The following is a 221,904-nucleotide window of genomic DNA, read 5'->3' as shown; positions in this document are numbered from 1 at the left end:
GCTATGAAAAGCCAACTGACATTTACTCCTGAGGTGCTGACTTGCTGCACCCTCGACAACTACTGTGATTATTATTATTTGACCATGCTGGTCATTTATGAACATTTGAAGATCTTGGCCATGTTCTGTTATAATCTCCACCCGGCACAGCCAGAAGAGGACGGGCCACCCCTCATAGCCTGGTTCCTCTCTAGGTTTCTTCCTAGGTTTTGGCCTTTCTAGGGAGTTTTTCCTAGCCACCGTGCTTCTACATCTGCATTGCTTGCTGTTTGGGGTTTTAGGCTGGGTTTCTGTACAGCACTTTGAGATATCAGCTGATGTAAGAAGGGCTATATAAATAAATTTGATTTGATTTAACCAATTAATTGTACATATGTTACGTTTTCAGTTTGTGATATGGGGTTATAGAAAAGTTTATTTAGACATTTATAAAGAAAAACTTTTATATAGCAGCTATGTTGACATTGCCATATTGATCTGAGCCTTGCTTTTGGCTGTCGCAGATACACCTCCCCCCGACTTCACTCGCTATTTTCGTCTAGTCGACTTCGTTCGGCTTACCACTTGAACACACCCAGTATATTTAGGTCCACTGAATGACTTTACACAGAAACTGAAATTAACTCTGGTATTTTAATTTTCCGCAAGAAATACATCTCTTGTACCTCATGCAGTCAATAGACCCCCCCCCCAAAAATAAACATGATATACAAAGAAACAACATCACATCCAAAATTATGAAGAAAAGTATAAGAGCACATACAACTGTTTAACCCTTTGCTTCAAACATATCCCTCCTTTTCTTTCTGTCACAACAATACATTGTGAGGAGGATCAACAGAAAGCAACACAGCTATTAAAATATATATTTTTTGTTCAACAGTAGTTGTGGGAAACCTAGCCTTATAGTCAAGTCAACGAGATTAGGGTCGGATGGCTCCGCTAGACTATGGTTAACCAAATTAGGAAATAAATCATTCAATGGGAAGTTATTACTGTATTAGCTGTCATTATTAGGCTGTACATCTTCTATCTCCTCCAACGAGTGTCTCATGTAGCCACTAAGCCCGAGTGTTCTCCTCTGGCAGCCAAACACAAAGACATTACTGTTGGACCGGAGCCGCTAGTAAAGTAATCACCAGCTGAGCAATGACCTAACGCAGAGCAGGTGGCCAGCAAATGTGTGTGTGTGTGTTTGTCTGTGTCGGCGTGTGTGTGTGACAAAAAAAGAAGGAAAACAGCATAACAACAGCATACAAAAGAACCAGCTGTTGGGTAGGTCAAGTTTTAAAGTCTGTACTGCGGCGTTTGAGTTTCTCCGGGTTGTTAGATGCCATGTGAGAGAAGTCCCTGAAGATGTCCTGGTACGTTTCATCACCTTAGAAAAACAAGACATGAGATGAAAATTCAGGAAAAGAGGATTTAGACATTTATAATTTGCCGACATTTGCCTACTACTAGAAACACGCATGCGCACACGCGGAGGCACGCACACACACTGTTTACCTGTAGCGCTGTAAGGCGGGGGCATCAAGGGACACACTGTGCAAGCAGCGCAGAGCAGGCAGTCGCCTCATTGGACAAACACAAAGGCTCACAAAACAACAATGAGAAAGCACTGCACATCAGAGACTGACAGACAAATTAAGCATTTCCGGGTATAGACATTACATGAGCCTCACAACCTCAGTCCTCCAGAGCCAGACAAATGATTTGAGTTAGGATATTTCAAACCAGGATTTGAAATAGGGAGTTATTGTGACAGTACTGGACTAAATAACTTGGACTTGGAACAGACTTGGCAGACAGTTTGGCTATGGAGGAATGGATGGGTCGCATACAACACCGCAAAAAATATTACAGCTCTACCCATTGAGAGTCCACTGTTCCAGCCCAAATTGGTTGCATCAGCTTTTAGACCAGTGGTTCCCAAATGTTTAATCATGGTGCATTGTTCATTGTCCAGATAGACACAAACATGTTTATAACAGACACGACCTAGGTTTGACCAGCAGCCTAAGACTGGCAATAACATAACCCACCAGTGGGCCCTGAGCCACTGTTTGGAAAACACTGAACTACAAATGACAGAGTGGCTCATTACTTTCTATACATCTTCATGTTCTCAGCACCAAGTTCTAATTCTCAAGCAAAAGCAATGCTTAAAACGGTGGCAGTGTGTATTTGAAACCGGTCAAACACAATAATAACCACTTCGGTGTGACAAAAGAGTCCGTTTGAAAAGGTTAAAGTCAGCCTGGGGGAACATACAGTTGTATAATGGAAAAACCCTCAAGTTACAATACCATTGGTTGCTGGACTTATGCAAGGTGCATAAAATGTACATGACGAGACAACACTAACAATCAGATTCATTCTTTTTCAAGCAGCATCCTGTGCTATCATACAATACATTCATACATACATCCATATAGAACTCTACACTTATATATAGGTGTATAAATACATGTTAAACATGGCCAATGCCCAGTGTTATCATACTCTGATCTACATTGAGCTTATATGGGCTGTAAAGTGCAGGATCACTAACTGCATTCATTAATTCTACATCAAAGTGCAACGTGGACTCTCTCGTGGTGTGCATACATAAACACTCCCTTTAAACGTCCCTCCTTCCTCTTCTATGTTATGTTCTCTCCTTTTCCCTGTTTTTCCCTTTAGTATTATATTCCCAAAATGGTTGCCTCTTCCAACATACATAAATACTACAGTATAGAAGCCTCTTATCCATACATTTACCCTGTATTCTAGTTATCCCTCTACTGCATTCACTCTACTCCCTCTGAAGATACAGCAAATGGTCCCTACCCAGTAATCCAGTTAACAACTCTCAGTTCCAGGAACGTTCCCCATATAAGTTCCAAGAACGTTCCCCCTAACCTCTTATTTGTCCAGATTTCTTCTGACAGCACTCTAGGAAGGGTCCAGCAATGATTCCAGAAATCAATCAAAACATAACTTGAACATCATGCTTGACTGTAATGTAAAAAAAAAAAAAAGGAATCTATTTTAATGTTACCTCACAACTTACTGGGAACTGTTAGACGAGTAGCCTACACACCTCAGAAGTACCCCTCCTCCCTATTTGTTCTCTCCTCAATTACGATGCCTGTCCACCTCTCTCTACTCATTCTGCCCCCCTAGTGCCCATCCACTCAGTTGGTTCTTCAAGGCCTGAAGTCCCTTCCTGGTTTGGCCCATCCCACTCCCTGTCCCGCCCACTCCCTGTCCCCCTGAGTGACCTGGTTGGCCAAAGGCTCCATCCATCTCCCGCATCTCCTTGTTCATCTTGGCAATTCGCAGCCTGTCAGGAGAAAGCAAAGTCGTGAGAAAAATCAATCAATCCTTCTAGTGTCAACAAATCAACTGAAGTTTATACTCACAGGGTGACGATGTCAGCGTTGGCTGTCTCCACGGCGATAGTAATGGGGTCTTTCTGGGTGTTGTCTCTGGCGTTGTAGTCCGCCCCTCGCTTCAGGAACAGACACACAAGCCTGGGAGACAGGGACCAGGTTAATGCGTGTGTGTGCGTGCGTATGTGTGCGCATGTGTGTGTCCATCCTACCCAGTGTGTCCCAGTATAGTGGCATGGTGTAGAGGTCCTCTCCTGTTGCTGTCTGCTGTGTTGACATTGGCACCGTTCTGTAGCAGGAACTCACACGCTGCCAAGGAGTTCTGGAGAGACGGGTCAGAGGGCAGGTGAGCATATACGCACAACAGATACATTCACACAAACCAGCTTGCTCTCTTATAAACACTCTCTCTCGCTCTCCTCACCGCGGTGACGGCCTGTAGGAGTGGGGTGCTGGACTCCTCGGCTGTGTTGACCCAGTTGACGTCAGCTCCGTGGGCCAGGGCGTCGGCCATGACAGGGAAATGCTGCAGCGCTGCAGACCGATATAACAACGCCCCGGGATGAAGACCAGACAGGTCCTCCTCTTCGTCATCTTCATCATCTGTGGAGGGATGACAGGGGGTTTAGTGCGTGTGTGTGTGTGGGGGGGGGGGGGGGGGGCGTCTCTGTGTGTGTTTGTGTCACCTTTGTGAATGCCCGTATCGTTCTTTTGGACAAGGTCACTCTGATCGAGCCCTGAAGGGAAAGAGAGAGCGTCACATGACTTTCCTTCAGTATAGCAACAGGCCACAAGATGACAGTTTTATCCTGCTGACTATAACAACACACACACTACGACAATGTAACAAGCTTACCACTTTTTGCTGTGTCACCAGGTTTATGGATGATGTGTGTGTGTGTGTGTGTGTGTGTGTGTGTGTGTGTGTGTGTGTGTGTGTGTGTGTGTGTGTGTGTGTGTGTGTGTGTGTGTGTGTGTGTGTGTGTGTGTGTCAGTTTAGGTGCAGCGAGGTTCAACATTGTGTGAATATTTGATATAAATTCCTTCCTAGCTTGATAAGTTGTGTAATTTCTGTCGTTGGCATCTATCCTCTTATCTATCGCTTGGACAGACACAAATAACCCACAGCACCTGCGTCGCTTACATTCCTGACCTGGACACACATCTGTACTGGATCAGGACTTATGTCACTTCAACACCTACCAGTCCATCGGCAGACAGCGAAAAGAACATCAACATCTCTTTTATAGGAAGCAGAAACGTATACACTGTTGATTTGAATACCTGATCAGTTGTAATGTAATGCTTAACAAGGCCAGCCTGGTACAGGTCTGCTCGGGTTTGGCCCTATGGTGTGAATCAGATGAGCGTGTATGTCCTGTCCAGTACCTGCGAGTCGTGGCAGGGTGGCCCGGGTGGGTTTGGGTTTGAGTGGGGGTCGTGACCCGGCTGGCCTCTCCTGGGTGTTAGCCCTGTTCCTCCGGGCGCTAGAGCGCCGCAGGGGAGCTTTACGTCCCGTCTCCGGGAGCTTCTGGATGAACTTCTTCTCCACGTACTTAGAACGAATCCACGACTCCTTATCACCCCTGATAGAGCAATAGAGAGAGAGAGAGAGAATGGGGACAGAGAGAGATGGAGAACGACAGAGATGGATAGATAGAAATAAATGAAGGCAAGAGAGTGTCAGATCATTAAAGCAATTTGAGTAAAACAATATATCAAATCAACTGAATTTCATACACAGTAATGCACATTATCAAACCATCATATTATAACACAGCAATTCAGTTCAATTCAATTTGACAAGCCAGCCCTCCCTGTAATGTATTACAACATGGTTGACTGCATTCTACTTTACATCCAGAACACATACACAAAGCCATGCAGTTGCACAGCACATTTCTGGGGGACAGTTTAGTTACGACACAAACCACAGTCATTGTCATGTTACGGCACAAACTACAGCCGTTGTCATGTACCTGTGTCACTTCCTGTCTGGGGTGCAGCAGAAGAGAGGAAAAGAGGAAGTCAGATACAGTGCCTTCGGAAAGTGTTCAAACCCCTTAACTTTTCTAGATTTTGTTACTGCCTTATTCTAAAATAGATTTAACAGATGAGGGGGGGGGGAAACTATCTACACTCAATACCCCATTATGACAAAGCAAAAACAGGCTTTTAGAAATGTTGCCAAATTTAACAAATAAAAACTGAAATATCACATTTACATAAGTATTCAGACCCTTTACTCAGTACTTTGTTGAAGCACCTTAGGCACCGATTACAGCCTCGAGTATTCTTGGGTATGAGGCTACAAGCTTGGCACACCTGTATTTGGTGAGTTTTTCCCATTCTTCTCTGCAGATCCTCTCAAGCTCTGTCAGGTTGGATGGGGAGCGTCGCTGCACAGCTAATTTCAAGTCTCTTCAGAGATGTTCGAAACGTATCCTGAAGCCACTCATGCATTGTCTTGGCTGTGTGCATTTGTCCTTGTCCTGTTGGAAGGTGAACCTTCGCCCCAGTCTGAGGTCCTGAGCGCTTTGGAGCAGGTTTTCATCAAGGATCTCTCTGTACTTTGCTCCGTTCAACTTTGCCTCAATTCTGACTAGTCTCAAAGTCCTTGCCGCTGAAAAACATCCCCACAGCATGATGCTGCCACCACCATGCTTCACCGTAGGGATGGTGCCAGGTTTCCCCCAGACGGGACACTTGGCATTCAGGCCAAAGAGTTCAATCTTGATTTCATCAGACCAGAGAATCGTGTTTCTCATGCTCTGAGAGTCCTTTAGGTGCCTTTTGGCAAACTCCAAGTGGGCTGCATGTGCCTTTTACTGAAGAGTGGCTTCCGTCTGGCCACTCAACCATAAAGGCCTGATATGTGGACTGCTGCAGAGATTGCTGTCCTTCTGGAAGGTTCTCCCAGCTCCACAGAGGAATACTGTCAGAGTGACCATTGGGTTCCTGGTCACCTCCCTGACAAAGACCCTTCTCCCCCGATTGCTCAGTTTGGCCAGGCAGCCAGCTCTAGGAAGAGTTGGTGGTTCCAAACTTCTTCCATTTAAGAATGATGGAGACCACTGTGTTCTTGGGGACCTTCAATGCTGTAGAATTTATTTGGTGCCCTTCCCCAGATCTGTGTTTCGAGACAATACTGTCTCTGAGCTTTCCGGACAATTCCTTCAACTTCATGGCTTGGTTTTTGTGCTGACAGGCACTGTCAACTGTGGAAGCTTATATAGACAGGGCTCCCGAGTGGGGCAACGGTCTAAGGCACTGCATCTCATTGGTAGAGGGGTCACTACAGACCCTGGTTCGATTCCAGGCTGTATCAACCGGCCGTGATTGGGAGTCCTATAGGGCGGCACACAATTGATCCAGTGTTGTCCGGGTTAGGGTTTGGCCGGGATAGGTCATTGTAAATAAGAATTTGTTCTTAACTGACTTGCTTAGTTAAATAAAGGTTAAAAAATATATATAATAATAATAAAATAATAATAAAAAGACTGTGTGCCTTTCCAAATCATATCCAATCAATTTAATTTATCACAACACTAATCAAGTTGTAGAATCATCTCAAGGATGATCAATGGAAATAGGATGCACCTGAGCTCAATTTCGAGTTTCATAGCAAAGGGTCTGAATATTTACGTAAATAAGGTATCTGTTTTTTAATTTTTAATACATCTGCAAAAAAATATCTAAAAACCTGTTTTTGCTTTGTCATTATGGGGTATTGTGTGTAGATTGATGAGGGAAAAAATGTATGTTATCCTTTTTAAAATAAGGCTATAACGTAACAAAATGTGGAAAAAGTCAAGGTGTCTGAATACTTTCCTGCACTGTATAATACATAAGTCAGTGCCCGTCCTCACGAACAGCTGAATGGAAGCAAGCAGCAAAGGGGAAACCAACTCATATTAATACCCATGATTTTGGAATGAGACGTTCGAGCAGCAGGTGTCTACATACTTTGGGTCATGTAGTGCACTTAAAGATAGAATGTTGGCATATTGAGCAAAGAAAAAGGATAGCTGACATTTTAGCAGTATGCATGTAAAGTGTAATAAGGAAAAATTGTAAAACATCTCCCTGCAGTTTCATGTTAATGACACCAGAAGGAGATGAAGGGGGTATTCGTATACCTGGGGATTCAACAGAACTTTTTATAATGTTTTGAATGTTGCAGATAGAAATGTAATGAATAGAACTACTCCACAGTATATAGACAATACAGAATCTTGTCTGGTCTACACAATATATTTCTATCTGAACGTTCTGTTCCATTAACCTTAATGAACCTGCAATGAAATCACACGGCAACGCTATTACATCTTGACTGTCTGTGTGAGATTAATAAAAAGTGATGACTCATGACCCGAGGAATGAAAATGAGAGTGGGGAGTGAGATACCTTGGACTGGACGGGTGAGGTTTCTTGATGGTGATCTCATCAATTCGCCCCTCGTAGATCCTGTTGATGGCTGTGTTTCCCAACTCACACATCAACTACAGGACAGGGAGGCAGGGAGGATAAACACAAACGTCAGTTGTGTTTTTATTGAATAAAGAAAGTATATATATTTCTAGATAGACTTTCAATACATTCTAAAACGCAAATTAACTGAATCCCCCAAAAACATTTCCACTGCATTTCAGCCCTGCCACAAAAGGACCAGCTGACATCATGTCAGTGATTCTCTCGTTAACACAGGTGTGAGTGTTTTATTTATTCATTTTATTTCACCTTTATTCAACCAGGTAGGCAAGTTGAGAACACGTTCTCATTTACAATTGCGACCTGGCCAAGATAAAGCAAAGCAGTTCGACACATACAACAACACAGAGTTACACATGGAGTAGAACAAACATACAGTCAATAATACAGTAGAAAAATAAGTCTATATACAATGTGAGCAAGTGAGGTGAGATAAGGAAGGTGAAGGCAAAAAAAAGGCCATGGTGGCGAAGTAAATACAATATAGCAAGTAAAACACTGGAATGGTTGATTTGCAATGGAAGAATGTGCAAAGTAGAGATATAAATAATGGGGTGCAAAGGAGCAAAATAAATAAATAAATAAATACAGTAGGGAAAGAGGTAGTTGTTTGGGCTAAATTATAGATGGGCTATGTACAGGTGCAGTAATCTATGAGCTGCTCTGACAGCTGGTGCTTAAAGCTAGTGAGGGAGATAAGTGTTTCCAGTTTCAGAGATTTTTGTAGTTCATTCCAGTCATTGGCTGCAGAGAACTGGAAGGAGAGGCGGCCAAAGGAAGAATTGGTTTTGGGGGTGACCAGAGAGATATACCTGCTGGAGCGCGTGCTACAGGTGGGTGCTGCTATGGTGGCCAGCGAGCTGAGATAAGGGGGGACTTTACCTAGCAGGGTCTTGTAGTGTTGACGAGGACAAGGCTGGAGATCACTCTGTCATGCTGACTGAGTTCGAATAACAGACTGGAAGCTTCAAAAGGAGGGTGGTGCTTGGAATCATTGTTCTTCCTCTGTCAACCATGGTTACTTGCAAGGAAACATGTGCCGTCATCATTGCTTTGCACAAAAAGGGCTTCACAGGCAAGGATACTGCTGCCAGTAAGATTGCACCTAAATCAACCATTTATCGGATCATCAATAACTTCAAGGAGAGCGGTTCAATTGTTTTGAAGAAGGCTTCAGGGCGCCCTAGAAAGTCCAGCAAGCGCCAGGACCTTCTCCTAAATTTGATTCAGCTGTGGAATCGGGGCACCACCAGTACAGAGCTTGCTCAGGAATGGCAGCAGGCAGGTGTGAGTGCATCTGCACGCACAGTGAGGCAAAGACTTTTGGAGGATGGCCTGGTGTCAAGAAGGGCAGCAAAGAAGCCACTTCTCTCCAGGAAAAACATCAGGGACAGACTGATATTCTGCAAAAGGTACAGGGATTGGACTGCTGAGGACTGGTCATTTTCTCTGATGAATCCCCTTTCCGATTGTTTGGGGCATCCGGAAAAAAGCTTGTCCGGAGAAGACAAGGTGAGCGCTACAATCAGTCCTGTGTCATGCCAACAGTAAAGCATCCTGAGACCATTCATGTGTGGGGTTGCTTCTCAGCCAAGGGAGTGGGCTCACTCACAATTTTGCCTAAGAACACAGCCATGAATAAAGAACGGTACCAACACATCCTCCGAGAGCAACTTCTCCCAACCATCCAGGAACAGTTTGGTGACGAACAATGCCTTTTCCAGCATGATGGAGCACCTTGCCATAAGACAAAAGTGATAACTAGGTGGCTCGGGGAACAAAACATAGATATTTTGGGTCCATGGCCAGGAAACTCCCCAGACCTTAATCCCATTGAGAACTTGTGGTCAATCCTCAAGAGGCAAGAATGGGCTGCCATCAGTCAGGATGTGGCCCAGAAGTTAATTGACAGCATGCCAGGGCGGATTGCAGAGGTCTTGAAAAAGAAGTGTCAACACTGCAAATATTGACTTTGCATCAACTTCATGTAATTGTCAATAAAAGCCTTTGACACTTGTGAAATTCTTGTAATTATACTTCAGTATTCCATAGTAACATTTGACAAAAATATATAAAGACACTGAAGCAGCAAACTTTGTGGAAATTAATATTGGTGTCATTCTCAAAACTTTTGGCCACGACTGTACAGTAACCCCCCTTGACATTAGTCTAGTAATGCTACACTATTGAGATGCATCCAAAGGTAGCGTAGTGGATGTATTCTTACCCGGACCAGCTCTGGTTCCCAGGAGTCCAGGGTGAGGGAGCGTACTTTGGAGAAATGGACGCCCAGACTCCTGTCAGAAGGACAGAAGGTAGTTACATATTAGTTTGTGTGTGCGTTTGCTTGAGTGTGTGCGTTTGCTTGAGTGTGTGCGTGTGTGTGTGTGTGTGTGTGTGTGTGTGTGTGTGTGTGTGTGTGTGTGTGTGTGTGTGTGTGTGTGTGTGTGTGTGTGTGTGTGTGTGTGTGTGTGTGTGTACCTGTGTATCCCCGAGCAGACGATGCAGAGCGTGATCCCCAGGTTGATAGAGGCCCAGTCCGGACCGGGCTCTCCACAGTCGCAGCACTGCATGTTCCCCGGGATGGCCTGGACCTCCTCCAGAGCCTCACGGCCCCCCGTCTTCTCCTGCTCCCCACACAGCCCTCCTCCTGGGCTGCCTCCCAACACAGAGCTGCAATGCTCCCTCTATGTGAGCGAGAGAGCGAGAGATGTACACACACAAACAAACTTTGTGTAGACAATGACCTACAAATCTTCTGAAACACAGAAGATGTTAAGAATACAACAGAATGAATAATGTTTGTATGTTTTCTCACGGAACCGTGTGGGTCTTCTCTGCGTTCCTGGAAGGCTGAAGCAATGCTGTTCTGGACAGCACTGATCCAGCCCTGCTGCTGACGCTCGGAGTCTGCCTGTAACAGACAGCTCCTACACACACACAGCATCACTATGTTAACACTAAACAAATACACTAAATAAATATCTAAAGCAACAACACACACACCCCCCTACCTTCCCTCTATATACCAATACACACACACACACACACACACACACACACACACACACACACACACACACACACACACACACACACACACACACACACACACACACACACACACACACACACACACACACACACACACACACACACACACACCACAGTTGTAGACTCACTTGGATGGAGAGACCACCTCGAAGCAGAATCGTCTCTCGTTGTCAACGCAGACCTTCACTGTACAAAGACGCAGATCCTCAATCACTACTGTGGGCTGATCCTGAGAGAAAGAAGGACACGGTCAGGCTGTGTGTGTGTGTGGGTGGGTGTGTGTGAACGTCATTAACTTTGTCTCTGCATGGATTGCTATAAAAAATGCATTGAAAAGTAAAGCAGTGGCTTTCAAAAATTCACCTTGAATTTCTTCTGATAGACCAGTTGATTTTTCTGAATAGAGAACCAGCGCCTACCGTCGTGAGACAGGAGATCAAAAGGAGATGAGACTGAATAATGCAATCAATAGATATATCATGATTCTACCCATCACCTTCCTAGCAGTGGAGGCTGCTGAGGGGAGGCCGGCTCATATTAATGCCTTGAAGAGTCAATAGAATGGTATCAAACGTGGTTCCATGTGGTTGACACCATTCCAGCCCTTTTTATAAGCAGTCCTCCCCTCAGCAGCCTCCTCTGCTTCCTAGGCTATAGCCTTAAAATATCAGAGAGAGAGAGAGAGAGAAACACAGAGAAAGAGAGAGAACAACATGCAGTAGAGAGAATGTGTGGTGGGGTAACATACCTGCTCCAGGTCTTGAAGGCATTGCTAGCTCTCTTATACAGGTAGCCCTCCATGGCAATACCATTGGCGGCATCAGCACAGAAATCCATTAAGGAGTTATCGTAGGACACATCCTGCCAACACAACATAAACACAACCATAAACATTACTGTAGGGAAGGGATGTTAGTAAATATCATTGTAATGCAGTGATGCCAGTAGACCACCAAGCTATGTCTAAAAGGAAGTGATGACGTCATCAGGTTTGACTAGCTGTATCTTCACAGGTTGGAGACTTCTAGCACAGATAGAATATGTTCTGAACAAAGTCAACAACATTTTTGTAGACTTACCCTTTGCAAAAAAAAAAAAATCACGTTGTTAGATGGATTGCAAAGGAGAATTGCCCACACTCATTTCACAGAGGTGGCATTCCCTAAGGGAAATATGCAGATGCATGCTAGAACGCACTAATTGGATCGCGCTAGCTCGTGTTTGGCTCTGCCCACCTCCTCGCTTGTTCTGCCCTCATTTGTTCCCATTGGAAACAACAGGTTGTGGTCTATCTTGGTTTAGTTACAAAAGATATTTGCTTCTAGTGTAATAACATGGCAGCCAACTTGGTGGCCTGTGTTTAGTTTGGATCCAGCAGTGTTCACCTTTTTCTTAATGGCCTCGTGTCTCTGTTCCATGTCTCTCTTCTCCCTGGCGGAATTCAACACTAGTTGAGTGTGCTGTGTATGAGAAAAGAGAGAGAGTCAGGCACAAACAATTTGATTTAAAAAAACACAGAATACAATATGTTTCAAATGATGCACATTATCCTATATCACACACGGCAGTGCAGCATGATAGGCCAGTTTGGCCAGGGAACAAAATATAGAGAATAATGTACACAGTATACTGGAACAGTGTATGTTTTTTATGTAGTTGTAGAGATAAATGTAGAAACTGTTGAGGAAAATCAGGCTAGGAGATTAAGGACTTCTGGCTTGGACAGCTTTTAGCTAAATGTCAGGGAGTCCATCACTCCAGACTTTGTCCTCTTGGGGAAACAGGAAGTGCTGAACCTGTCCCAAATCCCTGTTTCTGCATGGAGGATCGAGGGAAAACCTCAAGCAGCTTCCTACAGCAGCTTTACTTTCTCCCTCTCATTAAGGTTTCAGGACTCCCTAAATCTTTCTCAGATTATTACCAATCCCACAAGGTATGACTCCAAACATCCAGAAAAGGCTACTCTCCTTGATGTTATCCTCACAAATGATCCTGACAGGTATCAGGCTGGTGTTTTCTATAATGACCTTAGTGATCACTGTTTTACAGCCTGTGTTTGTAATGGCTGCTCAGTGAAACGATCTGTCCTGATTTGTCATAGACGCTTGCTAAAAAACATTAATGAGCAAGCCTTCCTTAATTACCTGGTCTCTGTAAATTGGTATTGAATCAGCTTGATCCCCCTGTCGAAGACACTTGGACATTCTTTTTTTATATTTTCAGTGGTATTATTAACAAACATGCCACCATAAAGATAATGAGAATTAAAAACAGGTTCAGCCCCTGGTTCGACCATGATCTGGCAGTTACTCCACCTCAAGAATTCCATTTGGCGAAAGGCTCGACATAACGCATACTCTTGTTCTGGCAAATGAGAAATAAGTGAACTCAGGCTATCCGGAAGGCCAAAGTTAGGTCCTTTAAGGAGCAGTTCTCTCTCTGTGGGTCTAACCCCAAGAAGTTCTAGAAAATGGTTAAAGACCTGGTGAATAAACCCTCCTCCTCACAGCTTTCCCTTCATGTTGATGATGTGGTTGTTACTGACAAGAAGCACATGACTGAGCTCTTTAATCACCACTTCATTAAGTCAGGATTCCTATATGACTCCGCCATGCCTCGTTGCCCGTCCAACATTTCCTTATCTCCCAGCCCTTTTAATGTGACTAGCCCCGATGCTTTTCCCCTACCCCGCTACAAAGTTTCTCCTTGCAGGCAGTCTCTGAGTCTGAGGTGCTAAAGGAGCTCCTTAAACTTGACCCCCAAAAAACATCTGGGTCATATGATTTAGATCCTTTCTTCTTTAAGGTTGTAGCCCATATCATCGCCAAGCCTATCTCTGACCTTTTTAACATGTCTCTCCTCTCTGGGGAGGTTCTCATTGCTTGGAAGGCAGCCACGGTGTGTCCTTTATTTAAAGGGGGAGATCAAGCTGATCCTAACTGTTATAGACCAATTTCTATTTTGCCCTGTTTATCAAAAGTGTTGGAAAAACTTGTCAATAATCAACTGACTGGCTTTCTTAATGTCTATAGTATTCTCTCTGGTATGCAATCTGGTTTCTGCTCAGGTTATGGATGATGTCACCATTGCCCTTGATTCAAAGTAATGTTGTGCTGCTATTTTTATTGACTTGGCCAAAGCTTTTGATTACGGTAGACCATTCCATTCTTGTGGGCCGGCTAAGGAGCATTGGTGTCTCTGAGGGGTCTTTGGCCTGGTTTGCTAACTACCTCTCTCAAAGAGTGCAGTGCATTAAGTCAGAACATCTGCTGTCTCAGCCACTGCCTCTCACCAAGGGAGTACCCCAAGGCTCGATCCTAGGCCCCACGCTGTTAATTTACGTCAACAACATAGCTCAGGCAGTAGGAAGCTATCTCATCCATGTATATGCAGATGATACAGTCTTATACTCAGCTGGCCCCTCCCTGAATTTTGTGTTACACCCCAGCTGCCAAACTAACCCTGATTCAGATGACCATCCTACCCATGCTAGATTACGGAGACGTAATTTATAGATCGGCAGGTAAGGGTGCTCTTGACCGAATAGATGTTCTTTACCATTCAGCCATCAGATTTGCCATCAATGCTCCTTATAGGACACATCACTGCATTTTATACTCCTCTGTAAACGGGTTATCTTTGTAAAAATAATAATAATAGAATAAAAATATATTTATATCAGTCAATCCAGCAGTCTTTAAGCACCTTCTGCAGGTATTTTTTTACATTTTCTTGCCCTCTTGTTCTTTCTCTCTCTCATTCTGCCTCTCACTCTTTCGCCATTTCCTGTAACAGCAGGAAGAGTTAAAAGAGTCATCGTAGCTTTAATGCTCCAGTGAAAGGTGACTTGCTTTCCGGTTTCAAGCTTCTCTCTGACTAACCTTCCTGTTAGTTTTAGTCTACTGTTGACTTCAGGCCTAGAGCTCCATGTGTGGCAGCTCTTCCAGTTATGCTACAGTGCTATTCCAGCGTAGCACTAACGTTATTGACTAGATGAAAACACGCATGCACGTGCTCTCACACACACACACACACACACACACACACACGAACGCACGCAAGCACAAACTTTCTCAGTCATGTGAAATGTTTCCTGTTGACGGTGCCCACACGGTTTCCTGTCACGATGAGAGGGACGTCACCTTGTGACTTCCTCATCCCTCTGGAGCACATTGCTAGGACTCGTGTGCTAATTAATCAATGGAATCGACTATTAGAATAAACCTTTTCACCATCCATCTAAGAGGAGATGAATTCATCCCCCTCTTTTCTTCCACTCAATCTCATAAACTATTTTTACCCCACTCTCTCTCTCCCTCGCTGTGTTCCCTCATTTCAAAATCTGAACAAGGTACTTGAACAGATCTCTTCCTCCGTCTATGAACTTGGTTCATCCAACACACTTATCTCCCGCCCTCCCTCTCATTCCTTCACATGTTCTTGCTACCTCTTCACTCAGGGTGCGGCGGTAGTCGTCCAGCTCCGAGAGGGACTGGTGACCTTGCTGGAAGAACTGGGACTGGGCCTCCATCATAGACACCATCTGACAGAGAAACACAAGGCAAAGCGTTGTCATACAACCAACTACATGCTAAACAACACATGCAAGCATGAACAGCACTCAACAACTGCTCAAGTAAACACATGATTAGACACCCACATGTGGGCTTAACCATGCAACATTTTACAATACTCCCAACGATAACATGACGAAACTCACCGCCATCAGGATGTCGGTCTTCTTCTTGGCCTCGATGACATTGATCTGGGAGAGTTTGTGAACAGGAGGGAACGGAACATGGGTGTGGTTATGATTGCAGCTTGTACGGACCTCTGGGTATTAATAGTGACCCACCTGCTAAAGGGAAACCCTCAGGCAATGCTGTTATCATTCACCACAGCAAAACACATGTCCCTAAACATAGGTGCCGTTGCATTTTTATTAATTATTTTGTTAGAAATATGGCCTGGTCCTGACATCTGTTATGTGTAAAATGATCTAGCATTCTGTTTGAGGCCTTTGAGTAGTGTCCATGTTCTCAAAAAGCAGGCCAACTGTGGAATGAGAAAGACTCCAGTCTAGAACTGATCGTTTCAATACTGGCCTGTAATTAAATTTAAAGCAAACCACTCAAAACCAATTCAAAGTCAAACTAACATGCTGAAAATGCATTTGGGAGAGTTTCTACAGCCATGCCAGTGTGTATGCACAGGCAAACACTCACCCCTCCATCTCCCTTAACCATCCACCTTGGATGCCCTCACCTGCAGTACGTAGTCGAGGGCTCCGGAGCGGAAGGTCTTGCGGGCGTTGAGGAGGGCATGGCTGACCTCTTCTACCTCGTGCTGTTTTCCCCGGGGGGCCTGAGCGTTCCTCCCCAATGCTGCCTCCAGACTCTCACTTCCCCGCTCAAACTCCTTACGCACATCCTTGAACCGACGCACGTCCCTGGGAGAAGGGAAGGGGGAGCGGGAGGGAGGGAGGGATAAGGCGTAACTGAAGCATAACTGTAGCATAACTGAATGCTAGGGAGTGGCCCTTTCAGACCAGAGGTGGGTGGGACTGGATTTGTTGTGAAAGCAGTGTATGGTAGTAGTTTGGGCAAAGAGGACTGAATGAGAAAGGAGTGCCAGACTCACTCACTCTTTCACAAAACTCAGCAACTTCAACTTCACCGACTTCTGTGTGCTTTCAATCACTTCCTATGAGAAAAAGAGAGAGAAAGAGACAGAGAAAGAAACAGAGAGACAGAGAAAGAAAGAGACAGAGAAAGAGAGAAAGCTACTCAGACACCTGACATGTAATAGTGGTTGCTACAGTAACTAACGTTGAAAGCTAGCGATGCACAATAGAGGAGTCCAACTCACCCCCTGAGCTTCCAGAATCACTGCCAGCTTCTTGGAGAATTTCTCCAAACACTCCTGGATGAGAAAAGAACATTGAATTAGTCAGTTTAACTTTTTTTTTCTATGACTGAAAACAATAGTACGGAACTTTCACTTCCCTTCATAATAATTTACTATGAGTAATATGACCTGTACAGTTAGGTTCCTTCTACAATGATCCCAAATCAGTGCTTAGAGTGTATTACCCAGAATCTCTATAGACTCACCCCCATCATGTTGTCTCCAGAACAGTGGTGGCCCAGCTCTTTGAGCCCTGTGACAAAGCTCTTGCTGGTCTGACAGTAGGCCCTGCCAGCCTCTAGCATGGAGTGGCACTGCTTCACCAGCTACACAACACAACAACAGGTGTCAAGATACAACACAACATGGATACTACACAATGCTAAATGAGATGACATAGCACTACAAACCAATATGATCACTGTTCAGACACAGAATAGGTTGAGACTGAAAAGATTTGGCATGGGTCCCCAGATCCTCAAAAGGTTCTACAGCTGCACCATCGAGAGAATCCTGACCGGTTTCATCACCGCCTGGTATGGCAACTGCTCGGCATCTGAGTGTAAGGCGCTACAGAGGGTAGTGCGAACGGCCCAGTACATCACTGGGGCCAAGCTTCCTGCCATCCAGGACCTATATAATTGACACAGCCTGAGGTAAGCCCATAAAATTGTCAGAGACTCCAGTCACCCAAGTTATAGACTGTTTCTCCTGCTACCGCACGGCAAGTGGTACCGGAGCACCAAGTCTAGGACCAAAAGGCTCCTCAACAGCTTCTACCTCCAAGCCATAAGACTGCTGAACAATTCATAAAATCGCCACCGGACAATATACATTGAACCCCCCCTCCCTTTTGTACACTGCTGCTACTCGCTGGTTGTTTGTTACCTATGCATGGTCACTTCGCCCCCACCTACATGTACAGATGACCTCAACTGGCCTGTACCCCCGCACACTGACTTGGTACAGGTGCCCCCTGTATATAGCCTCGTTATTGTTATTCTTATTGTGTTACATTTTCTTATTACTTTTTAGTTTAGTCTACTTGGTAAATATTTTCTTCTTCTTGAACTGCACTGTTGGTTAAGGGCTTGTAAGTAACCATTTCATGGTAAAGTCTACACTTGCTGTATTCAGCGCATGTGACGAATAAATATTCAGCGCATGTGATGAATAAAGTTTGATTTGATTCTCAAGACTCTGAACTTTAATGACCAAAGTATGCATCTGAAAATGTTATGCACACCAAACCCTTTAGGGAATTAGGAATATCAATTGATTGAAAGGAGAATGTGATCAAGTTACATTTTCTCTGGCGACAATAGAGTGGGGAAGCAGCACTAAAGTTAATTCCCTACAACGCAGGTAAAACACCGCCTATGTCTCTCTCAGTTCATAGTTAATATTCAGAGAAAAGGGATGTGTACAAAACTGACCCAGTCCAACTACTATTTACACTCTACTGTGTGGATGGCTGGGCATGTTTATACTGTAGAAGTGGTGTTATGCTCATATCAAGAGCTTTCATACTCGGACCATAGTAGCAAAAAGTGGGGAGGTGTGTGTGTGTATGTGTGTCTTGTTCTTCTATCCTTGTGGGGGACCTGAAATCCCCAAAAGTCCCCACAAGGATAGTAAAACAAGCTAATTTCTCCCTTGTGGGAACATTTCCACCATCCCCAGGGATAAAGGCTATTTTAAGCTCAGGGGTTAGGTATAGGGGCAGCAAGTAGCCTAGTGGTTAGTGTGTTGGAAGGTGAAAGGTTGCAAGATCGAATCACCGAGCTGACATGGTAAAAATCTGTCCTTCTGCCCCTGAACAAGGCAGTTAACCCACTGTTCCTAGGCTCTCATTGACAATAAGAATATGTTCTTAACTGACTTTCCTAGTTAAATAAAAGGTAAAATAGGGTTAGGTTTATGGGTTAAGGAAAAAAGGATTTAGAATGGAAATACATTTTAGGTCCCCATGAGGATAGAAAAAAAGTGTGTATGAGTGTGTGTGTGTGTGTCACTGTCGCTCACCTTCTCTAATCGCGTTTCCAATTCACAAACATCTACTTCCACCACTTCAATGGCGGCCCTGGATGAAACATAGACATATACATTGCCACATAACTTGGCAAATTAAGCCACATCACTTAGGCAGAAGGTATTTTCCATGCTTCCACACCCTGCTTGGGCAATACCATACTGGTCTGAATGTTGAACTTGTGGCACAATGTTAGCACATCTACAGTAAAACTGTCTGTGGCTCCAATAAATTTTTTGGGCTGTAATATCAGCCGTCATGAGAGTTCAAGCAGTACACTTGATGCTTCACATGGGATCTAGTATACATGGTTAAAGCCTGTAAGAAGGCCAGTGGAAGGAGATTGTGGCTGTTGTGACTGTTTGTCTATGAGTCAGTATCTCCTCTCCTCTGTGTGTCTTTCACATCAACAGCCTTACAGTGTGGTTTCCGCTGCCTTCCACTCAAGACAGATTGATACTGAGAGAGAAAAAAGACAAAAAGAGAGAGAAGGAGATGCTGAGAAACAGAGTTACGACAGAGAGAGAGAGAGAGAAACAGAACAGACAGCGTCTGTTTGTCTGCTGGCGGTGAAGTAGAGACAGTGGCTGCAGGTCTTGGGTCGGTCAGCTCAGTATCATTCATATTCAAATCGCCTAGCCCAGCGTGACAGGGGTACCAATACAAACAGGACTGCCAAAGGTTTGGTGGAAAATATAATTGATGAGGTTGGAACAAAGCCTGTGTCATTAGACACACATTGTAATCATTACTCTGTGTGTGTGTGTTCGCGCCTGTGTTTGTACGGTGATAAAAAGGAATGTGTATCTGTGTGTGTGAACGTGCATGAGTAAGTGTGCCTGAGAGAGAGAGAGCGAGACCTCAAGTTTCTGCAATGATCCACCCCCCAAAAACACACTTCCTGTCTCCTATTTATCATCTCAGTATCTCTCGCCTCCTGTTCCACTCCACAACCCCAGCCCACCCCCATGATTACCTAGCAACGGGAGGCAGCGGTTTGACGTGCTACCCCAAGTACTCGGCCTCTATGTCTGTATGTGTACCGTAGTAGCCTCTCGCCTTTCCTCTTTCAATGCCTCTTACCTGAGAAGTCCCTCTCTCTTCTATCCTTCTTTCACTGATATGTCTGTCAGTCTCTTTTCTTCTCTTTCAAAGCCTGTTTTCTCCTAACATCACCCTCTACTCCCTTTCACACTAGCTGTGTGTGTGTGTCTGAAGGCCTACCTCCGGCACATTCAGTTCGAACTACATCTAAAACCTTCTCCCTCTCGCTGTTCTTGGTCAAACACGAGACCTCACCACTGCAACTTGCACCACTGACTGCCACAGCAAGTCAAACTTTCCAACACTGTGTGCCTCCCAGATAGACCATGAGCCAAGAAAAAGGGAGGAGAGAGCGAGAGAGTTAGATGGGGAGGAAGGGAGGAGGGAGGAAGAGAGAGAGTTATGAGCTCTTTCACCACTTACAAGGTTAATCAAACAAGAATTAAGAAAGGATAAAGCAGCAAAGACAGAGAGACAGAGAAAGGGAGGGAGAGACGTTTATTACCACTGTTACTCCTGATCTCCCAGACAAAAAAGGGAGGCAAAGCACACCCAATGCAACAAAACTATTTTATTAGCTACTTTCAAACCCAACACAAAATCCACTTCCCTTTTGGCTTCAAATTGTGTTCCTTTTAGAATTTAAATTTAAAAAAAATATATTGACTCTCAAAGAGATTAAGCCAAGCAGAACTCCAAGGTTGGTGTGTGGCATTCGTACATTGACTTACAACCTCGGCTTGCAACCATCTTGGTGGCATATGCTCCTAAATATTGTGCTGTGTGACCTGGAATGTTGATTTGATAGCACCAGTGCACCGAATGGCAAAATTATATTTGCGCCATTGGGCGCAAACACATTTGTTATGTTTGTGTTGTATGTCCGGTGCAGCTGTTGTTACATTTGTATCATATTAAAGTTGAGACCACCAGTGCTACCAATGAAAACTATTAATTTAGAGCTCTGCTTACAACAATCAACAAAGTTGTATAAATTCACTATTTTATTCAAACACACAAAGCCAGCCCCATTAATGAGAAAAGGTAGTGTCTCGCCCCTCATGTCAATGCCCAGACTCATTTCATTCATCGCAGTGACAAATCTGGCCCCAAGCAAGAGGCATGGCCACAAACCATCTGCAGGACTGACACTTTGTAATTTGACAAGTGCATCCTCTGGTTGTGCTGACTAAACTAGAATGGTGTGACACACTGCCAATACTCAGCATCTATTGAGATTGCACAGGTAACTTTGAGCAAAACATTTGTAGCACGACTCTATTTCCTCACTGTTAGGGAGGATGCCCTGTGTGTACATGTAACAGTTTTGAAACGATCTAAATAATTGACTGCAAAAACATACAGTAGGCCTACATAGGCTACCCTTGATTACATCTGTAATTTGCCGGCAGTATGTAGGCTACATACATTTATGCAGCATTTACAAATTAGCTCTCACTTTACAATGCTAATAATGTAACTGTATGAATAATGCCTGTAGCTTGTGTAAACTGTTGTCCCAAGTCATTAAAAAGATTATTCAAGGGTTAATCATGACCTACCTGAATCGGGGGGAGTCTTTGAGACACTCTTCAAAATCCAGTTTGACAGTCATTCTTCGACACGAATTACAACAATAACACAACCGCAACTATTTCTATTGCTGTTGAATGTGACATGGGAGAGAGTGGGTGAGAAAATAGATTAGCTCCTTTTGGCGATGTTTTCCCCCAACAAGCAATACTCCAAATATACAATTTACATATTGAACGTATATTGCATTGTTTTTAGGTTTTTCAATAAATAACTTGTGTTGTCTTGAATTCTATTCTTCTCGACATTAAATCATGACATTAGGTATCAGTGAATCGCGCCTTTCTCTTCTTGGAACAACAGGTTATTACGTACTGATTAGAATAAGTTAAGTAACCAAATAACTGCAATCGATTCATTTATTATAGGCAAGTTGTTCCACTTCGCTCTTGCTCTAGTGCGCGCTTGAGTCAGGAAAATGAAGGAAAAAAATCCCAACAGTTTCTCGACAGTTTAGATCCTTTCACCGTAAAAAAATCCAACATCAATAAAATAATTGTAAACGTACAGCATTTCCCTCGAGGACCCTGGGGTGACTAGACTGGCACACTAACGAAAAAAATATCCTTCCTATCCTATCTCTCTCGCTTGATGCCTTGGTCCTCCCCCTCACACTATTTCCGGGTATGCAAGTGCCATTGCACTAACCTAACAGCAAAAAGCCAATTGTTGCAGTGTTGTTGTGGTAGGGAAGTTGTTCAAAAGAAGGGGATATGATTAAATAGTCTAGAATTTGCAATTTTGGAGTTAAAATAAATCGAATATTAGGCTTACATTTATTATAAGAGGCACTGATTATAACCATGTGGTTGCATACATTTTTAGGCGTATTCCTAGTTAGCCTAGGCGAGTGTCACCCGTCTACCGGCTAAAAGAAGCATCCTCTATTCAGGCTGCAAATATATAATTTTACTCCTTAAAAAAGCTTTAATTTGGTGCCGGCGGAAAAAAAACAAGAAAAATATGTGTAGGCCTACTGTTTAATAAAGCATAATTTTCGGACAATTTAGCATGTTGCACAACCTTGGCTGAACACGGTGTGCAACATCCTAAATTGTCAGAAAATCTGAAAATGGTGTTGGAATATTGTGTGTTATTAAAACAGTACACATATTATTCCAGTTTGATTTATGTATGAGCCGGTCCACGGGGGACACAACTGAGAATGCACATCAATCATAGAAGATGTAGCGCCCACTATTGGCTGCGTATGCTAAATTAGCGTATACAACTCAGAAAATACCACATATGTCCATATGGCTTTTATGTTGATATCACAACTAGATCACAACTTCTGTGGAGGCTGAAGAGCTATAGGAATATATTTAGAGCAAATGTAGGCCTACTTTTAGCTCCCACCAGTGCTCCATTACATAAAACCCAGCTAAAAACAAACGTTTCCACAACTGTGGAGAACGTTCCCTTAAAAGTATCATTAAGTCATTACCTTATGTTTTCATAGGAATGGTCCAGTGATGTGCAAGGAGTTTTCCAAGAGACCATTCCCCTAATGTCAAACAGAACTTGCCCAGAATGTGGTTACCATGTTCTCAGAATATTCAATATGAATGTTATAGACACGTTACATTGTAACGTTGCAAGAATATTCCAGTGTTCAGTTAGGAGATTATTCCATCAACGTCACACCAAACATACACAGAACATGGTTGCCATGTTCTCAGATAAGAATGTTCAAGACACGATTCATGGAAAAATTTCAAGGACATTCCTGTGTCCAATGACGTTTAAAACATAGGACGTTCTGTCATGGTCCCCTGGAGGTTTTGGTTAGGGACACACTCACACAGTGCGCTTAACACACACGTTTTCAATTTACATACAGTAACAGTCAAAAGTTTGGACACACCTACTCATTCAAGGGTTTTTCTTAATTTGTACTATTTTCTACATTGTATAATAATAGTCACGACATGACAACTATGAAATAACACATATGTAATCAACATGTCTCCACGTGGGATTTGAACTCACAACCTCTTGGTTCATAGCATTCCACACTTTGCGCTACACCACCATGTCTGTGTCAGTAATCAATTAATCTGACTATTCTCTCATCATAGATTTGATTTACTTATTTCAGAAGAAAAAAAACATAGTTGTCTCATGTTGTTGGGGCATGTTATTATTTTTTAATGTTACTCCTTAATCAAGAGGTTGTTCAAATCCCAGGTGAGGACAAGTTGAATAATAATTACTGTATAAATGAACATGCACAATGTCATGTATGTCAAATATGTAAGTTGAAAACGCTGTATGTTGAAAACAAACATCAGGGGAACGTTACAAATCAAATGTTACTTGTTACATGAGCCAAATAGAACAGTTAAATGCTTACTTACAAGCCCTTAACCAACAATGCAGTTTTAAGAATACATTTATTTATTTAAAAAAACACAAAAAAAACAGGTAACATTACAGAAACTTTCTCTCCCAACGGTTCAGTCTTTTATGTGTATTCCCAATAACCAGTCAATTTGTGATTTATTCGTATAGTGAGAGTGAATGTAGTTTGGTCAATAGGTTTTTATGTGAGATAATTATGCTTGGTAAGGGCCATATACTCCCTTAATCCCATACCAATGTTTAGAAAGAGGTACAATTTGGGTGGTTAGGGTGTGTATTCTTGTTTGGCAACTTCTTGCAATGAATGAAGATACTTGTACTTTGTCTTGCTGAGGCAAGAAGCCATCCAATTAACATAAACACAGACACATGCGCACCCACACACACACACACATATTGTATCTCCTAGAGGGTTCACATATCCTTGAGCAACACGAGATTAGCTCTACCTCAACACAACATACAGTTCTATGTAACCAGAGAGGTCTGCACGCCACAGTAGCTAGTCTGTGGGTGAGTGGCCTACACAGACCTATCATTACAGTGGCTGATCTAGGTCCATCATTTATGTCTCTCTGCATGGCGCAACACACATGTACATGAATACAGACACACACATAGCCTACACACACACACACACACACACACACACACAGACACACATAGCCTACACACACACACACACACACACACACACACACACACACACACACACACACACACACACACACACACACACACACACACACACACACACACACAGACACAGACACACACATAGCCTACACACACACACACACATTAGAGCACAATGTTCACATTAATAGAATAGAGATGTATATTGTTAAAAGGCCTTACTCTGCTGAAAAGCTGCTAGATAGTATGCAATCAGGCTTACAATGTTTACATCCTACACCACCATCAGAAAAGCTTGTAGGATCAAATGACAGTTGTGTAACATTTGCTGCAGGGACTCAGCCAGGCCGATATCACCTGACCTGCCTGCACATGGCTCTCCTTTGTAACCAAAAGACATCATTACATTACATGCATTGGCTGATCTGCTCTGAGTGTAACATCTGAAACCAATCTCAAGTGTTAAAGAGGGATTTACTTTGCGTAGGCTATCTATCTTGAATCTGTTTAATTACTACATGTGCGTAATGACGCGTGCGTAAACCCTTTGGGACGTGTATAGTAACCTATCATATATTGCTTTTTACTGTTCTAAATGGATAGGGTTTTATCGGAAATCGATGTGAAGAGTTAACAAATTCAAGACAGCTAAAACATTTTTTTCATTTCGGACGTCATAATGCAATGGGCGGGATATAGTCTCCCCATGACAGGCATAAAATGTGTGTTGGTGTTACTGTGAAAATAAACTCTCATCAGACAACTCTCATAAAATAATCTAGTCATATAGAATATAATTTCGTAAATATAATGGTTTATTTTTTCTCTTCTCTGTTGGTTATTTTATTTACCGCTCTATGCTATGTGTGATCCTCTGTCCTTTCCTTAGCTGGCAATCTGGGTTCCAAAAATCTGTCACCATTCCAAAGCGATGCGTCTTCGTATGGCGAGCAGAGAGAGGAGAGAGATATTTAGAGCGAGACATATTTCTTTTTCCACTGCCGAAGAGAATACCGCAGCTATTAATAAATAAATAACGACGTAGTAAAACTGTTTGACAGTATGACAAGATCTCCTCTGACTTCTTCTTCTAAAGACACGAAATAGCCTGACGCAAGCATGTAATATCGGTCTCAAATCACGTTAAAGCGAGCTGCATAAATAATGCGGGCGTGAGTAACATATACTGTAAACGAAGGGATATATCAGAGAGGATAGCGGAGGGCCAGTGGTAAGCGGCTCACCACTACGAGCCTGTCGTCTGTGCCAGACCAAAGGCGGGGAGAGTGGGCCGAGACAGCAACATGTCGAACCGAAAACATCGGGACAACCAAGAGATATGCGCCCGCAAGGTCCGGGAGTTGGCCCAGGCTGGAGTAAACAAACACTGCTTCGAGTGCACTCAACCCGGGGTGACTTACATCGATATCACCGTGGGCTGCTTCGTTTGCACGTCGTGCTCTGGAATGCTGTAAGTATGGATAGCTTCTTCTATAACATGCATATTGCGCATAGGCTATTAGGCTACTTATGCCTACAGTTATAATAAAACTATACAACTAAGCCCATTGCATGCCAACCCGGACTCATGGGTAGACGTAACATAGTAAATGTAAATTTGGTATTCTCCAATTAGAATGGTGTTCATTTGTGTGTGTCCATTATCCATTTTGTATGATATGTTACGAATTGCAATTCGTACAATATGCTACGAATTGCAATTTCTACAATATGTTACCAATTTGCAAAACAAATGATATTGTAACGACCCTGGGTTTATAAGCGCGGAAATCGACTCTGCCGCACGAGCATGCTTTTGTGGCACAATCGATAGCGCGCCGGACCTCGGGCTAGGAGGTCGAGGGTTCGAGACCTGCTCCCTGCTGTTTCATTACATTGGTGTCAGAAGTGATCGGACCTTGTATCCACGACAGTGCGTGTGCTTGGCCGGTGAGGGCGTTCCTGTAACACGTAGAGTCCCAAGCTAGCGCGAGGACGCGCTCTTTGAAAGGAGGGAGTAGTGTAACGACCCTGGGTTTATAAGCGCGGAAATCGACTCTGCCGCACGAGCATGCTTTTGCGGCACAGTCGATAGCGTGCCGGACCTCGGGCTAGAAGGTCGAGGGTTCGAGACCTGCTCCCGGCTGTTTCATTACAATATGTTACGAATTCCAATTTGTTGTAGCTAACGCTAATGTTAGCTAGGCTGCAAATGTTCGTTAGGCTAGGGTTTAGGTCAGGGTTTCCCAAACTCGGTCCTCGGGACCCCAAGGGGTGCACGTTTTGTTTTTTTGCACTAGCACTACACAGATGACTCAAATAAGCAATGAATCATCAAGCTGTGTAGTGTTAGGGCAAAAACCAAAACATCAACCCCTTGGGGTCCTGAGTACCGAGTTCGAGAAGTGCTAAGTTAGAGGTTAAGGTTAGGGTTAGGACTTAAGTTAAAGGGTTAAGGGTAGAGATAGGTGTTAGCTAACATGCTAAGTAGTTACAAATTAGCTAAAAAGTAGTAAGTAGTTGCAAAGTTGCTAATTAGATAAAACGTTAAAGTTGGCCGTGATGAGACTTCCACACACAACCTTTGGGTTGCTAGAAGTTCCCAGTGTACGCCCACCCATCCACCCCGACCAATCACCCAACTTAATTTTTTTCCTTAATTAACCTTCTGTCTTATGTAACCATACCAATCGTAACATAATTTGAGTGTCACCGGGTGCACACTGCCTGCCCTCCAGGACATCTACAGCACCCGATGCCACAGGAAGGCCAAGAAGATCATCAAGGACCTCAGCCACCCGAGCCACAGCCTGCTCAACCTGCTACCATCTAGAAGGCGGAGATAGTACAGGTGCACCAAATCTGGGACCGAGACTGAAAAATAGCTTCTATCTCCAGTAGGAATGCACAATATATCGGTAAGCATATCGGAATTGGCCGATATTAGCTAAAAATGCCAACATCGGATGTCTAGTTTAACGCCAATGTGCAAAACCGATGTCAAAGCTGACGGGCATACCAATCTAACATAGGTAGATGGCGTAATGACGCCACGAAAAATATAGCGCTACACGTGCAACACAGCATTCCTAACCTAGCCCACAATGTCTGCTGTGTGGATCGTGCAGTCAACAAGTCGAGCAGTCATTTGAAAGAGTAAGAACATTTCAGCGAGGCAACGCAAAGGCGAAATCCATTAATGCCAAGATAATGGAATGAATTTCCCTTGACAATCAACCGTTCTCTGTCGTGGATGATGTTGGCTTTCGCAGACTGGTCGGGCACCGGTACACACTACCACGTAGGCACTACTTTTCAGATGTTTCCCTACCGGAGTTACATAGTATTGTTGAAACTCGCATCCATGAGCTACTTGCTATGGGTGTCACTGCTATTAGCTTCACAACTGATATTTGGACCAGCGATGTCAGCCCCATGAGCATTATGAGTCTGACAGAACAGTGGGTCCACGAGGATTTCGTACTGAGGAAAGCCGTATTGCATGCTCAGGAATGTCCTGGTTCTCATACCACTGCATGTTTGAACATGTTTGAAACTTGGAAACATGAACACTCCTAGCTCCATTCGAACAACTGACTCGAGAAATAAGCTCAACTGCGTCTGCAGCTGATGTGATAACCTGTCATGGCATTGAAATGCCTGCTCAACAAAAATGCCAACACAGACCGTCGGTTAACTTGGAAAAGTACTCTACTAGAGGCTGTGAACAGGCGATTCGGTGGCATTCTCTCTGAGCCTCTAATTTGTCACCACCATGCTCGATGCTAGGTACAAGGACCGCTACTTCGATGCAGACAAGAAACAGGGTTTACGTGAAATGTTACAGACACAGCTGGACAAGATGGAAACGGACACAGTGACAGTGCGCACCAAGGAAGAGAGGCCACGGACAGACAGAGCTGAAACTTCACTGCTTGACATGTATGACGAAATCCTGGTTGAGACTGAACAAATGAACAACGAAACAGCACAGCAAGTAAGTGAAAGAAATAGGTTTTGATTTTGTTTTACTGGTAATGGGGACATACGTAAATGCCAACAAAATAACTTTTTGCTCAGTGTGTGTGTGTTGCAACTATTTAACTGTACTAGAATTCTTAAAAGGCCGCACAAATTTTAAAATTTGGTTACCGATATCGTTTTTTTGGGGGGGGCAAGGAAAATATCGGATATCGGACAAAAATGTAATATCGGTGCATCCCGAATCTCCAGGCTTTCAGACTGTTAAACAGTCACCACTTCCCGGCCCAGTACCCTGCCCTGAACTTTAGTCACTGTTACTAGGCCGGCTCAATCCTGCACCTTAGAGACTGTTGCTGTAAGGACCGACGCCGAGACAAGAAGCAGGTACAGGGAGTTGACATTTAATTAGGAACAGACAAAGAGCAAGACATTAACAAGGTCAGCACACTGATTCACAATGACAAACGACAATCATTGCAGCAGCGGGGAACAGAGATGGGGAACTGACAAATATAGGGGAGGTAATAAACAGGTGATTGAGTCCAGGTGAGTCCAATAATACACTGATGGGGGATGGCAGGTGGGCGTAATGATGGTGGCAGGAGTGCGCAATGCTGGGGAGCCTGACGCCCTCGAGCCCCTGGGGGGAAGAGCGGGAGCAGCTGTGACAGTTGCCCTATGTACATAGTCATTGACCACAGGTCACTTTAGTAATGTTTACATACTGTTTTATCCGGACTCTGACATTGCTCGTTCTAATATTTATATATCTCTTAGTTCCTTTAGATTTTGGGGATGTGGGTGTATTGTCAGGTATTACTGCACTGTTTGAGCTAGGAACATAAGCACTTTGCTACACCTGCTACATCCGCGCTACACCTGTGATCTGTTAAATATGTGTATGCGACCAATAAAATGTGATCTGATTTGATTACTATGTTAGGTCAGGTTTATGAGACCAGGCTGTGCATGCAGATAATGATTAACCAGTATGTTGCATCTGCAGATTCAATTTTAGGATGCTGCTGTTACATTTGAGTATTGACAAGAAACTTTAACATGTGTCTCTTCCTCCCCTTGGTGTCCTATGCTACAGTTAATCAGACTACCTTATCATTTTCAGGCGTGCTCGTAGTCGCGCTCGTGTTACGTTTCATTTCGGCATGGCTCCAGGTTTGGCGTTCTCTTCAGGCTCATGTATTGTATTCTGCATGTAGACCATAGCTCAGATCCCCAACAGATTATAGGCTGTGGCTGAGAGACATTTCGCAAGGTTTCACTAATTCGCAGCGGTGAGATTTTAGCACAGGTTTAGAGTCTTGGACTGGCTGTCTCACTCCAAAGAACAGTGAATGAGCACAATATTATGTACTGTTGTGTAAGCCTTCTCTACACTGTATACATTTTCACTATGGCCATTTTCACGGTAACAATTCATTTTCACTTTTTCTCACAGTCACCTGTCATTGCATCCATTTTTTTGAACAATTTAAATACCCTCTACATCCCTTTCCTCTTTTAAATGCTGTATCACAATTGGTCGTCTTTAGCGATGTATGTTATAAATGTGGTTTGCCCCCTTTCACATATCTTACATATCTCTTTTATCGGTTTCTCTTTTTCCAATCTCTCTCTTCTCTCAGGAGAGGACTCAACCCTCCCCACAGAGTCAAGTCTATCTCCATGACAACCTTCTCCCAACAGGAAGTGGAGTTTCTGCAAAACCATGGCAATGAGGTGAGTGACAGTCAGGTGGGCTTGTAGGCGGGACTTAACAGTATTACACCTGTATTTCACCCACCTCATTTCAATTCTGGGCATAATGCTCAAATCTCAGCTGGATACTTCAAGATTTCAACAGCAGGAAAAGGTGAACAAAACACAACCATGAGGCATACTTGGACTCCTAACATTCAGTATTCAATATATACATGTCCCAGGATGAATAGAGCAAGAATAGATTATATATATATTATAAATAGATATCATAAATGATAAATGTACATCCTTGGGCCGAGGCCACCAGGAGAGGGATTGAGGCCACATGAGATGGATGAATCTGTCTCTGTCTAAGGAATAGTTTTTTAATGTGAACTAGACTAAATAAGGTCCAGCTAAAATCTCATCCATCTTTATGAGATAGAAGAGGATGCTTGATGCTTCCCTCTCTTGTACCAGTCAGACCAATAGAGTGTAGCACTGTTTGGTGGTTACAGGCTTTTTCTGGAGGAATGTAGGTGCTCTGCCCAATTTGTGCAGTGAATCGGATCGAACATCGCAGTTACTGTACACACAAACCACCTCATCACTGTGTGTGTGTGAGGGAAAGAGAGAACGTGTGTGTGTGTGTGTGTGTGTGTGTGTGTGTGTGTGTGTGTGTGTGTGTGTGTGTGTGTGTGTGTGTGTGTGTGGTGAGAGAGCGTGTCTGCAGTGAAAGGGATCAAACTTTACAAAGTTTACATAACACAATTTCATTAGAAATTAATTAATGTGTGCGTGCGTGCATGAGTGTCTGATTCATTGCACAGATATCAGGTAGAAAAGTCTGGATAGTCAGATTTGGTTAGATTAATGTGTTGCATGTTGGTGATTCATAATTAGTCAGTGAGCTACAGTAGTGTCGATCAGAGCATGTGACTAGCATGTTAACTAATGTGTTGGTAGGCAGATGTGTCTATTGTTCATTTTCTACATTATTATTTTGGTGTGTGTGTACAGAAATGTTTAACTACATTTGTGGGGTTCAGAAGTCCCCACAAGAATAGTAAACAAATGAAAATTGGACCAACTGGGGATCTTTTTGTTGGTCCCCACAAGGTCAAATGCTATTTCTAGGGCATTTAGGGTTAAGGATATAATTAGTGGTAGGGATAGAATTAGGTTTCAAGTTAGAGCTAGGGTTAGTTTTAGGGTTAGGAGCTAGGGTTAGTTTTAGGGTTAGGAGCTAGGGTTAGTTTTAGGGTTAGTAGCTAGGGTTAGTTTTAGGGTTAGGAGCTAGGGTTCGTTTTAGGGTTAGGAGCTAGGGTTAGTTTTAGAGTTAGGAGCTAGGGTTAGTTTTAGGGTTAGGAGCTAGGGTTAGGTTTAGGGTTAAAGTTAGGTTTTCGGTTTAAGGTTAGGGTAAGGGTACTGGTTAGGGTGAGATTCAGGATTAGGTTTAGGATTTTAGGGAAAATAGGATTTTGAATGGGACTGACTTGTGTGTCCCCACAAGGTTAGTTGTACAAGACTGTGTGTGTATGTGTGGTGCCTATTGTTGATGTTCTGCATCATTATTTGTGTGTTCGTGTTTGTCTGTGCGCACGTACGTGTATCTGCGGCTCTGCACGTGTGTAGGTGGGGAGGAGGACCTGGCTGTGTGTCTTTGAGCCAAAGACAGATGCATGCTTCGACACAAGGGACTCACAGAAGCTCAAGGAGTTCCTCCAGGACAAATACGAGAAGAAGAAATGGTGAGATGCACTATTGTAAAGTGGCTGTTCCACTGGATGTCATAAGGTGAATGCACCAATTTGTAAGTCGCTCTGGATAAGAGCGTCTGCTAAATGACTTAAATGTAAATGTAAATGTGAAAAAATCAATAAAGATATCATATCTCCATAAAGATATCTACAGTTGAAGTCGAAAGTTTACATACACCTTAGCCAAATACATTTAAACTCAGTTTTTCACAATTCCTGACATTTATTCCTAGTAAAAAGTCCCTATCAGTTAGGATCACCACTTTATTTTAAGAATGTGAAATGTCAGAATAATAGAGAGAATGATTTATTTCAGCTTTTATTTCTTTCATCACATTCCCAGTCGGTCAGAAGTTTACATACACTCAATTAGTATGTGGAAGCATTGCCTTTAAATTGGTTAACTTGGGTCAAACGTTTCGGGTAGCCTTCCACAAGCTTCCCACAATAAGTTGGGTGAATTTTGGCCCATTCCTCCTGACAGAGCCGGTGTAACTGAGTCAGGTTTGTAGGCCTCCTTGCTTGCACACGCCTTTTCAGTTTTGCCCACAAATGTTCTATAGGCTTGAGGTCAGGGCTTTGTGATGGCCACTCCAATACCTTGACTTTGTTGTCCTTAAGCCATTTCCCCACAACTTTGGAAGTGTGCTTGGGGTCATTGTCCATTTGGAAGACCCATTTGCAAATAAGCTTTAACTTCCTGACTGATGTCTTGAGATGTTGCTTCAATATATCCACATAATTTTCCTTCTTCATGATGCCATCTATATTGTGAAGTGCACCAGTCCCTCCTGCAGCAAAGCACCCCCACAACATGATGCTGCCACCCCCGTGCGTGCTTCACGGTTGGGATGGTGTTCTTCAGCTTGCAAGCTTCCCCTTTTTTCTTCCAAACATAAAGATGGTCATTATGGCCAAACAGTTCTATTTTTGTTTCATCAGACCAGAGGACATTTCTCCATGTGCAGTTGCAAAGCGTAGTCTGGCTTTTCTATGGCGGTTTTGGAGCAGTGGCTTCTTCCTTGCTGAACGGCCATTCAGGTTATGTTAATATAGATACTTTTGTACCTGTTTCTTCCAGCATCTTCACAAGGTCCTTTGTTGTTGGTCTGGGATGGATTTGCACTTTTCGCAGCAAAGTACGTTCATCTCTAGGAGACAGAACGTGTCCCATGGCATCTCTAGGAGACAGCTGCGTGGTCCCATGGCGTTTATACTTGCGTACTATTGTTTGTACAGATGAACGTGGTACCTTCAGGCGTTTGGAAATTACTCCCAAGGATGAACCAGACTTGTGGAGGTCTACTTTTTTTTCTCAGGTCTTGCCTGATTGTTTTTGATTTTCCCATGATGTCAAGCAAAGAGGCACTGAGTTTGAAGTTAGGCCTTGAAATACATCCACAGGTACGCCTCCAATTGACTCAAATGATATCAATTAACCTATCAGAAGCTTCTAAAGCCATTACATAATTTTCTGGAATTTTCCAAGCTGTTTAAAGGCACAGTCAACTTAGTGTATGTAAACTTCTGACTCCATGGAATCGTGATACAGTGAATTATAAGTTAAATTATCTGTCTGTAAACAATTGTTTGAAAACTGACTTGTGTCATGCACAAAGTAGATGTCCGAACCGACTTGCCAAAACTATAGTTTGTTAACAAGAAATTTGTAGAGTGGTTGAAAAACGAGTTTTAATGACTCCAACATTGGTGTATGTAAACTTCAGACGTCAACTGTATATGTCAGACGTACCACCTATTTCGAACTCATCCCAACTCAAAGTTGTACACTGAGTTGAATGTGTTAAATGTCCATTCAAATCATTTTTAGCACAATGCATTTACTTACATTGGGAAAATTATTTTTTATTAGTTTAGTCTCATTGAAATAAAATCTCTTCTTCAAATGTAGTCACAGCAACATGGAACTTTTTTTCAGGCATTTTTCGAAGAACAAGAGCCGGAGGGAGGTGGAGGGACCCTGGAGCCCGCCGGGGTTGCAGGCCTTACCCTCCTCTCACGGCCCCCCGCCCGCCCAGGCCCCATCCCACGCCATGCCCCCCTCCGCCAGACCCATACGCACACTGGTGAGATACATAACTCCTCCGATGGATTGAGGAGATGCTATAGAGGCAGAGGGATATTTCATGTATATAAAGCTTTATTAAATTAAATTGAAGGAGAAAGTAAAGAGGAAAGGGGGGAGAGAAAGAATGAAGAGATAGGGAGAGAGAAAGGAGGGAGAGATTGATAGAAAGCAAGAGTAATAGAGTTAGAGGTGTTACTGTGGAGAAGACTAATAGAGTTAGAAGTGTTACTGTGGAGAAGACTAATGGAGTTAAAAGTGTTACTGTGGAGAAGAGTAATAGAGTTAGTGAGAGGTGTTACTGTGGAGAAGAGTAATAGAGTTAGAAGTGTTACTGTGGAGAAGAGTAATAGAGTTAATGAGAGGTGTTACTGTGGAGAAGAGTAATAGAGTTAGAAGTGTTACTGTGGAGAAGACTAATAGAGTTAGAAGTGTTACTGTGGAGAAGACTAATAGAGTTAGAAGTGTTACTGTGGAGAAGAGTAATAGAGTTAGAAGTGTTACTGTGGAGAAGAGTAATAGAGTTAGAAGTGTTACTGTGGAGAAGACTAATAGAGTTAGATGTGTTACTGTGGAGAAGAGTAATAGAGTTAATGAGAGGTGTTACTGTGGAGAAGAGTAATAGAGTTAATGAGAGGTGTTACTGTGGAGAAGACTAATAGAGTTAGAAGTGTTACTGTGGAGAAGAGTAATAGAGTTAATGAGAGGTGTTACTGTGGAGAAGAGTAATAGAGTTAGAAGTGTTACTGTGGAGAAGACTAATAGAGTTAGAAGTGTTACTGTGGAGAAGAGTAATAGAGTTAATGAGAGGTGTTACTGTGGAGAAGAGTAATAGAGTTCGAAGTGTTACTGTGGAGAAGACTAATAGAGTTAGAAGTGTTACTGTGGAGAAGACTAATAGAGTTAGAAGTGTTACTGTGGAGAAGAGTAAAAGAGTTAATGAGAGGTGTTACTGTGGAGAAGAGTAATAGAGTTAGAGGTGTTACTGTGGAGAAGAGTAATAGAGTTAATGAGAGGTGTTACTGTGGAGAAGAGTAATAGAGTTAGAAGTGTTACTGTGGAGAAGAGTAATAGAGTTAGAAGTGTTACTGTGGAGAAGACTAATAGAGTTAGAAGTGTTACTGTGGAGAAAAGTAAGAGTTAGAGGTGTTACTGTGGAGAAGAGTAATAGAGTTAGAAGTGTTACTGTGGAGAAAAGTAATAGAGTTAGTGAGAGGTGTTACTGTGGAGAAGAGTAATAGAGTTAGAAGTGTTACTGTGGAGAAGAGTAATAGAGTTAGAAGTGTTACTGTGGAGAAGACTAATAGAGTTAGAGAGAGTGAAGATAATGTAACACAGAGGAGAAATACACCCACCCACTGTTTGGTTCCCACCCCCGTCTCCCCTCTCCTCCAGTCCCAGCTCTCGTCCTGGGGGGACAGAGTCCCCGCCATCTCCCCTGCGGACATGAGGGCTGATGTGTTTACCGGCCGTGCTCCCTCACGCTCCCAGAGTTTTAGAGACCCCCCATTGAAAGGTAGGACTGTTCACATTCTTTTTTGGTACCATGAATAATGGAACCTGAGGCAACATTGTTTGACGCGTTTCTTCTTTCTCTTTCCACCTCTCTCTCTCTCTCTCTCTCTCTCTCTCTCTCTCTCTCTCTCTCTCTCTCTCTCTCTCTCTCTCTCTCTCTCTCTCTCTCTCTCTCTCTCTCTCTCTCTCTCTCTCTCTCTCTCTCTCTCTCTCTCTCTCTCTCTCTCTCTCTCTCTCCTCTCTCAGAGTCTCTACTGAGAGGTATAGAGAGACAACGTCCAGGCTCTCTGTCTTCAACGATGGGACCCCAGAGCCACGCCCCCTCCTTTCCTGCCCTCCCTCGACCCTCAGGTAAAGACCACACCCTCCTCTACTTAAATATCTCTAATTTTCTCTCTCTCAACTTTTACCTCCTTAGCCAGTAGCACTTTCAAAAACAACTTCACTTTAGTTTTTTAAAAACCTTTATTTAACTAAGCAGGTATGGCACTAACCCGTACAGTAATTGATTGTGTCCTGAATGTTTATTCAGAGGTATAGAATAGAACAAAACAGAAGAATATAGCCTTGGTGGGTGTGCCTACTCGCCAGTAGTCCTGTACTCTTCTGCTATTAATTCTGATTAGTCCGTTTCTCCCTTCAAAGTCCCCGGTCGGAGAACTGGCCAGGTCAGGCAGAGACACACTGTACCCTGAGATAGATAGATGGAAAGAGAGAAATAACACGAATAAAACTATTTTTAGAGAGTGGACAATGCCCCATTCAACAGGGGCCCAATAGTATTTCACAGCTCAGAAGTATGCTATGATTCTGTCCAGGACAGACCCTATCCAGGAACACATTCAACTCCTGCTGGCTGCTAATACATGTAGCATGCTATACGTTTGTGCAAAGCTAGGATTTCCCCAATAAGCCATTGAGGTTCTATTGCTATCTTGTTTTAGTGAGGCTATTGGATGGTCAAGTCACGATGGAAAAACATGCATGGACACCCTATTGCCTATATAGTGCACTACTTTGCAGGCCCTGGTCAAATGCAGTGCACTATATAGGGAATTGGGTGCCATCTCGGACTCACCCCCAGCCTTCCTTATCTCAGCCATCTTTGTTTGGTCCTCTCAGGTCGTACAGTGTCCTCCTCGGGGGGCTTAGCCCCCTTCAGGGCCTTCCCTAAGTCTCTGAGTGTGGATTTGGGGGGGCTCAGCCAGCAGCAGAGTCACAGTGCCCTCAGCATCACCCCCCCAGCCCCCAGCCCAAACACACACACAAACCACCAGGACCGCTACGCTGCCCTGTCCCAACTAAACAGTGTCTTCTCTGACACGTCGCCTGGACCTGGACCTACAGGTAAGGGTAGAAGGAGTGTGTGTGGGGGGTGGGAGAGGGTGGGTGTGTGTGTGTGTGTACACATTTTACTATACTCGTGAGTACCAGAAATCCTCACAAGAATAGTACACCAACAAAAATTCAGAGAAGTGAGGACATTTTGCCGTTCCTCACTTGTACAAATGCTATTTTAGGCTTAGGGGTTAGGTTTAGGATTATGGTAAAGTTTAGGGGTTAGGTAAAATAGGATTTTGAATCCCAAAAAAGACCTCACAAGTATAGTAAGACATAGTTGTGTGTGTGTGTGTGTGTGACTAAGTGAGTGAGAGTGAGATTATTGTCAGCTACATTGCATAATGCCTTACTCTAAATGCCAAAGTTTTACTAAGTGAATGACCCCATTGTGTTTTCTGCACTCAATACTAAACCGGTGGGTTGTTACAGGACTACCTTGGAAATATGTTCCAGTTTTGATTTAGCAATGCTACTAACTGCTAACTAATGATAACATAAATGTGCAGGAACAATGCCTTAGGCATGTTTGAACATATATCATCATATATCATCATATATTTCCATGATTCAATACATAATATCTCTCCCCTGGGCAATAATATACTGTAGGTAGATTTATGTGTAGTTTCTTTTGATTAATATAGCATTGAACTATAAGTTTTTTTTTACACTGCACAGTCAATAGTTATACCTTGACCAATCACACACTGGGAGTGGAAACTTTGCACCCTATGTCAAATCAAATCAATTACATGTGATCTCTGAAATTAGCCTCCAGCTGAGCCCTGTGCTTATAGACTGGGTGGCTGACAACATTACGAGGCAGAAGGCCATATGGTGTTATGATTCAGAGAGGTCTGATAGCTAGCAACAATGACAAGAAGCTGCCATGTGGGGAATCGTATGTGGCTTGTTTCAGCTCGTTGTAGCTTTTTATTGATACCATGTCTTGTTTTGAGGTGTTGTGACTCATGTCATGTCTATGCTAATATTGGCTCAAATTTGCTAGCTAGCTAACCAACAACTGTAATGATGAATTTGAGAGACAAGTGCTCATTGTGCAAATGTATTTATGTTTTCAATAAACATTTGGAGACAAAATATAGTTTACATGTTGTCAACAATCTAAGACAACCCTGTCTGTTTTGCCCCATAGTTGTGCACGCGTCGGTTTTGTTGTTAAACCTAGAAAACCAACCCGTCTATGGTTCGTCTATTTATTTGAATGTGTGTTTTCAGCACCCCCCGGTGGACTACCCCAGTATAGCACCCTATTTGGGAACCGCCTGTCCTCCAGTTCCACTCCTGCCAGGTAATGAATGCGCTGTCAAGCAAATACACTTAACGTTCCTATTTAATGCATCGAAGAAGTGTAGACTCTGTTAAAGTGCACCAGTCCCGGTACAAATACATCGTTTTATTTGCTCAGGATATCTGCATGCCCTTGGTTTAGTAATTCATGACAGGCTCACATCATAGCTGGAGGCAACTGCAATATTAAGTTGACTTGTTTTTAATGTTCATGCATGTAATAATATATAGTTGGTCCTAAGTCTTTCCTCTTCTTTTCCGACTTCTTCAGCTCTCCAGGCGTGGATGCTGTGTCGGGATCCCAAACATTTGCAAGTAGGCAGTGTTACAAAAATATTAATCAATCATGGAGGCAGGGGCGCAACTTTTGTTTTAGAAGTTGGGGGGGACATCTTTTTTTATATATATTTTTTTCACCTGTCGGTTAAACACTCCAAACAGCCTACCCAACAGCCTACCGGTCCTAAAGCACACCGTTGCCTCGTTTTGTATCACGTTCCCATGATAAAACTGGCGGGGACAAAAATGCAATTTCAGAATGTCCCCCCTGTCCCCAGTGAAAGTTGCGCCCCTGCATGCAGGTGTATATTTTTCATGAAAGACTTTGAAAGGCTTGAACATATCCATGAACTATTGTCTCTCTCTGTCTCTCTCTCACTATCCTTGTCTCTCTGTCTCCTACCTCCATGTCTCAGACTTCCCCAACCCGTTCAGCTCCAGTTCCAGCTCTCAGCAGCAGCAGCAGCCTGCCCTGTCCCCCAGTAACCCCTTCAACAGGTCCACCTCAGGAGGTAAGCTGCCAGCAGAGCACTACTTATTCAGCCTGGGGGCAAAGGTCAAGAATGTACAGTAACAGGGGTAACTGTATACAAGTAATTTATAGACAGTCTTCATTAGTTAATAGTTCATGTAGTTTAAAAATCACTAACAAACAGTTACATTGGAGATTTGGGACCCCTGGATTCTTGGTTTATTGTAATATTTCAATGTAATGTGTGTGACTTAACACCCTTATGTTGTGTTTCCCTATGCAGGTGACTCCAGTGGGTTCGTCAGCTCTCCAACCTCAGTGTTCCCTCCGTCCTCCACCTTCCCAACTCCCGCTACCCAAAATGCATTTCCACACAAGCATGCCAACAACCAGGAAGCCAACGGCAAGTATAAGTGGACTATAAGTCTATTCTAATTCTCATGCAATTTTTTTCTATTCTCGGACAAAATTATTTTGAGAATTTTCTCCAACTGTATAGGACAAGAGCACACAAAAAGTGTTTACCATTTGGTGTTCTATATACAGTATATCACAAAAGTGAGTACACTCCTCACATTTTTGTAAATATTTGAGTATATCTTTTCATGTGACAACACTGAAGAAATGACACTTTGCTACAATGTAAAGTAGTGAGTGTACAGCTTGTATAACAGTGTACATTTGCTGTCCCCTCAAAATAACTCAACACACAGCCATTAATGTCTAAACCGCTGGCAACAAAAGTGAGTACACCCCTAAGTGAAAATGTCCAAATTGGGCCCAATTAGCCATTTTCCCTCCACGGTGTCATGTGACTCGGTAGTGTTACAAGGTCTCAGGTGTGAATGGGGAGCAGGTGTGTTAAATTTGGTGTCATCGCTCTCACACTCCGTCATACTGACTGGTCACTGGAAGTTCAACATGGCACCTCATGGCAAAGAACTCTCTGAGGATCTGAAAAAAATTATTGTTGCTCTACATAAAGATGGCCTGGGCTATAAGAAGATTGCCAAGACCCTGAAACTGAGCTGCAGCACGGTGGCCAAGACCATACAGCGGTTTAACTGGACAGGTTCCACTCAGAACAGGCCTCGCCATGGTCGACCAAAGAAGTTGAGTGCACGTGCTCAGCGTCATATCCAGAGGATGTCTTTGGGAAATAGACGTGTGAGTGCTGCCAGCATTGCTGCAGAGGTTGAAGGGGTGGGGGGTCAGCCTGTCAGTGCTCAGACCATACGCCGTACACTGCATCAAATTGGTCTGCATGGCTGTCGTCCCAGAAGGAAGCCTCTTCTAAAGATGATGCACAAGAAAGCCCGCAAACAGTTTGCTGAAGACAAGCAGACTAAGGACATGGATTACTGGAACCATGTCCTGTGTGTTAACTCGAAATGACACAACGACGAGGTTCCAGTTTAACAAAGTTTACTATACTATATGAACACACTACAAGTAGCCATTACACTCAAGGCCAGGTCCATCAACGACAAGACTTCCTGCGCATGCGCACTCTTGACTGAGTGATAGCCCCGTAATAACAGAACTATAGGGATACTTAAAACATGAACTTAACACTGTGGTCTGATGAGACCAAGATAAACGTATTTGGTTCAGATGGTGTCAAGCGTGTGTGGCAGCAACCAGGTGAGGAGTACAAAGACAAGTGTGTCTTGCCTACAGTCAAGCATGGTGGTGGGAGTGTCATGGTCTGGGGCTGCATGAGTGCTGCTGGCACTGGGGAGCTACAGTTCATTAAGGGAACCATGAATGCCAACATGTACTGTGACATACTGAAGCATGATCCCCTCCCTTCGGAGACTGGGCCGCAGGGCAGTATTCCAACATGATAATGACCCCAAACACACCTCCAAGACGACCACTGCCTTGCTAAAGAAGCTGAGGGTAAAGGTGATGGACTGGCCAAGCATGTCTCCAGACCTAAACCCTATTGAGCATCTGTGGGGCATCCTCAAACGGAAGGTGGAGGAGTGCAAGGTCTCTAACATCCACCAGCTCCGTGATGTCGTCATGGAGGAGTGGAAGAGGACTCCAGTGGCAACCTGTGACGCTCTGGTGAACTCCATGCCCAAGAGGGTTAAGGCAGTGCTGGAAAATGATGGTGGCCACACAAAATATTGACACTTTGGGCCCAATTTTCACTTAGGGGTGTACTCACTTTTGTTGCCAGCGGTTTAGACATTATTGGCTGTGTGTTGAGTTATTTTGAGGGGACAGCAAATTTACACTGTTATACAAGCTGTACACTCACTACTTTACATTGTAGCAAAGTGTCATTTCTTCAATGTTGTCACATGAAAAGATATACTCAAATATTTACAAAAATCTGAGGGGTGTACTCACTTTTATGATATACTGTATATACAAATTACAGTACAGTACATGCTTTGCCAAGAAACAAAACAGTTCATCACTGCAGTGCTGCATGGATGTGTTCTCTGGCTTGGCTGCAGCAGCATACCATGTCATCTGTTATGTATGGGGTTTGGCCTGTGATCAAAATCAACTCTGCCTCCTCAAACCCTAAGAGGAGCCAACATCACAGCTAATGATGATCACAGCGTCTTCTCCCATGCTTACATAATACCAACTCAGTCCCCAAATATAGAGTTAGAACCCATGGAATTAGAATGAGTGAAACTTCCATGGTCTGAGGGGTGTTGTCTATTCTAGTAATTATTCTATGTTCTATGTTTGTCAGACTAGTATTGGATGTATTAGTCTTTGGTCCTAATGTATCTCTGATTTTGGGGTGTTATTGGGTTTGTAGGTTTTACCTCTTTCCCTGCATCGGACTCTCAACCCAAAGTTCCTCGTCCAATGTCAGTGAACCCATTCACTGTGAGTACCACACCACACCACAGCAACACTACAATAAGCATTGAGTGTACTTCAATAGATTTGCACAGTTTGTTGGGGATTTGGACCGCTAGCTGCTAATGCTTCATTCAAAAGGCATTGGAGGGCTTTTCTGGTGATGTAGATGTACAGCAGGAACTCACCATCTCCCTCCCTCTCTCTCTCTCTTTCCATCTCTCCTCACCCTCTCTCTTTCTATCTCTCCCTCACCCTTTCCCTCTTTCCATATCTCCCTCACCCTTTCCCTGTCTTTCCATCTCTCCCTCCCTCTCTCTTGCCATCTCTCAGGGGAATGTTTACCCGAGTAGAGGAACGTCGCGAAACCCTTTCATCTGATAGCGGCGCCCCCGGCTACCCCCCAACCATCCCTGGGCACATGAAGACCAGTGAACTTTAGGAGCTGCTGCCATTTCAATGCCTCTAGAGTATTTTCGCCTTCAGAGAGAGGGGAAACATTCATGCAGGCTCCTCTCCTCTCCCCTGTACGTACGTGTGTGTGTGTGTGTGGAGTCTCTGTACAGTAATGTTGATCCGTTGAAATAACGTGTACAAGTGCGTGCCTGTGTGTGTGTGTGTGTCTGTGAGTGACCATATATTAAAGGTGTTTGTATGACAATAGAATCCACCTCAGGGCTCAGTGGGTGCCATCAACAAGACACACACACACACTTCGCTGTTTCTCCCATGTCCCGCTTTTGTGCAACAACAGTACGCCAAATCATCACATTCGGCTTGCTTTTTGGAGCCACCTCTGCAAACGGCCTTCAAAAACTCCCCAAAACTAGCCAGTCCAGTCAGTCAGTCAGTCAGTCAGTGTGTATCAAGTTACAGAAGGGAGAGATATCCCACTTCAAGGCTATGAGAGCTGAACAAGACGAGGAAAAAATTATGACAAGCAAGCATTTTTTTCCCTTAGTGATGGTTATGGCAGCCTTAACACAACATCCTCCTAATGCATGTAGATAGGAGGACATTACAGACAAGCCTGTCTTTACCCCCATGTGCTGTGTGTATGTATGTGGAAACCACGTTTGTATTGTTTTATGTCAGTTTTTGTCTTGAGTAAATCATTTGTGTTTCAGTCTCAGGCTGCATGCGCTTGGAGGGCTTCAAGAGGAGATACTATTGAATGTAAAAGCTATTTTCAAAACAGAACTGTTTTATTTCTCCCTGTAATGGACCAAATGTTTGTTATTTTGGGTGAAAATATGGAGATGAAATTGATCTCTTGCAAACAAAAGAAAGAGTTCTATTGAGCAAGTGTTTCTGATGATGTGTCCATGTTCATAAATTTAAATATTTGTTTCGTCTTTAAACAGTGTCTAGTTCTTTATTCGGTGTGTGAGAGAGAGAAAATATTCCATAATATATAACTTGTAACAAACTGTTTGGATAATCAAATATTTACCCAAGTAATTGCTTCCGTTGGCTTTCAGCCAATTATGGATAGCCTATTTAAAAACCTCCCTATTGACAACTTGAAATATGTCAATTCAACCACCAGGCGGCGTATGTTGCACAGTTTTCTAGCCTTGTCCATGAGGTGGCATATACGCTGAGTGTACAAAAGATTAAGAACACCTGCTCTTTCCATGATATGGACTGACCAGGTGAAAGCTTTGATCCCTTATTGATGTCACTTGTTAAATACACTTCAATCAGTATAGACGAAGGGGAGGATACAGGGTAAAGAAGGATTTGTAAGCCTTGAGACATGGATTGTGTATGTGCCTTTTGCGGTAAAGGTGCCAGTCGCACCGGTTTGAGTGTGTCAAGAACTGCATCGCTACAGGGGTTTGGTCCACCACCCAAACGACAACTTGGCACAACTGTGGGAAACATTGGAGTCAACATTGATTGAATCATGTAATTATGCCTACACAATGTCCATTTTTCCCACTACAATTAAATCGATCGCACTAACAGCTGTAACAGGGTTAAACTGAAAAGTACAAACAAGCCAATGGTACCATCATCGGGGTGCAATTTGACGAGGGTTGCATTTCTGGTTATAAAATGTCTCAATCGTGCAGCACATCAAATGATCTTCAAAATAGCTTCGCAAGTTTCACAATATTGGCTGAAGCGCATAGGCATTCTTATAAGAACGAAACGTCATATGAAATTCGATTCAAGTTCGCACATGAACTCAATGCTCTCTCTCTATCCTTCGCTGTATACTGTCTCTCGCCCTCTTCTGTCACTACGGACAAGCGTTGACTGACAGCTTTTCACAGTAGCTCCGCGCCATAGAGGGGACAGGAGGGCAGCAGTTGCAGCGAAGTATTCAGTACACTGCTGCCAAGCTATACAGTAAATGGATTAAAGCACTCAGCTAGCTAAATAGTAGTAGCAGACACATTACTGCAAAGAGAAAGGAAAGGTAATATTTAGTATATATTTTAAAATACTGGACTGGACTAGAGGACCTCTCTCCCTTGCATACATGTGTTAAAGGGAGGGAGGGGGACGCGACTGAATGATGTTTGAATCATCTAGCTAGCGAAAATATTTTTGCTGTCATTGAATAGAAGTTTAGGTTGTAGTTGAAAAACAAGAATTCGAGTGCGATGGAGTGCCAACCACCCGACCCGCAAAGCTACGAGGACGTTCGAAAGAACGGCTACCTCCGCAAGCAGAAATCCATGCACCGGCGATACTTCGTCCTCCGGACGGCCTCGGAGAGGGGTCCAGCCCGGCTCGAATACTACGAGAGTGAGAAGAAATTCCGCGGAAAAACACCCGTCCCAAAGAAAGCCCTGGTGCTGGAGACGTGTTTCAACATCAATAAGCGGGCTGATGCGAAGAACAAGCACATGATAGTGCTGTACACCCGAGCGGAGAGCTTTGCCATCGCGGCAGAAAACGAGGCGGACCAGGACGAATGGTATCAGGCCATGGTGGAGCTCCAATGCAAAAGTAAGTAAACATATATAGCTAGCAAACTACAGCGAGCTCTGACTGCAACCCGAGCTCTATATGGCTGCCAAGCGTTAGCGAAGTGGCCACAGTATTATCGTGGCAATGTAGCCCACTGCAGCAATTGCTGAAATGCAACTTATAAATTCAACACGTGCTCGTTTAAAATATGGTTCATAGTTATAATTTTTTTATGACATCCAGGAGTATGTAGATAGTTCTCAATGGGAGTAATTTCACATTTCATGTCAGCAGCGAGGGGTTTCCCACTATTTACTACCAGCGCTGTTTTGCAAATGTCGGTCCCGATTTTATCATAATATTTTGAGGCATGCTCTGAAACAAACTGGTGTCAAAATATGTCCAAATTACAATGTGTGGTTACTGTACTTAATATGAAATGCTGCCTATGGACCATGATTTAAATATGATGCAAAATTACAGTGCATACTTCTTTGCATAATAATTATTTACCAAGGTACACCAACAACTAGAAATCTCATAATCCAAGTTGCCATGTGTGCTTATCATTGACACCACCCTGAGAACATAGCTACGTTATCATACTTTTCTTACTACCACAGATGGTCTACTTGCTTAAGAAGTTCAGATGTGGACAAAGAGCTGGTGTTTTGTACAGCGTTTTGAGAAGGGACAAACAAGTCGTTTCATTAAAATGTAGCCAGTATCATGAGTAGTCTTTAGCTAGCAGATTGTAACGTCTAATGTGATGCTCAATTAGCCTTTACAGGTTGGGTACTGTAGCGATTTTTCAGCCATTGTAAACCTTGGGTTGGCGTAAGCGTTTTTCCGGGTCGCCTAAATCCAAACATAAATATATATTTTTACTTTGTATGAATGGGCTGGAAAAACGCTATAAGTGTAACCAGATATAAAGTATGCAAATAAAATAATGAATATATATATATCTTTTTGAGAACTAACAATCACCAAAATAAAAGCTAGACAGTTGGAGAATTTGAAAATTCACAAAACAATTGATTTAAGCAGTATTAATTTTGTTATTATGTTTGAGCAAAAGAACACAACATTTTCCATTGCAAAATGCATATAATTGCAGGAAACTAGCTTTAAAACAGCAACATTTTCTCTCAACTCCATTGTGGAATCACAGGAAACTAGCTTTAAAACTGCAACAATTTCTCTCGGCTGCATGGCAAAATGTTTAGAATTGCAGAAATGTAGCTTTAAAACTGCAACATTTGTATCTCAGCTCCATGGAGAAATTTGTTTAAAAAAAATGCACAATTGTGTCAGGATGGGGACCTCAATGTAGCCTCATGATGACTGACTGTGCTCATTGCCACGCCCCCTGCCACTCTCACCACCTAAGCTCCTTTCTGATCCAGAAAAATCCCTGTACTATTTGGCATAGCACAGAGTATTTTTGACCTACCTTCCCAACTTGGAAGACAACCAATGTCTTCTAAACATACAGTGCATTCAGAAAGTATTCACACCCTTGACTTTTTCCACATTTGTTTTGTTACAGCCTTACTCTAAAATATATATATATATTTTTTAATGAAAAAATAATTCCTCCAATCTACACACACTATACCCCATAATAACAAAGCAAAAAACGTTTTTTGAAATTTTTATAAAAAACGTAAATATCACATTTACAAAAGTATTCAGTAATTTGTTGAAGCACCTTTGGCAGCGATTACTGCCTAAAGTCTTCTTGGGTATGACACGATAAGCTTGGCATTTGGGGAGTTTATCCCATTCCTCTCTGTAGATCCTCTCAAGCTCTGTCAGGCTCGATGGGGAGCGTTGCTGCACAGCTATTTTCAGGTCTCTCCAGAGATGTTCGATCAGGTTCAAGTCCGGGCTCTGGCTGGGCCACTCAAGGGCATTCCGAGACTTGTCCCGAAGCCACTCCTGCGTTGACTTCGCTGTGTGCTTAGGGTTGTTGTCCTGTTGGAAGGAGAACCTTCTCCCCAGTCTGAGGTCCTGAGCGCTCTGGAGCATGTTTTCATCAAGGATCTCTCAAATAAAATAAAATTGTTGGTCACATTCACATGGTTAGCAGATCTAATTGCGAGTGTACTGAAATTCTTGTGCTTTTAGTTCCAACAGTGCAGCAATATCTAACCAGTAATATCGAACAATTCCACAAGAAATGGAATGAGAATATATAAATATGGATGAGCAATGACAGAGCGGCATAGGCTAACATGCAATAGATAGTATAGAATACAGTATATACATATCTTGCATTGCTCATCTCATATGTAAACATTATTAAAGTGGCATTATTAAATTGACTAGTGTTCCATTTATTAATGTGGCCAATGATTTCAAGTCTGTATGTTGGCAGCAGCGTCTCTGTGCTAGTGATGGCTGTTTAACAGTCTGATGACCTTGAGATAGAAGCTGTTTTTCAGTCTCTCGGTCCCAGCTTTGATGCACCTGTACTGACCTCACCTTTTGGATGGTAGTGGGGTGAACAGGCAGTGGTTCGGGTGGTTGTTGTCATTGATGATCTTTTTGGCCTTCCTGTGACATCGGGTGCTGTAGGTGTCTTGGAGGGCAGGTAGTTTGCCCCCTGTGATGCGTTGTGCAGACCGCACCACCCTCTGGAGAGCCCTGCGGTTATGGGTGGTGCAGTTGCCGTACCAGGCAGTGATGCAACCCGTAAGGATGCTCTCAATTGTGCATCTTTAAAAGTTTGTGAGGGTTTTAGGTGACAAGCAAAATTTCTTCAGCCTGCTGAGGTTGAAGAGGCGCTATTGCGCCTTCACCACACTATCTGTGTGGGTGGACCATTTCTGTTCGTCAGTGACGTGTGCGCCGAGGAACTTAACTTTCCACCTTCTCCACTGCTGTCCCGTCGATGTGGACGTCTCCTTTGTTTTGTTGACGTTTAGTGAGAGGTTATTTTCCTGACACCACACTCCGAGAGCCCTCACCTCCTCCCTGTAGGCTGTCTCGTCGTTGTTGGTAATCAAGCCTACTACTGTTGTGTCGTCTGCAAACTTGATGATTGAGTTGGAGGCATGCATGGCCACAGTCATGGGTGAACAGGGATTACAGGAGGGGGCTGAGCATGCACCTTTGTGGGGCCCCAGTGTTGAGGATCAGCGAAGTGGAGATGTTGTTTCCTACCTTCACCACTTGGGGTCGGCCCGTCAGGAATTCCAGGACCCAATTACACAGGGCGGGGTTGAGACCCAGAGCCTGAAGCTTAATGATGAGCTTGGAGGGTACAATGGTGTTGAATGCTGAGCTATAGTCAATGAACAGCATTCTTACATAGGTATTCCTCTTGTCCAGATGGGATAGGGCAGTGTGATGGCGATTGCATCGTCTGTGGACCTATTGGGGTGGTAAGCAAATTGAAGTGTATTTAGGGTGACCGGTAAGGTGGAGGTGATATGATCCTTTTATAGTACTTCATGATGACAGAAGTGAGTGCTACAGGGCGATAGTCATTTTGTTCAGTTACCTTTGCATTCTCGGGTACAGGGACAATGGTGGCCATCTTGAAGCATGTGGGGACAGCAGATAGGGAGAGATTGAATATGTCTGTAAACACACCAGCCAGCTGGTCTGCGCATGTTCTGAGGACGCGGCTAGGGATGCCGTATATCGTGCATCCCTATTTTTAAATGTTTCACTTTTTTTATTTTGTTGAAATTCACTGAGGAGGATGGTTCTCCTCTTCCTCCTCTGAGGAGCCTCCACTGGTGGACACCCACCTGTCTCAATCAGTGAAATAATATTTGAAATAGACAAAATGGCCATAAATTCAAACAAACCCCCTGCAACTAGACATTGAAGTTTAGAAAACATATACACATGGGCAAAAGTATGTGGACACTCCTTCAAATTAGTGGATTCGCCTATTTCAGCCACATCCATTGCTGACAGGTGTATAAAATCGAGCACACAGCCTTGCAATCTCCATACACAAACATTGGCAGTAGAATGGCCTTACTGAAGAGCTCAGTGACTTTCAATGTGGCACAATCATAGGATGCCACCTTTCCAACAAGTCAGCTCGTCAAATTTCTGCCCTGCTAGAGCTGCCCCGGTCAACTGTAAGTGCTGTTATTGTGAAATGGAAACGTCTAGGAGCAACAACGGCTCAGCTGTGAAGTGGTAGGCCACACAAGCTCTCAGAACGGGACCACCGAGTGCTGAAGCGTGCAGCGTGTAAAAAATCATCTGTCCTCGATTGCAACACTTACTACCGAGTTCCAAACTACCTCTGGAAGCAAAGTCAGCACAATAACTGTTCGTCGGGAGCTTCATGAAATGGGTTTCCATGGCAGAGCAGCCGCACGCACACAAGCCTAAGATCACCATGCGCAATGCCAAGCGTCAGTTGGAGTGGTGTAAAGCTTGCTGCCATTGGACTCTGGAGCAGTGAAAACGTGTTCTCTGGAGTGATGAATCCCGCTTCACCATCTGGCTGTCCTACAGACGAATCTGGGTTTGGCGGATGCCAGGAGAACGCTACCTGCCCCAATGCATAGTGCCAACTGTAAAGTTTGGTGGAGGAGGAATAATGGTCTGGGGTTGTTTTTCATGGTTCGGGCTAGGCCCCTTAGTTCCAGTGAAGGGAAATCTTAACGCTACAGCATACAATGACATTCTAGACCATTCTGTTCTTCCAATTTTGTGACAACAGTTTGGAGAAAGCCCTTTCCTGTTTCAGCATGACAATGCCCCCGTGCACAAAGCGAGATCCATACTGAAATGTTTTGTCGAGATCGTTTTGGAAGAACTTGACTGGCCTGCACAGAGCCCTAACCAACTCCATCGAACACCTTTGGGATGAATTGAAACGCAGAGTGCAATCCAGGCCTAATCGCCCAACATCAGTGCCCGATCTCACTAATGGTCTTTTGGCTGAATGGAAGCAAGTACCCGCAGCAATGTTCCACCATCTAGTGGAAAGCCTTTCCCAGAAGAGTGGAGGCTGTTCTAGCAGCAAATGGGGGACCAACTCAATAGTAATGTCCATGATTTTGGAATGAGATGTTCGACAAGCAGGTGTCCACATACTTTTGGTCAAATAATATAAACTCAGCAAAAAAAGAAACCTCCTCACTGTCAACTGCATTTATTTTCTGCATTTATTTAAATATAAACTTCTCCTTAATGCAACCGCTGTGTCAGATTTCAAAAAGGCTTTACGGCGAAAGCACACCACGCAATTGTTAGGTCAGCGCCTAGCCACAAAAACCATACAGCCATTTTCCAACCAAGGAGAGGTGTCACAAAAGTAGGAAATAGCGTTAAAATTAATCACTTACCTTTGATCTTCATCTGGTGGCACTCCCAGGTCTCCATGTTATACAAATGTTCGTTTTGTTCGATAATGTCCCTCTTATGTCCAAAAACCTCAGTTTTGTTGGTGCGTTTGGTTCAGAAATCCAAAGGCACAATGCGCGCTCTCAACATCAAGACGAAAAGTCAAAAAAGTACAATAAAAGTTAGTAGAAACATGTGAAACGATGTTTAAAGTCATTCCTCAGGTTGTTTTTGTCATAAATAATCAATAATATTTCAACTGAACAAAAGCTTCGTCAATAGAAAAGGAGAAACAAGAAAGATTACGCGATCACGCGCTTGGCTCATTTCTGGAAAATTCCACTGTTGAAAGTGGTGTATCTCCCTCATTTTTCAGAGTTAAAGCCTGAAACAATGCCCAAAGACTGGCCACATGTAGAGGAAGCCATAGAGATCGTGAACTGGGTCCTAAGTCTTTGTATGTTGGATAGGCTTTCAATGGAAAAACAGCCTTTCAAAATAATAGTACTTCCTGATTGGATTTTTCTCAGGTTTTTGCCTGCCATATGAGTTCTGTTATACTCAGACATCATTCAAACAGTTTTAGAAACTTCAGAGTGTTTTCTATCCAAATCTACTAATAATATGCATATCCTAGCCTCTGGGCCTGAGTAGCAGGCAGTTTACTCTGGGCACGCTTTTCATCCGGACGTGAAAATACTGGGCCCTACACCAAAGAAGTTAACGTGTAAATATTTGTATGAACATAAGATTCAACAACTGAGACATAAACTGAACAAGTTACACAGACATGTGACTAACAGACATGGAATAATGTGTCCCTTAACAAAGGGTGGGTCAAAAGTAACAGTCAGTATCTGGTGTGGCCACCAGCTGCATTAAGTACGGCAGTGCTTCTCCTCATGGACTGCACCAGATTTGCCCGTTCTTGCTGTGAGATGTTACCCTACTCTTCCACCAAGGCACCTGCAAGTTCCCAGACATTTCTGGGGGGACTGGCCCTAGCCCTCACCCTCCGATCCAACATTTCCCAGACGTGCTCAATCGGATTGAGATTCGGGCTCTTCGCTGGCCATGGCAGAACACTGACATTCCTGTCTTGCAGGAAATCACACACAGAACGAGCAGTATGACTGGTGGCATTGTCATGCTGGAGGGTCATGTCAGGATGAACCTGCAGGAAGAGTACCACATGAGGGAGGAGGATGTCTTCCCTGTAACGCATAGCGTTGAGATTGCCTGCAATGACCAACAAGCTCAGTCCGATGATGCTGTGACACACCGCCCCAGACCATGGCGGACCCTCCACCTCCAAATCGATCCCACTCCAGAGTACAGGCCTCGGTGTAACGCTCATTCTTCGACGATAAACGCAAATCCGACCATCACCCCTGGTGAGACAAAACCGCAACTCGTCAGTGAAGAGCACTTTTTGCCAGTCCTGTCTGGTCCAGCGACGGTGGGTTTGTGCCCATAGGCGACATTGTTGCCGGTGATGTCTTGGCTGATTTCTTTTGATTTTCCCATGATGTCAAGCAAAGAGGCACTGAGTTTGAAGGTAGGCCTTGAAATACATCCACAGGTACACCTCCAATTGACTCGAATGATGTCAATTAGCCTATCAGAAGCTTCTAAAGCCATGACATAATTTTCTGAAATTTCCCAAGCTCTTTAAAGGCACAGTCAACTTAGTGTATGTAAACTTCTTACCCACTGGAATTGTGACACAGTGAAGTAGTCTGTCTGTAAACAATTGTTGGAAAAATGACTTGTGTCATGCACAAAGTAGATGTCCTAACCGACTTGCCAAAACTATAGTTTGTTAACAAGACATTTGTGGAGTGGTTGAAAAACGAGTTTTAATGACTTAAACCTAAGTGTATGTAAACCTCTGACTTCAACTCTGTGTGTGTGTGTGTGTGTGTGTGTGTGTGTGTGTGTGTGTGTGTGTGTGTGTGTGTGTGTGTGTGTGTGTGTGTATAGTTATATATTATACACATACAGTGGCAATAAAAAGTATGTGAACCCTTTGGAATTACCTGGATTTCTGCATGAATCGGTCAATAAATTCTATCTGATCTTCATCTAAGTCACAACAATAGACAAACATAGTGTGCTTAAACAAATAACACAGATTATTGTATTTTTCTTGTCTGTATTGAGTACATCATTTAATCATTCAGTCTAGGTTGGAAAAAGTATGTGAACCCTAGGCTAATGACTTCTCCAAAAGCTAGTTGGAGTCAGGAGTCAGCTAACCTGGAGTCCAATCAATGATATGAGATTGGAGATGTTGGTTAGAGCTGCCTTGCCCTATTAAAAAACACTCACAAAAGGTTTTTAGTTTGCTCTTCACAAGACCCATTGCCTGATGTGAACCATGCCTTGAACAAAAGAGATCTCAGAAGACTGAATTGACTTGCATAAAGCTGGAAAGGGTTACAAAAGTATCTCTAAAGGCCTTGATGTTCATCAGTCCACGGTAAGACAAATTGTCTGTAAGTGGAGAAAGTTCAGCAATGTTGCTGTTCTTCCTAGGAGTGACCGTCCTACAAAGACGACTGCAAGAGCACAGTGCAGAGTGCTCAATGAGGTTAAGAAGAATGCTAGAGTGTCAGCTAAAGACTTACAGAAATCTCTGGAACATGCTAACATCTCAGCTGACAATTCTACCATACGTAAAACACTAAACAAGAATGGTGTTCATGGGAGGACACCACGGAAGAAGCCACTGCTGTCCAAAAAAAACATTGCTGCACGTCTGAATTTTGCAAAAGTGCACATGGATGTTCCACAGCGCTACTGGCAAAATATTCTGTGGACAGATGAATCTACAGTTGAGTTGTTTGGAAGGAACACGCAACACTATGTGTGGAGAAAAAAAGGCGCAGCAAACCAACATCAAAACCTCATCCCAACTGTAAAGTATGGTGGAGGGAGCATCATGGTTTGGGGCTGCTTTGCTTGCTATCATCAACGGATAAATGCATTCCTAAGTTTATCAAGACATTTTTCAGGAGAATGTTAGGCTATCTGTCCACCAATTGAAGCTCAACAGAAGTTGGGTGACGCAACAGGACAACGACGCAAAACACAAGTAAATCAACAACAGAAGATAATACTCCTTCTGGAGTGGCCCAGTCAGAGTCCTAACCTCAACCCGATTGAGATACAGTGGCATGACCTCGAGCAGTTCACACCAGACATCCCAAGAAGATTTCTGAACTGAAACAGTTTTGTAAAGAGGAATGGTCCAAAATTCCTCCTGACCGTTGTGCAGGTCTGATTCACAACTACAGAAAACGTTTGGTTGTGGTTATTGTTGCCAAAGTAGGGTCAAATCCAAGGGTTCACATACTATTTCCACCCTGCACTGTGAATGTTTACAGACATGAAAACGTATAATTGCTTGTGTGTATTTAGTTTAAGCAGACTGTGTTTGGCGATTGTTGTGACCTAGATGAAGATCAGATCAAATTGTATGACCAATTTATGCAGAAATCCAGGTATTTCCAAAGGGTTCACATACTTTTTCTTGCCATGCCTATCAGCCAGCTGGAACAGAATACTGGTCAGACTAGATTATATTTTTTATAGCTTGAGTAGGGTATATTGGAGCCAATGTGTCACTGCCAACCTTCGTCCTGCTCCTTCTTTTCCAAGTCAACCCAGGCCATTGCTGAAACATCCAGATTTCTGTTATGAGCTTGATTCTCTGTTTACTTAGTATTTTCTCTTTTTCTGCTGACATGACAATATTTGCCCAGACGACATTCATCACAGTGGAGAAAACACTCAAAAGTATGAACAAGTTTATACAAGATCCATATGGTTGGATACCTGTGAAGTATACACAAATGTCAGTAGGCATGCTCATTTTCAATAATAGTTTTTTGGGGTATTTATGAATATTTGCAATTATGCACACAGTAACAGAAAGCATTGATTTCAATGTAGACACACTTTCAAATCCTTCCTGATATCAGCTGTTGATCAAGCGTTTTATGCAAACACAACTCTCAAGCCAGTGGCTGACTGGCTGCAATCGCCAGGTTTGTTCTGCGGTCTTTCAATGTGAAAGCTCATAGACCGGCAGTGACTGGGGTGGGAAGGACACACATGACGCAATCTTGGCATACGAAGGTAAGGGGTCATGGTACTTACAGCTGAGCTGCTGGCCTGCATTATGTAAAAGAGCTGATTAGAATGAGGGCACTAAACTAGGTGCCGCAACAAGAGGGAGAGAAACACAGAAACCTCTTACTGTGTAGATGTATTCCATGTCCCAAACATTCTGCACCGGTAACAATGATCAAGAGGTTGAACTAGAAATGGACCTCTTTTTTTAACTTGGTTAAACTGTGCCTTAACTAATGTCGTATGTTGGCATATTACCTCTGCTCCAGGCTGTCTCAGGCTTTAGTTGGCCCTACGTACAGATCTAGGATCAGTTTTCCTTACTCCAGTCCTAACTGTAATCAACTGGACAGAAAACAACACCAACAATAGTCTACATAGGCCTAACTGATCCTGGCTCTTTGTCAAACGTTTTCTTCCCCACTCGCAGCACTGCGCTTGGAAGAGACAGAAGCAAACAGCAGCAGAGGAGCTCCTTCGGAGACCTCCGAGTGGGTATGGGATGTGGTTGCCAGATTGGGGAGGAAAGGAGGAGGAGAATGGGTGTCTCACACTCCAGTTGTCAGCCATAAAACAATCGGCGGCGCTAACTAAATCAACGACCCTGTCAACTGTTTGTCTCGACAAACATTTTTATATATGTCTCTTGGCCTTTCTTCTGTCCATTTTGTCACTGTTTTCTCAGCTTTGTGGTGGTGTTGAATGAGAGCGACATTGTTCAGATAACTGCTACCCCCACTCCTCCTGTTTCTTGAGTGTTGTGTTATAACACGTACATCTCCTCTGTCTGGTCTGAGCTAGCTACATCAATCTACAGCCATACGGCTCATATTGCATATAGGGTCTAGGTCATGTGGTTCCAAAATATCCATCTCTTTCATGCTAACGTTTGCTGAATTTTTTTTGAGGGGAAGGAGGCCAACTTGTGTGCACACCCAACCTTGGAATTCCAACCTATGTATACAGTAAAAGGGTGTGGCTGAAATGTATGTTATACTGGGGTTGAAAACAGTTGACGACAAGCTCCTCACATTTTCAAAGATGCCTTTGTGAAAAGATCTAGGCTAAATGAGCCGAGTTTCTGTGTCAGTCCATGAAGTCTTGAGGGTTTTCATCCAGTAAGCTGAAAGTTTATGGGGGTAACGTGAACCCCCCACTTGTAAGGAGAGCAGAAGAATTCACACCCACCCAGACAAATTGGCTAGGCCCTATAGGACAAATGGGGGGCCAGAGGAGAGATGCCCCATTGCAATGCATATTTTCCTCTCTGGAAATACCTTTTCAGTCAAGCAAATACTGTGCCACTGCCACTTTCAAGTCTTGTCAGTCTTCTTGGTCCTGTAGGTGTGGAGGAGTGTTTTTTGACGTGCTATGGCTCATACTTTGGTTCTGGGCCTAAGCTTAGAGAAATGTTTGACAATGAGAGGTAGCTATTATTAACTATATTTGGGAGCAGGGGATACAAAAGGGAGAGAAGCGCATTCTCTCTGTCTCTCTCTACATACACACAGAAAAAGCATAACAGACATCACAGCAGTCAATCTATGCACCCATAGCCCACTTTGAATAACTGCCCCAGACTCCGATGCTTTCCGTGCTGCGTTCTGGTAAACTCACATGAAGCAGCCAGGGACTGTCTTCATCTTAATATCTTGAAGGCAATCTCCCTCCTTCTGCCAATCCCTAATTTGCATAAATTGAGTCCGGCTGCCGAGAGAGATATGTGTTAAGCTGGGTTCAAGGAGTCCATTTGGCCAGTAAGAACTGTATCAAGCTGTAAGAGAAGCTTATGTACCAAACTATTTATATTCATCGGAGTGTATCAAGGCTGAAGCAGGGTATAAGTGTGGTGCATCATCATTTGCCAGACAAAGTCCTCTGGCTCGCTAAGCCACCTGAAGAACTGTTGTTGACCCTTGTAAACAACAGGGCAGTGCAAACTTGAGGTGAGGAGATAACACAGCTTGTGTCTAATAAAAAAAAAAATATATATATATATATACACACACACACACACACACACAACAAAAGTAACTGTTTTTACATTTTAGTTTTTACAACTTTTTTGTTACTTTTATACACCATAATTACCGTAAAACTTCAATTTGACGCTAAGTCTCAAATAGCCACCTGTTAGTGATGTGCTGGTCAGCTGTTTTGTAAACCCGCACCTGCCCGCAATTGCTAACAACCCATCTGCAACTGCCTGACTATACAGTATGTGATAAAGTGAAAATCCCGAACCCGACTATAGCCCGCTAATATAGAAAATGCACTGTAGGCTATAGTCAGAGACGGCGGAAAGATGTTTTGACAGGAGTTGCAGGATTTTTTTTGTTGTTGCCTGATTTAGGTCTCTGTTTCTGCTTATAATTTCCAACATTTTGGTAGGCTACTTGTTAGTCAAGTGTAGTCAAGTATAATTAGATAATTGCAACTTCTCTTCTGTCATATGTTGCCATAGAACACTAAATAAACATTGGTAAACAAGTTTTCTGTCATCTCTGCTTCTTGTGCGGAGCAAATACATTTAGGGACCGGGAGTGTGCAGTAACTCCCCAAAAAACGGGAAGGATTTTTAGTGCAGAATTTTCGGATGACTTCAGTTTGACCGGTTGTAAGGGAATACAAAGCTGTAATAACGACCCAATGTGTCTGATAAGATTTCAATTAGTCTTGGATGCTTATTTTATGTGGTTGAAATACTATCAGCTTTTATGATGCTGATAAAGATGGGTAATGTCTGTAGGTGCTAACTTGCATTAGCATTCTCTCAAGATGCTGAAAGAAAGACATATTTCTTCACTCTTCTTTTCCCCCTAGTAAAAGTTTTGGCTACATTTGGTGTATCATTTTACTGCAAGAAATGCTTAATTCTGCAGGAGTTAGCCTTAATATTATGTGAGGTTAGAGGCCTATAGTCAGTATCCAGATTTCAGTTAACCCATCTGAACAGTAGACTGCAGCTCCCCTGACATGCCATAGGCCTTTTTGAAGTCCCCATCTCGTGACCGTCGACTCTGTATAGCGCCTCACAATCATCACACATAACACTGCTCTCATCCTCTTTTACCACTTCAACAAATCTTTTCCAAACATTACTTTTCATTATTTTCAACTCCCCAACTCCATTTCGCAGTTTTTCTCTTATTGAATTAAACTCTGACATTGTCGTTTTTTTGCATCCGTGGATCGATGTTTTAAATGGAGGCATACTAAGAAAAAAGAAACGTGATACAGTATGTAAATTATAACACATTAGTGCAGGAAATGAAGAAATCTATTAACATGCTGGAATTAAACTATGCCAATGAGCAAAAGCAGTGTGCATTAAGGAAATAGAAGCCTAGCTCAAATAAGCCTGTCTCTAATAAATGCTTGTTGTGTTCAGTGATTTAAGCAAATAAATGCCCAGGCTCTTAAAGGAAGTTTTACGATACATGAAGTTATCATATTTTTTTTATTATACACATTACATTTTGGATAGATAGTACTCCGACATCTCAATAGTGTTTTCAGTAAGAATGTAAGTGCCTTTGAACAGAGTATGTTAGTAGGTGCCAGGCTCACCAGTTTGTGTCAAGAACTGCAACCCTGCTGGGTTTTTCACTCTCAACAGTTTCCTGTGTGTATCGAGAATGGTCCACCACCCAAAGTACATCCAGCCAACTTGACACAACTGTGGGAAGTATTGGAGTCAACATTGGCCAGCATCCCTGTGGAACACTTACGACACCATGACGAGTCCATGCCCCGACAAATTGAGGGCATTCTGATGGCAAAAGAGGGCGGGTGCACGTCAATAATATTATTATTTTTATCTATTTGTTAATTTTCTTACTTTTTAACTGCATTATGGCGAAAGGGTTCGTACGCATTTCATGGTAAAGTCTACACTTGTTGTGTTCGGCGCATATGACAAATACAATTTTATTTGATCTCCTAGACCATCTTCTGTGGATTTCCACGTGATTTTCATGTTTTACAACGGTGCTGTGATGTCTTACATGAATTATGAACCATTCTAAGTTAAACATTAATATTTTTCTGAAAAGTATTAGTGTATTGTTGATTGATTGACTGTCTTTCCAAATCGCCCAACACTGCTAATTGAAGGGTTAATTTTAAATGAATGTTGTGATTTGTCAGCCATTCCTGAACCTGTGACCAGAAACAAGCTACATGGGGACAATACCAGAATAAATTATCTAGTGATTCTGTTTCTTTGCTGCAAAATCTGCAGTGTTGATTATTGTATGCCCCATATATATATTTAACATTGGCAAGAATTAAAATGTATTAATTTCAATCACATGTCAAGCTCATTCCACGGAGGGCCGAGTGTCTGCGGGTTTTCGCTACTCCCTACTTGGTTGAGGAATTAAGTTAAATTATGAAGGAACTCCCGACACCTGGTTGTCTAAGGCTTAATTCAAAAAGCCGATAAAACTGTGGGTTTGCACAACCGAAGAGTTTCTGCACAAACTGTCAGAAACCGTCTCAGGGAAGCTCATCTGCTTGCTTGTAGTCCTCACAACGGTCTTGACCTACAATGAACACAATTCCATTTTATGGATGGCAATTTGAATGTACAGAGAATCTTGTCCGAGTATATGAGGCCCATTGTCATGCCATTCATCCGCTGCCATCGCCTTGTGTTTCAGCATGATAATGCATGGCCCAATGTCACAAGGATGTGTACAGAATTCCTGGAAGGTGAAAATGTCTTCCATAGCCTGCATACTCACCAGACATGTCACCCATTGAGCATGTTTGGGATGCTCTGGATCGACATGTACGACAGCATGTTCCAGTTCCCACCAATATCCAGAAACGTCGCACAACCATTGAAGAGAAGTGGGACAACATTCCACCGGCCTCAATCAACAGCCTGATCAACTATATGCGGAGGAGTTGTCATGCTGCACACCACATACTGACTGCTTTTCTGATCTACGGCCCTACTTTAAAATTATATTTTTTTTTTAATAAAAGCTATCTGTTACCAACAGATGCATATCTGTATTCCCAGTCATGTGAAATCCATAGGTTAAGGCCTAATTAATTTATTTCAATTGACTGATTTCTTTATATGTAATTATGTAAAATCTTTGAAATTGTTGCATTTTTTTGTTTTTTGTTCAGTGTGTGTGTATATACATTTGAAGTCAGAAGTTTACATACACCTTAGCCAAATACATGTAAACAGTTTTTCACAATTCCTGACATTTAATTAGAGTAAAAATTCTCTGTCTTAGGTCAGTTAGGATCACCAATTTATTTTAAGAATGTGAAATGTCAGAATAATAGTAGAGAGAGTGATTTTATTTCAGCTTTAATTTCTTTCATCACATTCCCAGTGGGTCAGAAGTTTACATAGTCAATTAGTACATAGTCAATTAGTATTTGGTAGCATTGCCTTTTTAAAATGTTTTTTTATTTTATTATTTCACCATTATTTAACCAGGTAGGCTAGTTGGGAACAAGTTCTCATTTGCAACTGCGACCTGGCCAAGCTAAAGCAAAGCAGTTCGACACATACAACAACACATGGATAAACAAACATACAGTCAATAATACAGTAGAAAGAAAAGGCTATATACAGTGAGTGCAAATGAGGTAAGATAAGGGAGGTAAGGCAATAAATAGGCCATGGTGGCGAAGTAATTACAATATAGCAATTAAACACTGCAATGGTAGATGTGCAGAAGATTAATGTGCAAGTAGAGATACTGGGCTGCAAAGGAGCAAGATAAATAAATAGAGTATGGTGATGAGGTAGTTGGATGGGCTGTTTACAGATGGGCTATGTACAGGTGCAGTGATCTGTGAGCTGCTCTGACAGCTGGTGCTTAAAGCTAAGGAGGGAGATATGAGACTCCAGCTTTAGTGATTTTTGCAGTTCGTTCCAGTCATTGGCAGCAGAGAACTGGAAGGAAAGGTGGCCAATGGAGGAATTGGCTTTGGAGGTGCTACGGGTGGGTGCTGCTATGGTGACCAGTGAGCTGAGATAAGGTGGGGCTTTACCTAGCAGAGACTTGTAGATGACCTGGAGCCAGTGGGTTTGGCGATGAGTATGAAGCGATGGCCAGCCAACGAGAGCGTACAGGTCGCAGTGGTGGGTAATATATGGGGCCTTGGTGACAAAACAGATGGCACTGTGATAGACTGCATCCAATTTGTTGATTAGAGTGTTGGAGGCTATTTTATAAATGACATCGCCGAAGTCGAGGATCGGTAGGATAGTCAGTTTTACAAGGGTATGTTTGGCAGCATGATTCAAGGATGCTTAATGTGAGTCTGGAAGGAGAGTTTACAGTCTAGCCAGACACCTAGGTATTTGTAGTTGTCCACATTAGAGGTCGACCGATTAATCGGAATGGCCGATTTAATTGGGGCCGATTTCAAGTTTTCATAACAATCGGTAATTGGCATTTTTGGACACCGATTGTGTCCGATTTTATTTTTTTATTATTATTTTTTTAGCCATTTATTTAACTTGGCAAGTCAGTTAAGAACACATTCTTATTTTCAATGACGGCCTAGGAACGGTGGGTTAACTGCCTTGTTCAGGGGCAGAACGACAGATTTTTACCTTGTCAGCTCGGGGATTCGATCTTGCAGCCTTCTGGTTACTAGTCCAACACTCTAACCACCTGCCTTACATTGCACTCCACGAGGAGCCTGCGTGGCAGGCTGACTACCTGTTACGCGAGTGCAGCAAGAAGCCAAGGTAAGTTGCTAGCTAGCATTAAACTTATCTTATAAAAAACAATCAACCTAGTTAGCGGGGTGCATGCTAATATCGTTTCAGTCGGTGACGGCACTCGCTCTGAGACCTTGAAGTAGTTGTTGCATTTGTGGAGCAATGGATAACGATGCTTCAAGGGTGGCTGTTTTCGATGTGTTCCTGGTTCGAGCCCAGGTAGTGGCGAGGAGAGGGACGGAAGCTATACTGTTACTGGCAATACTGAAGTGCCTATAAGAACATCCAATAGTCAAAGGTATATGAAATACAAATGGTATAGAGAGAAATAGTTCTATAATTCCTATAATAACTACAACCTAAACCTTCTTACCTGGGAATATTGAAGATCCATGTTAAAAGGAACCACCAGCTTTCATATGTTCTCATGTTCTGAGCAAGGAACTTAAACGTTAGCTTTTTTACATGGCACATATTGCACTTTTACTTTCTTCTCCAACACTTTGTTTTTGCATTATTTAAACCAAATTGAACATGTTTCCTTATTTATTTGAGGCTAAATTGATGTTATTGATGTATTATATGAAGTTAAAATAAAAGTGGTCATTCAGTATTGTTGTAATTGTCATTATTACAAACAAATAAATAAAAATCTTCCGACTCATCGGCATCTGCTTTTTTTGGTCCTCCAATAATCGGTATCGGCGTTGAAAAATCATAATCGGTCGACCTCTAGTCCACATATTCTATGTCAGAACCGTCCAGAGTAGTGATGCTGGACGGGCGGGCAGGTGGGGGCAGTGATCGGTTGAAGAGCATGCATTTAGTTTTATTTGCATTTAAGAGCAGTTGGAGGCCATGGAAGGAGAGTTGTATGGCATTGAAGCTCGTCTGGACGTTAGTTAACACAGTGTCCAAAGAAGGGCCAGAAGTATACAGAATGGTGTCGTCTGCGTAGAGGTGGATCAGAGAATCACCAGCAGCAAGAGCGACGTCATTGATGTATACAGAGAAAAGAGTCGGCCCGAGAATTGAACCCTGTGGCACCCTAATAGAGACTGCTAGAGGTCCAGACAACAGGTCCTCTGATTTGACACACTGAACTCTGTCTGATAAGTAGTTGGAGAACCAGGCGAGGCAATCATTTGAGAAACCAAGGCTGTTGAGTCTTTTTTATTTTTATTTTATTTCACCTTTATTTAACCAGGTAGGCAAGTTGAGAACACGTTCTCATTTACAATTGTGACCTGGCCAAGATAAAGCAAAGCAGTTCGACACATACAACAACACAGAGTTACACATGGAGTAAAACAAACATACAGTCAATAATACAGTAGAAAAATAAGTCTATATACAATGTGAGCAAGTGAGGTGAGATAAGGGTAAGTCTGCCAATAAGAATGTGGTGATTGACAGAGTCGAAGCCTTGGACAGGTCGATGAATACAGCTGCACAGTATTGTCTTTTATCGATGGCGGTTATGATATCATTTAGGACCTTGAGCGTGGCTGAGGTGCACCCATGACCAGCTCTGAAACCAGATTGCATAGCGGAGAAGATACGGTGGGATTCGAAATGGTCGGTAATATTTTTTTAACTTGGCTTTCGAAGACCTTAGAAAGGCAGGGTAGGATAAATATAGGTCTGTAGCAGTTTGGGTCTAGAGTGTCACCCCCTTTGAAGAGGGGGATGACCGCGGCAGCTTTCTAATCTTTGGGAATCTCAGACGATACAAAAGATGTCGAACAGGCTAGTAATAGGGGTTGCAACAATTTTGGCAGATCATTTTAAAATGAGAGGGTCCAGATTGTCTACCCCGGCTGATTAGTAGGGGTCCAGATTTTGCAGCTCTTTCAGAACATCAGCTATCTGGATTTGGGTGAAGGAGAAATAGGGGAGGCTTGGGCGAGTTGCTGTAGGGAGTGCAGGGCTGTTGACCGGGGTAGGGGTAACCAGGTGGAAAACATGGCCAGCCGTAGAAAAATGCTTCTTGAAATTCTCAATTATAGTGAATTTATCGGTGGTGACAGTGTTTCCTATCCTCAGTGCAGTGGGCAGCTGGGAGGAGGTGCTCTTTTTCTCCATGGACTTTAGTGTCCCAGAACGTTTTTGAGTTTGTGCTACAGGATGCAAATTTCTGATTGAAAAGCTATCCTTAGCTTTCGTAACTTCCCTGAAAAGTTACATATCACGGGGGCTATTCGATGCTAATGCAGTATGCCACAGGATGTTTTTGTGCTGGTCAAGGGCAGTCAGGTCTGAAGAGAACCAAGCGCTAAAGCTGTTCCTGGTTCTACATTTTTTTGAATGGGGCATGCTTTTTCAAGATGGTGAGGAAGGCACTTTTAAAGAATGACCAGGCAATCCTCTACTGATGGGATGAGGTCAAAATCCTTCCAGGGTACCCGGGCCAGGTCGATTAGAAAGGCCTGCTCGCTGAAGTGCTTTAGGGAGCGTTTGACAGTGATGAGGGGTGGTCGTTTGACCGCAGACCCATTTCGGATGCAGGCAATGAGGCAGTGATCGCTGAGATCTTGGTTGAAGACAGCAGAGGTGTATTTGGAGGGCAAGTTTGTTAGGATGATATCTATGAGGGTGCCCGTGTTTACGGATTTGGGGTTGTACCTGGTGGGTTCATTGATAATTTGTGAGCGATTGAGGGCATCAAGCTTAGATTGTAGAATGGCCGGGGTGTTATCCTCTAACGAGTCACAAACCCGGATCCGGGATCCCCCCCATCAACAGAGCTGACTAGCATAGCCTAGCCTAAAGCCACAGGGATATCATATAATCAAATGTTCATGAAATCACAAGTCCAAGACACCAAATGAAAGATACAGATCTTGTGAATCCAGCCATCATTTCCGATTTTTTAAATGTTTTACAGGGAAGACAAAATATGTATTTCTATTAGCTAACCACCATAGCAAAAGACACAACTTTTTTTTCCCACCATTTTTTTCCTGCATAGGTAGCTATCACAAATTCGACCAAATAAAGATATAAATAGCCACTAACCAAGAAAAAACTTCATCAGATGACAGTCTGATAACATATTTATTGTATAGCATATGTTTTGTTAGAAAAATTTGCATATTTCAGGTATAAATCATAGTTTACCATTGCAGCCACCATCACAACTCTCACCGAAGCGACTAGAATAACTACAGAGAGCAACGTGTATTACCTAATTACTCATCATAAAACATTTCTTAAAAATACACAGCGTACAGCAATTGAAAGACACAGATCTTGTGAATCCAGACAATATTTCAGATTTTCTAAGTGTTTTACAGCGAAAACACAATATAACGTTATATTAGCTTACCACAATAGCAAACATCACAACAGCATTGATTCAAGCAAAAACATAGCGATAAGTATAAGCCACCAAAAGATATACATTTTTTCACTAACCTTCTCAGAATTCTTCAGATGACAGTCCTATAACATCATATTACACAATGCATATAGAGTTTGTTCGAAAATGTGCATATTTAGCGGCACAAATCGTGGTTATACAATGAGAATAGTGGCCAAAACTTAGAGCAATCTGTCCGGCGCCATCTTGGAAAAACACCTATTCTAATCGAAAACTATTCATAAACTTGACTAAAAAATACAAGTTGGACAGCAAATGAAAGATAAATTAGTTCTTAATGCAATCGCTGTGTTAGATTTTTAAAATTAACGTTACTAGACATACATTGTGAGTTACAGCCAGACCAGTGCCGCAATAATAGCGGCCAAACACTTTTACATTTTTCCACATAAATACGGAATAACATCATAAATAGTTCTTACTTTTGGACGAGCTTCCATCAGAATCTTGGGCAAGTTGTCCTTTGTCCAAAAGAATCGTTGCACGGTTGTAAAACGTCCTCTTCAACTTTGGAATTAGCAGCTAACAATAGCTATGTCGCACAGACATGCCCAAATCTTCATGGCGCAATACTAAGGAAATACCGAAAATAGCAATATACTCGCATAAACTGATATAACTTGGTTTAAAATAACTTCGTTATGATGTTTCTAACAACTATATCGAATTGAATCACAGACGGATATATATTGGGCCTAAAACGAGAGCGTTTGAGCATGCCATCCTGATGTCCTCCTCTGCGTCCTGACGAAAGTCGAAAAGAGCGGACCCTGCAGGCCTTTTATAAGGTCTGAGAGCTACGTAGACACTCCATTCCAATTCTCATTGGTTACTGACATCCAGGGGAAGGCGGGTGCAGTTCATGTCGACCCATAGGATACATACAGACCTTTAAACTGATCTGAGAACAGAGCCTAGTTTTCAGACCTTCGCAGTTCCTGTCATGGATTTCGCTGCAGAAAGAGTTCTGGTTCACCCACAGACATAATTCAAACGGTTTTAGAAACTAGAGATTGTTTTCTATCCAATAGTAATAATAATATGCATATTGTACGAGCAAGAATTGAGTACGAGGCAGTTTAATTTGGGAACGCTAAATGTCGAAGTTGAAACAGCACCCCCTGTAGTGACAAGCATGTCCCAGTTTAGGTCACCTAGCAGCACGAGCTCTGAAGATAGATGGGGAGCAATCAGTTCACATATGGTGTCCAGGGCACAGCTGGGTGCAGAGGGTGTCTATAGCAAGTGGCAACGGTGAGAGACTTGTTTCTGGAAAGGTGGATTTTTAAAAGTAGAAGCTCAAATTGTTTGGGTACAGACCTGGATAGTAAGACAGAACTCTGCAGGCTATCTCTGCAGTAGATTGCAACTCCGCCCCCTTTGGCAGTTCTATCTTGTTTTTGAAAAATGTTATAGTTAGGGATGGAAATTTCAGGGTTTTTGGTGGTCTTCCTGAGCCAGGATTCAGACACGGCTAGGACATCCGGGTTGGCACGTCCGGTGAATAGGTCAGGGTTCCATAGCCGCAGGAAGAACAGTTGAACCTGGAGCAGCAGCACTACCAGGTGGACTAGTCATCAGGCCAGGTAGTCCTGAGGCATGGTCTTAGGGCGCAGGTCCTCAGAGAGGAGAGAGAGTTAGAGGGAGCATACTAGAGGTCGACCGATTATGATTTTTCAACGCCGATACCGATTATTGGATGACCAAAAAAAGCCGATACCGATTAATCGGCAAATAATTTTTATTTATTTATTCATTTTTGATATAATGACATTTACAACAATACAGAATGAACACTTATTTTTATTTAATATAATACATCAATAAAATCAATTTACCCTCAAATAAATAATGAAACATGTTCAATTTGGTTTAAATAATGCAAAAACAAAGTGTTGGAGAAGAAAGTAAAAGTGCAATATGCGCCATGTAAAAAAGCTAACGTTTAAGTTCCTTGCTCAGAACATGAGAACATATGAAAGCTGGTGGTTCCTTTTAACATGAATCTTCAATATTCCCACGTAGGAAGTTTTAGGTTGTAGTTATTATAGGAATTATAGGACTATTTCTCTCTATACCATTTGTATTTCATTAACCTTTGACTATTGGATGTTCTTATAGGCACTTTAGTATTGCCAGTGTAACAGTATAGCTTCCGTCCCTCTCCTCGCTCCTACCTGGGCTCGAACCAGGAACACAACGACAACAGCCACCCTCGAAGCATCGTTACCCATGCAGAGCAAGGGGAACAACCACTCCAAGTCTCAGAGCGAGTGACGTTTGAAACGCTATTAGCGCGCACCCCGCTAACTAGCTAGCCATTTCACATCGGTTACACCAGCCTCATCTCAGGAGTTGATAGGCTTGAAGTCATAAACAGCAGAGCTGCTGGCAAAACGCACGAAAGTGCTGTTTGAATGAATGCTTACGAGCCTGCTGGTGACTACCACAGCTCAGTCAGACTACTCTATCAAATCATAGACTTAATTATAACATAACACACAGAAATACGAGCCGTAGGTCATTAATATAGTCGAATCCAGAAACTATCATCTCGAAAACAAAACATTTATTTTTTCTGTGAAATACGGAACCGTTCCGTATTTTATCGAACGGGTGGCATCCATAAGTCTAAATATTCCTGTTACATTGCACAACCTTCAATGCTATGTCATTAAGTAAAACTCTGGCAAATTAGGTGGCCCAAACTGTTGCATATACACTGACTCTGCGTGCAATGAACGCAAGAGAAGTGACACAATTTCACCTGGTTAATATTGCCTGCTAACCTGGATTTATTTTAGCTAAATATGCAGGTTTAAAAATATATACTTCTGTGTATTGATTTTAAGAAAGGCATTGATGATTATGGTTAGGTACACATTGGAGCAACGATACCCCCTGCATCGATTATATGCAACACAGGACACGCTAGATAAACTAGTACTATCATCAACCATGTGTAGTGTCTAGTGTGTCTAGTGATTGTCTAGTGATTATGATTGATTGATTGATTTTTATAAGATAAGTTTAATGCTAGCTAGCAACTTACCTTGGCTTACTGCATTCGCGTAACAAGCAGTCTCCTCGTGGAGTGCAATGTAATCAGGTGGTTAGATCGTTGTACTAGTTAACTGTAAGGTTGCAAGATTGAATCCCCCGAGCTGACAATGTAAACATCTGTTGTTCTGCCCCTGAACGAGGCAGTTAACCCACCGTTCCTAGGCCGTCATTGAAAATAAGAGTGTGTTCTTAACTGACTTGCCTAGTTAAATCAAGATTAAATAAAGGTGTAAAAAAATACAGATTTTCCGATTGTTATGAAAACTTAAAATCGGCCCAAATTAATCAGCCATTCCGATTAATCGGTCGACCTCTAGAGCATACTGAATTCACACAGGACACCGGATAGGACAGGAGAAATACAGATATAACAGACTGACCCTAGCCCCCCGACACAAACTATTGCAGCATGAATACTGGAGGCTGAGACAGTAGGGGTCAAAACTATGAAATAACACACATGGAATCATGTAGTAACCAAAAAAGTGTTAAACAAATATATTTGAGATTCTTCAAAGTAGCCACCCTTTGCCTTGATGACAGCTTTGCATACTCTTGGCATTCTCTCAACCAGCTTCAGCTGGAATGCTTTTTTACAGACATGTACGACAGTGTGTTCCAGTTCCCACCAATATCCAGAAACTTCGCACAGCCATTGAAGAGGAGTGGGACAACTTTCCACAGGCCAAAATCAACAGCCTGATCAACTCTATGTGAAGGAGATGTGTTACACTGCATGAGGCAAATGATGGTCACACCAGATACTGACTGGTTTTCTGATCCATGCCCCTACCTTTTCTGTGACCAACAGATTCCTATCTGTTTTCTCAGTCATGTGAAATCCATAGATTAGTGCTCAATTAATTTGTCTAAATTGACTGATTTCTTTATATGGACTGTAACTTTGAAATTGTTGCGTTGATTTTTTTTCAGTGTAAATGCCTTTAATGTACACTTCGAGGAATATAACACTGTGCCTTGCGTGAAAGCCCCTTTTTTTCCCGGGTGACTGATCTCGCTCTCCACGTTTCAACAGATTAACAATCACAAGGCCTCTGGGCCAGACAGGACACCAGGGTGTGTTCTCAAAGCATGCTCAGACCAGCTGGCAAGTGTCTATCCTTGTCCCAGTCTATAATCCCAACATGTTTCAAGTTTACCACCATTGTCTCTGTTCCCAAGAGCTCCAAGGCAACGTGCCTAAATGACTATTGCCCTATAGCACTCACATCTGTAATTGTGAAGTGCTTTGAAAGGCAGGTCATGACACACAACACCATCATCCCAGACGCTCTAGACCCACTCCAATTCGCATACCGCCCCAACAGATCCAAAGATGAAGAAATCTCAATTGCGCTTTACACTGCCCTCTCCCAACTGGAGAAAAGGGAAATAACTATGTGAGCATGCTGTTCATAGACTACAGCTCAGCGTTCAACACCGTTGTAACCTCCAAGCTCATCACCAAGCTAGGGATCTTGGGACTGAACCTCTCCCTCTGCAACTGTATCCTGGACTTCCTGATGGACCGGCCCCAAGTGGTGAGGGTAGGCAAGAACACCTCCGCCATGCTGACCCTCAACATGGGGGCCCCTCAGGGGTGTGTGCTTAGTCCCCTCCTGTTCACCCATGACTTTGGCCACTCACGACTCCCAACAACATCAAGTTTGCTGACAACACGGTGATGAGTCAGCCTACATGGAGGTCAGACATTTGTGTGGTGCCAGGACAACAACCTCCTCCCTCAACGTCAGTAAGACCAAGGAGCTGATTGTGGACTATAGGAGAAAGAGTGGAGAACGGGCTGTTGTGGAGCAGGTCGAGAGTTTCAAGTTCCTTGGCGTCCACATCACTAAGGCCCTAACATGGCCCTAACATGGTCCGCACAGTCATGAAGCGGGCACGGCAGTGTCTCCTCCCCCTCAGGAGGCTGAAAAAATTTGTCATGGGCCCTCAGATCCTAAAAGAATTCTACAGCTCCACCATCAAGAGCATCTTGACTGGCTGCATCACTGCTTGGTAGTGGCAAATGCACCGCCCCTAACCGCAAAGCGCTACAGAGCGTGGTGCAGACAGCCCAGTACATCACTGGGGCAGAGCTCCTTGCTATCCAGGACCTCTATGTCAGAGGAAGGCCGAAAAATTGCCAAAGACTTCAGCCAACCAAGCCATAGACTGTTCACTCTACTACCGTCCGGCAAGCAGTACTGGAGCATCGGCTCTCGGATCAACAGGCTCCAAGACAGTTTCTACCCCCAAGCCATAAGACCGCTAAATAGTAAGTTAATTGTACACAAACTATCTGCACCGACTATCTTGCACTGACTGTACGCACACTCACTAGACTATATATATAAACTCAGCAAAAAAAGAAACGTCCTCTCACTGTCAAATGCGTTTATTTTCTGAAAACTTTAACGTGTACATATTTGTATGAACATACGATACATAAACTGAACAAGTTCCACAGACATGTGACTAACAGAAATTGAATAATGTGCCCCTGAACAAAGGGGGGGGTCAAAATCAAAAGTAACAGTCAGTATCTGGTGTGGCCACCAGCTGCATTAAGTACTGCAGTGCATCTCCTCTTCATGGACTACACCAGATTTGCCAGTTCTTGCTGTGAGATGTTACCCCACTCTTCCACCAAGGCACCTGCAAGTTCCCAGACATTTCTGGGGTGAATGGCCCTAGCCCTCACCCTCCGATCCAACAGGTCCCAGACGTGCTCAATGGGATTGAGATCCGGGCTCTTCGCTGGCCATGGTAGAACACTGACATTCCCGTCTTGCAGGAAATCACGCACAGAACGAGCTGTATGGCAGGTGGCATTGTCATGCTGGAGGGTCATGTCAGGATGAACCTGCAGGAAGAGTACCACATGAGGGAGGAGGATGTCTTCCCTGTAACGCACAGCATTGAGATTGCCTGCAATGACCAACAAGCTCACTCCGATGATGCTGTGACACACCGTCCCAGACTATGACAGACCCTCCACCTCCAAATCAATCCCGCTCCAGAGTACAGGCCTCGGTGTAACGCTCATTCCTTCGACGATAAGCGCGAATCAGGACCATCACCCCTGGTGAGACAAAACCGCGACTCGTCAGTGAAGAGCACTTTTTGCCAGTCCTGTCTGGTCCAGCAATGGTGGGTTTGTGCCCATAGACGATATTGTTGCCGGTGATGTTTGGTGAGGACCTGCCTTACAACAGGCCTACAAGCCCTTAGTCCAGCCTCTCTCAGCCTATTGCGGACAGTCTGAGCACTGATGGAGGGATTGTGTGTTCCTGGTGTGACTCGGGAAGTTGTTGTTGCCATCCTGTACCTGTCCCGCAGGTGTGATGTTCGGATGTCCCGATCCTGTGCAGGTGTTGTTACATGTGGTCTGCCACTGCGAGGACGATCAGCTGTCCGTCCAGTCTCCCTGTAGCGCTGACTTAGGCGTCTCACAGTACGGACATTGCAATTTATTGCCTTACCCACATCTGCAGTCCGCATGCCTCATGGCAGCATGCCTAAGGCACGTTCACACAGAAGAGCAGGGACCCTGGGCATCTTTCTTTTGGTGTTTTCAGAGTCAGTAGAAAGGCCTCTTTAGTGTCCTAGGTTTTCATAACTGTGACCTTAATTCCCTACCGTCTGTAAGTTGTTAGTGTCTTAACGACCGTTCCACAGGTGCATGTTCATGAATTGTTTATGGTTCATTGAACAAGCATGGGAAACAGTATTTAAACCCTTTACAATGAAGATCTTTGAAGTTATTTGGATTTTTACAAATTATCTTTGAAAGACAGGGTTCTGAAAAAGGGGCGTTTGCTGAGTTTATAGACACACTCACTCACACACACTACCTTGACACTCCCACACAAAACCCAAAGACATTCACATATACACACACACACACACACACACACATCATATGCTGCTGCTTCTCTGTTCTTTCTTTTATTATTATTATCTATCCTGATGCCTAGTCACTTTACCCTGCCTTCATGTACATGTTTACCTCAAGTACCTCGTACCTCTGCACATTGATCTGGTACTGGTACTCCCTGTATTTATTTTAAAATTCAGCATTTTTGTGAAGGGCTCATAAGCAAATATTTCACTGTAAAGTCTACACCGGTGGTATTCGGTCCATGTGACAAATACATTTGGATTTATTTGGTTTGAGAATGGCGTTGCAGTAGTTCAGGTGTGATAAAACAAAGGTGTGAATGAGGGTTTCAGCAGTGGGGTCAGTGAGAGAGGGTCTGAGTCGTGAGATGTTTTTAAGGTGGAAGAAGGCCAAGTTGGTTATGTTCCGGATATGAGGTTCAAACCACAGAGTGGAGTCAAATATAACACCAAGGGGTTGACTATGGAGTTTGAGTGAATGTTGCAGCTGTCGATTCTCATGTTCAGTTGACCCAGTTTCTTGGTGAGGGAGTTCGGGCCCATGAGCATGATCTCTGTTTTGTCGTCATTTAGTTTTAAAAAGTTATTGCTCATCCAGGTTTTCACTTTACGGAGACAGTCAACAACAAAGGGGGGTGCCAGAATGGGTTTTGTGTGGTTGTGGATTTGTGTGTCATCTGCATAACAGTGAAATCTGACTCCAAATTGAGAGATAATCTGACCACGGGGTAGCATACTAAACAGTAATGGACTTAACACTGAGCCTTGTCGGACATCTGGTGATACAGGGGCTGGGGGAGACCTGTAGTTGCCAAGGGAGACAAACTGTTGTCTATTAGATAGATGGGAGTGGAACCAGGCAATGGGTGTTCCAGAAACTGCAAGAACCTTCTCAATAAGGTCAGTTAAAATCTTATAACCGACAGTGTCAAATGCTGCAGAGGGGTTTTGTCACACAACACAATGCCACAGATGTCTCAAGTTTTGAGGGAGCGTGCAATTGGCATACTGACTGCAGGAATGTCCATCAGAGCTGTTGCCAGAGAATTTAATGTTAATTTCTCTACCATAAGCCACCTCTGTATTTCTGTCTATAATAAAGCCCTTTTGTGGGGAAAAACTCACCCATGGCTGGTTTCCTTGTATAAACTGTAACTGTAAAGAATTTAGCGTTTTTATATTTTTGTTCAGTATATATTCATTCTGTTTTCGCCCGGTAAAGCCTGATCATCTTATTATTTGCTAAGCCCTTACAATTATAACTAGCTTTACTTATTTCACAATTTACCATAATGAGATGCAAGTTTCAAGTATACTTACCATAAATCATGCCTGTAAAAGTACCATGATGATCAAGCTGCTAGACACAGCTGTACATGAGAATTACAATGTATATAACTGTCCCTCCCCTAAAAAGTCTCCCCCTATCCTGAGAAAGCCCTATCAACCCCTCTCCGAATTTCACGTCTTGCACCTTTCATCACTTTCCTAATCACAGAGTGCATGACATGCCACATGTCCCATACTTAACCACATTATGCCTCCCAGCTTAACGTCTCTTGGGTACGTGAGACGTTAGCGTCCCACCTCTTCAACAGCCAGTGAAACTGCTGGGCGCCAAATTCAAATACGGAAATACTCATTATAAAAATTCAGAAAACAAAACATATTTTACATAGCTTTAAAGATTAGCTTCTTGTGAATCCAACCACGGTGTCAGATTTTTAAAATGCTTTACGGCGAAAGCATACCTTAAGATTATTTGAGAACATAGCCCACTAGACAAATCATTACAAACAGTAACCAGCCAAGTAGAACAGTTACACAAGTCAGAAATAGAGATAAAATGAATCCCTTACCTTTGATGATCTTCATATGGTTGCACTCAGCAGACATTCATTTACTCAATAAATGTTCCTTTTGTTCGATAAAGTCTCTTTATATCCAAAAACTCAGTTTTGTTTGTGCGTTTTCTTCAGTAATCCACAGGCTCAAACGCAGTCAAAACAGGAAGACAAAAAAATCCTAATTGTATCCGTAAAGTTCATAGAAACATGTCAAAAGATGTTTATATTCAAGCCTCAATATTTCAACCGGACAATAACGTCGTCAATATAAAATGTAAACAAGAAAGGCACTCTCTCGGTCTCGCGCATGAAAAAGCTCTGTGACACTTTACGGTCCACTCATTCAGACTGCTCTTACTTCTTCATTTTTCAGAACACAAGCCTGAAACAATTTCCAAAGACTGTTGGACATCTAGTGGAAGGCATAGGAACTACAATTTGAGTCCTAAGTCAATGGATACTGTAATGGCATTTAATAGAAAACTACAAACACCCCCCCAAAAAACTACTTCCCGAATGGATTTGTCTCAGGTTTTCGGCTGCCAAATCAGTTCTGTTATACTCACAGACACTATTTTAACAGTTTTGGAAACTTTAGAGTGTACTCTATCCAAATCTACCAGTTATATGCATATCATATCTTCTGGGAACAAGAAGCAGGCAGTTTAATTTGGGCATGCATTTCATCCAAAATTCCGAATGCTGCCCCCAACCCTAGAGAAGTTAAACCTAAAGGTCTGAGTTTGGAGGTACATTTACTCTGTGGTCATTATAGCCTAGATAGCTGTGGTCAAAAGCAACAACAACAAAAAACAGGCCAATAACTCAAAAGTGGAATAAAATGGGGAAAAATGAAACTGGCAAGGAAATAGATTACAGTGATTACCCAGGCGGCAGGTGCACACACACTAGGAGGCAAACCACTCATTAAACTATAGTGTCAAACTTGACCAGCAAGCCACAATCCAGAACAAAGGCCCTTCCAAGTCCGTTACTAAGCTCTGATCTACAGTGAGTTTTCCCTTTTCACTCCATATAACGGATATGACTGTTGTCCCATACTGACTCCATATCAGTGCAAGTCAAGAGGCCACTTCACCCATGAGGATACACTTGTCTCATGGTTGTAGTGTAGTATTTATACCCAGCCCCTGTCAGTCAGTCTCCCAGTCATCCAGGCCGGCGGTGGGATCTGAATCTCACCTGTGGCCGCCTGGGCCGGAGAGGCGATTAAACATTAAACCGCTGCTCATCTCCCTAATTAGACAGTAATTATTGTCCCTGAGTCAGCCCGACGCGGCGTTGCCTGACGGGACAACCGGATGGTGTGGGTGTGAACAGCCACTTGAGCTAGCCTAGCGCTATTTTAGCCGCTAAGACCCAGGGGCTGTGTCCCAAATGGAACCCTATTCAGTGCACTACTTTTGACCAGAGCCCTATGGAACCTTGCCAAAGGTAGTGCACTATATAAGGAATGGAGCACCATTTGGGACGCAGACCAAGTGAGCGGTGTGAGTTGGATCAGAAGCCAGCCAGCCCCATCCAGCCGGGTGCTGGATCCTCCCTCCCCCCTCCTTCTTTTCCCTTCAACCACAGCCACAGGGCCTCAGCAAGGTCGTTTCCTATGCAGAAAATAGTTTACACCATTAACACCCTGTAATTTCGTTTAACATGGGGCTAGACAGTCTTTTGCTGGGTGGGTAGATCCCCTGTTGCGCAATAGCCCCATGTTCACTATCAACAGTCAACTACTGTAAAATATCAACCTTAAGTCTTGTAGACTTAAGAGAGATCAATTTTAAAGCCTGTTATATTTGCAACAAGCACAATTTATCCTAAGGATAGTCAATAAGTGGACCCATAATTTGATTTACATGAAGGAAAGGCAGAGAGAAACGCAATTGAGCTAGTCGATGAGTGTCCATATGCCACACTGAGCTGGGAGCTGAGGTTTATGCGAATAGAAACCTTTTTTTGGTGATATTGATTTGCTAGTTGATAGAGGGGTGAGCTGGTGGTTATATAATGTACTATGTTGAAGGATCAGGTCAATGGGTTCGTCATACTGGTTAAAACCAGGGTCCCCAATTACTCTCAGCCGCTGGATGTTTATTTTCTTGAGCGGATGGTCGGGTCCGGAATATAGTTGTAGATAATTTGGTACACTGCAAAAACAGATATAGTATTTGACAAAAAGAAACCTTGATTACACATTGGGATACAATCACGTACAAAACATTATGAACACATGCTCTTTCCATGACAGACTGACCAAGTGTATCCTTCAAAATGTCACTCGTTAAATCCACTTCTACATCAGTGTAGATGAATGGGAGGAAACAGGTTTAAATAAGTATTTTTAAACCTTAAGACAATTGAGACATGGATTGAGTATGTGTGCCATTCAGAGGGTGAATGGGCAAGACAAAATATTTAAGTGCCTTTTGAATTGGGTATGGTAGTAGGTGCCAGGTGCACCGGTTTGTGTCAAGAACTGCAACGCTACTGGGTTCTTCACACTCAACAGTTTCCCATGTGTATCAAGAATGGTCCACCAGCCAAAGGACATCCAGCCAACTTGACACAACTGTTTGGAAGCTTTGGAGTCAACATGGGCCAGCATCCCTGTGAAACGCTTTCGACACCTTGAAGAGTCCATACCCCTACGAATTGATGCTGTTCTGAGGGCAAAAGAGGCGGGTGCAACTCAATATTAGGAAGGTGTTCTTAATGTTTAGTTTACTCAGTATATACAGTGCACTCGGATAGTATTCAGACCCCTTGACCTTTTCCACATTTTGTTACGTTACAGCCTTATTCTAAAATGTATTAATTGTATTTACCCCCTCATCAAGCTACACACAATACCCCATAATGACAAACCAAAATAGTTTTTTAGATTTTTTTGGCAAATTTTATAAAAAATGAAAACTAAAATATCACATTTACATATGTGTTCCAACCCTTTACTCAGTACTTTGTTGAAGCACTTTTGGCAGAGATTACTTCCTCGAGCCTTCTTGGGTATGACGCTACAAGCTTGGCACACCTGTATTTGGAGAGTTTGTCCCATTTTTCTCTGCAGATCCTCTCAAGCTCTGTCAGGTTGGATGTGGAGCATCGCTGCACAGCTATTTTCAGGTCTCTCCAGATATGTTAGATCGGGTTCAAGTCCGGGCTCTGGCGGGGCCACTCAAGGACATTCTGAGACTTGTCCAGTAGCGACTCCTGCGTTGTCTTGCCTGTGTGCTGAGGGTTGTTGTCCTGTTGGTAGGTCTGAGATCCTGAGCGCTCTGGAGCAGGTTTTCATCAAGGATCTTGCTGTACTTTGCTATATTTATCTTTCCCTCGATACTGACTAGTCTCCCAGTCCCTGCCGCTGAAAAACATCCCCACAGCATGATGCTGCCACCCATGCTTCTCTGTAGGAATGGTGCCAGGTTTCCTCTAAACTTGAGGCTTGGCATTCAGGTCAAAGAGTTCAATCTTGGTTTCATCAGACCAGAGAATCTTGTTTCTTATGGTTTGAGTCCTTTAGGTGCCTTTTGGCAAACTCCAAGTGGGCTTTCATGTGCCTTTTACCGAAGAGTGGCTTCCGTCTGGCCACTCTACCATAAAGGCCTGATTGGTGGAGTGCTGCATAGATGGTTGTCCTTCTGGAAGTTTCTCCCATCTCCACAGAGGAACTCTGGAGCTCTCTCAAAGTGACCATTGGGTTCTTGGTCACCTCCCTGACCAAGGCCCTTCTCCCCCGATTGCCCAGTTTGGCCAGGTGGCCAGCTCTAGGAAGAGTTTTGGTGGTTCCAAACTTCTTCCATTTAAGAAAGATGGAGGCCACTGTGTTCTTGGGGACCTTCAATGCTGCAGAATTTTTTGGGGTACCCTTCCACATGGGGGGATACTTGGGATTAGAATTCCTAAAGTAAAATCACTTTAAGCTGATATCCTGGTGAATTTACAGTATTTTATGTCCAACAACGAAAAGTATATAAAACGTGTATGTATATTTATTTTATTTATTTCACCTTTATTTAACCAGGTAGGCAAATTGAGAACACGTTCTCATTTACAATTGCGACCTGGCCAAGATAAAGCAAAGCAGTTCGACACATACAACAACACATAGTTACACATGGAGTAAAACAAACATACAGTCAATAATACAGTGAAAAATAAGTCTATATACAATATGAGCAAGTGAGGTGAGATAAGGGAGGTGAAGGCAAACAAAATATATATATAAATAAATAAAAATATAAAAAGGCCATGGTGGCGAAGTAAATACAATATAGCAAGTAAAAAAAAAAAGTAGAGTAGAGATAGTAGAGATAGAAATAATGGGGTGCAAAGGAGCAAAATAAATAAATGACAGCAGTATGTGTATATATATATATATATATTATATATATATATATATATTATATATATATATATATATATTGTGTTGTATTTATTTATTTATTTTTGTTCAGAAAACTTGGGGGGGGGAACTCTGGTAAAACTGAAGCCACTTCCTCATCTCCAGCTGCACTGCCATAAAGAGAGCTGGACAGGTTAAATTCTCCTGGTGGTCCTCCTCCGCCATGATACTTTGGCTTACCTTGTATTTTTGGATAAGTGATGGAGAGGAAGCAATTAAGACTATTGAGATGCACCTGGTATGTCCTCCTCCAGTGCAGTCTTCACTCGTCAGTGGTTCTGTGACCTCAAAGGCCTTGACGTGGCGGTGTTTAACTCCGGACTTGGCCAACTGTCAAGGTTTTCAAGATCGCTGCCAGGTTGGTGAGGTTGTTGTGAAGACAATCTGGGGAAGACCGACTAGCACACTAGCTAACCTTCACGCTCACTTTCATGAGGCGCTTCGGGTGATGACAAAGCTGGATGCCTCACTGATAAGTTTGTGAAGTGAACCTTGGGGAGGTGGTGGTGTGTTTCTCTCCTCGGGGGGCCTACAGAGGCGGGGGGGTAGGTAATGAGAGAGCACGAGGGAATGAGAGATGGGGAGTAGAGGAGACAGACTGGGACACTTGGCAGCAAGGGAGATCTTATCAATCAAGTGAATACTTGTTGTACCGTGAAATGCTTACTTACAAGCCCTTGACCAACAGTGCAGTTTAAGAAAAGTTGAAAATATTTACCAAGTAGACTAAAATAAAAAGTAATATTTAAAAGTAACACTAATAATAATAACGAGGCTATATACACGGGGCACCGGTACTGAGTCAGTGTGCAGAGGTACAGATTAGGTGAGGTAATTTGTACATGGAGGTGGGGGTGAAGTGACTATGCATAGTTAATAAACAGCGAGTAGCAGTGGTGTACAAAGGGGGGGGGGGGTCACTGTAAATTGTCCAGTGGCGATTTTATTAATTGTTCAGCAGTCTTATGGCTTTGGGGTAGAAACTGTTGAGGAGGCTTTTGGTCGTAGACTTGGCGCTCCGGTACCGCTTACCGTGCGTTAGCAGAGAAAAGTCTAACTTGTGTGGCTGGAGTCTCTGACAATTTTATGGGCTTTCCTCTGACACTGCCTATTATATAGGTCCCTGTACTCGGTTGGCCCCTGTACTTGGCTGTTCGCACTACCTTCTGTAGCGTCTTAGGGTCAGATGCCGAGCACATGCCATACCAGGCGATGATGCAACCGGTCAGGTTACTCTCGATGGTGCAGCTGTAGAACCTTTTGAGGATCTGGGGACCCATGCCAAATTGTTTCAGTCTCCTGAGGGGGAAAAGGTTTTGTCTGGCCCTCTTCACAACTGTCTTGCTATGTTTGGACCATAATAGTTTGTTGGTGATGTAGACACCAAGGAACTTGAAACTCTCAACCCGCTCAACTACAGCCCCGTCGATGTTAAATGGGGGCCTGTTCGGCCTGCCTTTTCCTGTAGTCCACGATCAGCTCCTTTGTCTTGCTCACATTGAGGGAGAGGTTGTTGTCCTGGCACCACACTACAAGGTCTCTGACCTCCTCCCTATAGACTGTCTCATCGTTGTCGGTGATCAAGCCCACCACTGTTGTCATCAGCAAATTTACTGATGGTGTTGGAGTCGTGTTTGGCCACGCAGTCGTGGGTGAACAGGGAATACAGGAGGGGACTAAGTACACACCCCTGAGGGGCCCCAGTGTTAAGGATCAGCGTGGCAGACGTGTTGTTGCCTACTCTTACCACCTGGGGGTGGCCCATCAGGATGTATAGGATCCAGTTGCAGAGGGAGGTGTTTAGTCCCAGAGTCCTTAGCTTAGTGATGAGCTTCGTGTGCTCTATGGTGTTGAACGCTGATCTGTAGTCAATGAACAGCTTTCTCACAGGTGTTCTTTTTGTCCAGGTGAGAAAGGGCAGTGTGGAGTGCGATTTGAGATTGCGTCATCTGTGGATCTGTTGGGGCAGTATGCAAGCTGGAGTGGGTCTAGGGTGTCCGGAGGATGCTGTTGATGTGAGCCATGACCAGCCTTTCAAAGCACTTCATGGCTACCGAGTGCCACGGGGCGGTAATCATTTAGGCAGGTTACCTTCGCTTCCTTGGGCACAGGGACTATGGTGGTCTGCTTGAAACATGTAGGTATTACAAACTCGGTCAGGGAGAGGTTTAAAATGTCAGTGAAGACACTTGACAGTTGGTCCGCGCATGCTTTGAGTACACGTCCTGGTAATCCGTCTGGCCCATTGGCTTTGTGAATGTTGACCTGTTTAAAGGTTTTGTCCACATTGGCTACCGAAAGCGTTTTTACACAGTCATCCAGAACAGGTGGTGCTCTCGGGCATGCTTCAGTGTTGCTTGCTTCGAAGCGAGCATGAAAGGCATTTAGCTCGTCTGGTAGGCTCGTGTTTCTGGGCAGCTCGCGTCTAGGTTTCCCTTTGTAGTCTAATAGTTTTCAAGCCCTGCCACAGCCGACGAGCGTCAGAGCCGGTGTAGTAGGATTCAATCTTAATCCTGTATTGAAGCTTTGCTTGTTTGATGGTTCGTCTGAGGGCATAGCGGGATTTCTTATAAGTGTCCGGATTAGTCTACCGCTCCTTGAAAGCGGCAGCTCTAGCCTTTAGCTCGATGCGGATGTTGCCTGTAATCTATGGCTTCTGGTTGGGATTTGTACGTACAGTCACTGTGGGGACGATGTCGTCGATGCACTTACTGATGTGGCCGATGACTGAGGTGGTGTGCTCCTTAATGCCATTGGATTGGATGAATCCCAGAACATATTCCAGTCTGTGCTAGCAAGACAGTTCTGTAGTGTAGCATCCGCGTCATCTGACTACTTCCGTATTGAGCGAGTCACTGGTACTTCCTGCTTTAGTTTTTGTTTGTAAGCAAGAATCAGAAGGATATAATTATGGTCAGATTTGCCAAATGGAGGGCGGGGGAGAGCTTTGTATGCGTCCCTTTCTGGAGTAAATGTCGTCTAGGATTTTTTTTCTCTGGTGCACATGCTGGTAGAAATTTGGTAAAACTGATTTAAGTTTGCCTGCATTAAAGTCCCCGGCCACTAGGAGCGCCGCTTCTGGGTGAACATTTTCTTCTTTGCTTATGGCCTTATAGAGTTGGTTGATAGTGGTCTTAGTGCCAGCTTCGTTCTGTGGTGGTAAATAAATGACTACGAATAATATAGATGAGAACTCTCTTGGTAAATAGTGTGGTCTACAGCTTATCATAAGGTACTCTACCTCAGGTGAGCAATACCTCGAGACTTCTTTAATATTAGACATCGCGCACCAGCTGTTATTGACAAATAGACACACACCCCGACCCCTCGTCTTACCAGAGGTAGTGTCTCTGTTCTGCCGGTCCATGGAAAATCCTGCTAGCTCTATATTGTCCGTATCGTCGTTCAGCCACGTCTCGGTGAAACATAAGATGTTAGTTTTTGATTTCCCGTTGGTAGGATCATCTTAATCGTAGGTCATCAATTTTATTTTCCAATGATTGCACGTTAGCAAGAAGAACGGATGGCAGTGGGAGTTTACTCGCTCGCCTACGGATTCTCAGAAGGCTGGCCGATCTGTGGCCAATTTTCCTGCATCTTTTCTTCACGCAAAAGGCGTGGATCTGGGCCTGTTCCAGTGAAAGCAGGATATCCTTCTCGTCCTACTCGTTAAAGGAAAAAGTTTCTTCCAGTCCGCGGTGAATAATTGCTGTTCTGATGTCCAGAAGTTATTTTTGGTCATAAGAGACGGTAGCAGCAACATTATGTACACAATAAGATAGAAAATAAGTTATGCAAAAAACGTACAAAATAGCATAATTGGTTGTAAGATGTCAGCCATGTTCTTCGGCGCCATCTTAGTATGCTTTTTTGGGGGACCCAAGGTTTTATTGCCTCTGGGTGGCTTACACACACACACACTGGACACAGCTGTCCTGTGTCTCTCCCCACTGTAACTCAAGCTGGAGTCAAGGGGGTATAGCCAAGCAGGCAAGATAAATAATGGGTCTTTAGGCCTCAGACGTCCAGCTTGTTGTAGTCCCCCCCATGGTGCACATTTTGGTGTTTGCCGTAGCACTACACAGCTGATTCAAATAATCCCGGCTTGATGATGAGTTGGTTATTTGGCCAAAACCAAAACATGCACCCAGGGGGGTCCCCAGGACCGAGTTTTGGACACCTTGTGCTAGGGCACTGTGGTCAACAGCATGAAACAAGACCTAGTGGGAAAAGGCTATTTCCATGCCAGCTTTAGCTTTCAGTGATTTACTAAGTGCTTAAACTAAGAGAGAGGCAAAGTTTTATCAAATTTGCCATAAACTTCAATTATGTGACTCTCTGATTTACTCTGTTTTGTTTAAGACCCAGAAATGTATTGGCAACATTTTGCCTAGCACTCACAGAGGTCGTGCCCCGCCATGAATTTGATGAGATTGGAATGTAAACTCCACATAAAGTGAATCCATGAAAGGCAAAAGATGGTAACCCGCTAGCCTGAGAAGTGTTTGATTTCACCGCTCTATCAACAGTAGATTAATCTCGGATCATCTTCAACCATCTCCCCCACAGACAGTATACTATGTGTTCTGTCTACTGTGTAAACTAAGCCCACATAATACACATTAAACCCTATAGCCAACCACACACTACATCACAAATATGTCCTACCTTACAAATGTATCCCAACTCATAACTAACTGTTCCCTACTTCATAAATGTATCATACTTACAGTACTTCGGTCTCACAAAAAAATAAGAGGTTTTAAATTTAACCTAAAGCTCATTTCTGGTCAAATAAAACGTTATCCTCAACTTCACTACTGCTCTTCATGATGTATTAACACCTACCATACCAACACATATGCTCTACTTCACAACGGAGGGCTACTCCACGGTATCTTGTCCATACTGTTGACCTTCATTAAACAGGGTAGCCTAGCCAGTGTGTGATAACAGTTATCACTAGGTCACACTCCGGTCATCGCTAATGGAAAGGGCTCGTCAATATCCCATTAGCCAGCTAGCACACACAGCTAGCAGCCCCGCAGGTTCATGGGCAAAGGACAAGCAGCTGTTATGGCCCCCTATAAAAGCTGACCTGGATAAGGAGGCTGGGGAAATACCGTGGTGCTTTGGCGCCAATGCCCTAAGTCATATCTAATGGCCTGTGGAGAGAGGCCCAGCAAGAGATATTAGTCTATATGGTAATATTTATCTCAAGGGGAGGGGATAAAAGGTACAGTAAATAAAGGATGTATGAATAGAGACGTGTGTAGTGTGTGTGCTGGACTTCACACTGCAGTTGGTTGTAGACTAGCCACACGTGAAGCAGAATGTTGTGGTAAAGGTTGTAGTTAGGTTATAATAAGGTTGTAATAAATTACTTATCTTGTATGAATAGAGGTGTGTGTGTGTGTGTGTGTGTGTGTGTGTGTGTGTGTGTGTGTGTGTGTGTGTGTGTGTGTGTGTGTGTGTGTGTGTGTGTGTGTGTGTGTGTGTGTGTGTGTGTGTGTGTGTGTGTGTGTGTGTGTGTGTGTGTGTGTGTTTGTTAAAACTGCAGACATTTACAGCCATTAACAACATGTTCTGGATTGGAATGTTGCAGTAAGGTTGAAATACAGTAATGATAGGCTACAAGAGTAGAGTAGAAAGCGTTCTATTCATACTGCGGTTGGCTGTAGCCACTGACTAACAACGTGGAAAAGCCATGTGAAGCTGAATGTTGCAATAAAGTTGCCTTATGGTTGTCATGCTAACATGAACCGTCTTACTGTTCACCCAGAGAGGTGCACAATGTCACTTTGACTATTATTGCCATAATGTTTTCTTATGAATCTTCAAGACTGCTGCTGAGGGCTTAATAAATGATCACTGTGTGTGAGGGCTGAGCTCGTTTGCAGTGTTATCTATCCAGGATGGGTGTGAAAGTTTAAACGTTAAGACAACATTGGGACGTTAACGCAAAGATTTCCCTAACCAAAAGCAATGTTTGTTGTTTTTCTTCCACAAAATTAAAATCACAGTGCATTTATCACAAAACTACCACTAACAGGTCCCAATCATCATCATAAAGGGAAAATTTTAAATGAAACAATTAACAAACGCATCAATGCTGTAAGGAGATATGTATCCTCCGTGAAGCTGGCCAGCAGCAGGCAAGCTACAACAAGCTAAATCAGCTGATGAAATCACTGGCGACCGATATACTTGCACATATTTTGTGTAGGAGTAGAGATGCCTTTTTGTCAACTTTCTTACTGTATCAGAGCATGAGTCTGTGTCTGCCCCAGTGCCCATGTTTCATAGCGAGCGAGTCATGCACAAGACAGGCAGCGGTAGACAATGGCATGCGCGTTTTGGAATATTGATAAGTGGCAGTTGTGACGTCAAGTACGCATCGTCTCATTGCTCATTTTGGCCAAAACACTTGAAGACTCAAGTGATCACTATAGAACACAACAGCAAGTGGCACTTGATAAAGGGCTTAGGGGCCAAGTGTTCGGTTTGAGATTCAGCCTATGACTGAGGAAGGTAGAACTTGATGGAAAACCGTTTTTTAAACATTTTCCATTTGTCACATCCTTAATATCCAGGTGACTTCATGCTGGTGGTCCATCCCTGGTCTGTGTGCTGAACTTGACTGTACGGTTACCTCACTGGCTTTGCATTGCGTGAGCTAAAACCCTGCTCCTTCTCCACCGCTGGCTCTGTTAGCACTACTCTGCCAGGGAAAGGTCCCTTGGAGGAAGCACCAGGCACATCTATAATTCACACACTTCTGTGTAATATCAAATCCACCTCCCTCTTATGTAACGTTAGATGGATATAGCCTATTTGGTCACTTTAAGGCTATGAGAATTTCAACAGAAAGGGTACCAGTGCTACTGAGGTTTTCGGCTGCTCTGATTGCTGCAGAAGTTGCGTGCGTGCGTGCGTCTCATTAGCAGGTGTAGGAGGGGAAACGGTGGCCTTGCGAGACCCAAGATCAAAGAAAGCGTTTGTAGGGGTGTTGAAGTGGGATTCAGGACGCACAGCTGATTTCTAACAATGTCTTCATAACAAACACAGACCTGCTTCACAAATAGCTGAGGAGTTTTCTAGGAGAAATACTTGGTTGAGCAGTATTTGGCATAGGGATCTGAGGCCTTGTGTGGGATGGTAAGACGGTGACCGGGAGGGAAATGGTAAGGTAGCCTTGATACTGCAGAGAAAAGCAGAGAAGAAGTGTAAGGGAAGGAAGGGGATATATTTTGAATTCCATTATTATTGAGTCTTGTTCAATGCCAGTCAGTACCATCCAGAAAGTCTACCTCTTTTCATTCCTCTGATTTCATTAATTCTTTCTTTACATTTTTTCTCTTCTCCCTTCATTTTTTTCTCAAGGATGTTTTGTTTCCCGTCTGTGTTCCCTCATCTTTCTCGGTCCCTTTGCCGCAAAATCTCAAAAGCATCTCTTTCCTTTTAGTAAATCCAAATGCAGCTGGCAAGACAGGACTACACACACACACACAGCGGCCCATTAAATATTCATGTGTGGCCCAAGAGTGACTCATCTAATGTAGGGGGGACGTGCCTCATACACAGCCACTGGTCTACTGTCTAAGCCACTGGCATAGACTCTAACAGAACACAACAGCTATTCTGGTTCATCATTAATTTAGTTGTAAGAGAGCCAGAAGAACAGACATGCAGGTTCCCCATACTGCGACCGCAACTAAATGTTTTGGAAACGGTTGTGGAAAAGTTAGTCATAACGGAGGTTGAGTCTGTCGTTGTGCGTTCGTGCCGAAGGCTTTTGTATATATATGGTTGTGATTGTTGGGTTGAAGAGAAGGCACGGTAGAGGCAGTGGAACAAACACACACACAGAGGGCCAAGTTTCCCTGCACCTAATTGAGTCTCTACTATCCAGAAGACAAGGCAATGCCACTTCATGGAAGTACGTGAACACACACACACATATGCACACGCTCAAGTCTGATAATAATGTTGGAGGTTATGGAGGAGGGGAGGTTCTCTTCTGTTAAGGTGAAGTTGTCAGAGGTGCCTGTATGAGCTAGTAGTCTAATTGTATAGTTTCAGAGTGTGTGGGTCAGTCAAGGAATCATTGACCCCATTTTTATCTATGAAAGCAGTTATTAAACAGGTGCATACCATTGATTTTGACAGAGGACGTCATTGTTCCCCATCAGACCAGGTGAGCTCAGTCTCAAGAAAGGTGTGGTCTTCTCTCTATACGGTGCATGAACTGTAAATGAGTGTCTTCATACTACAACTCAACTCTATACAGTAAATTAGCTATTCTATAGGGTTCTAATTTATTCAGAACGTCTCAAACCTGCAAACACCAACCAAGTGTATGGAAAGAACTCCGCATAAGGGCCCCAGATATGTGGGATAGATGGTATCTGTTGCAGTGTCAGTAAAATTATTTTCACAACAGTTTTTTTTCATAGTCATTGTCCTTTTGAAGTGTTTGAATCCTCAACAGTTTGAATTTTCCGTGTGTGTGTGGCCACCGAGTTGGAACATGCAGGTGCAGAGAGAGCGGGACTCGCAAGCCACTGCATGCTCGCCTGAAAAGCGGATTGTTCAGAATTTGCTAAAAAGCTCGATATCAGCAGAGCTTGCATAATGGCGGAGGCTTGTTCTCGTGGGCTACGTAAATAGTGCTTTCACCTCACATTCCCTCTGGCAACTGATGCACGACGGTCATGTTTGTCCTTTACAACGTTGGTGATTTACCATTTTGTTTCTTTGTGTACCTCCTCACAACCCACATTAATAACTGATCTCTCTCTCTCTTTCCATCCCTCTATCCACCCACCTGCTTCTACCCCTGTATTCCATCCCTCTATCCACCCACCTGCTTCTACCCCTGTATTCCATCCCTCTATCCACCCACCTGCTTCTACCCCTGTATTCCATCCCTCTATCCACCCACCTGCTTCTACCCCTGTATTCCATCCCTCTATCCACCCACCTGCTTCTACCCCTGTATTCCATCCCTCTATCCACCCACCTGCTTCTACCCCTGTATTCCATCCCTCTATCCACCCACCTGCTTCTACCCCTGTATTCCATCCCTCTATCCACCCACCTGCTTCTACCCCTGTATTCCATCCCTCTATCCACCCACCTGCTTCTACCCCTGTATTCCATCCCTCTATCCACCCACCTGCTTCTACCCCTGTATTCCATCCCTTTATCCACCCACCTGCTTCTACCCCTGCATTCCATCCCTCTATCCACCCACCTGCTTCTACCCCTGTATTCCATCCCTCTATCCACCCACCTGCTTCTACCCCTGTATTCCATCCCTCTATCCACCCACCTGCTTCTACCCCTGTATTCCATCCCTCTATCCACCCACCTGCTTCTACCCCTGTATTCCATCCCTCTATCCACCCACCTGCTTCTACCCCTGCATTCCATCCCTCTATCCACCCACCTGCTTCTACCCCTGCATTCCATCCCTCTATCCACCCACCTGCTTCTACCCCTGCATTCCATCCCTCTATCCACCCACCTGCTTCTACCCCTGCATTCCATCCCTCTATCCACCCACCTGCTTCTACCCCTGCATTCCATCCCTCTATCCACCCACCTGCTTCTACCCCTGCATTCCATCCCTCTATCCACCCACCTGCTTCTACCCCTGCATTCCATCCCTCTATCCACCCACCTGCTTCTACCCCTGCATTCCATCCCTCTATCCACCCACCTGCTTCTACCCCTGCATTCCATCCCTCTATCCACCCACCTGCTTCTACCCCTGCATTCCATCCCTCTATCCACCCACCTGCTTCTACCCCTGCATTCCATCCCTCTATCCACCCACCTGCTTCTACCCCTGCATTCCATCCCTCTATCCACCCACCTGCTTCTACCCCTGCATTCCATCCCTCTATCCACCCACCTGCTTCTACCCCTGCATTCCATCCCTCTATCCACCCACCTGCTTCTACCCCTGCATTCCATCCCTCTATCCACCCACCTGCTTCTACCCCTGCATTCCATCCCTCTATCCACCCACCTGCTTCTACCCCTGCATTCCATCCCTCTATCCACCCACCTGCTTCTACCCCTGCATTCCATCCCTCTATCCACCCACCTGCTTCTACCCCTGCATTCCATCCCTCTATCCACCCACCTGCTTCTACCCCTGCATTCCATCCCTCTATCCACCCACCTGCTTCTACCCCTGCATTCCATCCCTCTATCCACCCACCTGCTTCTACCCCTGCATTCCATCCCTCTATCCACCCACCTGCTTCTACCCCTGCATTCCATCCCTCTATCCACCCACCTGCTTCTACCCCTGCATTCCATTTCTCTCTCTCCCTCTCAAACACTTTTCCTTAACTCTCTCTTCTCTCGGTCGTTATACATCTCTTCCTCACTCTCGTCCCCACTCTCCTCCTTTCCAGGTAAGACGCCTACTACTGACACAGGTGCTGGAGGGGACTACGGCGTGCCCACCCCAGGCCCTGCCTTCAAGGAGGTGTGGCAGGTCAAGGTGTGGCCTAAAGGGCTGGGTCAGGCCAAGAACCTGGTGGGTGTCTACCGGCTGTGCCTGACCGACAAGACGGTCAACTTTGTCAAGCTCAACTCGGACGCGGCCGCCGTGGTCCTGCAGTTGATGAATGTGCGCCGCTGCGGTCACTCCGAAAACTTCTTCTTTGTGGAGGTTGGTCGCTCTGCGGTCACGGGCCCCGGGGAATTCTGGATGCAGGTGAGATGAAATGTAACACAGGCCCAGTCTCTGGGGTTACAGCTGTGAATGGCTATGGTGTTTTAATTGGCAAGCAGTGTATTCCTACTGATGCATGACCATTTGATGTTGGCTAAATTCAAAGGAAAAGTTACAGTAGGGAATTTGTTAAGGGTTTGGTTGAGGTTAGGTTAAAGCAGGGGTCCCCAATTACAGTACATTCAGCCGTGGGCGGATTTTTCCTTGGATGGTCGGGGGGGGAGGAACATAGTTATAAAAAAATATATATACAGTACCAGTCAACTTTGGACACACCTACTCATTCCAGGATTTTCTTTATTTGTACTATTTTCTACATTGTAGAAACTGTTCAACTGTTCAGGCCTTCATGGTCGAATTGCTGCAAAGAAACCACTACTAAAGGACACCAATAAGAAGAAGAGACTTGCTTGGGCCAAAAAAACACTAGCAATGGACATTAGACCGGTGGAAATCTGTCCTTTGGTCTGATGAGTCCAAATTTAAGATGCTTGGTTCCAACCGCCATGTCTTTGTAAGACGCAGAGTAGGTGAACGGATGATCTCCGCATGTGTGGTTCCCACCGTGAAGCATGGAGGAGGAGGTGTGATAGTGTGGGGGTGCTTTGGTGACACTGTCAGTGATTTATTTAGAATTCAAGGCACACTTAACCAGCATGGCTTTCATAGCATTCTGCAGCAATACACCATCCCATCTGATTTGCACTTAGTCCCACTATCATTTGTTTTTCAACCGGACAATGAACCAAAACACACCTCCAGGCTGTGTAAGGGCTATTTGACCAAGAATGAAAGTGATGGAGTGCTGCATCAGATGACCTGGCCTCCACAATCACCCGATCTCATCCCATTTTAAATGGTTTGGGATGAGTTGAAAATTGGGATGAGTTGAACCGCAGAGTGAAGGAAAAGCAGCCAACAAGTGCTCAGCATATGTGTGACTGTTGGAAAAGCATTCCTCATGAAGCTGGTTGAGAGAATGCCAAGAGGTCATCAAGGGTGGCTACTTTGAAGCATCTAAAATCAAAAATATATTTTGATTTCTTTAACACTTGGTTACTACATGGTTCCATATGTGTTATTTCATAGTTTTGATGTCTTCACTATTATTCTACAATGTGGAAAATAGTTTAAAAAAGGAAGAAAAACTCTTGAATGAGTAGGTGTGTCCAAATTTTTGACTGGTACTGTATATGTACTTTGTTTTGCTCAGAAAACTTGGGGGTACAAATACAATCACGTGGGCTGAATTTGGGCCATGGCCCGCCTATTGGGAAACCCTGGGTTAATTGTTAAGATTATTGATTAGAGGTTAGTTAGAACATGTGGTTGTAAACACACAGAGTATGACTGTGTTGTGCCTCATGCAGGTGGATGACTCAGTGGTGGCCCAGAACATGCATGAGACCCTACTGGAAGCCATGAAAGCCCTGAGCGAGGAGTTCCGCCAACGCAGCAAGTCACAGTCCAATTCTGGGCCAGGTGGGGGAGCCACCGCCTCCAACCCCATCAGCGTCCCCTCGCGACGCCACCACCCCAACCCGCCCCCCAGCCAGGTGGGCTTCACCCGTAGGCCTCGCACCGAGCCGCCCGGAGGGACTGGAACTGGCGGCAACAGCGCCAACGCATCACCCACCCCCCGCCACAGTTTCCCCAGGTCAGGCACAGCCAGCGACGGGGGTAAAGGAGAAGAAGGCGTGGGGGGAGCGTGTGGAGGTGTAGGTCAGAGTTCCAGTCCTACCACCAATGGGTCATCCTCCACTACGCCCATCCTCAGGTCCAAGTTGGCCCGTTCTGCCTCCACCCCAACCAAGAACAACTCCCTGAGCCTGATGCGCTCCGTCTCCACCCCAGCCCCCTCCCCGGCTCCAAGCTTGTCCTCCAGCTCCAGCCACGGCTCTGAGTTTGGGGTAGTGGTGGCTGCAACCGGAGGAGGTGGAGGAGCAGCAGGGACCGGTGCCTACAGCCGCCTCCCCTCCCACAACGCCTCCGTGTCGGGCTCCCCCAGCGATTATGGCTCCTCGGATGAGTACGGCTCCAGCCCTGGGGAGCACTCTGCCCCCTCCCCCAACATGCCTGGAGGGTCAGCCAGGTCAGGTCGTTATCAATCCCTGGACGACGACGCTGCTAACTACATCCTAATGGGCCAGCGTGGTGGTGGTGGAGCTCCAACATCTGGCTCTCTGCCTGCTGGAGCATCCAGCTCAGCCCCTTCCCACCAGCCCCAGACCAGGAGGGTCCTGCGGCGCTCCTCTAGCCGGGAATGTGAAGCCGAGAGGCGGTTGCTGAGCAAGCGGGCGTCCCTGCCTCCCATGGCCCTGGAGCGCATGGCCCCGCGACCCCACAGGGGGGAGGAGGAGCAGGATGAAGACGCGGCGGACTACGCCATCATGTCCCGCAGCACCAGCGGGGATTCCTTCACCACCTGCGTCTCCTCACAAAGAGACTCTGAGATGAGCCCCGGTGGAGGGGGGGGAGGAGGGGGATACCTGGACGTGGCTGTAGAGTTGGTTGGTAGTGGAGGTATAGTGCGGGATAACGGCTATATGTCCATGCTACCGGGAGGAGTTACCCAACCTCCAGTCTCCCTCACCCACTCGCTTTCCGTCTCCGTCGCCGACTCGGAGTCCAAGCCAGCGGATGACTACATGGCCATGACGCCTAACAACAGCGTGTCCCCCCCTCAGCAGATCCGGCCCCCTCCTAGCTCCGGCGACGGCTACATGATGATGTCACCCAACAGCAGCTGCTCTCCGGACCAGCGTGGCTGCCTGGGAGGTGTGACCTGGGTGGACAGCAGTAGCGCCGACAGCCGGGCAGGCAGCGACTACATGAACATGTCCCCCATCAGCATCCGCTCGGCCAACAGCAGCCCCCCTCCCCCCGAGCAACCCCCTCAGACAGACCACCACCCCTCACTGCAGGCCCCCAAGATGGTCTACTCCTACTACTCACTGCCCCGCTCCTACAAACACACGCCACCTGGTGGACACTTTGAGGACGGTCCCGGCCGAGGCAGGAGGCCCAGTGGGAGCAGTGATGTGAGAGGAGTTGGCAGGGCGGTGGTGGTTCGTCAGGACCCCAATTTGGGTGCAGTCCAAGGTCGCCACCTGTCCCTCTCCTCGTCCTCATACTCCTCTAGCTCTGCCAGCAGTGAGAGCCTAGGGGAGAACGAGGACAGGGCTCTCCAGGGAGCAGGGTCCTCAGGTGGGGGAGCTCACTCTAAAGACATGGGGCTCCTCCAGCAGAGACGGGCAGCCCCCAAGCAGGGCCAGCAGGGGGGACCCAGGACCCGGCCTGTCAGCCTGTTTGTGGACGTGTCCAAAGCCAACACCCTCCCCAGGGTCCGTGAGAACCCCCTCCCCCCGGAGCCCAAGAGCCCAGGGGAGTACGTCAGCATTGAATTCAAGGGTGACAAAAGCACCAGAGGAGGGCCAGGAGGTGGGGGAGGGAGGGGACTCAGACATGGGATGTCCCTGCCTCACGGCTCCAGCCTGCGCCCTTCACACCGGCCCGCCTCTTGCCTGGGGGGGTTCCTGCCCCTCTCCCGAAGCCCCTCCACCCCCCAGACCCCCCTCACGCCCCTCACCCCTCCATCCGCCTCAGAATATGTCAACATGGACCTGCGGCCCTCACCGTCCCCCTCTCCCCTCTCCCTGACACCACTGAGCTTCCCCTCCTTCCCCACCCCACTAACGCCCCCTCCAATGATCCTGGTCCCCAAGGCCCGCGACGAGTACAGGGTGGCCCTTCAGCAGCAAGGTGGGCCAGAGGGTGCTGAAGCGGGGCCCAGGACAAACAGACAGACTACCCATGTAGTGGTGACTCAATCAGAGTCCCCTACCTCCTGCGGGGACTATACAGAGATGGCCTTCAGCCTGAAAAACAACAACGTCCCCAGCTCCACGTCCAACAACACCTTCCCCAAAGCCCCCTCCCCAGCCAGGCCCGATCCCCCAGTCCCTGTCGTCACCCTGGGCCTGGACTTCCCCCTGCCTAAACCTGGGCCCAACGCGGACCACGGGGCTAAAGTGATCCGGGCCGACCCCCAGGGCCGCAGGCGCCACTGCTCCGAAACCTTCCTCGCCCCCCCCCCTCTCCCTCCCCCCTCCTCCAACTCCTCCTCTGCTGCCTCTCTCTTCCCGGAGCAAGCCCAGGCCGTGGTTCGCCGGCTTGGGTTTGAGGGCATGCTGTGGGGGAATGGAGTGTCGGCCGAGCATCTCCCCTCGCAGTTCCTCCACCCTGGGCCTGGCCTACCCGCTGCCCAGGCTTTGTCCATGGAGCAAGGCCTTAACTACATAGACTTGGACTTGGCCAACAAAGAGAACCTTCATTCAGCCTTAGACGGGTCCTCAACCGTACAGGCTATCCCCCCTCGCCTCTACTCGTCCGTACTGAATGGGGGGGGTGGAGTGGGGGTGTCCGGGGCGGGCATCGGGGGCAGTGGAGGCTCCAACCTCAACACCTATGCCAGCATTGACTTCTACAAGTCAGAAGAGCTGCGGACACATCCGAACGGAAACAAAGACGGTACAGGTGAGAGTTCATTTCTACTCCTTTTGCCATATTTGGGGGGGAAGTCTAAATGTCCTCGCTCTGTGATGTTTTGTGTACAGCTTTGGTTTCTCTCCTGCTTCTCTTCCTATTCCACCCCTCTCTTTCTCTCACTCTATCTCTCTCTCTCTCCCCCCTCCATTTCTGTCTCCTGCTGCTACTGTCTACATTTTTCAGATGAAACGGTGGCATTTTAGATTCTGTCCATATATGCTTATATGCAGGCCCACCTGGTGCTGGATTACCCAGCAGTCACCACAAGCACACACACACACACCAATCAGGTCTTTGTTACTGTCTATTTACGCCTAAATTAGAAGAGATATGGTGAGTATGCTATCTTTAGCTAAGTACATATGGTTTTTATCTTAGTACATATTTATGCAAGTTTATTAGCAGGAAATGGCTTCAAAATAGAAATGTGGAAAAAAGTAAATAGTTGGACTCAATATCGCCAGCTGACATGTAGCTTATAACTCCTATCCTAGCCTTGCACCTAGCTCAATTTCTGACAAACATGTTCTCTGAGGAGGAGACAAACGTTCTCTGAGCAAAGCCATTCTCTTCCCTGACTTAGCCAGAATTGGCTCATTAGAGAAGTCTGTCTGCTATTTAAATAGACCCCAGTTAAACCCTGAGTGGGGATTTATAAACCAGATTGGGTAGTGAAGTGCTGAGTCGCACTAGCTAGCTAGCTTTCAAACAGTGGGGCCTTTATGGAGAACGTTACCACCGTTAGCTAGCCTCCACAGTGGGTATTTTGGGGAAATCTCTGGCTGTGCGTGTTAGCATGGTCGCGTCAGCGAGGCAGAGTGGGGCAGAATGTTACACGTTGGCTGGGAATGTTGAGAGGGGGCCAGTGTTTCACTACCGCAAACTGCTCCCAAATCAAATGCCTCTGTACAGTGTCCCCTCCTCCCTTCATCCCTCCAGTCTATTCTGCCGCCCCCTTTTTCTTCCTCCAATAAATGACCCTTTTGTTCGGGTGTTTCTGCCGTGGGGTCTCTCTCTAACTTACACCCTCCTGTCTTTCTCCTCTCTCGCTCTCTAGCTCTCTCTCTCTAACTCTTTCTTTCCTCTCACTGTCTCTTTCTTTTGCTTCTTTCCCCACCATCTCTCTCTCTCCCTCTTTTTTCACTGTCTCGCTCCATCCCAGAACGATGAGTCCCCCTCTTATTGAGAAGAGAGGAAAGAAACTAGGATAGAGAGAATTAATGAAAGAGAGAGAGATAGAATGAGAGGGAGTGTGGAGTACCCAAAAGTACAGATTGATCCTTGGACTACGGTGCGGTTTGGAAGCAATGAATCGTTTCGTCTGTGCATTTATTTAGGCCTAAAAATGTTTGGTCAACTAACTCCATGGTAATTGTGGCGATTTTTTTTATGGCAGGCTCGTGTGTGAGATGCAAACTAGTCACTTTTCGGCGCAATTCCCCATTTTGAATCCAAAATAGGTGATTTGTGTAGATCCGATGAGAAAAGTGGGGGGGGGGGGGGGGGGGTTGGATCACTACTTGCTGTAACGAACGAGTGATGCGCAATACTGGCTGTATCCAAGGCTCAGCCAATCGTTCACATAACAACAGAATGCAACATGCATTGGTTCGAATCCAGGCTGTATCACATCCGGCCGTGATTGGGAGTCCCATAGGGCGGCGCACAATTGGCCCAGCATCGTCCAGGTTTGGCCAGCGTATGCCGTCATTGTAAATAAGATTTTGTTCTTAACTGGCTTGCCTAGTTTAGATAAAAGGTAAAAATTAAAAAAGCATGCGACTGAAGAGAGAAGAGACAACCAGTTTTCTAGTTACAGCATCAGCACATGCTTTTGCATCAGCACAGCACAGCTGGGAGTGAAAAGGCAGTTTGCCAGTTACAGCAGTGCGTCCCCTGAACGATAACGAAGAGGTAGGTGAGAAGCCTGACCACGGAGACAGGGGTGAGAAAGTGATGAAGCCTACTTAATGAGCTGTAACCGAAAAACAACTGGCATTTAGAAAGTTTGAGGTGAGGGAGAAAGTATTGTTAGCATTGTTAAGTATCTTGCTAGCTGGATCGAATTCTCTGTTAGCTAGCCAGAGAAATGTTGAACAACATTAGCCAACTTAACTGATCAAATTATTGAGTTTATGGTGTGATAATTTGCTGGCTAACAAAGTCAGATAGCTAACGTTAGCTAGCTACGTTACAACATCAGATGAGCTAACGTTAGTAACCTCACCAATTCGCTATAATATTAACTGGTATACGACTGCTTGCCATTCCTTAAGTTATAACGTGTTAGTTGCTTACTGGACCCTGGCAATCTATGTGAAATGTTAACTAGTTAGTAGTTATTTCATTAGCTAGTTATCTGTGAACCAATGTTTTCCCTCTACAGTATGTGGTTAATTTTCAGAATGAGAGAATTAGGTGAAAATGAGACGTTGCTTGTTAAGCAAGTGGATTCGAGCATCAAGTGTAGCTGGAGCTGGGCCTGGCTCAGGCTTAGATGCCACTATAGAGGAGAAAAGAACACCACACACTTTCCCTCTCAATATAGTGGATAAAAAGGGGTATGCCAGGTGTACTCTCTGCCTGAAAGAGATCAATTATGCCAACAAAGGGTCTCATGCTCTGCTGGCACATTGTAGAACAGGCAGAAAGTGTACAATGTAATAATGTGCAGTGTAGCCCAAAGATATTGCTTTTATTGTGTTGAATTTGACAGTAACTGTGAGGGATTATTACATTTTTTTACTCAGTGAATGTTATTTTTGCACACATGTACAGTCTTTGGTAGCGGGCCGTGTCGGTGGCACTATATTGTCCTCAAAGCGCAAAGAAGTTGTTTCATTTGTCTGGGAGCAAGACGTCCTTGATTGTCAGAAGACCCTGCCACATATGTCTAGTGTTTGAGCCGTTGAATTGCGACTCCACTTTGTCTCTATACTGACGCTTTGCTTGTTTGATTACCTTACGGAGGGAATAACTACACTGTTTGTATTCGGTCATGTTTCCAGTCGCCTTGCCATGATTAAATGCGGTGGTACGTGCTTTCAGTTTTGCGCGAATGCTGCCATCAATCCCCGGTTTCTGGTTAGGGTAGGTTTTAATAGTCTTTGTGAGTACATCATCTCCTATACACTTCCTTATAAACCCGCTCACCGAGTCAGCGTACACGTCAATGTTATTGTCTGAGGCTACCCGGAACATATCCCAGTCCACGCGATCAAAACAACAATCGTGAAGCGTGGAATCCGATTTGTCAGACCAGCGTTGGATAGACCTAAGCATGGGCGCTTCCTGTTTTTAGTTTCTGCCTATAGGAGGGGAGCAACAAGATAGAATCATGGTCAAATTTGACCGTTTCGGGTGGCCGGTGATCGAGTGTGTTACTCGCTTGTGTACTGCAATCGATATGCTGATAGAATTTAGGTAGCCTTGTTCTCAGATTAGCTTTGTTAAAATCTCCAGCTACAATACATGCAGCCTCATGATATATGGTTTCCAGTTTGCATAAAGTCCAGTGAAGTTTCTTGATGGCTGTCTTGGTATCCGCTTGCGGGGGGATATACAGTTGAAGTTGGAAGTTTACATACCCCTTAGCCAAAAACATTTAAACTCCGTTTTTCACAATTCCTGACATTTAATCCAAGTAAAAATTCCCTGTCTTAGGTCAGTTAGGAACACCACTTTATTTTAAGAATGTGAAATGTCAGAATAATAGTAGAGAGAATGATTTATTTCAGCTTTTAATTCTTTCATCACATTCCCAGTGGGTCAGAAGTTTACATACACTCAATTAGTATTTTGTAGCATTGCCTTTAAATTGTTTAACTTGGGTCAAACGTTTATGGTAGCCTTCCACAAGCTTCCCACAATAAGTTGGGTGAATTTTGTCCCATTCCTCCTGACAGAGCTGGTGTAACTGAGTCAGGTTTGTAGGCCTCCTTGCTCGCACATGCTTTTTCAGTTCTGCCAACAAATGTTCTATGGGATTGAGGTCAGGGCTTTGTGATGGCCACTCCAATACCTTGACTTTGCTGTCCTTAAGCCATTTTGCCACAACTTTGGAAGTATGCTTGGGGTTATTGTCCATTTGGAAGACCCATTTGCAACCAAGCTTTAACTTCCTGACTGATGTCAGAAAATATATCCACATAATTTTCCTTCCTCACGATGCCATCTATTTTGTGAAGTGCATCAGTCCCACCTGCAGCAAATCACCCCCACAACATGATGCTGCCTCCCTCGTGCTTCACGGTTGGATTGGTGTTCTTCAGCTTGCAAGCCTCCCCCTTTTTCCTCCAAACATAACGATGGACATTATGACCAAACAGTTCTAATTTTGTTTCATCAGACCAGAGGACATTTCTCCAGAAAGTATGATCTTTGTCCCCATGTGCAGTTGCAAACCGTAGTCTGGCTTTTTTATGGCGGTTTTGTAGCAGTGGCTTCTTCCTTGCTGAGCAGCCTCTCAGGTTTTGTCGGTATAGGACTCGTTTTACTGTGGATATAGATGCTTTTGTACCTGTTTCCTCCAGCATCTTCACAAGGTCCTTTGCTGCAGTTCTGGGATTGATTTGCACTTTTCGCACCAAAGTACGTTCATCTCTAGGAGACAGAACGCGTCTCCTTCCTGAGCGGTATGACGGCTGCATGGTCCCATGGTGTTTATACTTGCGTACTATTGTTTGTACAGATGAACGTGGTACCTTCAGGCGTTTGGAAATTGCTCCCAAGGATGAACCAGACTTGTGGAGGTCTACAGTTTTTTTTTTGAGGTCTTGGCTGATTTCTTTTGATTTCCCCATGATGTCAAGCAAAGAGGCACTGAGTTTGAAGGTAGGCCTTGAAATGCTTCCACAGGTACACCTACAATTGACTCAAATTATGTCAATTAGCCTATCAGAAGCTTCTAAAGCCGTAACATAATTTTCTGGAATTTTCCAAGCTGTTTAAAGGCACAGTCAACTTAGTGTATGTAAACTTCTGACCCACTGGAATTCTGATACAGTGAAATAATCTGTCTGTAAACAATTGTTGGGAAAATTACTTGTGTCATACACAAAGTAGATGTCCTAACCGACTTTCCAAAACTATAGTTTGTTAACAAGAAATTTGTGGAGTGGTTGAAAAACTGAGTTTTAATGTAAACTTCTGACTTCAACTGTACATGGCTATGACGATAACCGAGGAGTTCTCTTGGGAGATCATGTTTGAGGAATTCTAGGTCAGGTGAACAAAAGGACTTGAGTTCTTGTACAATTACACAATGAGTCTTTAATCATGAAAGTGTGTGTGTGTGTGTGTGTGTGTGTGTGTGTGTGTGTGTGTGTGTGTGTGTGTGTGTGTGTGTGTGTGTGTGTGTGTGTGTGTGTGTGTGTGTGTGTGTGTGTGTGTGTGTGGTATGTATGCTATTAGTACAGCCTCAAGAGTTCATTGAGTCCATGGGAGCACTTCCCAAACTTTAACAGCACATGACTGCAAATTGACACTAGAAAATGAGAGGAGGAGACCCCACTTTGAAAAATGATATTCCCGAGTTACCGCTGGGTGTTCGCAACACATAACAACATGAATGTGCATCCTAATAGTCGTTGAAACTAAGAAAGTTGTATTCTATAACCATTTGAAGAGATCACAGATTTTCTCAGGGGACCCCATTTCAACTTTTGGTGACCCCACATGGGGTTCCGACCCCAGATTTGGGAACCACTGATCTAGAGTGTGATCATTTTATGTGTTATTTAATGGGAGCTCGTACTGTAAATGATTTTAGATGACAACTGCACACGTGTCCCTTCCTGAAGCAAACAACCGTGTGGTTCCACCTCATGTCTGTGTGTTTCAACTACAGCACTTGGAGAGAGGTTATTTCAAACTGAGTTGGATGGATGGAATGAGTGCATGTGTTTACCAAGGAGTGAATCACGTTTTTTCCCCCCCCTAAAAAGTCTGATGATGGAAATCAAATCACCCTGTAGCCATGCCAACATGTTCCAGTAAGACCTGACTCTGTTAACCTTCTCATCACAATGTCGCTACTTGCCCCTCTATCCTTGCTCATTTGAAATAAACTACCAATGCTAAACCGACATCTAGCCTCTGCCCACTGTGAGTTGCCCCCAACCACTGACACAGGATCTGATACTTTTCCTTTTTCACCTTTTTCATTTCAATAAATCATATTTTATCTCCCTAGAGAGGTGGCACAAAAACTCAGACTAGTGAGACACAAAACAGTGCAAGAAATTAGGTAAAACAGTGCAAGAAATAAGGTCACTGCCCATTTGGTCTAGCCGGTATACATGCCAGTAGCATGTCGCTGCCCAGTAACACTCTGTAACGCTACTCTGCTTCCTGGCAAGCCTGAGGGCGACATGGCATGTTGGCACCTCCTGAAAGCCCCATGCCACGTGTGGAATTCCTGCTTGTTCGGGACACACACACAGAGGTACACACACACACACAGGGGTACACACACACACACACACACACACACACACACACACAAAGGGGTACACACACTTGGGAGGGGAACAATAAGAACCATTTACCCAAATCTAACTCTCTCTCCCTCACCCTCTCTCTCACACACACACTCTCTCTCACTCACTCACTCACTCACTCACTCACTCACTCACTCACTCACACAGAGAGAGAGAGATCTGGCCTCGCCTCACTGTGCTGTGGTGGCTGCTCATCCTGTGGTAAGTGCCTCAAGAGATGTGAGGGATAGAGGGAAGTTGAGCCGAGGTAGTTTAAAAGTATTTAATCCATCTCCCCCTCCCTCTGCACCCCCCACCAGAAAGAATGGCTCTCCTTGTTGTTGGAGTTATAATAGATCTGCCACCCAGTACACACACACCCTCTCTCTCGTTCTCTCTCTCTCATACACACACACATAGTGCCCTGACCGTCACCAGCGGAGTTCCATTTAGAGACAGTTTTACATAACAGGACTAGCCCATGGTTCCCCTGGATTACAGGACAGAATACTCAGACTAACAGACTGAACAAGTCTACTCTGTCATTTAATCCCTGACCTGTAACCATAGCGATGCTTATTTATATGCTCACAGTATTTTAACTCTCCTTTTGGACTTGTTGTATGATGACTGCCATCAGTGCACAGCATGTGTACTGCGTTTGGTATAAAAAAATACCCTACTTTTTTACATAGTAGTGTAAGACTTGCAGACTACAGCATCTGACTAGATATGACATTCTGTACAGTTAGTCATACAATTAGTTGCCCCTTGGTGACATTTTGACACTAAAAATATACAGAGATGTTACCAATACTCAACGTGACACAATTCAAAAAGTATTTCCGAAACGGTCAAATAAAGTGTTACGGGAGGTTTTGAATATTGTGCAGCTCGCCTATTGAATCACATGCATCCCTCACTGCCTTCTCACGGATCATACCGAAACAGAGGTTGTTATGCTATGATTGCTGCTACAGATATTGCGTGACACGATCCGTCTTGATAACGGCTCCACATTCTTCCACTGTCAAATGTTAGGCTAGTTTCTCTAATTTAGTGCATGCGTTCACATGTAGAATCTGGATTCGACTGTACTTTTCTTTTCTATTTCTAAGGCCATCATTTCCATGTCTATAGCCATGTGAGTGAAGTCTGGTCCTGGAGGTCCTTGGGGACCAGATCCAGTGGTTGTTACTGGCTCAGAAACGGTTCAAGTCAACAGACGAGAGATGGAGATTCGACTATGTTTGTAATCCTCTGTCTAGTTCTACCCATTTATATCCCGCTGTGATCTACTGTAATGTATTCTTCCCCATGTGCCAGGCCTGTACACCACGCTCGACAGCCCACCGCAGATTATACACAGCCTATATTGGGTAAAATGTGAGCTCTGTTATGGATTTACCTCTAATCTAGATATAGAACTGATTACTATTGGCAGTGTTGCAGTTCTCTTAAAACAATGAATGTCCTAATCGTGTCTATGGCAGAATTGGCCTGGAAGTTCCACTGTTTTATAAATGTAAAATACAATATAAATACATTATATAGTCACTATATATTTCTAATGTAGCGGAACCGAACCCAGCTCAACCTCTTCCTGTTTTTAGTCATGTGTTGTTTCCTGTTAGGGCTTGTACATCTGTCCTATTGCCATCTACAAATGATACTGGATATTGCTTTCCACAACTCAGTAGCTACAGCACTCTACTCAACCACTGATCTCACGGTACAGATACGATTGTTACAGTCTTGTATGAAACCATGTCAAGGATCTTTTTTTTTCTTTTTTTTTTTAAGTTCCCGTGTTGGTCTGAGTCTCTTGTAACGTACACGGTTGTGTGCATCCCTAATGGCATCCTATTCCCTATGTGCTCTGGTAAAAAGTAGTGTACTATATAGGGCAGGTATTCCCAAACTCTGGAACTCACAATGCCGTTGTGGGATCGCCAAATAAAAATGTGGTTCACTTTTTTTATTTTTTATTATAATACATTTTCAAACAGTCCATTTATATTTTCCAACGGGGCTGTACATTTGGGTGATGTTTTTTTCTCGCCTGAATAATCTCATTTCACTGCCAAAAATAAAATGAAACCGTCTAGTGTTCAGCGAAATAACAACACAATGTTAAATACAGATAGCCTCGTCAAATAATTAACATCCAATCACATTAACCGTTACTCTCTCACGTGAATTCCACTAACGGTCGGTATGTAGCCAAAGTAGCTGCGGCTCACGTTGGTATCTGTACTGATGGCGCAAAGCCATGACAGGGAGACGTACACCTCAGCATCCACCGAGAGCCTCTTGCTGCCAAGGGAATGCCTGACAGCTTGAAAGACGTTTTGGACACTACAGTGAAAATGGTTAACTTTGTTAAAGCAAGGCCCCTGAACTCTCGTGCATTTTCTGCACTATGCAATGATATGGGCAGCGACCATGTAACGCTTTTACAACATACAGAAGTGCGCTGGTTATCAAGGGGCAAAGTATTGACACGTTTTTTTAAATTGAGAGACGAGCTTAACGTTTTCTTTACTGACCATAATTTTCACTTGTCTGATCGCTTGCATGATGACGAGTTTCTTACACGACTGGCCTATCTGGGTGATGTTTTTTCCTCGTCTGAATCTAGGATTACAGGGACTCTCCGCAACTATATTCAATGTGCGGGACAAAATTGAGGCTATGATTAAGAAGTTGGAGCTCTTCGCTGTCTGCATTAACAAGGACAACACACAGGTCTTTCCATCATTGTATGATGTTTTGTGTGCAAATGAACCCAAGTTTACGGACAATGTCGAATGTGATATAGCAAAGCACCTGAGTGAGTTGGGTGCGCAATTACGCAGGTACTTTACCGAAATGGATGCCACAAACAACTGGATTCGTTATCCCTTTCATGCCCTGCCTCCAGTCCACTTACCGATATCTGAACAAGAGCGCCTCATCGAAATTGCAACAAGCAGTTCTGTGAAAATGTAATTTAATAAGAAGCCACTGCCAGATTTCTGGATTGGACTGCGCTCAGAGTATCCTACCTTGGCAAATCGCACTGTTAAGACGCTGATGCCCTTTGCAACCACATACCTATGTGAGAGTGGATTCTCGCCCCTCACTAGCATGAAAACTAAATACAGGCATAGACTGTGTGGAAAATGATTTAAGACTGAGACTCTCTCCATTACAACCCAGAGTTATGCAGAGTTATGTGAATCCTTTCAAGCACACCCTTCTCATTAACCTGTGGTGAGTCATTCCAAATTTTCGATTAACAAATAAAGTTTTATATGTTAGATGGCTAAATAAAGAGCAAAATTATTGATTATTATTTGTGCCCTGGTCCTATAAGAGCTCTATGTCACTTCCCACGAGCCGGGTTGTGATTAAAAACTCACACTCATTCTAATGTTTAATAAATGTATTGTATAGTGTTTGTGGCAGGCTTACAATGATGTCAAAAAACAACATTTGAGAGTGCGCTGACCCTGGTGCTAGAGGGGGTACGCAGCTGGAGGTTGAATGTTTGAAGGGGTACGGGACTATCAAATGTTGGGGAACCACTGATATAGGGAATATGATTCAATTTGGAACGCAGTAGTGTTTGGGTGAGCACCACATTCCATTTAGTGACATCATCTCACTAGTTCTCTCATTACACCACATTGTCATGAAGTCATGAATCCAGTTGAATGTTAGTGAAGTAGCTCAATGTACCCCTACATGGGTGGACCACAACCCAAACCAACATCCCTGGGAGTGGGTGATCTAACCACACACACAGCAACAGTCAGCAAAACGTAATGCGGTGCTGCACCTTTCAACATCAGGGCACCATACGGTCCCAGTCCACACTGGAACACAACACAGCATAGGCAGGGGAGGTTTACCACACACACACACACACTGGAACATGAGGGAGGTTTACCACACACACACACTGGAACATGAGGGAGGTTTATCACACACACACACACACACACACACACACACACACACACACTCAGAGGTTTTTATCATAGAGCTCAACAGAGTGGATCTTTCCACTATACTGTTGAGAGTGATGTGAGACAGCAAAGCACACGGGCCAGCAGAACGGGACAAGTAAAACCAGAAATGACATGTTTGACAAGTTTACCAGTGTAAATTATGTAAGAGAGTGTGCGTGTGCACATTTATGTCCTTTAAAGTCCACCTGCTCGTGTGTGTTGCGTCTGTCCCTGAAGTACTGGCTTGCGCGGCCTAATCTCCCATTGACTAATCTCAGAGGGAGAGAGGCCGACGCAGCTACCCTAAATGTAGTAATAACCACTTGTTTCATCATATGCATAATATAATATTCACCATAATATTTCTTGTCAGTTGTATTCTATAATGTTCTGCAATCTTTCTGCTCCATTCTATTCCCCCCCCTGTTGTAATATTCTAGGTCAGTGGTTGATATTGATGGAATTCGAAAGCCTTTTTATTGCCTGTTGTGGACAGTCAACAGTGTTAGCTTTAGTACACAGGCTGGAGAATGGAGCGCTACACATGTCATGGTGATACTCCGACTCAGAAGTTGCACAGGAACAAATATTGAGAGAGAACGAGGGAGAGGAAAAGAAAAAGAGGGAAGGAGAAAGAAAGAAAGGAGGGAGGGAGGGAGGGAGAGAAGGGGAGGGAGGGAGAGAGAGAGAGAGTGGTTTTCTTGGAATTTTTGCCCGCAGGAGTGGAAGTGTGTTTAGTTTAGCGCTGTTTCCTTAGCAATACAAATGAAAGAAGTACAAATAAAGTCTCTCACTCTGTCCTGCTCTTTATCTCTCCATTTAGTCATTTAGCAAACACTCTTATCCAGAGCGACTTACAGGAGCAATTAGGGTTAAGTGCCTTACTCAAGGGCACATCAACAGATTTTTAACCTAGTTGGATTTGAACCCGGCGACCTTTCAGTAACTGGCTCAACGCTCGTAACCACTAGGCTACCTACCACACGGCCCGTCCACCCTTTCTTTCATTCTGTCTCTGTCTCACCTTCTCTCCTCCATTCTCTCTCTCTCTCTCTGCCACTCTGCCACTCTATCAGTTAACTCTCCATGTTATCCTATCAGTCTCACCCCCTTATCTCTCCTTTTCTCACTCCACTCTGTCCAATCTCTTCGAACCATCTCCCATCTTCCCATTTGTTTATCTCCTCAGTTCTGTTCTGCAAGCACACACGTACACACACATGGTGGGAGGTTGCTGATGGTGCTGGGAAATTGTGTGTGTGAGTGTGACCTTGTTGTTCATGAAGGTCATGGTGAAAGACCTGACTAGCTTCATTACTATGCTCAAGAGAAGGGCAAGGGGGGAGAAAAGAGGAGGAGAGAGAGATATGGGGTGATAAGGAGAGCGCAGTGTCACAATAGACCTGTGCTTTTGTGTGTATTGTATGTCTGGGCGGATGTATACGGATATCTGGGTGTGTGAATTGGTTGAGTAAATGCAGTAGGCCGCTCTCTTGTTAAGGTCCCGTGTCAGTGTCCTATGGTAACACACCCAGTCCCATCCCTAAGTACACTAGTATATGACGTAAGGCTGGGAATTGCCAGGGACCTCACAATGCGATATTATCACGATACCTATGCAGTGTTTCCCCAAGGATTTTACACATTTTGTCATGGGGCTCAGATAAAAATTGCAGCTTCAAAGTTAATTTCCTGCAGTTCTGCACATTTTGCCATGGGGCTGAGTGAACATTTTCAGTTTTAAAGCAAATTTGTGTCAATTAAACACTTTTTTCCAAGTCTAATGCCTTGCTTGTTCTCATGCCATCTGAGTGACTCAAACATTTAAAACAAAATCAATGGGAGCCCCATGCCATGTATTTTGAATTTAGTCTTGTTTTTATTGAGGTGATTGTTAGTTTTCAAAGATGATCTTATTAAAAAATATATTGCTCCATTATATTTTCTACATATTTTATGTCTGGTTTTAGTCATTTAAGTTCACACTGAAAACATTTTACCTTCCTGAAACTTCTGCTGCAGAAGGAAAAGAGAGAGGCATAAGAGAAGTAGTTTTGATCAGTCATGGAAATAAAAGTGCTGAAAACAAATTGTCTCACTATTTAAAAAGACGGAGAAGCAGCTATGAAGTAAAATTACTGTAGTTTTGGTGCAGGTACAGCCGACTAGCGCAAAAATAATAGAGATATTGTAAAAAATAATATTGCGATCTAAACTCAGCAAAAAAAAAAAAAGGACCCTGTCTTTCAAAGATCATTCGTAAAAATCTAAATAACTTCACAGATCTTCATTGTAAAGGGTTTAAACACACTTTCCCATGCTTGTTCAATGAACCATAAACAATTAATGAACATACACCTGTGGAACGGTCGTTAAGACACTAACAGACGGTAGGCAATTAAGGTCACAGTTATGAAAACTTAGGACACTAAAGAGGCCTTTCTAATGACTCTGAAAAACACCAAAAGAAAGATGCCCAGGGTCCCTGCTCATCTGCGTGAACGTGCCTTAGGCATGCTGCAAGGAGGCATGAGGACTGCAGATGTGGGCAAGGCAATAAATTGCAATGTCCGTACTGTGAGATGCCTAAGACAGCGCTACAGGGAGACAGGACGGACAGCTGATTGTCCTCATAGTGGCAGACCACGTGTAACAACACCTGCACAGGATCGGTACATCTGAACATCACACCTGCGGGACAGCTACAGGATGGCAACAACAACGACCCGAGTCACACCAGGAACGCACAATCCCTCCATCAGTGCTCAGACTGTCCGCAATAGGCTGAGAGAGGCTGGACTAAGGGCTTGTAGGCCTGTTGTAAGGCAGGTCCTCACCAGACATCACCGGCAACAATATCGTCTATGGGCACAAACCCACCGTCGCTGGACCAGACAGGACTGGCAAAAAGTGCTCTTCACTGACGAGTTGCGGTTTTGTCTCACCAGGGGTGATGGTCCTGATTCGCGTTTATCATCGAAGGAATGAGCGTTACACTGAGGCCTGTACTCTGGAGCAGGATCGATTTGGAGGTGGAGGGTCCGTCATGGTCTGGGGCGGTGTGTCGCAGCATCATCAGACTGAGCTTGTTGTCATTGCAGGCAATCTCAACGCTGTGTGTTACAGGGAAGACATCCTCCTCCCTCATGTGGTACTCTTCCTGCAGGCTCATCCTAACATGACTCTCTAGCATGACAACGCCACCAGCCATACTGCTTGTTCTGTGCGTGATTTCCTGCAAGACAGGAATGTCAGTGTTCTGCCATGGCCAACGAAGAGCCCGGACCTCAATCCCATTGAGCAGACTGTTACATTTGATTTTGACCCCCCCCTTTTGTTCAGGGACACATTATTCCATTTCTGTTAGTCACATGTCTGTGGAACTTTTCAGTTTGTCTCAGTTGCTGAAAATAAACGCAGTTGACAGTGAGAGGACGTTTCTTTTTTGCTGAGTTCATATGGTAAATTATATCCTGATATATGGATTTTTTTCCCCCTCCATCACTAATATCAAGTTCACTCACTGACAGTTAAGACATTTTTCTCTGACACAGGCAGGGATGGGCAAAATTTCAAAATACAATTGCAAAATACCATGAAGATGAATGTATCAAAATAAACTACAAAACACTTTTTTGAAGTGTATTTAATTAAAATGCATTTGCAAGTAGCCGGCCGAACAGCAAGAACATTCTCAGTAATGGTAACAAACGTTTTTACTTGCTTTGGCCATGATATGTTGTTGTTTATCTAGTTCAGGTATTCCCAAACTGGGGTACACGCAATGCCGTCGGGGGTACGCCAAATAAAAATGTGATAGTTATTTTATGTTTTTTTATTTTTAGTACTTTCTTTTCACATTTTCCAACAGTAAATTTATATTTTCCAACGGGGCTATAGATTTGGGTGATTTTTTTTTTTTTGTCGCCTGAGAAGCCTCGTTTCACTGACAAAAATCAAATTAAACCATCTAGTGTTAAACGAAATAACAACCCAATGTCAAATACAGGTAGCCTAGTCAAATAATGAACATCCAATCACATTAACCGTTACTCTCTCGCGGGAAACCTTCACTCTTGCGCAGACATTTAGAAACGAAACATGACCATTTGAAAAATAAGCCACGGGAGTTTTTTGAGTGAGAATAAAGACGACTTTCGAGTAGTAAAACATGTATAAAAGCAACAGATACCATTAATAAGAAGGGGCTAGAAGAGTCTTGTATGGTGAACTATCCGAGTGGCTAGGACAGGCAAGCCCCATACTATTGTGGATGACTTTATTCTTCCTGCTGCCGCGGATATGGTTGGGACAATGCTGGGGGAAAAGGCTAAATATACAGACAATGTCTTCATCAAACAACACTGTTTAACGACGCATCAGTGACATGGCAGGAGATGATGACGAGTTTCTTACATGACTGGCCTATCTGGGTGATGTTTTTTCTCACCTGAATGATCTGAATCTAGGATTACAGGAGCTCTCCGCAACTATATTCAATGTGCGGGACAAAACTGAGGCTTTGATTAAGAAGTTGGAGCTCTTCTCTGTCTGCATTAACAAGGACAACACACAGGTCTTTCCATTATTGTATGATTTTTTGTGTGTGTAATTGAACTCAAGCTTACGGACAATGTCAAATGTGATATAGCAAAGCACCTGATTGAGCTGGGTGCGCAAATTCTCAGCTACTTTACCGAAACGGATGACACAAACAACTGGATTCGTTATCCCTTTCATGCCCTGCCTCCAGTTCACTTACCGATATCTGAACAAGAGAGCCTCATCGAAATTGCAACAAGCAGTTCTGTGAAAATGTAATTTAATCAGAAGCCACTGCCAGATTTCAGAATTGGACTGCGCTCAGAGTATCCTACCTTGGCAAATCGCACTGTTAAGACACTGATGCCCTTTGCAACCACATACCTACAGTGGGGAGAACAAGTATTTGATACACTGCCGATTTTGCAGGTTTTCCTACTTACAAAGCATGTAGAGGTCTGTAATTTTTATCATAGGTACAGTTCAACTGTGAGAGACGGAATCTAAAACAAAAATCCAGAAAATCACATTGTATGATTTTTAAGTAATTCGTTTGCATTTTATTGCATGACATAAGTATTTGATACATCAGAAAAGCAGAACTTAATATTTGGTACAGAAACCTTTGTTTGCAATTACAGAGATCATACGTTTCCTGTAGTTCTTGACCAGGTTTGCACACACTGCAGCAGGGATTTTGGCCCACTCCTCCATACAGACCTTCTCCAGATCCTTCAGGTTTCGGGGCTGTCGCTGGGCAATACGGACTTTCAGCTCCCTCCAAAGATTTTCTATTGGGTTCAGGTCTGGAGACTGGCTAGGCCACTCCAGGACCTTGAGATGCTTCTTACGGAGCCACTCCTTAGTTGCCCTGGCTGTGTGTTTTGGGTCGTTGTCATGCTGGAAGACCCAGCCACGACCCATCTTCAATGCTCTTACTGAGGGAAGGAGGTTGTTGGCCAAGATCTCGCGATACATGGCCCCATCCATCCTCCCCTCAATACGGTGCAGTCGTCCTGTCCCCTTTGCAGAAAAGCATCCCCAAAGAATGATGTTTCCACCTCCATGCTTCACGGTTGGGATGGTGTTCTTGGGGTTGTACTCATCCTTCTTCTTCCTCCAAACACGGCGAGTGGAGTTTAGACCAAAAAGCTCTAGTTTTGTCTCATCAGACCACATGACCTTCTCCCATTCCTCCTCTGGATCATCCAGATGGTCATTGGCAAACTTCAGACGGGCCTGGACATGCGCTGGCTTGAGCAGGGGGACCTTGCGTGCGCTGCAGGATTTTAATCCATGTCGGCGTAGTGTGTTACTAATGGTTTTCTTTGAGACTGTGGTCCCAGCTCTCTTCAGGTCATTGACCAGGTCCTGCCGTGTAGTTCTGGGCTGATCCCTCACCTTCCTCATGATCATTGATGCCCCACAAGGTGAGGTCTTGCATGGAGCCCCAGACCGAGGATGATTGACCGTCATCTTGAACTTCTTCCATTTTCTAATAATTTCGCCAACAGTTGTTGCCTTCTCACCAAGCTGCTTGCCTATTGTCCTGTAGCCCATCCCAGCCTTGTGCAGGTCTACAATTATATCCCTGATGTCCTTACACAGCTCTCAGGTCTTGGCCATTGTAGAGAGGTTGGAGTCTGTTTGATTGAGTGTGTGGACAGGTGTCTTTTATACAGGTAACGAGTTCAAACAGGTGCAGTTAATACAGGTAATGAGTGGAGAACAGGAGGGCTTCTTAAAGAAAAACTAACAGGTCTGTGAGAGCCGGAATTCTTACTGGTTGGTAGGTGATCAAATACTTCTGTCATGCAATAAAATGTAAATTAATTACTTAAAAATCATACAATGTGATTTTCTGGATTTTTGTTTTAGATTCCATCTCTCACAGTTGAAGTGTACCTATGATAAAAAATTACAGACCTCTACATACTTTGTAAGTAGGAAAACCTGCAAAATCGGCAGTGTATCAAATACTTGTTCTCCCCACTGTATGTGAGAGTGGATTCTCGGCCCTCACTAGCATGAAAACTAAATACAGGCACAGACTGTGTGTGGGGAAAGGATTTAAGACTGAGACTCTCTCCAATACACCCCAACATTGCAGAGTTATGTGCATCCTTTCAAGCACACCCTTCTCATTGACCTGTGGTGAGTTATTCACAATTTTAGATGAACAATTAAGGTTTTATATGTAAGATGGCTAAATAAAGAGCAAACTTATTGATTATTGTTATATTATTATTTGTGCCCTGGTCCAACATTTGAGAGTGCGCTGACCCTGGTGCTAGAGGGTGTACTCAGCTGGAGGTTGAATGTTTGAAGGGGTACGGGACTATAAAAAGTTTGTGATCCACTGATCTAGTTGAAAACACTGACTGTAAGTCACTCTGGATAAGAGTGTCTGCTAAATGACCAAAATATATATGTGAAATCAACATACCAAAATTATTACTGGTTATTATTATTATTGGCCTTGTTTTGGGGTCATGTCTAGGTGGGATACAGCTTAACCTACTTTTCCTAAACCTGCTACGAAAAGTCAATTTTGACAAAAGCTGTATCTCTTCTAGACAAAACCTTGTTTCTGGGCAGAGCTCATTAGAATAATACTCAGAATACTTTGCAGTTATCCATTTTTACACAAACATTTATATTTAGTTAATTTAGCAGACACTTATCATACCACAGTGCCATCAGACTTCTGATACCAATGTAGGGTGAAAGGGGGCCACAAAATGGTGGACCTCTATAAACAATGGCATAGAAAAGTAGTTTTGTATTTAGAAAATACAAATTACAGCTGTAGAAATTATTTTGTTACTAAGTGTGTAGTTCAGTGTAGTGTAATACAAATGACAAAATACTGAGAAGTAATTGAAATACATATTTCAAATATATAAATGTAATTAATGTAATCTCTGCGCGCACACACACACACACACACTCGTTCTCACGTCGTCTGCCAGTCTGGTTGATTCTAATAAGGAGATATAATGACTCAGTAGGCTAGTCATGTTTTGACTGCTCTTCTGCTTCATTCAAATGCTCTGGGGACACACACACACACACAGTGTTAAGGCAACATGTCACTTGGCAGTCAAACCAGTCAATGGGGCACCGGACCATGCCCAAGACAAGAGGGAGAAAGGGTGTGTGTGTTTCTCAAATCAAAGTTATTAGATGGTAATACGCTCTCTGGTTGCTGTGTTTATATACACAGTACAGTCACACACGTGTTTGGGGCTCCTCAATAAGAAAGGCTCAGACTGATCTGGAAGCCAATCAAATCACAGGAAAAAGAGATCGGCGAAAAGCCTCTCACCTAATGCCCAAAGTCCTCCGCCAGCCTCAAGTCTGCTTTCTTGGCAGTACACCCACTCTCTCCTTTTCTCTTCCTCTCTCACCACTTTTACTCTCTCTCCCTTCCTCTTCCTCCCTCCCGCTCTCTTCTTTTCTTCTTGTCATGTTCTGTGGATTAAGGAGTTCTGCCGGGTGTGTGTGTATACTAGTACAGTATATAGTTTCTTGATGGTTGTGGCCGCCTGCCAGGAACTTTGTGGATCAGTTTTACAGTAGTACAGAGCAGTGATTGTCTGCTATGGTATGGTGTGTGTGTGTTTGTGTGAGCAAGTGTGCTGTGGTGTGTGTGTTTGCTCGTAGTACAGGCTCAGGGGGTCCTTGAGTCCATGGGAGCACTTCTCTATTCACTCTCAATGACACACACCCTCTTTTATGCATTTCCTGTCTTTCTTTTTCACCCTCTCTTTGTTTTTGGCATTTTGTTTGTTTGTTTCATCTATGCTCCATCTTTCTTGCATTCTCTCCCTCTTCTCTACCACTCTCTCTGTTTTTGCATCCTCTCCTCTTGCTCGTCCTCTTGCTCCAGTCAATCTCTCTTTCTCTCTCCGTTGCACTTGTTCGCCTCGTTTCTCTCTATCTCCTCTCTTTTTATTTTTTATTTTATTTCATCTTCATTTAACCAGAACAAGTTCTCATTTACAACTGCGACCTGGCCAAGATAAAGCAAAGCAGTGCGACAAAAACAACAACACAGAGTTGCACATGGAATAAACAAACATACAGTCAATAACACGATAGAAAAATATATGTACAGTGTATGCAAATCTAGAAGAGTAGGGAGGTAGGCAATAAATAGGCCCTAGCGGCGAAAATAATTACAATTTGCATTAATACTGGAGTGATAGATGATGAATGTGCAAGTAGAGATACTGGGGTGCAAAAGAGCAAGAGGGTAAGTAATAATATTGCGATGAGGTGTGCTATTTACAGATTGGCTGTTTACAGGTACAGTGATCGGTAAGCTGCTCTGACATCTGATGCTTAACGTTAGTGAGGGAGATATGAGATTCCAGCTTCAGAGGTTTTTGCAATTCGTTCCAGTCATTGGCAGCAGAGAACTGGAAGGAAAGGCGGCCAAAGGAAGTGTTGGCTTTGGGGATGACCAGTGCAATATACCTGCTGGAGCGTGTGCTACGGGTGGGTGTTGCTATGGTGACCAGTGAGCTGAGATAAGGCGGGGCTTTACCTAGCAATGACTTATAGATGACCTGGAGCCAGTGGGTTTGGCTGCGGATATGTAGTGAGGGCCAGCCAACGAGAGCATACATGTTGCAGTGGTGGGTAGTATATGGGGCTTTGGTGATAAAACGGATGGCACTGTGATAGACTACATCCAGTTTGCTGAGTAGAGCGTTGGGTGCTATTTTGTAAATGACATCACCGAAGTCAAGGATCGGTAGGATAGTCAGTTTTACGAGGGTATGTTTGGCGGCATGAGTGAAGGAGGCTTTGTTGTGAAATAGGAAGCTGATTCTAGATTTAATTTTGGATTGGAGATGCTTAATGTGAGTCTGGAAGGAGAGTTTACAGTCTAACCAGACACCTAGGTATTTGTAGTTGTCCACATATTCTAGGTCAGAACCGTCCAGAGTAGTGATGCTAGTCAGGCGGGAGGGTGCGGGCAGCAATCGGTTGAAGAGCATGCACTTAGTTTTACTAGCATTTAAAAGCAGTTGGAGGCCACGGAAGGAGTGTTGTATGCCGTTGAAGCTCTTTTGGAGGTTTGTTAGCACAGTGTCCAAAGAAGGGCCAGATGTATACAGAATGATGTCATCTGCATAGAGGTGGATCAGAGAATCACCAGCAGCAAGAGCGACATCATTGATATATACAGAGAAAAGAGTTGGCCCGAGAATTTAACCCTGTGGCACCCCCATAGAGACTGCCAGAGGTGCTGACAACAAGCCCTCCAATTTGACACACTGAACTCTGAGAAGTAGTTGGTGAACCAGGCGAGGCAGTCATTTGAGAAGCCAAGGCTATTGAGTCTGCCGATAAGAATGTGGTGATTGACAGAGTCGAAAGCCTTGGCCAAGTCGATGAAGACGGCTCCCTTTTCCCCTTCAGTTTTGCAACACCTCCTTCGCTTACTCCTCCTGTTCTCCCGGTGTTGAGTACATCAGTACTGCTGCTAACCCCAGTGTTCTAGGAGTTACCGTCCCTAGCCCGGCCTCTCTCTCACTGGATTTGTCTGTAAAGAGCTTAGCACCGGTGGGCATTTGACAACACTGCTAATGATAATGAGAAATTCTCACACGGGGAGGGGGGAGACGTGTGTGTCACAGGCTGGGGTCAGTGCTGAGGCAGAGGGTCTCATGGGTCGGTGGGAGAGATAAGAGAAGTGTAAAGGGCACGTAGGGGTCAGGGGATATAGTGCATGTAGAAGATCAAATCAGGGTGAGAGAGGGGATGTGGTGTTAGACTGAGTTGAAGGGTCAGGTTAGTGATATTGTATCAGAGGACGACTCACTGACTGCACACATACACATCTTTGTGTAGATCTCGGCGTACACACTGATTCTCTCTCTCTCTCACACACACACACACTCTCGGAGACCCACCCCCCCCCTCAGGGCAAAGACTGGTTAAATCATGTAGAGAGGAGAACAATGTGTGCTCCAACTAGAGATAGTTGAATGATGTCATCAATGTGTCAGCGAGTGCAGGCAGAGGTAATGGACAGCGAGAGTGAAGATGTTTGTTCTGTCTCCCATTATGCTGCCTGGAAATGGTCGTTAACCTTCAAGGTTTCTGCCACTGAAACAGAAATAAAGGTCTCCTGCAGAAATGTCATGGACACTCTGAGGAGTGTGTCAGCGTGGAGGCTGTATTTTGTGTGTGACTCAATATGTTGTCACAGAAATGCCACAGAGGATAGTGTGTGTGTACCTGAAAGCGTGTATTTGTGTGCTTCTGTGTCTGCATCTCTGCGGTGCGTAAGCCTATCTTTATTGGTATGTGTACTGCTTTAATATGTGTGTTTTGTCAATTATGTACATCTGTGTCTCTGTCTCTCTACCATTCTGAACACGTCCCATCCCATTCGGTTTGTGATGCTCAGTGAGCCAGCATCAGTAATTAGCATCCGTCACACAATGTTCTCCCCACCGAAGCATGTAGGACCTAATCTTTGGTGCATTAGGCCTTATAAAAGGATTGACTCACACTCCAGGGATGGGGAGGAAATGGGCACTATACCCCCCCATTAACACTGGCTTGGTGTGTGTGTGTGTGTGTGTGTGTGTGTGGTTGGAAGGCTGGCTTGCGTCAACAAATGAGTGGAGCGAGGGATGACAGATCAGGAACCCACATGCCCTCCCTGGCTTTGTCGTTATTTTTTTCATTTCATATACATTTTTCCTTTACCTAGCCTAGTGGACTGGAGTGGTGGGGTTGGGTTGGGCGCGTGTGTCTGGTCATGGAGTGGTCACGTGTTTTCGTAGTGAGGTCAACTGCAGATAAATAGAAAAGGCTTTTAGAGTACAAATTAATATAAATCATATTACGAACCATAACACGCGTCAAGCGCCACTGCTGTGCGTCATGTCAGGGCTAATTTACATATGTAGTGGTGACTGTGCGCCCAGGAGTCGGGCAGAGTGGTAACATTTGCATTATGCATGACTGTTTGTGTTGTTGAGTGTTGTTGGTTGAAATTGTGTGTGTGTGTGTTTTGTAAAGGGAGAATGTGGTGTGTTTTTTTTGTGTGTGGTCTGTGAAACGTGTGTGTGTGTGTTGGGGGCATAACCTCCTGGGATGGTTAAAAACAGCAGCGGTGCAGTGACATGCTTTATGACTAGCTTTCACCACAGACAGCTACTGTTACCCTGCTGTCCAGCATGACCACTGGATCCTACTGCTCTCCCTTACACACACACACACACACTCAGACCTATTCCCACCCATACGTAAAACATTTCTGCACGCTTGACTGTAAGTCACTTTGGATAAAAGCATCTGCTAAATGCCATATATATAATTGATGTATTATATATTTAACCAGCAACACTACCTCCTCAGCACACACACACACATACACGCACACACACACACAGCCCCATACAGTGTTCAGTCTCTGCCTTGTCTATGCTGTTCAGACCAGGTTATCTGTTCACCACAGAACTCCAAAAAAGAACATTTTATTAGGATGAGGAGAGCAAAAACCCACACTGTAAATCTACCAACCTACGTCCATGAGAGGGAGTGATGGAATGAGTGAGAGAGATGGAGGGAGGGAGGATAGTGAGGGGTCTAGGAAAGAAGAAGATTCTTTCTGGTTTCTCTTTCTTTTTCCACTGGTGGTGAAAAGGGAAGGAGGGAAGGGCCCCTACCGGAGCACCCAGCATTCCCCATGCTCATACATAAATATTTGCGGTGCCATGTTGGGCCATGCCTGGCTGTCACATACACACTCACACACACATACACACTCGTCCACATACACACATACACGCTCACAAACTCTCACTTTTAGATACTCTCTCACACACACACACACACTGACACACACACAGTCTGTCCCCGTGTATCCTGCTTCACAGAAGCGCACTTATCTGAATTAAGATACTAAGGTTACACATGGTAACTAAACGCCACAGCGGGGAGGAAGGAGGGAAGGGTTTGGAGGACGGACTATGAGGGGGACTGGATTGATGGGGACACCACTTACAACTCTATTAATGATTACACAATTTATCAGATCTCAGGATGGGGGTATGGACTGGATGGGGGCATGGACACACACACACACCCGTTTCTCCCTCCTAAGTCATGGGACAATGTTTCTTAATAATAAAGCTTGGTCAGCAGTTTTGTTCTCTCTTTGTCGAAATTTCCCAAAAAGTTTGTCAATCAATCCTTTTGGGGTTCTAGACTAGTAGCCAAAACCTCTGACTTTGCAAAATGCATATCAAGTGAAACAAAGAAACAGGGGATGTGAAAGCCTTTGAGATGCAAGTTTTTTTTTAACCCTCCCCTAACCTCTAACCTTAACCACTCTGCGAGTACACACAATACTGACCCAAGATCAATGTCTGGACTCTAGAAGCAAAACCGTATTTACTCTACATAGAGCGATTCCACCCCTAAACGGTGCAGAATAGCGTTGAATGTTAGCTTATACGCCTCCTCTGTTGCTATCTCGTCTTGTGTTCTACTTCAGAAGGGTGAATGAAGTACAGCGTTTTCTGGGAAGGGTATTAGGAAGAACTACAGCTCTGCCGGAGGGCTAGAGCCCCGTGCTGCCTTGCCTCTCCTTTATGGTAGTAAATCACCTCTCTGAACTGAACAGTGTTTATTCTGGAGCTTTCTCAGAACACTTTGGCAGAAAAGTGGCAGAACTGGTAGAGCGACGGAACAGAGAGGGGGGTGAAGGGCTGAGTCAGCAAATGGGCTGGTTGGGAGGGGGGGGGTGTGCGTGGGTGTTTTATATAATTATTTAGCAGAATGTTCCCTCCTATGATTTCAATTTCTGTGGATAAATCAAATCACTGTACGAATTATGTCCAAACTGTTGAACATAGGGAATAGATAAAGCATACTTGAGCCCCGAACTCATGCCCTACAACACAGTTATCTAATGCTAATTTGCATTATGGAACGAACATTCGCTCGTAGGCTACTGCCTTGTGTGCGTTGCTGCGATTATAATGTAAAGAAATAATAGTTGATCAACATTTTATGCGAAACGTTCTGATCTGTTGCATCAGCCTCGTTGCCATTTTAAAGTTTTTGGGGGGATGTAGCCTACTTGTATGAATTGGTTATCTGTCGTCACACAACTGTCCCAGAGTCTGTTTGGAACAGGCTATTTCTTTCTCGCACAGAACGACAAGCTGACCAATAGAATAGGTCAACTTCTCTACTATGGGGGACAGTAGATTGACAGGCTAGTGATTTTGCTGTTTGTTACTCATCTCATTGGCTGAGGAAAAGTAAATGTGGGCAGTTATTCTAACATAGGCGGCGCGTGAGTTTCAAGCTTGGGAAAGCAAATGTTCACCATACAAATACACCTTTATGATAAAGCAATCCTTGCATCCTCTCATTTGCAGACTTATGTAAAATAGCCTAACTTATTTCTAAGTTGATGATTAGATTGGATAGTCATAACTTAGGCTAATAATATAGCTTAACTCAATCACTGTTTGCAAAAAAGACTGTTCAATGCAGAACGTAGTGGCTTAAAGTAGGCCTAGGCTATAACAAATAGACTAAATGTATTCTCCTTCCGTTGCACAGGAAAATGTTGACCTTTTTATAAATGCATTTCATGCACTTCTACTACACTATATGACTGGAGACATTAGCAGAATCTTTTTTAATACAACTAAAATGACAGGGTAGCCTACTCTGCTGACACTGACAAACAGATCAGTAAAAGCGACGTCTGATCCATATATTAGGCCTACGAAAGGGGAGACACAAATACGGTATGACGTCCATCTAACCTGGAGGAGGAAATGATTGTCCAAAAACAAACAAAAGTGGCACAGATTCACTACATTGAACAACAGAAATCAAAAGGAAGTTTGTTCTGAAGTGTCTGTCCTATATCTGAGAGATATAAGAAACATTAGGAAACATTTGTTGTTTCTTTTTTATACATGTATTTAACCGCTTATTTTTGGCACGAAACAGTCTAAGCCCTGTCTAAGCAGGGGAGGGGAGGGGGGTTCTACTAAACTACAGTGCATTCGGAAAGTATTCAGACCCCTTGACTTTTTCCACATTTTGTTAGGTTAGTCTTACTCTAAAATGGATCCACACACAATACCCCATGAAGACAAAGCGAAAACAAACCGTTTTTTAGAAATGTTGCAAATAAAAAAATACAAATAAAATAGAATACTGAAATGTCACATTTACATAAGTATTCAGACCCTTGACTGTTGAAGCACCTTTAGCAGCGATTACAGCCTCGAGTCTTCTTGGGTATGACGCTACAAGTTTGGCACACCTGTATTTTGGGAGTTTCTCCCATTCTTCTGTGCAGATCCTCTCAAGCTCTGTCAGGGTGGATGGGGAGCGTCGCTGCACAGATATTTTCAGGTCTGTCCAGAGATGTTAGATCAGCTTCGAGTCCAGGCTGGCTGGGCCACTCAAGGACATTCAGAGACTTGTGCCAAAGCCACTCCTGTGTTGTACTGGCTGTGTGCTTAGCATTGTGTGCTTAGCATCCTGTTGGAAGGTGAACCTTCGTCACATTCTGAGGTCCTGAGCACTGAGCAGGTTTTCATCAAGGATCTCTCTGTGCTTTGCTCCATTCATCTTTCCCTTGATCCTGACTGGTCTCGCAGTCCCTGCTGCTAAAAAACATCCCCACAGCATGATGCTGCCACCACCATGCTTTACCGTAGGGATGGTGGCAGGTTTCCTCCATCTTGGTTTCTTCAGACCAGAGAATCTTGTTTCTCATGGTCTGAGAGTCCTTTAACTCCAAGCGGGCTGTCATGTGCCTTTTACTGAGGAGTAGCTTCTGTCTTGCCACTCTACCATAAAGGCCTGATTGGTGGAGTGCTGCAGAGATGGTTGTCCTGCTTGAAGGTTCTCCCATCTCTACAGAGGAACTCTGGAGCTCTGTCATCGTGACCATCGGGTTCTTGGTCACATCCCTGACCAAGGCCCTCCTCTCCCGATTGCTCAGTTAGGCCAGGCGGCCAGCTCTAGGAAGAGTCTTGGTAATTCCAATCTTCTACCATTGAAGAATGATGGAAGCCACTGTGTTCTTCTAAAATCCTGCAGAAATGTTTTGGTACCCTTCCCCAGATCTGTGCCTCCACACAATCCTGTCTCAGAGCTCTACGGACAATTCTTTCAATTCTCATGACATCATTTGAGTCAATTGGAGGTGTACCTGTGGATGTATTTCAAGGCACACCTTCAAACTCAGTGACTCTTAGCTTGACATCATGGGAAAATCAAAAGAAATCAGCCAAGACCTCCAAATTTATTTTTTAGACTTTAAGTCTGGTTCATCCTTGGGAGCAATTTTCAAACGCCTGAAGGTACCATGTTCATCTGTACAAACGATAGTACGCAAGTATAAACACCATGGGACCACGCAGCCGTCATACCGCTCAGGAAGGAGACGTGTTCTGTCTCCTACAGATGAATGTACTTTGGTGCGAAAAGTGCAAATCAATCCCAGAACAACAGCAAAGGACCTTGTGAAGATGCTGGAAGAAACCGGTACAAAAGTATCTATATCCACAGTAAAACGAGTCCTGTATCGACATAACCTGAAAGGCCGCTCAGCAAGGAAGAAGCCACTGCTCCAAAACTGCCATTAAAAAAAGACAGACTACGGTTTGAAACTGCACCTGTGGACAAAGATCGTACTTTTTGATGCTGCCACCCCCGTGCTTCACGGTTGTCCTCTGGCCATGAAATGTCCTCTGGTCTGATGAAACAAAAATAGAACTGTTTGGTCATAATGACCATCGTTATGTTTGGAGGAAAAAGGGTGAGTCTTGCAAGCTGAAGAACACCATCCCAACCGTGAAGCACGGGGGTGGCAGCATCATGTTGTGGGGGTGCTTTGCTGCAGTAGGGACTGGTGCACTTCACAAAATAGATGACATCATGAGGGAGGAAAATGTGGTGGATATATTGAAGCAACATCTCAAGACATCAGTCAGGAAGTTAAAGCTTGGTCGCAAATGGGTCTTCCAAATGGTCAATGATCCCAAGCATACCTCCAATGTTGTGGCAAAATGGCTTAAGGACAACAAAGTCAAGGTATTGGAGTGGCCATCACAAAGCCCTGACCTCAATCCTATAGAAAATTTGTGGTCAGAACTGAAAAAGTGTGTGTGTGAGCAAGGAGGCCTACAAACCTGACTCGGTTACACCAGCTCTGTCAGGAGGAATGGGCCAAAATTCACCCAACTTATTGTGGGAAGCTTGTGGACGGCTACCCGAAACGTTTGACCCAAGTTAAACAATTTAAAGGCAATGCTACCAAATACTAATTGAGTGTATATAAACGCCTGACCCACTGGGAATGTGATGAAAGAAATAAAAGCTGAAATAAATCATTCTCTCTACTATTATTCTGACATTTCACATTCTTAAAATAAAGTGGTGATCCTAACTGACCTAAGACAGGGCTTTTTTACTAGGATTAAATGTCATGAATTGTGAAAAACTGAGTTTAAATGTATTTGACTAATGTGTATGTAAACTTCCGACTTCAACTGTCCATGTAATAGTGCCAGACATGCACACAAACTTATACAGTTGGCATTGCTGTTATGATTTTAGTTGTCCTTTGTTTTAAATATTTATTTATTATTTATTTTCTTTTATTGTTGTTTGCTGTTTTCTTCTGTCTTTTTTTTCTTTTTTCTCTTTAGTTCATTCTCTTGGTTTTTTGTGCATCGGGGGGGTTCATGGGGGGTGGGGAATGGAATTAAATGTATTTTTTATTTTTCTTCTTGGAGGGGGAGTGTCGGAGGGGTCTAGAATAGTTGAGGGACAGCTATTGGGGAACTGTGGGGGGGATCTTGGAGGGTTTACGGTTTTTGGCCTGGTGGGATATCTGTCAACGTGCCCTTGAGCAGGGCATTGACCCTGGATGCTTCTGTGTGTCACCCTGAATGGGAGTCTGTTGGATGACTGATATGATGTAGTTGTTGAGCGGCTTCACTGCAAGTATATTGTATGTTTCGGATATTCAATAAAAAAATATACAAATAAATAAAAACAGCATGGCTACCACAGCATTCTGCAGCGATAGACCTTCCCATCTGGTTTGCGCTTAGTGGGACTATAATTTGTTTTTCAACAAGACAATGACCCAACACACCTCCAAGCTGTGTAAGGGCTATTTGACCAAGAAGGAGAGTGATGGAGTGCTGCATCAGATGACCTGGCTTCCACAATCACCCGACCTCAACCCAACTGAGAAGGTTTGGGATGAGTTGGACTGCAGAGTGAAGGACAAGCAGCCAACAAGTGCTCAGCATGTGCGCGAACTCCTTCAAGACTGTTGGAAAAGCATTCCTGATGAAGCTGGTTGAGAGAATGCCAAGTGTGCAAAGCTGTCATCAAGGCAAAGGGTGGCAACTTGGAAGAATCTGAAATATTTTTATTTGTTTAACACTTTTTTTGGTTTCTACATGATTCCATATGTGTTATTTCATAGTTTTTATGTCTTCACTATTATTCTACAATGTAGAAAATAGTTTTTTTTTTTTACTTTGAATGAGTAGGTGTGTCCAAACTTTTGACTGGTACTGTATATGTTTTCAAAATGCATACTGCTTCCAGCTCACACAGACGTGTGACCCGCTGAAGCCAACCGTTGAACTTGAATGGCGAAAAGGAGGAGCGCTTCAATTACCAGTTGAGAAATAGAAGTAGTAGCGATTTTTAATTGTGGCCGCCACAAATGTTTTAACTCGCGATTTCATTTAGAATTGTTGCACATTGATTGTGCTTATAAAGCACGTTTCACTCCGGCTGCAATAGGAGCTGTAGCAGCCACTCTCGCGCTGTCTGACTAATTTTCCGCTTAAACTAGGCTCTGTATCTGTATGCTGTGCGTGTGTGATAAATAAGAATCATAACGACTAACAAAATACACACGCCAATTTAATTCCAGTAAAATATTCAAATGAAGCATGACTGGTCAAATCTATTTAGATCGACTTGTATTTTCATCAATGAATAGGCTAAAAACATTGTTTTGCAATTGGCCTGTGGCAATTTTAATTTATCGTCTTTTCATTTATTTTTTGGGGCCAAAATCGTTCTATTACCGGCTAATGTGCTGTGATCCACAGCACACAGTGGGGAGAACAAGTATTTGATACACTGCCGATTTTGCAGGTTTTCCTACTTACAAAGCATGTAGAGGTCTGTAATTTTTATCATAGGTACACTTCAACTGAAACATTGTATGATTTTTAAGTAATTAATTTGCATTTTATTGCATGACATAAGTATTTGATCACCTACCAACCAGTAAGAATTCCGGCTCTCACAGACCTGTTCGTTTTTCTTTAAGAAGCCCTCCTGTTCTCCACTCATTACCTGTATTAACTGCACCTGTTTCAACTCGTTACCTGTATAAAAGACACCTGTCCACACACTCCATCAAACAGACTCCAACCTCTCCACAATGACCAAGACCAGAGAGCTGTGTAAGGACATCAGGGATAAAATTGTAGACCTGCACAAGGCTGGGATGGGCTACAGGACAATAGGCAAGCAGCTTGGTGAGAAGGCAACAACTGTTGGCGCAATTATTAGAAAATGGAAGAAGTTCAAGATGACGGTCAATCACCCTCAGTCTGGGGCTCCATGCAAGATCTCACCTCGTGGGGCATCAATGATCATGAGGAAGGTGAGGGATCAGCCCAGAACCACACGGCAGGACCTGGTCAATGACCTGAAGAGAGCTGGGACCACAGTCTCAAAGAAAACCATTAGTAACACACTACGCCGTCATGGATTAAAATCCTGCAGCGCACGCAAGGTCCCCCTGCTCAAGCCAGCGCATGTCCAGGCCCGTCTGAAGTTTGCCAATGACCATCTGGATGATCCAGAGGAGGAATGGGAGAAGGTCATGTGGTCTGGATGAGCCAAAAATATAGCTTTTTGGTCTAAACTCCACTCGCCGTGTTTGGAGGAAGAAGAAGGATGAGTACAACCCCAAGAACACCATCCCAACCGTGAAGCATGGAGGTGGAAACATCATTCTTTGGGGATGCTTTTCTGCAAAGGGGACAGGACGACTGCACCGTATTGAGGGGAGGATGGATGGGGCCATGTATCGCGAGATCTTGGCCAACAACCTCCTTCCCTCAGTAAGAGCATTGAAGATGGGTCGTGGCTGGGTCTTCCAGCATGACAACGACCCGAAACACACAGCCAGGGCAACTAAGGAGTGGCTCCGTAAGAAGCATCTCAAGGTCCTGGAGTGGCCTAGCCAGTCTCCAGACCTGAACCCAATAGAAAATCTTTGGAGGGAGCTGAAAGTCCGTATTGCCCAGCGACAGCCCCGAAACCTGAAGGATCTGGAGAAGGTCTGTATGGAGGAGTGGGCCAAAATCCCTGCTGCAGTGTGTGCAAACCTGGTCAAGAACTACAGGAAATGTATAATCTCTGTAATTGCAAACAAAGTTTTCTGTACCAAATATTAAGTTCTGCTTTTCTGATGTATCAAATACTTATGTCATGCAATGAAATGCAAATTAATTACTTAAAAATCATACAATGTGATTTTCTGGATTTTTGTTTTAGATACCGTCTCTCACAGTTGAAGTGTACCTATGATAAAAATGACAGACCTCTACATGCTTTGTAAGTAGGAAAACCTGCAAAATCGGCAGTGTATCAAATACTTGTTCTCCCCACTGTACATCTCCCAGATGTCACACGCACACAGAGAGAGATCGCCTTACTCTCTCGATCTCTCTCGCTCGGCTCTTTGCACTGATCCCCTCTTCCCTACTGGCTTTCATAACACCCTCTCTTTGCTTGGCAGAGGCCTTCCTATGGTGATGGGCTCTTGGTTAAACAGAATGTTATATAACTTGACAGCTGTGGCTCCTGGGGCAAGGAAGTGATTGACGGTGCAAGGGTCAGAGGGGAGAGCGAGTGTATGCGATTTTGTGTGTGTGTGTGTGTGAGAGAGATGTGTGCCCACTTGCGCAGTAGCAGTATGTGCTCAGCCAGTGTCAGTCTATTGAGGGACACACAGATCTAAACTAAGTCCAGTGACCCCATCGCAGACAGACAACAACTGACGCAGACAGACAACTCTGATCAACAGACGAGTGTGTGTCACACACAGAACAAGGCGTTGCATCTTATATTCATCTTACATCATCGCGGAGACTGACTCACAGACTGACAGATGCTAGGGTGACACACAAATACACTCAAATGAATCTACTTAAAGGCACAGAGGGTGCCTTACCCTTAATGAGCCACTAAAGTGAGCCGTCACAGAACCGGACATTGACAGCCCCAGGCAGACACAGATCACATTGACTGCTTCATCCAGTGAGCCATCACTTTGACTGCCCCAGATAGACACATAGACCGACTGACATAGGGACTGATATAGAGAGGGAACATTTTATAGGCCAGACATTGGCTGAGATCATAGCCCCATCTGGCCTCGGAGTTAAAGAGCCTGCAGAGCGGGACAGTCACACTTACTCACAGAGGCATCATCACATCGATTAGAGCCCAGAACGGAGAGATGACGCAAGGAAATGGTTGAAATCGATGAGAGAGCGATTTAAAGTAGTTTAGAAAAGGAAGTGCTTCCTTTCTGGTTGCGTATGACCGCACTGATGTCAGTAGTTAGTGTGTGTGTCACGGTTCGCATTTAGATGTATGTACTCACTGACCCCGGCCTAATGGATTGGTGTGTTTTTGCGTGGAGGTTTGTTAGGTTTACAATTAGGGTGAAGGATAGAATTAGGGTTAGGGCAGGGTTTCCCAAACTCTGTTTTGGACCCTGAGGGGTGCTCATTTTGTTTTTTGCCCTAGCACTATACAGCTGATTCAAATAATCAACAAGCTTTAATAATTTAAATCAGCTGTGTAGTGTTAGAGCAAAACGGGGACCCCCTCGGAGTCCTGAGGTCCGAGTTTGGGAAATGGTGGGTTACGGAAAATAGGATTTTGAATGGAAATACATGTTTGGTCCCCATGAGGATAGATGAACAAAATGTGTGTGTGTGTGTGTGTGTGTGTGTGTGTGTGTGTGTGTGTGTGTGTGTGTGTGTGTGTGTGTGTGTGTGTGTGTGTGTGTGTGTGTGTGTGTGTGTGTGTGTGTGTGTGTGTGTTTAGTATGCTCTTATGTGCCATCCATATTTACCCGGTCACTGTGTCCTCAATGTGTGTGTGTTGGTGTGCCCACAAAAATAATTGCCTGTGAGCGCTTCTGCACCAATGTGTGTGTATGTGTATGTACCAATGTGTGCCCTGTCTCCTCTGGACTCCCTGGGTCCATTGGGCTGATTGTTTGTGTGGCTCTCTCAGGCTGAGCTGCACTAGCTGCTGCTGTTAGCTGGCACCGTCTGTGCCGGGACGCTAAATATAGCACTGCACCAGGAAGAGAAAGAAGGGGGCGGTGGGGGCACCAGAAATATAGAGGAGGCACTTTTTTTCATCGACAATTAGAGAGCAGGGCTGGGAAATTTAGGAAAAGGAACAAAGGACTCCTTTCTCTCAATCAGTCACCATTCGTCATTACTGTTTTGGTTGATTTGATGTTTCCATCATGCAGCCCGCCCGCCCGCAACGTTTCCTCGTAATTAAACTGGCCTTTAATGATGATGTTAATTACATGATTATTGTTATTATTATAGACCTACAGTACATACTCGTCATGTGTGACCGCTAGTTACCCCTAATAAAGGGACATTGACCAATCGAGAGGAAGAAGTATGAGCGTCGTGTTACGGTGTGCATTTTCAGTCCTTTTCCTCTCCGTAGCATCAATATCCTCTGTCAGTCCGTCAGTACGACCCTCGAAGGCGTTATCAATCGTACAAGAGGTTCCATAACAAAGACAAGTTTGTGTGTGTGAATTTAGAGCTCTCAACGGTTCCATGTTATTGCAATAATGAGGACATTTTCTTAATGACATACTTGCTTTAGTTGTGTAATATGATGGGAAAAGTGTAAATTGACCTAAAACTATACGTGCATGCGCACACACACACACACGCACCCTGCAGTGGTGGTTGCCCTCTCTTTCCCCTTATTTTCTTTTCGCTCTTTTCCTCTCCCTCTCTCTTTCTCTCTCGCTCTGTGCGGTCTCACTCGCCTCCCTTCCATCCCTCAGTTGAACTTCTCTGTATATGTAATTAAAGGAACACAATGTTCCCCTGTGGATAAGCAGACATAGATATCTTATTGTAGATTGGAAAACAATGTTTGTGATAATGTGTGGTAGTCAGTAGATGAATGTAGTAATATTTAGTTAGTCTTCATATCATATGCTATTGTTTACTGGTCTTCTAACCCGGCCATTTCCTCTCTGTTTTCAGAATGCTGATGTCTTTGCCCTTGCCTTGGAATTATGGGAAATAAATAAGAGATCCTGAAGCTCCTCCTCCTCATCCTTGTGTGACAGCCAATGGGAAGACGGGTTGCACTGGCCACACCTCTGAAGCACTTTGGAAGGACTGATGGAAAACATTTTATTTTTCTGCTTTCAGTGTATTGGTTGTGATGACCAATGGGGATGCGTGCCAATGATATTCTGAAAACCTATTGGTTGCACTTAGCCTGAGAAGGGAGGACTCTAAGCCAATCAGAGAAGAGTATGAAGACTGACTGCTGACTGGGAGCCAATGATTTTTTTTCGATCATCAGCTTAAATGGAAACCCAATTAACCAATCAAAAATAAGGATTTAATCTAATGACGGCTGAATATACAAAGTATAAAAACAAAATATATAGAAATATATATCTGCTCAAGTGCCTCATTTTTTGATTGTAGACATTTTACAAAGAACTTCAACTTAGCATTGACTAAGGAAGTGAAGATGCTTCAGTATTTGTGCTTGTTTTGAAGTAGCAATATGTTGTGGCAGGTGTAAGAATAATAAGAATGATGATGATAAAAATACCAATTAGCTGGCCTTACTGTGAGATGTTGGCAGCATAGCTTCTATTCGCTTTAAGCTCATTGCTTTAAGCTCATGTAACTGACAGATTTCTCCCTATCTCTCTCTCACTCTCTCACTCAAAATCTCTCTCTCTGCCCATACCTCTCATCCAAGATTGCAGTATTCTATATCACATACCAACCCGCCCACATACTTTACAATAAGACAGTCACCCTTCACCGTGAATACTGTCTCTGGCGCTGGACAATATGTATTTAACACACAAACACTTGGCACTTGTTGCAGGTAAAGATGCGTTGTGGAATGCATGCATTCTGAGCAGTGGTGGGAAAAGTACTCAATTGTCATATTTGAGTAAAAGTAAAGATACCTTAATAGAAAATGACTGAAGTAAAAGTGAAAGTCACCAGGTAAAATACTACTTGAGTAAAAGTCAAAGTATTTGGTTTTAAATATACTTACGTATCAAAAGTAAATGGATTTGCTAAAAATGTACTTAAGTATCAAAAGTAAAAGTATAAACAATTTAAAATTCCTTATTATTCCTCAATTTTATTTTTAAAATGTATTGGCGGATAGTCAGAGGCACACACTCAGACATCATTTACAGACGAAGGATTTGTGTTTAGTGAGTCCGCCAGATCAGAGGCAGTATGGATGACCAGGGATGTTCTCTTGATAAGTGTGTGAATTGGACCATTTTCTTGTCAAAATGTAATGAGTACTTTTGGGTGTCAGAGAAAATATATGGAGTACCAAGTACATTATTTTCTTTAGGAATGTAGTGAAGTAAAAGTCTGCAAAAATATAAATAGTAAAGTACAGATACCCAAAAAAACTACTTAAGTAGTACTTTAAAGTATTTTTACTTAAGTTCTTTACACCACTGATTCTGAGTGGTGTAAATGGGCTCCTGTGGATGTTGGAACATAGCCATTCAAAATAGGGGAGAGTGGGGTAAGATGAGCTCAACCACTCAACATACCCCATTCTCCTCTACCTGGGTTGGTCAGATTATTATAGCATTGTGCTAGGTAGATGGTAAATCCCTCAGCATTGTGCTAGCTAGGTGGTAAATCCCTCAGCATTGTGCTAGGTAGATGGTAAATCATTGTGCTAGGTAGATGGTAAATCCCTCAGCATTGTGCTAGGTAGATGGTAAATCCCTCAGCATTGTGCTAGGTAGATGGTAAATCCCTCAGCATTGCGCTAGCTAGGTGGTAAATGGCTAGTGTTGCTGTTCACAGCTCAGATATAGGTATGACATTATTATCCTACTCAATCCAATTATCAGATAAAACGTTAGTATCTATTATCTCAAGACAGTTGCAGGTCTTTTCATCCCCATCGTGTCAGGAGCCTGGTAAGCGATAGGATGGTGGAGTATAGTGTCCATAGAGATAACGGACGTGCCGACATTAGCTGTGCTAACTATAGCCCTTGCTAAAGTCGTCTTGTCTAACGTTTGGATTTGATAACATGGGCCTTGCTAGCTGCGGGGAACATGCTAACTTCAGCCTAGTTAGCAAAGTATTTTGTTAGGGGGCATAGATGGCCACAACCGTCCTTTCTGTTTCTCATTCTCCCTTTTTCTCTCTCTTTTTGTCTCTTACTTTAAACTCTTTCTGCTATGCATTAGCACTAAAGTGCCTGTCTGTATGTCTGGCTGTCCCTTTCTTCCCCTTTAGCACTATCAGGGCTATCCTCTCAAAATATATATAGTCTATTTTTATGTATATTTTTCTTTTAGCGTATGTACAATATTGTGTAACCTCAAGGTACCCTTCCCTTATTGAGGTTTCAATTATGTTCAAGGATGTAGTGACCCATGAAATGACTTGACCAATTGCCCCTGACTTCATCACGTGTTTGTATTGGGTTGGTGCTGAAAAATGTAGGCCCTGAGGAGAACCCCATTGAGGACCTCGTCTATGGATGGCCGTATTAGTGCCAAAACAAAAATACGCTGTGACTCTTTCAGACAATACATTAAAAAGCTACAGTAGCTACTTTTAATAGCTACTATGAGCTCTCAAGTTCTGACGTTTTATATTTTTCTTGGTTGTTAAATGCTATTATAACCTTGCCTGCTCTCTTGTTGTTTTCTTACCACCGTAAAAACAAAAAAAACTGTTTTGGATGTTTTGAGACATCTTGCATCATAGTTTGCCTCTGGGACACTTATGAAATTGTACTAAATGAACAATACTTACTGTAAGTTGCCAATATGAGCAATCACAGACAGAGAAAAATAGGGGGGGGGGACACCTTTAAACAGAACGAAATGTGTCTGTCCGTTTCACTACCACCACATTTGTATATGGGCTGGCTGTCTTATGCACTTCCTTCTCATTTGAGTCACGTGACTTTTGGTAGCATAACAAAGCGGCTTCATTGCTACCAGATTGGGATCTGTGGTCAGGACAATTGGCCATAATGGTTTCTAATGCAGAGGTGGGGTTAGGAAAGTAGTAGTTTGACTCCAACCTCACTGTGCCAGGTTTGTTTCTGTTCACTGCATGGCACAAAGAGGCAGCGACACACACACACACACACACACACATTAAACACAAACAGTGTTTTGGAAATGTTATATTTTTCTCATAATGACTCAACAATCTTCCAAACTAAAGCCAGATCCTAGGTTCCAGTAATATGGGGGAAAACACACAAAAACAAACTTAGTGCAAGAGTTCATTCTGAAATCAAAGTTAAATCCAACACTCTATGGCCTCAAAAGTGGACAATGTCCATGAGCTCATTCACTGTTGAGGTCTAGATGACAAACTTGAATTTTGGAGTGAAGTGTCACTTTAATTCTTAGAGAAGCAAGGTACTTGGAGGCAAGAGTGTCATGTCTCCATTTAACATACCTACAGTGGCGACCCGTCATTCAGGACAGGTGGGGCAGAGCCCTACCTGTTTTAGCCTCACCTGTTAAGCTAAAAAAATATATACTTTTTTAGTTGTATCTGTTTTGCATGTTATTTTGGCATTAGTACATGTCACATCAGTTTGCAAACAATGTCAAAGAAAAAATCATTGAGTTAATAAAGCTGCATAAAAACATGGTCTCTTTTTTGCTTTCTTGAGTAAGGCAGCTCCTAAATGTAGGTGTTTCTGCCTAGCTCGGAGATTTCTGTGGTGGTGGGGCAGCCAGTGGAAAATACGGAGCGGAGGAGTTGGTAATGTTCTCTAGTTGCGCCGTGATTGGCTCAGTGTTCTGTTACTCATGGGGACACTATGTCAGCGCAAAATCTACAGGGAGAGCTCGAAAATTCAAGCCCCTTGGGTGCTGGATTGATTTACATTAGAAGTACCCATCGAAGAAGGCTCAAAGTGATTGGCCACAGATAAAATGATGTTAAATCACCGTTATATCTACCATAGCTTTGATTGGACTTATCATGTCAACATCATACTTTCAAAATCTTAGCTAGCAAGCTAGACATCAGTCAACATCATGAATTAAGTCGACAATCTACTGGCAAATCCTTTTCAATCCTTGTTATATGAAGAGAAATGATAGATAAAACGTATCAGTGCTCATCGGCCATTGGAAACAAACATTACACAAGTTGGAAATCACAAATTCAACAATGAGTGGTTTGGAAGGAATCAGTGGCAAACTACAAGCGTTACAAAGCAGTCACTAGCCTGCTATTCAGTGGAGACGGTGTGTGGTCCAAGTCTGTGTTTAAGGGTTTCTTTTCCAAGCTTAAAAGGATAAACATTCACATGCAACACCATGGCCAGTAAAGGTTTAATACATTGGCCATGCTGTCAGCCCAGCATGACTTCAGTGAGTTCAAGACAACTGGGAACTGAAAAAAACGAGCTCTGACTGAGAAAATCATCTAACTCGCAATTCCAAGTCGTAAACTTGGCCTCTTCCTAGAGCTCCAACCTGAAGATCACTGACGTCTTGAATCGACCTTGTTTTTTTCCCGTGTTCTCAGTTGTCTTGAAAGCACCATAAATCCAAAGAATGCCAGAGTTTGATTGCAAAGATTGATGACAAAATTTGCTCACTTGAACAGGAAGGTGGCGCGGTGGTCCAAGTGAGCACAGCACAACAAGGTGAGTCCAAAAATGTATTGTATGCTGCAGCTTACATAAATTATGTAATATGCCAGGGAGATACAGTTGAAGTTGGAAGTTTACATACACTAAGGTTGGAGTCATTGAAACTTGTTTTCAACCACTCCACAAATGTCTTGTTAACAAACTATAGTTTTGGCAAGTCGGTTAGGGCATCTACTTTGTGCATGACAAGTAATTTTTCCAACAATTGTTTACAGACAGATTATTTCACTTATAATTCACTGTATCACAATTCCAGTGGGTCAGAAGTTTACATACACTGAGTTGAATGTGCCTTTAAACAGCTTGGAAAATTCCAGAAAATGATGTCATGGCTTTAGAAGCTTCTGATAGGCTAATTGACATCATTTGAGTCAATTGGAGGTGTACCTGTGGATGTATTTCAAGGCCTACCTTCAAACTCAGTGCCTCTTTGCTTGATATCATGGGAAAATCAAAATAAATCAGCCAAGACGTCAGAAAAAAAGTTGTAGACCTCCACAAGTCTGGTTCATCCTTGGGAGCAATTTCCAAACGACTGAATGTACCACATACATGTGTACAAACAATAGTACGCAAGTATAACACCATGGGACCACGCAGCTGTCATACCGCTCAGGAAGGAGACGTGTTCTGTCTCCTAGAGATGAATGTACTTTGGTGCGAAAAGTGCAAATCAATCCCAGAACAACAGCAAAGGACCTTGTGAAGATGCTGGAGGAAACAGGTACAAAAGTATCTATATCCAAAGTAAAACGAGTCCTGTATCAACATAACCTGAAAGGCCGCTCAGCAAAGAAGAAGCCACTGCTTCAAAACTGCCATACAAAAAACAGACTACGGTTTGCAACTGCACATGGGGACAAAGATCGTACTTTTTGGAGAAATGTCCTCTGGTCTGATGAAACAAAAATGGAAATGTTTTGCCACAATGACCATCGTTATGTTTGGAGAAAAAAGGGGGATGCTTGCAAGCCGAAGAACACCATCCCAACCGTGAAGCACGGGGGTGGGAGCATCATGTTGTGGGGGTGATTTGCTGCAGGTGGGACTGGTGCACTTCACAAAATAGATGGCATCATGAGGAAAGAACACGATGTGGATATATTGAAGCAACATCTCAAGACATAAGTCAGGAAGTTAAAGCTTGGTCGCAAATGGGTCTTCCAAATGGACAATGACCCCAAGCATACTTCCAAAGTTGTTGAAAAATGGCATAAGGACAACAAAGTCAAGGTATTGGAGTGGCCATCACAAAGCCCTGACCTCAATCCTATAGAACATTTGTGGTCAGAACTGAAAAAGTGTGTGTGAGCAAGGAGGCCTACAAACCTGACTCCATTACACCAGCGCTGTCAGGAGGAATGGGCCAAAATTCACCCAATTTATTGTGGGAAGCTTGTGGAAGGCTACCCGAAACGTTTGACCCAAGTTAAACAATTTAAAGGCAATGCTACCAAATACTAATTGAGTGTATGTAAACTTCTGACCCACTGGGAATGTGATGAAATAAATAAAAGCTGAAATAAATCATTCTCTCTACTATTATTCTGACATTTCACATTCTTAAAATAAAGTGGTGATCCTAACTGACCTAAGACAGATAATTTTACTTGGATTAAATGTCAGGAATTGTGAAAAACTGAGTTTAAATGTATTTGGCTAAGGTGTATGTAAACTTCCGACTTCAACTGTATGTATACTGTAGCTAAGAAAGTAATTCTAAGTGTATGTTGTGTAGTAAGCTGTTAGTAGCTCTTGTGCCTCACCCTAATAATTTGGTCCCTTTCCCTTTTTTCATAGCTTAGCCTACTGTTTTGACTTGGGGATGCACATGTAGCCTATAGCCTGTTTTAGAGAAATGTTATCATCGAATATTGTAAGAGCTTTCATTGTCTCCTTAAATGCGCCCTTTATTCATCCTACGGTTCTGACTTGGTGCACAGGGAGAATACTGTAAGAACGGCCCATGTTCTGAATTCTGTCGCTGTACATTTCAAAATTGCTGAACAAATAATTATATTGACTACATCCGTCTTAGATCTCTCATTAATGTCTTAATCGAAATTACGGATTGCCTTTTCTCCACTCATCATTCCCTTATGCCATAGTTTGTACATCTCAATTGTCGGTAGAAACCACATTTGTTTAAGCAAGTCAGCCATATCAGCTATGTTTTTTAAAAATGCAGTAAATGAGGCTGAAATAACTGTTTCACTGCCAGACAAGGCTCCACTGATAGCCAAGTGTAGCGATGGTAAGGATTCACTTCATGGTGCTGAAACGAAAGCTCTGCTGTTGGGACAGCTTTATGTAGGCCCTAACAGTTTGTGGGCACCGTTTGTCACCATCATAGTGCAATTAATGTATTGTTAGTGTTGTGTAGTGGCTTTGCTGGCATGCATCTAAAACATTTTTGGGAGTTTGCCCCACCAAGATTTACATGCTAAAATCAACACTGCATACCGACCACCCTGTTCCAAACGGAGAGCCAAGCCATGTTATGTTAATATGAAATGAATTGATGGTCATAATGACGTGTCGTGAAGTTTAATGTGTAAGATAAGTTGCTTTTCTCCATCACGATAGGGGGTTCTAGATGTTCTACGGAGGAGGGGAGGAAGGGAAAAAAGGCAGTTTGGGGTTCTAGATGTTCCACAGAGGAGGGGATGAAAAGCCAGTTTGTGGTTCTAGATGTTCTAGGTTCAAGGAAGGGAAAAGTCAGTTTGGGGTTCTAGATGTTCTACGGAGGAGGGGAGGAAGGGAAAAAAGGCAGTTTGGGGTTCTAGATGTTCCACAGAGGAGGGGATGAAAAGCCAGTTGTGGTTCTAGATGTTCTAGGTTCTAGGTTCAAGGAAGGGAAAAGGCAGTTTGGGGTTCTAGATGTTCAACGGAGGAGGGGAGGAAGGGAAAAGCCAGTTTGGGGTTCTAGGAAGGGAAAAGGCAGTTTGGGGTTCTAGATGTTCCACAGAGGGGATGAAAAGCCAGTTTGTGGTTCTAGATGTTCTAGGTTCTAGGTTCAAGGAAGGGAAAAGCCAGTTTGGGGTTCTAGATGTTCAACGGAGGAGGGGATGAAAAGCCAGTTTGTGGTTCTAGATGTTCTAGGTTCTAGGTTCAAGGAAGGGAAAAGCCAGTTTGGGGTTCTAGATGTTCAACGGAGGAGGGGAGGAAGGGAAAAGCCAGTTTATGGTTCTAGGAAGGGAAAAGCCAGTTTGGGGTTCTAGGAAGGGAAAAGGCAGTTTTACAGTGTTTCTTTCTTTTATTTATTTTCTTTCAGGGATAATTCTGAATGGGAAATTGTGAAGATATTTGCCTGTGCTTGAGAGAAAAAAACTAAGCTGCAACAAAAAAAAAGGCTAACAAAGAAATGTGCTGGTTTTTTCTGAAGATTAAGTTGGAATTGTCCTTTGATCAAAATCTCATAAAATTCAAGAGTTGTCTGGATGGATGTCTGTGGGGAGGGACAGATTGAGACAATAGGAAACCATGAAGACTGATAAGCAAAGTGACAGGCACAGACGATAATACAGGCTCAGGCAAGAGGTGACATTTGCACACTGAACTATAGAGACAGACAGACAGACACACACACACAGAGACACACACTCACAATCAAACTCATGAAGGTTTTAACAACCACAACTCAGATATGCTGATGACATGTAAAATAAAACTGTTTAATGATTTAATTACTGTACACACAATGACATTGAATTATATTAGTCATCATCTCTCAGTGATAAGATCAATGTGACTCTGTAGTGGCAAGATGCCAACAGGGTTTATAACGCATCTGACGGGAATGATGACCAACTGCTTTTATGTATGTGTGTGTGTAATGCTCTCTCTCGTTCACAGTTTCATTGGGCATTAAGATAAGTCAGTATCTCACATCTCCCTCCCGCTTTCCTTTCACTCTTTCTAATACCTAATGAAGTTTGTTGTCTGTCTCGCCCAGATGGCCAGGAACCTGGATCCCAAGTGATCTTTCCACTAAATCCCAGTTGGGCTGAATAGGAATGAACACGCACACACAGCCTGTGCCTGAATGAGAATGAAGCAGATGCTCTCACTTTCTCTCTGCCCTGCCCTATGAATAGGAAGAAATATGTGAGTAAACTGCACGTCATCACCTGTATGTATGAGGGCAGGGATGGGCAACTGGAAAAATACGTTTTGAATGGTCATCTAACTCGGAATTCCAAGTCGGGAACTCTGGCCTCTTTCTAGTGCCGCGACCTGAAGATCACTGACATCATGATACGATCTTGTTTTTTTCCGTGTTCCCAGTTGTCTTGAAAGCACCATAAATCCAGAGAATGCCAGACTTTGATGACAAAGTTTGCCCACAAGAAGGACCGGCGCGCCCCCCTTTTGTAGACCCGACGATCATTCTGGGTCTCAATTTACTGTTGAGAGTTAGAATAGTACAATACACAAAGTGCAATATCGATATTTGGTTGTGCATCAGCAGTTTTTATCTTGTTCTGACTGTCACTCATTTGACCCAATTTTTTAGATTGGTAAGTTAGTCTAGCGGCCAGCTAACTACACTTGCGGTAATCATGGTCGAATTTCTCACTCGGATAACATAGATTTCTCGCCACCCCATGGCAAAATGTGTAGAATTGCAGAAAACGTGCTTTATAACTGCACCATTTTCTCTACGCCCCAAGGCAAAATGTGTATACATTTTTCAAGAGGGCGGCTGCTAAATTATTTTGCTTGCAAGGTGGGGGGGGCTTCTTTTTCTGTTGTTTAGGACCCCCAAAAACAGATAGGGATGGCCTAACTGAATGTGTGGGTATGAATGTGGGTATACAGACCTTCAAGCCACTGCGGCCTCCCCATGATGAGTTCTGATTATTTGTGCCTCCCACACCTTCACCAGAAAGCCAATAAAAACCCTAAATGTAAAGTACCAGTCAAAAGTTGGGACACACCTACTCATTCAAGGGTTTTCTTTATTTTTTACTATTTTATACATTGTAGAATAATAGTGAAGACATCAAAACTATGAAATAACACACATGGAATCATGTATTAGCCAAAAAAGTGTTAAACAATTCGTTATAGATTTTATATATTAGGTTCTTCAAAGTAGCCACCCTTTGCCTTGATGACAGCTTTGCACACTCTTGGCATTCTCTCAACCAACTTCAGCTGGAATGCTTTTTCAACAGTCTTGAGGGAGTTCCTACATATGCTGAGCACTTGTTGGCTGCTTTTCCTTCACTCTGCAGTTCAACTCATCTCAAACCATCTCAATTGGGTTGAGGCCGGGTGATTGTGGAGGTCGGGTGATTGTGGAGGCCAGGTCATCTGATGCAGCACTCATCACTCTCCTTGGTCATATAGACCTTACACAGCCTGGAGGTGTGTTCTGAGTCATTATCCTGTTGAAAAACAAATAATATTCCCACTAAGCGCAAACCAGCAAAGCACCCCCACACCATCACACCTCCTCCTCCATGCTTCATGGTGGGAACCATGAACCAAATGCGGAGATCATCTGTTCACCTACTCTGTGTCTCTCAAAGACACGTTGGCTGGAACCAAAAATCTAAATTTGGACCAAAGGACAGATTTCCACCGGTCTAATGTCCATTGCTCGTGTTTCTTGGCCCAAGCACGTCTCTTCTTTTTATTGGTGTCCTTCAGTAGTGGTTTCTTTGCAGCAATTCGACCATGAAGGCTTGATTTGAGCAGTCTCCTCTGAACAGTTGACGTTGAGATGTGTCTATTACTTGAACTCTGAAGCATTTATTTGGGCTGCAATTTCTGAGGCTGGTAACTCTAATGAACGTATCCTCTGCAGCAGATGTAACTCTGGGTCTTCCTTTCCTGTGGCATTCCTCATGAGAGACAGTTTCATCATAGCGCTTGATGGTTTTTGCGACTGCACTTGAAGAAACTTTCAAAGTTCTTGAAATGTTCCGCATTGACTGACCTTCATGTCTTAAAGTAATGATGGACTGTTGTTTCTCTTTGCTTATTTGAGCTGTTCTTGCCATAATATGGACTTGTTCTTTTACCAAATAGGGCTATCTTCTGTATACCACCCCTACCTTGTCACAACACAACTGATTGGCTCAAATGCATTAAGAAGGAAAGAAATTCCACAAATGAACTTTTAACAAGGCACCCCTGTTAATTGAAATGCATTCCAGGTGACCACCTCATGAAGCTGGTTGAGAGAATGCCAAGATTGTGCAAAGCTGTCATCAAGGCAAATGCTGGCAATTTGAAGAATCTCAAAGGGAGGGACATGTCCCACCCATAAACACACATGGTCACAGAGACTCTAAAATTCCAGAAAGCTTGGCCCTAGGTGAAGTAAGTATTGTAGCTAGCCGCTAGCTGACCACTAACGACAAACACACTGCTTCCCTCTGTTAGGGCTGCTCGTACATTACAGCGACCATTGCGATCAGCCAGGTGACAGGACAGTAGAGGGAAGTCTTTCAAAGAGCCAAACAGTGAATGAATGGCCTTTGAGATGGATGGATAGAGAGAGGAAGAGAGGAGAAAAGAAGGGATGAGATGCAGCCCTTAGAGCCCCCCACATCGAAAAGAGAGAGTGCTCGAATGAGAGACCGCCGCCGTCTGGTCGTCATGGAGACGCAGAGTCAATGCTTGTGTTCCGTTGCGTTGGCGGCAGCTCCACAGTTGATCCCTCCCATGAAAGAGAGAGAGAGAGACAGATGAGTATTCTGGGATGGTGCCAAGACGAGGTAGAGGACACCGAGTTCAGACGGGCACCCGTCACAGACAGACAGTGATGCCATAAACCTAGAGGAAACAAGGGATAAAAAGAGAAGAAGGGAGGGGGGAGAGAGAGGGAGGGAGGGGGAAAGAGCTGAAGAGGGGGAGTGACAGAGATGGAGAGAGCAGCTTGGAGGCCAGTAGAAGACAACTGGTAGGTCTGTGGGAAGATCCAGAGGTCCCTCCCCTTCTCCTCCAATGGGTTTTGAGGAGGGGACGAGGAGAGGACGCAAGGATTATGCAATTGAGATCTTCCCTCTGTCTGCAGTGTTTGGGCTGTTAGCCAAGCCTCCATCTGGTGTGTGTGTATGACCTGTGAACTTTAGTTGTAAAACTAGGCGGAGGGACATGTTCTCTGTACAGCAGCATCTTTGGTTCTCACCCTCAGCCACGTGTTAGGGTGAGTGAAAGGAGCATGCAGACCCACACACGCAGACTAGACAATTGTAGGGCATTAACACATTAACAGGTGTGTGTTTTTACAGTGTCTATGTTATACTTATCAGTAGACTATAGGGTAAAACAGAAAAAACTGATTATGATACTGGGCACAGTCCATACTAAACCATCATTGTATTTGAAGAACCAAAATGTACAAAAAGCTTTTAACATGTTTCAGAATTACTTGTATGTGTGTGTGGGGGATATTTGAAGCCTGTGTAGGGGGATAAAAAAGTATATTTATTTGATTTGAATCACTATAGAAATTTAGGCTGGATACATTTGAATACATTTTATTTAATTTCCCATCTGTCGTTCATCACCTCCAACCCCCATGATGTAGCAGCATGTAACGGTGCTCACATCCATCGGTGCGTGGGTAATAATACAGGAAGTTTTCCTGCTTTATGACTTCCTCTCTGGCACGGACAGACAGGAGTTCACTCCATGTTTGTCACGGAAATAGCCCAGCTCTCCGAACCAGACACACTGAAATACACTGTGATACCAGTGGAGGCTCCTCAGAGGAGGAAGGGGAGGACAATCCTACTCAGTAAATTTCAGATTTAAAAAAATGTTATAACATTTAAAAAGTTTTTATTTTTAGATAAAATGACCTATTGGAGCTCTGTCAGCATGAACTGACATGTTGTCCACCCAATCAAAGGATCAGAGAATTAATCTAGTACTGAAAGCATAAGCTACAACTATCTACCACCGCAGTGCATAAAATGTGGTGAGTAGTTGACTCAAAGAGAAAGACAATAGTTGAACAGTTTTGAACAAATTAATTTCTTCAAGAATTAAAGAGAAGCAGAAGAGAGAGAGAGAGAGAGATCTACCTATATTTCGTTGTATTCTTTTCACTTTCAGTTACTTAGCTAGCTACTGCAGCTACCTAATTTAGCCTGCTCAAACACCTGGCTCAAACAGAGGTGAATGCTATTTATGTTAGCTAGGTGGCTAAGGCTATCCAACACTGGAACTCTTCCAAGTCAAGGTAAACTTTCAGTTTTATTAATTTATTGCCACCGGGGCCCGCCGGTGTAACTGCTAAACTGCTTGTTGCATACTGTACTGCATGATTATAGCGGGTTTACTAACGCATTAGTCCTAGTAGCTATGTTGACTATGACGTTAGCTAATATAGTGACAACGATGTAGGCTGTGTGTAGTGGTTATGGTATGAAGGTTTGGCTTGGAAAGTTTTTTTTGCCTGGTCACAGACATCTGTTGTGTTGTGCACTGAAGTCCACAGGCGAAGGGAAAGGGTAAGAGGAGGAGAGCTCGTAGATGCAAGATGGAATTATACAACAAACAAAGTGATGATGTTGTTTCTATGTGGCTGCTATCAAAGTGACCAGTGTGTGCGAGTGATCAGGGGTGTATTCATTTTGCTGATTCTGTTGAAAAACTTTTCTTAACAAACGGAAGCAAACGGGAACAAAACGGGGATAAACTTACCTGAATTTGTCCAATAGAAACTCTTCTTTGCAACTGTTTGGACTAATGATTACAAATGAGGTCACATAGACGCAGGCAAGAGTGTGCAAGGCGGTATTGTCTGTCACCTTGATTACTCCAATTTGTCTCTCGGCCTGTGCATCTACGTTATAAACTTAACCTTCAATAGGATAGGTTGTAGCAACCTCAGATAGGAAACATTTGAGTATCATGTAGTAGCCTAAACCTATCGCTGTTACATTGAGCTGGGTGAATGGAATATGAATGACAGTCATCCAATATGCTGTAATTGAAATAAGGCAATGCTCATAAAAAAACGCCACTGTGTGATACAGATCCTCATTCACATGACACACATCCAATGAAGACGACTTACATTTTTGCGTTGTTTCTTTTGCAAGACTCCTTAAACTGGTCTACGTAGAACATTTTGCCAGAAATCAAACTCTACATTAGAATACCGTCTCCTTCCCGTACTAAGATAGTGTGTTGTTTTTAATGTGTTTAAAGCTTTAGATTTCTGTCTTGTGCGTTGGCACTAAGGAGATAAATATGTTTTCCTAGACTGATGAAGATCTGAACTCGAGATAATAACCGCACTGTTTCATACATTTAAGTTACTCACAGTTGTAAATGAGAACTTGTTCTCAACTAGCCTACCTGGTTAAATAAAGGTGAAATAAATAAATACAAAATAATCACCCTTCACATTCTCCTTGTTTAATCATTTCCATTCTATTTGGTGCACTTGTTTAACTTAATTTCTTATGAAAAGGTTGAGGCTAAACTTTGCTGCAGTGCAATCAGCAGAATTACTACCGTTCAAACTAATATGGAAATAGTCAAACCCAGCAAATCCAATACTTCTGGCATCTGAAGTAATTTGATCTGCAAATGCCACAGCAGACTCAACCATTTCTAATGTATTTTCAGCCCCTTTTCTCGCCCCCCCAGCCTCCCCTCCTCCCGTCCACTCTTTCACATAGTGTACTTAGCCAAACAAAAAGCCTTTCTCTTTCCCTCCCTCCCTCCCTGCCTCCCTTTTCGCTCCCCCACCCCGTAATCGTACTGCATGGGGAATGTGGAAATCATTTTTGATGTGTCTCGTTTATGTAATGCAGCGTACGTAGTTAGCTCGGTTACTCTGTCATTTTTGTTTCAGAGAGAGTAAGAGAATGAGTTAGAAAACATAAAACTGCCACATGGAGGGACAGGGAGTAAGAGAGGGAGGAGAAGAAGGAGGAGGGGAAGAGGAGATGACTGGGAGGCCTCTATGCTTTATTTTCCTTGAAAGCTCCCTGAAAACCACAGACACATGGTACAGAATTCCCATCAGAGTGAGAGAAGGGGGGGGGGGAGAGAGCCAGTGTTAAAGAGAAAACACGTCACACACACACACACAGATACATACACACAGATGCATGCACACACACACTTGCACATACACATTCATAGGCATGCACACGCTCATGGGCACACAGAGAGAGAGCTTAGAAAGACCTGCCAGTTTACCTTTGCTTTGTAACATACCAAATCAGACAGGCGTAGTTCATGGGACAAGAAAATACTCCCCTTACACAATATGGCTTTAATGGGTTTGAACTCTGAAGGAGACTTTAATGGGAAAGTGGACTGTTCCACTTTCCAGGAGTATTGGGGGGAGAGGGGGGGATGCTGTAGGGGAGTTGCATTAATTCAATGTACAATGTATTTCAACTTGATTGACAGATCCCTCAAGCTTCCCCCTAGCCTTGGCCCCCCACTGTTGGATCCTGAATGGAAGTGGGTATTTTGGTGAGGCTCACTCGCTGGGAAAAGGTTAAGGGTCATCCTCCATAAATGACTGTTAGCCGTGTAATTTGAGCAATAGCATGGACACATGGAACCGTGCTAAATCACTGGTGGCTGGACCAAAGCAACAACATCCCTGTACTTGTGAAATGTTTGACTCTTGTTGATTCAGACTGTGGAAAACTCACAGTAAAAATCAACCAAACTAAACTGAGGCCTATGGCTATTCTAAAAATAATGGTTATTATCCAGAAAGTATTATGTGCAATGAATGTGTTTTATAGTTTTCTTTCATCTTTTTGAGTTGTGTTCTTTACATATTTCTCCAGATTGCTGTAGTAAGTAACCTAACATGACACTTCTTCCACTAGGGGAAACCAAAGGGAAATGACAAGAAAGAAAAAAAACACCCCTTTTAGTTTTCAATGGTATCACATGCCACCTTGTGGATAAACTAAGCACTTGGAAAAAGTGAACATCAGTCATAGACTCCAATGCAAGTCTAGACATGCTATGATGATGCTTCAATTGGACTGCATTTGGGCCTATGTCATCTTGTCAAGAAAGAACATTGTCGATTTAAATCAGGTTATTCTTAATCTGACACAGTGAGAGACAACCTTTCAACTCATTTTTCCATCTCAATTTACCTATTTTTCCATCTCAATTTGTGTGTTCTCTTTCTGGCAGCAAGGTCAAGTAAACACAAATAAACCACATTTACAGACTGTCTTTTGATAATATAATTTGTAAAATAGACTCTCATTTTGGCATTATCATAAAACGATAATAGCATTTTGTTGGACATCATCATAAAAATAATTTCTTACAAAGGGTTGAAAAAAAATGCTTTCCATGTTGTTTGTCAACTCAGGGACCAGCATGCCAAATCCTCCCCACTCCTCAAGCCCTGATAAGGGATGGAAAGTCTGTGTTAGCTGATTGTAGAGGGCCTCTCTGGCTAAAGGGGACTAAACTGATGGGAAAACTATCATTTTATCAACAACAAAAAGAGTCCAATGTCTTTCTCCTCCATAATTTCCCCTAACTAATACTCCCCATGACAATATAAAGACATTCTTCCTAAACAACCCTGATGTTATGTTCAGTGGACCATGGGTGCGTTCCAAATGGTACCATATTCCCTATATAGTCCACTACTTTTGGCAAGGGCCCATTGACCTCCGGTCAAAAGTAGTGCACTAAATAGGGAATAGGGTGCCATTTGGTACGCAGATCATGTCTGACCCTTGGAGGTTTCCCACATTGAAAAATGCATTGGTTTTATTTTAGAATGGGCCTCTTGGGGTGAGATGTTAAACCATTATTTATTATAATCTATAATTTTGTCTGTTTACTGTATTTTGTCCTTGGGATGTCAGTGCTTGAAGTGTATAACTGCTGGTTAATACAGTATATTAATAGATGTATAGGCTAAGCCCATGCCAGATATGGATAACCAGATAGACATAGATAACTTAGATAATTAGAGACTTAGAATTAGAGAAAAGGTTATTGGTGAATTATTCAATGTGTGAATATGATTAATTCCACATACAGTACATTCTTCCCAAAGAGAATGTATAACTGACATTACACATTAGCAACACTTTCTATGAAGTCACCTGTATAAAATATACATAAGTATCAAAAATCATTTCATATTCCTTATTAAGCAAACCAGACCGAACCATTTTCTTGTTTTTTTCATGTACGGATAGCCAGAGGCACACTCCAACACTCAGCCAGCATTTACAAATGAAGCATGTGTGTTTAGTGAGTCCGCCAGATCAGAGGCAGCAGGGATGACCAGGGATGTTCTCTTGATAAGTGTGTCAATTGGACCATTTTTCTAACGAGTACTTTTGGGTGTCAGGGAAAATGTATAGAGTAAAAAGTGCATTATTTTCTTTAGGAATGTAGTGAAGTAAAGGTTGTCAAAAATATAAATAGTCAAGTACAGATACCCATAAAAACTACTATAGTAGTACTTTAAAGTATTTATACTTAAGTACTTTACACCGCTGAAATTCACAAGCACAACAATATTCTGAATAAATACTTGAGAACTATGGGGCCAGGTCACATCTTTCATGAATTCAAACCAGACTTTATTGAGGAGAGAACCTGCAGATGTCGAGAGAGGAGAGGGGAGAGGAGGCATCGGAGGAGGAAAGATGATTTTGGCCCTTCACATGCTTTCCCTTGACAGGTTTGCCCTTTATAACGCTGCTGGTGGGGTTGCGACTCTCAGCGAGTTCAGTGGTGCTTGGATCTGGTTAGATTTGGACACCGGGGGGGCTTGGGTGGACACTGGAGGCAGAGGTGGGTGTAACTGGGGGTGGATGCTCTTCACTGGCCTCAACTGATTCAGAGACAGGTGGAACCTTACTGGGGGTGGGGGGGGGGGGGTTGTGGTGAGAGGCACATTTTGGGCAGCGAGGTCAGCATCTTTCTTTGTCCTGGGTTGACCCTGCTTTGCCCATATGTTTTTGGAAGCCCATGAAAGCCTAGCCATTCCAGCTTTTTGTGAGTTTACCAGATTTGTACCTAATGGGATTGCTTGACATTTCATTGCTTTCTAAGTCATGCGGGGGAGACTTGTGGTCTTCATAACTAGAGTGATCATCAACAGTTTTTTGTGAGATAGAGCACTACTTTGGCTCTGATCGGCTGTTGTATTAGTGGAGGTGGGCTGGATTTCAGCAGGGGAAGATCCAACATGGCTGCCTAAGGACCTAGTTTAGTCTGGGAGCTTTATGTCCAGATCACCTTCATTCTGTTTGGACCAAGAACCTTTAGGCCTTCTGTAAATTCCAGACTCAAACTTTTCGAATTTAGGCTTGAAAGGGGCTGAGCGTATTGGACCAGGTTTAGCCTCTCCAGTGGTAGAACTGACATGGACATCATTGTTGCTGGGAAGACCAGAGCTTGGCTGGATGTTGTTTAGACTCTCACTCTGGGGAGATGGTGGTTGGGTTCGGGCTGGTTTGAATCCATTGAAAACACGGCAAGTTTTAGCATTGTTATCCTTGCCAGGTGTGTAGCTGAGAAACCAAGGCCTACTGACTCTCTGGGTAGAGCGAGGCATGTCGGAGGTCCCTAGGTGTACCATGGTTTATCTCCAGCCAGTACTTTGACTTTTTGCAGTGTTTGTGTTGATTGAAGGTCTGATAGCAACAGAGGGTTGGTCTTCTTCACTCACGATGGGAGCCAATGTTGTCTTGGGAGCTTGATATTGGAACCCTCTGAACCCAAAGTGCGTGTTGACGTTTGTGGATCTTTCAGGTTTGTAACAGCATGTGGCTTCTCCGTTCTGACCTTTGGCTCCTCCGTTGTGTGACCTCTTGCTCCTCCGTTGTGTGACCTCTGGCTCCTCAGTTGTGTGACCTCTGGCTCCTCCGTAGTGTGACCTCTGGCTCCTCCGTTGTGTGACCTCTGGCTCCTCCGTTGTGTGACCTCTGGCTCCTCAGTTGTGTGACCTCTGGCTCCTCCGTAGTGTGACCTCTGGCTCCTCCGTTGTGTGACCTCTGGCTCCTCCGTTGTGTGACCTCTGGCTCCTCCGTTTTGACCTCTGGCTCCTCCGTTTTGACCTCTGGATGAGTTTCTTAGCCCAAAACAAACAGTAGCTACTCTTGGTTTTCAAAGACTGGCCATGGGCAGGACTATAAGGTGCAGTTTTTCTCTCTGCAGGCTCAGAGGGACTTGGGTGGGTTGAGTTCCAGTGGGAGCTACTGCGTTAAGGAAAGAACCAAACCTACTATGATGTTGAATTCTGCTGAAAGCACTTCCAGCCTGAGTATCTACCACTTTACCAGGGGAATAGCATATAGGGCTACCTCCACTTTGGGCAAAGCTAGCACTGTCAATTATGGAAGGGTTTGGTGATACTAGTAGTATGTTGGGCTTCACTGGTACTGTAGCTACTTTAAAAAAAAGCTGATTGGCTCAGAGTTGGTGGGTGCACTTGTTCCTGTCGTCCATTGGCAGACTTAAAAGATATAGGGTACAATTGAGAGCCTATGTAGCCATAGCCCCCTTGCAACATATGTGGATCTTCCCGGCCCATGAACACTGGGGTTTCCTTCACTTTGGGCAGAAGAGGAGGCACCAAGTCAACTGATGGTCTTCACTCCTTCACTAGTGCCCTTATGAGTGGTTTCAGAGGTGCTAGAAGTGGGTTGGGATTCCCCTGAAGAGGTAGGAAGACAGAATCTTTCTGTACTTGGGTTTGTCATTGTTGCTTACAGGGGTTTCAGCCTGTTGAGCTGGGATGGGGGTGTGTTCAACGACAGGAGAGACAAATCTGTCCTTGACAGGTTGCAAACTACTGGGGGCAACATGGCTACTTTGTATCACAGGGTTTTTGACTGACTGAAAGGTAGCGGAGGCACCCCAGGTTCTGGGGACAATTGGGCGACCTAGGCTAGAAGGGTAGGTACGGTAATGGACAGTCTTTTTAGGCAGAAAGCTATTTGAGAAATCTCCTAGAATGACTGTTGGGGGGGCTAATACTCCTCTCCATCAGGGGGACCTTCTCTCTGGTTGGCCACAATGTTGTTGGTCCCAGGTTGGATTCCTGATCTCAGGCTAAAGATCCTCTGAGCCTGGCCAGTTTGGAGACGGTTGGGGACCGGTTGACTGGGGCTAAGTCTCAGGCTGTGGCTGGGGTTGGAGAGAGGCCTCCAGCTTCTGAGCTCCTCTGTGCCAAGAGAACATCCTTTTTCCTGTACTGTTCTCCTGCTTATGGCTACAGGGAAATGAATAAGAACATCATTCAGTTTCATAAAACACGTTTAAGTATAATTTATGTATTTCATTATAAACGTCTGAATACTAAAACCTCAATCAACACATTTCTAAATAGTGATTATCAAGTTATGGTATTAATTGCCTTGCTGAATTAAATGGACAATATGTTATAAGTAGTGGCCAGAGTTTTTTGTCCTTACATGACATTTAATATTTGTTTATAGGTCACTAATAAAGTAAGATAAGGCAGCTATGGAAGTTCATGGAGCTTGTTGATGTTTTCAAACACATAGCCTAAACCATCATATCTGGTCAAGGTAAACGATTTTATGTCACAAGATATCTTGAGGTCAAGCATTGACAATTTGATAAACACACAAATCGTATAAGGACACAATCGGAACAATAACCCTGAGTGCCTGGATATTGTTAAACATTTGCCCAACTGTTGTGCATTTAGGTCTATAAGACAAACAACAACTATTTGAACTTTATGGACATAGGTCTAAATGACCCAAAACAACCTTTGCTCACTTTTTATGCAATAAGATAAGCATGATAATTAAATCAAATCAAGCTTTATTTCTACAGCACGTTTCAGACATGGAAGGAGATGCAGTGTGCTTAACAGGAAAAAATCTATAAAAACCAAATAAAAGCTGAAATATTTACTGCACAACAAACATATGATAAAAAAATTAAATAATTACGCAAACTGAACGAAAAGCACCATAAGGAAAAGCAAAGCTATTCCAGAGGCTGGGGAGATAATAAGTAAAGGCTGCCTCTCCATGCCTCTTGGTCCTAGGCTTTAGGATAGTTAAAAGGCCAGTTCCAGAGGACCTGAGGGACCTACTGGGTACATAACTTAAAAGCATGTCTGACATGTATTGGGGTGCACAATTGTGTATTGATTTAAAATCAATAGAAGAATCTTCAAATTAATTATAAAATTCACAGGCAGCCAGTACAGAGATCTTAAAACCCGTGTAACGTGTGCTCTCCGTCTGGTCTTGGTCAGTACCCATGCTGCAGCATTCTGTATGTTTTGCAGTTGATCAATGGCTTTCTTGGGTAGATCAGACAGGAGAGCATTACAGTCTTCAAGCCAGTCTCTCTGTATCAGCCTGAGAGAGAAACAGACGCATCTTGGCAATATTCGTCAGGAGGTAAAAAGCTATTTTGGTCACATTCCTAACGTGTGATTCGAAATTAAGTATAGAATCAAAAATAACACCTAGGTTTTTTACCTGGTGTTTTATCTTTATTGCCGGTGAATTAAAATGTGCGGCTAGATTCTCTCTCTGTGCTTTGGTACATTACTTCCGGCGCCGACAGAGATGGCCGCCTCGCTTCGCGTTCCTAGGAAACTATGCAGTATTTAGTTTTTTTATGTGTTATTTCTTACATTGTTACCCCAGGAAATCTTAGGTTTTATTACATACATTCGGGAGGAACTATTGGATATAAGAGCAGCGTCAACTCACCAACATTACGACCAGGAATACGACTTTCCCGAAGCGGATCCTCTGTTTGGCCCACCACCCAGGACAATGGATCGGATCCCAGCCGGCGACCCAAAACAACGCCGCCGTAGAAGGGGCAGACGGAGCAGTCTTCTGGTCAGGCTCCGTAGACAGGCACATCGCGCATCACTCCCAAGCATACTACTCATCAATGTCCAGTCTCTTGACAACAAGGTAGACGAAATCCGAGCAAGGGTTGCCTTCCAGAGAGACATCAGAGACTGTAACATTCTTTTTTTCACGGAAACATGGCTCACTCGAGACACGCTATCGGAGTCGGTACAGCCACCTGGTTTCTTCACGCATCGCGCCAACAGAAACAAGCATCTCTATGGTAAGAAGAAAGGCGGGGGTGTATGCCTTATGATTAACGAGACGTGGTGTGATCATACCAACATACATGAACTCAAGTCCTTTTGTTCACCTGACTTAGAATTCCTTACAATCAAATGCCGCATTATCTACCAAGAGAATTCTCTTCGATCATAATCACAGTCGTGTATATTCCCCCCCAAGCAGACACATTGACGGCCCTGAAAGAACTTCATTCAACTCTATCTAAACTGGAAACCACATATCCTGAGGCTGCATTTATTGTAGTTGTGGATTTTAACAAGGCTACTCTGAAAACAAGGCTTCCTAAATTCTATCAGCACATCGATTGCGCAACCCGGGCTGGCAAAACCGTAGATCATTGTTATTCTAACTTCCGTGACGCATATAAGGCCCTCCCCCGCCCTCCTTTCGGAAAAGCTGACCACGACTCCATTTTGTTGCTCCCAGCCTATAGACAGAAACTAAAAAAGGAAGCACCCGCGCTCAGGTCTGTTCAACGCTGGTCCGACCAAACGGATTCCACGCTTCAAGATTGCTTCGATCACGTGAACTGGGATATGTTCCGCATAACGTCGAACAACAACATTGATGAATATTCTGATTCGGTGAGCGAGTTATTAGCAAGTGCTGTGCTTTCTGATAATGCTGCCAAAGGGTACCATATATATATACACTAAACAGTACCGGAAACTAAATCGAACTTTGTGGAATGCCACATGTGATATGTATTATCTTAATTATCTTAACTCTTGACCGTTTAAATATATTTGAAGTCGGAAGTTTACATACACTTAGGTTGGAGTCATTAAAACTTGTTTTCAACCACTCCACAAATTTCTTGATAACAAACTATAGTTTTGGCAAGTCGGTTAGGACATCTACTTTGTGCATGACACAAGTCATTTTTCCAACAATTGCTTACAGACAGATTATTTCACTTATAATTCACTGTATCACAATTCCAGTAGGTCAGAAGTTTACATACACTAAGTTGACTGTGCCTTTAAACAGCTCGGAAAATTCCAGGAAATTATGTCATGTCTTTAGAAGCTTCTGATAGGCTAATTGACATAATTTGAGTCAATTGGAGGTGTACCTGCGGATGTATTTCAAGGCCTACCTTCAAACTCAGTGCTTCTTTGCTTGACATCATGGGGAAATCGAAATAAATCAGCCAAGAACCTTGAGAGCAATTTCCAAATGCCTGAAGGTACCACGTTCATCTGTACAAACAATAGTACGCAAGTATAAGCACCATGGGACCACGTAGCCGTCATAACGCTCAGGAAGGAGATGCGTTCTGTCTCCTAGAGATGAACGTACTTTGGTGTGAAAAGTGCAAATCAATCCCAAAACAACAGCAAAGGACCTTGTGAAGATGCTGGAGGAAACAGGTACGAAAGTATCTATATCCACAGTAAAACGAGTCCTACATCGACATAACCTGAAAGGCCGCTCAGCAAGGAAGAAGCCACGGCTCCAAAACCGCCATAAAAAAGCCAGACTACGGTTTGCAACTGAACATGGGGACAAAGATTGTACTTTTTGGAGAAATGTCCTCTGGTCTGATGAAACAAAAATAGAACTGTTTGGCCATAATGACCATCGTTATGTTTGGAGGAAAAAGGGGGAAGCTTGCAAGCCGAAGAACACCATCCCAACCGTGAAGCACAGGGGTGGCAGCATCATGTTGTGGGGGTGCTTTGCTGCAGAAGGGACTGGTGCACTTCACAAAATAGATGGCATCATGACGAAAGACAATTATGTGGATATATTAAAGCAACATCTCAAGACATCAGTCAGGAAGTTAAAGCTTGGTCGCAAATGGTTCTTCCAAATGGACAATGACCCCAAGCATACTTCCAAAGTTGTTGAAAAATGGCTTAAGGACAACAAAGTCAAGGTATTGGAGTGGCCATCACAAAGCCCTGACCTCAATCCTATAGAAAATGTGTGGGAAGAACTGAAAAAGTGTGTGTGAGCAAGGAGGCCTACAAACCTGACTCAGTTACACCAGCTCTGTCAGGAGGAATAGGCCAAAATTCACCCAACTTATTGTGGGAAGCTTGTGGAAGGCTACCAGAAACGTTTGACCCAAGTTAAACAATTTAAAGGCAATGCTACAAAATACTAATTGAGTGTATGTAAACTTCTGACCCACTGGGAATGTGATGAAAGAAATAAAAGCTGAAATAAATAATTCTCTGTACTATTATTCTGACATTTCACATTCTTAAAATAAAGTGGTGATTCTAACTGACCTAAGACAGGGAATTTTTAACCTAAGTGTATGTAAACTTCCGACTTCAACTGTAGGTTTACGGAGGTCAAGTTACAAAAATGAGCCCATCTGGCATTTCCATACTTAACAAAAATATAAACGCAACATATAAAGTGTTGGTCCCATGTTTCACGAGCTGAAAGAAAAGATCCTGGAAATACGTCCCACTGGCCTCACGACCGCTGACATAGCATCCTGTGGGCGAGCAGTTTGCTGATTTCAACATTGTAAACAGAGTGCCCCATGGTGGCGGTGGGGTTATGGTATGGGCAGGCATACGTTACAGACAACGAACCCAATTGCATTTTATCAATGGCAATTTCAACGCACAGAGATAATGTGACAAGATCCTGAGGGCCATTGTCGTGCCATTCAATCACCTCATGTTTCAGCATGATAATGCACGGCCCCATGTTGCATCTCTATACAATTCCTGGAAGCAGAACATTTCCCAGTTCTTCCATGGCCTGCATACTCACCAGACATGTCATGCATTGAGCATGTTTGGGATGCTCTGGATTGACGGGTACAACAGCGTGTTCCAGTTCCCGCCAATATCCAGCGACTTCGCACAGCCATTGAAGAGGAGTGGGACGACATTCCACAGGCCACAATCAACAGCCTGATCAACTCTATGCGAATGAGATGTGTCCCGCTGCATGAGGCAAATGGTGTTTTTCTGATCCACGCCCCCACGTTTTTTTAAGGTATATGTGACCAACAGATGCATATCTGTATTCCCAGTCATGTGAAATCTATAGATTAGGGTCTAACGAATGTATTTCAATTGACTGATTTCCTTATATGAACTGTAACTCAGTATAATCTTTGAAATTGTTGCATTTATATTTTTGTTCAGTTTAATTGCGTTGTTATATATGCCAAGTTGCTTTCCAGTGGTGGAAAAAGTACACAATTGTCATACTTGACTAAAAGTACAGATACCTTAATAGAAAATGGCTGAAGTAAAAGTGGAAGTCAGCCAGTAAAATACTACTTGAGTAAAAGTCCAAAACTATTTGGTTTTAAATATACTTACAGTAAGTATTCAAAGTAAAAGTGTAAACTATTTCAAATTCCTTATTTTAAGCAAACCAGACGGCACAATGTTCTTTTTTTGACGTACTATGTAGCCAGGTGCACATTCCAACACTCAAGACATACTGTAATTTACAAATGAAGCATTTGTGTTTAGTGAGTCCGCCAGATCAGAGGCAGTAGGGATGACCAGGGATGTTCTCTTGATAAGTGTGTGAATTGGACAACGTTCCTGTCAAAATGTACTTTTGTGTGTCAGGGGAAAATGAGATTATTTTCTTTAGGAATGTAGTGAAGTAAAAGTAAAAATGGGCAAAAAATATAAATAGTAAAGTACTTTAAAGTATTTTTACACCACTGTTGCTCTCTCAGAATATCATAAGGGTCCTGCAACTTTGACTTTCTCCACTTCCACTCTGCCTTTCTACAATTTCTCTTTAATTGATTAGTTTCCTCACTCATCCAAGGGGCTCTCCATTTGGATGTGTCCTTCCTCAACTTTACTGGAGCTATGGCATCAATGGTTGTCCTTGCTATTAAAGTTATTAACTAAATCATCACAAGAGATAAGGGGCGGCAGGTAGCCTAGTGGTTAGAGCGTTGGACTAGTAACCGAAATCGTTCTGCCCCTGAACAAGGCAGTTAACCCACTGTTCCTAGGCCATCATTGAAAATAAGAATTTGTTCTTAACTGACTTGCCTAGTTAAATAAAGGTAAAATAAAAAAATGTAAATAAGCATAACACTGTACTTTTTCTCTCTCTCACCACTTGATGGAGCTAAACAACTAACATCTACAGCAGCTATCACCAGACACACAAACAGAAGTCTGTAGGACAAAATAAAGTTTTATTACATTAGTGCACTGACTAATATGAGAAAACGGTCACTTTTCTATATATAAATGTTAATGATATCAGTAACTTTCATTAGGTTAGTGACATCAGTTACGTTACTTAAATATAATTCCATTTCTCAACGCTATCACAATACAAAGTGTTGGGAAATAGTCTGTTGAGATGTTGAGGCTACTTGAGTAAAGGCCCATTGCAGTCAAAAACGTGATTTCCGTGTATTTTATATACGCTGAGTTTACAAAACATTAGGAACACCTGCTCTTTCCATGACATAGACTGACTAGGTGAGAACTATGATCCCTTAAGCCTTGTTCACACTGCAGGCCTTAATGCTCAAATCGGTCTTGTTTTTCAAATCCGTTTTGGACTACCGTCTGTCCCAACAGAAAGTTACAAGTGACCAAATCGGATGTGTGTGCGTTCAGACTGCAGTCATTTGCTGACATGGCTACGCTAATTGTCCTAGTAATGACGGGTGTGTGTGCAGTGGCGTAGGCTGATTGGTGGTGGTGCTCATGCTTAGTTCCTATCACTCAGACATTATGTAGCAGTTAAGGTGACAATGCCTGCCATGGACATTTCCCTTTTGCTTTGAATGGTCAAAATCATAGTGTTCGAACACTTCAAAGGACAAGATGATCTGACTTTCAAAACAAGTACGTTTTGTCTAGCCACAGCAGTCAACTAGCTACCTAGTTAGCTGTTTAGCTTTCTAGCACATTCACTCATTTGTAAACAACGAAGTTAGTTAGCGACCACATGTCCTTGTCAAACTATCAACAGAGTAGCTAGCAAACAACAAGATCTGCCAAATAACAGTTTAAAAGCAACTTCAGGGCAAATAAATCAGATTTGACAGTTCAGACGAGCGCATGGCCAGGAATCAGATGTGTATCGGACTTCAAACCACTTAGGAAGGTGGCTTGAAATATCCGATTCCATGTGCTTTTTGGCTGTTCAGACTGCATGATAAAGAAGAGATTCGAATCAGATATGCAATTTTTTTCACTTCCAATCTGAACAAGTCTTAAGAGTCCTTGACACTGTTGCTGACCATCCACCAACCAACCAAAAGACAGAAATGCAGACAACACAGCTCAATCAGAGAGTAGTAGATTGTAACTAACAAACAAAGATTTGAAGGTAAAAGCCTTAGAATAGGCCAGCTAATCAAGTTAGCTCTATTTGTTACATTTCTATTTGCATTCTGCAATCTTCTGAATCTTTCACCTCACTAAACACACCCCACCCTCCTCCAGAATTTCTGAGGAAAATTATACGTCATAGTGAAATTCAAGGGAAGGCATAAACCTGATGGAAACTTGGTTAATGCCTTTTCTAATATGTTGGCAAACTTTTCAAATGTTGACAAAAAGAAATACGCTAGACACGGTGGGAGCTTTTTGTGTTGGTAAAATTAATTATGAGAGAAATTGTGTTGGAAATGCCTTTATGTGCAAATATGGATACATACTGAACAAAAATATAAACACAACATGCAATGAGGAAATCAGTCAATTAAATTAGGCCCTAATCTATGGATTTCACATGACTGGGAATACAGATATGCATCTGTTGGTCATAGACACCTTAAGAAAATGGGCCTCACAATGAGCCTCTTGATCTCATTATGGTAATTGCCATCGATAAAATGCAATTGTGTTCATTGTCCGCAGCTTATGCATGTCCATACCATAACCCCACCTCCACCATTGGGCACTCTGTTCACAACGTTGACATCAGAAAACCTCTCGCCCATGTGACACCATGCAAGTGGTCTAAAACAACGATGGAGGCGGCTTATGGTAGAGAAATGAACATTAAATTATCTGGCAACAGCTCTGGTGGACAATTCTGCATTCAGCATGCCATTTGCACACTCCCTCAAAACTTGAGACATCTGTGGCAATGTGTTGTGACAAAACTGCACATTTTAGAGTGGCCTTTTATTGTCCCCAGCAAAAGGTGCACCTGTGTAATGATCATGCAGTTTTCTATTTGTATTTGTATTTATTATGGATCCCCAATAGCTGCCAAAGCATCAGCTACTCTTCCTGGGGTACAGCAAAATTAAGGCAATTTATACCATTTTAAAACATTACGATACATTCACAGATTTCACAACACACTGTGTGCCCTCAGGCCCCTACTCCACTACTACCACATATCTACATTACTAAATCCATGTGTATGTATAGTGCGTATGTTATCGTATGTGTGTGTGTGTGTATGCATGTGTCTGTGCCAATGTTTGTGTTGCTTCACAGTCCCTGCTGTTCTTGATATGCCACAGCTGTCAAGTGGATGGATTATTTTGGCAAAGGAGAAATGCTCACTAACAGGGATGTAAACAATATTGTGCACAAAGTTTGATAGAAATAAGCGTTAGTGTGTATGTAACATTTCTGGGATATTTTTTTTCTGCTCATGAAACATGGGAAATACACTTAACGTGTAGCGTATATATTTTTGTTCAGTGTAGAAGTAAACTTGGAGTCACGGGTTGATATATTGTGTGGCGTGAACGCTGCGTGTAACACATCCGGTGTCAGGATAAATAAAAAGCAAGGTCTACTAACTTTCTTTAATTATGTTTAATTACCGCAAACAATGAATGGCAAATGCAATTTTCGTATATACGGGTTCGCTGTATCACCGCGCAGGATGAACAGGGAACTGACAAGAAGTACGTAAACAGCTGTTCTTATACCGTGATGACGTAGTTTCAATGCGTCTGTTAGCCTATCACAGTAGAGGCTGGGCTTGGTTTAGACTTTGCCCCCCTTTGCTGGCCCTTTGTCCAAGCCCCTTGGCGCGTTCCTTAGTCCACATCTGGTTGCTGGGTAGATTAGCTCCGTCTTGGGTCTGTCGATTCTACACTAAAACAGTTCCTAATATGGTATTGTCCAGTATTCTAACCTCCTGGTTGGTCTAGAGAGATGCACCCCTCCCCTCTCCAGACTGTCCACAACTTTTATGGCCTGTGTTGGTCAGTCCTTACACCTACACACACACCCCCCTCTGTATAGTTTGTGTATGTGTGTAACAAAACAATATTCCTCTTCAACCAATATGCTAACAGGCTATTATGCATAAACATAAATCCTAACAGTGGTCCTCCCACTACGACTCAGGAAAGCATGCAGTTTCTTAGGCTACAGCTGAAATAAGTTATAATGAACTTCACAGGGTGGTGAAAGTGCACGGTGATGAGCTTTATGCTCCTTTCCAATAGTAACATGATGATCGATGCTTGGCTGCCGTTTGACAAATCAAAATAATCTCGCTCTTTTGTCTATAATCTCATCATGTAGGCTATACTCGCAATGTATCTGCAGGCTGCATCTGCAAGTTGTTGCCAAGACCAGAGTGGGCACATTCGCTATATAACACAAAACATTTTGTGACAAAACCATCAGTAGAATTGAAAATAAAATGGAAACCCATTATACTTGTATTTTCTATTCGGTAGCCTACTAGGGAATTTAACTGCCGAAAAAATGTTTATGTGCAGTACGTAATCACGCACATCTTTTTATTTGCAACAAGTCAATTTGATCGAAACATCTCTGGTGGGAAAATGTACATAATGTTTTTATGCGATTGTTGAATATTCGCATGAAAATCTGTTGCTAATTGGATGGAAATTTAGCTATTGTGAACATTTATTTACTTGATTATTAGATAGGCCTATATGGTATGAGCTTAAACTCTGTCTTATGTTCATAATAATGGTAAACCGAGCAGAAGTTCATAACTGTATCCTTTATTCACCTAAATGATTAACTTATTCTCAGGGTAAAAGGAAGCATCAGTTACTGCTGTAACATATTTATCCAGGCTATAGATGAAAATGAACGAACAAGACAGTAATATTGGTTTGCCTATATGCTTTTATTACAACAAAACATAGGCCTACAAAAGGTGCACAATCAATGAAAGTGAATGAAATAAATACACTGAATTACATATTGAATTATATTAAGTTTGTGCTTGTGAACTTAGCACCAACAATATTAAATACTTATTCTAATCTTTGGAAATGGAAAGTCATAGGGTTTGGCCGGGGTAGACCATCATTGTAAATAAGAATTTGTTCTTAACTGACTTGCCTAGTTAAATAAAATAGGCTACTTCAAAGTACCAAAGACAATTTCATACAAAAACGTTTCATTCGGTAGCCTAATGGCTTCAGAGAAAAGCATATATGGTCTTGTCATTTTCAGCCTTTACAATTCTGTTTTACCATTGTGTTTATGTTTGGTCACCACCAAATTATGACATGCAAGTGAGAAGAAATCGACATTTAGGCCTTGTTGGCTATTATAGAATGCATAGGCTGCATTTACACAGGCAGCCCAATTTTGATATTTTGTTTCCCCAGTAACTGGTCTTTTGACTAATCAGATCAGCTCTGGAAAAGATCTGATGAGATTGGTTAAAAGACCAATTAGTTAAAAAAAAAGCTCAGAATTGGGCTGCCTGTGTAAACAACGTTATATTCCTGCTAGTTTATTCTTACAATGAGTGTTTCTTTTTACAATATGTGGAGAAAAAAACAACTTTTATATCCAACTTTCCAGAAATTGACCAAATGTATTTTTACAATGTGTGGAGAAAAAAAACAGTTACATCCAACTTTCCTCAAATTAACCAAATTCACATCCTATCTTCCTAATGGTGTGCTGCCATCTAGGACCACATGGTAAAATCACGTGGAAAACTAGTAGGCTGTATGGGGACTAGGGAGTGAGCTTCAGAAAATGTATATTTAAACCATTTTTACCATAGTTCACACATTGTATAGCCCGTACCGACTGGTAAACAGGATTATAGAATTGCCTTCAGAGACGGGTAAAGTTTCTCGTAAATAAACCAGAGGGCTGGTAAATATCTTATTCGGATTAAGGGATGCCGAATTCAGCAACGGGAGATCAACGTGTACAGGTCTCCCAGTGTGAAAAGGCTATATTCCTGCTTGCTCCAACTTCAAACTGGACCTGCCAGTCTTCTACATTCTAAATACTGTAGCGTAGGCTCGTGGACAGCAACGCCCTCTCTCTGATCAATCAGGTGCAGCAGCAGCTGATTACTTTTTTCCAACGAAGTCCTCATCAAATGATGTAGCATGACATCATGGCAAGGTCTCGTAGGTCCTCATCGGTCATACAATCTGTAAGGGGAGAATAAATATGTAGGCATATGAAAAAAAAACTATAAATAGTAGGCTTCTTTGCATAGCCACGGGAAGTAAAAAATAATCTGGAGGGAAAAAAACAGATATATACAGTGCCTTGCTAAAGTATTCATCACCCTTGGTGTTTTTCCTATTTTGTTGCATTACAACCTGTAATTTAAATGACTTTTATTTTGGATTTCATGTAATGGACATAAACAAAATAGTCCAAATTGGTGAAGTGAAATGAAAAAAAAACTTGTTAAAAAAAATATTAAAAAACAAAAAACAGAAAAGTGGTGTGTGCATATGTATTCACTCCCTTTGCTATGAAGCCCCTAAATAAGATCTGGTGCAACCAATTATCTTCAGAAGTCACATAATTAGTTAAATAAAGTCCAGCTGTGTGCAATCTAAGTGTCACATGATCTCAGTATATATACACACCTGTTCTGAAAGGCCCCAGATTCTGCAACACCACTAAGCAAGGGGCACCACCAAGCAAGTGGCACCATGAAGATCAAGGAGCTCTCCAAACAGGTCAGGGACAAAGTTGTGGAGAAGTACAGATCAGGGTTGGGTTATAAAAAAATATCCGAAACTTTGAACATCCCACAGAGCACCATTAAATCCATTATTAAAACATGGAAAGAATATGGCACCACAACAAACCTGCCAAGAGAGGGCCGCCCACCAAAACTCACAGACCAGGCAAGGAGGGCATTAATCAGAGAGGAAACAAAGAGGCCAAAGATAACCCTGAAGGAGCTGGAAAGCTCCACAGTGGAGATTGGAGTATCTGTCCATAGGACCACTTTAAGCCATACACTCCACAGAGCTGGGCTTTACGGAAGAGTGGCCAGAAAAAAAGCCATTGCTTCATTTTTTTTTTTAAATAAGCAAACAGATTTGGTGTTTTCCAAAAGGCATGTGGGAGACTCCCCAAACATATGGAAGGTACGCTGGTCAGATGAGACAAAAATTTAGCTTTTTGGCCACCAAGGAAAACGCTATGTCTGGCACAAACCCAACACCTCTCACCACCCAGAGAACACCATCCCATGGAAAAACATACCCACAGCATGATGCTGCCACCACCGTGCTTCACTGTGGGTATGTTTTTCCATCGGCAAGGACTGAGAAACTGGTCAGAATTGAAGGAATGATGGATGGCGCTAAATACAGGGAAATTGTCTTGTCTTGGAATGGCCTAGTCAATGCCTAGACCTCAATCCAATTGAGAATCTGTGGTATGACTTAAAGATTGCTGTACACCAGTGGAACCCATCCAACTTGAAGGAGCTGGAGCAGTTTGGCCTTGAATAATGGGCAAAAATCCCAGTGGCTAGATGTGCCAAGCTTATAGAGACAGACCCCAAGAGACTTGCAGCTGTAATTGCTGCAAAAGGTGTCTCTACAAAGTAATTATGCATGCTCAAGTTGTTTTTTGTCTTATTTCTTGCTCGTTTGACAATAACAAATATTTAGCATTTTCAAAGTGGTAGGCATGTTGTGTAAATCAAATGATACAACCCCCCCCAAAAAATCTATTTTAATTCCAGGTTGTCAGGCAACAAAATAGGAAAAATTCCAAGGGGTGAATACTTTCACATGCCACTGTATATACAGTACCAGTCAAAAGTTGACACCTACCCATTCAATGGTTTTTCTTTATTTTTCTATTTTCTACATTGTAGAATAATAGTTTAAACAAACTATGAAATAACACATATGGAATCAATTAGTAACCAAAACAGTGTTTAACAAATCCAAAGATATTTTATATTTGAGATTCTTCAAAGTAGCCACCCTTTGCCTTGATGACAGCTTTGCACACTCTTGGCATTCTCTCAACCAGCTTCATGAGGAATGCTTTTACAGTCTTGAAGGACTAAAAATAAAGAAAACCCTGGAATGAGTAGGTGTGTCTAAACTTTTGACTGGTACTGTATATATTTCACAAAAGTAGGCCTTTAATAGTCCTGTATTAGCGGACACATACAGATATCTGCAGCGCAGGCAACCCCGCTATGCTTCTTTGGGTAGGTATAGAATATAATAACTTAAGTAGTGAAAATGCCATAACAGTAGCCATAGGCTATAAATAGAAACGAATTGAATATGAGAAGTCATGTTTTATTATCGTGAAAACTAAATTACAGTACTGCAATAGAATAGAACAATTTACCCGCTCTCCCTTGGTCATGATTCCGAGTTAATTTGCCCCAGACGCGCCTCAGCGAACGGCGGAACCTTCCAACTATGGAACCCGAAGAAGAGTCCCTTTCCTCGGCTGAGTTCTCATGAGAAGTCTCATCATCCTCCTCATCTTCACTATCCTCCTCGTCGTCTGTCATGCTTAGCACGCCAGATAACACCATGCGCTCAAGAATACCTTCGTCTACCCGAAGCGCTGCCCTCACTTTACCCGAGACCGACGTTGTGTACCGGCACAGTGGGCAAACAATTGTCTTGTCCTGCAGCGAACATTCCTTCCTGGATTCCACTTCACATACCGAGGGTCGAGAAAGAGTCACGATACAGCTCTCACAAAAGCTGTGCTTACACTGTAACTCACGAGGACACCGACGATCCGTGTTGTAGCTTCTGTAACAAATTCCGCACTCATGTTCTGAACACATTTTTGTTTCTCTTTGGGTGCTGTTTCATTCAACGTGAATGAACTATCGGAATGATGAGACTATGATGCTACAGTGTGTTTTGGTTCTTTTAGAGGGGGAAGTGCGTGGGAGGAAGGGATCTCACTTGGCAGCTTGCTGTTAACAGATGACTAATCGTTTAAAATACAATGATGTCATCAAAGAGAGAGGCAACTCCCACATAGGGTCATCACTTGTTAACTGTTAACACAGCCGCAAAGCCAAATTAACTACAAAGACATAAGGTTAGCAGTGTGGTTAGGGTTTACAATCACATTTTAATAAGGTAAATGGTAGAAATGGGTGGGGTTTAGCCATAATTATGACTTTGTGCCTGTGTTAACTTGTGACAACCCTCACATTGTTGAGCCATAACCCTTCTCCCACTCTTTATCCACACTTCCTTTATACTGTATATATAATACAGTTAGTGGGCCATTGTCTGTCTGATATTATCACAAACATTTCCCAGATATAATAGAGAACCATAAATGTAAGACAAAGTGCTTGAGTCAGGGTTTCCTGTCTTGTGAAATACAGTGATTTTGATATTATTCTGCATCAAGCTGGCCCCTGTCTGGATGTCTTTCTGTTGGGAGAGGAGAGACCGGGGAAGATACTAGTGAAAGTCTTTATAGAATTCCAGATCCCTTGGTAAAATCCCTCTGCGCTTTTTCTTGATGACATCAGACTACTTTGTAACGGCACCAAACCGGACAGAACAGGAGTGAGCCATGACTAGCCTGGTTGCTGTCTCTGTTCAGCTATTACATTAAACTCCTTGCCACGACCTGTCATTTCCCAAAGACAGGAGTGGGGAGTGGAACGTTAGCTAGAAAGACTGTTACCCAGACTAAACCATGACTGCAAGGAGATCAGACTGACACAACTGCCTATGCTATCCCATAGCCTATCTGATAATACCATAACCCATAAATAAACCCACATCAGTCACGTATGACCCATCTCATTTGATATGCCCTTGATCAGCTTAATAAACTTTGATATTAAACAAGCTGATAGTTTATACCATGTGCTCTGCAAGAATCTGTTATGAAAACACAACAACAGATGCTATTGTATATGTTTCTGTAGGCCCTCCGTAATCCCTCTACTGGCTTTTCCCTTCCCAGCACCTCCCTCTTCCTGACACTCTCCGGGGTTTGTTGGGTCAAAGACGTAACAACAGTCTTCTGCCTCCACAGTAATCCTCCAGACAAAGCCCTGGACCTATCAGGTGACCCGGGAACTCTTTTCATGGAGATTTCCTCCTCCTCCTACAGTCAAAGCAAAGAGTAACATGATCTTGGGAAGGATGAGACATCTGAAAGAATCTAGAGAGTACTCTTTGATGTGTTGTGTCCTCCGGAACCCTTTTCCTCTGTGCTTAACACTTGTAGATTTACTTACTGTATAAGGGGATCCTGTATGTAGTTATGTTAAGAACAAAACAGTTTAGAACTTGTACTGAACAGAAAAAGAGGCATAGGGCCGGTTTCCCAGACCCAGATAAAGCATATTCCTTGACCAGAAAACATTTCAATGGAGATTCTCACAAACTGTACACTTTACTTTCCTTTACATTCGCTTTCTCATTCCCATTCCTGTTTCCAGTTCAACCCCATAAAATAACCAAATGACACACTGTTTGACCTTTCTCATGGGAAGTACCTAGATTCCCCCATTTGAAATAACACCCACATGGGTTCATGTCTATTTTGAAAGTGAGTCATCCTATAGTGAGTGAAAGATTGCAACATCCAGTCTTGCACGTACAGTATGATGACTCAATAAGATACGACCTCATGAACTGTCATACATCACCACCACGCCACCTTGGGTTTCTTCACTGTACCCAAACCAAAAACTGATTGAACGCGCTGCTCAGTCATGTTTCGAGCCATGTCATCATGGAATGCTCTGCCACCAGAGGTTAATCAGGCAAAAAACAAGTTTAGCTTTAAAAAATGGATAAAAAAAAAACCATTGCTTTTCTCAAACATGGCTTTCGGACAAGATACCCCCCATGGCTATCCAACTCAATGGATTCTCCTTTCAGTGAGTGGAGAGGTCAGTGGAGTCAGGGAAATGAAGAGCGGTCTGCCTCTTCATCAACAACAAATGGTGTGCTGACTAGAGCGTAGTGGAACTCTCGACCCATTGTTCACCCGTCTTGGAATACCTGATGGTCAAATGCCGACTCTACCTCTCGAGGGAGTTTTCAGCTGTTATCATGACTGTTGTATACATTTCACCTCAGGACGAGAAAAATAACAATCAGGAACTTAACGAACTGTAAGAGACTATAAACAAGCAGGAAAACTTGCGACGCGGAGGCTGCTTCTTTGCGATTTTAATTCTGCGCCATTAAGACACGTGATGCCCTATTTTCATCAACACGTCCCCTTCGCCCTTAGGGGTGATAAAGACCACTGTTACTCTACCACAAGCAAGCACACAAGGCCCTTCCAAGTCCCCCATTTGGTAAATTAGATTATGACTCCGTATTCCTGCTTCCTGTTTACAAGCAGAAGTTCAAAACAGGAAGTACCCGTGACTCGCTCCTTTGATAAATGGTCATCAGAATCAGAGATTATGCTAAAGGACTGCTTTGTTAGAGTTTATTGGAAACTGTTACTCTACCACAAGCAAGCATACAAGGCCCCCCCCCCCACATTCGGCAAATTATATCATGACTCCGTACTCCTGCATCCTGTTTACAAGCAGAAGCTCAAACAGGAAGTAACCATGACTCGCTCTGTTGAGAAATGGTCATCAGAATCAGAGATTAAGCTACAGGACATCTTTGCTCGGGCTGACTGGAATATGTTCAGAGTCTCTGCTGATAAAATCAACAAGCTTACGACCTTCGTCACCGGCTTCATTAGGAAATGCATCAACGTGAAGGTTCGCTGCTTTCCCAATCAAAAGCCCTGGATTAAGACCGAGGCTGGCACTAAGCTAAAGGACAGGGCTACCACACCCAGGGCTATCTCAAACAACCCTGAGGCTACGGCTGAGGACAGGGGCCAAAGGAAGACCCAACCGTGATCTGCCCAATGATACCTCTCTAGCAGTTGAAGTCAATACATTTTTATGCACAAATCGACAATAACAACACCGTGCCATGCGTGAGGGACCCTACCGACCCAGAGGACTGGGTGATCTCGCTCTCCGAGGCCGATGTGAGTAAGGTCTTTAATCAGGTCAACATTCGCAAGGCCTCGGGGCCGGACTTGTATTCCAGGGTGTGTTCTCAGAGCATGCGCAGAACAGCTGACAGGCATATTCACAGTCATTTTCAACCTCTCATTAGCCCAGTCTGTAATCGCCAAGTCTTAAGGTTACCCCCATCATTCCTGTTCCCAAGAACATTATAGCTTCATGAAACAATAACTACCGCCCTGTAGCACTCACACCTGTAATAATGAAGTGCTTTGAAAGGCTGGTTATAGTGCACATCAACTTCTTCATCCTAGACACCCTAAACCCACTCCAATTTGCTTACTGCCCAACAGATCCATAGACAACGCAATCTCAATTGCTCTCCACATGTCCTCACCCACCTAGATAATCACCTTGGACTTAAAATGGTTCACACACACACACAGTCTGTTGAAAAGGTTCAGCATGGTCCCTCAAATCCTCAATAAGTTTTATAGTTGCACCATTGAGAGCATTTTGACTGGCTGTATCACTGCTACAGAGGGTGGTGCGGACAGCCCAGTACATCACGGGGCTGATCTCCCTACCATCCAGGACCTCTATATAAAGCAGTATGAAAGGAAGGCCGGGAAAATCATTAAAGCCACCCAAGCCATAGACCCATCATACTCAACTCTGGACCTCGAAGCCAGTTCCACCCCATTTTTTCATTGTTCCCTCTAATCAGGAACTGATTTAGACCTGGGACACCAGGTGTGTACAATTTATTATCAGGTAGAACAGAAAACAAGCAGGCTCCGGACCTCATAGGGTAAGAGTTGAATACCCTGCCATAGACTGTTCTCTCTGCTTCTGCACGGTAAGCGGTACCAGTGCATAAAGTCTGACACAAACAGGCTCCTGAACAGCTTCTATCTCCAAGCTATAAGACTGCTAAATAGCTAACAGAATGGCTACACAGACTATCTGAGCTGATCTTTGTATTACATTTTGCACACTCACAGGACTCTACACACTCACGCACACTGACACACCAACACACACGCTTAATTTGCTCACAAACACATCATATGCACACACATTTTTACTGACTCTACACGCACACACTCACATACAAATCATCATATCTGTTTATCATATATCTTGATGCTTAGTCACCTTACCCCTATACATATCTACTTCTATCACTCCCGTATCCTTGCACATTGTAAATATGTGTTTTTTATCTCCCTTATGTTATTTTTTGTACTATATTGATATTGATTACTGCATTGTTGGGTTTAGAGCTTGCAAGAAGGCCATTTCACTGTACTTGTGCACGTGACATTGAAATTTGAATTGTCTGCACCCCGTGATTTAATTACTGGTGTCCCCCAGGGCTCGGTTCCAGGCCCTCATCTTTTTTCTCTATATACCAAGTCACTCGGCTCGGCAGGTAGCCTAGCAGTTAGAGCGTTGGGCCAGTAACCAAAAGGTCGCTGGTTCAAATACCTGTGCTTACAAGGTGAAAAATCTGGCGACGTGCCCTTGAGCAAGGCACTTAACCCTAATTTGCTCCAGGGGCGCCATACTACTACGGCTGACCCTGTAAAGACAACACATTTCACTGCACCTATCTGGCGTATGTGACAATAAATAAGTTCCATGGTCTCTCCTATCATTACTATGCAGATGACTTTCAACTACTTTTCTCATTCCCCCCTTCTGACACCCAGGTGGCGAAACGCATCTCTGCGTGCCTGGCAGATACCTCAGCTTTGATGTCGGCCCACCACCTCAAGCTCAACATCAACAAGACGGAGCTGCTCTTCCTCTTGGGGAAGGCCTGCCCGCTCCAAGATCTCTTCATCACAGTCGACAACTCCACAGTGTCAACCACCCAGAGTGCAAAGAACCTTGGCGTGACTCTGTTGACGTCCAGAGTCAGGATCTGATCAGGATCTGATGTTTGCACATCCTGGACCCTGTTGTCCAGGAACTGCAAACATCAAAACAGTGACTCGCTCCTGCAGGTTCATCCGTAGAGTACGACCTTTCCTCACACAGAAGCAGCGCGGGTCCAAATCCAGGCACTCGTCATATCAGGTCTGGACTACTGCAACTCTTTGTTAGCTGGGCTCCCTGCCTGTGCCATCAAACCTTTGCAACTTATCCAGAATGCCGCAGCCCGCCTGGTGTTCAACCTTCCCAAGTTCTCCCATGTCACCCCACTCTCCACTGGCTTCCAGTCGAAGCTCACATCCACTACAATACCATGGTGCTTGCCTATGGAGCAGCAAGGGGAACTGCCCCTCCCTAACTTCAGGTTATGCTCAAACCCTACGTCCCAAGCTGAACACTCAGTTCTGCCACCTCTGGTCTCCCTGCGGAGGTCAGCTCCCGCTCAGCCCAGTCAAAGCTCTTCTCTGTCCTGGCACCCTAATGGTGTAACCAGCTTCCCCCTGATGCTACGACAGAAGAGTCCCCATCCATCATCCAAAAACGTCTGAAATCCTACCTCGTCAAAGAGTATCTTAAATAAGACATCTCAGTCTTATTCCCCCCCTCCCCCAAAAATAAATAAACCTTGTATTTTCTACTAGCACTGCTGATAACTTCTTTATTTAGGAAAAATGTACTTACTATGACTGTGATATGTGGTTATCTCACCTAGTTATCTTAAGATGGATGCACTAACTGTAAGTCGCTCTGGATTAGAGCGTCTTCTAAATGACTCAAATGTCAATCGTTCAGGGATTTCTTGTATTGCTTGTTAAACAAAATCACGTACTCTAAAAATAATATAATTTCCCTTTTTTTTTTTGAGCATCCAATATATGGATTATTTATATTATACAGTCTTTTTTTTATCAAGGATTCCAATAATTATGTGTCAGACTGTATATTAATATGTATATGTGAATAGTGTGTAAATATTAATGTATAATTGTAACATATTCACACACACAAATCATACCACAGTGCGCGTGCACAGACACACACGCTAACACGCACACACAATATTTGTGAAATGGGCAAAGGGTGATCTGTTCATGTCCTGTTTTTGGCTACCTATTTTATTTATTTATTTAACTAGGCAAGTCAGTTAAGAACAAATTCTTATTTACAATGACGGCCTACCCCGGCCAAACCCTAACCCGGACCAATTGTATGCCGCCCTATGGGACTCCCAATCACGGCCGTTTCTGATACAGCCTGGAATCGAACCAGGGTCTGTAGTGACGCCTCTAACACTGAGATGCAGTGCCTTAGACAACTGCGCTATTCGGGAGCCCAACTGCCGACCTAACTTCCTGCATCTGTATCGGGACCTTATTTGGCTGCATGCAGTACATGCATGATCAGAGACATGTTTTTCTGTAGATAATTCACAGAGGATGTTAACATATGGGTGGCGCAGTGGTCTAGGGCACTGCATCGCAGTGCTAGCTGCGCCACCAGAGTCTCTGGGTTCGCGCCCAGGCTGGGCTGGGATCGCGCCCAGGCTCTGTCGCAGCCGGCCGCAACCGGGAGATCCGTGGGGCGACGCACAATTGGCATAGCGTCGTCTGGGTTAGGGAGGGTTTGGCCGGTAGGGATATCCTTGTCTCAGTATGTAAAAAAAATATATATATATATATATAAAAAAATGTTATAAAAATGTATGCACTCTACTGTAAGTCGCTCTGGATAAGAGCGTCTGCTCTTGGCCGGTAGGGATATCCTTGTCTCAGTATGTAAAAATGTAATAAAATGTATGCACTCTACTGTAAGTCGCTCTGGATAAGAGCGTCTGCTAAATGACTAAAATGTAAATGTAAATGTAATAGGTTTCCTAGGGTCTTACAGACGTACAGATAGAAGGCAAGACATTATGTGAGTTCCATGAGACCAGCACCAGTCACTCAACTATTTATCAGGTTGCTGCTTTTTGAACTACCAAAATCATAAACAAATTAATTCCGCTCTTGATGGAACATCCACAGCAATTTGACTCACAACAGTATGTCTTATGCTGTCATTCTGAATAACCTGTACATTGACAAAGACAATGTAAATACAAATACTGTACTGTCAGAACAGTGAGAAGTGTCAGGGTTAGAGGAGGTGGCTACTACCTATTACGTGTCCCTGGTTACTAGTTACCACCACGTCACCTGGAGATGAATTCATTAATGTCAGGGCAACCAGGAGACAACCCTGGGTCCAGTAGGAGAGATGAGAAGACGTCAAGGGATGGGTAAAGCAAGGGAGGGGAGGAGATACAGGGTGAAGAATAGAAAGGGAGAGTAAGCGAGCCAGCAAAGATAAGAGGGAGACAGGTAGATTTGATGTTTACTGTACATGGTGGACAGAAAAGGAGGAAGATATGTATTATGGCTTAGTGAGAACTTTGGTATTGAGCGGTGATCCGAGGGGTGTGTGACTGTGTGTGTGAGGAGGTAAGTCTTTCTTATCTTCCGCCCACACTACATAGTGATGAAGTGGCAGTGAGTTTCACACCCATGGTGTTTTGATATCAACTGACATACATAGATAAAGTAGCAATATATTAATACACAGGCTATCATAACCGTTATATGACACCATAAAGTAGGCCTATGTATTATTTGTTTGGCTTTTAAACTATAGCAGCATGTATTTAAGTTAATCGCAGGATTTGCTGTGATTAATTGCGGTTAATCACAAATTCAGAACTTTTTTATTTAACTAGGCAAGTCAGTTAAGAACAAATTCTTATTTACAATGACGGCCTAGGAACAGTGGGTTAACTGCCTTGTTCTGGGGCAGAAGGGCAGATTTTTACCTTGTCAGCTCGGGGATTCGATCTTTCGGTTACTGGCCCAACGCTCTAACCACTAGGCTACCTGCCGCCCCGACATGCTCAAATTAAGCTGTAGTTTAAGATTTTTCATACAAAAAACATTACAAGAATATTGTCTTAATTTGGTCTAAAGTAATGGTTAGGTAAATTAGGTAAATTAAGAAAGCACACGTTAACTTCAATCTCATCTTATTTTTTACATTGCATTGTTATTTTTAGTTGCATAGATCAGTGGTTCCCAACCTTTTTGGGTACTGTACCCTAAAACACTTTGACCTGCCTGTAGTACCCCCTCATGCTTGTGCGACCGGAGTGATTCATAGATTCATAGGTGTAAATTTGACAAAATCTGGGTTTATGCACCCAGTGAAGTTTGGCAGACTTGTTTTCAATGTCAGGGAAGTAGGAGTTGAACTCACTGTTGAGTTTGGATAAATGTGAGCGTACTATTTGCACCATAGGAGCACTGTAAAAGGTTTGGTGTCATGCTGCTGGAAACTACTTATTAACCCCATCTTCACGTTTCCTCTCCCAGAGTTTGATCTTCTTCATGAATCCACTCACTTTGTCATACATGTTTAGAATGTGTGTCTTTACCAGGGGCGCAACTTTCACTAGGGACGGGGGACATTATGAAATTGCATTTTTGTCCTCCCCAGTTTTATCATTGGAATGTGATATCTCCCGGGTGGCGCAGTGGTCTAGGGCACTGCATCGCAGTGCTAGCTGCGCCACCAGAGTCTCTGGGTTCGCGCCCAGGCTGGGCTGAGTTCGCGCCCAGGCTCTGTCGCAGCCGGCCACAACCGGGAGATCCGTGGGGCGACGCACAATTGGCATAGCGTCGTCCGGGTTAGGGAGGGTTTGGCCGGTAGGGAGGGTTTGGCCGGTAGGGATATCCTTGTCTCAGTATGTAAAAATGTAATAAAATGTATGCACTCTACTGTAAGTCGCTCTGGATAAGAGCGTCTGCTCTTGGCCGGTAGGGATATCCTTATCTCAGTATGTAAAAAAAATATATAATAATAATAAACAAACAAACAAAAAAAAAAAAATGTAATAACATGTATGCATGTTATTACATGTAAGTCGCTCTGTAAGTCGCTCTGTATAAGAGCATCTGCTAAATGACTAAAATTTAAAATTTAAATGTATACAAAACGAGGCCACGGTGTGCTTTAGGACCATGCGGACGCCTCCGAGCGGTCGGGGAGGCTGTTTGGAGTGTTTATCTGACTGGATAAAAAAATATTTATATATATTATGTCCCCCTCACTTCGAAATCCAAAGTTGCGCCCCTGGTCTTTACCTTGCAGAGTTAGAATCAGGTTGTTCAGTTTGCTTAACACATCAGCAAGATAGGCAAGGAGGGCTCCCCAGTCTGTGTTCCACAAGGGGTGTGAGTGCTCAGACAGAAAATCACTTACTTCAGCACACAGCTCAAAAAGCCTCTGTTGCGTGTTCCCTTTGTCGAGACAACGGAGGTCGTCGCTATGAAGCAGTAGCTGCTGGTGCACAGTCCCACCGTCATCACAGAGCCTTTCAAACATTCGGTGATTCAGAGGCCTGGGCATTATAACGTTTATCACTTTCACTGCGTCATTCAAAACATCATGTATCTCAGGACTCATTGTCTTGCTGGCCAATGCCTCATTGTGAACGATACAAGTGGGATTTACCTTCTTTATGTGGCCAATTAACGTTCATCATTTCCCTCTCCCAGGCATTGATGCAGCACGACCCCGTGCCCACACGAACACAGGATTTCAAATCCAGATTGTGCTCTGTGAAAAAGCTGTCAATGACGTTAAACACATCCTCACCTGTACTTCTCCCCGTTAGCTTCTTGCAGAACAGAATGTGCTCATTCATTACCGAAATGTCTCTGTACCACACAAACGCAATCAACTGGGCTTCCCCATTGACATCAGTCGATTCGTCCAACCGCAGAAAAAAAGCAACTTATTTTTACCAATTGATCAACAATATCAACGCCCATGTCATCGATCCTACGGCACACTGTGTTATTTGACAATTGTAACGTCTTCAGTGCATCTACTTCTGTCTTACCATTCGTAGTTTCTGTTAGGATAACAGTAGCAGGCATTATAGCCCTTGGAGCAAAGGATCACGAGCACTTGGCGCGAGCAGAGGATCAAACGTTGAGCCAACGGGCAGGCGGGCAGAGGCCAGTAAAGTCAAAAAGTAGACCTAAAAATATAAAACAACTACATATTTCACACCAGTGACCGCAGTAAATGTTTTCCTGCCTAATAACATTTTAATAAATTGAATATATATTTTTTGGTAATATTTTTCCCAATATTTTTGCTTCTTCTTCCAAATACCCCCTGGGGACTGCCCACCTACCCCTAAGGGGACGCGTACTCCGGTTGGAAAACACTGGCAAAGATTATGTATTTGGGATGTTTTCAATGTATTTTGAATGCTTTCAGACAATGCGATTACCAGTAATCATGATTTTTTTTTAAATGCATGTACTAAAATTACAAAAACGTAACTTGAGTTAACTGATTAACGCTGACAGCCCTAATGCTTTGCCATTCTGTGACATTTGTGTCTGTGCATGTCTAGGAGTTGGAACAAGTCATTGGAATTATTGTCAACCAAATTACACAGAGTAAATGTTGACCAAATTTGTGTGGAATATCTATTGAGGTTATTGAACAAAATCAAAGCAATAACTTCATTACTTTGATCTTATTAGATGTACAGCTAGATCAATTCCAGTTGTAAACGTGTTTCTTACAATCTCTGCTCCTGTGGCCCAATACAAAATAGATCCCTACTGCTAGGCAACTTCTCTCTTGAGTCAGGCTTGCCTTGCTCTGTCCCATGTGAGTGGAGGGTTGGGACTAGAATAGCACTGTTTATGAAAGTACACTGTGATCTTAATGAGGTAAACACATAAACGCCTGAGGAAATATCAGATGAGTACAATACAGTGGGTATACTCCTTTGCCATAATGTATGCTACACTTGAATTGCATATTTTGGTTCATTGGCCCTATTATGCAGCAGTGGAACAACGCTCAGAGATTAGATTATTGGCAGTTTACTTGAAACTAATCTATATTTCACTAGTCAACTAGCAGTGGAATTCAAACTCAGTAGGCCCGAGGCTGTTCTTCTGCATTGTATGAATTTTGCGTTGGTGTTGTTAGCGCAACAGCATTATAATGTTACCAGCCGGCAGCAAGAAATACCTCAAACACAACGAGAGAGAAAGAGAGAGAGAGTGTGTGTGTAGGCCCCAGTAATCACTTCCATCCACAGCTCCTGTCCTTTGTTTCTCTACTTTCACTTTTCCGCCTTTACTTAGTCGGAGTGTGTATCCTGCAGTCAGGCACTCTATTTCCTCAGCTCCCCACTGCTAGGGACTAAGGGGCAGGCTTTACATCAATTTACCGTTTTAACCCCATATAGGCCAATTTTATTTTCTCTATGTTACACACATACTGAAACAGGATGAAATGGCCTATACTATAGGAACACGTATACTGTACATATAAGAATATAATCAATATTTGATCATATCTCCCTCCAGGTTCTGCAGAAGAGAACATCTGACAGTCCCAACAGCAGTCTAACCCTGAACCCCCACTCCCCCTTCCACTCCCACCTCCATCTCACCCTCTCACTCACCATGGCTGAGCCCCCGGAACCAGTGCTCTTCCAGGGGCACCCAGTCTCAGCAGCCGCCCCCAGCCTGGGGGAGTCCACAGATGTGGAGTGTCCCATCTGCTACCAGGAGTACAACCAGAGCAGCAAGTGTCCTCGCATGCTGGAGTGCCTCCATGTCTTTTGCACCGAGTGCCTCCAGAGGATCCAGCTGTCCCCATATCCAACTGACCCCTCGGACCCCCAGAGCCTTCCCAGTCCTGCCATCTCCTGCCCCCTTTGCCGCCACCCCACCACGCTGGAGACAGGTGACCCCCTCACCTTGCCCTGCAACTCCCGCATCCTGGCCCAGCTGCCGCCCATGGCCTTCCGCATGCCCACATCGGTGGCCGCCCGACTGGCCACTGTCACCCAGAGTGTGGTCCTCTCCCTGGAGGCCAGCAGGGATTCTCGCTTCATCATCCTGCCCACAGTGAGCCTCCGGGTGGAGCAGATGCACCCCAGCGATAGGCCCCACAGCGGAGGTGGAGGCCTGGTTGATGAGGTGGAGGTGCTGCAGCACCACAGGAGGACCCTGGTATGTGTGCAGCTGATAGCCGTGGTCTTCTGGGTGTTGTTTGGGGTGACCTGCGTAGTGGCGGTAGTGTTCGGGCCAAGCTTCTTCTGCAACTGAGGGGAGGATGAACACTTTTACATGCATCCTTTCTTCTGTCCTTGATTACTTTCTAAAGTAAGGAAATGTGTATTGTCAAAATATTTGAATATGGCCTCGATCCAGAATGAACTATAGGCCTACCTCAAACAGCCTTGAAACTGTAAATTACAAATATGCTTACAAGATCAAAGTTCATGTATACAGCCTCATAATCAGATTTAGTTGATGTAAGTAGCGCTAATGTTGTTCAAAAAATTCTGTATACAGCTCTGTTTTCTGCTATGCACTGATTTAGAGTTCCCTCTAGTGGTGTAATATAGGCCGTTCTAAACTGTGAAGATGGGCATTATGGAGTTTTTATTATTACATTGTACTACAGTCCTTGGCTATTTATTAAAAGCATTTCATATCTGTTTCATGTTTTGACTTCCACATGTGTGTGTGTGTTTAGCATAACGGTTATCATCATGAAGATGAATTATGTTGTGGAATAAAATTCCTGGAATATTTCTACAGACCATTGGATACAGACAGACGGTGGCACGTTGAGCGAAAACGTAAAGGGAGCATACCTGACGTCATACGCCGCGTTGGCTTGAAATAGTCGAGAGAAAAGTTTTAGACCCCCCCTTGTGTTTTTGTTGGGGGAGAAGTTGTGGGTAGCGGATCTTGTGAATGTAGCGTGTGCGTGGTTTTTAATCCCTTCGCCGTTAGGGAATTATATATTTTTCTTTGGGGGATATAAACTAAGGCGATATGTTCGTGATATAAGTAGATGTTCATCTTTTTTTATTAGTTCTGGCCAGGGCAAACTCACTGCTGGCTAGTGTTGTAAGAGCACTTCTCCTCACCCCCCTTCTCCCGTTAGCATAGCTAGTGTTAGCTAACTAGCTACCTTTCTCTTCCATAGTTTGTGTGGTACAGCTGAAAAAAAAGTTGCTGGTGAAATGGCGGAAACCAAAATAATATACCACATCGACGAGGAGGAGACGCCGTATTTGGTGAAGATTCAGATTCCTGCCGAAAATATCACTTTGTTGGATTTTAAACAGGTCTTGAACAAGCCCAACTACAAATTCTTCTTTAAGTCTATGGACCAGGACTTCGGGTAAGTGAGAGCCAGTGATGCATGATTGTGCGGTGTCGCGTTGTGGGTTTCAGGCAAATTATGATGATAAAGAAGAAAACCAACCGAGTCCAGTAGTTGATTAGATGCATTGTTGCAAAGTCTATTTATCTTTGACTATACTCCCAAAGACACAAAGGGTGAACTGTTGCTACACTTTGTTAACGTTAGTTACAATAGCTAAGTTAACTAGTAACCATTTAACTGGATCAACTTGCATGATCCAATGTTGCAAATGAAAGGTGTCATTAAGTAACTAGGTTTACACATTTTCATGCGAATATTAATAAAACTGCGTAAAAAAACATGCGCATTTTCCCACCAGAGATGTTTCTATCAAATGGACCTGTTGCAGCTGTGCGCAATAAAAGGCTGTGCGCAATGATATTGTGCACATAACAATTAAATGGTGTGCAATTCGGGGCGTTCCTGCCCCACCCCCTCGAGCTTCCAAATGGTTCCTTCATGAACACTCCCCCCTCGAGCATCCCATTGGTTCCTGCATGAACGCGACACTGTTAGGCTAGCCAGCTGCTGTTGTCGGCCCCACCCCTTCTGTGGGGTTTATTGGTGTTGTGCAGACCACACCAACCTCCGGAGTGCCCTGCGGTTGAGGGCGGTGCAGTTGCCGTACCAGGCGGTGATACAGCCCAACAAGATGCTCTCAATTGTGCATCTGTAAAAGTTTGGGAGGGTTTTAGGTGACTAGCCATATTTCTTCAGCCTCCTGAGGTTGAAGAGGCATTGTTGCGCCTTCTTCACCACACTGTCTGTGTGGGTGGACCATTTCAGTTTGTCTGTGATGTGTACGCCAAGGAACTTAAAACTTTCCACTTTCTCCACTGCTGTCCCGTCGATAGGGGGGTTCTCCTTCTGCTGTTTCCTGAAGTCAACGATCATCTCCTTTGTTTTGTTGATGTTGAGTGAGAGGTTGTTTTCCTGACACCACACTCCGAGTGCCCTCACCTCCTCCCTGTAGGCTGTCTCGTCGTTGTTGGTAATCAAGCCCACTACTGTTGTCGTCTGCAAGCTTGATGATTGAGTTGGAGGCGTGCATGGCCACGCAGTCATGGGTGAACAGGGAGTACAGGAGGGGGCTTAGCACGCACCCTTATGGGGCCCCAGTGTTGAGGATCAGCGAAGTGGAGATGTTTCCTACCCTCACCACCTGGGGGTGGCCCGTCAGATAGTCCAGGACCCAATTGCACAGGGTGGGGTTGAGACCCAGGGCCTCAAGCTTAATGATGAGCTCGGAGGGTACTATAGTGTTGAATGCTGAGCTGTACTCGATGAACAACATTCTTACATGGGTATTCCTCTTGTCCAGATGGGATAGGGCAGTGTGATGGCGATTACATCGTCTGTGGACCTGTTGGGGCGGTATGCAAACTGAAGTGGGTCTAGGGTGGAAGGTAAGCTGGAGGTGATATGATCCTTGACTAGTCTCTCAAAGCACTTCATGATGACAGAAGTGAGTGCTACGGGGCGATAGTCATTTAGTTCAGTTACCTTTGCTTTCTTGTGTACAGGAACAATTGTGGCCATCTTGAAGCATGTAGGGACAGCAGACTGGGATAGGGAGTGATTGAATATGTCCGTAAATACACCAGCCAGCTGGTCTGCGCATGCTCTGAGGATGCGGCTAGGGTGCCGTCCAGGACAGCAGCCCTGCAAGGGTTGACACATTTAAATATCTTACTCACATCGGCCACGGAGAAGGAGAGGGGGGGCCCGCAGTCCTTGGTAGCGGGAAGCGTCGGTGGCCTTGTATTATCCTCAAAGCAGGCAAAGAAGGTGTTTAGTTTGTCTGGAAGCAAGACGTCGGTGTCCGTGACGTGGCTGGTTTTCTTTTTGTAGTCCGTAATTGCATGTGGACCCTGCCACATACGTCTCGTGTCTGAGCCATTGAATTGCGACTTCACTTTGTCCCTATAATGACATTTCGCTTGTTTGATTGCCTTACGGAGGGAATAAGTACATTGTTTATGTTCGGCCATATTCCCAGTCGTCTTTCCATGGTTAAATGCGGTGATTCGCGCTTTCAGGTTTGTGCGAATGCCGCCATCTATCCAACATTTCTGGTTAGGGTAGATTTTAATAGTCACAGAGGGTACAACATCTCCAATGCACTTCCTTATAAACTCACTCACCGAATCAGCTCATAAATCAATGTTATTCTCTGAGGCTGCCCGGAACATTTCCGTCTGAGTGATCAAAACAATCTTGAAGCGTGGATTCCGATTGGTCAGACCAGCATTGAATGGTTCTTGTCATGGGTACATCCTGTTTGAGTTTCTGCCTGTAGGACGGTAGGAGCAAAATTAAGTCGTGGTCGGATTTGCCCAAGGGAGAGCAGGGGAGGGCCTTGTATGCATCAAGAAAGTTAGAGTAGCAGTGGTCCAGTGTATTTCCCACGCGAGTGCTACAAACAATGTGCTGATAGAATTTAGGTAGCCTTGTTTTCAAATTTGCTTTGTTAAAATCCCCAACTACAATAAATGCAACCTCAGGATATATGGTTTCCAGTTTATATAAAGTCCAGTGAAGTTCCTTGAGGGCTGTTGTGGTATACGCTTGAGGGGGATATACACAGCTGTGACGATAACCGATGAAAATTCTCTTGGGAGATAATATGGTCTGCATTTGGTTGTATGGAAATCTAGGTCAGGTGAACAAAAGGATTTGAGTTCCTGTATGTTGTTATGATTACACCACGAGTCATTAACCTCTCTGGGATAGATGGGACGCTTGCGTCCCAACAGCCATGTCAAAATGTAGAGCGCCAAATTCAAAAAAATTATATAAAATTAAACTTGATTAAATCACACATATAAGATATCAAATTAAAGCTACACTCGTTGTGAATCCAGCCAACATGTCAGATTTCAAAAAGGCTTTTCGGCGAAAGCAAACGATGCTATTATCTGAGGATACACCATAGTAAACAGAGAGAGAAGCATATTTCAACCATGCCGGCGCTACTCAAAACGCAGAAATAAAATATAAAAAACGCATTACCTTTTATGAGATTCTTTTGTTGGCACTCCAATATGTCCCATAAACATCACAAGTGGTCCTTTAGTTCGATTAATTCCGTCCATATATATCCAAATTGTCCATTTATTTGGCGCCGTTGTACCAGGAAAAACAGCGTTCAATTTGAGCAAAATCACGACACAATATCTAACAAAAAATTACCTCTAAACTTTGCCAAAACATTTCAAAGTACTTTTGTAATACAGCTTAAGGTATTTGTAAACGTTAATAATCGATCAAATTGAAGACAGGTCAATCTGTTTTCAATACAGGATATCAACAAACTCACGGAACATTTCATTTCTTGCCCAAATCTCAAACATAAACAAACGACGTCACTCCACTTCCGGGTTAATATCGTTTTCACCTCACTATGAAAAAACCTTAACCATTTTCCATACAATGGCGACATCCAGTGGAAGCAGTAGAAACTGCGCATTTACTGATTAGAATTCTGGTTTGCCCAACACAATCCATTGAACATAGAGGAACTGAACAATAAAAAAGTTAGTCCTCAGGGTTTTGACTGCTATATAAGTTCTGTTATACTTACAGATATGATTCAAACTGTTTTAGAAACTTCAGAGTGTTTTCTATCCAAATCTACTAATTATATGCATATCTTATATTCTGGGGATGAGTAGCACGAAGTTGAAATTGCGCACGCTATTTTTCCCTAAGTGAAAACTCTGCACCCTATCCTAGAGAAGTTAATCATGAAGCCTTCACCCCCGCCCTTCTTCTTCCCAGAGAGATGTTTATTTCTGTCGGCGCGATGCATGAAGAAACCCGGTAGCTGTACTGCCTCTGACAACATATCCCGAGAGAGCCATGTTTCTGTGAAACAGAGAACGTTACAATCTCTGTCTTTCTGGAAGGCAACACATGCCCTAATTGTCTACCTTGCTGTCTAGAGACTGGACATTGGCGAGTAATATACTCGGAAACGGTGGGTGGTGTGCATGCCTTCGAAGTCTGACCAGGAGGCCGCTCCGTCTAACTCTTCTGCAGCAACGTTGTTTTGGGTCAGCCTTTTTGATTATATCCAATGTCCTGGTTGGTGGTCCGAACAAAGGATCCGCTTCCTTTATAAAATGTTTGTGTTATATAGTGAGTGTGCCCACTCTAGTATTGGCACATGCGTTCTAGCGAACAGCTTGCAGATATACAGTGCAGGCATAGCCTACATGAGATTATTATGGACAAAAGAGCGAGATTATTTTGATTTTTCAAACGGCATTTGATCATGTCACCAGAATAAGACCCTCAATATTTATTAGAAAGGAGCATCAAGTTAATCACCTTGCACTTTCAACACCCTGTGAAGTTCATCGTAACTTATTTCATCTGTAGCCTAATAAACTGCATGCTTTCCTTACAAGTCTTAGTGGGTGGACCACACGTAATTGCGTGACTCCCAAAGTTACTTCGATATGATGATTATTATCATTACATGTGCATAAAAGTGTTTCCAGCGACATTTCTCGCATAATTAATTTTCCAGACCCAAAAAGATTCCACCTTGTCTAGTGTATTTTGTTTTGTCGACATTTGGAAAGTTTACTTAAAACTTCTTATGGCTTGGGGGTGCTATTTTCACGTCCGGATGAAAGGTGTGCCCAAAGTAAACTGCCTGCTACTCAGGCCCAGAAGCTTGGATATGCATACAATTTGTATATTTGGATAGAAAACACTCTAAAGTTTCTAAAACTGTTTGAATAAAGTCTGTGAGTATAACAAAAGCTGATTTGGCAGGTGAAACCCCGAGCACAATCCATCCAGGGATTTTTTTTTTAGGTCAATTGGTTTTCTATGGCAAGGCCGTTTTAATAGAAATATTCATGCAGTTGCTATAGCTTCCACTAGATGTCAACAGTCTTTAGAAATTGGTTGATGTTTTTCTTTAGAGAAATGAAGAGGTAGCCCTGTTATTTTCCTGTGTCACTCCAGGTGCACTCTAATGATTTGCTGCTCGCGACCTAGAACATGCTTTCTTTGTTTTCGTCCGGTATTGAACACAGTTTCTCCCGTCTAAAATTTTATCGATTATTTACATAAAAAAATACCCAAAGTTGTATTACGAAAGTTGTTTGGAATGTTTGGACAAAGATTACAGGTAACTAATGAGATATTTTGTAGTCATGTAGCGTGCGTTGGAACCAGTGTTTTTCTGGATGAAACGTGCCAAATAAATGGACATTTTGGATATATAACGATGGAATTAATCGAACAAAAGGACCATTTGTGATGTTTATGGGACATATTGGAGTGCCAACAGAAGAAGCTCATCAAAGGTAAGGCATGAAATATATTTTTTTTATTTATTTTTGTGTCGCGCCTGGCGGGTTGAATTATAATTGTCTGTCTTTGTTTGATGGGGTGCTGTCCTCAGATAATAGCACGGTTTGCTTTCGCCGTAAAGCCTTTTTGAAATCTGACACTGCGGCTGGATTCACAACAAGTGTAGCTTTAATTTGGTGTATTGCATGTGTGATTTCACGAAAGTATAATATTTATAGTGATTTGATTTGATTTTGGCGCTCTGCCATTTCACCGGATGTTGTCAAATCGATCCCGCTAAAGCGATTTGATCCATAAGAAGAAATTTTTTTTTTGTTTCCGTCAGGTCTGTTGTGGTACTTTTTTATCCGACATGTACTTTACTCACATGAAAAGTTTGGATGGAAACCTGGTTAGCGGTTAATAACCAGGTTTCCATACAACCTTTTTATGCGAGTAAAGTACATGTCGGATAAAAAAATGTCGCGACTGGCCCAATGGAAACAGCAAATTTGTCTGTAAACTATATATACGCTAGACAAGGTGGGGTCTTTTTCTGTCTGAGAAATGTAGCTGGAAATGCTTTTATATGGATGTAATAACCATCATATCGAAGTAAATTTGGAGTAACTACATGTTGTGTAGTCGTCCCACTACGACTCGGGAAAGCATGCTGTTAACTTCACAGGGTGTCCCTTTCCAATAATTATCAAGGGGCTTATTCTGGTGGCATATTATTATTGATGTTTGGCAAATATTGTTGCTATTCTGTCCATAATAATCTCATGCAGGCTATACCCGCACTATCTGCGAGCTGTTGGCTAGAGTTCACATGCCAATTTGCTACTTAACGCAAAAAATTTTGTGCCAAAACCATCAGTAGAGTTGAAAATGCGATGGAAACCCGTTTGACTTATTATTTTTTATTCGGTACATGGGATAACAAATTTTACGTGTCCTACGTCAGCACGCACAGACTTATCCGCACAAGTAAATTTGATGGAAACACATCTCTGGTGGGAAATTTGCATATTTTATTTATGTATATTTTAGAATATTCGCGTGAAAATCTGTCGCCAATTAGTTACAAAATTGTCTAGTGGGAGAAAATAAGTGTCATGAGAAGGGGGAAACGCTTGAGTTGATCTGATGTTTGGAATAGGGGTATGTGATTATATCTTTAGACAGTTAATGCAACAAGGTGACACATTTGGTTGGCCTGTTAGGCTATTTTAATAGTATTTAATTGAATTCAATAAGCACAATGTCCCATAACGTTACCCAATTTTATGACTGTCGCCTATAAAAGAGGTAGGGAATGTGGGGGGTCAATGACTGCATAAAGAAAGCCAAACCATCTCTCTATTAGAGGTTGACAGATTAATCGGAATGGCCAATTTTTTTTATTGTTATTTTTTTACACCTTTATTTAACTAGGAAGTTCAGTTAAGAACACATTCTTATTTTCAATGACGGTCTAGGAACGGTGGATTAACTGCCTTGTTCAGGGGCAGAACAACAGATTTTTACCTTGTCAGCTCGGGGATTCATTTTTGCAACCATCCGGTTACTAGTCCAATGCTCTAACCACCTGCCTTACATTGCACTCCACGAGGAGCCTGCGTGGCAGGCTGTGACTACCTGTTACGCGAGGGCAGCAAGAAGCCAAGGTAAGTTGCTAGCTAGCATTTAAACTTATCTTATAAAAAAAATTCAATCTTAACATAATCACTAGTTAACTACACATGGTTGATGATATTACTAGTTTATCTAGCGTGTCCTGCGTTGCATATAATCGATGCGGTGCCTGTTAATTTCTCATTGGATCACAGCCTACTTTTTAACAAGCGCATTTGCGAAAAAAGCACTGTCGTTGCACCAATGTACCTAACCATAAACATCAATGCCTTTCTTTAAAATCAATACACAAGTATATATTTTTTAAACCTGCATATTTAGTTAATATTGCCTGCTAACATGACTTTCTTTTAACTAGGGAATTTGTGTCACTTGTCTTGCGTTCCGTGCAAGCAGTCAGGGTATATGCAGCAGTTTGGGCCGCCTGGCTCATTGCGAACTGTGTGAAGTCCATTTATTCCTAACCAAGGCCGTAATTAATTTGCCAGAATTGTTCATAATTATGACATAACATTGAAGGTTGTACAGTGTAACAGCAATATTTAGACTTAGGGATGCCATCCTTTAGATAAAATACGGAACGGTTCTGTATTTCACTGAAAGAATAAACGTTTTGTTTTCGAAATGATCGTTTCTGGAGTCGACCATTTTAATGACCAAAGGCTCGTATTTCTGTGTGTTATTATGTTATAATTAAGTCTATGATTTGATAGAGCAGTCTGACTGAGCGATGGTAGGCACCAGCAGGCTCGTAAGCATTCATTCAAACAGCACTTTCGTGCATTTGCCAGCAGCTCTTCGCAATGCTTCAAGCATTGCGCTGTTTATGACTTCAAGCCTATCAACTCTCGAGATTAGGCTGGTGTAACCGATGTGAAATGGCTAACTAGTGAGCGGGGTGTGCGCTAATAGTATTTCAAAAGTCACTCGCTCTGAGACTTGGAGTAGTTGTTCCCCTTGCTCTGCATGGGTAACGCTGCTTCGAGGGTGGCTGTTGTCGATGTGTTCCTGGTTCGAGCCCAGGTAGGGGCGAGGAGAGGGATGGAAGCTATACTGTTACACTGGCAATACTAAAGTGCCTATAAGAACATCCAATAGTCAAAGATATATGAAATACAAATCGTATAGAGAGAAATAGTCCTGTAATTCCTATAATAACTACAACCAAAAACTTCTTACCTGGGAATATTGAAGACTCATGTTAAAAGGAACCACCAGCTTTCATATGTTCTCATGTTCTGAGCAAGGAACTTAAACGTTAGCTTTTTTACATGGCACATATTGTACTTTTACTTTCTTCTCCAACCCTATGTTTTTGCATTATTTAAACCAAATTGAACATGTTTCATAATTTATTTGAGGCTAAATTGATTTTATTGGTGTATTATATTAAGTTAAAATAAGTGTTCATTCAGTATTGTTGTAATTGTCATTATTTCAAACAACAACAAAAACGATTAATCGGTATCGGCTTTTTTTGGTCCTCCAATAATCGGTATCGGCGTTGAAAAATCATAATCGGTCGACCTCTACTCTCTATCCATCACACCCCTCCTGATCTCTCATAGCTAAGACCAGGCAAAAATACTAGTATCCAAATATGGGTCAAAGCATAACTTCCGGGAAATAAATACTGTCTTTACATTGGACACCACAATGAAGAAAAACCCTTCTCACCCTGGCTATTACCCTGGCTCTTCTCATCACTAATTCCCATTTCTCTCTCTGTGAAATCCTCAGCTTTTCTTCCCTTTTGGGAACTGGACCAAGTTTGTGTCTCCCCTAACACCCTAGCTTGGCTGGCTGCAACCCCTGTATACCTCCCTTTCTCCTCTCTCTCTCTCTCTCTCCTTCTTTTCTCCCATTTTAAATCCTCCAGCCTGAAAGAGCTGTCTCCTCTCGCAATTAATCTTTCTTTGGTGGCTGCCTGTCAGTCGTGCACTTCCCTAGGTTGAATGGAATGCATGTTTGTGTTGGGAGTTTGACTTATGAGACCTAGGGCTTCTGTTAAACTCATTACTTGCAGTTAAACTGCTTAAGTTTTGTAAAGTTAGTAAAACGTACTTTGATGTCTCTCTCGGATGTTACTGAACACGAAACCAAAACGTTATGTTATTAAAACAGGCACTAAAACAATCAAATGCTCCTGCTTCATTAGTGGGGCTCCCGGGTGGCACAGCGGTATAAGGCACCGCATCTCAGTGCGAGAGACGTCACTACAGACCCTGATTCGATTCCAGGCTGTATCACAACCGGCCGTGATTGGGAGTCCCATAGGGTGGCACACAATTGGTCCAGCGTCGTTATGGTTTGGCCGGGGTTGGCCCTCATTGTAAATAAGAATTTATTAACTGACTTGCCTAGTTAAATAAAGGTTAAATCCATTTATTTTTATTTTTATGTGAGTTGTAGTCAAGCAGTTGGAAGTGTCTGACTCCTGGGTTCGTTAGACCTAAGTCTACTTCTATCACAACCGCAGTGCGAGCCAGCTGTCAGACTGGCTGTGTGTGGCAGTCAGAGCAGAGCTGAGCATTGTGGAACAGAGCAGACCAGATCGGGGACCTAGGGTTGGACAGAGGCCATTTGCTTGGTGTCTGGCCGTGGCAGAATCAACAGGAAGAGAGAGGAGTGGTAGCAGGGGGAGAGGGGTAGTGGAAGTGAATGGTGGTTGTGGGTGTGCTGTGCTGTGCGAGAGATTAGTAGATGGGAGAAAAAAACGTGTGTTTGTTTGGGATGTGCGAGGCAAATAAGTAACGGCTAGGAGGGAGGTGCTGGGCAAGAATTTCAGGTTTCAGGATTCCAATGGGATTCTGAATTTCCAAGATGTGTTTGTGTTGTTTGAGACATTTTCGAGTGAGTTGGTGAAATAGTTTGAGGTGAGGTCATTTTGTTTGGAATGGTGAGGTATGCAGACTATTACCCTGTTAGGGATAGAATGTTGCATCTGTCCCTTTCTGGATGCAATCTGAGTCTGCCCTCTTAGCAAGAAAGAACAGGATAGACCGAGGGCAAGAGAAAGAGGGCAACCGAAAGGATTGAAAGAGACAGAGCGAGAGATGAGAAAGTGGGAAAGAGAAAGAGGGCACAATAGGGGGTAAAGACGGGTTCTCACATTCACCCACTCCAGCACTGTCACACAAGGCCCGCCTCCTCCCTGTGACATGCCTCCCCGGTGCCCACCACAATCTGGCCCTGTGCTGCTTACACTCAAAACAACAGCTGCTCACACTCACCCACAAAACCAACCCTCAACAGCTGCTTACAAAACCTCAGAGTGGGGCAGAGCCGACCATACTACACGCCCCCCCCCCCCCCCCCCCCCACACACACACACAAAATGGTGCATGTGTACACACACACACACACTAGCCAACCAAACCACACACACAAAACATCAGGCGTAGAGGCAAATGAAGATGAAAAAGCTTAGCTGTAAGTCTTTAGGCAGTCAGTTAAATGTTTCCTCTACACGGGACCTGAGCTAGACATGAGTACTAAGTACTGCAGTAATAACATAGTGGCTCAGACAGACAAATATTACACAGCAGACTCTGTCTCACTAACCTTGTGGACGCAGAGGAAAAGAAGTGATGGATGTCTAAGTCTCGAGAAACATTGTCTGGTCCGTGAGTTGCAGACGTGATTGTAGGGAGTGTGTATCTGTCTCCGTTGTGGTTCGGTAAGGACGCTGAGTCATCGGGAAACACTGTGGTGTCCTCGTGTTGCTCTTTCACGTCGGTCTCTGCGTTATGGGTTTACAGTATGTGTTTGTCTCTGTGTTTTCACTTAGCCTAATCTCTCTTTCTTTTCCTCTTTTTCTTTTTTTTTAGGGTGGTGAAGGAAGAGATCTCAGACGACAGTGCCAAGCTCCCCTGCTTCAACGGACGAGTGGTGTCATGGGTAAGGGCAAACTGGGAGAGGTAGACGGTCCACAGCTATCTTGGACCAGTGAAAGGCCAGCAGTGGAAGGGAGACAGAGGGGGAACTCCTGAATTGCTCAACTATTTTTCCAGGACCGAATTGTAAAAGTCAAGTTCCCAAGTCGGAACAATAGTGCTGAATTGGACCTAGCAGTTCAAATGTATCATAAACTGCTCAAAGTGACCTTTGAACCAGAGCCAGAGATGTAGGCTACAGACTCTGGCAAACTCGGTCTGAGTTTCAGAGTTTTCAAACCATCTCCATATTGGCGTCAAGTTCCAAGACCATTGCATGATCTTCTAAGAATGCCAATTAGAACGTTGTTGACATGGAACGTTTGGTACCAACATGGCGGCCATTTCTTCACCGACCTCTGTGGCTGTGACCCTGCTTTAACTACTAATAGAACACTGACGAAAACCCACTATCATGAACACCTTGGTCTGTGAATGTAACACTGACAGAACCAAGGTATTTCCTACATCCTCAAAATGTCTTCACTTATGATCATATTACCTACCCTAAAGAACATGCAGGATATGAGTCCTGCAGACAAAACATTGTGACTTGTCCCGGTCGGGAGGAAAACATCTGCTAAGTGCATATGAAGGAGAAGAAACGAGAGAGAGAGGGATTAAAAGGGTTGGACAAAGAGAGGAGGCCATAGGGACCGACACGTGATAGGATGGAGTATCCCAGAGGGATGACTGCTCTATAGTCAAACAGCCATTTGGAAGAACGAGGGAAGGAAGAGAGCTTAAAGAAAAGAAAGGGGGGAAAGTGTTCTGTGGCACTGTGTCTCTGACACCTTAGAGGGGATATTCAATCAAAACGGCAAACTGGTTTTCAGGGGAAGGTTCGGGACAGAACTGTATCCGTGAAACTAGAACACATTTGAATGGATGCATTGTTCAGTCTCCTTTGTCATAGAGACATTTAAATGTATAGAAACCCAGACTCTTTGTTGAAAGATAGTTTGTTAGCTTTCTAGCCCCTCTCCAGGCAGACTGGTCTGTGTAGGAGTATGTTGGGTCTGTAGGGAGTAGGTAATTGGATGCCGTGCGCAAGGTCAGGGATGGGCAACTGGTGGCCTGTTGAAGGCCCTTTGAGTAAAAACAAAACAAAGTTAACAACCTAGAAAATTGACTGACATAACAAATTAAAATAATAATTCCTCTTCTTCCACCTGATATTTGTATTTTTTTATACATTTTTTATCCTCCATCCTCACTATCATCCCCTTTCAACTCCTTTTCCCCTCTTTCCCTCCTCTGTCCACCCCTTCCAAATCTCTGTCCCTCCCGCTCTCCTCAGTTGGTTTCATCAGACACGCCAGGAGCAGCAGAGCCAGTACCACCAGTCCTTCCTCCGCCCCCAGCAGAAGTCCGGCCACCGCCATCGCCCCCTCCTCCTCTCCCACCCCCACCTGTCGAGAGGACCGGGGGCATCGGTGACTCCAGACCCCCATCGTTCCAGTATGCGCGCACACCCTCTCCCACAGTCCCAAATAATCAGTGTGCTAATCTAATGAATCTCGTAGTGTATCTAACGTATTCTATGACAGAATTCCTCAGTCACTCCAGCCTATCATGTTACCTGCTGTTAAATACAACGGCCAATTTGAACATGATCTGAGCCTGTGCCGCCCATTGACAGTAAGCACCTGGTCTGGGAACAGGTTCTAGTTACTGTCTGTCTAGGTCATAATACACCACAAACCTGGGTTCAGATAGTATTTAAAATCATTAGCTGCACTGTATCGAGTTTTCCTGGTGCAATCGGACCAGAGGAATGGCCCCAAAAGTACAAACCCACCCATCTAACACTCAAGGCAGACTAAAGTAATCGCTCAAAATTCTTGAAAATTAAGATTTCAAATGCTATTTGAACCCAGTTGTGATATACAGTACCTCTACTAGGCTTGATCCATTGCTTCTTATTCGTACACATTGTCCTCATAGGTCGTAATATATGTAGCCTATATTATTAGATGTTAGGTGTGCGCTGCTATTTGTGTTTTATTAGTAATGTATGTTCCAGAGCCGACATACAATACCATCTTTCATTCACCCATAGAATTAGAATGAGTAGAACGGACGTTCTCGTTCAAAGTCAATTCTATGTTTTCCCTACTTTAACCCTCTCCCCTATGCAGTCCCAATGCAGCAGGCAGTGTGGAGAACCTGGATGACCAGACAGAAACCGAGTCTGTGGTGTCCTTCAGGAGAGAGAGACCCAGACACAGGGAGGCCATGGAGCAACATGGTGAGCACTCTGCACCGCCCGCTCTACTGTCACATGATGGTTTCCACTACATAGAACAGCCACAAAGTCAAAATGGCTAATAGAACAGTTACAAAGTCAAAATGGCTAAATCGTAAAAATTCATGAAAACAAGGTTGTTATTTTTGGTCCTAATTTAAGGTTAGGCATAAGGTTAGCAGTGTGGTTAAGGTTTAAAATCTAATGTAAAAAAATATAAACATTTTAAATATGCAGGGTTTAGGACTTTGTGGCTGTGGTAACTACTGACGAACCATGATGGAACTGCACTGGGTCATGTTCAGTAGGGCACTGTAATGGAACATTTTACAATGGAAAATGACAATGAGCGTTTTTTATTGGGCAATATCAGGCTTCCCGTTTCAAAATGTTTTGTCTACTGAACGCAACCCTTGTTCTAGTGGTAATAGCAATTGACATTGATAACATGAATGAACATGAAATCCATAGTTAACCCTCTATCTCTGTTCCTCTTCTCCCCCCGCTCTCCTTTCTCTCGCTCTCTCGATCTCTGGTGCGTCAGGGCCTAGGATGAACGGCCAGAGCCGCATGGAGCGCCACCTAGCGGGCTATGAGAGCGCTACCACGGTGATGAGCAGCGAGCTGGACACCACCAGTTTCTGTGACTCTGAGGACGACGACACCATGAGCCGGTTCAGCAGCTCCACAGAGCAGAGCACGGCGTCCAGGCTGCTCAAACGCCACCGCAGGCGCAAGAAACAGCGCCCGCCCAGGCTAGAAAGGGTAAATAATGCACTAGTCCTTCCCTCTTTTCATTTTTTAATTAAGTTTGCGACATAAACCGTTTAAGTCAGAAATGTCCCATTCTGCGTTGGAATTTATTGCGTTTTCCCCTTTCTTGTCCCAGGCGTCGTCGTTCAGCAGTGTGACGGACTCCACCATGTCTCTAAACATCATCACCGTCACGCTCAACATGGGTCAGTAATGTTTCGCCGTCTGTTCCCCGACACCACTCCCCTTCTCACGTCATCCGTTTTTACATCTTCCACCCGTCTCTCTGACCCTCTCTTTGACCGTCGAGCTTTTTCACTCGTTATTTTTGACCACCTAACCGGTACTCTGCGCGTCCATTTTGTAAAAACCTCCAGTCGTTCTGGAAATAGCCTGGTGAAACCTGCCTGATCTTAGCAATAGCTCACATTCTGTGAAGTGAAATGGAACTTAAGCGCTCAGTCTGCTTTACCAGGCTATAGACATCCACCCCTCCCAACACATTTCTGCCCTGTGACCTGAACTCCATGTCTCACCATCGCTTCCTCCCCTCTCTCTTCCTGCCATGTCTCTCTCCTCCTGCCATGTCTCTCTCCTCCTGCCATGTCTCTCTCCTCCTGCCATGTCTCTCTCCTCCTGCCATGTCTCACCATCGCTTCCTCCCCTCTCTCCTCCTGCCATGTCTCTCTCCTCCTGCCATGTCTCTCTCCTCCTGTCTTCACTTCCTGTCACTTTTTTTTCACCAACTCTTACCACCACCTCTGAGGTTCTTTATCTCAGGGAACTTTCTTCCTAAAAGTTTGCGATTAAATAACCGATATCCTCTTCCCTCCCACAGAGAAGTATAACTTCCTAGGCATCAGCATCGTGGGCCAGAGTAACGAGAGAGGGGATGGGGGCATCTATATCGGTTCCATCATGAAGGGAGGGGCGGTGGCTGCCGACGGACGCATCGAACCCGGGGACATGCTGCTGCAGGTGTGTGTGTGTGTGTGTGTGACTGACGGGTAACCAGATAGCCATATATAACGGGTGATTGATTACATGAGGTATTTGTTTCTCGAGTTAGGATTGGACCGTTCATATCTACTTTCTCCTCAAGGTGAACGACATCAACTTTGAGAACATGAGCAACGACGACGCGGTGCGCGTGCTGAGGGAGATCGTGCACAAACCCGGGTGCGTTTCACACCTAAGGACATCAGCACATTTACACGGTCGAGCCCTTTCTGTCTACGCTCAATGGGAAATGCCAGTTGACATGCGATGATGACGACCTGTCCTTCTGTCTCTCCCTCAGGCCCATCATCCTGACAGTGGCTAAGTGCTGGGACCCGTCACCTCAGGGCTACTTCACCCTCCCCCGCAGTGAGTAGCAGCCTGCACGCCTCGTCTCCACCATAGAGTTGTACAGCTACTCGGTCTCTATGGTCTTTGACACTGGGTGTACTTAACATTAGGAACACCTTCCTAATATTGAGTTGCACCCCTTTTTGCCCTCAGAACATCCTACATTTGTCGGGGCGTGGACTCTACAAGGTGTCGAAAGCGTTCCACAGGGATGCTGGCCCATGTTGACTCCAATGCTTCCCACAGTTGTCAAGTTGGCTGGATGTTCTTTGGGTGGTGGACCATTCTTGATACACACAGGAAACCGTTGAGCGTGAAAAACCCAGCAGCGTTGCAGTTCTGACACTCAGACCGGTGCACCAGGCACTTAAATCTTTTCTTGTCCCTTGACCCTCTGAATGGAACACATACACAATCCATGTCTCGGTTGAAGAGGATTTAACAAGTGACATCAATAAGGGATCATAGCTTTCACCTGGATACACCTGATCAGTCTGTCATGGAAAGAGCAGCTGTCCCTAATGTTTTGTACACTGTGTATAGTGGGGCCATCAATACTTTATCCTATGAAATGCCAAAGGAATTATGTTTTTGAGATCTCTTGTATTCCCCCCCCCCCGTAGATGAGCCGATCCGGCCCATAGACCCAGCAGCATGGGTCAGCCATTCGGTAGCCCTTGCGGGGGCCTACCCTCCCTACACCGGCAGCTCTGCTCTCAGCACCATCACCACCACCTCTGTCACTGAGACAGAACGTGAGTACCGCATGCCCTTTAATTTCTTATCTACTCTCTCTGTAGCTACTCTCTCCATATTACCACTCCCTTTTCAACTTTCTCACTCTTTTAAACATTTATCTTCTCGCTCTTTCTCTCTCCACTTGACTGACCCCAATCTACTCTCTCTTACTTTGTCTTCCTCTCTGTGTCTCTCATTTCTACCCTCTGTCTTTTATTTTATTGTGGTCTATCCATTCCTTTGTCGCGTGCCAGGCGTTTTATACCCGGCCTTGGCACAGGAAGCACCGGCCACATCTGGCTTTCTCTTCTAGTCTACATTTTTTTTTTTATGTGGTCAATGATGGCTGTCTACCTCCCTCCATTTTTACCCATCCCCTTCTAAACTCAGCAGAAAAAGAAACGTCCTCTCACTGTCAACTGCGTTTATTTTCAGCAAACTTAACATGTGTAAATATTTGTATGAAAATAACAAGATTCAACAACTGAGACATAAACTGAATAAGTTCCACAGTCATGTGACTAACAGAAATTGAATAATGTGCCCCTGAACAAAGGGGGGGTCAAAAGTAAGTCAGTATCTGGTGTGGCCACCAGCTGCATTAAGTACAGCAGTGCATCTCCTCATGGACTGCACCTGATTTGCCACTTCTTGCTGTGAGATGTTACCCCACTGTTCCACCAAGGCACCTGCAAGTTCCCGGACATTTCTGGGGGGAATGGCCCTAGCCCTCACCCTCCGATCCAACAGTCCCAGACGTGCTCAATGGGATTGAGATCCGGGCTCTTCGCTGGCCATGGCAGAACACTGACATTCCTGTCTTGCAGGAAATCACGCACAGAACGAGCAGTATGGCTGGTGGCATTGTCATGCTGGAGGGTCATGTCAGGATGAGCCTGCAGGAAGGGTACCACATGAGGGAGGAGAATGTCTTCCCTGTAACGCAAAGCGTTGAGATTGCCTGCAATGACAACAAGCTCAGTCCAATGATGCTGTGACACACCGCCCCAGACCATGACGGACCCTCCACCTCCAAATCGATCCCACTCCAGAGTACAGGCCTCAGTGTAACGCTAATTCCTTCGACGATAAACGCGAATCCGACCATCACCCCATGTGAGACAAAACCGCAACTCGTCAGTGAAGAGCACTTTTTGCCAGTCCTGTCTGGTCCAGCAATGGTGGGTTTGTGCCCATAGACGATATTGTTGCCGGTGATGTCTGGTGAGGACCTGCCTTACAACAGGCCTACAAGCCCACAGTCCAGCCTCTCTCAGCCTACTGCGGACAGTCCGAGCACTGATGGAGGGATTGTACGTTCCTGGTGTAACTCAGGCAGTTGTTGTTGCCATCCTGTACCTGTCCCGCAGGTGTGATGTTTGGATGTACCGATCCTGTGCAGGTGTTGTTACACGTGGTCTGCCACTGTGAGGACGATCAGCTACGTCTCACAGTACGGACATTGCAATTTATTGCCCTGGCCACATCTGCAGTCCTCATGCCTCCTTGCAGCATGCCTAAGGCACGTTCATGCAGATGAGCAGGGACCCTGGGCATCTTACTTTTGGTGTTTTTCAGAGTCAGTAGAAAGGCCTCTTTAGTTTCCTAAGTTTTCATAACTGTGACCTTAATTGCCGACCGTCTGTAAGCTGTTAGTGTCTTAATGACCATTCCACAGGTGCATGTTCATTAATTGTTTCTTTTTCATTGAGCAAGCATGGGAAACGGTGATTAAACCCTTTACAATGAAGATCTGTGAAGTTATTTGTATTTTTACGAATTATCTTTGAAAGATGGGGTCCTGAAAAATTGACGTTTCTTTTTTTGCTGAGTTTATATCTCTCTCTCCTCAAACCTACCTCCCTTTCTCTCCTTTTATTTCTCCCTCTATCTTCCTCATTTTCTTTATTTCTCTCTCCCCCTCTCCTTTTCTCCCTCCTTCTCTGTATCGCTTATTCCTTCTCTATCTCTCCAGGTTTTGATGACTTCAACCTGTCCCTGCACTCTGACATGGCGTCGGTGGCTAAGGCCATGGCCTCCCCAGAGTCTGGCCTGGAGGTCAGAGACAGGATGTGGCTCAAGATCACCATCCCCAATGCCTTCCTGGGTGAGTTGGAGCATGGGGGGGGGTTTAAGAGGGCCATAGTCAGGCCTATGTATCAAGATAAAAAAGGAAACATTTAAAGGGATCAAACTAATGACAAACTCTTTCCTCATCCTCTCACTCTCTGTCCATCTCTCTCGATCTCGCTCTCTCTCTCGCTCTCTCTCTCTTTTGTGTGTGTGTGTGTCTATCCAGGTTCTGATGTGGTGGAGTGGCTGTACCACCACATCGAGGGCTTCCAGGACCGCCGCGAGGCCAGGAAGTACGCCAGCAACCTGCTGAAGGCCGGCTTCATCCGCCACACGGTCAACAAGATCACCTTCTCAGAACAGTGTTACTACATCTTCGGAGACTTCAGCGACTGTGAGAACTGTGAGTACCAGGGGGACTGTGAGTACTAGGGGGGCACTTATGCTGAAGAAAAATCATATTGATTTGGATTTTTTTATTTGAATGAATTTATTTGTGGAAAGGTTAATGCCTATATCTTCTTAATAGCTGTAAGAGCTTATTCAAACCCTTTGGCCAAATTAGTTCTTCAACCAGTTAAAGTTGAACTCTCTCTCTCCTCGCCCCCTCCCTCCGTACTTCTCCCCCCCAGACATGGCCAACCTGTCCCTGATTGACAACGACGGCTCCAGCGGGGCCTCTGACCAGGACACCCTGGCCCCCTTGCCCCTCCCGGGGGCCACACCTTGGCCCCTGCTACACTCCTTCCCTTCCTTCCAGTACCCCCACCCCCACCCCTACTCCAGCCAGCCCCCACCCTACCACGAGCTGTCCAGCTACAGCTTCGCCCCAGGCAGCACGGGCACAGCCAGTCAGCACAGTGAAGGTAAGACCAAGGGGGGGGTAGGGAAGGAGGGAAAGATGTCCGCTAAGGGTGTCACATTGGTGGCCAATGTCCAAATCGTGACTGCATTATGGAAACTAAAGAAATAACCATAAATGTGTGAGAGCTGGCAGTTGTAATCAGTTGTAACCCCTGTGTTTATCCCCCCAGGGAGCCGGAGCAGTGGGTCAACGCGGAGCGAGGGGGGTGAGAGGCGACGAGGCAGTAAGGGTGGTCAAGGCAGTACGGCGGGAGGAGGAGGAGAAAAGTCCCCCTCTGGAGGAGGGGAAGGGGGGGACTCTCGCTCGGGCAGCGGCAGCGAATCAGAATACTCGGTCCGCAGCAGCCTGAGGCGGGGCCACGGCTCGGCCACGCCTAGCGAGCACAGCCACTCCTCCCAGCGCTCGCATCATCATCATCACCGCATGCCACCGCCCCCCCACATGTCGCCCTATCCCCCGGGGATGCCCATGCCCTACAACCCTATGATGGTGATGATGGTGCCCCAGCACCCACACCCACACATGGGACCCCCAAACATGGGACACCCCCACCAGTACCCCCAGCAGCACCCCTCGGTCCCCATGCACCCGGGCATGGGCCCCTCTGTGCCTGGAGGACCACCCGGGGCCCCCCCAACCCGTGACCTGGGCTCTGTTCCCCCCGAGCTTACGGCCTCGCGCCAGTCCTTCCACCTAGCCATGGGCAACCCCAGCGAGTTCTTTGTGGATGTCATGTAGTCTGAAGACGTGTGTGTGAAGTGAGTGACTATTGATGTGAGGTTTAGGAGTTTCATTCTTTGGGGACTGAATATTCTAGTCTATGCTGGTAATTAACTTGTGGTCTGATTAGGACCTAGTAGATTGGTGTCACTCATTTCTTGTCTGGTAAGAACAGGGTTCAACCGTGAGTCAGGAATTTTGGCACAGTATCATAAAAGACATGAAATGCATCACGTCTGGTTTCCCTTTTCTGAATATACTGGCATACTGTATCTTGACTTGCAACTCCAAAACATGCTGCCTGACTCCATGTCAGAAAAGCAACTCTTCTCGTTTCATTTCAAACGTGTGTGTATTGGTTTAGTTCTGCTTCTGAAATCACCGATTTCAAAATCAAATTCTATTGGTCACATACACATATTTCGCAGATGTTATTGCGGTTGTAGTGAAACGCTTGTGTTCCTAGCTCCAACATTTAGTTAATAGCGTTTGGCTGACTGGGTGGGCGTGAGTAACTGTGGTGGTCGTTCATTGAAACGACTGAAGTAACGAACTGGCCAAATGAGCTGTCGCCAAGTGTACTGAGAGGACTCGGACAGTAGAGGGCGCCACTTCCTCTTTTATATTGGGGGAGGTGAAATTGATCATGTTTCCAAATTTACCTGAGTGTTGATAATGGCATTTGTGGCTGTATCACGTGACTCATAAGTGCCTTATTTTCAGCCATTAGCCTCCTAAAAGACATTTATGAAATGTATTATGTCTCATCAAGCCTATTTTTTTTTTCATGAATTTGTGTGCCAACTAGTTCTTATTGTATTATTTTTGCCTTTGTATATATCTATAATAACTTCCATGTAAATGCAATAGTATAGAATAGTGAACTTGTGAAGCTATAGGTCAAACAATGACAGACAAACTTCTGTCTGGCAATCAGAGGATAAAGACCTCAATGACAAGAATGGGTAACATGTACTGTGACCATGTCTAGGACTATGTGGTATAAGAAATGGTACTTCAGGCTGACGAAGGCACACCAAAAACTGTACTTTTGGGATTGAATCATGAGTTCTCACTTCAAATAACTGTGATTCCCCCTCATCCTCTTGCCTCATATTTTGTATGTTAATGACACGCGAAAGCATCCATTTTGTACGAAGGAATATTTCGAAGATGACAACGATGTATAACCGAACCATAAAGGTGCTAAATGAAGTAGTGTCACCTTGGTGTCCTTCTTGTTTGATTATTGTCACTTTTTGTTTCTGTATTTTAGAATAAATTTGTAATAGACTGAAATTGAAAGACTTTTTTTTACCATATCTTGTGAATGTACATGGATTTTAGAGAAATATTAATGTCCACAAACTTTCCAGAACAGTAGATGGCGCTATGGTATGCATTTTCTTTGAAGAAGTTTTATTTTCTTGACTCTTCCCACTTTGAAATAAGGAAACCGGACTTTCTCGTGCTGCCGAAGTCTGGGGTGTATTCATTAGTCGGATTCTGTTGCAAAACGTTTCGTTTGGAGTTATTGGACAAATTCAAGTAGTTCCCTCCCAATGCACGACCTGTGCGTTGGCATCACCCTGGGTGGTCATCAGGTTCAAGGGCATCCTGCTGTATGGCAACCCTGCCCAGAAAGAGAAGTATCTGCCTAAACTAGCCACAGGTAAGAGCCAGCCAAAGATCCTATAGGTCTGGACAGTAATTAGTTAAAAGAAAATGTTTGCATTGATGCATTGTGTCTTCTAACTGTCCAAGAATAGGATCCAAAGTGTTAGGAAATATTTGTTCCCATAAATACAAAGGAGGGTGTCTCCTCATACCTCTGGCACTTTAGTCAGACTGCCAGACTGTGCACCACAGAGGCAATCAGGAGAGAATACATACAGGTTAACGGTGCCAATTGAAAGTCAAGGGGTGTGTCTGTGCCTTTTGGATGACTCTCTCTTTACAGAGAACCCCTGTGGATCAAGTCAAGAGCTACCCTTCCCCTTTGTCTGCTCTGCACATGTCTGAACGTGACAGAGACGGCAGCCCAGAGTTTTTCACAGTATGTCATAAAAAAAATATTACATTCATGAATGTAGGTAAAATGCTAATATGTATTAGATCCAGTACAATGGAATAACTAAGACCTGAATTTGAATGCAGCGTGTTCCGATTCCTCCTTCTCTCTGTCCAGCAGGGTCAACCAAAAACACTGGGCCTGATTGTTCATGCAGATATTGGGGAAGCAATGTAGAAATGTATTGATCCCTTAAATGATTTTACTATTAAATGACACGTATCACAACCCTCATACCTCTTGACAAAAATGTACCTAAATCAATTTTGGAAAAATAATTTTACTCTGAAATTTATTTTCCCAGTTAGAAATAGTAGGCCATGCATCAAATAACTCTTTTAATCAGAAAAACGAACCCTCAAATGCAATATTGCATTTTGTAAGTTGTCTGCAGGTGGCTTGTTGTGAATGCACTCAAATATCAAGTCATTATCAGGTTATGTAAACTGCATTCTAATACTCAACGTAGAAGGATTTGTCTTAATGTACAGTATATGAAAGTGATGCTATGAAAAGGATTCTTTCACGTTATCAAGCTCACTAACAAATCACTGCCTATTACTGTATTTAAAAAGAGCATATGAAACATTGTTTTTCATGAGGCCTACCTGTGCGCCTTCCTTTAAGCACCTCTGTTACATCACCTCTCCTGTCCTTGATCCATACCACATACAGACATTTGCGGATCTTTTCAGTGTCCATGTGAAAGATAGTTATTGCGAGGCTGGAACATTTGTTAACTTAAAAAAAAATAATTGTTTAACACCCACGTGAAATGAAGGCCTGCAAAGTTTACAGATTTAAGTCTAATAGCATGATATGAAAGTAGACACAGAGTGTGCGATATGAAGGTATAGTCAGTGGACATTCTGAACCTTGTTTGAGGTCAGTAGGTCACATGACCAAGGAGGCATTGAAATTCTAAATTTGGAAAAATTAATGTAAAATCATGTGAGATGAAAATGGACAAACTAAATGATGTGCAATATAGAAGGGTAGTCAGTGGACATTCTGGACCTTGTTTGAGTCAAGTAGGTCACATGACCAAGGAGCTATTGAAATTTGAATGTAAAAAAAGTTTGTACTTTTTTTACGCTCCCTAACTAATTCAACTAGGAATACAAAATGCTGCTCACATTTCCACATGTTTATTAGCTTTGGAAAGCGAATTAATGTCCAAATCGTGAAAATAGACCGGTGCAATTTTTAAAATATAATGACACTTATTTGGAGCCTGTGGCTCAAGTGGTTTGAAAGCTATTGACATTTGAAAGCGCGAATATCCGTTGAATATCCAACTTGAAACCTTCTTTACCTTGGTGTCAAAAATACAATAGTCGACTGCAGTTCCTGCACTTTTATGGCAGTTTCAAAACTGCAATCTTTTTTTGTAAGGGCATTAAGGATTCCATCTTTAAAAGTCAGTTAAGAACTTGCCTTCTGCCTGTAAGAAGCCGGGTTGCTGGAAGGGTTAGCTAGTGTTGGTGTGGCAACCAGCTGTTTTTCCGAAAACAAGATAATGAATTGAGACTAATCTGCCTGAATCCTGCTTTTGCAAGAATCAACACGTCTGGTTGCATGCATACCCACACCCACCCACCCCAACACACACACACACACACACTGCCCTGCCCTATTCTCAGCAGTATGTATATTCATCACTTTTCAGGTAGACAAGATTACCAGCAGTACTCCGGATCGTTTTATAACCCCTGTGATCGAGACATCAATCACTATCCTTTGACCAATCAGATCAGAGGCAGTTGCATTGTTCTCTCAGTTTGGGAGACCACTGCTTGACAATTCTGAGATCCTTACCTTTGGAATCCCGTACAGGACAACATGATTCTGAAACATTTGAAATGTATCTTGGTTCTACAATACTTTATTAATTTCGTCGCAACAGAGATTGCAGCTGAGAAAGGTAATGCAATTGTGTGAACTTTACATTACCTTTAAGTCATACTGTATGTGGCACAAGTTGTTTAATCATTTTCAGTAGGAAAGCCTTTTAAATGAAAGTACATCTGCATCCATTGTAACATGTTCATTTTACACGGACTACGAGTATTAGCCTATTCTTTTTGATGTAGCCTAACTATAAAGCATATGGGTTATTCTTGTTGTGTGGCCTTGTTACTTTGCCCCGGTGAGTCATATTGCTCAGAAATTGTAACTAGGACCTACACCAAACAGATTTGTGGATCAGGCATAGCAAAGATGATATATATATATATATATATATAGCATATATAGCAGTTGGTCATCACATTACCATACAAAGTAGTTTACACTGCTCGTCTCTTGTCACCTCTTCAGCTCTCCCTGAGCCGCTCAACCTGTCATTGACGTGGGAGTCTGAATTCCGTATAAAGCTGTCGTGGAACGCACCAAAGAATTTAGATGCATCATGCAAGGTGAACTACATGATCACTACAACGATCGGAGAGGTGAGTCGACTGTTCCACTCAGGCCCAAGAAAGGGACATTTCTTTTAATACAAATATTAATTTGGAATTTATTTTAATACTGACTGGCTTGTACGCATAGACTGAATGGGAACACATATTCATGCATATAATATTAAACAATCCATGCAAAATATGAATCACAATTCAATTTATATCAAAAGCCAAGTAAAATATTAATTCACCATTTTCAAAACTTTTCTTATAGCTACTTTATAAATTATAACATCTTAAAGTATGAGAAACATCTGATATGAAGTGATGTTAACCTGTAGGCCATTTTAATATACACCATATTAATTTAAGATATAACACTGAATTTGAAATTACAGATAACATTTTTCTTTGCAGAGGAGACCCAAAGTAGGGACAACTTTCAAGTTGTATAAAGAGTATAGACTCTCTACGGAAGATGCAGTGAATTACACAGTGCAAACAAACCCCAAACACTGTACAGGCAGAACCATAAGCAAACCTGTCAGCAAATCCATCACTAAACCCACAGGTAGGTAACAATCACTGGGGCAAATCCTAACTTTGAGTTTTCACTTAGTCTCCCTCTGAAATCATTACATGACCAAGTGAAAAGTTGGCTTAAGTGGAAGGAGTTTTTCCTTTCTGAATTGGGACAGTGAACCCCTCTGAACTATATCCAATGTGTCTACTGTAACATGAACAATGTGGTGCGATTCAATATTGTTTTACATGTTTGAAATTCCCTTGCATTTAATTATAGTTTACGGTAGGTACTGTACGCCCAATAAAATATTGAACAAAGGGTTGAGCAAACAGCCACACGGCTTAAGGCTATGCTGGATGGAAAACCTTAATAGGTCAACATTTAAATCTCTCTCTCTCTCTCTCTCTCTCTCTCTCTCTCTCTCTCTCTCTCTCTCTCTCTCTCTCTCAACAGAGTTGGTGAAGAATTTCCGGTGTTCCCTCTACTCCTCTAAGGCCATGAACTGCAGCTGGCTCCCAGCCAATCAGGCCTCAGACCTCCAGCTCTACTATGGGTGAGAACTATTCTACTTCCTGTCAAAATCCCCTAATCCATCCCTACCCAATTCAACGGATAACAACTGAACTGGTAAAATAACTCCTGGAACACTGTGAATATCTGTGTCAGTTGAGCTGTGTCGGTTTAGCTGAGCAGTGACAGATTGTCATCCCTCTCATCCCTTATGTTTCAGGTACCTTGGTCCCTCCCACATAGCAGCATGCAGTGAATACCAGTACAGAGATGGTCAGAGGACAGGATGTCACCTGAGAGGATCCTTCCTTCAATATGACGTCTACTTCAAGGTCAATGGGACTCTCGATGGCTTATCTGTACGGAATAACTTCCTGGTGCTTCCTAGAAATCATGGTAAGAATAACTCCATACCACATTTTTTAACAGTTAAAAACAAATGTTTACGATATCCTCATGGTATGATCTGAAAAACATTCAAACACATTTACCTCAGGAAGTGAAGTCAGTAAAAATTTCTTTAATATAAAAAAGCTATATCTTTATATAAGTAGACCAACCAGTGAGTAATTATATGATACGACTATTCTCTCAAGTATGCAATACTGTTTATTACTAATAGTCTCATTTATCTAATGTTATACTATATGTCTGATTCTCTTCAGTCAAGCCCCCGGCCCCTAAGGTGAAGATCACAGAGGAAGGTAGGAATCTCATCCTGAGCTGGGACCCTCCGGACATAGGCGCTGGCCACTGCTGGAATTACATCTTAAAATACAACAAGTGTCAAGAGTCTCTGGTAAGCCCTGGATGTGTGGATATTTTTATTTATTCATGTCACCCTTTATTTATCCATGAAAACAATCTACACACAATAACCCATAATGACAAAGAGAAAAAAGATTTAGACATTTTTTGCAAATTTACAAAAAATAAAAACAGATACCTTATTTACATAAGTATTCAGCCCCTTTGCAATGAGACTCAAAATTGAGATAAGGTGCATCCTGTTTCCATTGATCATCCTTGAGATGTTTCTATATCCTGATTGGACTCCAACTGTCGTAAATTCAATTAATTGGACATGATTTGGAAATGCACACACCTGTCTATATAAGGTCCCACAGTTAAGAGCAAAAACAAAGCCATAAGGTCGAAGGAATTTGTGCGTAGAGCTCCGAGACAGGATTGTGTCGAGGCACAGCTCTGGGGAAGAGTACCAAAACATGTCTGCAGCATTGAAGGTCCGCAAGAACACAGTGGCGTCCCTCATTCTTAAATGGAAGATGTTTGGAACCACCAAGACTCTTCCTAGAGCTGGCCACCCAGCCAAACTGAGCAATCGGGGGAGAAGGGCCTTGGTCAGGGAGGTGATCAAGAACCTGATGGTCACTCTGACAGAGCTCAAGAGTTCCTCTCTGGAGATGGGAGAACCATCTTTGCAGCACTCCACCAATCAGGCCTTTATGGTAGAGTGGCCAGACGGAAGCCACTCCTCAGTAAAAGGCACATGACAGCCTGCTTGGAGTTTACCAAAAGGCACCCAAAGACTCTCAGATCATGAGAAACAAGATTCTATGGTCTGATGAAACCAAGATTGAACTCTTTGGTCTGAATGCCAAGCGTCACATCTGGAGGAAACCTGGCACCATCCCTACGGTGAAGCATGGTGGTGGCAGCATCATGCTGTGGGGATGTTTTTCTGCGGCAGGGACTGGGAGACTAGTTAGGATCGAGGCAAAGATGAAAGGAGCAAGTACTGAGAGAACCTTGATGAAAACCTGCTCCAGAGCGCCCAGGACCTCAGACTGGGGCGAAGGTTCACCTTCCAACAGGACAACAACCCTAAGCACACAGCCAACACAACGCAGGAGTGTACCAGTGACTCGCTCAATACGGAAGTGGTCGGCTGACGGGGAAGCTTCGCTACAGGACTGTTTTGCTAGCACAGACCGGATGTTACGGATTCATCAAATGGCATTGAGGAGTATACCACCTCAGTCATTGGCTTCATCAATAAGTGAATTGACGACATCGTCCCCACAGTGACCGTACGTACATATCCCAACCAGAAGCCATGGATTACAGGCAACATGCGCATCAAGCTAAAGCCTAGAGCTAACACTTTCAAGGAGCAGGACACTATTCCGGACGTTTATCAGAAATCCCGCTATTCCTTCACACGAACCATCAAACAAGCAAAGCGTCAATACAGGATTAAGATTGAATCCTACTACACTGGCTCTGACGCTCATCGGATATGGCAGGCTTGAAAACTATTACGGACTACAAAGGGAAACCCAGTTGTGAGCTGCCCAGTGACATGAACATACCAGACAAGCTAAATGCCTTTTCTGCTTGCTTCGAGGCAAGTAACACTGAAGCATGCATGAGAGCACCAGCTGTTCCCTGATCGAGTCTGTAATACCTACATGTTTCAAGCAGACCATCATAGTACCTGTGTCCAAGGAAGCGAAGGTAACCTGCCTAAATGATTACCGCCTCGTAGCACTCACGTCGGTAGCCATGAAGTGCTTTGAAAGGCTGATCATGGTTCACATCAACAGCATCCTCCCAGATACCCTAGACCCACTCCAATTCGCATACCACCCCAACAGATCCGCAGATGACGCAATCTCAATCACACTCCACACTGCCCTTTCCCACCTGTACAAAAGGAACACTTATGTGAGTGCTGTTCGTTGACTACAGCTCAGCGTTTAACACCATAGTGCCCACGAAGCTCATCGCTAAGCTAAGGACCCTGGGACTAAACACCTCCCTCTGCAACTGGATCCTGGACTTCCTGACGGGACGCCCCCAGGTGGTAAGGGTAGGCAACAACATGTCTGCTACGCTGATCCTCAACACTGGGGCTCCTCAGGGGTGTGTGCTTAGTCCCCTCCTGTACTCCCTGTTCACCCACGACTGTGTGGCCAAACACGACTCCAACACCATCATTAAGTTTGCTGACGACACAACAGTGGTAGGCCTGATCACCAACAACGATGAGACAGTCTATAGGGAGGTCAGAGACCTTGTAGTGTGGTGCCAGGACAACAACCTCTCCCTTAATGTGAGCAAGACAAAGGAGTTGATCGTGGACTACAGGAAAAGGCAGACCGAACAGGCCCCTATTAACATCGACGGGGCTGTAGTGGAGTGGGTCAAGAGTTTCAAGTTCCTTGGTGTCCACATCACGAACAAACTATCATGGTCCAAACACACCAAGACCAAGTGAAGAGGGCACGACAACACCTTTTTCCCCTCAGGAGACTGAAAAGATTTGGCATGGGTCCCCAGATCCTCAAAAAGTTCTACAGCTGCACCAATCGAGAGCATCCTGACCGGTTGCATCACCACCTGGTATGGTAACTGCTCGGCATCTGACCGTAAGGCGCTAAAGAGGGTAGTGCGTGCGGCCCAGTACATCACTGGGGCCAAGCTTCCTGCCATCCAGGACCTATATACCAGGCGGTGTCATAGGAAAGCCCCAAAAAATGTCTATTCCAGTCACCAAAGTCATAGACTGTTTTCTCTGCTACTGCACGGCAAGCAATACCGGAGCATCAGGTCTAGGACCAAAAGGCTTCTTAACAGCTTCTAGCCCCAAGCCATGAGACTGCTGAACAATTAATCAAATGGCCACCGGATTATTTACATTGACAACCCCCCATTTGTTTTTTACACTGCAGCTGATCGCTGTTTATTATCTATAAACTTCACCCATACCTACATGTACAAATGACCTCGACTAACCTGTACCACCGCACATTGACTCGTTATTTTATTGTATTACTTTTTATTATCTTTTACTTTAGATTATTTGGTAAATATTTTCTCAACTCTTTCTTGAACTGAACTGTTGGTTAAGGGCTTGTAAGTAAGCATTTCACGGTTGTATTCAGTGACTGATTTTGATTTGACACGAGTACTGAGTAGTCTGAATACTTATGTGAATGTAATATTGAAGTTTTTTTAATATGAACTAGCAAACATTTCTAAAAACCAATTTTTTCTTTGTCATTATGGGGTATTGTGTGTAGATTGATGAGGGGGGGAAAAAACAATTGAATACATTTTAGAATAAGGCTGTAACGTAACAAAATGTGGAAAAAGTCAAGGGGTCTGAATAGTTTCCAAAGGCACTGTACGTCACTCAGTCGTGCCATTGTTATACAGGCTAGTCTCACGGAGATAAAATCTATTTTGCAACAGGGAACTTTTCAGAACCTGTGTTTGTAAAAAGACTTAATGATCCATAAACAAATACACGGATAAAGAGGCATAAGTTTAGCTGGCTGCAGACAGAATATGTGTCAGATGAGGGGTTGGGCGTTCTGCTATTGTTAACATGAGACAGGCCACGTATGTGATTACACCAATCAAAATAGAGCTTTAGTCACTGGACAGTATTTACATTGTTTTTACAGACCTACTGAATGTGTTAGAATAAAGGGCTTTGGACATCTGCTGTGTGTTTGTGTGTGTGTGCGTGCATGGGTGTGTCAGTCAAATAGTACACTATTTGAGTTCCACTCGTGGTTCTGTGTACGTTTCTTCCAGGGTAAGGAAATGCAATTGGAACATGTACCAGTGAAGGTTTCATATGACCAGAGATGCCAGTACAGAGTCAAGCTTAAAGCAGTCTATACGAGATGGTGTGGGGAGGGAGGCAGCGACTGGAGCGAAGAGGAAATCTATGGTACTTTCTCCTCTTTCTTTCTCTACATTCTCTCCCTCTTTCAGAACACAGACAGTGATGTCCTGTAATTGTGTTACCATACCACCATGTTCCCGTTATCAAAAAAAAATAGAAGACAAATAGAATAAAACATATTTAATATACCAGTAGTCTATAGTCTGTATAATAGTATATGTCGTTTTAATAGAGTCCCTGCCCATCTTCTACAAATGTCTGGAACGCTACCTCTTCAAAGAGTATCTTAAATAATCCCACAGCGCCCCCCAAAAATATATTTTTTTAATACTAACTCACTTGCCTTTTGTGAACTCGCACTTGACTTTTTTCCCTCTGCTAGCACCGACTGCTAATAGCTACTTTATTGAGAAACAATGTACTTACTATGACAGATATGTGGTTGTCCCACCTACTGTAGCTATCGTAAGATGAATGCACTAACTGTAAGTCACTCTGGATAAGAGTGACTGCTATATGATTCAAATGTAAATGTGTTTAGATTGATTGAGTGGAAAAGAGATATAGGAAATGTGATTTCACTCATTTTGGTGGTGCATTTTGGGCTTATCTTTTTGGTTCTTTTTCAGGCACAGAAATACGTTTTTCCCCAAGATTCCCCCAAGGACCCTAACTGCACTGCTTAAGAGTGTCCGGAGTGGGAGCTCCGCAATCGATCATAGATCAGCACTCCAACTCTGAAAGCACTCGTGACTGCAACTTTTCCTCTCTCTATACCTCTCTCTTTCCTTTCTTCTGTACTGCTCAACCGGCTCTGGATTTCTGTGCTTCTCCACCCTAGCTTTTGATGCAGCCTTCTTTCTTTTCTTATCTGCCAAGACGTTTATCTGCCAAGATAACAAGAAGTTTAGATGAATCAGATTGTTCTAGATTATTGCACATCCCCTAAAGGAGCATTACACTCAAAAATGTCAAGTTTGGCACATGTTTGCACACCTCAAAAGTAGACTTAAAGGGATAGATCACCCAAATTACAAAAGTACATTGGATTCCTTACCCTGTAAGCAGTCAATGGACAAGGCAAGACACCAATCCATGCTTTGGTTTATAGCACAAAACCACTGCAAGTGGATATCCCCGATTTATAAGTATTTTCACATTCCATGTCCAAATCATCCCAGTGCCAAAAATGGATTGTCTAGCTCAATAAAGTTAGTTTAAGATGATTTGGACATGAAATGTGAATTATGCTAATATCACAGATATTCAGTTAAATTGGTTTTGTGCTATCAATGTTAAAAAGATGGAGACAGTGACCAGGTAAACAAAACCCAAGCATGGATTGCTGTCATCTCTAGTTCATAGACTGCTTACAGGGTAAGGAAGCAAGCAGCATACTACCCTGTACCCCACTGCTGGCTTGCCTCTGAAGCTAAGCAGGGTTGGTCCTGGTCGGTCTCTGGAGACCAGATGCTGTTGGAAGTGGTGTCGGAGGGCCAGTAGGATGCACTCTTTCCTCTTGTCTAAAAAAATATATATATCCCAATGCCCCGGGGCAGTGATTGGGGACATTGCCTTGTGCTGTCTTTCAGATGGGATGTTAAACGGGTGTCCTGACTCTCTGTGGTCACTAAAGATCCCATGGCACTTATCGTAAGAGAAGGGGTGTTAACCCTGGTGTTCTGACTAAATACCCAATCTGGCAACCTAATCATCCCCAGCTTCCAATTGGCTCATTCATTCCCCCTCCTCTCCCCTGTAATTATTCCCCAGGTCATTGCTATAAATGAGAATGACTTCTCAGTCAATTGAACTGGTAAAATAAGGGTTAAATAAAATGTAACACCAATTACATATTGGTTTATTTAACTATCCATTTAAATCCACATCCCAGGCCATTTATTGTGTAGATACACCTATATGCAAAAACCCCAAAATGAATGAAAAAGATAAGCACCAGATAAGACCTGGAAATGATATGTTGATCTTTTCCTGTTGGTGTTGAGGCATAAAGCTGGCATGGGGTTTGTATTCATCTTGTGAAAAGGAGAAAACATTTTTGTTTATAATTATAAGAATGTCTGGGTTTATGTGTGTGTGTCTCAGTCCGCATTGGTCCTTGAGGGGTTGTCTTATCTCTTTTTAAAACTGATTTTGATTGCCTAAGTTACCTGAGGTGGAAGATAAGTCCATGTAGTCATTGCTCTATACAGTGCTGTGCGTCTCCCAGCCTCTGTTCTGGACTTGGGGACTGTGACGAGACCCCCTAGTCATATGTATTGTGGGGTAGGTATAGGTTTTAAGCTATGTGTTAACTGGCCAAACAGGCAATTTGGTACTTTCAGCACATCAATACATCTTACAAAGACCATCAGGGATGCAGCCAATCTCTCCTTCATTATGAACCAGGAGATGCTGACTTGCATGTTATTGACTGACATTTGAGGGCCAGACGTGCTGCTCTGTTCTGGGCCAGCTGCAGCTTTTCTAGGCCCTTTTTTGTCGCACCTGACCGTACAACTGGGCAATAGTCAAGATGTGACAAAAGCAGAGCTTGCAGGACTTGTTTGGTTGCATGTGATGTTAAAAAAGCAGAGCATCTCTTTATCACAGACAGACCTCTCCCATCTTTACAACAATAGAATCAATATGCTTTGACCATGGCAGACTACAATCTAATAGAACACCAATAAGTTTAGTCTTCAGTGGAAAAGATAAACACCACAAGTCTGGAAATTATTTTTCATGAATTTTGAATTGTTCGCATTGTTATAGCTGAGCCGGATTTACAAAACATATGGTCTAGGATGGGGACATCTGTTGACAGAACCCCACTTTAGAGTTCTAAAAACATCAGATAAACTTTGGATTTTTAATTGTAATGTGCCTTTAAAAATTATAAACATGGTTACTTTTTTTTAGCAGTGGTGGGACGCGAAAGGGTCATGCAGGGGTTGTGGTTGTTCAAATTTTTTTTCTTCAGGTTTTTGCTCTAAAAATCACACTTTTCTAATAAAATAACAACAAAATTGGATGTGCTAACAATGCTTAAACCCCATCAGGAGACCATTTTTTTAGGTCTTTTAGGTCTTAAATTAAATGCATGTAAAGTCCTGCAAAATTGACCTGGATGTGTTACGGTAATGAGATTGAGTAAACACAAAAATAATATTGGAGCCCAAAACAAGTTAATTAAAGAGCCAAAAACCAAGCATATATAGCTGAATTCATCACAGACATGGTTTCAGTTGGTTTCATGAGAATCACCCACATAAGTAATAAATAATCAACCAGTACAGATATTAATTGCCATAGTCAACTCAATCATCTTTTTCCTGCCAAGGTAGGATTTACCCTCCATCCTCCTTCTCTTCCAAACCTCTCCTTTCCAGTTTGGAGGGTATTTTCCTGGAGGGGGATGATGCTGAGAGATTCAATGGAGTGGGATGATGCTGAGAGATTCAATGGAGTGGGATGATGCTGCACTGGACTGACTGGTTAATCTAACTAACATTACCTAACTACATGGTTGACACTGCAGCTAGCTAATTTAGCGAGTTTATCTAGTAGAAATCTAATGTGAAAGCTATTTAACTATTGCAACATACATCTGATGAATCTGTTCACTCTTTATGCCAATGACAAGGTGGCTAGTTAGCCAAGAAGCAGAGATAATATGGGGAGCTATAAACAGGAGATTAAACATTATCTGTCAGATTCTGGATTAGCCTAAAATAGCTGGTTAGCTACCTAGCCATTTGATTTGCACCCGCCCTCAAAACACAATTTCAACAGCAGAATTATATCTGAGACTTACTTCTGATTGCGTCTCGTTTAGAACCCACAAACAAAAACATCATCAAGAGTGAAGATATGCGTTTGACGGACATTTTCACCAGCCAATGGAGCCAATGAAAAACTATTTTGAACACATTTTATTGGTCCAGGGGTCGTGAAACGTTCATACAGATGTAAAGGGGAACCAATAGTATTGATTCATGTATTGCATTTTTTTTTGTTACAAGAGCTGTGTTTTAATACTCATAGTTAAAAAAAATTCTAATCAATACAGGAAGTACATGTGGAAACACAAGTATATATAAATAATATACAAAGGACAATTGGGCTAGGGGGTACAATATCACATTACACAAGGACCTTAAGGGACATACATACACTTATAATTCTAACAGCTTTTTTGTTAGTAGAGTATTTAATTGTCTTAAAATATAGTTCAATTTATTTTTGTAAGGTAAGAATATGTGGTGTTTGTTTGTAAATTTACATTTGTGAATATGACATTTGGCCAAAAGAATAATGAAATTAATTACATAAAATTCTTTCAGCTTATTTCTATAGTATGTTAAGAATCCAAGCAGTACATCTCTCCACAATAGTGTAAAATCTTCATAAATGTGTTCAATTATAAACCTACTGATGTCTTGCCACAGTTTTCTTACATGAATACAATGTCAAAAAAGATGCAACACTGTTTCTGGGTGGTCATTACAAAAGGTACAATTTGAGTTTATGTTTTCCTTAAACTTCTTCACAAAGTGGTTGGCAGGATAATATTTATGAACAATTTTAAAGGAAAATTCCTTAATTGTGTTAATAAGTAGGTATGTGTGTGGCAACATCCAAACTTTTTCCCAACAGATATTATCAATCAAACCATTCCAATAAGGCATTACATAAGGTATAGATACAACATCCTGCTGAAACAAGGTTCGTATCGCTCTGTTGTTGAATGGACCAAAAGACAAACAAATCTTTCCTACTGATGAGTCAACAGGGTTATTGGAAGGTAGGCTCTGAGGGTCAGGTCTTGACACGCCCCTGAATAACAAAGCAACACCTGAGGGAATGGCATGTAAAACAATTGCAAAATCTTTAGGTGTTACAGGGACCTTGTAAAGTGATAAGAATTCCTTATAACTAAGTAAAAAACCCTCTGCATTTACAAGTTGGCTCACCAATAGGATATTATTTCAGAACCAATATTCTAAAAACAAAGAAGTGTTTTTATACAATATATCCCGATTAGTCCATATACACTGCTCAAAAAAATAAAGGGAACACTAAAATAACACATCCTAGATCTGAATGAATGAAATATTCATTCAAAGTGGAAAACCACACTACAGGCTGATCCAACTTTGATGTAATGTCCTTAAAACAAGTCAAAATGAGACTCAGTAGTGTGTGTGGCCTCCACGTGCCTGTATGACCTCCCTACAACGCCTGGGCATGCTCCTGATGAGGTGGCGGATGGTCTCCTGAGGGATCTCCTCCCAGACCTGGACTAAAGCATCCGCCAACTCCTGGACAGTCTGTGGTGCAACGTGGCGTTGCTGGATGGAGCGAGACATGATGTCCCAGATGTGCTCAATTGGATTCAGGTCTGGGGAACGGGCGGGCCAGTCCATAGCATCAATGCCTTCCTCTTGCAGGAACTGCTGACACACTCCAGCCACATAAGGTCTAGCATTGTCTTGCATTAGGAGGAACCCAGGGCCAACCGCACCAGCATATGGTCTCACAAGGGGTCTGATGATCTCATCTCGGTACCTAATGGCAGTCAGGCTACCTTTGGCGAGCACATGGAGGGCTGTGCGGCCCCCCAAAGAAATGCCACCCCACACCATGACTGACCCACCGCCAAACCGGTCATGCTGGAGGATGTTGCAGGCAGCAGAACGTTCTCCACGGCGTCTCCAGACTCTGTCACGTCTGTCACATGTGCTCAGTGTGAACCTGCTTTCATCTGTGAAGAGCACAGGGCGCCAGTGGCGAATTTGCCAATCTTGGTATTCTCTGGCAAATGCCAAACGTCCTGCACAGTGTTGGGCTGTAAGCACAACCCCCCCCCCCCCCCCCCTGTGGACGTCGGGCCCTCATACCACCCTCATGGAGTCTGTTTCTGACCGTTTGAGCAGACACATGCACATTTGTGGCCTGCTGGAGGTCATTTTGCAGGGCTCTGGCAGTGCTCCTCCTGCTCTTCCTTGCACAAAGGCGGAGGTAGCGGTCCTGCTGCTGGGTTGTTGCCCTCCTACGGCCTCCTCCACGTCTCCTGATGTACTGGCCTGTTTCCTGGTAGTGCCTCCATGCTCTGGACACTACGCTGACAGACACAGCAAACCTTCTTGCCACAGCTCGCATTGATGTGCCATCCTGGATGAGCTGCACTACCTGAGCCACTTGTGTGGGTTGTAGACTCCGTCTCATGCTACCACTAGAGTGAAAGCACCACCAGCATTCAAAAGTGACCAAAACATCAGCCAGGAAGCATAGGAACTGAGAAGTGGTCTGTGGTCACCACCTGCAGAACCACTCCTTTATTGGGGGTGTCTTGCTAATTGCCTATAATTTCCACCTGTTGTCTATTCCATTTGCACAACAGCATGTGAAATTTATTGTCAATCAGTGTTGCTTCCTAAGTGGACAGTTTGATTTCACAGAAGTGTGATTGACTTGGAGTTACATTGTGTTGTTTAAGTGTTCCCTTTATTTTTTTGAGCAGTGTATAATATATATAAACAAATATAAGGTAGCTGCAGTTTGACAGGGTTTTTCCTTGTTTTTTCCCCGTATATATTTCGTATATATTTTAATATCACTTTCCATCTGCGGACTGAATATACTCTCCTGCAACCCGCCTCACCCAATGTGGTACGGATCTGCTATTTTTATACTTAAGAACCGGAACCCCTATCAGAAGCTACCAGCTAGTAGTCAGTTAGCCATTGCTAGGCCCACCTGCTAGGCCCATCTCCCGGCTAGCCGAAGAGGTCCATCAGCCACTACTTGAGCTACAATACCTATTTTGCCAATTGGCCTGTACCCCCGCCGACCCATCACGACTAAACTACCGACGTAATCCGCCCGAGGTGGTTTTTCAACTGGCTCCTCCGTCGCGAGTTCCCCTGAATGCCCATCCGCTAGCCTGCTAGCCATGACCCGCTAGCTGTCTAGAGCACATCGGACAAATTCTTTGGCCACTATATCTATTTTGCCAATTGGCCTGGTTTACCACGCGTAGCCCTGCTGATCCATCTGCCGACGTAACAGCACGAGGGGGACTTTCGCCCGTCGCGACGTCCCTCTAAGGCCCTCCTGCTAGCTTGCTAGCCCCGGCCCGCTAGCTGCCTGAACATGCCTCTCCCTAGCGTCAATATGCCTTGTCCATTGCTGTTTTGGTTAGTAATTATTGCCTTATTTCACTGTAGAGCCTCTAGCCCTGCTCAATACGCCTTAGTTTACTTAAAAATAAAGGAGAGCCGCACACTCCAGGAGCTCAGATGCAAAAATGTAATTACCGACGTTTCGACAGCCAAGCTGTCTTCATCGGGGTTTAATCACAAACACTGCGGGATGACTCGTTTATATAGTGTCAAAAGACACACAGGTGTCTGTAATCATGGCCAAGAGTGGCCTAATATCATTGGTTAATTCTCAAATATTAAAATGGCATACAAAGAGCAGCATACAAAAAACAAATGGATAGCATACGATCATAGATTAATTTTAGACTACACAAGCTTACAAACAATTACAATGGCAAAGTCACAATAATCACAAGAATGGCTTCAGATCAAAGTCTACGTTGAGACCGAAGGGAGCAAGGGTCTTTAAGTTAAAGATCCAGGCAGCCTCTCGTTTTAACAATACATTATCAAGGTCACCCCCTCTCCTAGGGAGGGTGACATGTTCGATGCCAATATAACGCAGAGACGAAATCGAGTGGCCTGCCTGGGTAAATCAAGTTTTTGCACCTAATGGTGCTACGATGCTCTGAGATACGTACTTTTAATTCGCGCTTTGTTTTACCCACATAATTTTTACCACAAGGACAAGTTAAAAGATAAATAACTGCCTTAGTGGAGCACGTAATAACACCTTTGATTGGGATCGACTTCCCTGTTTGTGGGTGTTTGAAGGATCTGCATTTAGAAGTGCCATTGCATTGAGCACAGCCATTACACTTGTAATTTCCATCCAGTAGGGGCGCAAATAGACGTTGTTCAGGAATATCTTGGGGTGGTAAATCAGGGTGTACCAATTGGTCTCTGAGATTTCTGCCCCGCGAAAATACGACCAAGGGAAGGTCCGAAAACACATTACCGAGACTATCATCGGATTTTAGAATGTGCCAATGTTTGTGAACGATTCCCTTAATTTGTTCAGAGCGCTTTGAATAGCGGGTAGTTAGAATGCAAGAATGCGTCTTTTTGCGAGACTGCCCTTGAAAAAGGTCATGTCTCGTTTTGTTTTGAATTTTCTCAATGGCAATATTAATCTGATCATTTTTGTACCCCCTCTCCTTGAACTTTCTTTGCGTCTCAGCCATATTTCTGTCGAAATCGGATTGTTTTTTGCAAATTATTTTGATTCGACAGAATTGGCTGTAGGGCAAACTATTTTTCAAGGGAAGTGGGTGACAACTGCCAGCCCTCAACAAACTGTTACGATCAGTAGGTTTCCTGTAAAGATCAGTGTATAGAACAGTATTTTCACACAAGATCAGAAGATCAAGAAAACTGATTTGACGTGTATCAGATTGCATAATAAATCTCACATGTTCAGAACAGGAGTTAAGAAAAGCATGGAATGCCTGGAGCTGTTTTGCATCACCCCTCCATAGAACAAAAATATCATCAATATACCGTTTCCAAATAATGATGTTAGGCAAGAAAACATTTTTGAGAGGATGAAAATAGACTGTTTCTCCATCTAACCCACATACAAATTAGCATAGTTAGGAGCCATGGGGGATCCCATAGCAGTACCCTTCGTCTGAATAAAGAAATCATTTAGAAACATGAAATAGTTGTGTGTGAGTACTATTTCAGCCAATGTTATAATGCATGCACTGGAAGGTAGTTCATTAGGGTCACGTTGCAGAAGAAAATGTTCCATAGCTTCAATACCGCCCTCGTGTGGAATATTTGTCTATAACGAGTCAACATCAAAAGTAACTAACAAGGTATTCTCAGGGAGAGGATCAACAGATTCTATGATAGAGATCATACTGCTGGTGTCCTTTACAAAGGAGGGGAGCTGTTCTGCGAGTGGTCTAATAAAAAAGTCAACAAAAGTAGATAGAGGGGCCGTTACTGCATCAATGCCCGCTACAATAGGGCGCCCTGGAGGTTTTGTAACATTCTTGTGTAATTTCGGCAAAGTATAGAAAGTGGCAATTTTAGGGTGTTGAATAGCCAAAAAGTCATGTTCTTTTTTGGTTATCTGACCAGAAGTTAAATACCCATCTAGGACAGTAAAGATAGTATTCTGAAATTGGGAAGTAGGGTCACTTCTGAGTTTCTTGTAAAAGGTATTGTCAAGCAGCTGTCTACGACACTCATTTACATAATCTGTCCTATCCATGAGTACAACCGACCCACCCTTGTCAGCAGGACGAATAAGGACTGAGGTATTGGATTGTAAATCAAGCAAAGCTTTAAATTGTGGAAAGATGTGGACTCCTGTTTGTTCTTAAGGAGATGAGCAACATCTTTTTCAACAAGTCTACAATATGTCTCGATAGAGTGATTGCGATTGGTTGGTGGTATAAAATAACTCTTGCTTCTAAAAGGAGTCGGAGTATGTGCAGGTGAGCAACATACTGGTTCAATAGAAATGTCAGGATTAGGGGAGCTAAAGTATTCCCTTAAACGGATGTTTCTAAAAAACTTAAACATGTCTACCTTCACATCAAAGTCGTTGCACTGGGTCGTAGGCACAAAAGATAACCCTTTATTAAGCAAAGAGACATGGGCAGGGCTCAAAATCTTGCTTGATAAATTAAAAACACTCAGTCCCGTGGGTTCTGGGACCGTGTGAACGGTCTCCTCTGCCTCTGATAGTCGTTTCTTCTTACCCCGTCGGGTGCGGCACCTCGTCGATGCCGCACAATACGCCTTAGTTAACACTTTAGTTCCACCTCCCACACTTACGGTGACATCATCTGGTTTAAATGATATTTCTAGAGACAATATCTCTTTCATCGTCACTCTATGCACAGGTTTACCCCCACTGTATTCACATCCTACCCTACCTTTGTCTGTACATTATGCCTTGAATCTATACTACCGTGCCCAGAAATCTGATCCTTTTACTCTCTGTTCTGAGCGTACTAGACGACCAGCTCTTTTAGCCTTTCGCCGTACCCTTATCCTACTCCTCCTCTGTTCCTCTGGTGATGTGGGGGTTAATCCAGGCCCTGCAGTGCCTAGCTCCAATCCCATTCCCCAGGCGCTCTCATTTGTTGACTTCTGTAACCGTAAAAGCCTTGGTTTCATGCATGTTAACATTAGAAGCCTCCTCCCTAAGTTTGTTTTATTCACTGCCCTAGCACACTCTGCCAACCCGGATGTCCTAGCCATGTCTGAATCCTGGCTTAGGAAGACCACCAAACACCCTGAAATTTCCATCCCTACTATAACATTTTCCGACAAGATAGAACTGCCAAAGGGGGCGGAGTTGCAATCTACTGCAGAGATAGCCTGCAGAGTTCTGTCTTACTATCCAGGTCTGTGCCCAAACAATTTGAGCTTCTACTTTTAAAAATCCACCTCTCCAGAAACGTCTCTTACCGTTGCCGCTTCCTATAGACCACCTTCTGCCCCAGCTGTGCCCTGGACACCATATGTGAATTGATTGACCCCCATCTATCTTCAGAGCTTGTGCTGTTAGGTGACCTAAACTGGGACATGCTTAACACCCCGGCCATCCTACAATCTAAGCTTGATGCTCTCAATCTCACACAAATTATCAATGAACCCACCAGGTACAACCCCAAATCCGTAAACTCGGGCACCCTCATAGATATCATCCTAAACAATCTGCCCTCCAAATACACCTCTGTTGTATCATTGCCTGCATCCGTAATGGGTCTGCAGTCAAGCGACCATCCCTCATCACTGTCAAACGCTCCCTAAAACACTTCTGCGAACAGGCCTTTCTAATAGACCTGGCCCGGGTACCCTGGAAGAATATTGACCTCATTCCGTCAGTAGAGGATGCCTGGTTATTCTTTAAAAGTGCTTTCCTCACCATCTTAAATAAGCATGCCCCATTCAAAAAAATTGCAACCGGGAATATACATAATCAAATCAAATTGATTTATATAGCCCTTCTTACATCAGCTGATATCTCAAAGTGCTGTACAGAAAGCCAGCCTAAAACCCCAAACAGCAAGCAATGCAGGTGTAGAAGCACGGTGGATAGGAAAAACTCCCTAGAAAGGCCAAAACCTAGGAAGAAACCTAGAGAGGAACCAAGCTATGAGGGGTGGCCAGTCCTCTTCTGGCTGTGCCGGGTGGAGATTATAACAGAACATGGCCAAGATGTTCAAATGTTCATAAATGACCAGCATGGTCAAATAATAATAATCACAGTAGTTGTCGAGGGTGCAATAAGTCAGCACCTCAGGAGTAAATATCAGTTAGCTTTTCATAGCCAATCATTGAGAGTATCTCTACCGCTCCTGCTGTCTCTAGAGAGTTGAAAATAGCAGGTCTGGGGCAGGTAGCACGTCCGGTGAACAGGTCAGGGTTCCATAGCCGCAGCCAGAACAATTGAAACTGGAGCAGCAGCATGGCCATGTGGACTGGGGACAGCAAGGAGTCATCATGCCAGGTAGTCCTAAGGCATGGTCCTAGGGCTCAGGTTCCCCGAGAGAGAGAATTAGAAAGAAAGAGAGAATTAGAGAGCATACTTAAATTCACACAGGACACTGGAGAAATACTCCAGATATAACAGACTGACCCTAGCCCCCCGACACATAAACTACTGCAGCATAAATACTGGAGGCTGAGGCAGGAGGGGTCAGGAGACACTGTGGCCCCATCCGATGATACCCCCAGACAGGGCCAAACAGGCAGGATATAACCCCACCCACTTTGCCAAAGCACAGCCCCCCCACCACTAGAGGGATATCTTCAACCACCAACTTACCATCCTGAGACAAGGCTGAGTATAGCCCACAAAGATCTCCGCCACGGCACAACCCAAGGGGGGGCGCCAACCCAGACAGGAAGACCACGTCAGTGACTCAACCCACTCAAGTGACGCACCCCTCCTAGGGACGGCATGGAAGAGCACCATTAAGCCAGTGACTCGGCCCCTGTAATAGGGTTAGAGGCAGAGAATCCCAGTTGAGAAGGGAACCGGCTAGGCAGAGACAGCAAGGGTGGTTCGTTGCTCCATATAGCCCTTGGTTCACTCCAGACCTGACTGCCCTTGATCAGCACAAAAACATCCTGTGGCGTACTGCATTAGCATTGAATAGCCCCCACGATATACAACTTTTCAGGGAAGTTATGAACCAATATACACAGGCAGTTAGGAAAGCAAAGGTTAGCTTTTTCAAACAGAAATTTGCATCCTGTAGCACTAACTCCCAAAAGTTCTGGGACACTGTAAACAGCACCTCCTCCCAGCTGCCCACTGCACTGAGGCTAGGAAACACTGTCACCACCGATAAATCTGCGATAATTGAGACTTTCAATAAGCATTTTTCTATGGCTGGCCATGCTTTCCACCTGGCTACCCCTACCCCGGTCAACAGTCCTGCACCCCTCACTGCAACTTGCCAAAGCCTCCCCCATTTCTCCTTCACCCAAATCCAGATATATGATGTTCTGAAAGAGCTGCAAAATCTGGACCATACAAATCAGCAGGGCTAGACAATCTGGACCCTCTCTTTCTAAAATTATCAGCCGAAATTTTTGCAACCCCTATTACTAGCTTGTTCAACCTCTCTTTCGTATCGTCTGAGATCCCCAAAGATTGGAAAGTTTCCGCGGTCATCCCCCTCTTCAAAGGGAGAGACACTCTAGACCCAAACTGCTACATACCTATTTCTATCCTACCCTGCCTTTCTAAGGTCTTCGAAAGCTAGTTAACAAACAGATCACCAACCATTTTGAATCTCACCGTACCTTCTCCGCTATGAAATCTGGTTTCCGAGCTGGTCATGGGTGCACCTCAGCCACGCTCAAGGTCCTAAATGATATCATAACCGCCATCGATAAGAGACAATACTGTGCAGCTGTATTCATCGACCTGGCCAAGGTTTTCGACTCTGTCAATCACCACATTCTTATCGGCAGACTCAACAGCCTTGGTTTCTCAAATGACTGCCTCGCCTGGTTCTCCAACTACTTCTCAGACAGAGTTCAGTGTGTCAAATCAGGGGGCCTGTTGTCCGGACCTCTGGCAGTCTCTATAGGGGTGCCACAGGGTTCAATCCTTGGGCCGACTCTCTTCTCTGTATACATCAATGATGTCGCTCTTGCTGCTGGTGATTCTCTGATCCACCTCTACGCAGACGACACCATTCTGTATACTTCTGGCACTTCTTTGGACACTGTGTTAACTAACGTCCAGACGAGCTTCAATGCCATACAACTCTCCTTCCGTGGCCTCCAACTGCTCTTAAATGCAAGCAAAACTAAATGCATGCTCTTCAACCGATTGCTGCCCACACCTACCCACCCGTCCAGCATCACTACTCTGGACGGTTCTGACTTAGAATATGTGGACAACTACAAATACCTAGGTGTCTGGTTAGACTGTAAACTCTCCTTCCAGACTCACATTAAGCATCTCCAATCCAAAATTAAATCTAGAATTGGCTTCCTATTTCGTAACAAAGCATCCTTCACTCATGCTGCCAAACATACCCTAGCAAAACTGACTATCCTACCGATCCTCGACTTCGGCGATGTCATTTACAAAATAGCCTCCAACACTCTACTCAGCAAATTGGATGCAGTCTATCACAGTGCCATCCGTTTTGTCACCAAAGCCCCATATAATACCCACCACTGCGACCTGTATGCCCTCGTTGGCTGGCCCTCACTTCATATTCGTCGCCACTGGCTCCAGGTCATCTATCAGTCGTTGCTAGGTAAAGCCCCACTTTATCTCAGCTCACTGGTCACCATAGCAGCACCCACCCGCAGCAAGCGCTCCAGCAGGTATATTTCCCTGGTCACCCCCAAAGCCAATTCCTCCTTTGGACACTTTTCCTTCCAGTTCTCTGCTGCCAAGGACTGGAACGAACTGCAAACATCACTGAAGCTGGAGACTCATATCTCCCTCACTATCTTTAAGCACCAGCTGTCAGAGCAGCTCACAGATCACTGCACCTGTACATAGCCAATCTGTAAACAGCCCATCCAACTACCTCAGACTCTCTCTATTGTATTATTGACTGTATGTTTGTTTATTCCATGTGTAACTCTGTGTTGTTGTTTGTGTCGCACTGCTTTGCTTTATCTTGGCCAGGTCGCAGTTGTAAATGAGAACTTGTTCTCAACTAGCCTACCTGGTTAAATAAAGGTGAAATAAAAAATAATAATAATGTATCTGTTTATTATTTTTACAGCTAAGTCCCTTCATGTTCCCTGATTTAAGAGGTGATGACTAATCCACTCCACTACCATTGTCAACTTTCTCCTGACATGAACTGAAGCCTCATCTCATGTGCCCGCTCATCCACTGGCACATTGCATGTTTCCCCTCCAAGCACTGTGAGTACTCCTTTCAAATTTTTCTCATGACTGTATGTAGAGTCAATCACATATACAAACACAATCACATTATTACACATCAATGATTTTACTCCTTGCTTGGACTAACTCATTCTTAGCTCTTTTGTCTAACTGTGTAGTGTGTTATAGTTTTTTGTCTTCCTAGTCAAATCCTGTCCTGCAGTGGTCAAGTCTCTGAACACCTCAATTCACGCCTCATACTCTCATTCAATCACTGCTGTGATCCCTTTCCAACACTGTGTATGTAGCCCTCTCATTCTTATTCATCATAATATTATACTATAAATGTCTTTATTAAATGCTTTAGGTTACATTTTTTTGCCTTTGACGAGTTTTGAAATACACTTAGTCATCTCTGTGTGTTCCGCGCCTATACCGTCGGCCTGCCATCCTCCTCAATTTTTCAAGTCACCAGCCTTCACTGGTTCCAATTCATCCCAAAGGTGCTTGATGGGGTTGAGGTCAGGGCTCTGTGCAGGCCAGTCAAGTTCTTCAACACCGATCTTGACAAACCATTTCTGTATGGACCTCGCTTTGTGCACGGGGGCATTGTCATCATGCTGAAACAGGCAAGGGCCTTCCCCAAACTGTTGCCACAAAGTTTGAAGCACAGAAACGTCTAGAATGCCATTGTTTTCTGTAGCGTTAAGATGTCCCTTCACTGAAACTAAGGGGCCCAGCCCGAACCATGAAAAACAGCCCCAGACCATTTTTCCTCCTCCACCAAACTCGGGCAGGTAGCGTTGTCCTGGCATCCGCCAAACCTAGATTCGTCAGTCGCACTGCCAGATGGTGAAGCGTGATTCATCACTCCAGAGAACGCGTTTCCACTGCTCCAGACTCCAATGGCGGCGAGCTGTTCACCACTCCAGTCGATTGCGCATGGTGATCTTAGGCTTGTGTGCGGCTGCTCGACCATGGAAACCCATTTCATGAAGTTTTGACAAACAGTTATTGTGCTGACTTTGGACAGATGATTTTTACACGCTACGCACCTTAGCACTTGACGGCCCCGTTCTGTGAGCTTGTGTGGCCTACCACTTAGTGGCTGAGCCGTTGTTGCTCCTAGACTTTCCACTTAATAACAGCACTTGCAGTTGACCTGGGCAGCTCTAGCAGGGCAGAAATTTGAAGAACTGACTTGTTGGAAAGGTGGCATCCAACGACAGTTCAACGTTGAATGTAACTGAACTCTTCAGTAATGCCGTTCTATTGACAATGTTTGTCTATGGAGATTGCATGGCTGTGTGCTCGATTTTATACAACTGTTAGTAAAGGATGTGGCAGAAATAGCCGAATCAAATGAATAAACAAGACATACATATGGGAAACATTGGCTTACATCTAAGGCGTCTGACTTTCTCCACAACCCATGTTGCCTGAAAGTATACTACACAGCCATGGCCAAAAGTTTTGAGAATGACACAAATATACATTTTCACAAAGTCTGCTGCCTCAGTTTGTATGATGGCAATTTGCATATACTCCAGAATGTTATGAAGAGTGATCAGATGAATTGCAATTAATTGCAAAGTCCTTATTTGCCGTGCAAATGAACTGAATACCCCAAAAACATTTCCACTGCATTTAGGCCTGCCACAAAAAGACCAGCTGACATCATGTCAGTGATTCTCTCGTCAGCACAGGTGTGAGTGTTGACGAGGACAAGGCTGGAGATCACTCTGTCATGCTGATTGAATCCGAATAACAGACTGGAAGCTTCAAAAGGAGGGTGTTGCTTGGAATCATTGTTCTTCCTCTGTCAAACATGGTTACCTGCAAGGAAACACGTGCCGCCATCATTGCTTTGCACAAAAAGGGCTTCACAGGCAAGGATACTGCTGCCAGTAAGATTGCACCTAAATCAACCATTCATCGGATCATCAAGAACTTCAAGGAGAGCGGTTCAATTGTTGTGAAGAAGGCTTCAGGGCGCCCAAGAAAGTGCAGCAAGCACCAGGACCGTCTCCTAAAGTTGATTCAGCTGCGGGATCGGGGCACCACCAGTACAGAGCTTGCTCAGGAATGGCAGCAGGCAGGTGTGAGTGCATCTGCACGCACAGTGAGGCAAAGACTTTTGGAGGATGGCCTGGTGTCAAGAAGGGCAGCAAAGAAGCCACTTCTCTCCAGGAAAAACATCAGGGACAGACTGATATTTTGCAGAAGGTACAGGGATTGGACTGCTGAGGACTGGGGTAAAGTCATTTTCTCTGATGAATCCCCTTACCGATTGTTTGGGGCATCCGGAAAAAAGCTTGTCCGGAGAAGACAAGGTGAGCGCTACCATCAGTCCTGTGTCATGCCAACAGTAAAGCATCCTGACACCATTCATGTGTGGGGTTGCTTCTCAGCTTAGGGAGTGGGCTCACTCACAATTTTGCCTAAGAACACAGCCATGAACAAAGAATGGTACCAACACATCCTCCGAGAGCAACTTCTCCCAACCATCCAGGAACAGTTTGGTGATGAACAATACCTTTTCCAGCATGATGGAGCACCTTGCCATAAGGCAAAAGTAATAACTAAGTGGCTCCTGTCACGACTTCTACCGAAGTCGGTTCCTTTCCTTGTTCGGGTGGTGTTCTGCGGGCGACGTTACCGGTCTTCTAGCCATCGCTGATCCATTTTTCATTTTCCATTTGTTTTGTCTTGTTTTCCCACACACCTGGTTTTCATTACGTGTTGTGTATTTAACCCTCTGTTCCCCCCAGAATTATGGAACTGCCACGATGCTGTCCTGCAAGGATTGGCGAAGACCAACAACGGAGAGGAGGGCTAGCATCGAACATGTTTGGTGACTCTTGGCACTACCCACGTCACCATTTGGAAGTTAATCAAGTTATTTCAATGACAGCAGCAAAGTGGTGAAATGAGAATGGAGCAGCAACTTACTGGCGTTTCCCCGCCATGGCAAAAACCCTGCTATGGCAAGCAACAGAATGATCATAAGTCACTGGTTCAGAAGTACAACACGACTGAACGGCTGGAGACTCACCTGAAGAGCGTTGCCTACACTTTCAAGATGCAGTTGAGAATACTCCAAAATCCATGAGAAATATTTGTACCTAGCCTACTTGGACATATCTTCATGAAACATAGATTTCAACCCTTTCAATGACTCCAAAATCCTCATGAGACGAGAACATAAAGCACATTTTTGGAAGATTTGTTTCTGAACTTGTTTTTATGGTGCTGCATTGTGATGTAGCTTACTTTTATTTATTTTTTCGAAATAAATGTTTTAGGCTTACTTATTTTTGCCCCATATTTTTTTTGTTGATAAATAAAAGTTTTATAGTGAATGGTTGGTGTTAATGGGTGGAGTAAAAACGAGATAAAACGAAAATACATTGTAGAAACTAGATATTGGCCATTTTTACTCTTCAGTCTTTATATAACCATATGAAAAAATGTATATACAACATTCTGCCTATATGAACAAATTTATATAGGCCTAGGCTACAATATTCTGCCCATATGAAGGAAGGTGGGCTATTTACAATATTTGTAGCCATACATGATTTAATGAAAAGCAGTAAACATACACAACAGACTCATGAACAAAATCAGGCAATAGTTAACATACACAACATTGTTTCACATTATTTAATAGCCGACTCATAAACATAATCATGCAATAGTCCACAGCTGGTTTCACAGCTTCCCCAGCGCTTCACAGTTTCCCGGGGAAACTCGACTTATTGTAGCCTCATGCGGATGAATGAGTAGCGGAGGAAGGAGTTCGCTTCTGCTGCAGTGTTCGCGGTAAAATATTGTGGCGGTGCTTCGGCCAAATTCTTTGAGGTTTGTGTAACATTTTCTTGTCATGATAAGTTTAGTTCTTATGTCTGATAGACAGTCTATGAAACCCAAGAGACATATGATAGAATATATATGGTGTATCTACAGGTAACTGCCAAAACAAATGAAACACCAACATAGTGTCATATTAGGGGTTTGTGCCACAATGAGCCGCCACAACAGCTTCACTGCGCCTTGGCATATATTCTACAGGTGTCTGGAACTCTACTGGAGGGATGTGACAAAAAATTTCCACAAGAAATTCCATAATTTGGTGTTTTGTTGATAGTGGTGGAAAAGCCACCACTCCAGACACACACACTTTAACCCCCTATACTCCTTTGAGACCCCTTTTTCTGTCACTGAGATCTCTTCTTCTAGCCATGGTAGACAAAAAATGGGGAACTT

At 43.6% G+C, this 221,904-nt stretch overlaps 7 protein-coding genes across 9 annotated transcripts; 5 read left to right on the top strand and 2 right to left on the bottom strand.

Annotated features, from left to right (window-relative positions):
* Nucleotides 1-619: 619 nt before the first annotated feature.
* Nucleotides 620-22,101, bottom strand: LOC139534546 (arf-GAP with coiled-coil, ANK repeat and PH domain-containing protein 1-like). 3 transcript variants are annotated; one of them, XM_071333750.1, is made up of 24 exons: nucleotides 22,004-22,101; nucleotides 21,465-21,565; nucleotides 18,852-18,909; nucleotides 17,033-17,152; nucleotides 16,788-16,841; nucleotides 16,564-16,622; nucleotides 16,185-16,368; nucleotides 15,640-15,684; nucleotides 15,367-15,462; nucleotides 12,305-12,379; nucleotides 11,668-11,780; nucleotides 11,283-11,334; nucleotides 11,048-11,148; nucleotides 10,684-10,795; nucleotides 10,347-10,552; nucleotides 10,093-10,162; nucleotides 7,782-7,876; nucleotides 4,764-4,960; nucleotides 4,061-4,111; nucleotides 3,799-3,977; nucleotides 3,587-3,696; nucleotides 3,405-3,515; nucleotides 3,264-3,325; nucleotides 620-1,378 (listed from the first exon to the last, which is right to left on the bottom strand). In XM_071333750.1, exons 2-24 carry the CDS (start codon nucleotides 21,515-21,517, stop codon nucleotides 1,281-1,283), a joined length of 2,301 nt encoding a protein of 766 aa, XP_071189851.1. In that variant the 5' UTR covers nucleotides 21,518-21,565; nucleotides 22,004-22,101; the 3' UTR covers nucleotides 620-1,280. The 3 variants fall into 3 exon arrangements, with proteins under 3 accessions (XP_071189851.1, XP_071189853.1, XP_071189854.1); XM_071333752.1 differs by lacking the exon at nucleotides 22,004-22,101 and adding an exon at nucleotides 21,811-21,946; XM_071333753.1 differs by lacking the exons at nucleotides 18,852-18,909; nucleotides 22,004-22,101 and having other exon boundaries at nucleotides 21,465-21,579.
* A 3,194-nt stretch (nucleotides 22,102-25,295) lies between these two features.
* On the top strand, nucleotides 25,296-43,134 carry LOC139534545 (arf-GAP domain and FG repeat-containing protein 2-like). The gene is made up of 13 exons (XM_071333749.1): nucleotides 25,296-25,966; nucleotides 30,123-30,216; nucleotides 31,813-31,928; nucleotides 33,877-34,024; nucleotides 35,419-35,539; nucleotides 35,785-35,889; nucleotides 36,661-36,885; nucleotides 38,119-38,191; nucleotides 38,462-38,505; nucleotides 38,886-38,981; nucleotides 39,225-39,344; nucleotides 41,730-41,800; nucleotides 42,107-43,134. Exons 1-13 carry the CDS (start codon nucleotides 25,800-25,802, stop codon nucleotides 42,152-42,154), a joined length of 1,428 nt encoding a protein of 475 aa, XP_071189850.1. The 5' UTR covers nucleotides 25,296-25,799; the 3' UTR covers nucleotides 42,155-43,134.
* Nucleotides 43,135-43,975: 841 nt separating this feature from the next.
* On the top strand, nucleotides 43,976-129,838 carry LOC139534544 (insulin receptor substrate 1-B-like). Its single transcript, XM_071333748.1, has 4 exons — nucleotides 43,976-44,737; nucleotides 87,912-88,216; nucleotides 89,605-92,770; nucleotides 126,182-129,838. Exons 1-4 carry the CDS (start codon nucleotides 44,389-44,391, stop codon nucleotides 126,187-126,189), a joined length of 3,828 nt encoding a protein of 1,275 aa, XP_071189849.1. The 5' UTR covers nucleotides 43,976-44,388; the 3' UTR covers nucleotides 126,190-129,838.
* A 26,138-nt stretch (nucleotides 129,839-155,976) lies between these two features.
* LOC139534543 (E3 ubiquitin-protein ligase RNF186) lies at nucleotides 155,977-160,035 on the bottom strand. Its single transcript, XM_071333747.1, has 2 exons — nucleotides 159,466-160,035; nucleotides 155,977-157,274 (listed from the first exon to the last, which is right to left on the bottom strand). Exons 1-2 carry the CDS (start codon nucleotides 159,917-159,919, stop codon nucleotides 157,216-157,218), a joined length of 513 nt encoding a protein of 170 aa, XP_071189848.1. The 5' UTR covers nucleotides 159,920-160,035; the 3' UTR covers nucleotides 155,977-157,215.
* An 11,377-nt stretch (nucleotides 160,036-171,412) lies between these two features.
* LOC139534542 (E3 ubiquitin-protein ligase rnf152-B-like) lies at nucleotides 171,413-172,595 on the top strand. The gene has a single exon (XM_071333746.1). It carries the CDS (start codon nucleotides 171,571-171,573, stop codon nucleotides 172,216-172,218), a length of 648 nt encoding a protein of 215 aa, XP_071189847.1. The 5' UTR covers nucleotides 171,413-171,570; the 3' UTR covers nucleotides 172,219-172,595.
* Nucleotides 172,596-172,833: 238 nt separating this feature from the next.
* Nucleotides 172,834-194,261, top strand: LOC139534541 (segment polarity protein dishevelled homolog DVL-2-like). The gene is made up of 14 exons (XM_071333745.1): nucleotides 172,834-173,308; nucleotides 184,111-184,180; nucleotides 185,516-185,676; nucleotides 186,357-186,466; nucleotides 187,008-187,228; nucleotides 187,353-187,422; nucleotides 188,055-188,194; nucleotides 188,319-188,395; nucleotides 188,517-188,584; nucleotides 189,190-189,321; nucleotides 191,280-191,411; nucleotides 191,604-191,780; nucleotides 192,010-192,243; nucleotides 192,412-194,261. The coding sequence occupies exons 1-14, from the start codon at nucleotides 173,148-173,150 to the stop codon at nucleotides 192,978-192,980; spliced, it is 2,322 nt and encodes a 773-aa protein (XP_071189846.1). The 5' UTR covers nucleotides 172,834-173,147; the 3' UTR covers nucleotides 192,981-194,261.
* A 2,388-nt stretch (nucleotides 194,262-196,649) lies between these two features.
* On the top strand, nucleotides 196,650-207,618 carry LOC139534540 (uncharacterized). Its single transcript, XM_071333744.1, has 8 exons — nucleotides 196,650-196,957; nucleotides 197,353-197,483; nucleotides 197,853-198,006; nucleotides 198,415-198,514; nucleotides 198,692-198,867; nucleotides 199,137-199,270; nucleotides 203,038-203,176; nucleotides 203,761-207,618. Exons 1-8 carry the CDS (start codon nucleotides 196,876-196,878, stop codon nucleotides 203,802-203,804), a joined length of 960 nt encoding a protein of 319 aa, XP_071189845.1. The 5' UTR covers nucleotides 196,650-196,875; the 3' UTR covers nucleotides 203,805-207,618.
* The last annotated feature ends 14,286 nt before the right edge of the window (nucleotides 207,619-221,904 follow it).

Source organism: Salvelinus alpinus, chromosome 11 (genome assembly GCF_045679555.1).
Source record: "Salvelinus alpinus chromosome 11, SLU_Salpinus.1, whole genome shotgun sequence".
In the NCBI taxonomy this organism is placed as follows: domain Eukaryota; kingdom Metazoa; phylum Chordata; class Actinopteri; order Salmoniformes; family Salmonidae; genus Salvelinus; species Salvelinus alpinus.
Note: the sequence above shows the minus strand (reverse complement) of the source record. Positions and strands in the feature narration are given on the sequence as shown.

What these genes read in the sequence shown, in the direction of transcription:
- LOC139534542 (XM_071333746.1), top strand. Translation starts at nt 171,571, where the DNA reads ATGGCTGAGCCCCCGGAACCAGTGCTCTTCCAGGGGCACCCAGTCTCA.
- LOC139534545 (XM_071333749.1), top strand. Translation starts at nt 25,800, where the DNA reads ATGTCGAACCGAAAACATCGGGACAACCAAGAGATATGCGCCCGCAAG. An exon ending in TAGAGACCCCCCATTGAAAG is followed by an intron (nt 35,540 to 35,784) that starts GTAGGACTGTTC and finishes CTCCTCTCTCAG; the next exon opens with AGTCTCTACTGAGAGGTATA. An exon ending in GCCTGGACCTGGACCTACAG is followed by an intron (nt 36,886 to 38,118) that starts GTAAGGGTAGAA and finishes GTGTGTTTTCAG; the next exon opens with CACCCCCCGGTGGACTACCC.
- LOC139534546 (XM_071333750.1), bottom strand. Translation starts at nt 21,517, where the DNA reads ATGACTGTCAAACTGGATTTTGAAGAGTGTCTCAAAGACTCCCCCCGA. An exon ending in GGGAACCAGAGCTGGTCCGG is followed by an intron (nt 7,877 to 10,092) that starts GTAAGAATACAT and finishes CCTGTCCTGTAG; the next exon opens with TTGATGTGTGAGTTGGGAAA. An exon ending in TCCTACAGGCCGTCACCGCG is followed by an intron (nt 3,697 to 3,798) that starts GTGAGGAGAGCG and finishes CCGTCTCTCCAG; the next exon opens with AACTCCTTGGCAGCGTGTGA.
- LOC139534541 (XM_071333745.1), top strand. Translation starts at nt 173,148, where the DNA reads ATGGCGGAAACCAAAATAATATACCACATCGACGAGGAGGAGACGCCG. An exon ending in CACCGTCACGCTCAACATGG is followed by an intron (nt 187,423 to 188,054) that starts GTCAGTAATGTT and finishes TCCCTCCCACAG; the next exon opens with AGAAGTATAACTTCCTAGGC. An exon ending in AGCCAGTCAGCACAGTGAAG is followed by an intron (nt 192,244 to 192,411) that starts GTAAGACCAAGG and finishes TTATCCCCCCAG; the next exon opens with GGAGCCGGAGCAGTGGGTCA.
- LOC139534544 (XM_071333748.1), top strand. Translation starts at nt 44,389, where the DNA reads ATGGAGTGCCAACCACCCGACCCGCAAAGCTACGAGGACGTTCGAAAG. An exon ending in GGTGGAGCTCCAATGCAAAA is followed by an intron (nt 44,738 to 87,911) that starts GTAAGTAAACAT and finishes CCTCCTTTCCAG; the next exon opens with GTAAGACGCCTACTACTGAC. An exon ending in CCGGGGAATTCTGGATGCAG is followed by an intron (nt 88,217 to 89,604) that starts GTGAGATGAAAT and finishes TGCCTCATGCAG; the next exon opens with GTGGATGACTCAGTGGTGGC.
- LOC139534540 (XM_071333744.1), top strand. Translation starts at nt 196,876, where the DNA reads ATGATTCTGAAACATTTGAAATGTATCTTGGTTCTACAATACTTTATT. An exon ending in ATCCATCACTAAACCCACAG is followed by an intron (nt 198,007 to 198,414) that starts GTAGGTAACAAT and finishes CTCTCTCAACAG; the next exon opens with AGTTGGTGAAGAATTTCCGG. An exon ending in GAGCGAAGAGGAAATCTATG is followed by an intron (nt 203,177 to 203,760) that starts GTACTTTCTCCT and finishes GTTCTTTTTCAG; the next exon opens with GCACAGAAATACGTTTTTCC.
- LOC139534543 (XM_071333747.1), bottom strand. Translation starts at nt 159,919, where the DNA reads ATGTGTTCAGAACATGAGTGCGGAATTTGTTACAGAAGCTACAACACG. An exon ending in TCATGACCAAGGGAGAGCGG is followed by an intron (nt 157,275 to 159,465) that starts GTAAATTGTTCT and finishes CTCCCCTTACAG; the next exon opens with ATTGTATGACCGATGAGGAC.